Consider the following 288,358-nt stretch of genomic DNA (forward strand, 5'->3'; position numbering starts at 1 on the left):
TTGCCGCAATTTTTTTGGGGGGGGGGGCGGAAGATCACGTTCTTCTAAAGTGCAAGAGTCATTTTTTGTATGAAACTTAACTCAATGTAAGAAATAACATTTTCCAAGTGCTCTGGCAGCAAAATAAACTGAACCAAATGAACAATTTGAGAGGTTTTGCTTCCTTTTACAAATCAGTTTAATCAATAAAGTTGTGGTACAAATACACAGAAATCCACGTTAAAGGAACTGATGGAATTTCCATTACAAGACATATCATTTTGACATTATCTTTAAGATTTAAAAGTTTTTATTATTTGACTGTGATGTGCGTCAGATTATCCACCTGGCTGTCTATCTGTATCACCTTTTCATTTTCACACTGACAGTCTGAAGAATAAAGACACAGGGTTTAAATACATCTCCCCACTGAATGGACATTCTTCACCAGATGTGCAACAGATAGCGTCAGTCTAATCTTTCAAAGCAACAGTATCAACTTTACAATGTATTTGTTGAAAAAAAAAAGAAAAAAAAAAGAATCATCACAGATTATGATTTAAAATAATCTTTGAGGTTAAGCTAGACTCTTTTCCAAACTTTCTTTTAATTATTACTTTTCCGAGGGAAATAATGGCTTTAAGTCCTCAAAATGAAATTCGAGAGGTGATTTTTTCAGATGATGGTAAGTTTAAAACAGATTTGAGAAATTATAGAGACGTTCAGTATACTCTGTCCCACTTTATCACGCATCTCCAGCATTGTCCATAGGCAGTTAACTTTTAGACTGTTTACTCGCTCAAAGGCCAGGCATGCATCTAAAGCCACATAGGCAAAGATAATGTATCCCAGGCTACAAAAGCAGGCAAATCACTGTGCATTAAGACTGGGCACACAATAGACAACAATGGCTTGCATAAACACTATTTAGAACTATTCACATAGCATTGAAGAGATGGGCGTCGACTCACTATTGCTGCAAAGCCGGCGCATTGTGCGGAGGTGAAAAGAAGTCTAATGAACAGGAAGCCTCATTTGAGAGAGCTGACAGTAACCATACAACAGCCGCATTGTGCACTTGCCACCAACCCTGTGGGTCTCTACATTAGGAGAAATTATGAGAAAGTAACCCGAAAAGACACTGTGGGCCCTTGGACGCACGTAAATGCAACCAGACAATAATGGGGGACACATGCTGTCCCCACCTTTACCCAGAGCTGCACGTTTACATGCACAGAACATCAACCGCTCTCATGGCCGAGGATGAAAGCCCCCTGGCCAGCTGGAACTTTGAAGTACATTTGGGTTAGTTTACCTCCAAAGACTGCAATTTTAGTGCAGCAGCAGTTAAAATATATGTCATACATTTTAAATGATATCAAACTCTGGAGGGGAAAGCACTAGGCCACTTGCATTCTCACTCACATTATGTCCCTGCCTTAAGCTTCATCAATCTTCCACAAAGGGATGACATCACCAATAAGCATAGCCTTTTATAGCGTTAAGCAATAAGCCTTATTTACTGATGAGATAAGCTCTGTGCTATTGTTTCGCCCTCCACTTTGCTTCTTTCTCCCGCAGTTGAAGAATCAAACAGCACTTTTTGAAGGTGACAGAGCATGGCCGGGATTTAAGGCTAAAGCATGCAAAGAGGTTTCCTATTTGGTGGCCTTTCAAAAAGGGCCACATTAGCCTGTTCGGTTCAAAGTAGCAGGGGCAGGAGAAAATGGCAAAAAAACCTCTTTGAGACATCCTGTTCTGTTTCCTTAGGTTTTACATCAATAAGGTTACATATAAATAGATTCACGCCTCTGTGCAAAATGTGCATACAAACTTTGAAATGATTCACTGAATGTTAAATATACTCACTCTCTAAAGAGTTTGAAACAAACCACAGCACAGGGAGTTTACCAAGTGCAGTCATCCATGACACTTTTCACCTATAATTACTGTTTGTAGCAGTATTAGTCGGCCAGTCCAGGGTGGTCACTAAACTGCTGAGGCACTGTGATACAGCGTGGCTTATTAAACCTCACGTGTGCACGCTGGAAAGAAGTATGTGCACTTCATGTTTCAGGGTTTTTGTTTTAAATGCAAGATAAAAAGAGAAACTGCTTGTTATTAGCCCTCTAATAAGTTGGACAGTTTAATCGTTTTACTTTCACAAAGTCTACCGCGGGAGAAACTAGTTGGAACTAGGTTGTCGCGACAAGCTAGAATATATAGCATCAACATATTCCGAATTTGAGAACCTATTTTTAACGAGATAAAAAGCCGTTTTCTAACACACTACATCCAGTGTCACAACATGTATTTTTTTTTAAAAAAAGGTGCCATTTGTTGTTTGTTTTTCTTAGCTCCACACAGAGTCATGTCAGGCCTTGGGAACTTGTCAGATATTCAGTTTGTAGTCACTTTAGAAAGGCTGAGCACAGAGTCTCTGGGGAATCGCTCCAGTCTCCCCATCTCCCCCACCCCATGTCACCAGTTCGGAACAAAGCCGCCATAGTCAATTCTCCTAATTTCACTGCAGCCTGTCGAAATCCTGTTCTCCTTTTCTCCTTCTCTTCAACAAGTACTTTATGCTGGGATCAGTCAGGTCTGAGTCGCCCACAAAAACCTGAGGCTCTCGCTTCATCGTCTTTCAGCACCGACTTTGACACTCCCCAACTCCCTGCCATTCAGGCGCCTGCACCGTGCAATTTGTTTCCATTTGTCAAACAGCAGTATCCGTCACAAAAGAATATGCTGGCACAACAGAAAGTTTGTGAAAAACATTGTCTCCTCAACCCAAAATGGCCTTGAGACTACTTATTTGCTTGCCCGCACACAAAACCACCTTAAACAATTTAAAGCACTTTCTGTTGTTGTTGATACTTGTAGCGTTATTCTTCTCTCGGCTGACAATAAAACATCTTTAGCTGAATAGGACACGTCTCACAATCCTGCAATCAGCACCGACGTATCACTCCTCTCTTAAAGTGTGGATGGGCTAAATGCTACCGTGTGTGAAAGCATCATTTCATTCACTGCCTCCACATTGTGCTGACTGTTACTTTGTGTTTTATTTCTTTCGGATTAAACTTCATTGTGTGGACAGCCAGGTTTCTCCGACATTTTTATTCAAGCTGTATCGACACTATGTTGACGGCTGCTATTTTCACACCTATTCAGATCGGTCTTAAAATGGCGCGATTATTGGACGACGAAAGGAAGGTATCTGGTTAATAATACTTATTGTGCGAACTTTGTTGTCGCCATTCTTGTGTCGGCTGTTATCGAGGGGGGAGCAGAGAGGATAAATGCTGACTCTGATGTAGATAGTGCCATGAGTATTCCTATTGTGGCAGCTGCTATGTGGTGCAGTCCCTGATAGGGGTTTCGAATGCTGTCAATGCTGTGTCAGGTGCATTAGCACCTCAGAGACACATGATGCTCCAGCTGCTATGTGCCTTCGTCTCCCTGGGCCCTGGCCGCCAGCCTGACACCCGACACAAAGTAATCACAGATCACAGCGTTTAATCACTGAAACAAGCACTCCAGAGGACCTCTCTGTCAATATCCCACTCTCTCATTATCTGTTTGGATTGCACATCCACACTGTCAGATAAACAGAGTGGAAAATTAAGATTAAAAATATGGTAATTTCATTTCAGGCAGCAGGCTCCTCTCACTGGCCCATTATGCTATTGATTACCTCTGAATTCAATTTCTCTTTTCAATGTAAACTTTAATCTATTCGCAGGCCAACAATTCAACTCCCGGGGGGCTATTTGAGAGTAAGTAACCATTTAATATGACGCTGGCTGAAGATTCACTGGCTTTAATGAATTGTGTAAATCACTCAGCTTTTAAAGGGAACTGATGTCCCACAGTTCACGACCCAAATCTGAGCCTGGTTGAATACAGCCCTTTATAGCAAGCTAAGTGTTTACTGACAGCCATCTCTCTGAATGTGTAATCACCGGCTTTGCTCTTTTCTGTATGGAGGCGAATCAAATAGCTGTTAATTGAGCCGGGGATGACAAAATTACAATTTAATTGGAGACTTAATCGTCATATTGCACTAACACGCTAAAATAATCGAGTAAAGGGCTACAACACTTTACCACCATGGAACAGAATTTAAGAATCACTTGACTCCAACGAGATAATGACGAGGTTGTTCTCCTTAACCACTTGCCAATTTGTAGCATCTTGGTCAAGACCAGTTGTAACCACTGACCTGAAGCAAACACACCATTCAGACATCTGAATATAGTACGAGCAACAGCAGGAGGAAATGGTTCGTGAGTCAATGTAATATGAGACACTGGACAATGTTTGAACACAAAATGAAGACGGCACTGAAACATTCACACAACACTGTTTTATTATGTGGGATTAGAATATTACGTCCTGTCAATTATCACTAAACAACTACAGAATGCAACTCCCTGAAATATTACTTTCAACAAACCCACACACAGAGATATAGAAAACAAACAATGTAAAATGCATAGCTTTAAACAGAAGCAACAGCAGCCCATTTAGCAAAAGAATAAAGAGAGAAAGTGGATATTACACTCCAGAATATTTTTCAAAGGCAATAAACTTCTGTCGCACGTTATCATTGCCGGTACATGACATGTTGCATTTGAAACTTTACTGTTCATCCCTGACAAGAGCTGAGGTAGACATTAAACCGCTATCATCAAAGTGCTGGAAGACTACTAAAGTTTTAATTCAAAAACAAGGCTGTCTCCTCTCAGGTTCTCTTTGTCTTTTCAAGCATGTTCCAAAGAATGAAAAGACTTCAGTCCTACCAAACAATGTTTGCCTGAAGAATAATTTAAGCCACCAATAATTTATTGCACCAATATAAACACGTCCAATACCTGCACTCTTTTGAGCACCAGTGCAGGATTGAAGCTACCCAAGAGGCCGGAACACACATACATCAACATAGCAGGGTGTAATCAATAAACAGCCATGCAGTAATATGCTGTCAATAAAGGTGCACCCTGCCTCAGACACTTGCCTCGTTTCTGTTCCACACCAAAGGACTACGCCAATCTAATGCAGCACATGCTATCCTCTGCCTGCTGGGAGACGAAAGACATTTTTTAATACACTGGAAGGAATGTCAAAATGTCTGGTGTATCTGGTAAAAGATTTGGTCAGTGGTGGCGAGCGCGAGGGCCACCGCGACTCTCCAAGCTGTCAAAGCGACGTCTCAAAGATGACACAGATGTCCTTGGCACGGCACACGTCTGTCACCCGCTTTTTGTTCATGTAAACCTGGAAGTGCATCAGGGAAGCAGTGTCACAGAACAGAAGCACACAGTCCAATCTAAACTACAATCTGTTAAGGCGTGATTCATGACAGATCCAGTCGGAGCCAGGTATAGGGATTTGTCACCCACTGAAGCGTGCAAAAGTGGCTTATTTAGCGCTGTGAAAAATGAAAAATGATTTGTTTCATTTGAGTTGATTTTTACTTGTTTGTTTGCTTAAAGGGCCCACAAAATGCTTGATTTCTAAGCACAGACCGACGACTTCAATGACAGAAAGTTTGAAGAAAAGAGACAAACGGGTGAAAACAGGTTGGCCTCAGCATGAGATACACCGTAGACTCTGGGATTCTCTTTCAACATGGACAAAGGAGCCAGAGGTTGATATCAGACTACTGAATGCATTTAAACCCTGACTGACAACTATAGAAACTTGACACACAACATGTGGACCATCTCAGTATTTAATAAGTGGTGCTAGACAGCTATGGATGCTGCAGGAATCTGATCTAAGGAGAGCACCCCACAATGAAGAAAGGAAAAACGTAAGGGCTTGAACAATGTCACTACCAATCCGCCAGTGTGCAGGGTAAGACGAAACCAAATAATACCACACTGTGCTGAGTCTTTGAAATCAGTATTTTACTCATTTCACTCCTCTGGCTGAGAAGATACAGTTCCGCTGATAAATTTGTGCGAGGGACAGAGAGAAAATGAAATGATGCCTACTTTTTTCTTATTTCACAAAGACCTGTTTGAAGTTGCAATATGGTATCTGTAGTCCCAGACAGATGCACATAAAATGGAATTGAACAATGAATAGCTGGCTCTTATCTGTTCACTGTCTGAAGGGGAAATACATCACGAATGAATTTCACAGGGAAAAAATATGGACATTCTCTATTACAGTAATCCCCATAGAAAGTTTATCCCAAATCGCGATGAAGTTAAACCCAATATTTCCAAATAGATATCGTGCAAAGAAAGCTGCTTTTCTAGAATCATCTCTAAAATGATCTCAAATTTACATTATGAGAAAAAAAACATTATACGGAGAGTTTCTCTGATAAAATCAGAGGATGTGAATCTACAAAGGGGACAATTTCTCTCTCAAAATGAATGCTATGGTGTTGCAATGCTCCAAGTAGGCACTTTAAATTAAAATGGTAATCAAGTGTCTTTGCATTGTCAGGGTAATGCATATCTTCTCTTGCTTAACTGTATCATTTTGGAGGTGAGCAATGGAGTCTGGAGTTAGAGGGAGAGTCTGGGATTAGTGTGCCCTGGCTGGACTTTATTTAGTGACAGCCCCGTCCTGGGACAAAGGTGTGTGCGGTTACCTGTTTGGCTGTGTGCAGCAGTGAGGCGGCCTCGGCTCTGCCTGTCTGTTGGACCATCTGGTAAAAGAGCCCTTCCTGGTTCTGCAGCAGCACATATGGCTCGTCATACTCCTGGATCCTGCCGGCATCCAGAACCTGCAATCACACGTACAATGCTGGGTGTGAGTGTGTGTGTCACTGCCTGTATACTTTACTTCGGGGAAAACTGACATTTCAGCTGTTTCACTGCTGAGTGTTGCATACACTGGTTCTCTGCACACTGGAACCATCCATTTGATGTGACTCATGCAACGACAAACACCGGTGCCTGTTTGTGCTCGACAGGCCCCACGGACAATAAGCGTAGCCTGTTAGCAGTGTGAAAGTCTAGCGCGCTGACTCCGACAGACTGAAGATCAGTGATTTATCCATGTATTTATCATGGCACTTCAGCGGCTCAGGGCTGGTCCTCAGTCAAATCCAACAATCACACCTTTCAGGCACTCCAGAAAATGACCATCATTTCTGTGTCATCACATGCCGTACAAACCACACAAAGAATAGTGCCAATTCAAGCAATTTGAAAAAGACTACAATTATATTATCTACAAATTTTAACAAGCTCGATCCCCCTTGGAGCAATGACGAGCAGTGTGTTGTCGCTAAAGCCCAGTTTCAGGGAGTGTTTTAAGGGAGACTTCTGCAGCAGCTGTTACAGTCGACAAGATACTCGGAGATGGAGTTTGGATCGTGGAAAGCATTCTGCGTCTAAATATGGCACAGCTTAAGATTTGGACGAGGCAATTCAGGTGGGCCACAGTTTAGTTCTCCTGGAAGGTGCTACAATCTGGGGGCATTTAACACGAGTGTAGGTGTGAAACAGACCCCGCTGTGCGATATTTGGCTTTTCTCAGCAACCCCTTCAGTGGCCGAGCAGCCACCAGGTCGTGCCCTGTCCTCCACAGACGCTCAACAAATGCTGCCACAAATGGCACTAATTGGCACCTCTGCAGGCAGCAGCAGGAAAGGGCCAAAGATCAAGTGGCCCTGAGCAAAGGCTCAATGAGGGAAAGCTGTGAGCGAGAAATCAGCCCAGCTGTTGCAATGTACAGGAAGTGAATTGCATCTCTAAAGACAGTGCAGTATAGGCTCCTTGGAAAGAAAGGAAGAGGAGTTTGTTAGCGCTGGATCTCAGGTGAGTTTGACGTACGGCAGTGGAGTGCATGTTTTTGTGATTTAATTCCCGTTCTACAACATATTCTGGACACAATGGGAGCTTAATTTATCATAGTTGATAAGATAGAACAAGTTTGTGAAGGGATTTCACAAATTATTCGGGCTGAAAGCTCTGTTAACTAACTGATTACAGAAAGATAGTGATCTCATCTAAAATACTGACTGAAGTGCCGGACAACGGAAAGCTACTGCATTCCTACTTACCAGTATTCTGTCACAGTCAATGATAGTATTGAGCCTGTGAGCAATGGTGAGGACTGTACACTCTTGAAACTTGTCCCGGATAGTCTGCTGGATGAGGCCGTCAGTTCTAAAGGAGCAGGGAACACAACACCTCAGCACGAAAAGCCCGCTTCCTATAGACCCTTGGGCAGGGAGTTTTACTTCACACTGAACAATGGCACATCAGCAGTGAGGTATGTGCAGCAGTAGGTAAAAACAACAAAGGATAGCAGAGCTCCTTACGTTAACAGAAATTGTTTATTTTGACGTTTATTGTAAAATGAAACGTTGTTTTTTTGTATATTGTGATTTTATTCCAAACCAATTACATGTCATATTTTGTTTTATCAGTCATACGAATAGTGTAATTGTTTACTTTTGGTGTTTGTTTTTGATTATTTATTGTTTGATTTGTTTACTGCAGGAAGGCTCTGATCAATCCACCCGTGTGTCGTAGGCTAATGATAAGCCAACTGCTCCAACGCTCCAATCACAAAATCTTAGCGATATAATCCTTTTACATCCTCCGTTTCCCATCAAACAGTGTGCATTATAGTTGATGAGTGTTACATTTGCGCATCTCTTCATGTGCTATTGATTTATTCACAGAATTGTTTGAACATTTTAGGAATAAGCTCGGTTTGTATAACAGCAGTGGTGCTACAGTTTTACTAAACCCAGTTATAAAAACATCTGGAGTAGCACTCGTTTACAGTGTAGCTCAGTGCAAAGGAGTGCATGTTTCCTTCCTCCCTGACATTGATGTTAAAGGTTTTACTTGTAGACTCAAGTGTCACCTGACCTTGGGTCCACATTGGCTGTGGCCTCATCAATGACGAGGATGCGATTCTTCCGGAGGATGGCCCTGGCCAGACACACCAGTTGCCTTTGGCCCACGCTGATGTTAGAGCCAGACTCAGTCAGCACCGTCTCCAGCTTATTGGGCAGGTCCTCCACTACGGCCTTCATCTGCACCTGCAGAGAGAGAGAGCAGAGCCCCAACCCTTCATTACCCCTTCATAAAGGCTTCCTGTGGGGATGTCTTTAAAGAGCTATCCAAACACACCCATTAACCGCCTGGCACAATGCAGGGCCAGGTCCACTGATGACCTTGGCCAGTGCTCTCTTGTGGCTAGCCTCTAGCTTTAATCCAGGCCACCAAACCCATTCAGAGGCAGGACCAGGAGCTGAAGCCCTTCACTGTGGGGGGAGCCTTCATCCTAGTTGGCCTGACTGCCCAAACACATCTCCCCCAGCATTTTCAATGGTTCCCAGTTACAAGCCGCACATTGAGCTGGGCCCCATGGCCCTAATGGGATTTCCCCCCATGACTTGTGGCGAGCAGGGAGGCTGAATGGCAGCATTGTACAGCGGGACAGAGGGATCCCCCCCTGGGCCGGCGAGGGGGAATCATTCAGAGCCACGCTGGAGTACCTCTTGGAGTGCATTCCACAGGTCCTCATCTGTGTGCAGCCTGAAAGGGTCCAGATTCTTCCTCATGGTGCCCGTGAAGAGAACTGGGTCCTGTGGATAGATGGATATAGAAAGAGAAGGCCGTGGCCAGTTAAGATAATGACAAGGGGGAAGATGTCTGAAAGGGTTAAGACAAGCTTTATAGAGCGCCGCTCGGCAATGTTTGAGGGGAAGATGTTCACAAAGGACTTGCTACACTCAGGAGTTCTATTCAATGATCCCTAAATATGCTTCAATAAGTTGATCTTTTTACTTGGAAAACTAGCACTTGTGCACTGGCATTGGTGGACAATAGCTGTGCGACATTGTCTGAATATATAATATGGCAGAAAAAGTGCCATCCAGTCACTGTTACCATACAAAGACTTTCATACAGTAGCTGTATTAGAAACGATAATCTCACATTGTCTGCCAAAAGTAACAGCTTTACTGCACAAGCATTTGTCACAAGGAGTTATCACATCAGTTTACTATCCTCATAAAAGGACAGGCTCAGATCTTAGACAGCTACGACGTCCAAGATATGTGTTTATGTTGAGCCGCACACACCTGTATCACTTTTCATCGACACAGTCATCTTTAAGAGAGGAAGTAAAGCTCTCTATTACAGAGCCGATGAACGAGCCCACGAGTGCACAGGCATTGTTCCAACTTGCCACTCTGTTTGTGGTAAACCTGATAAGCAAGAGCAAGCCGGCATCTCCTTGTGTCAGGTCAGATATTTATTCATAAATGCTGATCCAGTGCTGAAGTGATTTACTGAACCCCTCCTAGGACTCTCCCAGGTCGTCATACGGAGAACGTCCTGCCTCTCATGGTACAGAGCTGCTGTAGATAAGCGTTTCATATGGCTTCTTTTTCCCCCGCCAGTGAACAAATACGGCTGCGCTTTGAACCATAACACCGAATTTATAGAGGTGCCGCGTAGCAGCAAACAAATGCCTATAAGAAAAACTGAAAGACTTCAACTGTATCCTCAACAGTAACGGCAATGTGATAACTTCAGTTTACTCAACATATTAATCTGACCTCAAATCAAGAGGAATTGTTTATCTTGTAAATTTGAGATTAGACCAGTAGCGAGATAAAAGTACACAAAGGCTGAGTGTCCTGAATTAAGGTTACAGTACTTCTAGTGCGAATGTGACTCACTAACACACTTTCATCTCTGCTCATTTACAGGTGCTAAATTAAGCATAAATTAGGTATGTAGGCACACAGATGTATGCAGCACACACCTCTCAAATACAAAATCAAGTCTCAACAAACGTGTAGGTCAGAAAACTCAGGACTAACTGCTCAATTTTCATCCAGAAAAAGTAAAGCTGGCGGGACTTTCATGCTTGCTACCTGTGCCTGTGCAAATGTTACACCTCTTTACTTCCAATGAGCTTTTCCCTCTGTCACCAAAATACCGCCTTGTCATAAAGCCAACTGAAGTCCCAATTCAAGCTAGTTTTGTGACACACGTTAATTGAGGATTCAATGTTCGGTCGGAAAAACTGCTTTCAAGCACAGCTTTCCATAGAACGATTATGTGCTCCACCAATTCTAAGCTCTATGTTTGCCACAAAAAAATCATTTTTTTTCAAAGTCATTCCTGAGAATTCAATAGAAACTGAAATAGATCCTTTTTTTAAACGCAATATGCTAATAAATGCTTATCATAATCAAATCTGTGGGTGGCAAATAATGAAACTCCTCACTGGCAATGTATAGTATATATCACACGAGAAGAAGAACACACCTCGCAATTTATATCAAGATTCTTTTTCCATTTTAAAGGCTGACTGAAAATCATTTCATCTCTGACGTCTCAGAAGAGAACAAAAAGGCTTTCAGATGGATTTGTGTAAATCCAAGAGACTTGGTCTGTACAAGTTTGTAAAACCAAGAGCATGATATAGAGAAACTCTACTGGTAAGAATTCATATCATGAAAATGCAATACAGTCAGTATGTGATGCAGATGGGCATGCAGTTAAAGTTCTGACTGGTAACCTGCCACTTTGTGCAAGTCTCTCCCAGGAGAGACAGAAAGAGTCAACAAAATCACATCAAACACACATCACATCCATCTCAAACTACTTTGGACGAGGAAGTAAAACTTTATCTGAGGTAGCAGCAATGCCAGAAACCTATCAAACCCACTGAAAAGCATTAATGAAACTGTTTTTGGGCATCTTGGCTGCACCCTCGAAATGTTTCAGACTTGGGCTAAGTGACGGTGTACAAGGGGACTCTGACTGTGAGGATGGGGGAGACTTCTTCTAAGCAGCTTTCCCATGTTTGGGGGGTAGAGGGCTAATCCTCTGTCAGGGATGGGGAACTGCTCTCTTCACAGTACAGGCCGTGGGAGTCTTCTCCCCTCCCTCCACTCTGCTGACACTCACCCGCAGGCTGGCATTTTCTTAATGCCGTATCAGTTTCAAGAAGCGGAAATAAAGTTAAACTGTCTCAAGGCATCCGTTTGTCTCACTTTCAGAAATCCCCTGAGAGACGACTGTAAATGTCCTCACTTGTTTTAGCTTTTTAAAAGCCAGGCGTATGTATATAAAAAAAGGGCCAAATCATGAACACCAGTGTTCATCTGACATTTCAGACGATTCTCAATCATGAGGAATCAAAAGAAGTAGAGAAGAAGTCAAAGTAAAGGTCCAGCAGTTTGAGGACAAAGACATTAAACACAACATAACATTGTGCTGAAAGTTGGACTTCTGTAGGTTTTAATATATTATTATGTCTAATATTTTATTATGGTCTATCCATTAGTATACAGCTTTATATGTCAAGACAGAAGAGTTGAGAATGAGGGCAATTTTAAAAGCGCACCTGTGGGATGATGGACATTTTCTGGCGGAGGGTGTGCAGACCAATCTCAGAAGTCAGAAAACCATCAATCGTTATTCTTCCCTCCGGTTCTGCCAGCCGGAACAAGGCAGAGATCAGCGAGCTTTTACCAGCACCAGTGCGTCCAACGATGCCAACCTAACAGTGGAGAAATCAGAGATATTCTTATATCTGTAAAATATTCCACAAATCCACAGAAAAAGAGGGTTATTAATCATACTTACGCTTTTTTTGTTTCAAGTCACAGAGGAACATCTCATATGGCTAAGTACAATAGAGCCACTTGTAGTTAGGGTTGGGTATCGTTTGGGTTTTTTCCGATACCGGTGCTAAAACGATACTTTTAAAATGATACCGGTGCCTAAACGGTGCCTGAACCGATACTTTTTTCTTCAAATTGAACAATATATTAACTGTTTAAAGTATACTATAAATATAAATAAATACAAAACACTTGGCTTCAAACTAAAGCTTCAAACTTTTTAACTATGAACAATATATTAACTGTTAACAGTTTACAGTATACTTAAATAAATACAAAACACACACAAACTCTGTACACACACTACAGCTTCAAACTTCAGCAATTATTTTGCAGCAATATGAGCATATTTTCCTTCTCTGGCAAAATGCGTTCCGTTTCGGTCCGGTAGATACCGGACGTATAGGAACCGGTTCCATATTGGCGCCGAGTTTCGGTACCCAACCCTACTTGTAGTGTGTGGATGTTAAAAGATATCAATGGAAAACATAATATTATACAACAAGCAGGTATAACAAATCACTTTTTTGACAGTAGTCATATGACTTTGGCATATAGTGTCGAAAATGCCCGACATTTAAAACAAGAATGATTGAAGCCTCTGTTGAACATGTATTCGTCACATTGCAAAACTAAAAATATTCTTGTATCTTGTTTGTATCATTTTAAAGCTTATTCACATGGCATCAGGTGAACCCATGTTTATGATTCAAGGCAGCTATTTTAAGGTGTTCTATGTTCTATAAAAGTGCTCATTTCATAGTTACAACAGTGTCGTGCATTTCATATGCCAACGTCCGTAGGTTGGGAACTTTTAGTTACTCCCTATAACTCCAGGTCTATGATAACTGGTGAAACCATTAAACAAGGCTCTATAGGTTTCATAGGCTTAATTAACCACTCATCTTTTTGTATCTGTGTATATCGTGTACTGTGCAAGCCAACCAATCAGGACGTTAGACAAACACTGTGTTCAGTGAGTGTAGCCCTGCATGACACAAATGTAGCCCTCTCATTCCTTTGAATGAGGCCTGAACTTGGTTCAACTATTGCCACAGTGACATCATCCAGCAAGACGGTGTGTCGGCCCGAACCTGCAAGCACACATTCCTGGGGAATGACTTTGTACCAGGTACACAGTATCTCAACAGTTCTAAACCACAACATTGTTGTCATTGTAAAAACTTTCCAGAGTCCGTTCTGCGAGTACCGTAAGCCGCAGGAGCAGGATCTTTGTTGCATATGAGAAGACTTTGAATTCCGAGATTGTGTTTCATGTCTTAACTGTACCTGAAGCAATTTGCCCTCACCAGCATGCACCAACAAAATGAAGCATTAATAGGTGTTTTGAGAAAGTGTGAGTCACAGAAACCACAAGAGGTCCTTGAGCATGCAGCCATAACTGGCCACCCAAAATATTATGCAGTTTTCTGCAGCAGAATGCGAGATTAGCCTTGGACAGACACAGAGGAGTGCACTCACTCACAGACACACACACACACTAAACCAATTGCATGATCCTCCGAGTGTAGATAATAACAAAGGAAGGTCAACTGCGGTGTTGCAGTGAGTTGTGTGTTTTTATACGATTATGTACAGTAAGTGACTGTAGTGAGGGCCAGAGTGAATGGATCTTGTACTGTAGGTGCAGATTTCCTTGTGAAAGGGTGTCAGGGGAACTGTCAGGCTGCACAAAGCCTTTCACCTCCATGGCATGTGACAGAGATCCCTCCCAGGGGCTGTCAGAGCCAGGGCCTCTGCACTTATCAACCCATCCATTGTGAAATCAGCCGCCCTGGCCAACCATAGCCATGCAAAGTACACCCCCTGCATTAAACACAATTTCAATCATCCTCAACCATCTCCCTCTGCTTCTCTCTCTCTCCACCATCGCCCATCTCCCTCGGCCTCTCCTCTCCTCTCATAGTGAATAAACAGTTGTCACTGTCAGGTTGCTCAAAATGCAAATTGGGAACAAATGGATCCACTTGAACAGTCTTAATTACATGATATGTATTCCATGAATCACAAATGGTATAGTCCTGAACATTCAAGCAGCACAATATGGTGTCCCTTTAATAATTGATTTCAAAATAATGCCACACAAAAAGGAATCACATCACGCCTTCTACACTAGCTGCATATCAACCAAAGTCACGGGCTGTGCACACCAGTAAGCATGCACAGGTGGTAATAAAGACAAGAACCTTTTCTCTTGATGCGACGACGGCAGTCAGGTTCTTTAGGACCAAACGATCACCGGCACTGTAAGAGAAGTTGACTCTGTCAAAAGTGATGGACCCTGCCTTGGGCCAATCATTTGGCGGCTGCTTGTCCGTCTCCCAGGGTGCTTCACTCTCCAGCTCCGCATACTCAACCACTCTCTCCACTGATGTCATCTACAAAAGATAAAGCAAGGTTTTGCTCTTTTGATCACTTGAAACTCATGAAAATGTCAGTACTTCAGCTTCAGTCAACGTAACGTTATTCAAACAAACAAAAAACAGCAAATATCACTACATGTCCTCCTAGTATTTCAAATGTAACCATCTCAAAGATAATCATATTTAGCTGGTGAATTAGTGTTTTATCGGAGTATTCCAGTAATGTAGTATTGCACTTCCATAAAGTTGGGGGTCACTGACGGATTAAAAAAAACAAAAAGTGGCCACAATCAAAGAAGCAGAGGCCGACAAAAGATATCTTGTAGTCTCTGAACCGAGTCCAAAAACACTGGAGCCTACATTTCCCACAATGCAACTTAGCTGTGTCTTTCTTTAGAGCCTCCACACGGCTGCTTTGAACGTCTCTTACCCTACCGCCCACGTCTCAGTTTTCTGAAGTTTACGCTTCATCGTTCATTTTGTCCTCACTGACTTTGTTGACCTTGTGCACACTGCACACCAATCAGCAAGCAGTTTAGTGACGACACATGGCTTTCGTACCATGATACTCATAGTTTATTTGGTGTCTATTTGTAGCACAAGCATTTAGTTGTGCTTTACTTTGTCTTTCGATAAAGTTGCCTGAAATCATTGAAATGTATTTTTCTTTGAGTGCTGAGGGTGCCGCTGCTGGTTGTTACTGCTGGAGGGGAATCTTGTCATGCTGGAGCAAAATATGCACCCTTTGAAGCAGAGCTGTTGAATAAAGTAGCCAATCAGAATGTACCAAGTGCCGGCCACATCATGGGGGGGGGGGGGTTGTAGTTTAGAGATTTTGTTTATTTCTTGTTTAGACTATATTGTTTTGTTGATTGTTAAAATAGTAGACCCCTGTTTCGTTATTTTTGTAGTTCACGTGGTAGTGTTTGTTTTTGTGTTATCTCTTTGTTTCAAAAATGGTCGAATCAGCCATTATTAGTTAAGTTCTGTTTAGTTTTATACGCCCAGAACCTTTGTCACATCTTCAGTAAATTGTTTGTTTCAATAAAACGCTCTCTCGTGAAATGAGTTTGGTGATATCTGCTCAAAATCTAAACTGAAGTTAAGTGTTCAAATGTAAATGTCCTCACCATGTTCTCGATCTCTGCACTCTGTCTGACGCCCCACTGGAACATGCCTGTGAGTGTCACTGCATAAGATAAAGTCAGACCCACTGCGCCTGGTTCCAGTCCTGAAAACATGGTAAACATACAGGTGGGAGTTCATCGTCATCGTTTCACGAATAAAGTCTCACACGTCAACAATGTGTCACACGGTTTGGCCAAAGTCCATACCATCCCTGAGGTAAAGGCAGCCAAAAGCAGTGATGGTGACAAATATTGAGCAAATTCCATCAAGACGGACAGCAAACCAGCGAGAAGTAGTCAGGAATAAAAACCAGGCCTCTGTTAACAAACAAAACCACAGTTTATAGAATACATGTAATCTCTACAGCCTGAATATTGCTGTAATTGAAAAATGTAACATTAGCCTGAATGGGTTTGATAAAAAGTCATTACCCTGAACTGAAATAAAAAAAAATTTATCTTTTCAACCTGAGTGAAGATCTTGATATTCATCAAACATTTGCTGAAACCACTGCTGAACCTTGAAGGCACGGATGGTGCTCAGTCCTTGGAGAGAGGAAGAAAGGTGGGAGAATACGGGACTCCGAGCTGAAAGAAATATATGCACACACCATATTTGTCAGTTAGCATTTGAGCAAACATGAATCAATGATGCTTTGTGCTGAAACAGAGTCAAAGTCGATGGACAACGTTTCCCTGATGTCCAAAATATTCATGTGAAGTTGTCAACAAAATATTGCCCAGAAAATCTGTTTTTGTTTTGTTGTTTGTCATGTCTTTACTTCTGCAGCAAATGGGCTAAAACTACATTTTGTTATGCAACGCTGTTGAGTACTGACAATAAAATATCCTTGAATCTGTAAAATCAGCTCTCCATACATATTAAAAAAAGACATTTTTCAACACAAATGAATTCCTTATTCGATTCTAAGAGCAGTTTTGAAGAGTTTAAACCTTCATTTTCTTTTATATGTGAACATGCCTTCAGAACATATTTGCTTTTATACATCCTGCTTTTATTACTGCTTTTATGTTCACATTCTGTATTTTCAAGCTAGTCAGTCACATTGTGCTTCAGAAGGCGAAGACAAAGAAACTGTGATTTAGTGATCAATAGTGGAATATGTACTGGATCATAGGAACATTCAGTATGTCCCCGATGCCAAATCATTTTGATTTAGGGAAAGGTTTCAATTGAGTGGTCTTTTGTTGCCATTTCTTAAGCTTACAAAACCAAGGACAAAACCTAAATGTTTCCTCTGGGCTATTTCATAGAACTTTTGTTCTTTAAGATGATAGAACCTGTTGGCCAATGTGCATTTGGGCTCTCAGCCCAGAATAAAATAGATGAACTAAAGCCTGCAATGGCCTAGTCATGCCCACTTGGCATTTTCCCCATTGTATGTGATGTCATGAACTCCCGTCTCTTGAGGAAACTGCGTGTGGCCGAGCCATAGGCCAACGGCACCTTTAGCCTTTATGCTAATGACCATGGCTTTCCTCAATGGTCTATTAGCATTCCTGTGGTCTGCTTTTGTCTCTTACCACAAATGGACATGCCCACCCCACCACCACCATAAAATAAAAAATAAATTACTGGTAGACTCGAGGCGCTTGATGTCTCTCGAGGTCTGCAGGAAGTAGCATCGCAGAAACAGGAAGACAGCAAGAAGGGGAACAACGGGAATAAGGATCCAGGGGATGATGACGGCAGCTACTGCAATCACTCCGATGACTTGGAGAAATACCTGCGACAGCAAGAGAGATAGAAAGGAGCACAACGCTATCTAATACACACAGCATCTGAGTGATAAGCTCCACTGCTGCTGTGTGGGCTACCACCGGGGCAGTGAGGCCTCTTTCTTCAGGCTAAACAAGAGAAACTCTTTCAGGTGTATTTGTGTGAGACCAGCACAGACATACAGTAAGGTAACAGCAGCTTGTGGGACCGAGGTTATGTGACTCACAGTGTGAAAGGAAAACGACCACATCGCTAATTCTCACTTCGTAGCAGGTGAGAATTTACCACTTGGCCACTGCAGCTCATATCCCTGGCTCCCTCGGGCTTTCCCTTCAACACTTCTGGCCTGTAAGCCTCCCTGGCAGAGCAGCCAGCCAACAAGCATGGCCACAGTGACTGGCAGAGGGTTCTGGGAACCACACTGTGGGTATCTGATACATCACACTCAAACCACACAGCCCTCAACAACACAGTGACTCATCACCCGTGTTAATGGCTCTGTGACACATCTAGACCAGGATACCAGAGCTGCCTAAACAGGATTGAAGGCAATGACGACATCAAAGCAGCCAACCCTGCACCGTGTTTAGAAACTGACTTAACAATCTTATGAAGAATTATATTATACATATATATATATATATATATATATATATATATATATATATATATATATATATATATATATATATATATATATATATACATATATATATATATACACAAGCCGTTCAAGCACTTTTGATAATTTGATAATAAGTATGCTGACAATATTTCGATACTTTTACTCTCGGATTTTGAATGTAGGACTTTCAGTGGCGTGTGTTTACCGAGTGATTTTGGTACTTATTTTCTTAAATAAATGATGTGAATACTTCTTCCACCGCTGCACACGTGAGAGACCATTTCTTCTTGACTGAAAGGTATACTGTGTTACGTATTTCATATTCGATTGATAGATGATAAAAATGAAACCTCACACCCTGAAATTAGACACAACCTAAGAGACGGATCCTAAAACGTGGAGATTAGGATCGTGCTGTTACCTTCAGTGGTCTCAGACTAGCCCAGAGAGATGGGAATTTAATTTAGCACCTTAATTACGGATGTTATCTGCCACTTAAGCACACATTTAAGCATGATCACTTTTCGGTGTAGTTTCATGATGAAAAGCTACTCAATTCCGTTTGCAGTTCAGATAAGAGGGTATTACTAGTCTAACCATTGCTGTAGTGGAGCCCACACAATCAACCAGTGAGTGGAAGCTACTGAGCACAACTGATCCCAAGAATGTCACAGTACATAAGTTTCAATCTTCGCCTTGATGGAAGGCTACCAGACTGCAAAGTGAGATGGTGACCCACGAGCCGTTACTGCATGTTATCCAGCCTTCCCTTGAGGGGATCAAATATCAACTGAACAAATGTCAAATATTCTACTTTTCTTTCACTCTCCTGCTGCTGATTGGTGACACGGTGACACTGCTCATTCATGTCTGCCAATTGGTTCCTTAAATTCTAATTGGGGCCCATTTCAGTCGGAGGCCACAGAGGTCCGAGTCAGGCTTATCTGACAGTGGGGACAGAGGAGGAACAGGAACCATTAGATAGGAGTCTTGCCTCCTCCTGCTCCCCAGGGCCCACTGTCGCCAAGGCCCTGTTTGATGTGATCCATTTGCGTGGTCTGGCGCTTATCATGTCAGCATCGGGAACACCGTGGCCCCCCACCCACACTACACACACACACACACACACACACACACACAGATGATTCAGATAAGTGATCCTATGAGCATACACCTCACCCCCCCGGACTACATCCATATCTCCAATTAAACCACACAGGAACAGAAAACTCCCAAAGCCACATCCCACTGCACATAAAAGCGGATAAAAGGATGAAAGGTTTTGTATACAAACAGTTTAAATAAAGAATTACCACTAATTGCTCTTCAGCAAGAAAAGAAAGCTACCGCACGCATCTGATTCAGTCATTCAAGCAAACTAGGCGCGCTGCTGTGTCCAAAGACCATTGACATTTCTGCTGACCCTAATTGCTTTATATTCTCAATGATTCTATCAGCTCTTTGATGTCAAAATAAATGCAGAAAATTGAAGTTAATTGCTATATTTGTGCTCAGCAATGATAGCGACTGTTGTTCCACAGCAGAAAATAAGCACTTGGCTTTAATTAAACATCCCTCCGGACACGAAGAATCGGTACGCTTTTTACAACCTTTTTTTTCATCCTCCCTTTATTTACTGACAGTGTGCAGTACTCGCCACGGGGGAAGAAGAGTGCAAACAAAACAGGAAAGGAGGGGAAAGCATGGCAAAGAAAATTCCCTCAAAAGAAGTCCTCTGTCATCGCTGGAATCTTTTTTCACTCCACACTTTTCCGTGACAGAGCGGCACAATAAGTTGCAAGGGTCAGTGGTACTGAAACAAAACAGGGCTGTTCCACCCGGGCTCTGGAACAATAGATGTGACCCAGTCCATTCCACTCTGTCTCTGGGCTTTATTTTAGCATTAAATGCCCAGATGCTATGGCCTTTCTTTGGGAGAAATGACTGTGGACACCTCCTTCACATTTTCCCTTTCTGGGCCATTTTCACTTCATAAAGCTGCAGTCAATGTGTTTTGTGTGTGGTGAGGAGGGTCTGACACATACTGTGGTGGTCTCAGTCGCTGTCTACATTGGTGGCTCAAGTAGTCCTAGGATTAGGCCTTTGTGCGCTGTGAAAAGGTAAAAGAAGTCACTTATTTGGGCTCAGTCAAGCTGCTGATTTCCAACCCCATTTTGGAAATAAGAGAAAGGCTTTGAAATGCGGTCTCTCTCTCTCTCTCTCTCTCTCTCTCTCTCTCGCTCTCTCTCTCTCTCTCTCTCTCCTATAAATCACTTGTGTCCAGCAAATGCATTCATTCAGTCATTGCTCCTTTCTCCCTCTCTTGAAAACAACAAAAAAACATTTCTAAATGTTTAGGAAAACAGCAATTCACAAAGACAAAAGTCACCCACAGAAAGCATAGAGTGCATCATCTTCACCATATTGACATGAGGTGAGATTCTAGATAAGATTGGGACTTTGTTATGTCAGTTCCCAGACTCAATGGACCCCTGGCCTGGCCTGTATGTCTGAGTAAGAGCAGCTGAGGTGCTGGACCGCAGCATCATGGGAGACCACACATACACACACTGGAAGCTTTTGCTGGCCAATGCTCGCCATCAAATGACCATGTGTGGTATTGCTGAGTGGCCAGTTAGGCACACCCATAAGCACACACACACACACACAAACACACACCAACATACCTACGCTCACAGCTTTCTGGTTTATTTGTGACACTAATTTGACGAATAAGTGAAAAAATACAAAAAGTAGCAGAGTTCATCTTTAGGCTTCTCACCTGTCTGGGTCACTTGTATTTTTTTCACCCTGTGCGGGAAGACAATGGCACTGTCGTAAAACAAGGCTCAAAGGGGATTTATGGCACAGCCTATATATTTCCACACAGGACCATCTCCTGTATTTCTCAGTATAACCTGTGTAACGCCCGGAGGCAGTGCATTCTTCACTTCTTCTGTCACCAGCGTGGTGAAGAAGAGAGAGAAAGCCAGTGAAATCCCATCCTACAGCACTCGCGGTTACGTCAGCAGTTCTCAAATCCCACAAAGCCACTGAAAAGGCCCGACACACAATGTGCCACAATATACAGACTCATACAACGATCGACCCGCCAGTGTTTCTCGACAATGGCCATCTTTGCTTAGTGCCTGTGTGTGTCTTCTGTGCTGGGTTTGTGTCTGCATACCGCACACATGCACACCCTCTTTCTCTCACACGCACTCTAAGCTAATTTATCTCTTCCAGGGGACTGTTGGTTGCTGTAATTTATGATTCATGCGCCAGTGTTTATGCATGTTTATACGTCATTAACATTGGCGAGAGCCGGCTAAATCCCACTTAAATGAAAGTAACTGTCAGCTGGTGTCTTGCCATGCACATGCTGACAAACTGAGTTTGTATGGATGGTTTAGAAGACCAATGAATGTAGTTATGGACCTCACAGTTAGTGATGTGACTTGGTCAAGAGCCTTCACACGAAATCCTCCACTGAAAGACCCCTGTACTCACCCCTCATTGTCTTGCCCTCCTCCTCTGCCCCCTCTGTGAAAATAGAGCCAACCCAGGATTTAAAAGGTCAAGTCTGCACAAAAGCAGACAGTCCCCGAAGCCTGAGGTGTTTTTAATTGACATTTCTGTCTTTGTCCCCTGACCATAAAGAGAGGGGAGAAAGAGCCTTTTCCCCCAATACACTAAATTAGTACTAAATGAGACCAGTGAAAAAAATAGGGCTCTGGGGTGTAACCAGGTTCCCCCAGCTTGAGGGAATCCCCTTGTTAGGCGGGTATGGGGGCAGTGCTGAGGGGCTGTGAAGTGCTTACTCCACCATAAAGGGGGAGGCTCTGGTGCAAATCCCCACACAGTAGCGGCCTCTCCCCATAGAGGGAGATAAACCAGTTAGGGCATTGTTTATGAAGTTTCACTTTATTCTCCCCTGACAACCATTTAAACAATGACTATGGGGAAATGTCCCTCCGTGAATGAGCAACAACAGTCAGGATCAGCAGCTTTTCTGTGTGGCTAATACTTTGTTAAAAAAAAGGAGTGAAAATCATCCTTCCTGAAAGCATTAAAGAGTGCTCCATGAAAGACACCTGCAAACAAGAGCAGCAAGCAGCATAAACAAAAGTGTTGTGTCCAAAGGATGCCACCTTTGTGCTCTGTCCCAATCACTTCCCACTTTCTCCTGCAGCAAACAACTGGCAGAAATAATGTGCAAATGAAATATACAGTCTTACTCTAACAAGTTGTTAAAAGCCAGCTTTCCCTGCAATACAGACACACGGTTCCTAATAATCTCGCGTCTTGTATTTCATGATAAGGTAATAACTTATATGGTGGAATGGATAAGTCAAACTTGGTGTACAGTGAGTATATAAGTGTTTTTAGTCTACCTTGACTGTTTTCAGATGAACCTATGCGCCTTCTACAAACTTATTATTTTACTCCAGCCATTATTCACCTTATTATCAAAATGAGGGAAACTATAGCAGACAAAAAGCTTTTGTGCATATGATCTTTTGTGCTTTCAGCATTTAAGATGGCTTTTGTCTACTGTGAGATGGGTATCTGCCACAAACATCACTCAGGCATTGTGAAGGGGGGATTCGTTTTCAGCACGCCTTTTGTTCTATTCTTTGGCCCTAACCAAAGAGCCACGCCTGCTCCTCTACCTCGAATTGTGCAGCGAACATTCCCTTCTTTGTGGTGCGAGGTGCATGAGCTGGCTCATCTCCGCAGGCTTTCGTGGGAGATGGCTGTCACGGTGGCAGGGTGGCATTTGGTAACCCAAACCTGGTTATGCACCAGGGTGGCCCTCGGCTACCGGGCCTAGAAGACTGTAGAGCATTAGGTGAATTGCGCTGAGAGGGGCAAGTCCCGCTCTGGATCTGTTCCAACTGACCTGTCCCCTTTTCCCCTCTACCACGCTTCCAGCTCCACTCCTGCAAACACGTCGTACGCCTGCTGCTCACACTTCCTTCTCCTTGCCGCTCAACGCATCAACCCCTCCTCGCCTCCCCGCGGTTTTCCTCCACATCATCCCCATCATCCTGTGGCCTTTATTTCCTCTTTGGTACCTTTCTCTCCCCCAATCGCCTTGCTTAGTCTCCAAACACATTCTCTCAAGATGCCGCTGCTGTTGTGTCACACTGAGGGAGCCACGCCCTCAGCCTATGTGCACACTTTTATTAAATCTGTGCAGGCGCTGGGCCGCGCTGGCGGGTAATCCTACAGTAATTGTTTCCAGATTAGGGGACCCGGACCACAAAGCAGGTTTAGCCAGGCATGAAATGGCCTTCCCATGCTGCAGCGCCAGCGACCAAACCTGCCGAGGTGAGACTCACCTGGATAAAGTCCACGAACGTCCATGGGAGCAGAGAGTCCAGGTAACCGATGTCCTTCGAAAACCTGTTGAGGATTCTTCCTGGAAAACACAAAAGCACAGATTAGATGACATTAGAGTAGATACTATATGTGGGACAGAATCGCACAATTGACAGCGGAATTTAGTTTGAAGTGCATCATTTGTACAATCAGTAGAATGTAGTAAAATTAGGTGAAAGAATGTGATGTGATGTCTATCGATGCAGCATGAAGGAACAATTGGAGTATTTATTTTGAAATGTTAAAGATCTACCTTAAACTAGTCCGATATGACATTTGGAAGAACGAATCTAAGCAAAACAAAAAGACAGCTTTTTTAATCCCTTAGCTACTCTGCACCAATAAAAAACAAAAACAATATTTATCTTGTTTTAATTTCCTTCTAGTCTCACCAGACTATTGAGCAACTGTTACCAACGTCCCCTCCAATTTACCAGAAAAGAGCTTATACACTGCGAGTGTGATATCAGGAGAAAAACACAGGCTTATCTAGATTAAACAATGAATCATTATTTGTCTGGCATTTCAAAAAGACTGCCCTACTCTTGGCTGAATACACGAGGGAACCTTTTGTTTGGAAACAAAGCGCAACAGAAGCTGCGTACCTGCCTTTATGTTCTGACTGGCAGCGTCAGTGACGTTAATTGAGTTGCCTCCATTCTGCTCAGGTGTTCGTTCTTTTTGGCTGGTGCTCTGCAGGTGCTGTGGCAGTCCTTTATTGTGACTCTTTAAGTAACTTTGCTCCCCTGTTCTGATCCCCCGCAGCACATAAGATTACACTCCAGCTGTTTTCACACACTGTGTATCGCAGGGTCAGTGATAGCAAATCCCAACACCACACTACCTAAAGGCAGGCAAGGAAGAAAGGTTTTCTCTATCTCTGTCCCTGAAGGAAGCCCTTTGACTCTCAGAGGCAGACAAAAAGTACAAGAACAGTGCCAGTGTTGCCACTACTGCGACTGAGCTCAGGTTACAAGACACGGACAAGCTGTGTAGATCTGTTGTGTACAGTGTACATTCCCTGTCGAAGCGCCTCCAAAATGGTGTCATAATGTTAAAGCAACCCAAGATGACACGTCACTGAGCAAACAGTAACATCTATTTGCGGAGAATGTAAATAAAGCAGCTCTCACACGAGCACGTAGATGAGTTTATCAAGGCGCACAGATCGTGACACAGGGTGGGACTTATTACGGGGCAGAGAGATGGGAACGGCTGAGCGGCACAATTGGCAGAATGTGCTGGTATGGCACTCTGAAGGAGTGGCGAAGCCATGGCACCGCTGACCAAAAAGTTGCCTCCCAGCCTCCCAGTCAGTCATACCGAGGTGGGCCCTGTAATCACCTCTCTCCACGGCCGTAAGCAGCTTACAGCTTTATCCAAAACACCGCTCCCGCCTAAAAACATGCATGCAGACGAGGCCGGGCTCCCCATAACAGCCATTGCATAAACCCTGCCAGAGCATTATTCCCCGCAACAATCCAGCAATGCTCCAAATCAGTACTGATTCAAAGTCAAGTGGCGTAAGCATGTTGTACACTTGGAGGCAGACTAATCTTATTCACAGTGTGAGTGCCCCTTTAGCATACAGACATCCTGAGGGGAGGGTTCATGCAAGGGGTTAGAGCTGCTGCTGTACTCGTGTAGAATATCGCCGCTTTAGTCCGGGAATGGGGGGAGTACTTGTCAAACTGTGTTTGCGGAAGATCCAATAATATTTTTTGTAATTTTACTGTCTAAGCCACAGATGACCTACATTCATGCATATCTGACAAACAATGCCAATGCGAACAGGATAGGTTTCTCCGGGTTACATCATACCATGGTTAGAGGGTGTTGGAGCAGAGAACATCAGTCAGCTATCAGCTGTTTGACAAGCGGCTCAGTTAACAGAGGGTTTCAGAGGGGATGAAGTTAAGACCCTTCTCTATCCTGCGCAGACTATAGCGGGGATACATTACAGTGATGCAGTTACACAAAGACATTCACTGCGTGCAAATGCCTATGAGGTAAGATCGGCATGGGACAATGGCTTCAATCACTATGGGTGGTTGTCAACAATATCACCTATTGTGTAAGGAGGGGTATAGACGTTTCAGGATATCAGCAGCATTAGTATCAAACAATTTCTCATGGTTGAGGACTCCAGGGGTGATTTGCACCACTTTTTCAGGCTCAGGAAATATCAAGCCCTCCCAACTAAGGTGGCCCCCTTAGGTGGAGATATTAGGTGAGCAGGGCCCCCAATCACACTTAAAGAAGTGGAACAGTGGGGTCCGGCTAGAGCAAGGCGTGTGGCAAATCGCTGTTCCCTGTAAACATCAAGATAAGGGGACGACTCAGAGCCGCTCCATGTGTGGGCCCCAGTGCAGTCGGAGGAGCCTTTCAGTCAGGCAAGTGCGATAATGAAGGAATACTGGGGAGGGGGCTGCCAAGGCTGGAGGTGGCACAGCTCACCTGCACTTCCATGAAGGGCCTCGGGGCCTGGGGCAGCCTCCCACCGCCGGCGCCTTGCTGCCAATACTAATACATTCTAAATCCATTCTCTTCGCTCTCACCGCCAGGCTCCTGCAATCTCCTCTGCTTCCCTTTCATGCAATTAAATAGTGGAAGTGCCGAGCGAGGGGGAGCCCTATCAGCCACACTGCACACACACACACGGCTCCATCGCCACATTCAATTTACACACCTCGATATCATCATCCTCTCTGCAGTACTTCTTCCACTTTGCTCTTAACACTCTTGCATCCCAGGCCTGAAATACAGACATTAAAAACATTGCCTTTGTAGACACAATTAGAATCTCACATCACTGACTACAGAAGATCTAATGTTCCCTGCTTCAACAGCAACTGAGTGACACCTAGCACTAAGATGGCCCACTATGTCGATGTGAAAGGGGGACGGTGGAGGTGTATGTGTGTGTGTGTTGACTGAAACTCTACTCCTTGACTGTGCTGATGAGCTGAAGCCCTGGCCTGCAGTCTCTGAGGGGATTAGCCCACTCAATGACACTAAATTACAGGGATCAACATCAGCTCAACACATCCACCGCTGTCTGTGCTGCTCTAACTGAATCACATTGGGATGAACAGCTGTAATAAGACTGTACATATTGCTGAAACTGAGCAACATGAGTACATTAAGTCACGTGAATTCATATAGCAGAGGAAAAACCAATCTGTAGTCTTATCCAAATCATCTGGATATCTTCTTATCAAATAGCATTGTCATGAAATATAAAGATATTAATCACCCAACTTGGAAATCAACTATTTCCACACGGCACAAAAAGATAACACACGGAGCAGAGGCATTCAGTAGCTGATACAGAAGAGCTACAATGCCTCTCCATCAATCATAATTCACCACTGCGCTATTGTTAGAAACCACATTCACAGAATAACAAATAAAACCTTTGTGCAGCGACGCTTGAAATGGTAACCTTTAACTCCGTGGACAGCTATCAAACACGAGGCCTGCTCAGCAGCAGCACACCGATCACTTGCCCATGTAAACACTTGTCAAATCCTTAACGACACACATACGGCACACAGTTACAAATTACTCACGCTTATTGCATGAGAGACGTGGATGTGGAGGCAGTTGCTATGGAAGTGGCAGTTATTGTGTGAAATAAAATAAACAACACTTTGAGACAGAAGCGAAACAATAAGAAAGAAAGAAGAGTGAGAGAAAGACGGCAGAACTGACAACAGCTGTCTTTGTCCGGGTGTTGTCTGTTTGCTTTTACTCAAGTGAATGAATGAAAAATACAGAGCAGGTGAAGAAAAAAAATGACTTTGAGACAGAAGCGAAACAATAAGAAAGACTGAAGAGTGAGAAAATGACGGCACAACTGACAACAGCTGATTTTGTCCTGGTCTTTTCTGTTTGGTATTATTCAGGTGAATGAATGAAAAATACAGAGCAGGTGAAGAAAAGAAAAACATGTAAATCAGTGAAGCTTATTGTTTAAAAAAACCGTCGTGGTCATGCTTAATCTACTGTTGACTGGACAAAGGACAAAAGAAACGCACTCTCTGGGACAGTTCTCTGTAAATCCAGTCAGACGCACAGTGATGTTTGCCAGCCTGGAGGCCAAACTGTGATGACTGGACTGGTCATACAATGGTTACCGATAGCAGCACAACAGCAATCAGATAGCAGTGTCTGTTAAGCCTCTCCTTTGCTGCGCTATTAAACAGATTATTACATTATTCAAAGTGTTTGTCCTCCTCCCGTGCGTAGATTACCAAGCAAGGCACACCCATATAAGCCTTCAGGTAGTCCAATACGTAACGCGACGGCAGCAGTAGAAACAAAAGCCAAAGATTAAGACCTGTGGTGTTTGCTCCAAACACAGCTTTCCAAAGGAAAGCTTTGTCGCTGCACCCACTTCTAATGCCAGAAGAAACCGCAAGCTCCTGAACACCCTCAAATCATATTTAGACTTGTGTTACCAGCTTATTATGACTCATTATACAGATACAAGTTCCCTTCTTGTTGAGAATTCCCAGCCGAGCTGATTGTGTTGTACATGCATGTCACTATGAAGAGATTAGGCTGAGTAATTATCTTCTGACAGGTGAACAATGCGCCAGAAAAATTAAAGTTATCAAAGTGGGCCACTTGACATGTTGACTTTGGATGTGAATGACACATTGTACTTGTACTAACTTCACCGAATTAAAAGAGGTCGTTAAATTGAGACCACCAAATTATAGTGAAGCTAAATATTTAGCAAATGATCTAATCTTGAATTACGCTCTATTTTCAGTAGTTTATATTTAAAACGGTTGTGCAAAACACCCCTGAAAGATTTAAATTAACAGCAGCCCTCCCCGAGTAAAATCAGTGTTTGCACACTTTTTAAAATGGTGTCCATCTGCCTCATCCATTGACCCAGCAGCTACAGCCTGCAAAGACAAAAGAAATCATCGAAGATTTCTGATACAGCACACAATACAAATATGTCTGTATTTACAGAGCTCTGTAGTCCAAACACAACACTGTCCAGGATCTCGTGCAAACTGTATTTATTCATGATGATTGTTTGCTTTTTGTTTGGGCTCACAATAAAAAGATAGCACTCTATTTACTATTTTTTGAATACATTATGGCTTTATATTAAGTCGTCACTCGGCTTTTTGACTGACTTGGCCTCTTGGAAACAGAGACTTTTACTCCCCAGCAGCGACTTTTGTGACGCCAGTTTATTCAGTCAGAAATGAAACCCCATAAAATAAAACAAACAAAAAGCTTGTACTAAATGCAGTATATTAGAAATTCTGATTAACATTCATCAGTTCGTTCTATTTATCGGTAAATTACAGAAACATGTCAATAATATGATGACAATATGAAATATTTGAAAAGAAAACAATTTTTCAGATGAAAATTGTAACATCAGAAGTTATCATAATTATAACTTGATTATAATTATGAACTTGAACAAACTATGGTGTTTTGGGGCAAGCATATTATGGATGTTTGTCAAGTGGATCAAAACATGTCAAAGTAAGTAACAGTCTGCTCTCTGGTGGTGAGATGTTAGCACAACATCCAGTGGGACAGAAGGTCCCACTGGATGTTTACACCTCATAATCATTTCATCACTCCTGTACAACCTTGACCATGTTGTAAGTAAGTTACGAGTTATCAATCATCCAAATGAGAACTTGATGAAGAAATGAGGCTCTTACCGATTGGATTGATGTCGAAAAAGTGTACCGGGGTCCGAAGGATGGCGTTAAACATGCTGTTGTGTAGCGCTTGGGCCGAGCTCACCAGGACGTTAAAGAAGACCAAGCTGCGAAGGAAGCCAAACACTACTGAAGAGGCTGTTAAACCTGCCAAAAGCACAGGAAAGAAAACCCATCAGCATACCACGATGCTAACATTGTACCTGTTCCAAGGTATGCATTTAAAGTTCCATCTTCCAAAGCAGATGTATTCTACTTAGGTTTTGCCTTTAATGATGATTTGAATGTCGATCTATCACTGTGAATACAAAGCCTGAAAGAGTGAAGAAGCTGGGAGTCAATCAGAGCAATGCAATAGCAGAGAACAAGAAAGGCACCGCTATCTCCCTGTACAGCTGAGACCCATGTACACATACAGCGGGCCTTGAAGGCCTTGGGCCACAGCCAAAGAACTGTGGATCTGTTCATTGAATGGCTGGCGTATTCAGAGCCTCAACAGTACATGAAAAGCAATGTGCGCTCGGCGGGCTTCACCTGCGTAAACACCTAGGTACAGGTCAAGGTCCAGCTGCCGAGGGAAGCTGCCATTGAGGTGCTCTGTCACATTGATGCGATTCTGTTGAGAGGCCCTGCAAGTCAGCCACAAAAGAACCAAAAATTCACCAAGGACAAATGAACACAACGAAGAAAGAACGCTGAAGATGAACATGAAGGCACAATTCAGAACACATCCCTCCTATCCTGAAGCACAAGGTCAGTTTCAGCAAGTGACAGATAATGCCAAGAAAAATAGTTTGGTTCAGCCGTCTTCTGTTAAACCGTCAACCATTTCGAAGCTTAGAAAATGTCAGTTTGGCTTAGAAAGCCTGCTATTCTCAAGCATTCGTGTTTTTCACAGGGTGTAAAAGAAAACAAATCTCACCAGCAAGCAAGCCACCAGTCCTGCAGAACAAATGTAATCTAAACAAGCAAAAATAAACATTTATCAACACAATTCATGACACCGTTCAATTTCGTCTAAAATGTAATTATGATAAAGATAAATGATGCGTTGTATTTTTCCAATATTGATAGAAAACACACACCGAAATGAACTGAAGAAAATGGACTCACATGTGCTAGGGCATTGAGTAAAATGAGGACCGAGAGGACCAGGAAGTTAGCGCCGGCTCTGAAATACTTCACATACAAACGCAGGCCGACGTTTCCTTCTGACCGGCTTTCCTCCTCCGTTGATTGCACCACCTACAGATAGACACTAGTGTCAATGCCAGTCTTCCAGCAACACTTTAGATCTGGCTGTAATGAACAGCAGGGTAAGGGTGAGTACCTTCTGCCCTCCAGTGGCTGGTAGACTGCAGAACAAGCCTTTCACCCACAATGAGATTGCTATGAATCTATGCTTTCAGCTTGATGCAAACTGCTTTTTTTACCAATTAAAGCCAAGTACAAGCAATTTATTACGTCTAATATACCTACCACTGCAGGTGGCTCCGCTCCCTCAATCAAAGAGTACCGAGAGGAGGAGCGGGAGGACAGAGAGGACATCGAGTTGTCAGAAAGCGTATGGGGCTGCCTCTCCTCCTCCTGGCTCTCCTCCTCCTGGCTCTCCTCCTCCTTAAGCAGGGAGGTGAAGTCAAGTCCAGAGCCCCGCAACTCACTGTAAGTCCCGCGTGCCACCATCTGACCCTGACAATGACAGAGAAGAGGCGCTGGTAACAGCACAAGAACTCAGACACATAGCCACTGAAATTTGAGTGTCTGTAAGTGAGATGAAATCTAGGCCCCGGTCAATATGACCAATAAAAAGAACATGGACAGGATGTAAGATTTATTTTTTTCCTGGCCATTTAAAAGTCCTCAAATGTGTTCTCTACGTAATAGAATAACATCCTCATTGAGGCTTTTCACAGAATATTTTTGAATGTCTGGATGTATTGTGACACAATGGCCACCGGTAATATATGAAAAATATTCAAGTAAAAGTAATAGATTTGTGTCACATCAATGGGTATTATAAAACTTTGTTCTTCAGAGTACTTGGAGCATAGTAACCAGCAACAAATCTAATATTGGCTGATATAAAACACTAAGATTCAGTTTTATAATCACCTGAGCACTTTTCTTTACATGTAAACACAAACATAAACACACACCTGCTTTAAGACAACAATTTGATCTGCAGCCTTCAGATACTGTAGTTGATGTGTAACCAGGATACGAGGCTTCTTCCTCAAAAGTCCACAAATGCACCTGAAGGAAACAAACATTTCTATCCAGCAATGGAAAAAAAACTCCATGAAAAACAATCGGGAGATACTCGTGACGAGACTTACTCTTCAAAGAGGTGCCTTCCCACCTCAGCATCCACAGCACTGAGAGGGTCATCCAGCAAGTAGACGTCTGCATCCTGGTACACTGCTCTGAAAAAATACACACAAACGGAGGTTATCTCTGTCACTTACAAATCAAAATGTGCTTTGCTGCGTCGTGATTTAGCACACCTTGCTAAGCTGACCCTTGACTTCTGTCCACCACTGAGGTTGGCCCCTCTGTCCCCGACCATCGCCAAGTCCCCACCTGGCAACAGGTCCATGTCCTGAACAGGGTCCAAATGCAACCCTTACCAGTCATTCACAAAAAAAACGGGACTCACCACAAGCTACTTCTTCTAATACCTAGTCTACAGAGCAATACAATGCAGCGGGGCGTGTGCTCATCAACAGTGAGTCTCACTCTCTTGAGGGCGCAGGCTCTCAGAACTCTATCATACTTCTTGGGGTCGAGCGCTTTGCCAAAAAGGATGTTGCTTCGAATAGTGCCAGGTAAAATCCAGGGCTGCTGAGAGCTGTACGTCAGCTCTCCTTTGACCTTGACCACACCACTTTCCTGACTCAGTTCTCCCAGGATGGCACTAAGGAGCGAGGACTGACATGCACAAACACAGAGCAAAAAACGACCATTTCAGGATCAATTTTGGGAACCTTTTTTGGGAGACACGCTTAAAATCACTTTCTTTCCGAGAGTCAGATATGAATACGCATTGAACTGAGCCAGGAGGTAATTAGCTTAGCCTAGCGTTAAGTTGTTGTTCAGCAAGAAATAGTTACAGCACACAACTCCCAGTACAGCCACACATTCTTTCTGTTTGTGCTTATCAATTAAACAGTCTGATTTATTGGCAAGCATTAAAAATAACTACATAGAAATAGCCAATCTGAGAGTTTCATAACCACTTCAAAGTTCCTCACAGTAACTTTATTCAACAAAAGAATGCATTCTGCTGCCTGCATGCAAGCTAACTATCCTGCATCTAGCTGCCCTTTGGCTTCAACATGAAATGATAGCACTACTCAAATACAAAAACAGGGTTAATTTATGGTGAAATGAAGAAATCTAGCTATTTCCTGCTCATTATACCATCTATGTCTCCATTGTGTCAGTCAAATCTAATGGCCCCCAGTGACATTTTACTTGGCATTAAACTGCTGGTAAAATAAGTCAAACCTCAGCACTGACTCAACGCTATACTTCCTATACGACTGATGCCATTATATTATCAATGATTTTGACTTACTAGTTAACATGTCTCAGATGTATCATAGTGTGTGTGTGTGTGTGTGTGTGTTAAGACTACAAAACAGATCTGACCTTTCCAGCCCCAACAGGTCCAATTACTGCCAGGAGCTGCTCTGGCCTCACTGTGAAAGACACGTTGTGTAGAGTCGGAGCCTCTTGCATCTGAAAAGAAAAGGTAAATGAACAGAAACACGTGTCATGTAGTAACTATTCACTATGTCTGTTATTGTCGGGTTTACTGACATTAACGGACCATTCTAGAGGCGCCTCACTATCTGTACAGCGACACTCTTTATCCTTCCTGAGACACTCTCGGGGGGATTTAAGGACTGTTGCACGTGAGCAATATACAGATAGAACGGAGAGACACTTTGCCCACAGTAATTCTTACCACATCCCAGTAGCATATTAAATCCTGAATCTTCACCATACAGTCCTTCTTTTCTGCCTTAGGAAGCCCCAGATGCTGAGGAGCAACTTCCTCCAGCAGAAGCAAATTCTGAAAAGAAAAATCACATCCGGATTATTCGTTTTCAGTGAAAAGTGATAAACACACACTGGGTATAAAATACATCATCTGTCTGTGGTGTGTTTACCTGAATCCTTCTAATACTGATGAGCGACTCAGAGACCTTCTCTATGGCAAAGGGAAAGAAGAGCGTGATGGTGAGTCTGACCGCCCCGTAGAGGGAAACAGCCATAAACACTCTGCTAGCAGACAACTGGTTTCCAGTCAGTACGTAGATGCAGACGGTGATGAAGACGATGATCTTGCTGGCCACAAAGAAGGACGCCATGTTCAGGCCACGCAGGTAGGAGCTTTTCATGATCTTGGAGATTTCCATTCTGTAAAAATAACAAGACAGGTGGTCAGTAAACGCTGTTTGACGCTTCATTCACAATAATGGCAGCAAACATTGTCAATTAAAGACCAATGTGTAGGATTTAGGGCTGAACTAAGAAACATTGTGTTGTTGTTTCGAATGTGCCCTTGATGTCTACTTGGGGAGCTGGTCGTCTTCCACGGTGTCCACCGTGGTGCACCGCCATGTTTCTACAGTAGCCCAGAATGGACAAACCAAAAACAGGCTAATGAGAGGGCCTATGGCAGTTTCACATTACCACCGTCTGTCCGACGCACTTGGAAAGGGAGGGGTGACTGAGAGAGGGGCATTCCGTTGGCTGCAATCTGCAACCTCTCTGCTAGATGCGACTAAATCCTACACACTGCTCCTGTTAATAACAGGACATTACAAAGACATGTTAATAGATTTGAATGAAATTTGATGAAAGGGAATGCAGGTTCGTTCATGGTGTACCTTCTGACATCATCCACCAACGCAGCAAAGGGCTTCTCCCACCCATACATCTTGATAACGCGGATCCCAGAGATGACTTCATTCATTGTACATATTCTGTCATCTGTTAAGACTGCCGTCTCAGCCCTAAAACAAGTGACACACATGGCAGAAATGGCACCAGTGCAACAAAACAACGCAAACCTAGAAATAGGTTTTCTATATTTGGTAAATCTGGCGACTGACTACGAACCTGAGACGAGAGAACAAGTGTCCGAACATAGTCTGCACTGGCATCAGGATGACGAAGACAGCCATTCCCGCAAGGCATGATGGGCCAATCGCATACATCAACAATAATATCACAGCGACTGCTTGGATAGGACCGATCCACAGGAAGTGCAAATATAAGGTGACCTGTAAGAAAACAATAATTCATCATGATAGTTTATCGTCTTTTAGTGGAATAATACCATGCTGAGATCCTATATCAAGATATGAAATTACTTATTTTGCGACAGACGTTTTGGCAATATCGCCCAGCCCTATTCTTGAATGAGTCACATGTAAAATATAGAATTAAAGACACAAACATCAGGTAATTACCTCGTCAAATTTGTTGACGTCATTGGATAAGAGGTTCACAATCTGTCCTGTGGTAGTTTTGGCAAATGCTTTGCTGTTAAGACAAAGAGCCTTTCGCAGAACAAAGGGGTTAAATCAAGTTATATAAACGACAGGAATAGGACATGAGGTTATGAGGAATATGAGGATGACATGACCTCATCATGACTGACCTTCCGATAGATCATGTGGCACATGGCCACACGAATCTTCATGCCTGCTCGCTGGACGTGGTAGAAATAGAGGTGATGAAGGACGGAGAGGCTAATGGCGGTCAAGGAGATGCCTGCAGCATAGCTGTAGGCCTCATAGACCGCGGCTGTGTTGCTGGGGTCATAACTCTCAAAGAACTCAATTATCTTCCCAAGCAGCACCGGCTGAATGACTTTGATAACTTCCTGATAGAAAACGAGATGTAAGGCAGATGTGTGGGTGTGCTGCATTAAAAGAGTTGTCTGCAGGCGTTTGGTTTCACTGGGACATCGCACTGTACCTCGATGAAGATGTATATTCCAATGCGTGCGTATGATCTCCAATAGCACTGAACAAGGACTTTGGCAAGTCTGGGTGGGCGCAGATCATTTGCCGCCTGTTGAACCTCTCTGTTCCAGTACCTTTGGAAAGCGGAAAGAAAAGCAATGATTACTCCCAGTCAGTAATCTAACATCATGATGCAGTGTTACTCACAATAATGCACTGTTGCTCTCCTGAATGTTTCTGGAGGAAAAACAACACAAGAAAAACTCAGTTTCACATATTTCAAGCAGAATAATGTGCACGAGTGGATGTTTACTGACTAAGTGTGCTTCTTATTACAGATGTTGGCGTGTGGCTGTCTGGATACGCGTTTTTACATGACAGAATATTTACCGAGTCAAATATGTGTAGCCCTGCATCGTAATGACAACATAATAATGAGACTCCTTTTTAGGCTTTTGCAGTGGATTGAAATCGAATTGGATCGGAATTATGAAGAAATAACTTTGTTTTGTTGCTCAGCTCTCTCTCTCTCTTTACTTCCACAATTTAAAACGACCCACTCATTACTGCAGCTGCAGAATTAACTATTGGTATGTGTCATCATCAAGTACTTTCACCTTGGATGGGGGAGGTGCTGATATTTTGGACTTGTCAGACTCGTTATTATGCATTCAGTAATCCCTCATGTGATAGTTTAAGAGGTATACCTATATATAGGTGGGCTTCCCTTCCAAGCACATAGTGACTCTGTAACCAAACCCTCAAAGGGGGTGGTCGTTATTTAGAAGATGTCCAGGCTGAGCGGTGCCAGGCAGTGAGTCCACGAGTCTCTGGTTGGCCACTAAACACTTGGATTATGTCCCAGTGGAGAAAGAGGTCATTCCAACATGGCCCCTGCTTAGTATGAGAATAAAGCTCCGATTGTTGTTTGGAGGCAGTAGTTTTGAGTGCGACGCTTTTGTTGAAGTCGTGAATCGGTTCTTGGAGAACGCCCAAACCTACCCTTTACTTTCAGGGATTTCAATGTCAACTATAAACCTTGACGTTGCATGGATGTGAAGAATAAGACTCTCATCTAAACCTGAGCAGTGTGTTAGTGCACATAATGTGCTAGTCATGGACAGTTCATTATCAATGCCATGTACTAACATGGTGCACAGGTGTGCATGGTACCAGACCACCTCATGCTCATGGTTGATGATCAGTTTTGTCTCATCAGTTCAGAGGCCTAGCAAGAGAACTTTAAGTCTCAACTGATCACTCACTATATGATGGGGAATTGGATTCCTGTACCTCAGAAACCATTGGATAGTCGGGGAACACTTTTCAAAAGCGCTATCATGAAAGCGGATGCCAGGAACCGGCAATGGATGCTGGTAAGAACGGGGAACAATCACGCTAAAGAGGTCTTAAAGGACGTTATTTAATGTCTTACCATTGTAGCTCCTCCCCGAGTCTATGCGATGCGTCCTCTGGGAGAACTTTATACATGTCATCTTCTTCCAGTTTCCTCTGGTACCCGATTCTGAACAAGGGATTCAGCCAACTGGAGAGAAAGTTACATGAAAGTAAGCTCAGTCGTTGAAAAATAATGATTGAAATTATTGTTCACATAAACTATGAAAACCTAGTTTTAGCTCAATGAGAAAGCATGGAAATAAAAGAGAAAGAGAGTTTTCAGTCTGTGATTTTTACAAGAAGACAGAAATAAATTGCTTCTGTACATTATGGAAGCAGTGAAACTGTATGAGCTGGAACATTTACATACCACAGTGATACTATGCAGTGTGACCCTGACGACCATTTTCTAATTCACGATGAAAATGAATTGATTCACAGTTTTTGTATCTTTAATGTAGGTGCCAGAGTGCATTAAAAAACATCAAAATCGACGAACAGAGTTTGCTTATAAGAAAAGTGCTCGGGTAGGATCTGCTGTCATTCTGCAAAAGGGCAACAGTTTAGTATCCTTGCCATACCTCTTGTTTTGTTAACAGAAGTGGAAGGTTCTATTCTTCCAAATATGTTTAAACTGTTGTAAACTTCCAAAGCTTTATACTTCATAATTTACACAGTAATACACATATAAAGGGGTATTGCTGTCTCTTTACTTTTGTCTTTGTATTTATGTCGAGCACAGTGCTACACAACTGAAGTTATTATTATAGTAACTACTTTGACTTTACTCGTGAAACTGAAACGCACACTTTGTCATGCGCCATGCTACTCCAGAAGTAGGCTACTTTGCGCAAGTCAGCCTGTTGTGATTTAAGACTACGGGGATACATGTAAACCCAAGAGCCTGAGCTCCCTCCTCCGTGTGGGAACGGTGTGGCTCATGTTAACGCATGGACGGATGCTCAGCAGCTACCTGCTATCGCATCCAGGGGACAGAATGCCTTTTGAATGGCCACAAACGGTCACACAGGAGAGCCCTCCATTCAATTAACGTCAAGCACGGCTGTCACTGCGGGCCGCTTTTCTTACCAGAAGAACATCTTGGAGAGAAGATTAGCTGAAGCCGACGGATTATCCTTCGCCTCCTTCTGCAGTGGTTCCATGGGCCCCCCCCCCCCCCCCCCCCCCCCCAACAGTAAAAAGCAACCTGAGGACTTTCCCTGCAGGCTGTAGCGGCAGGGGGGATATCGACAAAGACTCAGAGGAGTAAACCCCCGACTGAAGCGCTGCTGTGAACTTCAATGTCTGTCAATATCCCACCTACAACACGCGCAGGACAGGATAACAACGCGAGACGCACCGCCGGCTTGGTTTGGCTCACTGTCAGGTGAGCGGGTCGGAGCGTAACCCCGCCCACCGCCTGGGGATTGGCTGATGGAAGCCTCCATCATTTCTCAAACTCCTTCATGTCATCAACTCTGTCCTCTTTCACCCAGACTATCATGATAAACACAAAAGTGCTACAGTAAAAGTAATACCATCCACACTGTAAGTAATGCAAATACAAAAGTCCCGTGCAGGATCTACCCTAATAGTGGTTTATTTTGTATTATATTATATTATATCATAGTCATTGACACTTTTTCTATTACAATTAAATATAATTTTCGCCTGTTTTTACAGAGAATAAGACTTTTGTGATTCAACTAAATATTTAAATTGTATTGTATATATTCAAATAATATTAATCATTGCTCTCAATATTACTTGATTGATTCAATTATTAGTTTGACCTATATTCATGAATCAAAATGTACCAAACCGTTCTTCTTTTTGATTACGGTACTACATATATTTCAAACAAAGCATTTAATATGTGGTGAATAAGAAAATGGAAATCTGCTTAAACATACAGATGTAAGCTGTATAAAGCTTTCCCTTTTTCTTCTATTTTTTCCTTCTCCCTGTGTAGAAGATACATTTATTTACCCTTTAACAAACTTTCGCTTGTGCACCAGAGAAAGTTATCCAATTCTTAATCTCAGTTGAGGCAGTATTTTAACCTGTGAACAGTTTATGTGGAATCAAGGTTGTCTCATTCGGATTTGATTATAGAGAATGTCCCATTTAATTCTGTTTTGAATGGACTTCCTCAGGGCCTCATCCAGTTAGTTCAATGTCACCTGTCATACGCAAGTTAATATTCAACAGAAGTCAAGTCAGAGAAGAAAATGTAACACATTTCTCTCTTTATCTACAAGGAGTTATTTGTCACAACCTGCAGTATGTGGCTTGCCTGGCACAGCCTCACATAAAATATAGGAACCCTATGAACTTCATATAAATCATCTTTGTTATTTGTGTACTTGGGAAAATTGACAATGACCGTTCTAACACTATTTTCTGTCAAATGCACTGAATCACAATGTGCTTACTAATTGGAAACTATCTTTTGATGTTTATTTTCACTTCACATACAGTCCGAACACATTTCACACAAACATTATATATAATGATCGATTTTTTTGTATCACCTGTTTGTTTGTGTTTTTCCTATTCTGTAATCGAAAAAAAGAAATATAAAATCCTACAAAAAGTAAACAAGTACAAGCAACATATCCTACACTACACGGTCTTAGTTTTATTCATGTTTTGGGTGCCATGTTCTCTTTCATAGGTTATTACTTTCCATAGTGTCAGATCCAAACGGACACTCTTGTGTGGGAAAGTGAACAGTGAATGTTAAAAACAACTTGCATGTTCACATTTGAGCTGTTCACATTTGAGCACATTAGTCATTCAGTTGCTAAATATTATGTGCAAAAATAGATGAACCAGCTGAACTTTGTCACATTGCTTCTTATTTTGAGGATTACTGATTACTCCTTTATTTTCTTTAATGTTAATATGATACTTGACCTTATTTGCGGACCGAAACGTGCGTTTACAATAGATCTTGCCAAAATGTAATGACTAACTGCCAGCTCACTTCCTTCCTATTATTTTACTTTCCGACACATGCGTCCATCCCTCGCCACTAGAGACGCAGGCAAGATGTCCTGTCTGTAAATCATCACAATGAAACACATGTCCACGGTGTAATTTGCCCATCTGGGGCCATATTATTTTGTTCTCATTTTCTTGACTCTGTTAAAAGACAGTTTACATATCTTTAAACCTCCAAATGTCAGGCTTGCAGATTCTGGCTTTTGTCAGCGGCCTGGCCGGGCTTGGTGCCACTATTGGTGCCACAGTGTCCAATGAATGGAGAGCCACCAGCCGGGCATCCTCAGTCATCACAGCGACCTGGGTCCTCCAGGGTCTGTGGAACAACTGTGCTGGAAACGCCATTGGAGCTCTGCACTGCAGACCACATCATACTATCCTTCAGCTGGACGGTAAGCTAAACTGGGGTCAGAATTTCAGGGCGACCACAAAGCAATATGTCTGTTCTCACACTGCTGCGTGACGCATTTGTCTATGTTAACGGAGCGGTTGGAAACACATCTAGTGGGTGAACATAGCCTATGTGCTGATATATGGAGAGGTATTGTATGTATACTACAGAGGTGCTTTACATAAAGTGTTCCTAAATATGTCATCTAAATATTCTTCAACACAGAAACAAATGTTAATCTTGGTTTGACAAGCACGCATCTGTGATGTATCAAGAACCATTAACCTGCGGCCAATTTCTTTCAAAACTCAAACTCAGTAAATTCAGTGCCTATTTTTTCGATAGTGCTTGTCACCACTTTTCAATGGGTTCAATACATAAATAAGTCTTTGAAAGTACTATTGAAGGTTACTGGAAAAGTTATTTTTAAGTGATTGATTAAGGTGCATCATTAGGTATATCTTATAGAGGATACAGTCTGACAGCATTTGGTTTTTTGTCAATGAAAGAATGAGATTATATTCATTTAAAAAATAATCCAGACTTTTAACTTGAGAATCAGATTGTGTCCTTTTTTTGTTATCTTTTAGGTGATCATTGCTGACATAATCACAAATTACATGTTACCTCGACAAGCATTGTTTCAGATTTACAGATGAAATAAAATGTATGCTAAAAAACACAAGTAAATAATTATTTCTACAGATTATGGCCCATGTGTTAACAGTGGCAAATGAGTAATCCTTTGTTGGAAATGTCCAACTGAGCGTGTCAGAGTCACAGCTTCGACAGAGGAAGTAAACACATACCTGTTGTTGGCAGTAATGGGCCACTAAAGGAGAAAATAACAGTCAGACTTCATTCAATTCTAATCATGAAATCGTGTGATCCCTTTTCACCCATATTATATGTTGTTTTATTTCCTTTATATTGAAGGGAATTTGCTCTTTGTTTGTAATCAAATCATTTTGGATTGTGCACAAAATTGTCTGGTGTTTTGACTTCTGTGAAAATAATTTTTTGTTGTTGTTGTAATTGTAATTCTGGCCACAAGAGGCTGAAGTGCGCCACCACCCGATGCTCTAAAATAGGACTAAAAGCCTCATGTATTCCCCAACAGCAGATTAAAATAAATTTCGAGCCAAAAGAAAAACATGACAGTAACGTCACATAACTTGCCAACATACAACACATGTACCTTGTGTTTCGAGTGCATCAATAAATTAGTAGTCCCCTGGAAGAAAATGTGAATGATTGTATTGCTATTTACAGTAGAACATGGGGTTTTAGTGTACTTCAGCCTCTCGTGAAATATTACAACAACAAATACTTACATGACAAAGCCTACCTGTTTTCACATGCTTTTTTTTAACCTGTTCGGGAGTTAGAAACAAGAACGAGAAAACTATTTCGATCAGACTTTTTCCTCTCACTTTCCTCTCAGGGCTTCCGTATCAGAGTGAACGACACACTGTTAATACGTTATTTAATTCCTGCTACTTTAGGTCTTTGAGGAAGTTACAGCACTCTTGTTATGCAGGTGGCAGTGCAAGGTGAAAGGTAGAAAGGGACACATTCACTCTATCCTGTCTCAATGTCAGAAAGGTGCAGGTTCACCTTTCATACATTTTGTGGGAACAGGAACACCTTACGATTTACATCTGCCTCACGCCTTGTGATGCATTTTTAGTTTAACCTACCCTCGAATAGGAATGACCACTAAAAACATTGTACAAGTTCATACATTAATTCTGTCACACGACTCAGAATAAATACGACGTGTTTGATATGGAAGTACGTCAACTTTTAATTCAGTAAACATTTTTGTTAAAAACTTCCACTTTTAACAAAGTATTTTTCCGTTATGGTGTCAATATATTTACTTATTAATCGAATAGTTTGAGTGTTGGACTTCATGCTCATCACAATACCCGCTCAAAATAATATGCACACACACACTAACAGAGAGCAATACATTAACTGTGCATTCCTACAGTCGCTATGATTTTAAACATCATAACTGATGTCATCATGACACTTTCTACATTCAGAACTTTCAGTCCCCATCACCTGTGACTGTAAGTCACAGTGACGTGCACTGGATGGGGGGGGGGTGGAAGACGCCATAAAGACCAATGGCCACTTGTCGATGTTCAGGGCCAAACTCCTCCCTACAGAATATAACAGTCCACGACACATTAACTATCAATCGCAGCCTATCCATCGAAGTTACTAGTGTAGCGCAAAGCTACATTTGCAACACTCCTCACCAGCCAGGGAACCATTAAAAAATTTCAGATCTCACCAATTTAATTGGACGTCACACCGCAGTGTGGAGGAGTCCTCTCTGCAGAACAAGCAACATGTTTCAGGAGATCGTGGCCTTTATTCTAAGCTCTTCGGGGTGGGTGCTGGTGTCTTCTACCTTGCCGACGGACTACTGGAAAGTGTCTTCACTTGATGGAACAGTCATCACCACAGCTACCTACTGGTCCAATCTGTGGAAGGCCTGCGTCACTGATTCAACTGGAGTCTCTAACTGCAAAGACTTTGCCTCGATGCTGGCACTGGAGGGTCAGCTCGTTGTTCCTGTTGTTAATGGATTCTTGTTTTTTCTGCCTTTTTTTGGTCAATCATGTTGAAATGATTTCCTGTTTGTTTTTCTGTTAACACGTGTTAATACCTGAACGGGTTGATGTATTTTTTCTATCTTTAGACCGGTGCTGACTCATCCTCAGTTTCCAAGTGCCTGTTTTAAGTGTTCAGCTCCTTCTCGCTCTAAACTTTGGAAGAAAATTCTAGTTGAAGCTCATTGCTACTCAGGACTGACAGATACCCGAAGGCCTAATTCAAGTCTTCAAGGAACAACTCATTTACCTCCAAATGTGTCAATGTTTAGCGTGTGTTCCAGGAGCTTGAAACCCATAAAGGAGATTTACTCTGACCCTCAGGTGTTTTTTCCCACGGCTGACTAATTTCAGGGGTTAACTTCCAAGGTACAACTTGCCACGAAATCACATCTTAATGGGGCGTTTCATACCAAGACAGTCCCTACACTACTGCGAAGTGTCTGAAAACAATTAGGGTTAATTGTGACAAATTGTTTTTCTTGCTTTATGTGTAAAATGCTCACAAACCCATTGACCTGGTGGTGTGCAGATGCGAGACTATAGGGAATGCAAAACCACAGAATGGAGCCCGAGATATTAACACTCTTTTGATTGCATATAAGTTGACCTCTATTTTACATTTGCAGGCTACATTCAAGCATGCAGGGGATTGATGATTGCAGCTGTCTGTCTGGGGTTTTTTGGTTCTATATTTGCCCTTGTTGGAATGAAATGCACCAAAATTGGAGGAAGCGACAAAAGCAAAGCCAAGATTGCCTGCTTTGCAGGTGTAAATTTCATTCTCAGTGGTAAGTACAGTTGAATTAGCTCTACAATATCTGCAATTGTATGTGTGGTCTAATTACATTGACTTTTTTCTTGTTCTTCTCAGGCCTCTGCTCACTTTCAGCATGCTCCCTCTATGCACACCGGATAACGACAGAGTTTTTTGACCCAATGTATATGGCACAGAAGTAAGAACTGTTTTATTGTGTTTATAACCTATTCAGAAAATGATCATCATCAACAAGTATTGGTCTTTGTCTGTAGGTATGAACTGGGAGCTGCTCTCTTTATCGGCTGGTCAGGTTCTATCCTCTGCATCATTGGAGGCAGCATGCTCTGCTTCTCCATCTCAGGTTCTTTCACCAAAAGGTGCTTTGAGTAACACGTACTACGTTTCTGTTATGCGGTAGATACACGAACGATCCCGTTCCTGTTGAAACATAATTTAATTTAGGAAGACGAATCTCTGTTCTGTCTCTTTCCAGCCACAGTCATGCAAACTATATCTACAACGGTGCTGCCTCACATTCTCATATCTCCTCCTACCCGAGAGGGAAGGCAAAGTCTGTAAACCAGAGGCCGCCTCCAGACTACAGCAACTCCTCCAGGACGCAGCACTTTGATAAGAATGCATATGTGTGAGGGATGTGAATAAACACTTTTAGTTGATGCCAATCGTGAGTCTTAAAAGAGGGACTGTACAATGTGTTGCTGTTAATCTGTGGCTCATCAGGAAGTCAGTTTAGAATATCTAAATGTTTCTTCCAGGGGTCTGAATTTAAATTGTACGATGCAGTTTACTCTCTGATGTTGGGGATTTATATTTTCTATACAGCAGACAGCTTCTGTATTTGGCAGTTGTACATATTACTTTGCCTTGAATTTCCGGATTATGTGTGTATTATGATTAAACAACTAAATCAAAAACATACGTAGGGTCAAGAAGGGGCCTCTCTAATCTAAATCTTTTGCATAATTTTCTATTTGTATTTGATGTTTGTGGCAATTAAGTGTGCAATATTTGACAAGATATTTCCTTCGTTGTTTGTATCTTTGACTGTACGTAACCTGCACATGTTGTTAATCTGGAATCACAATCTTTAAAACGGAGTCAAACACAGATTCTCTTGTTTTCCATTATAAAGCCATGAACTATGATTTTAATAAACAAACTTGAAGAGGGTCAGAAAAGGTCTGGATTTTGTAGTTTATTGAAATGTGTGGCTAATGATGACAAGGCTATGTTTTTTTGGAAGAGTATATGAGTGGAAATAAAATAGATAAAAGAAAGAATTGAGTTACCATTTGTCTTTGTTTTCTTGTTTAATCAACAGATTATATCTCCTCATCAGTGATCACATCATGTCAGCAGAGGGCAGCAGCTTTGCATTCTGTGTTGCGTTCTCTTTAGAAGATCCGTGAGAGTCAACCGTTTTATCCGAATGATGTGTTTGACAAAAACAATCAATCGTTTTGAGGTGGTTACAAGCATGATCTTTCCTACTACAAATACATGTTCAATGTATTATTGCTACATACCAATAGATGCAAAAAAAATGGACTTAAACCTGAAAAAAAGTAGCTGGAGTTGGAGGGAATTATCTCAAGTGGGTGGCAGACACCAAAAGGTTTACAGTAAACATCTCACGCAATCATACAGAGCCCCCATCAACACGAACACGACACAATGTCCTCCTGTCCTCCTCCTGTCCTGAAACAGGAAACGACTCATCATCCTGCTTAACGCTGACCTGACGTTCTACCCAACTGAGTGGACGCTACCTGGGTAAATTTAGTGATTTCCAAAATGAAGAAACGTGTGCTCCAAGTACTTGGCTTCTTGATTTCATCACTGGGATGGCTGTTTGTGCTGTGCACCATGGCCATGGACTATTGGAGGATCACGCAAATAGGAGGACAAGGAGGCTCCTTTATCATCAAAGTGGCCTGGTACTGGTCCAATTTATGGAAGGATTGTTTCACCGATTCCACAGCCGTCACCAACTGTAGAGACTTCCCTGTGCTTTGGACTGTCACCGGTAAGTATTTCACCTTGAATTGACAGACAGACTGGCAGACCTGTAATTCAGCAGGGAGAGCATGGCACAGTTATGGATGAGTGTTCACAGTGGCACTTAGTTCACACCAGTGCGAGGTTAAAGTGAGACTGTGTTATGAAACAAGAAATAACTTCATGACATATTTTTCCTGCATAGGAAAAGTTGTGTTCATAAGCAATAACATGCTAGCTTACTTCGTGATTCTTCTCTACCTGTGCTGTTGTCACATGATCCCATTATTGACGCTTCTTGTAGCCACAGTGGCCACTGTTGAGAAAAAAGTCACACAGACTTACTTTAAAGTGCAGAGGTCAACACGATAAAGTGAACATCACTTTGTTTCAGTTTTGTCGGAAAGTTGTCAAGTCAATATTATGGACATTTTTGAAGGCAAAACCTGTAATAAAATCCAAAAAGATGATTGTATGAATATGTAGTCTTATGAATTCTGTGCATGTAACAAACTAGCATTAGACAGCAGAGCTTCATTTGTCCCAGTGTAACCTTCAAATATTGTGAGAGAGTACAACTAATACAATACTGACTTTGACAGAAAACACCACGGCTAAAATCAAGGAATTGTCATTTAGCATTCAGTTTTGTGGGAAGTTATGGATCACTTCAAGTCACATTTCAAGAGGAAATGTAAACTCAATCTAAGGGCTTCGGGACAATTTCTGTGCATACTGAGATTTAACATTCTGAATGAAAAGAGAAGTGTGAAGTCCTGTTCAGCGGGTGGAGCAAGGCACAGCAACGGATGAGGGCTGTCAGTGACATTTAGTTTACTCCAGAGCTTAAGCTGAGCTCACAATGCAATTTAAGTAGTAAGTAAGTGAAAGTTAAATAATTGTAACAACTTTGTCAGAAAGGTGTTAATTCAACTGACTGTGGTCGTTTTTGGTAAAGTTTGAATTTAAGGTGCAACGAATATTTTGTCATCCCTGCTTCAAAGAAAATCTCAGCAAAACTGAGAAAAGTATTATAAGCATAAGTGTAAAAAGTGTTCACATTATTGTGTCTAGTGAATAAAAGTTGCTTCGGCATCCTCCAGTTCTCACATTAGCGTCTTTTCTGTCTGAGAGAACTTATTCTGTTGAATACTTTGCCTGAACTCTTTCTTTCTGCTTCTCACAGCTTTTGTCCAGGCAGTACGAGGATTGCTGATGTGCGGGTTGACTCTTGGATTTTTTGGTGTTGTACTTTGTTTTGTCGGGATGGAGTGCACTTATATCGGTGGAGCTGAGAAAACCAAGGACAAACTGCTTTTTGCCGGAGCAGTGTTTCATATCGCTGGCTGTGAGTGCACAACAAACACGTTTGTCTCTGTTAATGACAGAAATGTTTTGCCTTCATTATTTCTTGATTTCAACAAAACCTCTGCATGCAGGTGTGTCAGATATTTCCGCCTACTGCTTATACATCAACAGGGTTGCCAGAACAACCTTTGCGCAGACCGTGGGGCCAGGAGTCTTACGGTACTTTCTTTGTCTACATCACAATATCATTTTATGAAAAATCTGATGTAGTATAGTTTATCATGACTCTGTGTCTTACATTTAACTAATTCCAGGTATGACTTGGGAACTCCCATATTTCTCGGATTGGTGGGATGTTTTTTAATCCTTCTCGGGGGGATGTTTTACGCTGTGACCGTCTACCGGGTAATTGTCCCAGAAAGGTATTTAAATTCATCCATCTTCACTTTTTTTCCTGTGACTTCTGAGTTCATTCCACACCGTGAACATTTACATGTTTTGGTCTTACAGTAAAGTGGTATATGCCTATGGGGGAGGCACGTACATGGCCCCTCGCTCCGGAGGAAGAACCCTGTACACCGGATACTACAGACCCCCCAGGCAGTATGGCTCTTATTTGGGCTCAGATCCATCCAACAGCTCCAAGATCTCAAAGCTCTCTCAGACAACGCACACAAAAATCTCAGAAAGAGATGCATTTGTGTAGTTGCACAAAGCTATTTTTTTATGTATAGTTTCACGAACAATCAGAATATTGCATACTGTAGATACAATGAAAACCTGCTTTCTCTTCAGAACATCATGTACAATTGTATTTTGTTGTTATTGCTGTTGTTGTTTTAATGATCTTGTCAAGTTTTGTTTTTTGGAAAACAGGTCATACTCTGTATAGAATACGTTGTCTTGTGTTTACTCATTGTTGTTGTTCACTTCCGTGCTCATTGTTAACTTTGTTGTGATTTAACCAAAGCATGGATTACTATCGATAACGTCATTGGAATATTTCTAAATTGATACAGTAAAAATAAGACCTAAGATTTATTAAAGTGATATTATCCTTTAAACTAGATGATTTCATAAGCAAGCATACGTGATTAAAAATTATGAAGGACTGTTTGAACACTGACGAGACATGTCCTTGTACTGAACGACACTGCTAATGAACTGGTTGATGCAATTTGCTGTTTGTTTTAAAAGTCTGTTACTTGTCTCTTAATGTGAAATTTGATAAGAATGCATACGTGTGAGGGATGTGATTATTAAGCACTGAATATATTCATTTGTAAAAGTTTAGAATCTTTAAATGTTTCTTGCAGGGGTTTGAACTTTGAAGGAAGTTTTATGATGCAGTTTACTCTCTGATGTTGGGGAATTTTTATTTTCTATAGAGCGCTCTGCATTCAATTTTAAGATTATGTATGTATTATAATCAAACAGCAAAATTTGAAGATATTGTTTGATCTAATTTGTCATAATGTTCTATTTTTGTATGTATGTGGCAAAGCATTCATCATCATGTGTTGTGCCTTGTGTCGTGTATGTAGGAAAAGTATGTGTTTTCTATTCCATATGTTGATTGTATCTTTGTAACTAATCTAAATCTAAAACACGTTTTGGTCTGTCTGACCGAATCAGGTATATGATCAGCAACATTACTAGATTACTAGAATATATATATATGTATATATAAACACACACACACACACACACACACACATACAGGAGCTGCCTCAATCAACCAAATACGTCTGTATCTGTCAGACAATAACATTAAACAATGTAAAAATATACAAAGTAACTCATTATAATGGTACTAATACATCTTAAGTAACTTTCATGTAATCTAAGATCTCTCCAAAAGTAAAAAGTTTAAAAAAAAGATCGACAGGAACAAGTGAATCTAAGAGACATTATACTAATAGATTGCACAGTGTCATTAAACATATTTAAAGGGAAGATTAAAACTCTTAATCTGTCACAGAGCATTTTCAGTGTCATTATACATTAAATATTACCCTCCCGCCATTAGCATTAAATAGTCACAGGTCAAACATAAATAATCTCATAAATAAATAAATAGCATCATTGCCCATTCATCAGTCCATTTTTACAGTGACATCCATAGAATTTGAAGAGTACAAGAACCATTCTAAAGACTAGGGATATAAATTGAGAGGACCAATAGACTAAATCAATACATACATTTATTTTCTCAATATTTTGCCTAATTTAATTAAAGTACGAGGATTGCTGAGGTTAACTCTTGGTCTTTTTGGTGTACTTACATTTGTGGAGTGGATAAAAACCAAGGACAAACTGCTTCTTGCCGGCGCAGAGTTACATATTGATGGCAACGAATACAAAACATACACGTTTACTCTGTAAATGACAGAAATGTTTTGCCTTCATTATTTCCTGATATCAATTGTACCAATGAAATTTACAGTATGTCCAAAGTACGCTGATATGTCTGCTTGAACTAATTCCAGGATGGCTTGTTTCATCACTCTAGGGTCTGTGTTTTATGCTGTGAAAAGCAATCTGCCCTCGTTATTTCTCAATAAAAATATTGTCTGTATTTAATGTAGTGTATTACTTAGTCATTTTATGCACCAGCATATTCTCAATTCAAACCTTTTACACAAATATTATGCTTCTGTCAACATTATCAATGTGTAACAAAATATTTTCATAATTTATAAATATTGAAACATTCAAGGATGTAATAAAAGAAAAGTTTGATGTGTTTGCCATTGCCTTGTTTGCATGTTTCGACTGTAACACAGCGTCTGTAAGACCTAACCCATGCCGGTAGGCTCATGTGTATTATACCAACAACAAACGCATCACCAAAGTGACCGTCACAAAACAGTGGAATCACAGTTCAAGGCAAAACATGTGATGATGTACACAAACCAAGTTTTGCCTCTCGTGGGCGTGTATCCTGCGGGGCCCCACAGTTTGTGTTCAGGAGCCGTTGGATTTTATTTTTCTTCTGGATAGAGGCTCAACTTCAAGGCAAGCATGAGTTACAGGACGGTGGTGATGTACATGGAGATCGGCTGCTTTGTTGTCTGTGTAGCAGGATGGATCATGGTGTGTTCCACGATGCCCACAGAGATCTGGACATGGTCTGAGGTAGACAGCATCGTGGTGACCACCGGAAACTACTTCTCCAACCTGTGGAAGGATTGTGTATCCGATTCAACTGGAGTATCTGACTGCAAGGGAATTCCATCAATGCTTGCTCTGAACTGTAAGTAAATGTGTGATGAATAAAAACAAGATCCTTTTTTACTGCACCTTCTAACGTATGCTGTGTATTATTACTTTGCTGTTCTTCGGCAGGGGACATTCACATGTGCCGTGCTCTCATCATCATCTCTATTATCCTGGCTTTCTTTGGATCAGTTCTGGTCTTAGTGGGAATGAAGTGCACTAAGGTTGGTGGATCAGAGCTCGTTAATGCAAGAGTAACCTTTGCTGGGGGCATGAACTACCTCATTGGAGGTAAGACATTACACAAACGTATTTGAAAGAAGTCACATACACTATGAAAATTCATCTTAACATCAATATGCTGTTTTGTTGTTATTTTAGGGACGTGTTCTATGATTGCTTTCTCCTACTATGGAAACAAAATTAGAGCAGATTTTCAAGACCCTAACTTCAAACCTCAAAAGTACGTATAATTTTCAAGTGCCATGGATAAAATAGACAACAAACTCCTCTTATAGCATGCGTCAACATTTACCAGATGACTCTATCGAGGAAGAATTGTACATTTATATATTATTCTTGTATTTATTGCCAGATTTGAAATAGGGGTTGGCGTCTTTATCGGCTGGGGAGGCTCCACCTTACTTGTTGTTGGAGGCCTTATTTACAGTATCTTTGCAGGGTGGGAAGGGTGCCACTCAAGGTAAAGTTCTGCCACTGTCACTGATATTTATTTCCAACATTTCTCTTATCTACAGAAAAGTAACCACCCATTTTCTTGAACCTCACAGCTCAAAAAGATACCCTGACTACCAGTTCCCTGATGCCTACACGGTTGTTCCGACAAATAAAAGCATTGTTTCTGTAGCTCGCACGGGGACTAGTGGGAGCAGAAAATCAGGGACCACCAGTGGCAGCAGAGACAGCAGCGTCTCTGGAATCACCACTACTACCAAGACGACAGCTACAAATGCATATGTGTGACCTCTTTGCAATGTCCTTGTCCATGAAATACATGTGTGGCTTTATTTCCATGATCATTTTAATTTAAAATGAATGTTTGAGATTTAATATCCTAGTTAGAAATGGCCTTTTTCCACAGCAGACAAATTAACTTGTCATAGAAGGGAAAGCACTGGATCTGGGCTATTGAAGTACTAAAACATGTGTAATTATTTAGATGTTTTGCTGTTGTTGTTGTTGTTGTTGCCACTAATTATTTTTAAAAGAAATGTAGACAATAATAATTACTTTATCTATATATAAATAGAACTATATGTATGAAACATGAACACAGATGTAACAGATGTTGCTTTAGGGATATTTTCTCTAAATGGACCTCGTAGAATTTTGATGGGTACCATTTTGCATAAAGAGTCATTTTACTTTTGATATTTTAATAACGTGCTTCTGTACTTTTACTTAAAGGGCCTGTGTGTCGGATTTTGGCGGCATCTAGCGGTGAGGATGCATATTGCGACACAAGTTAAACGTGTTCTCCAAAGTGTTTGGGAGAACTACACGGCAGTCAATGCAAAAAAGTGAAAGACTCTTTAGAGCCGGCGGCGTTTGTCCATTGTGGGTTACTGTAGAAACATGGTGGCGCAACACTCCGTGAAGATAACGGCTAATTCTCAGGTAACAAAAACACAATGAATCTTATTTTCAGGTGATTACAAACAAGGCAAAACGTAGTAATATCATATTCCATTCCTGTAAATAGATCCCCCTGAATGATACACTCTGGCCTTTTAAGTACAATTTTGAATGTAGGACTTTTTACTTGTAATATGTATGTTAATGAGTCCCAGTTTACTATTTACCACCAACTCAGTTGCGGAGCATTAATAAAATATATTGTATCTTGAAAGTATCTTGTATTTTGTATATAAACTTGACACGATATAATCACAGTATTTTGTGATAAATGTAATACATGACAAGGGATTTAAATATTCTTTCCAACACTTATTCTCACGCATACCAGAACTGTTTTTTCTAACAAGAACCACATCAGTCTCTAGAACTCATGTAAGTTGTCGGCAGCCGCTTACTGGTGTGCCCAGATGTGCCAGTGTCTAAATCTTAAACTGCCATGCCCAGCATAATCATAAAAAATGTATGAGCAGCAGGGCTTTCTATATGCACCGGCTGCCAACCAAACAGTGGACTACTCATTTAAGTCCAGCCGACTTTATTCGATAATTTTTTATTATTATTATAAAATAGTTTTGATAAACAAGTTGCAATTAAGTGTGTGTACATGTTATAACCACTGGCCTCTGCTTCAAAACAATGTGCATGATGGTAGAGAAAGGTGGCTATCCGTCTGTATCAGTCCCACCCCAACCTCTACAGCTTTACTGTAGCGTAAGAAAACAACAAATAATTCAGCGTATTAACTGAAATAGTGGCACTAGTATGCCAGAGGCCCTCACAGTTGAGGTTTGACCTGTACGTTTTAGGGCCCAAATTGTTCCCCACCACTGGCTCACTTTGTTCTTGCACACTTTACGTCCCACAGGTCCGCATAAATTAACATATTGGGGTCCATGGTTGTTTTGTGAGGACCAGCACCTTGTTCCCCACAAAGCCATTGGACCCCACACCGTGTGGCTCCCCAAAATGTAGAAAAACAAAACCAGGCACGCGCGCACACACACACACACACACACACACACACACACACACACACACACACACACACACGATGGAATGACAGGTCTTGTGCTGCCGTGGCTCCTCTCTGTTGAACCAACGGAGGTGGGCGGTGGTTTCTCATCAATCCAGCCAATCACAGTCACACACGACCGGCCGCTCGAGTACGCCGGTCCGCTGTGACCGGGGAAAGAGGAGCAATGCTGGATGGATAAATAGCGGTGAACACGTGGGACTGTTGAGAATTAAGCGAAACATTTGTGAAGAATAGCACCGGGCTGAAGTGAGTGAGACAACGTGAGATTGGACCTGTCTGATGCAAGTCTAACCATGGTTTCCATCCACCATGTCGCTCACAGATTACTGACTTGCATCCCATATGTTCTTGTTTTGATTGACATGAGATATGAAGGTAAGAAGCCGACTATACTTAACTTGGCAAGCGTTGGCGACAGCAAGTAACGTTGGCGTAAACTAATTAACGTCACCATTAAGCTACCGTTGAACTTTGAGCTCGCTTCAGACAGCCTGCTTGTAGTTTGATTACGTAAATTACGTTAGCTAGCGCTAGTTGATGACAGTTGGCTAACGTTAAGCTGGCTATCACTAATGTAACTTATATCGTTGGTATCTCATTAGTGAAAGTAACGATAACCAGTTGTAGTTTGGGCTACACGTGTACTGCCACTTTAGCTTCACGTAAGCTTCACCAACCGAACTTTAAATATCGCGTTAGCTTTGCCAAAGTACTCTCTCTCGCTTATTGTTATTGACATGCTGCCTCCTGTCACTGTCAACAGTTAACTAACTAATGAACGGGAATACATATAGAGAGGCGTACTAACGTAATGTTGCTACGAGTCTGGAGTAATATCCGTTTATGAACGTAAACGTTGTTGGTTTCAGGAGTGAACTGTGGCAGGGATGGGAGTGTGGACAGTCATTTGGAGATGGGGAAGAAACTGCTCGCTGCTGGCCAGCTAGCTGATGCTCTCTCTCATTTCCATGCTGCTGTGGGTAAGTGCTGCAGGCTGAGGTTTAAACAAAATGAATGTGTTTCCTTAGTTTTTACTTGAAGAGATTCAATTCAAAACTCGTATATTTATGTTTACTTTGTCCTTGTGTCAGATGGAGATCCCAATAACTACATGTCCTACTACAGGAGAGCTACAGTGTTTCTAGCAATGGGGAAGTCAAAGTCTGCACTGCCAGATTTAAGCAGAGTTATTGAACTCAAACCAGACTTCACATCTGTGAGTTTTTTTTTTTTTTTTTACATCAGTCTGAATCGTTTTTTTGCACACGCTTTTATGTCCCACTGCACAGAATTATGTGAGAAGCTCACCTCGACAAACAATTGAACGAAACCGGTTTATTTGTATCAACAATACCTGTGCAAACATTTGAATCGGCGCCGGGCACAGCTGGTCAACCAACCGGTGGGTTATGTCAGCTGTGTTGGTGAGTCTACATCGCTCTCTCTTTACAGGCACGCCTCCAGAGAGGAAATCTCCGACTGAAGCAGGGGGGACTAGATGAAGCCGAGAGTGACTATAAGAAGGTGGTAAGTATTGGAATGGCCACTTTAATCCACAGCAACAAGACTTTAAGAAATCACTTATTTTGTTCGAGAAGCAGAGATCACCAGGAGGTGTCAGTGTTGATCTGTAAGCCTGGTGTTACAGTTTAAAAACAGATACTCATGGCCACACAAGACCTTGAGAGAACAGGGACACCCTGGACCCCATAAGCCATCGTGAAAGATGTAGATGAACCTTAAGGGATCATTTTAAGGTGGCTTGCTAATGCATCTTCCATTAGAGTGACTGTTTTACTGAGAGGTTTCACAACACTGCCAGAAGACATGAATGCCCGTGTTGTATCTGCTGTTCGTGCTTAGATTCCATTTAAGCTGCTCGATTCTCAGGGGAGGCAATCATGCGGGCAAAAAAAATGAAGTTCCTCTTTTATATGGGGATTGCATGTGACACTTTGTTCCAAGGGCATGCGGCTGAGCCTGCAGCCTCATTAACCTGAAAACAAGTCAACTTTTGATGAGCTTTATTCCATGTAGGTTGATGCTCAGTGGTTATCGGGCTGTAATGTAAACCTTCAGGTTGAAAGACAACGTGTTCAATGTGCTACAGGCTGCTGGACTGTATGATTTGTAGTTTTGAAATACTAAAAATAATAAAAGTCACTTTCTGGGAGTGTCTGTCTGAGCTTGTGCAGTTTTATGAGGGCAACGTTTTGCGGGTATAAAGTTGAAGGAGCTGGCCAGAGGTGCGTGCTGTCCTGCTGCTTCAGCGGTCCACAACGTTGGCCTAGCTTGACTCATCACATTTATGTGTTACGCTTTTTTTCCTAAGCTGAGCTTGCAGGAATTCGTGATATTGCTCTTGGGGAATATGAGGATGATTCTAATGTAATGGGTTTTAGAGACTGGTAAGCGTTTCTCTTGAGAAATATGTAAGAACTCGTGTTGGAATGAGTACAATTCTCTGCTTTAATCACGCACCATAAGCATGCGATCTGAAGTGTTGCCTCACAATGTTCCAGCTGAAATCCAACCCCAGCGACAAAGAGGAGAGGGAAGCCCAGAGTCAGCTATCGAAGGCGGATGAAATTCAGCGACTGGTGGCTCAGGCACGCGGCAGCTTCAGCAGCCAGGATTATGTGACAGCTGCTGCCCAGCTGGACACGATCATTGAGGTAAGAAATCGACCTCCTCAGCATTGCGAGCATGACATTGTCCCATGTTAACCACCCGCAGAGTTGACGGAGCGTTCGTATAATTCCTGGTGCTGCTGTTTTTTTGTAAGAGGTATGTTTTCTGCCGGTTCCAGACTTGCGTTTGGGACGTGGCCTCTCGTGAGATGCGAGCAGAGTGCTTTATTGCAATGGGAGAGATGGGGAAAGCCGTGAGTGACCTGAAAGCTGCATCCAAGTTAAAGAATGACAACACCCAGGCTTTCTACAAACTCAGCACCATCTACTATAATCTCGGAGACCACGAGATGTCCCTCAGGTAAGACTTCGCTTGCAGACGTACATCAGGTAATCTGTCGAATCGTCCTGTTCTGACCGTCTACCTCCTCTCGTGTGATCTGCAGTGAGGTTCGCGAGTGCCTGAAGCTTGATCCGGATCACAAGCAGTGTTACAGCCATTACAAGCAGGTCAAGAAGCTCAACAAACAGATCAGGTCCGCAGAGGAACTCATCCAAGAGCAGAGGTGTGTGTGTGTGTGTGTGTTCAGGCAATTGCATCAGCTACAGAATGACTCTTTTCTCTCCTTTAAGCACTCCCATAACTCATAAACTGGCATGCAAAACGCATCCTAATTTGAATGGATCATACTTGACGCACATAAGATATCGTACTCGCAAGACTGGATAAAGCAAGTAGCAGGGCGGCATGTCTGTGGGCGCAATGGTCCATATTGCTGTCGGCCGTGTTGACAGTTCCTTCTGCTCTCTGCTCTAGGTATGAAGACGCAGTGAGCAAGTACGAGGCGGTGATGAAGACCGAGCCCAATGTGCACCACATCGCTCTCCTCGCCAAGGAGCGCATGTGCCATGCGTTAGCTCAGGTAAGGCTCCTCACTGCCACCGTGGGATGCGATAACTCACTCCTTGCCCTGTAATACTTCTAACTAACTTGTTGTTTATGTGTGTGTGTGATGAGCAGGGCCAGCAGGCTAGCAGAGCTGTGTCGGTGTGTGGAGAAGTCCTCCGGTCTGATCCGGAGAACGTTAACGTGCTGAAGGACAGAGCGGAGGCTTATGTCCAAGAGGAACAGTATGAGGAAGGTGAGCCGGTCGGGTGTAGCTGGAGGTTGTGAAGATCTATTTATTAGTTTCATTTCAATTTTCCACACTCTGAGCCTGGATCACACTACATGCTGTTGAGCGGGTCTACCAACCTACACTGGGAATTAATTAACTTCAGTTGAGGAAGTCTATTTCAGTTCGGAGTACCAAGTCAACTGGTGAGTGTATGTTGTAGTATTGTTAACTCTATTGCTGTCCACTGGTGTCATGGCAGGAGTCTAACACAGGGGGTCCTTGTAACATAAACGAAAAAATACACCGCGAAAGCATCTTATATAAGCATCTTACCATCTGGTTTGTATTTGTTGGAATGTGTTTATGTCTACTGGAAAAATAAAAAGTTTTAATGTTAACATCCAATGTAAATGCTGTCAGGCAGCATGAAGCCAGAACAGTGATGCTCACATCCAATCCCATTGAGCCTCATTCAACACAATGTTTCTCTTCATCGCCAAACCCACTCTGAATTTAACTAAATAGAATAAATGTCGAGAAATACAGCCGTGTCCACATCTCATTTTGTTAAAGCGTATGATCGCTATATTTAAAGCATAAAAAAGACAAACGGCATGCGTTACATTTAACCGATACAGGAGAATTAGAATGTTTAGAAGTAGAACCTGCAAAACGTAGAGCTGCACTGCTGGCTGAAGTGATGCAAAATTACTTGTGAATCAAGCCTGAAGCCATTCTTCAGTGGCAACACACACACACACACTACGAGAAACACACACACACAGCACTTACTATCTCCATAGAGCCTTCGCTAGCAGAGGGGAATTAGGCTGAAATAGCGCTCTCTCCTATCTGTTGTCAAATTCTAGAAAGTCCAGTCACAGACGGTGAAATCCTCAGGAGTAGTTTTTGTCTCAGCCATCATTTTACCCGTCGCCTGATGTTCTGCAAGCAGCCCATGGATGTTTTTGTCAAAATATCTTTCTATATTTTATGTTCATCTATCGATTTAAGCTTGAAATGTAATTCATTCCATCCCACCCAGCTCGGGGCCAATTCATCGTCCAGTTCTGGTTCCTACAGAATAATGTTCACATGCATTATACCCTGACGCATCCTTTAATGGTAATTTAGCAGGTAAAGGGAGAGCAGCCATTTTTCACACTGCTCAGTCGGTGGGGTCTCCCCTGGGGACTCGGTGTGGGAGTGACTGAGGGGCCATCAGGCTTTAAGAGGAATAAAATAAGTTTAGGATCGGTGTTGATATCGGTGGACACAAAGTGAAGCTGGTGGAGGCCTGGCCCGTCTGTTCATTGTCTATCTTCTCAATTTTCATAAAAATGTGAACTGTTTCCAGCGCATCAGGCTCAAACACTCTTATTGATTTGTATCTAATACCCGAGACTTTCATATTGCTGAACAGGCAGTTAATCTGACACAAAAAGAGACGTACATGGGAGGTCCTAGCAAGAATTTGGCATTATTTGTTTATTGCCACAAGTGCACATTTACAAAAAAGTTTTCAGTATTTGTTGGGACAGTTTTTCCTTCATTTTGATATTCTCTAATAAAGAGAGGGAGCGAAATGTGGGCTGAGGGTTTGAATGTGTGACATTATGATTACATAGACCCCTAGGCCATCATAACAAAGCCAGAAAATGATCTGTGCAACTTAATACATCGAATAATTAAGCAATGCATAATAAAGTGACACAGGCGAAACCTCAATAAAATACACTTGTGGGATTTTGGAAAAAAATGTGTGCATGTGCCTCAACTAATAACTGACGAACATATAGAACACAGAAATAGTGCGCTGCTAACGTGAAAAGAAAACATGTGGTGTGTTACAGGCAAGCTGAGATGTGATTATTTATTCATATCCACTTGAGGTGAGTGTGACAGTGATGATTTATTTTACTTTTATTCTGAGGGTGTTTAATGTAAACGTGAACATGCACTCAAAGCAAATAGCAGCTATTTAGAAAACATAAATGAAACGGATTAAAGCTCCACAACTGTTTTATTATGTAGATTATATAATCAACAAAACTGCCTTAAATTCATCCATAATGTTCCAGTGAACTGCATGCTTTATAACCCAAACATATGGTGTCTTTTATTTAAAATAAGAGGATCAAACGAGTCCCTAACATGTCATATTAAATTTTTTTTTTAAACGGTCAGCAGCGTAGTAATACGGTGCTGAGGCTGTATATGTTGTGGTCAACATGCATGAACACATCAGCCGTCCCTGATACGAGCTTTTAAACTGTCAGAACTGCCGGGGGTTAAATCGGCCCCAGTGCGCCGCCTCACAGGGTAAACAAGCCTCAGAGCGCACAAACAGCCTGGAGCGGCTGCAACACCATCTGAAGGTGATGGGGAATAAAACGGCTTCTTTAGTAGCATGAGATCAAGCATGTTCAGAGATGGGATCGCTGAGGACACGAGTCAAATACTTTTTATCTTGCTCATAATGTTTGTAATAAACTTTGTAATACCAATGATTCCGGCAACTATAATGTTTCATAAATGCCAGAACTATTTTCAATCTGGGCTTTTTCTGTACATGTTTGTTGATCATGACTGTTGATTTTGTTTAAAATGACATCACTATGAATGATGATGCTTTAAAATAGGACATTCAGAGCATTAATATTGCAGCATACAACTACTTGCGATGTAAAGAAACACTGGTTGCGTGGTTCATCGACTAGTTGGAGGCTCGGACACATGACCTTACCATGTGCCTTGCTCAAAGACACTTCAGCAGGGTGGATGCTTTCCACTACGAGGCCTTGAGGTCCTGTGTTTCCCTCTACGGTCTTTAAATACTGTATTTCACTTCCTTTTGGCTGACTAAGCGACGACTAAGCGACACTGATTCTGTCTTTTTTTTTATTTTCCAGCTGTTCAGGACTATGAGGCGGCGGCGCAACACAGTGAGAACGACCGTGAGATAAAAGAAGGCCTGGAGAGAGCTCAGCGACTCCTCAAACAGTCTCTCAAGAGGGATTATTATAAGATCCTGGGAGTGAAGCGGTGGGCACCGATTGCTGGAGTTGTTTTATTTACTTCCATTTTGTAGGAGTATTACAGCGGGGAAGTATTGGGGTACTTTTTTATTTTATTATAAATAGTTTACTTTAGAAAGATTTTTGTCTTTGTTTGCCTTTTGTCACAGAAATGCCCAGAAAAAGGAGATCATCAAAGCCTACAGGAAACAGGCCAAACAGTGGCACCCGGACAACTTCCAGCATCCAGAGGAGAAGAAGAAGGCCGAGAAGAAGTTCATAGACATCGCTCAGGCTAAAGAGGTTCTCACCGACCCGGGTGAGAGGTTTTCTGGTCTGCAGAGTCGGTGGGAATTGTTTCTGTTAACGGCAGCCCTCTGAGGGGCTGCTGTGAACAGCTCACTGCTTTAAGGATAAATCATTGTCATTATGCAAGGTCCCTTAAGCCCGAACTTCACTGTCACATATTTACCCCAACTCATGTTCATTTCCTAATTGGACCAATATCAAGTTTTGGGACTGATAGCTAATTCAAAAGCTATCCCTAAATATAAATATCTCTAAGCTGTTCTGTACTGACGTGTGATATCTTTCGTAGACATGAGATCCAAGTTCGACCAGGGGGAGGATCCCATGGACCCGGAGAGCCAGCAGCATCATCAGCACTTCCACCAGGGCTATCAGGGCTTCAACCCGTTTGGCTCCGGACCGTTCAACTTTAAATTCAACTACAACTGAGGAAGCTCCCATTCAGCACAGCTGGAGCACATTGTGTCTCTTCCTCCCTATTTAAAAGGGAGATCGCTGGCACGAGGAATGTCCCACAGAGATGTGGGGCAAAGTGTGACTTTAATTCAGTGACCTTAATTAAATATGCATCTTTGTTGTTACAGAATACAACTTTGAGTTCCGTTCGGGAGGTCTGTTGCTATGCTAACAAATATGTGCCATGTGTGGAGCAGCTTTTATCTGTCGTGTGGAAGTAATACTGATGCTACACATCCTTTCCAAGTACTCTACAATTAATATCCATTGGTAAGATTTAATTTCTACATCGGTACAGTACTATTTTTATATGAATGGAGTTTATTGAAATGTAAATAAAGACCTATTTATGTACCTTTTTTAATTAAACTGAGGGGAAAGTATTGCTGTATGGAGACACTTTTAGGAATGTTGAGAAATGCTGATTCTTCTTTATTTCATCAAACTGTGAGGAACCAATTCCTTCATTGTAGACCTTTAACATGAATCACACATGTAATGATTTTTGTGGCAAAGATTTATTTTTTATTACCAGACAGTAATGTAAACATTATTTGACACAGCACAGTGTGAGATGGGTGTCCTGAGGTCAGCACTCTTTTTTTGTAACTTAAGACGGGAATAAAAACTACAGCTGGCCTCGGTTGAGCAGCAAAACCTGTTCCTGAGAGAAAACACTGGTTCATTGTGGAATATCTAAAAATGCAATACAATGAAGCTGAATGTATGCAAGATGTAAACATACTGTAATAAGTTAAATCCATAAACCATGGCCTTTAGTGTGCAAATGAAGATTCCATGTAGCATCACAGAACTTTGTAGAGCCAGAAGATGATTTGCTGAGTGCTCCTTAGTTACTACAGATGGACGGTTGCTGTACAGAGGCTGGTTAACAAACGCTAACTTGTCTGTTCTAAGGGACAGTAGGGACATTATTGGGGAGGGTGTGGACTTATTGAGTTGAAGTCTCGACTTGACTTTGAAAAAAAATGCAATTCTCCCGCAATTCTCCCCCCCCCCCCCAAGATGTATAAAAAAAGCTCCTAAAATAATTGTGTGACAGATTTGCAAACCTTGAACAGATCTGGGACTGCTGCAAAAATAAAAACGACACCCAATAATAATCCTACAGTCCCCAAGGTGAAATGTAACACCTTTGCTGCCTGTTGTGAAATTTAAAAACAGACGAGCTGCATGTCTTTGGTTCGGGCATCTTAGTCAACTTCAAATTAAGAACACCTAAATGCATCAGCTTTTGGAAAGTTTTCCATAATAAGAAACATTAAACTTTGAGATTAGATTCTCAGAGATGTGCCTTCACGATTAGATTCTTTGCATACATTATCAGTGCAATCAATTTCAACTATGTATTTTTAAACACCCAATAAGAGCGCTTTGACTGACCTCACCCCACTATTCCGTGTTCACTTCATTCTCCGGTAACCACAAACTAACCCAGCCCTGATTGTAGTGCTGATAGCACCCCCACAAGTTCACAGGAAACACTTACACCACGTGTTCATTTCGTATCGACTGCAGACGCAGATATGGCATCTCTGAAAATATCCTTCTGAGGCTGAGGATGCAACGCTCCACGGCTATGTTTAGAAGGGTTTGTCTGTCTCCGAGCTCCACAGGAAGGTCCTTCCTCTGCACAACGATGCTGGCAGCCATTAAAGTTCATCGCGTCTGTCCTCTACTGTGCAGAGGGGTTTGGAAAGAAATGAGGAGAATGAGCACAGTGGTGAGAGAGAGAGATAAACATCTGCCCAACAAGAGAAGGATTGTACAAAAGGTACATTTTTACTTTTCTGTCTCATAAAAAGGGAAGTAAATAGTGTTTCTTTAGTGACCTTTTTCATGTTGTGAGGGAGAAGCAGTGTGTTTTTGTGTCGCTGTGTCTTGCTGTTCCTGGACCTGTCCCAGCAGCTGTTTTATCTCGTTGTCGTATTCAACCCACTCGGGCACGATCCTCGCTGCGGCCGTTAGCTTGGGCTCCTTGGTCTTTGGGTTATTGCACTGCAGCAAAAAAAAAAAAAGAAGCAGACACAGCACATCATTTGCACCACCAGTGCCACTTTCTCCCAGCAAGTCATATTGTCATTCCCATCACAGTCTGTGGCGAGAATATCAACCCTAATTTGATTTCTAATTCTGTTAAAAGGACATTAGCCAACGTCTTGTGTCTGAATTACCAAGTGGTGTCCTACACCACGAGGAGACAATGCTTCCTCTTGCAGTCTGCTGGAGCCCGTCCAGCCGTCTTATGAATTAGTTTAGGAGACTACAGGATTGCTCCACAGTTGTCTTATAAATGCCAAGTGCCTCATGGACATTAGTGGCTGGGAATGGGCCTCGGCCTCTTAGTGCTACAGCAGCTGCACTTCACTATTATAACCAGGACATCTGCAACCGTGGTGGAAAAAGTGGGATGTAAAAACTTTTTTGCCATTATTATCATTGTTCAACACAAAAGATAACAATAAAGAAGACAAAAGGGATTTTATTATCGAAATAAAAGGAGAACTGATTGGATGATGAATGCCAGTTCGCGTTGCCCACCACATTGGTGTAAGTCTAGTGGCTCTGGGACTCACCAGGTCTATAGTCTTAGCTGAGACTTTGGAGGCGTCATCGCACCACGTCTCACACCACATCCACTCCTGCGGAAGAGACTTGATGACAACCTGGTGGATCATGTTGTTGGGAAGGTCCTACAAATAGCAGAAAACAAACATAAAGGCTCATCATGACAAACAAGACAGTACAACAGGTGCCTAGAGATCAAACTGCATCATGTAAGAGTTACAGACCTGGTCCAGGTTGGACAGGCTGTTGGGGTCTTGGCTCAGGGCTTGGTACTGGCCACGTAATCTGTCTCCAGCTGCAATCTTTCGAAACTTCTTTAAATCTACTACATACAGAGCGCTGGTTGAAATATATGAAGGGGGGGGGGGGGGGGGGGGGGGGGGGGGAGAGACATAATAAGCAGGTGTGAGAAAGCCCACAGGAATGGCTTCATAAAAACAAAAAAAATAATGACTCAATAAAGAGAAAGACCCCAGGCACACAGGTAATTGTATCTGACGTGGCATATTAATGCACCCAACCGTGTTTACTGTGTAGTTTCATTTTTTAAACTTAAGTGTGCCAGAGGAGGTCCACTACCTTGTGTTCTCCCTCACTCATGCAGATTATTCACCCTTTCTGCTTTTGTCCCGCCCCACAGAGCCAAGCGGCACACTGGCATCCAATCAAATCACTGGCATCCAATCACTGGCATCCAATCAAATCACAGTGAAGTGTAGAGTTCTGCACTCTCTGTTCAGCACACTGAGGGATAACTCAGTGCCCCAGGCTTTCAGACCTATTGCTTGATGCACTACGGCTGTATACGAATGTCTGATGGTAAATAAAAATAGCCACAAGAACTGCAACTATAATTGGTGAGCTCCAATCACCATGGAAACTGGATGAACACCGTACTGTAGTTTATTGCAGCCACAATTTCTTCTTTTTTTCCTAATGGTGTGTGTTTAGTTTGATTTCAGCTTGTCACTTGTAGGACAATTAAAATAAATGTTTAAAGTGGTTCTTGAGGAGCCAACTTGTGACGGGTACGGTGAGATTTACAGATAGATTGGAGGAAGAAGATCAAAAACAACAGCAATACTTCCAGCCTCTAAATACAAGAGTACCGTACACAAACACAGCTTCACTCCCTTCTATGTCATATTTGTCAAAAATACTGCCCTCGCAGAACAATAAATAATTCTAGATGATTTCACAACCAAAATGTACAAGCAAAGGACAGAAACGAGTCATGAGCGTCCACAACTAGACACACTGAGTGAATGGCCTCCGAGGAAGAAGGTGGCTGCAGAGGCAGAGTGTTCAGAACGGCAATATTTCATACTCTGCATATCTTGCCAGAAGTAGTGTGCTGCTATGTTCCCCTTCACAGAAGTATACCTGATGTGGTATTTCCTGTGTCCTAGATGCGAGGCCCAGTAGCCACTTTTCCAGAAGCGATAGCCTTCCATCTCTCTGCGGCTGTCACAGAACGGCGTGTAGCCATAAGGAGCGCCCTCCAGGTCGAAATCCCTCAAGTCCTTCAGATCAGCCCGAACTATCTGTGAGAGAGCGGGAACATCGGTAAGTACCGACGCCACTTCATCCGTGCTGTCATCCAATCTTCACACCTTCGCCGGGACCGACATATAGGCGAGTCTCTCACTTTCAGACACACACACACACACACACACACACAGCTCTTGCCTGTCACTTCGATTTGATCCTCACCTGATCGGCGTCCACAAAGATGATCTTGTCCACAGCCAAGGGGAACAGAACATCCAGGAAGAGGATCTTGTACCCCCAGATAACACGCTGCTTCTCAGTCTGCTGGTGGAGCCACCGGGGCCACTTGTACTGAACTAATTCATACTGAAAGCCATACTTCTCTGCCATGTGAGCGATGGTCTCCTAACCGCACCAAACGCAACACACCAGAGGTTCATTAAATGCAACACAAGAGCACATTTTGGGCAACTAAACATTTAAGAAATATGCACAAACTACAGTATTTCACAAAGAAAATGATATATGGACAGAGAAAGTACGAACAGACAGCCAGCTATGACACTCTTAAGTTAGTTAGTCAATTTACAATGCAAGGCAAAAGCTAACAGTGGTGTAATATATATACATCTGGACTTACTATATAAATAAACATGTATCCACTAAAGATGTCATTAACATAAAACATGCAAACTGATTTCCTCTAATTTTTTGCAACTCGAGATGTGTCACAGAGGCCGTGGTGTAGATGATCCTTCATAGAACATTGAACACACACCACTACAAAGGAGGGAACTGCCCACAGATACGTCCGCGTGAGGGAAGTACCTTGAAAGATGGAGAGAGGTAGTTCTTGAGGAACCAGAACTTGACGGGCGTTTTGGTGTGCCGGAGGACGGACAGCATCATTATTCTGAAACGTACAAAAACGGTGAAGTACCGGGGCTAGAAGGAATGAAAAGTAGGCGTGTTTGTGAGGCGACAGTGACCCTAACCTCAGGAAGCGCTCGTACAGATGACCCGAGGCCACAGAAAATATGTTGAGAACGTCCTCCTTCTCTCTCTCTCCATCCTCCTTCTTGGAGCCACCGCCTGTGATGCTGCGAATGAGAACATAATACATGAGTCCTGAGAAACACAGTATTGTCCTATAGCATTGTATGTTGTTTCAACAAACCATGCAACACTGTGCAGCAAACTGAGATGCCATTATTTAAATGAAACTATGACAACACAAAGCCGTGATTTTGAGGTGATTTGACAAAAGTTCTCCAGAGAACATAAACATTTATTGTATTGGACCGGACACAGTTAAAGCAGCTGTAACATTTGAACTGGTCCTTGTTCTTATGTCCCACACAGCTAATAGAGAGCCCATAATGCAAAGAAAAGAATCTGAAATGATTCATTGGAATCAAATCAACCAGCGAAGCACCAATGCGCTTATAAAGGGGATCTAAGTAAGAGATGAAAAAAACAATTCAGGCACCATTGTGTGAATCAAGCTACAGCGTGTGCTGCACCGGGAGTAACTGGGGCTGGAAATTGGAGAAAAATGTATCGTCACACAGTATAGTTAATTGTGTTATGAGCTCCTCTCGCCCCCTTCAAAAGCAGCCCCCCCCCCCCCCCCCCCAACATGCTGATCGGTTGGTAACGGTGCAGAAAGTCCAGAGGAGCTTTTCCTGAGATTAGTATTCTCTGGTGGGACGTGCAGCGTTAGTTAAGGCACAGAAGCCCATTCGGTGTATTTTTTATTCATATTCAATACTGACTGGAAGACTAATATATAAAGGTTAAAGAAAAATATAGTGGATGATGGGTGATGTGGTTGCATAGTTGAACCAAAAGATTTATGAATAGTCATGACTGGTCTTACACATCCCGCCGCAATTAAAAATGTGATGCTTCAGGCGCCATTTTGCCTGACCCCCCTACCACACACTGCTGCTGGATGAAGATACAGAGGATGGATCACCCTGAGGGAGTGAAGTTATTAGAGGAGAGAAAAGCTTGAAACTGTCTACAGTGTTTCATGTAACTGAACGAACTGTGTGTGTGTGTGTGTGTGTGTGTGTCTCCAACCCGGTTCATTTGCACTGCATGAACTTGTGATGAAATCCTAATTTGATACTTCCAGTTCACTTTGGTGTCAGGCAAGCCACACGAATACCAAACCACCAAGAAAAGTAAAACACCTAAAATAATTAGCCCAAAGTGTCACTTTATACAATGTGCAAGCGCAAAGATAGGGCCTATCAAATCAGTTCATTAACTTTCAGAACACATTTATGTAAGTAAGACATTCGAAAATCTGGGTTACCAACTAGTTTTATGGAAATGGTTTTGTGTTGAGATACAGAAAGTTGAAAGCACCCTCTCCACTACTGAGCGGTGGCTCGTGATGCGAGGCACATTTAGCGAACAGAAATCAGGACTTGTGCTGGAGGGTTGATGTGTCTGCAGTCAAACTGTGCGTCCTTGTCGGTAACAGACTGCTGATGAGGTGTCTCTCCCACACTCACATCACAACCACAGCCTCCAGGATGACACCAGAGAGAGAGAGAGAGGGAGAGAGAGAGGTGAGAAAGGGGGGGGGGGGGAGGGAGCAGACTGTCTGTCTCTGCGTGTCCTCTAAAACCAGCTCTGACACACACATACCAGAGACTGGCTGGTAAGCAAGTCACATCCGTACAACACAGACTGCAGCCAATACCGTAGTCTGTGCTGTAGTGTTGTCCGTCCTTCTGAACATATTTGCTGCATTTTTCTCTCTCTTCTCAGTTGGCTGTTGGGGAGTCACCATACACACATCTGCAGCGTCTGGGCATGCAGCCGATGAAGGGCCTCCAGTGCTACAGTGCCCCCCCCCGATAAGCAGCTTTAGAGGGTCAGGTGAGAGCCTGTTTGGCTGACTCACTCGAGATAATCTGGACCTCTGGAAGGATCCACAAAGCTCTGGGTAAATCCTGAGCAGTGGACAACACCAACTAGACAGGATTCTGCTCCGTAGATAGAGCAGAATCCTTCTCTAACATCTGTGAGGAGATCATGAGAAGACATAAACAATGAGCAGACAGTGGGACAGATAGTTGAGGTATAGTACATGTGTACTGTAGAGCATAACTCTAACTCACACCTTAGTTTCCCATATTTTCCATTATTAATAAGGCTTTTTGCTTGCTGTTCGCCTGGGTGTAGTCTCAAATTCAAAACCCAAAACATCCAAAACAGTAACAAAGCCAGAACAGACCACCAGAATAAACTCTCTATTAGGAGACAACGTGTGGGGACAGTAGCGATCATGGCATCCAGTCTCTAAATGAGTCCGCTCCACTGAGAGCATCTGATGAGATGCCAGTGAGTTTGGTCAGGAATGAAGGGAAGTGATTGCAAAAATCATCTTCCAAGTCAGACACGGTTTGAGTTATTGTTGGTTAATATTTAGTCGGCAAAAAAATGTTGCCAAGAAAGAAGAAAGACAAACATGTCCGCCAAAGAAAACCAGCTACACTGCATGTAAAAACTCAACCCGTTCATTCCTTCCCCATACTGTAACCATCAAGACAACTACACCGACCATAACCCATACATGTTGTAGAATAACCCTGCCTGTTAGTTGGACTTAATCTGGAGAAAACATGAATGGCCAAGGCCCCATCTAACCCTCTCCAAGGTCTCATGACTACTTGTGGAGCGCTGGCTTCAGCTGAAAACCTAAATAAGTCCCTCAGGTAGTAACACAGCTGCTGAAGCTCTCGCTCACCCTGTGTGGCACCGGGGTTTCTGATCTCCCGGCTGAGAGTAAAAACCCTCCCTTCATCTTCCTCCCAGACAAAGAAGAGAGCAAGAGAGAGAATGCTCAAAAGAAGAAAGATCACTAAACAAAGGAGAGCGACTCAGAAAGAAAGAATAGGAAAAACAATCTATTCTCACCATTATTACTCTACAGAGAGAACACAAATCTCTTTAAAAGATGAGAGAATGTGTAACAACTCCGTCACTTAGACTTGCTATGCACGGATCCACCTCACTAATTCTTCAGATCAATGCAGTCCCGTTACAGCAAAGGCTACACATGAAGTAATACTACAATACTACGACAAAGACATCTTTACTTTCTACGCTCACCAGTCATGGTTTACACAACGGATGCTTTACTTTCCAAACTGGCCACTATTATGTTGTGCAATCATTTAAAATATATTGATATAGAACTATCATTGTGAGTCCTGTGAAAAACAAATGTGTTCTCTCAGTTAGATCTTGTAAAGAAATATGTTGTCAACATTCTGTGTCATTTGTTACTCAGGCTAAGTAGTATTTGGTGGTTTTCAGTGTTTTCTTTGAATGAATCATCATTTCCAAACTTCATCTGAAACCAGCTGCCTTCACTGGATGTTAATGGGACTGGGTGACAATGTTACGGGTATACAATATATATAACATGTAATAATATATAAGTTGACAAAGAATATTTAGGCACAGTGTGGGCTGTACTGCACGGTTAAAGTCTTTTTCGCTTTTGCAAGTGGCTTCCACGTCTTGAGATTCATGTTCCCTCGAGGACATGGAATCGTGCCGTAATTAAGTTCACTTCTTTCTCCAGATGCAGACAAATCTGCGTACGTCTTAGATCCATCCATCACCGGCACTCAAGGAGCAGTTATGTTTCTTGAAAACCACTCTTCAACCGTCTATTTAACCTTTTAATGCTAAAGAGTATTTTCATTACTCAAAAGCGAGCGTCCCATGGGAAAGATTACGTTCAACCATAAATCTATTTATCCGCCCGTTTATAGCACTTTCAGCGCCGTATTGTTCCTCGGTCGTGGCAGAGACGGGTTATAAAGGGGAGCCCAAAAGTCGTCCACGCCAACCACGATGTTCGTGAGAATTATGTTAATAAATCAGATCATATCTCCGTAGTTATGGTCTTGAAATAGCATCCTGGGTTCTCTTTGTCTGAGACTGAGACATGACAGAGTAAAAACTGCAGCATATGGATGACCACATAAATAACTGAATGACCACATAAATAAATGAATGAATCCAAAAAGGAAAACGTGAAAATGTAACATCATATTTAAAACACAGCGCTACATTATCACCACATCCTGTTTGAATATCTCATTGAGCCTAAAAAAAGCATCCAAAAACACTGCATGCTAATGAAGATGAAGATGTTTGAGGTGTTAAACAGGTTGCAGCGACACTGCCTACCTTTTCTCAAAAGTGCTCCAAACACTTCACAAAGCAGGCGTTTAGTGAGGAGACAGGATCACAGTTAGGGAGTGTTGGGGTAACACACACACACACACACACACACATACCTACAGAAGCACATATTTTTTGCGAGACTAGCTCTTACAGCATAATAATGCAGTCTGGATCGAGGGGAGGAATACGATCTCCTGAAACCACAACGTGTAATTGATGAACAGGAAGCACATCGGCAAACCCACCAATCAATGAGCTCACAGGGAGGGTTTTAAAACCTCCTGAAACCAATCACATTGTGACTGTATGCGAGCAGCGATCACTCACCTGGCTATAGAGTCCCATATGCCTTTGCTTTCACTGTTTTCACTTAAAAGATCCTCGTTCATCTTCTCCGCCTTTTTCTGCACCTACGATGAGGAAGTGATTTCATTATAAACTGTGTAAATTTAAACCCAACATCCTCAATTCGTGACCTGCATTTAGAGCATTTAGTTGTGCTGTGAGGAATACAATATAAAAAACTAACTCACTCTGACTTTGATGATTTTACTGTGGAAACTGTTCAGAACAACAAGGACGTCACCGGCATCTGCAGGGGAATCCGTTCCATCGTGCCTGAAAAAGTGGGTCAAGAGTGCGAAAGTGATTACCTCGACTCAGAGAGAGGTACTGATTAGTCTTTATCTTAAATCCAGATATAAGACGAAGCCACGTCGTATCTTTAGAACAAGAAACCAGTCGTAGATTTAATGAAGCCATTTCATTGGCTATGGAGCATCTAAAACCGACTGATGCTGATATTTGCAGGCGACTTTTTAGATATTTCAGTGTGACACAGCCGACCACCTCCCTTTAGGCCAATCACTGCAGTACGCACATTACTGCAAATATCTATATCACCACTTATTTAAACGCTTGTACATTATTATATAAGCACTCACAGAACTACTCAACCAATCAGTGTCAGGTTTCCGTTCTAATAGTGTACTTGAGTGAAACACAATATTTGTGCGAGTGACTTGAGTTTGGTTCGCATGCTTTAGCCATGACAGCAGCGCAGGAAGAATACGCAGCATCGGCTCCTTCAGCAGCTAATGGACGGACCACTGACAGATCCTGGGCCAGCTGCCCCCGATCACAGTGATTATCATCATTAACTATCACCGTACCATCATTTGATCTACCGGTACTTCCCAGCCATGCTGTATATATATATACACTGGTAGATCTAATGAGAACCTGTGTGCAGTATTGATGGCACAACACTGGCCTTTCACTGGAATTGTTGTAGGACTGATCCGCTCAGTGGAGAATGTCTTTCGGGGAGGCAGGATCTGCGGGGTCTCGTGGTGAAAACCCCAAGAGACGAACATCATGGAAGAGATGAGCAATAGGCTGTGATGCACAGCGAGCCATTACGACCCCAGTGCTTACTAAAGGCAAAAAACCTGACCTTATCACTGTGATAAATGCTCCCTCCTCATTGGGCCCAAAGTGCCGCTTGTGTTTTTTGCCCTCCCCCCCCCCCCCCCCCCCTCTGCTGTCCCTGGTACAATGTAGCCTTTAGGGCTCGTGTTAGAAAAGCACCAGAGATCAATCTGTATCCCTGCTCTGAGAAGAAGAGAGCTGGCCGTCTCATTCATCGCTGTCAGGGCAAAGACAGCGCCGGCTGGAAGAGGAAAAAAAACGCCGCCTCCGGGAGTGGAGAGCGCGGGCACTCCCACTAGACTCTGATCGGCCACCTAACCGGAGTAGAGTGCCGCTAACCACAAGAATAATGACACTGCCAAGGTGAAAAATGACATCACCTCTTAGCTTCACCTGGAGGATTGGGGAATAAATCTTACTTGTCTGATATGATTCCAGAGGAACCGAGGCGCTGCATGTGTCCTAAATCTCATGTGAGGATAGCCAGAGAGGACAATATCTGTGATTGTAGGGACAACTAATACGATGCACTACAGCTGACTATGCACACTCACATAGATGGTTGGGATTGGAGCCATGAGTCAAACTTGTTAGAAAGGGATTGTTATATCTTTGTTATGTTAAGTAGACATGATTTGATGAGCTCGGAGTTCCTTTGTGAAATAACAATTTCATTTGTTTTAGATCAAAGTAGGAAGCACCACAGTACATTTTAATTGAAGTATAAGTGCAGAATTAAAAGAATACAATGCAAGAGAAAATTTGTATTTTGTTTGAAAACGCATCAAAGCAACAAAAAGCACAACACCGTTTCTCTTTGTCCGGGGAAATTAGACAACGCCAACGCACTCTGTCTGCTCTGACACCTACGCCGTCCAAACTCAAACACATTCTGCTGCTGATATGTTGCAGTCTGGGTTGGATGCAGGTGACCAGCTGAATCATCCCTCCACTCCGTCTTCTCTTTGAGAGCACCCCTCTCTCCTCCTACTTGTCTCTCTCTCTCTCTCTCTCCCCCCGCTCTGTAGCGAGCAGAACTCCCTGTACTCATCAAAACCTTGAACTGCTACGGTGTCAGCAGCTCTCCATGTTACCATAGTGATGGGTTTCACAGCTACCGGTGTGAAACGGAGAGGTAGCAGAAAACAACCTTCATCCTGAGCTACTGGCGAAACCGCCTAATTGGCATTATTACCTCAAAAGATATTAAGGAGTGAGTTGGGAAATGACAACAATGGCATTAAAAATGGTCTGTAGAACTCACGTGAGAACCTGATAGATCTCCTCCGATCTGCCTTTACGTAACTTTAGGATCCAGGCACCGGGATTGGCTTTCAGCTGGAAATATCCCTGTTGTGGTTGAAACAGAAGGAGTAAGCCTTAAATTCACACAACCCTAGCACCAGAACAAAAAAAACACTAGTAGCTCTCGTATTAATGAAGCTGCTGACCAGGTTAGCCATGACGATGGTGTCGTACATGAGCGGGTCCCGACTCATGCCCAGGGTGAACTGCAGTCCCCGGGGAGGCTGGCCCGTTGACAGGTCAAAGCAGTGGCCCTCCAGCAGAAGGTGCTCCAGCTCGTACTCTGCCTCCACAACCCCGCTCACCTGGAGGGAAACCACACATTACAGGAGGACACAAACACAGGGGCGGGATCGGTGGAATGCGCCACAGCCCTAATTAAGAGGGGGGAATGATTAAGACCGCTAGTAGCAGGGGAGTAAGAAGCAAGATACCTCCTGCAGGTGGATGTTGTCCAAGTCGTGGGGGCTGCGGACAGCCTGCACCATCCAGCTCTCTGGTGTGATCATAATGAGGGTGAGAAGAGGAGATTCTGGGAGCTCCATGAACCGGGCGACTGGTCCCGGAGACACTGTGTCGTTGGCCAAGAAATTCACATCGGACTCCAAGACGAAGCGGTAAAAGCTGGGAAGACAGACAAACGGCGAATGATCACAATGTGTGTGCTTGCACTACAAATGAAGACAATAGAAAAGATAATGTGTAAGCCCTGAGGTGGTGGATATCCTGCAGGACTTTTTGCCACTGGAGTCAACAATTCCATTGAACAAACGCAGTCCTCTTCAGCAAGCACTGAAATGATGACATGTTGTGCAATAGTCTCTTTTCTAGGACAGGAGAGACGGGCTCTGTTGTGACAGCTGGGTATATACAATCTCCTCAAAGTAAAGAATCTAATACTATTACTGCCAGTGCTCCTTCCTGCTCGGCCAATAATAGAAATACGTGTGCAGGTCTGTGCACCAGAAATGTCCCCTCTCTTTGTTTCTACTCAGAGTTGTCACAGACCTAATTGCTTTTCTTACCGAGGAGTCATAATAGGACGTACACATTAAATGAAATTGAGAATCAAAAAGATAACGAGTGTAATACTCAGATGTGCCCACAGACTGTAGGTGTAACTGGTAAATAGCCATAAACCAACCTCCACAAGGAGGGATTATAATTGTCTGTTAACTCATATCTCATATTCATGGTCAACTTTATTGCCTTTGTAAAAGCCCAGTAAAGAAAAAAAACCGAAGGTTGAATATCCTGTAAACAGTTGAATTGGCTGGCAAAATATGTAGTCAAATAGGGATTTTTAAGACCACCTGTTTCTAAAACATTGAAAAGCGAATTTGCCTTCTTTGTATAATCCCTCGACATGTAAAGAGCTCCACTTTTCAGAAGTGGAGGTTGCCGTCTGCCTCAAAGTAAAGAGGGTAAACTTCCTGGAAATGGTCTGTCGTACCAACACTACAATTGGCTCAACACATTATGGAACAAATAAAAAAAGAAAACATCTAATAACATATAAACATATAATGATAATGAATTCACTCAGTGGTGTGAGTGTTAATGGGCAATTTAAACCTTTCATTTGTTGTTTTTATTCATCTTTTTTCCCTCTATGTCTTGAACCGCAACAATGCAAGCTGTAAGCAATTTGCCTAGAGATGTAAGGGGAGGCCCAAAGCAATAAGGTGGTGTTATTAAGCAGATCGCATCTGTGCAGTTATAATCTTACAAAGGGAAAGAGCACGGCAGAGATGCTAAGTCTGCAGCGGTCAGAGGATACACAAACAAAGCAAAAGAGGAAAATGTAATTACTGCTGGAGCGGGAGCTTACCTCTTGAGGGGCATCTCGGACAGCTTGGCCCTGCAATTCATAAACACCTGCAGTCTCACATTGACCACTTGACTGAGCACCTGCAGGAGTCACAGAGGAAGAGACCCAGTTATAGAAAACAGGAGCAGAGTAGAGCCCAGCAGATACAAGACAGACGAGAGCCTTCCACTGAACAAAAGGACTGAAGGCAGCTGATAGTTTCACTGTCTCTTACTCTTATCTTATTGGTTAAGAGGTTCTCAAGTGACGAAGCACATTCATCTGTAAAGCATTCGATTTGTTTTAAAGCTGCTACAAAAGTAGAAGTCGATTGATTGATTTATTGATATATCCTTACATGACACCGTTCATGATGAAATAGTGGCCAAAACATAATAAGCCAGTGGTAATGACCACATTGCCTTCCTTAAAATCAGCTGTGATGCTGTCATCATCATTTCTACCGCATACGACAGTCCACTACTGGAAAAGTGTACTCTGAAAACAACAGCTGCTGAAGGTGGCCGTCTGGCTGGCGGTCTGCAAAGGCATGGTGACTCATATCTTCATATTCAAGTCGAATTCTTCACCGCAGCAAGCCTCCTGCAGGATGCAGCAGGCAGCTAATGAAATGCAGTCAAAGTTAGCCCACGAAGGAAACCGTTTCTAAATAACCGGAAATAAATAAACTTGTTAAAGCTCACAGAGAATGGCACCAATCAATTTTTCTCACTCAATAAATGCTTTTAAGATATTAGAAGCTAAACTACGTGCATTAAAAAGAATATAACCATGAAAATGTGACCGTGGCATCATGTGAGGATAGAACTATCCGAACGTTTTGTGTTTGTTCTCTTGTGTGTCCAAGTGTCCCTGTTGCATTCGTACTCGATGGAGACGCTTACGATCAGTAGAGGGGACATCTTCTGAGCCTCCCTGGTGAGCGGGTCAACGACGGCCACGACATCATAGAAAACCTCGTTTTCACGCGGGGAGAGACGGAGCACGCTGAGGAGGAGAACAGCATACCGAAGCACATTCAGCAACACAAGGTTTACACAACCCTTATTCAGCAGAGCTGCAAATCAAAAGATTTGCCTTTCTGCACTGCTCAACATGACGGCAGAGCACATTTTCAGATCTATTATAACAAAAGGGGAAGTAAACAGTTCTCTTTGAAACGGCGGAGCCAATAGGAGAGTAAACAGAGGAAAGAACGCGGCCCACCTGTGGCTGTCTTTGGCAAAGTAGACGTCCCTCCTGACTTCTCCTTTGGGGGCTGCAGTGAGGAGGGCATCAACTTTCATTACCAAGTCACTGGCGCTAAGGGAAAAAGAGGCGTGGCCGGGTCAGTCCATTTATTAATGCTGCGTATTGGGAAAGATGTCAAACAGAGGAGCTAACATGAAGTGATGTCAGGCTGTTAACAAGGCAGCCTCATAAATCAACTAAGGCTACTGGAGCTAGAAACTGAGATGTATTACAGAACACTTGATGTGGCTGATGATTGAAAGTTGCAGATTTTTGTTGCTGGAACCCTTTAAACAAGATGGAAAGTGGAAACACGTTATAACAACTATTGTCATTATTTAATCAGGGATGGCTAATCAGGTTTATCACATTTAAAGAAAGAGGCAGATTCTCTCACATATCAAGAGAGAAATATACAAACATACTGCTTTGCTTTCATCCCCATCAGTTTAACTTTGGCTTTGACGTTCTCTGCAGAACCGCTCAGTGTAATCTTCTCCAGCAGCTGGAAATCCTCCACAGTGAATTCTTCCTGCTCCTCGAATGGACCGAGGATCTAGAATAAAGACAATAAATGCAGTCACAACACGACTGTTCCAATTCTAATCTCAGCATGTATTACATGGTTTACTACTTGTGTTAAATGCTCTGCGATTGTAACACAGTGTTTTATTCACTTTCAGTCATGGTTTTCTTTGACGGGGGCCTGTGTGTGTTTTCCCCCCTTTCTAATTTGGGAGTCTTGCCACTGCAGCAGAGGGGATGTGAAATAATATTAATTGTTACTGCCATCTCAGAGGCTGGCCTCTTTCGTCCGTGGCTGTCAGCATCACTGCTGCTGAGACATCATTCATCAGCTCTGTACACACAGACAGGCACTCGACCAGTGCAGTTTGTGCCACCTGTGACCTTTAAGAAACATTCATGCTGATTTGAAGGTACAAAGGGAACTCTCTGAAAACACAAGAAGGAAAAATCGTCCAAAGTGCAGCGGCGTAGAGGAGCCTACTCCACCGTACCAAAGAAAAGCAGCAACATTTAACCAAAGCGTTACCTTTCTGACGACATATCGTGGTCAGTTCTAACTTTTTATGCAGATACCTACGGATCGATAGTCTGAAATAACGTTGAAGCCCACTTACCCTGCCGTTGCTGATCACTGCCTGCTGTCCAGGACTCAGTTTCAGGACATCTCGACAAAACAGCTGCTGACTACGAATGAAATCCACTTCCAGGGTGTTGAACCTTTTCTCAAAGGCATCTCTGTCCATGCCCTGGAACAAAATAGCACACGTTTGTTTAGGATGTTGGATAAATTGATTGCATTGTTGGCTCATATTTTTTGAATTTGTGCTGCACGGCGAGATCGAATCGACCTTTCTCCCTTTACAGCCTGTGCACAAACAAAAATCTGAGTGATGCATTGCTGTAAGGAATGATGTATGCGAGGCAAGCAAATTATCCACAGCATCATTGACGCCTCGCATCAGCGCAAATCACTGCAGTTCTCAAACATGAAATATTTCAGCCAGAGGACCGGAGCTGTCGGAAATGCACGTGTGGAAATGAGATTAATCAATTTGTAATTAATACACCAAACTCTTAATTAAGCCTCCAGTATTTGTGTCCATAACAAATTATGTGTGGGAGTGTAGAGAGTTTGTGGAGTCAGGTTATTAGTTTCTCCAGCATCTCTCCTCAGGAGAACAGGTGAAATAGCAATAATGTCAGCACAATCCAGTCAGCAAGTCTGTCTGGCAGCCAATAATAAACTCATATCCCTCGACTCTGGGTCTCAACTCACACAGCCCCCTCTTACCCATCTTCCCGTTGCTATTTCCAGCCCATTCTCTCACCATTGTTTAATTGAAGGGCAGTTTGTTACGGTTCGTCAGTCCCAAATGGAACCGGTGCTGTATGACTTATTCCTGACGGAAGAGACGGGAGCTCTGCCGTCAGCTAATTTGTTGATTAGCACCTGAGAATTTGTTTTCTTTGTGTGCAATGCTGAGTGGGCGGATACAGCACACACTACAGGATGGAGAACACTAGTTGGCCGTAGACTGCTTACAGAAGCAGAGTGATGGTCGGGCTTGGCTGAACACATGTGGCTTTTACACAACCATGAACGGTGAAGGAGCTCGACTAGATATCAGGTCCTGGAGACCAGGTATCCACCGGCTCTTTTAAGTTAAAGATTCAGCGTGTGGAGCCCGCCTGCTGCTGGCCTCTCTGACGGATCAAGTGGAACTGACAAGTGAGTAGGCCGCTTGCCTTGGCATCCACAGGCTGTGGAGCATCATGCGTGCTCGAAATCAATTCTGTTTGTTGATGTTCAGGAGGGGGAACAAGAAGATGGGCTCATCAATCACCGTTTTTTCCCCGACTCTGCACTTGAATCACGAAAGCAGGGACAGACAGATCCCAGTGGTTATATCCAAGATTTTTCTTTTTATTTTGCCATTATTTGTCATCAAATCTGCCTAAAAAGTTATGAATTATATCAGTGTTGAATAACATTCAGCACACTTTTCCGTGACACAATCAAAGGAAACGACTTTAAAAAAATCAAACCCCAAACAATGCATTTCTTACTTTCAACACAATGACACTCATTCTGTAGCCCTGCATATCTTTTAGGGTTGGATGATATGACGCTATACACCATAACACAAAATAAATTGGTACTAGCTGTAAGCTTTTGACATACTGTTTTTATTTAGGTAGCTATCCCTTTAATATCTCTGGTTGTATTAGTCCGTGGCAGGCAGTGTTGCAAATCAGTGAGGACTGTTTTATGGCAGTATTGGATTTATAGGAGTTTGCAGCAGTGTGATGAAGCACCTCAGGTACCTGTACTATACCAGTTCAGCCGAAAACAGATATTTCAGTCTGTTTGTTTTATGTTTAAATCATTTATCAATTGATTAAGAAGATGAACTATTCCACAATATATACATATTAATATTGAAATGTAAAATCACACATACCATGACAGAAGACCTTATCCACCCCTCATGTCTTTAAATAACTGTCATGGAATCTCACTTGTTAATTAAGAGTTTTTGTGTCACACAAACTATGCTTTTGAGTTGCTCATATGTTCGTACTTTGCTGTCCGTGGGTGTTCTAACACGTTCCTGTCAGAATAAACAACATATGGGATTTATTCACCACCTCAGCTCAGAGGCATTCATGTGTTTAACACAGCAGATAATAAACTGTAATTGTCTGATCAGCTTCGACCGCTGGCATCAGAGAACGTCTCTGCTGGAAGGAGTCGACACACGCATGAAACAAATTGTGGTGGCAGGTAGGAGGTATCTCATATCCGACTTATTATGATGAGCATGTAAACCGTTCCTTTCTATTATTTCAGGAGGTAGATCACACATGCTATAAAAAAAAAAGCCATTATCATCTTGGTTACGCTACTCTCTTGTTGTTCGCATAGGTTCAAATAACATAACACATGGCATGCTCATGGCTCAGAGCAGGAATAACTTATAGAAAGGCTAAGTAAGTCTCGCTGCAGTGTAATTGTTATTGTGTGACATGTGATGGCCGTGCTTAAAGGATTTTTGGGGTTTGACTTTTGTTGCTTACTAAATATCTCATTATTGATATAAAGGTATATCAATATGACACTATTGTGATACTACAGTGGAGATGACTATTGGTGCGTTGAGAACACATTCAAACACAAGGTCAATGTAAGAAATTAAACGATAAGTAACACTAATATTGATATGATGGACAATCGGAAACAAAAAAATATACTTTTTTGAAATACTTACTTTGTCTTTATCTGACCAGACATTTGATGCCAGTTTTCAGTTAATACTTTGTGCAACTAGCACATTGGTCAGTATCAAAGAAGAATTAAGGTTGTGTCACCGTTATGTAGCCTTAAAGACACGCAAATATGTATGTGACAATACAATAATGACTAGACCTCATCTGGTCTCATATCACAATATAATCAGCAAATCAATTCACTACAAAGCTGTACCTTAAACACAGGACACTCACTGCGTTGATCTAATGTCAAAAGAATACAGAATCTAACCGGCTTCCATTTGCTTGAAACAAACTGCACTCCTTAATCGCTCCTTTACCTGCATCAGTAAGTCCTTCATCTTGGTCCCCTTTTGGAGGAGCTGGATACTCTCCTCTCGCAGGAGTTTTTGCACAAACTCAGCTGCAGCCTTATTCTTCTGGGTGAGGAGCGAGGCCCAGATAGCCCTGTACAGCACAGTGTTATCTTCGCTTGGCTTTCCGCTGGGGTTATCTATCACCCCCACACGCACTCCGGGGCTGGCCTTCTGCTTACACACACACACACACACACACACACACACACACACACACACACACACACACACACACACACACACACACACACACACACACACACACACACACACACACACACACACACACACACACACACACACACACACACACACACACACACACACACACAGCAATGATATAATTCACACTAATATCACACAGTCCCATATTTCCACAGACTGCAGGTGTCACTCACAGAGAGCACTGAGAGAGGAGAGTGTTGATTGCTTAAAAGTAACAGGAAAGGTTTTTCATTTTCTGATTATTCTACCAGCAATGAATCTTTTTTTATGACATAAAAAAAAAAATGCCTGCCTGCTGTATCACACTTAATTCATCTGTAGTGTATGAACAGTGAATACGGTATATCAGTTTAGAGGCATCTGTGTAGATGCTTTTTGGGAGTGCATAAATGCAGAGAATTCATTTTCATATTAAATTTGCTTATTTTTAGGTCATACGGGCCTCAAAACAGTCCCTCAATGTACTTCATCTATTCTGCCCTGATGTGATATATAGATGTACAGCTTTGTAGCTACAGTTACACCAGCTGCAAGATTTGTGTCAAAGACAGGCAAACATGAAAAATGTCATTGATCGAGTGAACATTCATTCCCCATAAGAAAGTAGGACAGAGTAGATGATACTCACCACACGTTTCAGAGCACCGAGTAACAGCTTTCTTCCCGAGACCGTCTCAAAATCTCCGGCTATCCACACGGTCACGGCACTCATCCCATCCTCATCTAAGGTATAAGAGCAAGGACTCTGTTGTACTCTAAACTCTACACACATGTCACATGTCTATTGCAATTTCGAGCATTAAAATACATTATGGTTTCCTGACATTTGTACAATAAACTGTTAAAGTACCGGTGGAGGGCGAATGTATTTTTGAGTAGTTTTCTGTCTCAAAAAATCTCAACCTAAATTATTTACGTGGCACTTAGTAAGAGCTGCTAATCCTTTAAAGGGCGATGATAACCGGATGAAAGTGAGACGTAAGATTAGGTACAGCCAATGTTTAGTTTGTGTGTAAGAAGTGAGAGAGACTGAGACATCTGGCGCAGAGCTCAGTGTATTAGTCGAGAATTGGGCCACCTGTCATCGTTACACCCCCCCCCCCAGTGAGTGAGTGAGTCAGTCAGTCAACTAGTCCAGCTTCCTCAGCCTCAGTGAGACAGCTACACTCCAGGCGTGAGCAGCCAAATGCAGCTCTGACGACCAGTTAGACTGTTGGCCGAAAGCCAGTCAGCAGATCCAGCAATTATCTTGCCGGAGGCGCAGCCTGTCTGCTTTAACAAAGGTCAATTTCACACTTTCATAGATCCGTAGAGCAGTGTAGCATTGATTCTGTGCCGATACTGCTCATCTCACAGATTTTCAACTAGTAAATACAGAACGGTTGTTCCAGTTGTACGTGACAAAATGCAGATGCTCGAATAAGTGATTCAGATTGTTGCGAGTCATTTTGTTACTGAAAATGAAATGGTGAAATTGTGTGGTTTAGGAAACCAAAGGCATGTATTAATACAACGTGATATCTTACCAGTATTTGTAAAGTACTTCATTCTCTTCGCCATCACAGCTGTTTTGTCTCTGGAGTCAAAGAATGAAAACATAGTTGTGTCCTCCCAATCATCTACAACTGCAAAGCAAGGAAGATGAAATAAATATGAGGAATATAGACAGAGAATCAATAATGTTGAAGTTTAAGATGAGCAGCACAGGTCACCTGGTTTGGCAGTGAAATCGAGGTACTTCCGGTCAGTGCTTAGAATGAGAGGGTTCATCCTGGGAACCACATTTCCCTGCTCCATGAGATAGTCCACCACATTTGAGCCCTCAGTCAACTGAGCCTATAGGCAAAGGATCAAACAGATGAGGGTTAGTCCATAAGGAAACTCTGGATTTAAACATATACTCTGCTATTGCAATAAACCTAATATCAAGCTTATAACAACCTCAGGCTAGTATGTGAGACAGTCCTGGTATGAATACTAAAAAGCACGGATGAACTGCAGTTGGTATAATTATCTACAGTTTCTGTGTATATGTATATTAATCGAAAGGTTCTACTCCTGGCATGAATACAGGGGTAGATTTGTGAGGTTGAATATGAGGTACGAGTGTCTTATGTCGTACCATAAAGACAGCTCTCTGGAAGGTGGTGGTGGTGTCCATTATGCGCTGCAGGATGATGGTTTCCAGCTCGTCTGGGTCCATCTCATCAGGGCTCAGAGGGACTCCATTAAATAAAGCCAGTGGTAAGGCACCAAGGCCGCTGTTTTTGTAGAACAGGGCACCGTCCTGGAACACACAAAATCAGAAAAAAAAGTATCTTTTCAAGTAATTATTTGAACTTCTGATAAACAGAAAGAAACAAGAGACAGCTATTTTATTTTCTTACCTTTCTTTTGTCGTCATACTCGGATTCTACGCCAAGAATCCTTTCAGCATTGGCTTTAGGGAATTTTCTCTTCAGGTAAGCAGATATGGCATCAACAGACAGCGTCTCCCCTGCATCTACTTTGTTGTACATCTGCAAGAGAGTGGTCAGATCAGATTTGATCACTGTCTTCAGAGCTTGGCGACTGTGAATAATTCCCAACTCTGTTTGAAAGAGCTGATACCAGAGGCAAACTCCCACCGACTCATGTAGTTCAATAATGTCTCAAACCATGGGAACACGAGGCACAATGAAAGACCCGACTTCTGAGGCACGAATAGATATGAGCTGGTGAGGAGTGTGCTCTAGTTATTCTTAAAGAAGTGCTTTCTAAAACAACAGAGATTTATGAATGTAATATACTTACTGCGACAATGGACATCAGAGCCTGGGATGAATCATACTCGTCTGCAATGTAATTCAGCAGTCTGAAAAATCCAACCCCTGCGTCTGAGGAGCCATCAATCTCATCTTTGGTGTTGACAACAAATACAAAGCCAATTCTATAGAAAGGGGGCCAAAACAAGTATTCAATTTGCAGCTGAAATGACAATCACTAACTGGCTAAGAGTCTAAATGACAAGAGGGGCCCATGCAAACGGATGTGGAGGGTGATTTTAGCGATAACAGCACCAACCTCAGGGGGATCTTGTGCTTGTAGAAAAGCTCTGCTAGTTTCACCAGCTCAACACTTTCTTCCCGTACTGGATCTAGGAACAGCACCTATCAACGAAAAAAGCATCGTCATCAAATCTGAATCGTAATACAATTGGAAAAACTCATTCATCATGGATGGATCGGCGTTTAGCAGATACAACAATACACCCAGACAGTTCTGATAATTAGAGGAAATGTTAAGTATTATACTCAGTCATCGTGTATCTGACTGTAGTACCTGAAATGATTACAAACACCCCGCAATTTGACAACAAAGTGTTTTATCTCGACTCGCGGAGAAGAGTCAGACGCATCCAACGAGTTTCACATTTCTACTGCAATTTCTCAACTCCATTCCCTTTATCACCGCGGCCCCGCAGCATTTCTGGCCTTCAGGAGACTCACCAGGTTGAAGAGATTGCGACGGATCTGCCGAATGACTCCAGGAAACGTGGCTCTGAGGAGCTCCTGTACACCCGTTGGCCAGCTGCGGTACACTAGGTCATTCTCTACGTCATTTATCCACTGGAAAGCAGAAAAACAATGATGGTCACGAGTTAAGTACAAGCAGCAGAAGAGCAACCCTGGAAAAGGTAGAGATCAAGGACCTCACTCAAGGATGTTTATATATTAGAATGGTGGTTTCTATATTTGGACATTTCTTATGACATGGTACCAATCAAAGAATTACAAATACTGACTTTGCTTTATCGGAGGGGTTTGTTTACATTCATAACCAAGTTGGGTTTCGGTCGAGAGCGATACAGACACTGAGTCACAGTACTTGGTTTACTCTGATTAACCTGGTCAGCCAGACAGTTTGTCACCTTCTGATAAACCGTCATTGATAACTGTTTGGAAAAGGGCAGGCACTTAAAAAAAAATACTTGGCAGGTGATTGGATGAACCATCTGTCAATCAAACTCCTGTCGATACATTTCAGTCGAAGAGGGAAAAGCCTTGTGCTGTGCTCTGGCTTACCGGATACAAATGCAATACTTGAAGCCTGACAAGATAGATTCTCGTGTGACATGTGATCACACGAGAATAGGGACATGGCAAGAATCAAACTGCCGAGCAAGGTAATACTGGTATCAAAGATAAAAACCTGTTTTACACTATGCATCTGTAACCTCCACTTTGAACAAGACATTGAACAATGTTACATTAGTTCACTTTTGAAAGAATAATCTCTTTCCTGCTAACTGCTTTACAACTGAACTATTTATTCACAAGGTGTGAAATGTTCATTAAACAGGCAATCACATGCATGGAAATAAAGCTGTTCTAAGGCATGTAAGCGAACAGTTCTGTGGACAGAAATATGCTGGATCTGATGTGAACATTAACATGTACATTTGTTATAAAGCTCTACCGCCCACCATCAGCGAGCTTTTGGAAATGGCTTTTTATGATAAATGACCATAATCACAGTTGCAAAATGATCCATCATTGCTGGCCAATCTGCCACTAACGGGGGTCTTTCTAGCCTTCAGTGACTTACTGCACAAGCCTCCTCACACGTTCTCAGTAACTAGAAAGGGGAGATGCAAGCTGAAATGACAGACCTCTTGCTTGAATGTGGAAATGCTTAAATTCTTCATTTCTTTAGCCTTTTTATAGTATCTAGAATATTATAATGGCCACAGGGGCGCAAATGAAAAGTGTTTCATTTCAGAGCTTGTTCTTGGCCGAGTCCCAATTAATACCTGACGTTTGTGGCAGGCTCGAGACTGTTGCAATAGCCTGGATACACCGAGTTCACACCCTGGTACACAAAGAAAGAAAAAAAAACACACCTGCATCTGTGCCAGAAGAAAAATGCTTTTGGACAGAACTCACCATTATAGCTGGATGTCTGATATCTAAGGCATAGCTGTCATCCACAGCGTTCACGGGTAACCTCAGCAGCTGGCCTTGATGTTCTCCTTTAATGCCGAGGTTATGAAGCCCTTCTAAGACCCTGGCCTCTCCTCTGAGGATGTCTAAAATGCTGTAAATATAAAATCAAAAAGGTTAATGTTTTATACATATTAGCTGCGTAGCAGTCGCTTTGCGGAGCAATAAACTCTGATCTTGTTGCAACAGGATTACTGAGCCAAAGCGTAGGTCTGCGGCGTCCTGGGGAGAGCGCGGGCAGACCACTGCGCCCTCCTGCTGGGCTCCTACCTGAACGGGTTGTGAATGTCCAGATCGATGTGCAGTCCGTTGATGAAGAGCTCTCCGTCTCCCGCGTGTACACCGATGGACTCACCGAGACGCTGAAAGAACAAGCTCAAAGTTTTCAGTCGGATGCCGAAACCCCTAAACATTTAAAGTTGGTTCTTTTGACGAGAAACGACATGCGCACTGAGACTACAGCAGGAAGTTAAATGAATGAAGTGTGTGCAAAGACAAGGAGGAAATAAAATGTAACATTTGATTTATTCCAGATACAGATTAGAAACCGATTGTCTGAAAAACAAAACTGCAGCGACGTGTGGAAAGGCTGCTTATCATACCACACCTTTTGGTTCTCCTCAATTTCTTTTCTCATTTCCTGCTTTACGGCCACTCTTGTCAGTGATCTGTGGGAACAGTAAAACATGTACAGTCACCATCAGCTTTTACCACATCCCAGGCCGGCAGTAAAATGCCAGTTTTAATCTCCAAAAACATACGGGCCCTCAGAATGGTACGTCAGCGCCCCATAAACAGCTGCCGCTTACTCGGCATTTTTTGGTGTTATTACAAGTTGTCTGAGACTAAATAAGCAGACATCAAAAAGCTGATTTGATGTCTGTATCAAAAGCTGTATTTAATGGATGATGCTAAAAGAAATGGGTTTATAAAACACATATTTCATGCGCACTTTAATAACAGCGTTTATTGTGCCTGGATTCACACATTGCAACACAGAGAGGGGCTCCTTAAAATATGGATTTTTTTTGGAACGGTACCAAAGGCGTTAGCCAGTCAGCCAGTCAGCCAGAAAGAGAAAATAAGACAAATTGTCTGACCTGGCTTTGCTCGGAAAGTTCTGACTGAGGTCTCGCATGAGCTTCAAAGCGTCAAACTTTGGCACCGACATGATTCTGGCAGCTGCCTGGAAACTGAGATCTGTGGAGATGAAATAATGAAATCATCAGCATCTATATCTACGAATGCACATGATGTTTAGACAAATCGAATTCATGCAAAGCAGCCAAATGAGATTACATTCAATATGCTGATAAACTTAGTAAGTGTAACTATACATTTCCCTCATGATCATTGAACTGAAATAGAGAACTAATACCTTGCATCTCCCACACTTTGAGAGGGACCATGTCATTTGTACTCTCGAGGAGATGTTTGCGAAGCTCGACCAGTTGCTCCTGGAGTTCAGGGTGAGATTTCCTTAAAGGAGGGAATTAAAAAAAGAAGAAGATATAAATACAATCAAGGATTTATTTTCATCTCTTTATAAAGTCACACAAAGCACAGGATGACCAGCAGCCAAAACAGAACATACAGTGGAAAATCAGTTTGAAAGGACATGTTACATTTCAGCCACCTACTTTAATTTTCCAAAGACGAACCCTTGGACTTCATCGTTATTGTCTTCCTCCGCGTTTGCACCCGATTCTACAAAAGCACAAGACTTGTGTTTTATTTCCTCGGTCACAGCGACGTCCGGCACACAAAATGTTTGCGAAGTCACAAGCTGACCTTTTACTTTGGTGTCATCCACAGCTTTGTATTCTGTGCTTTTGATAGCCAGCTCGACACCATACCCAGATAAAAGCATCTTTTGAGGCTTCGGAACCTGCAAGCAGTGGGAGGCAGAGTGACGGCTTTAATGTTAAAACGCTCTAGAGTTTTAATACATGTACATTTCTTTCAAAAGTGATAATAATCATCAACACTGCAGATCCGTTCCATAGGAAATACTTTATGCCTAAACCGACGTACAATTTAGAGCCAAAATGAGGTGGACACCCATTCTAATTCGTGGATTTAGCTGGTAAATAAAACCAGGCACACAGAAATGGTGATCTCCATTCACAAACATTGACAGTAGAGTGGGTCACACAGGGGAGAGACTTTCAGCGTGGCACTGTGACAGGATGCCATCTTCCCAATAAGTTAATCAGATGTCTGGTCTTGCCACAGTGCACTGTAAGTTCTCTAATTGTGAAACGGAAACGCCTAGGAGTAACAACAGCTTAGGCTGAATGCAGACTCCCGAAAAATTATCTTTACTTGCGAGTTGCAGCAGTCGCTACCAAGTTCCAAAAATGCCTCGGGAAGCAACGTTAATACGCGGTCATGTTTTTGGTAACTTCAGGATATGGGTCTCCATTGCTGAACAGCGACACGCACATGCCTAACGTCACCATGTGCAATGCCAAGGGATGGCAGGAGCGGCGTAAAGTCCACCGCCATTGGACTCTGGAGCAAAAAATGTTCACACTCGACTGACCTGTTTACTACACAGCCAGTGGAAGTTACAATCTATAATGTGTTTTACCAGAGGGAACAGGAACCACATGGGCCCCCACAAGCAGCAGCAGATTCACAGACATTCCACTTTGTCACTTATGTGACTAAGAGTCAAAGCTCTGCCTCTCTGAATCTACTAAAAGGAATAATGTCACTGTTGTGTCACTCATAGGCAAAATGACCAAATTCAATAAATACGATAAATAGTCTACATGAAATAACCACGTGGTAAAGCCTATATTTGTATACTCCTGTTTGACTTATATACGTAAAAACATGCAATGTACGCAATATAAGCTGTATAGAAGAACGCTTATATTATATTGACGACATATATCTTCACATCACCCAGATTACTTTGCTACTCACCGCTACAAAATGCCGCAGCACATATACAAGTGTGCCCTCTCCGGCCTTCTCCGACAGCACCTTATGGAACGAGGTGAACTTCTTGGTTCCAATCTCGGCATAGAGGATCACGACTGGCATGTCGGTTTTATTGACCCCTGGATACGTGTGGTCATTCTTGTGTAGATACGGTTTTGGCCTGCAAAACATTTATAAATTAAATGTTTAAAAGTGTTAAAGACAAAATCCTGTCTGTGTTCATTACAGGCAAAATGGAGTCAGTAAAGGCAACAAAGTTTATAACAAAAAAACTGTAGAAGCTTTTCACATTGTTCTGCGTTAGGGATTTGAGTTTATCCACAGAGGGGAAGAAATCGCCATTCTGTGTTACCTGCCTGCAGCTGCCTTCAGGAGCTTCTTGATGTCTTTGGTGCTGCAGCTACGTTGACCATGGATGGAGACGAAGGCAGGGCAAGCCTCGGGTGGAGGCTCATCACTGGCTATCTGTTAGAGAACATGGAGGAGTGAAGGAATGTTCTTCGGCCACAACATGACGCCAACAATGCCACGATCTGGTGAAGACCCCTCACTCTTTAATCAAAGTTTATCACAGATAAATCAGTTATGCGATTGATTTATTCTCAATATTCTACAGCAATCATCACAACACTGTCCACTGTGTAGCACAACACCAAAAGGCCATTATTCATTCAACTTCATCAAGCAGTGCATCGCTATATATACTTAGGTATACTTCGGCATGAGCCAAAGTATCGTACACAATTCAATTTTGACCAGATGATTGCGCTAGATGACAAGTCAGGGGAAGATATTGATATTATTCATCCTGTGGGGACCATGAATATCTGAACCAAATTCTGTCCCAATCCATCTGGCAAATGTTGAGATATTTCACTGGATAAGTGAAATGTTAGACAGAATATAGACATTTCCATATAAGATTTTCGATTACCAACGCTCTTTGTCACTGGATTACTTACAGACAATTAACCTTATCCACATTTGAACTCTGTGAGAAACCACAGAAAACGAATCATTGATGTGTAGTATTTAACACGATAGTTTGAGAATAATTGAAACTGTAAATAAGGCCTGCAGCGGTCAAGAATAGGATAGACAGTGGAACAGACTCTAACATGGAATGAACCCGGCTCTCTTGCATACCGTACTATTCCCACGCTGCTCTTGAGAAGGTTTTTAAATAGTCTTACTGATATGATCACAACATACCTGCTGAGATGCTTGAACAGCTGGTGAGTATGACCGTAGGGCCAGAGCAAATTTGAGGAGATTAACTTGAAGATCCGTAAGAAACTGGCCAGCCTTCTTCAGGACCAGGTTGTAGTACGAGCGCACGGATTCTGTGAGATGCATCCACATTAGTAATTGTGAGGTTTCTTTTCGAAGAGAAGCTCAACGTCTCAAAGTTTGTAAAATATATTTGGGTTTAGATCAACACACCTCCTTGCTTGTATACAGTGAGCTCTTTCACGGTGTCAACAAACTGCCAGAATTTCTCATTCCCATCTTCACCAATAAACTCACTACATAGGAGTAAAATAAAATATTAGTCAGCATTATTCAGCAACCACAGTATGTTACAAACAACAAACTAAAGCTACGGACCACATGATCATTTCATATTTTCTGTTAAAAATTCTGCCCAGCCTTGGTTTCATAATTTTCGCTGTGAAGTATCACACAGAAGAATAAAATCATACGTTGTTGACCAAAGGTTGTAGTAACATCATAAAAGAGAGCTTTATACGCAGTGTTAACAACTAAATTACTTTTGGCTGCTATTTAAGTGTGTATGAATACTAAAGTTACACACTAAATATACTAAAATATATACAGTTTCTAAAACCTGCAGTTGTTCCCAGTCACTAGAACAAAAGGTAACTAATAATAAATTGTATGTTTTCTGTATTTCTTCTCAAGGCCCATCCAGGTCAATGAGGTCGTGTTATCTGTATTTTAGTGGAAATGTCAATGTTTGAACAACCTAGGAGGGAGTTTACATTCAAACATTAACAAAGTACACACTGTTGCTGTTTTATAGGTCAAGTCCAGAGTTAGACACAATATTTTTAGATTAGACTCGGCTACTTTTAAGATAAGAAAGGATTCCATATCCTGGATTTTACTTTGAAAAGGCCTCTAGACCTAACGTTATATGCTAGGAAACTGAATTCATGGTAAATATAGCTGAGAAATTACCTGACTAAATGAAATAGTTTGAGGGGGTATAGACTGCGTTAAGGGGGCTCGAACTCATGACTTCGACCTTTAATCCTGTTTGTTGCAGATTTGTGTGAGGGCAAGATACCCGGTGTGCACATCCAGGCGGGGGTACCTTGTCTCCAGAAGGAAAGGCGTCATGCTCCACTTTGCTGATAGACTGGCAGTGACCCCTTTGGGTGCTGATATGACATGATGCATGTTCAGCAGCAGCAGCAGCAGTGAGAGCACAATAACGTTCCTCATTACTTCCCGGTGAGACGTAACATGAACCTACAGTGGCAGAGAGCAAAACACCAACGACTATCAGTACGTTTCCTTTTAAGACGTGCCAGTAGGTGCCACGTAGCGTTTAGTTACTCTAAGTCATCTCTTCCAAAACACACCGGTACACTCGACGCTAAATAGCACAAAATATAACACTCAGCAACTCAGAGTACACGGTTGCAGAAGATGCTAGCTAACGTTACATGTGGAAGTATTTGTTAGCTAGGGGTCAGACAGAACAGACTAAACTTAGCAGTAGCATAACGTAGTTAAACAGCTTTGTCTTGAATGAAAACGGTACCGTAACACCGGCGTGAGTTAACAAACTAAGTCCACAAAGAACATGTAAGTTAACGTACATTAGAAATACACAACCACTGGTCACTGTGTTGCCAATAATATATCCTTCGCCCCGTTAGTGATGCTGACCACTTCAATACAGCGCAAAGAGCTTCACGTCGGTATTTTGGGCAGCAACGCGCACAGCTAGCTAGTTGCCGGGGTAGCCGTGTATTGTGGTGGCTCGCGCTGACCGTTATTCGTGTCTGAAACAACCGTGACATAAAAAAATGATTGTGTGTTACTATCGTTTTAGGCATAATATGACACATTGTTTAGTGCGACGCAATTAGTGACAGTGAGTGTAGAGTATAAAGAAATTGTTGGTAAAGTTGGAATTCATTCGGGCACAGCGGCAGACAGCTAAAGACGCAGCCGCTGAAGCTCAAACACTTCCCCACCAAACATTAGAGCGTGTTGCAGCTACACTACAGTCTGCTGTGTGTGTGTGTGTGTGTGTGTGTGTGTGTGTGTGTGTGTGTGTGTGTGTGTGTGTGTGTGTGTGTGTGTGTGTGTGTGCGTGCGTGCGTGCGTGTAGCCAGGCAGTTACAGCTGTATGGAATGCTTCCCCCCATTCTCATATAAATATTACATAATTACAATGTAACTTAAGTTTATGATGCGTTCATTTTAAGATGCACCACATATAACTTGCAGAGTAGTATAACTTAACAAATTACATTATTATAACATTAGGCTAATCATGGTTATTATAGGTTGAATGATTTGCATATTAATCAATCAATCAAATATGAAAGTAGCTGAGCTGCAATTTAGTATCAGACTTCCACAAAGTTGGTGTATTTGTGAGGAAGAAAAGATGTTGTCCACTCGTGTCATGGTATGACTGATCAATTGATCAAAACTGAACTCAAAAATAACTCAAAAATCCATACTGCTTAATTAAGTCTAAGGAGCTGTAGTGAAAGAAGAACACATGAGATCTTGAAATAAAAAATATTTAAATATTGAAGGATGGGTATAGATAGATAGATAGATAGATAGATAGATAGATAGATAGATAGATAGATAGATAGATAGATAGATAGATAGATAGATAGATAGATAGATAGATAGATAGATAGATAGATAGATAGATAGATAGATAGATAGATAGATAGAGAGAGAGAGTTAATTCACAATTTGCATATGTTCATTGCAAAAGTAAAGTAATGCACCAGTATTTTATGGTTCAAAAAGATGTGTGACTATAACCATTACTGCTGCAGGGAAAGCAGCTGTTTCACTTTTAATTGGCTCTCCTACCAGTAGTCTGTCTTATTAGCAGCTATTACACTTTAAATTGGGCTATTTAAAGATAAAGAGACTGTATCCCTGGCAATGGTACAGCACAGAGCATTGTCTCTAATCAGCAAAGCTCTCACACTCGGATGAATGCGCTTAACAAAAAAAAGTTACAACGAATTTGATGTGGGGGATACATTTCCATGTTGTCTTGAGTTCAGTGTCCGTGTGGGCTTCTGGCTTTTTTCACTGTGTAAAATAAGATTATGGGATGGACGGGTGAGATGTAGCCCCAACCACGGCGAGAGCATAACGCATATTCTGTCGGCTCGGATGCAGCAGCATCCTCTCAGAAGCATTACAGCAGTCAGACCGCAGAGGATGCTGCCGGAGGATCCAGTCCCGACAGTCCGAGCCGCGGCGCATTTCTGCTGAAGTCAGCCCATCACCGAAATGAACCGTACTGCGCTTTAGACCGGGTTCAGCACGAGGAGAGAAAAGAAGAACTAAAAACTCGAATCAAGTGCCTCATTTAGAACTTGATACGGGAGTACATGGGAGTCGCCCGCACGGATGCAGCTCTATACGCCGGCTTTAGAAGTTGGACAGCCGGAGATTTGAATGCCATGACTCTCGACTTTGGACAAGAATTGCAGCGCAGTGCAGACGAAACGAAGAGGTGCACTTACCGGAGGGTGTTATCTGATCAACATGTGGCACGTAAACAATAGGCACCTTTCGTCTTTCTGAGGCATGGACCATTAGGATATCGATCCCCCGAAGAACCCACGGGTGCTGCTTATTATTCACAGTAATGGAATGAAGACATTATCTTGATATAATGGATGATAGGTCCAGTAAGCTCATCTTGGTGCCTATTTTAGCTGTCCTTTTTGTTATGATAGGTTACCAGTACATCTGTCCCGCTGGCAGCAATTCGTGCTACTTTAGGGCTGGGGAGAAATTAGGAGGGGTGAGCCTACTTTCCAGCCCGTACCAGGACAGCGACGATTTCTACAGAGATCAAGACCTGGAGGACGACAGCCCCCCGAAGCAACCGTCACAATTCAACTTCACCGAACGAGACCTCGACAGACACGTGGAGTTCAACATCAAAGGGGACGACGTGATAGTGTTTTTGCACATCCAGAAGACCGGAGGAACCACTTTCGGGAGACACTTGGTGAGGAATATTCGCTTGGAGCAGCCGTGCGACTGCAAGCCCGGGCAGAAGAAATGCACATGTCACCGACCGGGGAAAGAGGAGTCCTGGCTCTTCTCCCGGTTCTCTACCGGCTGGAGCTGCGGGCTGCATGCAGACTGGACCGAGCTAACGAACTGTGTACCTGTCATTATGGATAAGAAGGAGGCCCAGAGGAATAAAAGGTATATGTCTGATTTTCCCTTGTGTGTGTGTGTGTGTGTGTGTGTGTGTGTGTGTGTGTGTGTTTATTTTGTGAATGCAGGTTTGCTGAAATAAGCTCTGTGGCTCCCAAACCACCAGGGTCCCAGAGCAATGTGTACAAACAGGCACGCAAGACACATGCCCTGGAGTCTCCATAATGAATTTAGAAGTTTAATTTGGTCCTGGTGTTCATTAACAACGCCTTCAGTCTGGAACAGTGAAGTGAGAAATGAAAGATGGGATGGTGTTCCCACTGGACAGCTCTTCATTTCACAGCTGCAGCATCTACTCTGCACTTACTAGTCCTCCCATCCCTTGTTCTTCAGTGGGCACCCACAGCATCTATTCTGAGATAACTCTGCCGCGACCAAGACCGTTGGACCCCTTCATTACCGAGCCACTGCACACAGCACACCTATAAGTGAGATGACTAACAAGTATTATGCGAATTTCATCTTCATAACAATTTAGTGTGTGAGCAAATCGTGAATTGAAGCGTCTTAAATGGCATAAGGTCACAGTAAAGCAGCAACCCCTTGTACAGTAAAATGCATACTTTGTAATAAATAGTCCACTTGTTCCAAAAATCTAAACTCCACCCTGAGGGTGCAGTGGGAAGTATACCAATCATTCATCACTGCCAAATTCAGATGGCATACCCTTGTTTTGCAGCTGAGAGCCTCTCAGATTGAGTGGCTGTCATTCACCTTGCCAGCTCTTCAGATAGCCCCTCTTCGGGGGCTTTTCTTTTGGGAGGGGGGGGGGGGGGGGGGGGGGGGGGGGACATACCTCTAAGTGCTGTCCTCTCAAGTTGCTTTGCGGAGAGCGTCGTGGCATTACCTTGTCTCACTGAGTCACTGAGTCACGAAACATGGAGCTGATTTTCAGACTGTACTTGCATGAAGCACGGACTGAGTTTATTGTGCCTTCAGAATTGTTTTGCCTTCGTAGTAAACTGTTGCATCAGAGAGATATTTGATGTTGCTTTCAATCAAAATTAAAATGAGCAAATTCAGTTTCTAACTTCGATATTCTTTTCCATCCTGGTGCAGTCAGAATGTCTTTCATTGAGATTAAAAAACGACAACAACAACACAGCTGTATTGTTACGGCTACAGGTCTGGGGGTGAGGAAATTTGATGATCAAACATACAGCCTGAAGTCCCAACAGTGAAGCATATACAACTTGAATAAAGCAGCAGTGTTCGACTGAATGCTCTCTATGTTTGTGTGCTGTTATTTTACTTTCATCAGTTTAATCACAGAATGTTTGAGCAAATACCAGCAAAACCTATTTTAAAGGTCCCCCACAGTGTGTACGTTTGCTTTGTTTTTAAATTAAAATCCGGAGAAGACAAACTATTTACCACTGATTCTGAGTTTCTCATTGATTACACATTCTTTAGCTTTCATTCTTTAAAATGGGGTTCAACCCAAACCCTACCCATGTATTTAACATACAGGGATACCGACCGGGGTCCCACTGTAAGAAACAGCCATCATAGTCAAATGTAAACTTATTTAATCTCATTATTAGTTACATATTTAATGTCATCTGAAGGAGAAAAAAAACATGACTATGCTTTTAGAAAAGTTGCATGATGTGTCTGTCTCCTTCAAAATGACTGACAGACCACCCGAATAAAACAGATAACAACACCAAATTGGTATGATGAGGGTTAACAGCAAATCAAAGCCTATATAGGTGGTTGACGTGCAAAAAAAATAACACGCTCTTGGTGTGAGTAGGGCCGCCATAACTCCTGAACTGTAGAGAATCAAAATCGTTTTTTCCTTCTGGATTCCTTCATTCTGTTCAGTTCCATTCAATGCAACCTCTATTTACCTGCAAGCAACTGTACGCAGCAGCCCAGCACCCAGGTCAACAGTACTCGCAGAATAAATAACGGGGAAACACGGTTAATCTTAAAAACAAATCAAATGCCATCAAACTCTGTGTGACTATCTGGTAAAAAGCACACATCTACCCAAACAGGCCTCTCTCATTTCCGCCTTGCATGTTTGTGTTTGAGAGTGCATACATCTAGATTTCTAGTTGCAAACGGGCAAATAATCCTTGTTTCTGTGCCCTCAGCTCTATTCGAAAACACATCTTGCAACTCGGTGTCTTTAGAAATTCAAGTTGGGTTTGGGAATACAAACATACTTGACTTTAATACATGAAGTGAGGCAGCCAACACTGAGTTCACATTTTATGCTGTTTTGTGTCCCTACGGGTTTATTGCCTCATCCACTTGGAATGCTCAGTTCAGAAGTACAAAGAGACCAAAGCCCAAACATGAGAACAGTATGGTCGCTCTTCGATACTCTCCTTTGATGAAGCAAAGAGAGAGAGAGAGAGAGAGAGAGAGAGAGAGAGAGAGAGAGAGATGTGCCTATGTAATAGCAATGGATGTCCTCTGCTGTGATTCTGGATAATGAAGTTTAGATCACTGTGTCCTCGAGGTTTTTATGTTCTGTGCACTGAAAAGCTGTCTTGAAAGTAGTGTAGGAGAACAAAAACTGGCAACTACTTTAATTTGATTTGTGGATGGTTTTTTGTGTGTGAATTCTTTGCTTCCTTAATGATATTACTAATGAAGGGTGTTTGGTTTAACAGTTTTGATATACTCTCGCTGTACTTGTTCCTTTACACTGATCATACGCTTAATCAGTGTCATTCTTGTGGAAGGTGATGAAAAAGCCCTGTGGGCATTATGAGCTTGTGCGGCTCTGTTCCAGTCTGCTGTATGTCACTAATGTCGCTAATGGTCACTTTAGCTTACTTTTGAAGAATGGCGGGTCATTCAAAATGATCAAAACTCCTTCCTACAGCATGTTTTATCCACCATAAAAAAAGAACAAATTCACATTCCCTTAGATTCTACAACCACCCTAGAGGAGCAGTAATAGACTGTTATTTCTTACATGGTACACGAATGACGGGCCCCAGTCCTTTTCAGAATAACACCACACATCATATTTTATTCATATGTGATGCAGAGAGGGCTGCAATTACTGCGTGGTCGCTGCCACTTACAGCTCGGATCATTGGACGGTGCATGTTTCATTCGATCTACTACACTTTTTTTGAGTAATTCTTACACAGATTACACAAAAAACATCAAATATAACGTGTGACACACTTCATGACAAGACATTGACCACAAAACAATTTCTTCAAGTGCCAAGGTGTGCATCTCTTTTATCTGAGGTCCATTGTTCTTTTTCTTTTCAGTTCAGCTACAATTAGTTTGAACCCCGCATCACTAGAGATGGTGAAGGCCGACTGCACACATTGTCTTCCATATTTTTGTTACTATCCAATCAAATTATTGTTGCAACTCTGTCTATCAATGTGACAGACCTACAGAGAATTATCATCTGAATCTGCATGTCCCTTCGCCCCTACAAAGCTGTGACGTTCAGCTCGTTCTTGAGCTTTTCCGTTTTGGTTCACTCCAAGCGGCAACCTCCGAGGCTGAAAAACTGCAGTTCATCGAATGGCCACTTGAGGCTGGTGCCAAAGGCGAGGCGATCCCTATAGACCCCCATTAACATGCCCAACTTTACAGCACAAATAATAACATGTTTACAGACTGGTACAAGGTTTGGTCCCACTAGCTAATTTCCCCATTCATAATAACTGCAGGGGGGGGTTCAGCAAAGCTGCTCTAATTAACCCGCTGTAAACAACCTGTTCAGCACCAAACACAACAAACAGTGGAGCATTTTGCAGCTAAAGACCCAGAGAGTCAATATTGGACTTATAATCATCCGGTGGACACAAACGCGACTCCGATCGAATAGTAATGTTGCTTCATAACTACTGGATTAGTAAATAAACAATTATTTGCTAACACTAACGCCATATCAAGTCAAAGGGTGACGACATGCCCCGAAGTGGCAAGAAAGATTGGTTATTGCTGGTTTAAGGCATTAAAGTATTACAAGTATTAATAGTTGGGGGATTTTTGTGATGATGTCTATTGAACAACCACATTTAAAACTTCAATTGAATACAGTCATACCAGTAAATTGATAATTCTTCTTGCTGCACTCGACTTTTCTTCTCTGTATTCTGAAGCCTCTCGCCGAGTGAAAAAGAGAAAAGCGCCCAACCTCCATGAGGCACAGTGAAGCAGCAGGGTAACGGATGCCCTCCAGACACAGATGAACTCCGAGGAGGAAAGTTGAGCAGATTTACAGTTCTGGTCGTATCTGTAGATATTGGAGGCAAAGTGCTCATCACAATGATAGGGTTTTTATTATGTGTGGAGGTGTGGTTGCCCTGCAGGCCCAGGACTTCCAGGGCACTGGAGATTGCTTTTCATGTGTCATTAATTCAAGTCGTCATTGCTGGCAGGCCTGAGCATGTAATCCAGTTGATTTGATAATGAAGTGTTACTTATGCATAGAGTACTACAGCGTATGTCAAGCACTTGTTCACCATCATGACAAAGAAAATGCAAAAGAAAAAATTCAATAGAAACGTCTAATTCTTCTGAGCAGAAAGACTTAGTTTCCATGAGGACATTGCCAAGTAAAGCAAAGCAGCCTGTATTCATTTCAAATGAATAAAGGTGACTGGCCATTTTCAATTCCTTAAATTTGAGTCATTCCGAAGATCCAATTAAAAATCTTTTTATAGTGCGCTAAAATGATTATATTCACTGATGCTGGCCGTAATCATGCAATACTGATATATTTCTGCAAGCGAGAGAGGTGAGGCTTAACTCAAGCATCACAGATTGTTGGTCAGGGCTCAAGACATTTCTGCTCGACAAGATGATTTATACTCAGTGGAGCAGTTATCAGCTAAAGAGCCAGATACATCGCTCAGAGGTCGAGACCAAAAACAGAGCTAAAAGAAAGTGAATATTGGTCACATATTCATCAGCTGGCTAGAAACACGTCCCAAAATAAATGCAAATGTGTGTCCATATCTGCTGGATGTGTACGTGACATATTGAAATCATGTGACAAACTATACGACTCACGAGTTTTGACCACAATCTCTGGGGTCTTGTAATTCTTATTTTATCACACAATGCTTATATCTTAGTAAAGATGTATAGTACTTTGTGTGAGTGTGCACCCAGTTTTCAGAAGTTTTTAATCACTTTTAGGAAGATTATAATTTTTCTTTGCCATGTGATGCCTCCTCTATTGGAAGGAGGGTTAGTGTTCCAGTTCTTTGCCGAAATCTGCTGCTTGATGCATGATGCACCAAACAGGGAGGCCTGGCTTCTCGTCGCACATTATTGTACAATATGTATTGATTGAATAACTGAGCACTTATAGGCCACTGCAATATTAGTATTTGGAGAAAATGAAAAACTTTGCATGTGTTTCGATTGTTACGAATATTCGTCATTGTCCATTTGGCTTGTAACTGTTTGAGATATAGTACGGATGGAGCTAACCGTCTTTCTCTAAAAGCCACTCTAGGTAATGAAAGCCATGCAGCTTGCCAGGGCAGTCTTGTAGCTTCTCTGATGCTGCTGTCAAATATTTGCTGGTCCGGCAAATATGAATCTCCAATTGTCTGATTCAGCTTTTATAGTGTGATTAAAGGGTGGCATTTGGTCAAATTGCTGGCAAGGAAAACCTCGTTTCCTGGAAGCCGGTTTGTAAGACTTGGGCAGACTTAGATCCTCCTGTGGTAGGAAATGTGGAATCACTGCAATGTAGCACATTTTTATTTTTCCTCACCGAAAGCAATGACACGGATGATTCAGCTTCAAAACTGTTTTGGCTTCAGTCAGATATGGTGTTTTCTGAATGTGATCCATCCCATCACATGAGATGAATTCCTTGTTCTAACTCTGAACAGTGTGCCTTCGTGAGCTCTCACATCCCAGGCATGCTGTCGCGGAGCTGAACTCCTGCTTCCCGGTCAGCTTCTGATGAGCCTGAGATCACACCCTATACTGTCGTAACAAAAAAAGACCAGAAGCAAAGCAGCTCCTCTGATTTCATTGAATGTACTCTTCAGCGTGATGAGAATGAGTCAGCTGCTGCAGCGAATCAGAGATTCTGTGTTTATTGTCCCCAAGAATCCTGCTCAAATGCTCCAATTATCAGAGGGCAATTAACTTTGTTCCTCTTTCCTTTCCCCTCTAATTTAGAAAAGCACATTCTAGTTTCTACTACAAACAATGTAAAAAAAAAGTTATTGTGTAAAACTTGTATATATTTTACCATAAATTCCTCCAGTGTTTGCTGATCAAGAGCTGTCTGATCAGCAAGTTCATGAATATTGCTTTGAAGACACTGGTTGTTGGCTTTTGGTTTTTGGTGTTTGGCTTGATATTTGAACCAGTTTAGCTTGATGTGTCACCATTTTGTTTTTTAAATGCAAGACCCAATAAAATGTGTGCTTTATATTATGATTAAAGCTTACTTTGTGTATTTGGAAGAATCACTGCAAGAGAAAAATGTTCAACACCCTCATAAACAAGGCAGGCATTATTAGCCTCCTTGATAATGCATAAGACATCTCCCTTGCCTGTGTGTGCATGGTGTTTTGTTCACCCCTGCGTCTTTACGTGACGGATAGACTCATCCAGCATGAGGAAAATGTCAGAAGATGTGCCGGGCTGTGTTCTTTCTCAATTGATAGCTGTAAGGCATGACGAGAGGACCGAGCCAGGAATAGCCGCCTCTGGAGTTGATTTATTATAACAACGTGGAGAAAGGTCATCTGTCCTTATCTGGGGCGAGCTGGTGACAGGTAAGTTATACTGCCTCACACCGCTCCCCAATTTGAATTCAGATGTTTAGTGGGCACCTGGCACACTTAAAGTGTGAGCACAGGTAGAGTCACCTTCACACGGCTTAATCTCCCCTTGCAAGAGTGCAGCAACCCCACCGTCTTTTGGACGAAGCTCTCGATGTTTGTTTGGGCTGTGTTGGCTGGCAATGTGGTGATATATGGTAAGAATTTAAACACTTCGGAATGGTTTCACTACAGGGAGACGGTGCATGGGAGGTAAAGATACACCAAAATCAGCCATGACACGTATGTTGTAAAAACAAATAGTAATCCTTAAAATCTTTACGGCAGCATCTTCCCTGTGCTGCAGCATCAGTCAGACTCGCTGTGAGAGAGATTTGAATAATCTCACTGAACAGATTGCAGTCCAGATTGCCTCTTAAATTCGTGCATTTATAAATAGGTGCTTGGTCCTGCTTTATTTTGCAAAATGATTATAGATATGTAATCAGCAGGGCATATTGATCATTAATCACATTCATCTGCAGTCAGTGCAGTGCTGATTAGACAGACATTTGTTTTATTAATGTTCAATATATAATTGAACATAAAAAAATCTATTCAAACAACATTAATGACATAATAAAACAATTCTTAAGAGGAATCCTGTCTTTAATTGTGCTTGACTTGACTATTATGTTATATATTTTAAACATCTTCTACTATTTGATTAGGCGGAGAACTTAACATGTGACGTGTATTGTTGTCTGTTATGCGAACTGAACCATTGCTTCTTTCGCATTGGAAAAGAATTTCCGTCTTTAATTCAATTTCTTTTCACAACCCCCCTACAGTATTGCAGTTTAAATTGGGTCCCGGGCCACAGTATAATACGTATGGATTGAAAATCGGTCCCAACAACAGCACGGCACTGGAGAGTCGAGTAACATCTTGTGGCATCGCGGAGTGCTGGTGTGGAACAAATAGCATTATGTCCCGGCACATGTTGTGATACAGCACATCAACCTCATCATAGGAATCCGATGTCCCTCAATGCAAGACATCAAGACATTCCTCTCGAGATGCCGGACAAATTGCTACGAAACAGAGCTTTAAATCCCACCTGCAAATCCAGGGATCACTTAAGCTCTCATCAGTCCCCATTCCGCTCTGGATGCTGGACTTTGCTTCATTCATCATTCTGTGTCAGCCTCCCTCCCTCTCATGTAGGGAATCGGAGCTGAGCATTTGTTTACTTTCTTTTCAAGGGTGGTGAGGAGAATTTCTCCAAATACTAGAGGCATTTGCTCCACTTGTAATGCCAGGCATGTCTGAGAATCATAACCAGTTACGGAGGGGGGAACAATATTAAGTGTCTTTGAGTGCTTCCTTTTGAGCAGTATATGTATGAGTTACCAGCAAATGGCTTTTCCCTCTCGCTGTCATCAAGAAGCAGATTATGCCTTTGTTAAATATTTCAAGATGTAGTGTTAACCAATGCATATTTATGCCATGTGACGCACTTTAGCTTTTTTTTATTTTAATTTTCTTTACACCTATAAGTGTGCTGCGAAAGCCAATTTGGGTGTGTTGAGAGCTTTTAGCAACAATGTGCAGAGAAGTTGTTGTTTTAGGCCTGGGAATGCAATGCAGGGTGCCAACATGACTAATGGGCCCAACCTGGATCCTTTATCGACTCGCACAGAAAATACTCAGGGATTGATTTGACTGCTTGTGCCACTGCCATAATCTCCCTTCCAATGATATGGTTTCACGGCTATTGCAAAACTGCTGGCGCAGCTTTTTTTTTTTTTTTTTTTAAATGTCGGTTGTAATATCCAATCTGATCATGTGGGCTGCTCAGTGTGTAGCCACGTGTCGAGTTACTCTTTTAAATTCAGCCTGCCTTGTCAGCTCAGCGTTACATGAGTGGACGGATGTATTCTTTCCCCGGAAGGCACCTTGGGAGTGGCAAAAAGAATGATGGGGTGAGGTATTTAATTGTTTTTACTGAAATAACAAACATTCATGCAAAAAGAATGCTTATAAGATATTGTATGTTGTGATTTCTGAGAATACAGCCTTATTTGATTTTCAAAGGTCTTATACTGTATCTGTTTGACCACAGAGTTGAAAGGAAAGCATTTACAAAAGATTGAATCAGAAGACAAGCAGAAACATAAAGGCCGAGGTAAAACAGATATGCAAGTTTCCAAATTCAAAGGCCCACTGGGATGTCTAGTGATTTCTAATAGCATTTTATTCTTAAAATATCGATTTTCAGGTTATTTCCCTTTTTCATGGAACTTCCTCAGCACTCACTAAAATAAAATAAAATTGATTATCCAGGGTATTGGCAAATGATGTGCTTCAAATATAGCACCAGACACAACCAGTCATTTACCTTTAAAGTTTAAATTTTGAAGTTGTGTATATAATTGTTTTTGTTTGTTTTACAGAAGGCTTTGTAGTTCAATGAATTATGAATTACATAGTTCATTGATAACATTCTAATCTAACAATCTACAACTTTTAGAATCAGCATCTTTCTCAGACATTTCTCCTGTGTTGTTCTTTCACATAACAACATGCTACGTCAGATTATCCCTAGGGACATACATGAGGGGGGTCCCCGGGATATTCTCTGTCATGTAAGGGCCGGGGTCCTTGGTTTAAAAAAATAGAGGACCTCTGTCCCTAAAGTTTGAAAGGAGAGCTCTGAGCTCTAATCAGCTGTTCCAGGACTGTGGCCTTTCCATGTAGATGATTGATTCAGGCGCGGTGAGGAGGGAGAGGAGGGATCAGGCTCTGGGCTGTGTCCGTTAATCACACTGTATTACCACACAGGATGCATTTATCACCAAACACCAAAGGCTTCAGTCCACGGGGAACACTGAAACCAATCTCGGCGCTTACATGCAATCCATCCAGGTCCACGAAAAGCAGCCTGGTTGAGCGCTACCACATCCATTTTCCCTGTAAGAGGGGTCTGTTCCGCAGAAAAGTAAGAAGCAAAGAACAAAGGGGAAAGGAGGGGTTTGAAGACACTTTGGGATAAGTCCTTGGGAAGCCCTTTGTGTTTTGTTTTTTAGTTTTGATCTCATCCAATGTGACAGCCTTGTGTGATGACTTGTCACGTCATGGAGTGCAAGCATATAGCTTCTAAAACAGCCCTCCATTAAAACAAGTGGTTATACTTTGGTGGTGGGCTTGTTGTCTCACGCACAGGTGAAACCATGAAATCTGTTTCATAAAGTTTTGTTGCTTCAAAGGTGAATCTAGTAATGTGTGCCTGCACCCTCTATTGATTGGCCAAGGCACTGACTTGCTGGATAACGTTGGATTGTGTTGCAGAAAAAACGTTGAGCCAGCTTCAACCTTTTTGCAGACAACCCATCTTTTCATGCCAGAGCCCTCTGCCCATTGAGATGAATATGGGAGATGAAGCTGTTCACAGAGGGCTGTTGTCTGACGGCCTCAGGCTTGGATAGAGCCCGTAGACGCGTTTGGTGTCAAAGCCAAAGCCATGCTCTTTTTGGGGTGGTACAGCGGCCTGTCTGGCTGCCAGTCGTGATTATTTTCATTCGACAAATTATTTTTGATGATTTAAATCACATACCATGGGGGGATAGGCAGTGCTGACTCTTTATCCGTTATCCCCAGTTAACTTCGGAGTTCTTTTTTTCCAGACTGTGCACAGGGTTTTAAACTTTTTAAACTTTTAAACTCCAGATAACATTCTCCCTGATTACTGGACCCCAGGATCCGCATGCACGGGCTCCACTCACACCCTCGAACAACTGACATTAGCCATGATAATGGTTTTCCTAGTAGGGGGTTGTGTTTAAAGGCTGTGAAATAATGTGCCTTTGTGCAGCGGCGCTCTAATGTGGTCCTGAGCGAAAGCGAAAGTAAAAGCTTGTACACTAAAAGCTACAATTACTGAAGAGATGTTCAATTGGAAAATGGTCAGCAGCAGATGATATTTGTATAATTGTATGTGTTTATTAGCATCACTTTATGCCTGTTGTTTTCTTTCTATCTAATCGTTTGCATCGTTGGGTGTGGTATGAGTGTAACATGAAAAGCTAGACTGCAGAAAACAAGTTTGTCCACAGGAAGTCTTTTTCACAAGATGTATCAGTCTGACATTTACATTGAAATGGAAAGTGTGACCGAGTGAGGTTACATGTCTGACTCCTGGTGTAATTGTTTAAATGCGAAGGCATAGAGCCACACTCCCTCAGGACCTAGCACCGATGCTTGATAAGTTAGAGCAAACAGACTCCTGTTTAGCTTTGATGAGCGGCTTTGATGAGCGGCTGTGTTTTGTCACATTAAGAAGAAAAACAACGTTTAAAGGAGGGTAACCACTGCTGTTTTTAATTAACGCACCGCACTTGCAATCACAGCGATACATTTGTCTGCTTTGTTGTCTGGTGAAGTAGATCAAAGTCAAATCAGTGCCAGCAGTTTGCATTTGAGGTGAGCTTTTGCTTCTTCTTTTTTTTTAATCCGAGAGCTACTGGGAAATATACAGCGCAGCTTTCTTTTAATGTCCCCCAGCATTTGGAGGCCTCAGCTCAGTGGAACGGTAGGATGAAATTCCACTTGTATTGACAAGATTGGCAGGTCGTCCAGAAATTTATATTCATGGCTGCAAATGGAAATGGAACAACCAAGAGAGGTGTCCTGCAGTGCCAGTCATTGATGTGCAGCGGAGGGGAGAGAGAGTGGCATTTAACGGCAAGAGGATGAGCGGCCTCTGAACAGCTCGAATGCTATGCAGCAGATGACCTTGCACATATGCAGTAAAATCAGGATACAGTATAGGGACTGAGGGGAACTGAGAGGAATGGACCTCAGAGCTGAGGGAGTCATTTCAGCCAGCCTCCACCTTGCCGCAGTCAGGAGAGACAAACAGGAAAATCAATACTCAGACTCAGGACAGTTCACTACAAGGGCCTTTCTCAGCGCCGCTATCTGTCAGAGTCAGTCCCTCAAGCGAGATGGGATGGGAACCGCTGACAAGGAAGGTGTCGGGGCCACACTGATCACACTGTTAGAGAGCGACTGAAGTCTTGTTCAGCACTGCGGACAGCTCCAGACAGACAGAGACAGAGGGCTCGGGCAAAATGTTGTGTCCCGGGTTCATCTACCCTTCTTTACTGCTTCAAAACATTGCATTTCTGGGAGCTTGAAATTAGTGCCAGGTGATTTGTCATATTACCATCTTTTCTGTGTTATCTGGATTACAACATTAAGTTCTTCTAAATAGCCTTTGCGCATCATGACCTTAGAATTATTAGGTTCAATCTGAATTTTGTCTGAATTACAGTGGTGTTCAGTCACGGCCCTCTCACATTTCAGCTAAATACACACCACCTGCTTCTCTTAAGCAAACAAGCTAAACAGTAGCTACCAGATTTAGCCAGTCAGCTCTCGTTAGCTAGAGCAACAACAACAATGTCAAAGTCATTCCGAATCAACAAACTAGAGGCTGCTGCAGTAAATAAACATATCCAGTCTATGAAATAAACACTCACACGGAAACAAACTACTTTTATTTGGCATTATAAGGCTGCAAACCTGCTACCTAGCAAGCAAGCTAACTAGCTAGGTTGTCATGTGAGTTGCTATTAATAGTATTACTTAGCATCAAAGCGAAAAGACAGAAAACTACAGCAGCTAATCTTAGCTGATTAATTTAGCGTTACCTCAGCCATGCATTGAATCTACAAATGTTATTTACAGAAATAGAAAATCTGTGGTTGATATCACCACCAAGAGCTAGCTCTCATCGCTAACACTGGCTCCTCAGGTTGAGGCTAGTTAGCCGGCTAGTTAGTGGGTTCATGTATGTAATACATATTATTTTAGGAAATGAGTCCTTATTTATTTATTTGATAGTGAATCATTTGGGGTTGGATTTGCGCAGTGTTTTTGGAAAATAATGATTTTTAAGAGGTGGTTTAGCTTTTGAAGCTCAATAGGAGCTAGAGACAAAGCATCAGAAATCTGAACACACAACTAGATTTTTTTCATACGTCCATCCACTCAAGTAATAGCCCTGTAAATGGGTGGGAGAAGAGTCACGTTTTATCCTCAGTATTTTTGCTGTATGTGTGTGGAGAAAGAGGGGGGAGGGGGCAATCAGGGAGTGCTGCCAATGGTAATGAAGCCACCACTATAAATGGGCTAGTCATTCATGATTAACTGGTATGTCATGCCTGAAGTAATTGCCTTAATTAGCTTGAACAGGTTTCAGGGTTAATGGCACAACAGGTTGGCAGTGAACCTGATTTACTGTTGGAAGTTAATGATTTTACTCTCATCTTCTCCTCATTCCTCGAAATGATTTGATTAACAGTATGGGAGAAACAGATCCCCTTGTTTGTTAATACAAAATCAATTTCATGGCTGGCTGAGCTATCTCTGACTCTGACAGTGTTTTTGTTGGACGAGCAAGGCCTTCAGTCAGCCACTGGAGACAGGACAAACACAGAGAGGTCTGTGGAAGAGCGCAGACGGTAAATCTGCCTCTCTCTGAGTGCAGTGCATGTTTGGAAGCTGGCAGCTCTCCCATCCCACAAATTTACCTCCACTAAGCTTTTCTGCCATGACCAGCAGCCAATCCGGTGTGTTTTCCCGGAGACTGTGTCAGAGGAATAAGCCTATGCGAGTAATTGGTAAGCAGGTACCATAAAGTCTCCCCTGTGAGGCAAGATCAATCAGTTTGAGAGTGTGTGTTGTGAGGAATGCCAGGAGGGGGCCTGTTATTGAATCGAGGTCAAAATATAACAGCCTTTTCACCGTTAACCTCTATTTATCCTCATTGAAAACAGTTCAGACAAACAATTTGGTTCTGCTTCTTTGTGGCACATTGTCCCTGCAGCATGGCTCGGGCATTTTGGCAGAGCTCGCACGCTACTCTCAGAGCAGCAGGAATGTTACAGCCTTTGATTTTCTTTTCTTTCTGTAACAATGCAACAATTAGTCTTAATTAGTTAGTCAATCGACAAAGAAAATTACTATTTAGCTATTCAATTCATCATTTATTAAGTAATTTCTTCAAGCAAAAATGCTAAAATAACGTACTTTTAAAATGTGATGATTTGTAGCCTGTCTGATTCATATCATAGTGAATTCTATATTTGGTTTTTGCACTGTTTTTCTGACAATCCATAGACCAAATGGTTAATTGATTAGTCAAGAAAAGAAACCCTGAATTAATAAATTCTGGAAAAAAATGTTGGTTGCAGTCCCTTTTTCATTAATTAATTCATAAATTGTGTCTTCAAATAATCATAAATAAATGGAATACAATGTTTATGAAATTCATTGTGATGAACATTGACTTTTGCTGACACAGCTCTGGTACATATGGATTAAAGGCAAATACAATATGGAGCAGTAAAATGCAGAGCTGCAAAAAAACAACTTTGCAATGCCCGATGAGAGTCTCAAAGGTGCCGCCACAGTAGAGTAAATGACGTGCGAGTGTATTCCAGAGCTTTACTCGCGTTGGAGATGAACAAGGAGGAACAGGGAGGAACAGGGAGGTCGAGGAGTCATTGCCGTCTTGTGTTTCCTCAAGTGCACTGTCATGACAACAGCAACAAAGATTATTTCATGCCCCCTTCACAGCATTGTATCTATCAGCGGGGCTGTTTGTTCGGCACACTTGAATAGTTACGACTCTGCACACATCAGACTTTGAGCAGTCTTTCATTCACAAGAACTGAAGGAGAGATTTTCAGAGTTGACGTGCGGTATAATTGAGACAGCAGTGTGAAGGAAAGGAGGGGTTTCCTTGCGGGGGAAAGAACATAACCAGAGTGTCAGTGTTCCCCAGTTGCTCCGAAGACGGCAAGTCCTGCATTACTTGCTCCTGACGAAGTTTCATCATGAGCAGAGCAACAGCGAGAGGATCCGACGCCAGTGAACAACAAAGATATTATATAGACATGTCGGCCTCCTTCTTTCTCTCTCTCACTCTCTCGCTCTCTTTGGTTCTTTCTCTGTGTCTCCTCCTGCCTTTTTTCTTCTCCCTGCAGCCCTGTGATCAACTTGCCTGCGCTGCCGACGCTTTTGTTCATTGCGCAAATCATTCAACTCGTGGTGTCAATGAAACTTTGTGTCTGTGAGCCAGCGAAGCACTCAAAGTCCCACTCATCTGACACAGCAGTTACACTCTGCCTTTGGATGAGGGGCATAATGGAGGGGAGGTCCTGTTTTCAACTATTCATGTGTAATGTCAAATATTGGATGTGTGTTGAGCAGGTAGCAGGTAGGGCAGCACAAATATTTTTGCGTACATTTTGACCTGAACTTTAATTGAACCCGCCATGTTGGTATATGGGCCCACAACTCAAAGTCTGTCTTGTTATTGGGCAACATATGCAGCAAGGGTTTGGTTATTAAGTGGTATTGATGTAACGGGCAAAGGTTGCAGATTGACTGAAGTAGCAGAAATGAAGGACCAGGTAAATTGCAGGAGTTGGCCTTTACCTACATGCAATCCTAAGATACACATCTTTTATTGATGTGTGTGAAAATGTTCTCCAAGGTGGCAAACAAAGCAGAGAGTGTTTGTGAGGCTTCAGGTTGTGTAAAGCGGGTTGATCACAGCAGTTCGTGAAATAGTCACCAAATTTGATCTGGGTTTCGTGCTTAGCGACATAAATTGTCCATTTCTTTTTTCATGGAGCTCCGCAGGACTTCTTTTTCTGTCAGTGGGGAGGATATTACACATCAAAACAAAACGTATAGGTTTAGGCAACAAAACCACTGAGTTAGTTTTAGGGAAAACGTCACGAACGCGCCACTTCGCAACAACACTTTAGGGCTCGCGTTGTCGACGCCGATCTTGTGGTTGAAAATCCTGTGTTTGTTTGATCCATCCACCGACCCACTCGCCCACCATGAGGTGTCTTTTGCATTGTTTAATCCTACATCACTTGCTCTGACCACTGCGTATTCACTTGAATGCATTTCATTTGTGTGAATACCACGAAAGAGGATGCGTATTGACTTTCTATTGCCATGGTTTTTATGCAGAGCAACAAGGAAACAATTTGGCTCATGTACACGAAACCATTTCATGACTATTTCACAGACTGCCATGACACTGGGCTGGCAATAGTGTTGTATGCTGTTGTGTTGTTGTCGGGGTAATCAAAGCAATCTTTGTAATGCTTTCTTATTTTAGAATTTGTGTGTTGCTTGAGTTTGTTTGAGGCTTGAATACAGGGTTGAGTGTCAGGGAGTTCAAAATATTGGTTTGATTTAAAGTCAATGGTACAAGCCAGTGTACATGAAAAGGATAAGTCAACTAGGACACCCAAAGGTGCATTTTGATATGAAACATCCAATCACAGAGCTTTAACGTCTGTTACATGCTCCATTAACTCATGGATTCATGGGTATTTCACTATTTAGATCCATCAAACTGATGGTCCAACAAAACTGAGTTGAAACTATAAGTTCAACTCATTTTAAACACCACAAAGTATTGTTGTTATTTTCTTCTTTTGTAGAGTAATGTAAAGGCTTGAATAACAAAGATTTACATTTAACCGCTCCAACTTGTGGCCCTCCGTGCTATCCCCTTTATACAGTAGTTCATGTTACATGTCGGGGATGCTCTTTAAAGCTCACCCTGTAATCAGAGCTGATCGGGCAGCAACAAAGGAGCTGTGGGTCTGTAAACCCAGGGCCTGGCTTGCTGTCTCCACTCGACATTATTATAGCAGCATGACGTGAAGAAGATAAATCATGGATGTTATCAAGTTAGGATCCGGGGCAACGTTGGTCCTCTATCGCTCTCTAGGTGATCGGGAAGGTTGAACAGCTCTGCTCCTCAGAGATGCCCTAAGCTGATAGCTATAAACTCACTGTGCGGCACTGAGCTAAAGCAGCTATCAAATGCCACAAGGCATGACCGAGCCCTGGCTGCATTTGTCTGTTAATGATGGTCAGACACCCCTATTTCTCCAGTCGCTCTCGGCGGATGCCAACTGTCCTTACCAGGGCGCGGAGCGAGATGCAGGAGGAGGATCTGACACCGGCGTCGCTCCAAATAGTAAGAGCTGTGAGAGAGAGAGATTCGTCTGACCCTGTCAGAGCCCCCGACATACTCCACAGCTCCACTGCACTAACAAGCATCATAGCTCTCAAAACAAAGTAGGATCCATTTTTGGCTGTTGTGTGCCGTGCTGAAGCTCCGCTTCTTTCAGTTTTTTTGTCTGTCATATGTGAGACGACGACGACTCTGTGATTTACTGGCAAACGAAGATCTAATTTGGGGAGTTGGACGGAGAGATATGATAGACTGAAGCATGACGTGCTGGCTGCCGACTGAGCCGATGGACTAATGGAGCGTCGCTGTGTGTCCATCTGTGGGTCCATCTGGTGTGACGGGCAACGAAAGCGACGCTAAGAGCTGCCGTATAATTGAGGACACAGAACCCAAAATCAAGATTATGCGTACGACATGACCTAACATGATGCAACACAGAAAAGCACACATTAGCATAACTTAGTGGGAAGTGTGACAGATTTAATTTCAGGGCAGTTTAAGGAGCGTTATGTGTGGCAGATATGTGGTTTCTCAGTCTGTCTTTGAAGTAAAATTCAGCAGAAAGGTTGAAGTCTTTTGTGATTAAGCTTTGAATTTGTTAGTGGTTGGAAGTGTGTTTTCATATGTGTATTGGCTAACCAAGCACACTGGAGAAGCCCAATGTCTCCATACTCTGTCAGTATTGATTGAACAGTGAGGAGACGCTTCACTGTTTGTGAAGTATGATCTTTCTTATAGTGTTGCATGATGAGATCGATTATAGCCATACACGTGATATCCATTAAGCACACCGTTTATTTTCCTCCTTCGGTATTGATCTTGTATCGTTTCAAGTAGTGAAATAAACCAGTATGAGGATTTTTTTATCTGGGTCGATGAAGATTAGCTTACGATATAATATTTCATCTTTAACCAGACATTTCAGAATGCCTTTCTTTTGTTTTGTTTTTATGAAATGGCGCCGTAGCAGTGCACAGGTGAACACTTTCGTTTGCTTCAGTTGACAACAATAAAAAGTGCCAATTAGAGCGGTCCCTGTGAGTCGTGGGGAAAGGTCATTTTGACAGTCTCATATTTTCACAAGCTGGAGAGCAAATCTTCTCGCAGCAAGGGCAAAGCATGACGCCATTTTGTTCAGACTAACAGAATGAAAGGATGGTTGTCAGTATCCGACGAACCTGCATGCACGAGTTGTTAAGCAGCAGATTATATTGGTTGCATTTAGTAATGCTGTAATTAACACAGACACAGCAACAACAAAGCAACACAGCAGGTGTGTGAAGAATTCCACCTTTTTGTACAAAATAATTAACACTCTCTGGTATATGGGCTTGTATGTCAAAGTTTCTGCAACTTTTCTTTAGATAGAGATGAATTGGCCACACTGATTTTGCTTTTGCAGGTGTACATGTCGGCCCATAAGGAAAATTAAATCGCAGTCACATAAATGCCAACTGTCAATCAGCCTCAAAAAGAAATTGTTGGAGAAGAGAGGAAGTAGTAGTAGTTTACAAGTTACAATTTGTGCTGTTAATTCTGATAAATAATTGGATATCTTTTTTTAACTTGAAATAATATTGTACGATAATGTAGGATATTGAGATTTTACCCTTGTCTACTTCCCCCTTCGGACAGTGATCTTCACTGTTCGATTCTGAGATGAGAATGGTCAGCAATGCAACAGGTGCAACCAACAATCCTTGATGTGATCTCCACAAACCCTTTCTATCAACTGCCGCCCCTCTCTGCACCCACGTGTTATGTTCTGGCTCGATATTCTTGGATCAAAATTTCGGGTTACATTTCCATCTCTCTGGTAAAGGTCATGTGAGGTCAGGGAATATGTTGTAGAATAACCGTACGAGACCTCATATAAACTGTTACTTTGAACCCAGCATGTATGAACATGGTTAAAAGATAAACAGAACTTTGCCCTGACCAGACAAATATCAGTTGACCTGCCGAGAGTGTCAACCTGACCCGGACAGGAGAAGGAGGGCATGACATGATGAGAGGTCCAGATGTTTTTGTATTGGTTCAATTGAAGGGATTTGATTGGTGGACTGTGACGTAAGGTACAGTCCACCAAAGGTATAAAGTCAGGCGTTAGAAGTCTGACACTTGGGATTCGTTGTGAACTGTCTTTAAAATAAATGGTCTCCGCTACATCTCTTCTCTTAATTTCTACCCCAACAATACATGCTGGGTTCAAAGTAACAGTTTATGTGAGGTCTCATACGGTTATTCTACAACAGGAATCAGACAACTGAGTAATGCCCTTCACTTACCAGCCACACTTCATTCAACTGCACCATGTGGAACACTGTATATTGGTACATACATTCATGCTTGTATTTCATTTTTCCTGCGCTGTAAATCGTTCTGTCATATGTTTAGATATTAAGGGGACGGACATGCATATAGAACTATACAATTATACAAACACTGCTGTATATACTGGACATACATTTTTGTCACCAATGAGAACAACATGGCATGCCTTTTTTCAAACCAATGTTTGTGATAATCATAAGAGTCTACAATCGTGCGAGCGACTCTGTGTGTCTATACTCAGGGGATCATCACCAACATCAGCAGGATGCATCCTCTGGGGACCATTAATGTGCAAACCTAAATACATGGCAATCGATCCAATAGTTAAGATATTTCAGTCCAGACCAAAATGGTAGACCGACCTTATGACCTTAAGACTGACATTGCCATCCCAAGAGCCAAGCTATGCTCACGTAGCTAAAATGATGGAACAATAGATAGAAGAACATTTTCCTTTGATCTTTCACCTCAACAGCTTTACATTTGTATTAAAAGTTTTACCTGGAAACACGATCAGCATCCTTACGAAGAAGAAGATGTGACTGTGTTACAGGTGATGGCAGTAAAGAACTGACTCACTGCCTGAAGGAAATACATTGCTATTCATCAGGGTTTTTTCCATTTCTCTTATTCTATTGCATTTCATTTTCTCCCCTTTGTGTTTCTTATTAAGCTTTGATATTCATTCAAGTCATGGTTAAACATATCTAATTTGCATAGATTTTAATAACAAAAGATAGCAGATACACAAAAGCACCAGTTCAAAGGGATTTCAACCCAAATCAAAACGTGCCTGAAAGAACTCAGGAGATCTTTGCGCTTACTCTGCAGAAGACAGATATTGAATAATATTTCTTACATCCTGCATTTAGCTGAGTTTCCCCAAGCGGAAACGGTTTTAACTGGACACCAAGAGTCCACGAAGAAGCATCCAGTCAGTAAGATTGATTTGAAAATAAATTATATATCAAGTTTACGAAGAATGAAAGTAACACTTTGGATTGAGTCTTTGTCTCTGCTGTAAGCATTTATAATGGGTATTTTATGATCTCTTATCCCAAAAGTGATAAAGCATGATCATACTTTTCATACTTAGTGCCACAGTTGCCCATCACTCCATCCATTTAGCATAAAAGGTCATACGGTTTTATTTCAGTAATGGTGCTTCCTGTTGCTGTAATGAAGGGAAAATGTGCTTGCCATAACACATTAATGGCAGCTCATTGACTGCTTCAAGTTGAGTAAGGGACTATTGATATACATCGGACGTACCACAGAGCTCAGACATATCACCATTATACTGTTCGTCGATCCCGACACCAGATCCCACTTTTGCAAAGCTATAGAGAGCAATGCAGACATTCATATTGGAAGTGTGGGCAGCACAGAGCGAAGACGCATTGCTGCAGCCTTGTTAAAGGAACATCTCTAATTCTTAATTGAGTTGGAATAATGGCTCAGCAGGACCCAGACACAACATTTTAGATGTTTCATAACAGGCATCAGCATAAAGCTCTTATGACTGGTTTCTAGTTTGACTCCTCCCTCCATTCATCCAAGTTTAAACAGACTAAATATATATTCCAGAAGATGCATTGATGTATTGCATCTTTTTCTTTTAGTAAAATAATAAATACCAGAGCAATTTATACAGTATTGGCCTTTACTTTATTTAAAGCAGAGAGTGGGCTGCTATAAAGGAGTAACATAATGCAACTAATTATTTTTTATATATATAAAAGGTCAAACAATAGCAAAAAATGTCCCTCTCTTTTTCAAAGAGCCCAAGGTTGCATCGTCACATTTCTTGTTTTGTCCAACCAACAGTCTAAAACCCAAAGCTATTCAACAATTCAAATGACTGAGGTGAGGTGAAGAAAAGTTACACATCCAGTAACTTCTGCCTTCTTTTTTTTGACCCCATCATAACTTACATACGGTCCCTTGTATGTTACCATAAAACAAGCCTCTACTGATGTGATTATGTCGAATCCCATTTTGCTGCTCAGTGGCGCTTTCATGAGAATGCGAACTGCAGCTGCTGCATCATATCAAGGACAGAGACGAGCCGAAGCCCAGGTGCTGTTCACAGCTATGTGTGAGGCTTTGAGAAAAGTTCAACGCTGAATAGAAATTGTTGAGTCAGAAAATACAAATACAAACAGGGACAAATCTCTGGGTTGTGATTATCCTGGCCATTAATCTGCCTTTTGTTTGTATTGTATTTTGGCGCCTCGTATCGTGGCTCACTCTGTTTCCAAGCAGAGTGTATTGAGCTCTGGAGTGGGACCAGTGGACTACATCCAGTGTGTTGAACACAGGCGGGGGGTTATTTCTGCGGAAGTTCAGCTCCCTCCCAGCTATAGCTGTGACACGGTCCCTGTGGCTCAAAAGAACACAAAACTATTTGTTTCCCACTCCAACAGGGGGGGGGGGGGGGGGGGGGGGCAAAACAACAGGACATTTTGGGTTAGTTCAGTCAACAAGCAATAAGCATGCCATTGAATTGTATTGAACACACAGCAGCAGAATTGCAGCTTCAGTGAATATTCCACAATAATACATAATGATCGCTCATGAATGTGTTTTATTTTTGTTCCGATCCCCGCCTCTAAGGCCCAGTTTTTTCTATTCTGTGCTGCAGAGCTGGTGAAATCCTCTACACAGAGCTCTCCCCAGACTCCATCAGCACTGGTCTCCTCCACAGTGTTGGGGGTTCATGGCAGTAGCATATCAGATGGGCCTCTGCAGAACAGAGTCACATAATCCAGTTTGTGGCCAAAAAAAGAATGAAAATGTTAATTCAACTGCGGCCGAATAATCCCCTGAAATAACAGGCTTAAAAGCTAAAACCCTCCATCATTTTATCTGGAATCTTCCAAACACTGACACCACAATGACATCAGAGCAGGACAGGAAATGCATGGCGAACAAATCAATAGACAGAAGAGTCGCATGAAGGCTTAATTCGTGGCAAAGTGGAGCTTTAGGAAAGCTATGGGGTTCAGCTTGGCCCGAGTAGGCTGCAGAGAGAGAGACTGAATCAGAGATATCTAGCCTGCTCTGCCACTCACCATTGTGGTCTGGGGCTTGAAGCTGCACGTCAGAGCAAAGTAGTTTTCCCCTTCTACTGTCGCTGTTTTGTTTCCTCTTTAATGTTAGGAGTCAGAGAGGTTAAAAGCATGCTAATAATGCTAAGCTAAGATTGGTAAGAGTGGTAAACATCGATGAAAACACAACCGGTCCCACACATACTGGCTTATAAATACTTTATGAGTTCAGAAACAAATATTGACTGTAGACTGTATTTCTCACATCTCTCTAGCTGCAGTTTTGTCACACCTTTGCTTACTCAACTTTTCATTTGATATCATGAAATCTCCCAAGTGACCGAACATAATGGGCATTCTGCTCACACCATCCTCACATGAATAAAATATGGAATACTGCCACACACACTTTCATGCTCACAACATGTTTAACCATTCTAAGATTACAAATACCTTTAATTTGATGCCATCCTCTGGTCAATTACTACGTCCCTTCACTATAACTGTTAAGATCGAAGCCACTCGCAAATATTAAGGTAGCCTACAGCCATATAGCTAGCTTAGCATAAATGTTAGAAACAGGGGGAACAGACAGGAATACACAAATAACACTTAATATGTAAATGAGTCAGCTTTTTAACTCTAAGTTGATGACTTGTTATCCCTGGTTCCAGTCTTTATGCTAAGCTAAGCTATGCTAATCAGCTGCTAGCTGTAGTCTTGTATTTACTGGACAGATAGAAATGTGGTATCAATCTTTTATCACTATATTTCCCAAAATGTTGAACTATTAAATTTAACAAGTGCCAAAACATAACAATGAATAAGTTCAGTCATGCTTTAGCCTCTGCGAGCGAATATTGTCTGAAAAACAAATGAAATACATTTATTTACAGATACATTTGGCATCAACGCTTTGTGATTTGCTACTTTAATGCTACTGAAAGGAACTTTCATTTTGAGTTGATGTTGGGGGTCCCTGTGGACGAATGCGGTGAGGGTGCTGCAGTCCGCCGGCCTCCGTCCTGGTTCTCTCTTGCCTAACTTCCCTCCAACGGGCTCAGCAATACGGCCTGGGTCCCCGGCAGCGTGGTGTTGCTGTTGTGTCCCAGCAGAGGACAGGCAGAGCAGCGAGGTGAAGCGCTGCTCCGGGCCGGTGGAGGGGGAGACGTTGTTGCTGGACGCAGAACTCTCAAACACCCCACTGGAGCATGCGCCTGCAGGTCGAAGAAGGCCACCGAAGCCATATCTGGGCCTGTCCGCTATGGGCTGGTTGCTGCCGGAGGCCCCTCTGGAGTCACCGGAAATCATCTGATTTCTTAACTCAAAATACGCATGAAGACTAACTCTATAGAAATTGCTAATCATCCAGCTGATGGTCTCATTTACTTATGTAGGTCCTTAACCTTTATAGCCCTAGCCCTATTTGTAGCCCTATTTTTAGGAGGTATTAGTATTACAGTTAAATAACCAGTTAAAGGTTCCTCACTGTACCTTTAATTAACATTTCCTCATTTAGTTTATCGTAAACGTAAACTGCGCAGCATTCCTTTAAAATGTATTTGCTTTGGCAAATTAGTAGTAGCATTTATAATCATAAATTATAGGTTACGGGGGTCAGCAAAAGACAATAAACCCTGCTGTCAAATTCAAAATTGTATCAGGATACAATGTCACTGAAACAAATGGTCCCTGGGTTATTTATCACCCGAAAGTGGTATTTTTACCTTTTGAACGTGTCAGTGTTTGTGTTGATATCTCAGCATTTTGCAGAGAGAAGTGTCAAACAGAGCAGCATGGTCTCAATGTGGTAATTGGCGATGGAGATGTGTAACCCTGCCTCACTCAAGGACACTCACAGTACCACCAACTCTCTCTTTCCAACTTTACAAATGCCTCCATTGCTCTCCCTGAATGTTGCCTGTGGGACATTGTTGTGAAATGGAGCTTCATTATTTGATTTTTATCTGAATGCTACATCAGTCCATATTGGATCTGTTTCCATGTAGGCGCTGCAGCACGGAGGAAATGAGTATACGTTACAGTAGGTCGTTTCAGCCGTCGCCACATCCCTCCTTATGTCCCATTTTGCTAAATATACATATCCAAAGCACCTGCAGAAATGGCTTTTGAGGCTGAAAGCAGGAAAACAGAGGGAGATTGTATAAAGATGAATGTGGAGAAATTCATGCATTCTGATGAATACGGTGACAACTTCTCTCACCAGGAAAGATGTGGTGACATACGTTGTGCAGCACATACATCAAAAAGGGATCAGAATTTTTCTTATTTTGCATCTGGTCCGCGGAGGACTGCTCTAATAAGATTGAGCATTCGGCACTTTGAGCTCCAGGTAGTCGGAGGAGAAGATGAGGCATGAGGAGATGGATTAACTGGATGTTCAGTTACACAAGAAAGTCTTGTCATTCTGAGCCACGTCTGGCAGGGACCTCACATCCTCCCAGAGATTGCAGTGTTATACAGTACAAGTAGTAATTGGCTTGAGGAGCCCCATGCAGATATACTAGATGGCAGGGCGGGCTGAGGTGAAAAGAAAGGCAACGTGGTAATAAGTCAATGCTATTATTCCAATCTCATTAGTCCCTTACCTCCCGTCCTGCGGAGTCAACTTGTACGGTCAAAGAGAATATGTCAACTATTGGTTTAAACAGCTTTGCTCATTAGGCCTTAGGTTCGAAGTTTCATGTATTTTGTCGAGAAAAGAATATTTAAAAGGTTGAATTCAATGTAATTGTTTGTTGTATTGTGTGAGAAACCATTGAGAGCGATTGACATCAAAACTACATTTATGTTTGCAAATGCATGCTCTAATTCCTCCAATCTCAAAACTCTTCATACAACCAACAAAAATCACATGATGGTGTCTACAAAGAAAGTGCTGTGTAAAAAGAAAACTCACTCACCACAACACCAAAAAATTGAATTGTGTCGCACACAACACCCCAATCATTTGTTGGATTCAACAGAAAAACGAATGAGTGGACATTGAGTTCGAATTATTTTGAACGATGTTCACAATCTTGTTCCTTGAAGAGAAAGCTGCTCTATCGGCTCATTCCCTGTGTGGACATATCAGAGGTACTGCGTTATCAGGATGAAGTGTCATGTGAGCAGATACAGAAGGTTGGGCACCAGTATTACAGGGAGCCGAGAGGGAGAAAATACAACAGTGAAGCATTTCACAGTGTGTAATAAAGTAAGTGATTATTGTCTGAGCAGGGACAATGTGGATGAAAATGTCTCTCAATAACTGCATCAAATATTTTGTTATTTTAGTGTCATTTTTCTTTATCAGCAATAGATCATTTCATGTAATTTATTAAAGATTATGGTGCTTACATGTTGGCTTCTGAGAACACAACACTAATTTGCATTTGCTGTTTCGCTGTTTGAGGCACGTATTCTCAAAACTGTTCTTTCTAAAATCGTAACAATAGAAGATTACAGTATTTTTGATTTACAATGTATTTATGTTACTACAGGAGGCCGAACTTAGCTCAGAGTTTTCAGTTGCAATGACCCTTTTCATTTCACATTCAAGAACCACCCAGACACCAGCTAAATCCCACAGATTCAACACTGATACATTTGACATTCAATGAAAGGCAGAGGCACGTACTTCCCCCACGAATACAAAATATATTATTATACTGTTAAATGTGTTCGAACAAGTAATAAAACTGTGTAAACTATTTAAAATGGGAAATTGTTTATTTAAAATCTGTGGAAAATGTGATTAGTTGCTTTCACCACAAGGCAGAAATAACTTTTGGTGATGTCACACTACCACATACTCGAAACAATAAGACACATATATCTTGTCATTTATATTTAAAATAAAAGATTTTAATTCGAATGAAATGACCTATGGTATTCCTGGTCAGACACCGACAGTAATTAGATCTAATTAACAGGATGTTAACAAAGTCAGCCTTTATATTACTGCAAAGAATCCTCACTTTCATTGAGAATGGCAAGTATTTCAGAAGATGAATTCTGAACCCGCTGCACAGATATCATATCAACCTGGGACATACATCAGGCGTCAGGCGCTTTGTGCCTCTGCATATGTTCACACTGAGAACGAGCTGACACAGCAGGAGCAGATTTCTCATCATTGAGATAAAAATTGAGAATATTGTCTTCAGATGACTCAATTTAAAAATCTCCAATCAGAGTCTGCCCTGCACTCGAGGTAAATGCTCTGCAGAGTGTGATTTTCTTTTTTGTGATTGCGTTCTGTGAAAAGAAAAAATAGCTGTAATAAGAAGCTTTAATAGTGCATTTACAAGATAAGAACAACGCTGAATAATGAAGAAAATGTGTCTTTATTCAAACAAATAGCCAAACAACAAGATCAGGGCACAGTGTCTACGCAGCAATATGCCTTGCTCAAGGATACTTTGGCATTAATGGTGGCTAAGTAAACAAGTTTACAGCAGGATTAGTGCCCCGTGTTGAGTTTCAGGATTAAGAAAACAGCTCTGTCAGTGGTCAGCCTCACTAAATCTACAACAAGCCAGAGGGAGATCATTTAGCAAGCCTTGAAGTAACCCAAAGAGCATATTTCCCGGTGAAGAATCCACCCTTAATGAATCTGTTCTGTTATTATGTATTAGAGCAGAGGGGGAAATATCCTTGAACACAATTTCCGGTAAATAGCTGGAGGAAAATAACGTAATATGCAGACATTAAATATGTATTCTGTCAATCATCCAAACTCATCAGTCTAAATGCAACGCAATAAAGACAGAACGATCTTCATTTCACCAAGATGAGCCTAAATAATTGAAGCGGTAGTTATTTGTGTCAATCTGGCCTTTACTTTCTCAATTTAACTCTGGCAAATGTGCTGTGACAGATACGTAGCTCACCGCTCTTGTAAACTGATAGCACGGCAGAGCTATATTTGAAACATCAATAATACAGCTAGGTCTTCAAAGGCTTATTGGACTCATTAACTGCGCTATTGGGATGTAATGAGAAATCTTGTACCAAGGTTACTCTCTTGATCTTGTTTCTCAATACCTGCTGTAATATTGGATTTGGAGAGACACGCATGAAAGTTTCCAAAGTTTAAAAGTAATTTCAAGATATTATTTTGATTATGTTTTTTTATGCAGATTGGAGTTCAGGCAGGGTTTTTTTTTTGTGATTAAACAGAGCTTTAGATGACATCCAGTCTTTGAGTTGAGCCAATATAGTGTTACATCTCTGCACCTCTATGTGGGCTGCAGGTGGCACCTCTAATAGTTTTTGTAAAACGCTTCCACTCTGACATACACAACACTAATGTCCAAGACCAGTGTGTCAAGATGCTGTTGAAACTCCCAAAACAGAGCAGTTTGATAGGTTTTCCAACCCGGTGGCATTTGATCGTGATGCGGCCATGTTCCCCTGACCCCAGACAAGCAGACAAGGAGTTGCTACAATGTGCAACTCCTGTATTTGTTGATGAAGGCATTTTCCTTGGTATTGAGTCAAAAACAGCAGAACCAAGAGGTGGAAACTTTGGCTTTGTTTTGTTGTTGTGACAGCAGAGTCAATGACAGACAGGGTTTATAGCTTGAAACAAAGAACAACTCCACAAACAAGATTGGTAACACTTTACAATAACACAAAAGTGAGAAGGTCGTAACGACTTACTAATTACACAAGTTACTATTTGTGTTCCCCCTCAAGAGAAGCGATGCATCATTCTGTGTGAATCGTCCCTCATTACTCCATGATTATCTGACCAGACTTTCCCGTTTTTGTTCCACACAAAGTAGAGTAAAGCATTATTTAAAAAGAAAAAATGTAATAAATACTGAGTGTTTACTGGAGAAGAGGCTCCTTAATAACGAACCAGAAAATCTATAACAAAATCCTATTCATCATAATATTCAGAGGAAATTAGATGTCATGTCACTGTAGACTATAAAGACGAGATGCTGAGCTGACTGACAAGCACATTTCTGATTTATGAACGTTATCGGACACACATGTTAACCTCATCTTATCTGCAATTAAAGAGACAGTTCAATCTAGCCAAATGACAAAAACTATTTGTTCACTTACTTTATAGGTGTATTTTATTGTTATTTGGGTTTTTATGCTTCCTCCCCAACATAATGGAGGATAGTGGAATGTTGTTTGTGGTGCTCACAGCCTTGAAAAAAAGATTTTAATAAGAGCGACTTTCTCCTGACGAGACAGTTCATGTGAAAACTGTTGACAGCACACTCTGTTTATTATCCAGACTAATGGGGGAAACGGGATTTTTCTCATTTCAGTTTTAAAAATTATTCCCTTGCAACTTTATTATTCTCCTTAAATTTATTGGAATGGAAATTCCACATTTGTACATTTGAAATACAATGAATCTGTGAGTGCAGATGAAGTTTCTGTGTTTGCCGGCATTTGTACATTTACCCTCATTTGACAGTGGGCGCTCATATCCGCAGAGATCTCGTGTGCTAATTATGAGTTGAACAGGCTACAATGTGCAACTCCTGTATTTGTTGATGAAGGCATTTTCCTTGGTATTGAGTCCTAATAATACCCGGGATCTTGATGATAATGACTAAAAATTGACTGTGGCACATATTGATTTCAGGGGCTTCATTTCACAACTGCAGACACTTGAAAAAGCTCTGAGGCCGAGGAACAGATAGAGAAGCCATTTAGAGCCCAGATAACGCTTTTCTTACAATCAATAGAAGTCCATTTACAAAACAAGAGATCAGTGGTGCCGTTCGTTTCATCATGGAAGTACCATCTTCAGTTGTCTGCCGCTGTGACAAAATCAACCTATGTGGTTATAATACCCCCAAAGAATACCTGAACATTACACACAACATTGCATTTCCATTGCAGCCCAAAAATTGATGTTCCTCAATCAATTCTCACTCGTACCATTGATCATTTTTGACACTTTTTATTCATGTGATAGCAATTTAAACCTGAAACTAGGGGGCCACCTTGCAATAGGATCACACCAGCTGTGACGCCAGGGGTGTAAAGTGTGTGTGTGTGTGTGTGTGTGTGGGGGGGGGGGGCCCTACCTCACTTCCTGTGCCCTTGCCACACCCATCTTGGAACTCAACTACACACCTGCAAAGGTTCGTGACTGCATCCCACACAGTTGCGACGCTATCGCCTCGACAACATCTTTTCACAGACATTCAGACAGACACTGAAAACGGCCTCTGTGGTAGTTCCTTGGACAGTAGGTGTCTCCAGGAACACCGTCAGCCGTGATGACTCACACGCAGGCCTACAAGGTGAAAATAATACCAGCTTTAAATGTCGCAGATGGTAAACAGAAAGCAGGCAGAATGTCGTCCCAAATGCTTAAACGTTAGCAAGAGGTACAAAGTCACGGATTATGGTCAGTTATTGATTTAAGAGCAGTTTTAACCGTCTGACTGTCATTTCTAATGATACACTCCTCTCACCGTAAATGAAACGAGCAGCACTCCAGGGGACGAGACTCATTAAAGATACAGAAATGTCTGCAGGCCAAATCATTTTTCTCATTTTGCCATGTTTTTAGACGAGTACAAACTCACTGCAGAGTTATTGAAACAAAAGTCTGGAACAAATGTTTTTTTCTTGGTTTATGTATGTTGATATAGTTTTCGCTTTGTCCAAGCAGCCTTAACCTCAACAAGCACCTTTTTTTTGTGTAGTCGAAATAATACGTAGGCCTGTCTAATTGTTGAAACATCTCCTGATCTCGTCTAAAAGTTAACTCTTTGGAGTTTATCAAAATATCAGATTTGGTCTAAATGATACTGAATAAATTGAAATATAAATGTAAAAACATACGTTTTTCTTTTTCAAAATCTTAGTTTAGCGTGTGTTAGCATGCTAAATTTGCAAATAAGCACTACAGAACAATCTGTGTCCAATACTTCAGTCACAAATCAAAGTATTGGACACGTTTAGTTTTTGACCTGATGATGTCACTAAATAGAAAAGTCAGAGCATCACTAAAGTGATGACAATTCATCCTGAGGAGGACTTGAGTGTGTATAGCAAATGTCATGGAAATCCATCCCATAGTTTGCGCTTGGTGTGGACTAGTATGCGTGTCTATGCATACATGCAGGCCAATCACGAGTTAAAGCTTCCAAACAATAACAAACAAAGTAATTTGCATGTAATCGTTTCTTAAAAATGAATGATATGTCCGTATTAGATATTTCTCATGTTACAAAGAAAACAAAACATCGGGGCTAAATAAGCAGAACAGTATTCCACCTGTGAGCTGCAAAGGATTTGCAGTAAGACGGGTGGTGAAGTAGTCCGGAGCTATGGTTGACTGCAGCTCAGTGGTTTTGGGCTGATGGAGTCAGTGGAGTAAAGAGGAGCATTGAGTCTGCCCGGCCGTCAGTCTGACACCGCACATCAAAGCCTTTATGAATAATTGCCTAATGTGGCATAACCGCAGCACTGACAAACACGCTGTCTTCCAGACAAGATCAGTGTTTTCTGCCTTTACCGGCATCATTTAACAATGAACAAATCAACCAGAGAAGTAGTCAAAACTGTTATTTCGCTGTACCAATTAAGAGTTATTTTTCTTTGCGAATAATGCTGACATGGTGATTATTTTACTCATAGTCAGAGGCCAAGTGTATCGGGGAAAAAAAACGTTCTTGGACCTCACTGAAATAAGCCTGTTGAATATTTCATTAGATACAGACAGTTATTTCCACTTCAGACTTCCACTACATCCTCTTACTTTTCCATTTTATTCAGTACTTTGCATATTGCAATGATCGGGAAGTCTTAACAGTCTTCTCATCACTGTAAACATTGTGCGTTACGTGGTTTTGCTGTTCTTTGGTGTTTTCTGTGTTGTTTTATAGCTCTCTAAGACTGGCTGCTAAATAAGCCCTGAGGTCTCTTAGGAAATCATGAGCTTGTAATTATAAGATTCATAAGTTTGGTTGAAAAGGAAAGTATTCATCATAGAAAGTCGCTTCAGTCGTGTCTGTTTTTAATTATAATATTTGGAGGGTTATTTTATGTGTGTTAAATAAAATGAATGTCTTTGATTCTCAGCCTTTAAACTCTTTGCTCGCAAAAAGGCCTTGCCCTTGCGCAAATGCTTCTCATACCTACTTCAGCCAATCACACTTAGAGATTGCTAGAACCCATTCTGCTGATAACTCATGAGGATTCTTGAGCCGGTATAATCATCAAAATGACTCAATTCCAACCAAAGAAAGAAGCCTATTTCCTTCCATTGAAGAGACACACAGCAACTTGCAAGCAGACACACCCACACACACCCACCATGCCACCACATTGACAATGAACACTGCCAGCTCTCTTCAGAAAGTCACTATTGCGAGTAATTTATTCTTCTCCATCTCAGTTCCAAATAACTGTCTGTTGTTTGATTAACCCGCTGATCTGACGGACTGAGGAAGAGTTTGGTGTCTGTAAATACAGGCCTGAGGTCGCTGATATACTGATTTAATTAATCCCTGGTGTTGAATTACAAAAATTGTTTAATCTGCAGAGTAAAGTGAAGAGTTTCAAGGCAGGACTTTCTGCTATCATGTAGCTTGTTTGAGTTGCAGATGTTGTAAACTAGCGACAGCAAGGGGTTACAGTTTGAAATTTGGTAACATTACAATGTGAACTTCAATCACTGCTGCGTTTCTGATATTGTTGGGATTCAGTTCAGTGCATGGTGGATGGTTGATTATAGCTTTGTCTCTGAGCCTTCAGGGAACCAAGACGACATGTTAGCCAACATGTTAGCTTTGTGCGAAGCCTGGAGGTGTAGGGACACAGTTAGCTTATATCTTAGTTGGCCTAACTCAAATGTAGTCTTACGTAGGCGACATGTTTTGTCTTGTTCGCTGGCTAGCTAGTCGCCACATTCAGGAGTCACCTGGTGTTTAAAGGTGTATGAACCTTGGATAATACCTAAATGGGACTTCCGGAGTGCTGTGTGCAGTTAAGCTAAGCTAGTACTGGTCGTGCTAGTACTATTAATACGCATTACTGTACTACTCGACAAAACAATGTTTCCTTCTGAGATGTTAAACACACCTTTGATGAGCACTAATTACCAATGAATATTAGTATTTACTTTTTAATTACTTTTTAAAGTATCGTTTAATGTTTATATTTATATCAAGTGACTTGTACTAGCCTACATGGTTGTAGACGTAGATCTTGTTTACCTCAGTTTTTCAAATGCATATGTCCGGTTTACAATGAATTCATAAAATGCTGCAATGTTATGATGGCATGTTTAACAAGATGACGTCTTCCCCCCTCTCTTCCATGAGTACATTTTTGCTTACAACTCAGTAACTACATCTTCTTAAGTAACTCAGCTGTTGGGAATGCCCCGTGAATTATTCCTTGTGAAGGACGACCCACATCACTGCACATGCAGTTAATAGAAAAACCCATCTCATTACTATTTCAAGTTGTCATGTCACAAAAACACCGGGCGTTAACATGATGGCTCACTGCATGGAATAAATAAGTTCACGTGAGTTTCCTCGCTGGAATGATCAAAGGCTTTTCCAGAGTTGACTGACAGAAAGCATCACTATTTGGTCACAGCTGTGGTTCCTTAAACATGAGAGCAGTGATCGCTGATGAATAATTTACGCTGCAGTTATCATATTAGTGATGAAAGCAAGGTCTGAGCCATGAGACTAAACTCTGAGAGTCTGTGATAGAATTGCACAGACACAGTGGCGAGTATGCAGCCCCACGATATCATCGAACACAGTGCTCATTACACTGATAAGTAGCTATATCGATGTGTGCTGAACAAAGCAGGCAGACTTCTGTGCTCCATTTAACTCTGACAGATACTAAGATAAGTTTGTCGTCTATCTATCGATATCTATCTATCTATCGATATCTATCTATCTATCTAGTATCTATCTAGTATCTATCTATCTATCTTTGTATTCATTTACAGTATATAATAACTTCTCCTCAGAAGACATTTTATATCATTACAACTGTGTTTTACAATATTGTAATTTATTATCTGGTTATACATTAGTCTCTATTCATGTATGCCAGCTAAATTGGCGAAAGAGTCTGTCCATTAGAAATGTCCATGAAAGGAAATTAAAACTTTTCTGTCTCATTATGACAGACACTCAATCATTTCGAAGAACCACATTAAAGTAGTTGTTGAAAGAGCAAGTTTTATTGATCGTAACATTATGGTATTTGTGAGAATGACATGAAAGTATTTATTCCTCCTCACAGAGCTCACAAGCGCTCGGCCGGTGCAGCTCAAATAAAACAGACCACCCAGTCAATAGGGGTAAGATAATATGATCAGAGAATCAATGTCAGCGCCATTGTTCTTGATTAAATGTATTCATTATAACTTAGTCTGGCTCATTAAGCATTTAAATTAAAAGCACTTCAGATTGGGGAAGTTACTCAAGAAATTCAAAGGATCATCAACGTTGTAAGAATCCATGCTGAGTAGGACATCCAGGCTATCCATCCTGTGGTTTTCGACATGTTTCACAATTTTTGTTGGCGCTAGAGGAAAAGTCAGGAGATCGGCAACGTTGTCACAAATTCCACTACGTGTTAGATAGTTTTAATCCTGCCTGCCTGTTTCTCTAACTCTCCTGTCATTTCCGGTCCTGCCACTCACACCCTGAAATCACTCATTCCTCTCACCTGGTCTTCCACGCCCACTAGTCCCTCACTATTTAGATCCGCTCACTCGCACTTGATACCTGCCAGATTGTCTTGTGTGTTACTGCCGAGCTCTCCAGCCTTATCCTCGTTTCTATATCTGATCTGCCCCTTTTTCGATCTCCCGGTTTTGACCCTGCCTGAACACGAAGTCAATTGAACTCCTTGTAACTCTGTCTCTGTGTCGTGCTTTTGGGTTCCGGTGCGCAAGTACCAGTCATCATTACAAAAGTCGTCTGGGGTGCTTGCACCACATTTCATGGCAGTCGGAATATTTCAGAAGTGATGGACAGACAGACTGACATTTCCACACCTAAGCCAGGCCTTCGAACAGCGTGTCGAGATCCAGTAACAGGAGCCAACAAGAAGTAGTATCACTAGATTTGTATGTCAGGGCTTTTGTACAGTTGATGATATCATTAATAATTTCCTATCCCTCCTACCTTTTATTCACCCAAAGGGAGAGATTTGTATTGCTCCGACGATGATGATAATGGTGATGGTGGTGATGATGATAATGAAATTCCATAAAGAGGATAAAAAACTATTACTGCTGCATTTAAATGAGATTTTGAGATGTTGAATGACTGCACTGAGAGGATGAAAAAGGATGAAGGTGCGTGCGTGAAAGTATCAGGGAGACTTAAGACTCTCGTGGCGGCATGCAAAGCTCTCAGTGTTTCCAGCTCTGTGTTATGTGATGTGACATGTACTGTGGTTTCCACTGCCAGCCTGTGTACTTGCGTCTCTCCTCTGGCTGTATAATTAATTCATAGACCATGCGAGTACACGCCTTGTCTCCTCCTCTGCTGTCTCTCGGAGAGATCTTTCAGAGAGCAAGATTAAAAGGAGGGCATAATTAGACAGGAGGATTCTCACTATCAATGTAATTGAAGCTGTGCTGTCATATTACAACGTCTAATTGGTCTCAAATTAAAGAAAAGCATTCACGACAGCAGGGACTCACTCACCAATGTAAAAGGACAGTTGTTGTTGACAGTTGTTGTGCAGTCATTTCCCCACACTGAGAAGTGGCAGTAAATAGAGTTACATTTGTGCATTTCAACTATTCCATGTCGTTAGGAAGTATACGAGATCTATTGTGATTGTTGCACTGTTACGGAGCTGTATCAATAACACTTAAGTGCCACTTAAATCTTTGTTCCCTGCTGCCTGAGAAGCAGAGGAGGTCAGGTGCCGTCCCAGGATCTGAAAGGAGATGACAGATCTCATTAAAGATACACAGCCATTCAGATTCGAGTGAAGATGGTGCCGTCCCGCAGCCGCATCCTCTAGAGGTGCATTCATCCTTCCCAAAGCATACAGCTTGTAGGTTGTTGCCCCTGGTAAAGACTTCTCTTTTCCCTGCCTGCTCTTTTATGCTGCTGCTCATTGCGGCAAGATCACATGTTTGTGTTTGTGAATCAGAACTTTGTGCCAGACTGCGGGGGTGCATGAACATCACAGAGAGCACAAAAGGCAAGCAGGCCTGTGATGACCCGCTCGCAGTGTATTTCATATCTGAACCGGGTGTGCGGATTTCACATCCAAATACATTTCGTTTGGATACAGCAGTCGGTTACCTGAGACTTCCCTCCACACTCAGGCGGTACGTGTTTCTGTGAGCTGCTGCATTGTTGTCTTAGCTTCAGGAAGTCCTTCAGTCATAGAAATAGGTGATTGAAGGCATTGCACTTTTTATTTGAACTCAACCACCAACAGAGATTTGGGTGTGTTATGCTTGTGGCTGCTATCCTCGAGTCACTAGTATCTAACTGGGGGTGGGGCCAGAAGTGGCACGTGTCCCCCCCTGATATCTGATTCTTTCATATTAGAATATTTGTTAAAGTTTTTTATTTGCTAGTCATCGATTACATTGAATAAACAATATCAGACTGTGCTAGTTTCCAAGTTTTCAAAGCAGCACCTGGACCCAAGCAGGTGATGAGAAGCGGGCTGGTAAACTCACTCATTCCTAACTCCACACTTACAGATATGTTTATATTTAAACTAGTAGTCTTCCGCTCTCACTGACTTGACTTTGCACAGCCTCCATCTGGAGCCAAAAAAAGCTTGCTGCAGTACTCCCCCAAACCTATAAACAGACTGATGTGTAAAATCAGCACATTTCCTCTTTGAATCGTGTTAAGGGTCTTTAATGGGAGAAATGTTCACAGCTATTTATTACATGAGCCCTTCCCTTTGATATGTGACATTTTCCATTTATCTTGTTTCTGTCATATAAAAGACAGACTGAAGTGTTTCCCTTTTGAAGGGTAATTTCTCCCCTTGTTGTTCCCGCCGCTCCCGGTACAAGCACTCTTTGTATGCACATCATGTCAAGTGCTAGCAATGCCAGCTTCCTGACAAGGAAATGAAAGGTCCCGTCGTTCTTCTTGTTTCTTCCCAGGTGACACCCACTGTCCCCATTCCGTCACCATCAAAAAGTCGAAACAAGACGCCGAGAACCTCAAAAACGGTCCATTATGCGCTGCCATGGGGAGCGCAGACGCCATTAAGGAACGGTATCGGTTACAAATAATGCATGTCTCCAGTCTCATCTTGTCTGAGAGAAACGGGACAGCGCAGAGATGCACAGATGCACCGCAGAGACCTCGCATGCGGAGTAACGCGCTGTAGCTTTCACAGACCCAAGGACATCTCCTCACCAGAGAGATGGCGAAGAGAGGATTCAGACAAGAGCCCACATAGTCCCACTCTGAAGACATGAAACAACAGTATGACCTGAAACAAACCTACGGCATTGACGTTCAAAGCTCACCACACTTGCGTGCACCGTTTATCACAGCATATTGTGATTGTTTTTTGTTGTTCTGCTTTGGGAATGTTGCATTTCAGAAAGTGGTCCGATGAAGGAGGGTCCTCATATGTCTCAATCTTCTTCCTTTAATGACGTTAAAGACCATGGGGATGGAGGAAGTCATTACCTAGGGAAGTCATTTCTCTTTAAATATCTTATCACATGATGCAGCACTCGTGTTTTTCCCCCACAAAGTTAAGCACATAACACTTACTGTAGCATCTCTAAAGTGGTAAAAGGTGCACGGATCAAGATGAATGATGGTCAAATGCGTTTGTTAATGCTTCCTGGTCACACGTGAGAAGCCGGCCTGTTCAGAGGATTCGTCCTACGAAGCTCGCGCTGAACTGCGTTATCTCCCTGTGACAGATTTGATAATGAAAGGGGCAGATAACAAAACAGAACATGCCGGTTTGTGGTGGATTGAGATGGCAATGATACAGGTTCACCTCCCATCGGTTTTACATTATATCTGTGCAGACACGATTCAGAGTTAGAAGTGATTGTTGCAAAATAAAAGCGTTTGCCAAACGCCTCACACAGCGTCCGAATACCACGGAACTTCACCGATAAATAGCTGGATGACAGCACGCTTTGGGTTCCTTCGAACAGCGAAGAAAGCCAACGCTGAGCCGATACCAGCCCGTCCGCTTTTAGCGTGTGACAATCTCAAGATGTAATCATACAACTCTAAAGGCCCACTCTTTTCCTGCGAGATGCCATTAAGTGCTGAGGTGTTTATGTCTTTTTAATGAGAGTGCTAAATTGCCTTCACACGCAGTGGTTTTTTGTGCACATGAAAGCAGACTATGAATGTCAAGTAGACGACTAAATGTTCCTCGGCACATTGCGGGGCCACGGGCAGCAGCATCAGGATTCGCACTGACGACCACGTGACGCGAGCCCAGCAGTACTCGCTGCTGGAAAATATTTAAATCGTAATGACCGAGATGCAGAAGTGCGTGTCACAAAAAAAGGATCTGAGCGACAAAAATGTTGCTTCAGTGCAACACTTTGACTGTACCGAATATTCATACTGCGGGATTCTTTTGATCAAGAATGACTAGACACTGCTGAAGAGGCCTGATGATTCCTTTGGTGCAAGTCATATCAGAAACAATTGTGACAGTTACAGCAATAGCAGTTGTTTAATACTGGCACATGTCCCCAAATAACCTCTCTCAACATGTATGCCCCTTGTGATAAATGGCTGCTTATTGCGATGTGGGCGAACAGATTCTATTACATGACAAAGTAATCTGAACTCAAGAGCCACTTACTAGTGAATGGAGTTTAATCTGAACTCAAGAGCCATTTACTAGTGAATGGAGTTTAATCTGAACTCAAGAGCCATTTACTAGTGAGTGGAGTTTAATCTGAACTCAAGAGCCACTTACTAGTGAATGGAGTTTGTTCAGTTGTTGAGCGTTGAACTGAAGTTTTCTTAGCCAACGTGAGTTGATGAATATTTTGATATTTGGACATATTTCAAATATCTCATGAGTTTATAGTAGTGCGTGTTGTTCATTCATTGCAGCAGCGCCACATAACACACAGGCTTTGTTAAGGGGGCGTACGTCTGAAAGACCTTACAACATGCAGGTTCTGCTGTTTGTATACAGCACACGGGAACAGCAAAGCTTTCATCGTAGAAGGCCTCAGAACATTTTAGAGGCACAAAAGCCAAGGACAACCCTCAAACACGTTCTTTTTCACACCAAGTGGGGCGTCATAATTGGCTGCTGAATAGATTAGAAACATTAATCTATTCCAAAGCAATTTCCTTTTTCTTCATGTAGGTTTGGGCGCGTATACGGAAACCAATGTCAACCTTTGTCAGAGCTCGTAATTACCGTGAGGTTTATTGTGCTTTCATTGACATCACGTCATGTTTGCTACAGTAAGCGTCATGGTTTGGAGGGTTGTCCATTGATTGTTAAAAGTGTGGAAAATTGGAGTGAGGGGATTCATGTACGCAACCAGGTATTTTCAGCCACTGTTTGACACAATTTTATGTTTAATCTTTATTCAATCAGAGGAAATGATTGTCTATTTATTGTAAGTTATAGCTGTTAAGTTTGTATCAGTAAATAATGAGTCAAAACTATATTATTGTGTTGTTTGATAGACTGGATTAGAGTCTTACTTTGAAGAAGCTCTATATTAGGATGTGTTGCATCTTTTGTAAAAAGGTTTATTGCAAGACCTTAAATATTACTAAACCCAAAGAAAAAATATGTTTTGTGTTGGGAATTCTTTTAAATATGAAGTTATTTTGTGGACATTTGCTGCTCTAAAAAAAAGATAAGGGGCTAAGTCTGAGCATTTGTCCTTGGCATAAATGAACTATGAAGAAAACACAATAACAGGATTGCAACATTTGGTAGGTGACACATTACTTTTAAAGGTTATTCTTTCTTTTTCAGGAAGCTGTGAATTGAAACCTCAATTGACTGGCTATGCTTTTCCCGACAGAACTAAGAGTTCAGTGCCATGGGTATATTAGATACATACACAATCAGATTTTGGAAGGCTTTTCATCTATTTAAGGGAAGAAATGGTTACGGCTTTGGTATGCCGGTGAATGTAACCATTATTCTCACTCTGCTTAGTATTGGCACTTTCTTACTTGCTGGTTCTGAATAGGATCAGTATATTCATAGTGCCTCACCCCAGACTACATGGCCACACTGATGGTAAAATCATAGCATCCTACCTTCAATCCTGGCACAGCAAAAATCACTTTAGCAGTTCCTCAAATGCAGCTTAAAGGTCACATATTGTAAGAAGTGAGAACATGTTCATGTCTTTTTTTATTATAAAGCAGGTCTAAGTGTTATATAAATACTGTGAAAGTATCAACATGCTCAATCAATGGAAACATACACACAGCCCCGTATTCAGAAACTGTGCATTTAAACAAGCCATCAGGATTTCAATAATGTAAATCTTATAAACATCAGTGACAGGAAGTAAACATGGACCTCACTGAGAGCTCAGGTAGTTTAGCTGAGGGCCGTTCCGCTAGCATACCCATATTCCTGTTCTGTCCTGATGTTGGCTGCAACAACATGACTCTGATGTACCGCTCGGGTCAGGTTTGAGGGCTGTGGGGCACGTTTCGTTCACGCCGTCCGGTGTTTACCTGACAGCAAAGAAAGTAATAAAACATTAGATAGGTAGAACACTTTTTCTGGGACCTTAAAGCCTAGGGTGGTGAGTATAGAATATATATTTATATTGTTTTTGGGTGAACTATTCCTTAAATTAACATTTAATTCAATTAATTTTAGACTTTTTCTGCATCAAACCAGCTTACTGTGCTGTGAATGCCTAAACCATTAAAAACCATTAAAAAAGTCCCATAATGTCACTATGAGAGGATACTGTACTTCAAGATCAGATTGACTGAAACAATTTAAAAATGATGTCAGTAAACACGAACATATTTGCGTCTTGCCAGATACTGTATGTTAATTAACAACATTACCTCATTATGTCAATAGAAATCATGATTAAACTTATTTATATAAATCTACTTTCTTGGAGACAAGGTTGATAAAGTTATATAAACTGTCTCAGTGCACTCAGTCGCCCTGTTTTGTGATACACTTCATGGTCACCATGGTTTTAAATAAAACCCCTCAGAAGCAGCTTGCGACATGTTCCACTCTGTGATTTCACGTCTCAAAATACAAAAACTGTACCAGCCTGAAATAGTTTGATGAGATACAATCAGACATCACCATGTTGCCTTCCTCTCTCAGAAACTTTCATCATTGCCGTGATTCACCTGAATGAGGAGTCGCATGGAACAGGCTGTAGAAAAAAAACAAGGTGTGAAGAAGGAGAGCAATGGTGGTTTATTATGCAGTGTCTGAAGTGGAGGGCAGTGAGGAGAGAGATGATGCACAGCATAGCAAGAGATAAACACAGGAGATGGAGAGGGAGATTGACGAGTGAAATCAGCAGCATGATTAATGTGACAACCTTTAAGCAAAGGTTATGGATCCGGAGGGAACACTAAAGTCTAACACTAATGTAGGACATGGAGGAGAAGCAGAGTGGGGAAAAGGTCAGGAGTCAAGCGAGGTGCAAAATTACAGGAATGCCCCATTCTGCTGGTGTCCTTTACTCTGTGCTTCTATAAGCATTCATCTCAACCGGTGCTTTATTTTGTTCTCTTTAGTGATGATACTGAATGTAGAATACATGAACTATAGCTCATTCAGTCGTATTTGGGGACCAATGCGACATAACATACTTGCAATTCTACATACTTCTGTGCTAGTTTTGTCAGATATCATACAGTAAAGTGGACCTGGAAATGTAAGTTGAATTACCAATATAATTATTTAAAAGCAATACTTGTTAACATGGACTTGTTTGAAGGCCCTGAAACATCAAGTCATAAGTATTTATCTTCAACATTCAACATTTATGTTTAATTTCTATTATTTATTTAGCCTGACATTGTGTTCATGTTAGCCGATTACTGGGCTTATTTTGTTTAGTTTAGCCCTCGTTTTGCTGTCACAAACATGTGACGTATTGTTTCCAGAGATTTCGTCTTCAGTTGGTAGTGGTTGGATCAGATCACGTTGGTAGTGGTTGGATCAGATCACGTTGGTGGTGGTTGGATCAGATCATGTTGGTAGTGGTTGGATCAGATCACGTTGGGAGTGGTTGGATCAGATCATGTTGGGAGTGGTTGGATCAGATCACGTTGGTGGTGGTTGGATCAGATCACGTTGGTGGTGGTTGGATCAGATCACGTTGGGGGTGGTTGGATCAGATCACGTTGGGGGTGGTTGGATCAGATCACGTTGGTAGTGGTTGGATCAGATCACGTTGGTGGTGGTTGGATCAGATCACGTTGGTAGTGGTTGGATCAGATCACGTTGGTAGTGGTTGGATCAGATCACGTTGGGTTGGTTGGATCAGATCACGTTGGTGGTGGTTGGATCAGATCACGTTGGTGGTGGTTGGATCAGATCACGTTGGTGGTGGTTGGATCAGATCACGTTGGTAGTGGTTGGATCAGATCACGTTGGTGGTGGTTGGATCAGATCACGTTGGGGGTGGTTGGATCAGATCACGTTGGGGGTGGTTGGATCAGATCACGTTGGTAGTGGTTGGATCAGATCACGTTGGTGGTGGTTGGATCAGATCACGTTGGTAGTGGTTGGATCAGATCACGTTGGTGGTGGTTGGATCAGATCACGTTGGTAGTGGTTGGATCAGATCACGTTTTTTCACAAAGCTTTAAGAAATATGAGTTCATTTTTCTGTGAGTCAACTTGTACAACCGCGTCAATCTCATCCGTTCTTGTAACAATTTGTTTCTGTTTCTATTCCTGAGGTATAGCTGCAGCAGTTGGCTCGCTATAGCTATGTAGGAAGGCGGAGACCCCTTGCCTGTTATCTGATCAGTCGACTGTTTTTCTAACCAGTGGAAACAGACGTCAATGAGCGACTGTGGGTGGAAGAATGATTTTACCCGCTGTTGAGTCTTTTTAAGCTGAAATGAAGAATATTGTCAAACAGAACTTGTCTTTTAAAAGTATTTATTCTCTGGCCAGAGAAGAGGCACAGTTACACGGAGTCACTCAGACTCCGTAGAAGTGTGGGCTCCAGATTACAATTCGTACAGAGTTATTAAGAGAGTGATCAAGGGTGGGGGCCTGTTCCATCCCGTGCAGGCCGTGCTGTTAAAGAAGTATAAGAAGTGCTTTATCTCTGTAACAACAGACACACAGATCCATACGTGTTGTCCTTCAGGCATAGAACATGTGAATATACAATAGCTACTTGTTATCCAACAACTGGAAGAAGACGATATGTGTGCAGGCAGTCAGCTGCATGGATCACAAGTTACATGATGCAAGCTTGTTTCACAACAAGTTATAAATTCTATTTCAAAAGAACATAAAATACTTATAAGAATATAATATTTCCATTACCAAACAGCAAGATACATTTGAGCGTGTATGTTAACACAAAGGATGAAGATCGACTGAGTTCGGAGCAAAAGTACAAGTGCTCAGGCATTTACACTATATACTAAGTAGAAATATATACGCAGTCGAAATTTTCCATTACGCGACATACCAAACCTATTTAGTTCGATTCAGAGCTGTGGGTCCAGGCTAACTCTCCGTCACATTTGATTTAAATGTTGCTGAATCATGATTAATGTACACATAATGTGGCACGTCTCGTCAAAGCAGTGAGACAAGCACAGACAGAACAACACAGTCAGGTGTAATACCCAAAACACTGAAAATGTAGTGTTCATGTAGCACTCCATCGCCCGTAGTAAGAAGCTAACTGAGATGATTTGGCTTCGCTGCCTTTAATGATTCTAAATTGCCTTAATTGTAAAATCCTTGGGGTGTTACGGCGGCTTAGTGGTCTAAGACGCATTGGCACGTAACTGTAATGTCTCTTGCTTGAATCTGGTCAGGGGACCTCTGTTGCATGTTACGTTGCAAAAATGGCAACAAAAGAGAACATAAAATGTCAATTAAAAAGAAGAACAAAGGAATTTATAATGCTAAGAGCCTCAAAAAGCCATTAGGAGACTAAACAAAAGAGTGTTTACTGCAGGGACAGTCACAGCAGTGAGACCTTTAGCATAAAAGAGAAACAGCAACAACAGAACGTAATTAAATAGACTTTAAATTACAGCTTTCTATGAATAGATAGAGGCACATTAATATACTGCGTATGAATCAGGTTTAGTCAGCGCACCATGTAGCTGTGATGTTATCTGTCATCCACAGTGATGCCCGGCTCCCGCCACTGTGACTGTTCTACGGTATGAAGGCAATAAAGCTCAGAGAATGACAGTAAAAATGTGTTTAAAAATAGTTTTTTCTTAATGCCCCACGGGCTGCAGAGGAGCAACGGAGAGAGATCGAGGCTGTTACATTGTGAGGATAAATCAGAGAAGTCAGCAGACTGTACACAGGTAGAAGCTTTACATGACACAAAAGCAGCTGCTTCAAACTCTGACTACACACACACACACACACACACACACACACACCGTGTCTACCACACTACGTCCCAACAACATCAGTCAGTTCCACTGTTGTACTGGGACATGGTCTGTCTTTACTTATTTACTGCTCTCTGTGTTAGCCTTTGCTCTCAACAACTTTCTGCCCGGCTCACAGAGATATGTGGTTTTGCTTGTCCCGATTGTCTGGCCCACCCGCAAGCATCTGCAAGGATATACAACTCCCACACATGCAAGTCTTGATGAGTGAATTCAGTTCATCTGCTTCCAAACACCATACACTCAGGCTGAAAGTGCAACGACCCTTATAGCAGCATGCAATCAGCGAGAAGCAGTGGGCTGAAATTGTGTCATTGACGTTAATTACAGGCAATTACAACCCAGTTGTCTGTTGCTCTGACATTGGCTGGGGGTAAAACCGTCCCTTTACGGATTTAGGGGCTGTTGTAGTGACAACATTCACAGGGAGCTGGTTGTTCTTTAGCCACACAGGGCTCCAAGGATGGAAATCTATACATTGGAAGGATTGTCATGAGATTAACAGACATTCAAGGTCCCCAGAAGATGAATTGTAATGACTTCGGTGATCCCCGCAACTGTTCTCTATCGCCACCACGAGGGCGCTTAACAAACATGTTAAACATAATAATAACAACACATTTCATTTGTATAGCGCTTTAAAAGGTACTCAAAGGCCCTTTACATGGTAAAGAGAGTTCCAGAGGGAGGGGGCCGCAATGGAGAAGGCCCTGACAGAGAAGCTGGGGGTAAGGAGGTTGGCGTCGGTCAACTTTATACCTGCTCAACATCATCATCGTCATGTTTGCATTGTCAATATTGTCATTGTGAGCGTGTTAGCATGCTCACATTAGCATTTAGCTCAGAACACTGCTGTGCCGTACAGCAGGGCTGTTGACGCTGTGCCCCACTACATTGGATTTGTACAGATTATTAGTACGTATTAGTCATTGGTGTAAACTCTTTTAGCAGTACACGGCTAATAAACATACTGAACTCCTAATTAATGCAATTTGAACTGTGACTTCAGAACACGACCGCCAGTTATCTTTTGCCGACTGATGTGCAGTTTCATTACCATCTGCAATTAGTTTGGGTGCTTTCCAGCTGTGATTAGCCCCCTCTATTCCTTTGGCCATCACATCGTGGGTGAATATAGTGCAGCACAATCAAATGTTTATAGCATGCATGCCGACTGTTTTGAGTATACTTTTTTTTTGGCCGTTTTTTGAGCACATTAAAAACCTTAAAACGAACAAAACAAACCTTAAAATAAATATCGTATTTCTTTCTCATGGTCACATATTTATCAAACTCTTTCCATATCCATGAACTGCGTCTATTTAGATGACACTAACCTTCCGTATTCGGCTTCATAATTGTCTGCAGCAGCTCCGTCCTCACCATTGTTTGCTTTAGTTTCCATTTTCATCCACACTTTTGAATTCCTCCTCGATCTCTGCTCAATGGCCCCTGTTTAGTTTGTGCTCCAGTGATATCGTTCTGCTGGTGCTGCTGCATTAGATCCTATCCAATATTGATCCATGATTACCGAGAGTTCAACAGGGTTCTTGATTCCAACCAAGCATGTAATTGCAGTACGGGACAGGGGGTCAAATCCTCCGCCCCCAAATATTTGTAGTGACCATTTACTAAATACCTCCAAAAGGTAAAAGAAAGCTTCCCCCCCCCCCCCCTCCACCCGCCGCATGTCCGGTGTTCCCGTCAACCAGTAATAGTGAGCACAACGGCCTTGCACGACTCACCAGTTGCAGTTTTTGGTTCTGTATCCTCCACGTACCATGCACAATCACAGCATCGCTGATCGTCTGTTAAATATAAACCAGAGTGTTGCTGCTGGTGTTGATGAACACATCTGCTCAGATATTTGCTTTTGAAAATTCAGTCTGCGGTTGATTTCTTTCCTCAACTTTGTAATAACTGACCAGGTTATCATGTGCTTTTGCTCAAAATGTCCACACAGGCGGTTGGCATGTGAATTGTCTTTGGCCCTCTGAACCGTATCGCTCTGTACATGTTAGTTCTGTTTTACTGATATATCTAAGATGTCTAATTCTAGCTGCTTCCTACAGTGCATGCCGATATTGAATTTGAATTGACTGTAAGAGTGGTCCTGATGATAACACAGGCCAGCAGTAAGAGAAGCCTGATAGCTCTCCCCCACAGCCCCTTCACCTTTGACAGTCATCTGTATCACTCAGGGAAAGCCTCCTCAAGACAGCTCTGCAGACCCACTGATCCTGATGCATTTTGACACTGATGGTGCATACAACTGACCTTGGGGATGTCGGATGCACTCAAACAACACTTGCTGCATGTGTTTATGTCCCAGAGACAGTCTAATGAGGATGTATCTGCAGCCAGCCAACTCCAGGAGCAAGTGCCAGGATGCAGCTAGTGCCACCAGGGCTGTAATCACAGCTTCTTGCCTGTCTCACGTCGGGTAACTTTGTCAGAGGCGACGATTCCCTGTTGGGACAACTCTTCCCCAGATAAACTCAAGACATATTTTTGGCATTCTTGTGGTTTGTTCAGTCAGATACAGTCAAGTTGCTATTTATGAGCTTGAATACACTCAAACATTTTCCTGTATTCAGTGTGCATTCACCCCCAACCCATGTTTGAGTGATATCTCATGCCATGCCCTATGCACTGGCAGATTAATATTCTCTCAGTGCACTAAACCGGTGTCGTCTTTTTGGGTTCGTGTCGGGCAAGTTTGATTGGGATTAGAGAGATAGTTTGATTGTGGTTCAATAAGAAAAATGTAAGCCACCAATAAAAGCCTTAATGCACAGCAGCCCACAACAACTCAAACGTTTGGAATTGAACCTGCTTTTGCCAGTATTGAAAGTTCCATATCTCACCTCAACGTCTTTTCCACAGTGTGACTTGCACCTCATAGTCTTGTTTCACTTGTGAATAAATAAAATAGCTTTTCTCAATGTACACATGATTGATGTGAGAAGAGGTTCCCCTCTCAAATTTACACCACACACAGCGTATTTTTCTGCACGGAGGAAGTGCTGATAATTTACAGCCTGTCGTCACCTGTCATGGCAGCAATAAAACACAGATTTGCTTGAATTTTATTATCTTGATGATTTGGAAACTGATGAGAACACTGAATAAAGTAATCCTTCTTCTTGTCAGGCTTCAAGTAATGCGTTTGTGTCCGGTAAGCCAGTGCACGGACTAATCCGCATCCTATGGGGAACTACTGGCAGCTACGGCCGTGGCTTGTGTGTGTGTGTGTGTGTGTGTGTGTGGGTGTGTGTGTGTGTGTGTGTGTGTGTGTGTGTGTGTGTGTCGACACAGAGAGTCGACTGTTCGTCCTAAACAACAATAGTGGCTTGAGGTTAGCCTATATGCTGCAATAACACTGGTTATATCAGAACTGGAGAATATTTCTTCAATGAAAGGAGAGCAAAGAATAGAACTGAAAGCGTTTCTCGATGGAAAGATGTATTTGCTCTTCTCCTGACTGACTTTGGCAGGAGTTTGATCGACAGATCCGATCACCTGCCCGTTATCAAACAGTTTCAAATGGTTCTGTGTAACAAGCCATCTGGCGGGGTAAGGTGAAAACAATATACAACAATAATAAGCGTGGAATCCTCATGTTGGAGGAGATAGAAAGAGAGAATGTTTGGAAGAAGAATTCATCCATTATCCGAAAGGTTGGCGATTAAATCAACAGTGTAATTGTTTCAGCTCGAGAACAGACTCCTGAAGCAGACTCGGACTCTGATAATGGCCATGATGTAACCTCAGTGTTAGAGCTGATTTAGCAGAACTGGTAAGGACAATAACATAATAAGTAGTTGTGAAAAGAAACGCATTACAGTCCAAGCAAACAGTATAGCCCCCCTCAAAGATAACCTGTATGAATATTTGGGCAACACGTTCCAGTGTGAATCCAACCCTGAAGGACAAGAAAGTGTAAGCACAGGAGAGGGTTTGTGCAGCTCTTTCAGTTCCACTCCTGGGACAGAGACTGTGTGGATGTGTGCTGTGTTCGAAAGAAGTGAAGCAGCACCGAGAGCAGCTTTGGAGTCAGTGTGAAATCCCAGCGCCACACTCCACTTTATCTGCCCTCACTGTTCTCTGGGGAGGGGGGCTACGTCATTAAATATTCACCGTGCACTCACAGGACATCACCTTAGGAAAGGTTTACCTGGCCAACACCTGTCCAATATTTGTTTTCCATCAGAGTGCACTTTGACATACCTGCGGTTCAGCAGAGCGGATCTCCTTAGAGGTCTTCAACCTCGGCATTAAGGGCAGCTGAAGCCCCCTGTGTGTGGGCTGTCACTCTCAAGCCAAATACCAACTAATCAAATGTGATTGTACCCATGCCGCAATATTTGACATTTTGCTTTTTAGTTTTTTTGTGTTAAGCACTTTGTGATTTTTGGTTGTGAAAAGCGCTCAACCAAACATTTTACTTTCTTTTACTTAACAATGTTACTCTCTTTGAATGTCCCTTTGTTGACACTGCCAAAAACATATCAATCTATTTCAATGTATTCTATATCTATTACGCGTCCTCATTCAGTGACTGTCCTTTTGAAATGATTGAGGACACACTTTGTTTAAAAAAAGACATGACCACCAAAATGCTGAAAGTGTTTTCTACTCTGACCGCTGTGATTGGGGGACAAAAGTGCAACAAATTGAAGGCACCTTTGCTGAAACCTCGTTATTTTGAAACAGTGACATGTTTTGGATTTAGTCGGGTCAGTTTGACTCACTTTCTGTGTGTCTATGGATTCCCAATATGTCTTGATTCCCAATTATTCTCCATGTTGACAGGTGGAAGAAATCTGTAGAATGGAAACGCTTCTGGTTCAATTCTGTGACGTGCCCACAGCTCTCTAACTGTGTTTGTTTTGGCTGCAGGAACTTCTACTACATCACCATGCTGCGAGACCCAGTCTCCCGCTACCTGAGCGAGTGGAAACACGTCCAGCGCGGGGCCACGTGGAAGACCGCCCTCCATATGTGCGACGGACGCTCGCCCACCCAGGACGAGCTGCCCACCTGCTACAATGGGGACGACTGGTCCGGTGTTACCCTGATAGACTTCATGAACTGCCCGTCCAACCTCGCCAACAACCGGCAGGTCCGCATGCTGGCTGACCTGAGCCTGGTGGGCTGCTACAACCTGTCCTCTATGAACGAGAGCCAGCGTAACCACATCCTCCTGAGCAGCGCCATGAGCAACCTGAAGAACATGGCTTTCTACGGCCTAACCGAGTTTCAACGCAAGACGCAGTACCTGTTCGAGCGGACGTTCAGCCTGCGCTTCATCGCCGCTTTCACGCAGATCAACAGCACGCGAGCTGCCAACGTGGACCTGAGCGAGCCCGTGCGCCGACGCATCGAGGAGCTCAACTATTTGGACGTGCAGCTGTACGAGTACGCGAAGGACCTGTTCCTCCAGCGTTTCCAGTTCACCCGCCAGAGGGAGCACCAGGAGGTGCGCTTGAAGAGGCGCGAGGAGAGGCGTTGGCTGAGGGAGCAAAAAGAGCAGGGCAGGCCGTGGTCGCCCAAACACAGAGGGGGAGGAAATGGAGGAGGGCTGGAGAAAGGGGGTGAGGGGGACTTCCCCGCCACCACTGAGGACTACACAAGCCAAGTGGCCCGTTGGTGAGGCTCTGGTCTTCAGAGAGAGGAGCAAGAGAGAGATCCCTCACAGACTTGATTCAAACCTTTGACTCTCTCTCTCTGGCACATCCCTCGTCTCTCTCTTTCTGCCTCACCATTAATCTGTCTCCTGCATCCGTCCGTCTCTCAGCTTCAGTGTGATCCGAGTGCTCTGCTGTTTCTTTGTGAAAACTGCCAAGTCTGCGAGTCTCACAGCAGCTCTGCCTTGGAGTGCCCTTTGGTGTCTTAAATCTTTAAATGCTGTTTATACATTTTTTTCTTCGTCATTTAATTTTGGCCTTGGTTATTTCTCGTTGGCGGAATAAGACAGCAAACTGAGGTGAAAGAAGACGAAAAAATCAAAAGACTGCATTGCTTTTAATTTTGACATTCAAAGCAGAAGCGATGAACGTCATTGAAGCCTTTTGTTGCAACTGGTAGAGAACCATTTGAATGATGTAGTTGTCGAGGAACTGGTGGTTGCATGTCACACGTTAACATTATAGTGCAATTTGGGAGAGCGATTTCCGAAAGCTGCACTGTACCGAAAGCCAAAGTCAATGAGACAAATTGAATTCAATGAGAATGAAACCCTCTCTGCAGACCATGCTGTACGCATGCATGTTTTAAACCAAATTACAGACGACTATTTGATGGTGTGACGGTTACAGTCCAGTATATATTAATTTCTGAAATGCAATACTTTGCAGACTTTCAACATGTCTCCCAAAGATAACATGTACACACAAAAAGCCAATCGCACGGCCACAAAGAGTGCATCGTGCTGTGCAAAATATATAACTTTTCTTTCTTTTCTTTACATGGAAAAAAGGGCGACAAGTTCTCTGTGATGAGAAAAGCATATTTTGTGAGCAATTCATTTTTGAAGTAGTGGGTTGCGGAGGTAAAAAAGGTTGGTAAATAGTACAGGTGATGAAATGCGTCAGTGTGGCCTGACTGTGGATGAGATGATCAGCATTCAGCTCCCACGCCCCTCCCCGTCACACTGGCTGCTTTTACATGTTGGTAGAGCTGACGGCAACTGCACTGTGGGCAGCGAGAGCGCTTTAATGCCAGCAGAGCACCAGCCAACAAAACACCAGCCTCAAAGCAGGTAGAAAAAAACATGTCTGTCATTTATTTTTGGCCCGGTAGTTTCCAGTCCTTCACATCCAATCAGCGTGGCGACACGTGAAGATGAAAGAGGGCTTGTTTTTCATCTGCTTAAATAGGCTTCAGTGATGCTTTTCATGCCTCTTGTCTCTCATTCACTCAAAATCCCTGCTGATCAAATTAAATGTTTACTAAATGTCAACACTGAAGTGGTACTGCTGCTACTATTCTAACAGTCATTTCTCATTTCTTCTGTGATTGCAGTTACTTCTAAAATACCTCAGAGGGCACAGTTTGTTATTTCATCTCAAAGAATCGCCCGTGTGTCGTCTTGTTTGAATGATTCATCGAGCTGGTGCGGTGAATGTGTTGAATGAATGCAGGTTTAAGCTGTCAAGAGTTGTATTGGTGCACTTGTCAGTACGGATGCACTTAGTCTGAGTTCAGTGAGTGTGTGGATGGCTGGATGAGAACAAGGACTAGGTGTATAGCACATTGATACAACTTCAAGTGTTTCAAGAGGAGCTACAGCTTTGAATATTGAATCGTTTTTGTGTAGAATGTATAACTGAATTCATCAAGTTTGTGCTGTAGCAGTGAAAAGGACAAATCATTTTAAAGATGTCATGGCAAATTATAAAGGGTCATTTTGGATTATTTTTGTCTCCATTTGATTCTACTTTATACCTTCCAAAGGCCCTTTAAACTCCACTGCATTCATTTCACAGCTATAGTTGCCAGTTACATTGCAAATACATGCAACATGACTAATGTTGATCATTAACAATAATCCACTTGTATAAAATAAATTGTATATATTCTGCTTAATGCTAAATTATGCCAGATAACATTAAATATGTATGACTAAATACCAAAATATTTTTTGGTGGAATAAATCACCAAAAACTCTAATCTGCTCCAGCCGCGCTGTTTGGGTCTTGCTTTTATCGGATTCCAGTAACTTCAAATACTAATACATCATTGAATAAACGCACCGTGCAAGTAATTCAATTCGTCAATTACATTCAGAATCCTAAGTGAAATGAATTGAGTGTCGGACCCCATTGCTCATAGTAATAAGGTGATTAATAATATGTTTCAGGGACCTTTTAGTAAACGTGAATGCAGGATAATTACTTTTGTGTTTTTACACAGGCCTTTTTCAGTAAAGGCATTTCGACCTGTCATAGAAGGAAAGCACATGTGTAAATAACCAAATGAATGATGATTTATAGAAATGAAATGGTATTATCACTTGATTTTTATAGCTATTACACCAGAAGGATTTCTTTTGAAAATGATAATTGCCAAAAGGACGTTTATTCTGGAAATTTCTTTTAATAACCCAACATGCAGCACTGCTGTGTGACAAGCTGTAGGAATTGCAATGTTCCCCGGTGACAGATGGCACGAGCACCGCATGAGCAGTAGAGGTGCTGTGCAGCTATTAATGAAACACTTGTTGTAAATGTGCTATATACCCAAGAATGATTATATATACACATATATATATATATTATGTGTGTGTGTGTGTGTGTGTCTGGCTGGCTGCAAAGACCCTGAGGTGTGTCTATTTGTGTCTATTATCATGTGTCCGTGTGTTGTCATCATAAACACATGTGTTGCGCTGCCTTAAAGCGTCCTGTGAGGTACAGTACACAGACTGATCCCTCACAGCGATTCATCCGGAGAGGCAGAGCAACGAAAGGAAGCAAAATTGTTTAAAAAATGAAAGCGTTTAGGTGTAATAAAGCTACTGTGACACCACAGAGATCCAGAAATAACTCTAATTAGCACATTTCCCCTCCCCTCCCCTCCCACCTGCAATTAACGGTTGGCTTGGAAATGGCAACTGCTGAGTGATTCTTGTGTCAGACGGTTCATTTCATAGAGAAATGTGTAATTCATGTCTCTAGATTTTTACATTTGGAAAGAGAGTGGACTCTGCTCAACGCGCTGTTGTAAAAATATGTGTTGGGAAGTAGGACGTATGTGGGGAAGCAGCGCGAGCTAAGAAAAGTCCCCTCAGTTTAACTTTGCAGTCAATGGGCCAGATGGATGGCACTCCTGTCACTTTGAGGCTCACAGCGCACACTGTTGAGGTCTGTTCGCTCAGAGAGTTGCATTGTTTCAAAGACCGCACATTTTTCTACATTTTCGATGAAAGAAAAACATGTATGAAAAGTGCAAAAGAGTAAGGATGTTGAAGAGTCATTTTAGAGTTTAACACCTGAACCCCAGTCTGCATGCCACGTCCCACGATCTGTCCATTCATTTGAATGAGGTAAGAATTCACAAAAATACTTATTTTTTTCAAACCAAAAACATGTACTTGCGATAATGTCCTCAATGAGCTGAACATTTTGAACAGAGAAAATGAAGTTCCTACATTGAATGGTGTTGATGTAGTTCGGTGCCAAAAAGAGAGGAAGACCAATTCAATTAATTGACTGTGCATCCATTGCCTTAGCATAATCAACTACATATGTAGATAGACATTTTCAGGCTTGTTTCTGTAACGTCTTAATATTTGTTTTCACCAAATGATGTCCAAAAAGACTTTCCCCCAATTTTCAAATTGTAAAAGTGAAAACTCTCATACTATGGTGTAAATAAAGTGATGGGGGGGGGGGGGGGGGGGGGGGGCGTCTGACATTCCCAGAAAAAGTGTGACATGCCTCTTTGTTAGGAGCATTTTAATGAACTTGTACTGCCACTTCATATCTCTGAGAGTCAGATTTCTCTGTATTTATTTGTTTCTTTATATAATTTCAATCGTTGCTCAATAAAAATACCAGTACTACCAACACCTCAGTTGGAATGGAAGAGAGCTTTTTCTTAGTGTAAGAATTTCTATGTACATGTTTAAAGTCTTGTGATGAAATGAAACAGTCTAAAATCCTTTTGGCGTGTAATATTTAATCTGCCATTTTTTTCAGAACTGAAAAAAAAACGAGTGACTTCTGCTTAAGATATCTGAAATAAATGCATCGAATGGCCATGACATTGTAGTGTGTGTCGGTTTTATATTCTCAAGCTCGATATCTACCACCGATGAATATATGTTTGTGGGTGTTTTGCAAGGTCTGTCTTCCAAAAGAGAAAGAAACCCAAGAAAGCAACTTTAAGGTCCTAGTAGGGCGTGAGATATTTACAGTTCAACTATGTTTTAGCCCATATGTGATGTTGCATAGATATTTATTCCTTTATTATGTTGACTGTAATTTACTGTAATAGTGTCAGTCAACAAATATGGAACGTTGTCTTCTGATGTAGACAGAACCACCTGCAAGACTCCTTTGCTGACATCTTTGGCAAAAGATCAAGAAGGGGTTACACAGAACAAATGTTCAGACTCACAAATAGCCGGCGCCGCACAATTACTGAGTGCATATTCATCTGATCATCTCTTCCGATGTGAAGGAATAACAAGGTAAGCAGGTGTCTGGTGCTGTTATCAGGCCTAATTAAAGATGAGCACATCCAGTGCTTCCCTCACCGGCGTTATATTTTCTCTTATTTAAATTGATTTCAACTCAAATAAGCAGGAGCAGCATTACTTATGGGCCAGATGACAATTGAAGAATATATCTGCAGATACAGTGATAACATCACAGATTTACTGTAGCGATTTACTGATAACTGGCTCCCGGAAAAGCAGCGTGAAATGTAATAAATGTATTATTTTATTGTTATTAGATCACTGATTTTGTTAGGAAGTTTAGGATTAGGATCTGATTGGGAAGTGCAAGAATATTGCCAGAAAAATACATTCCCATTCACCATTAAAGCAAAGTGACATATCGAGTTAAACTTGGTGTTTTCCAAAGCACACTTCACATTATCACTCTGTATACTGACATACAGAGACTGCTTCCCTCCAGGTTGTACTGTATGGCTGACTCAGCGTTTCAGCTAGTGGCTGCAGCAAATCATTTCCACCCAGATGGTATGACTGTATTATTTGTTGCGATAAATGCGATACCTGATACTGATGTGAAAACATTTAGAATGAACATCCTTATGAACAGCGATTACATTTAACACTTTATTCAGAGGGGGGAACAAAACAAGAACTGTGCTTTGTTTTGTTCAATAACAATCAAAATAAAACAGCTCACAAAGAACCAAGATCAGATCTACTGTAAAATGATCTTAGAATTACAATAATGTTATAGAAAAAAAAGACCAACTTTGCCTTTGTTTAAAGTTCATATTCACATGAATTGGGTTGATCTGGACCAGGCTGAGCTTGTAGATATTGTCAGATCAGAGAACAGTACAAGCACGAGTCTGACTATTGATATCGATCCTCATTTTAACATGCAGGTCATTTATTTACCCACAATGCACAACCTCAGTCAGCAGAGGATGGGCTACAGCTTGCATCACAAAACTAACACCTCACTGTTGGGTTTCTGGACCAGCGACCCCCCTGTTGAGTCTCTAGGTTTGTCAATTTGTGAAAATATATTTTAGAGAAGACTGACATCTACAGGCCGTATAACTGAATCGCTGCTCATCTTGTGTCCCCTGATTATTCTACTGGCTGTTAATTCCTATAAACACTCAAGAAACCCCCAGTTTTCCTTGTGACATTTTTTTTCCCATCAATAATAAATGGAAGAAGAAATGTCTCTTATCCTCAAACACAACCATCAGTTCAGCTTTTCTTCCTTTACAGTTTTTACCACGAGATGGGAATGTTGCTCCTCACAATTAAATGAGCTGCAAGTGTACAATGCGACCAAATGCTTTACATTGTGTGTGTCTGTAGTGTCGTGACAATAAGTACATCAAAAGTACATGAAGTATTTTCCCCATCTTTTCAGGTATTGACTTCTCAAGTAAGTACCATTTTAAGTTCAGCAGGTTGACTGAGTGATGAACAGCAGTTTATGTTGAAGGTATATGCTTGTTTACCCACAATGCACAGCTACATTTTGTAGTGCACTCAGAATGTGATGTACAGTGATGTACTCATTGCGTGTAAATAACAGGAAATGTGAACAACAAACAGGGTATAGCGGTAAAATAAATGAAAGCAGGGATTGCTGCATTCTCTTTGTAATTATATCTGAGTCATCTGAGTGACAGTGATGTTTTCCTCAAAGGGAGCAATATGGTGACATTTCCCTGTGGAACTTGATGCCACATCTCCAGTTTCCTGAGGGGATTTGTCAGTCTGACAGGTCAGATTAATGATAATAAGCTCATCTGCTGCTTCAAGAAGCCAGGAGAAAAATAAAAATAAAGCAATCAATCAATTAGTCACAACTGGTGTGATCGTATGTGTGTTTTGCATGAGCAAAATAAATATGGGTAAAATGTTACATTCGCCACACACAAAGGTCATTTTTGAAGTAAAAAATGAATATGCTAAATGACATTGATTAATTAAAAGACTGCTATTGCCAATTATGTGGAGCATGACCGTCACTGTCACACTGTAAAATGACAGGCTGCTGATCTTTTTCTGTTCAGACGAATGGTTCACACTCACATATAGTACCAGTGTAAATCTACTGAAAACAAGGGGGTGCTCTCCATACTTTCGGCCTATTGTATAAAGAAAAAATAGCCATAAGGGGCGCACGCTTTGTAAAGTCTAGCACTAAACAGATAAGACAGAATGTGGCGCTGACATAGATTATTATTGGAGGAATCTGTTATTAGAGGTAGTAGAGAATTCTCTCACGCGCCCTGACTGATCTTATCTGTGTTAGCATCCATCTTATTTGACCTTGAGCAGACCAATAAAGCTGGGCTTCTTACACGGATTATACAAGTCACAGGTTTTTCAGTACAACTCTTATAACAAGCCTTTCATTGTCATTATTTCTCATACAAATCATTTCTATACACAACTCTTCAGGATGGGCTACTTCATCAGTGATTAATACAAATTATAGGGAACAATATTTACACCACACTATTATCAAATTCATATTAATATACTTATTTTTTAGATAATTGTATTAAAGCGTGTTTTCTCACAAAAACAGCACAAAAACTCAAGTTTTTTTTGTGCTGTTCCCTTGGTAACAAGCAAACCCTTGCCCTTTCAGTCGACTGGCATTCGTGTGGATCGTACCACTTTCCTGTCGTAGGGGGGGATGATAGGGGATACTAAGTTATAGAATGGTCTACTTTCGCCAAAAGATGACTACGTTAAACTTAACCCAATACATTTAGATTTTAGTGTTACATTTTGTTTGATGTCTTGTATTTTAAACGGTGTATATTTAATTGTCGATAACCTATATGCCTCTCAGCTCACCCCCGGGAAGCACCGTCATCATATTAGACTGACGAACGTACAGTAAGCTGTCAAAAGCTTGTTGCTTAGCTTAAATCTGTGCAGTGCTACAGTAAAGTAAAGAAGAAACGAGGTCGAAATAACAAGCTGCGATTCTATGAACAGAGCAACACGTTAATTGGGTGGTTGAACAGACATTCCGGGAGCAGTTGACATCTTGTTTTCGTTAATGTTGACTGTCCGAGCTGGTGCGTGATTGCTGTTTCCTTCTGGGAAAGCGGTTCATCCGTGATGATGAGGTAAGCAGGTGCACTCCTCGGCTAACAGTGCGGCTAACGTAAGCTAATAAACGTCAATGCTAATGTTAACGTTCGTTATACCATTTAGCCCCGTGACAGCGGTGTCTTTAGCTTGCTAGCTGGCTAAGTGTTTGTGATGAGCTAGCTAAAGTAGCCGAGGATGAGAATGCATATCAGAGTTAACATGCAGTACACGACGTTTGCAGACGATGATGCCAGGTAACGACAGTCATTGGAGTGTTGTATTTTCTGCTGTCTGTTAATTGAGAGACATAACGTTATCTGTACAGTGTATATACAGTAACGTGGTATGGGCGGGCATCCATTGTCAGACAACACAATTTCACGTTTCCTCTTCCAAATCAAATGTGGACAACAACCCCACACAAGCGATTTAAAGTTTCTAAAGGCTTTAAATAGCATTACAATCGCACAAAATGTGTTAACATGTGCATATACCCGCCTCCAAGTGGATTGAATATGGCAGCATGTGTCAGACATACACAGAGATAACGTTACACATTAGAAGTTGCCTCATGTTCAAAAATTTAAGAAAAATCACCAAGAAAAATACAATTTATACAACACGAGGTTAATCTCTACTAAATTTAGTGAAACCACTTTAGCTTGTCATCTTGGATTTGTCATTCTGGATTTCACAAGTGAAAGAATTATGTATGCATCTTTCCAAAATCTAGGTGTATGATCTTGGATCAACACCGTGTTATTAAGGGAGGTTTGCAGAATTTTTGTGCATGAAGATGCTACACAAAAGTGTGATATTAAATACAGTATTATTACCATATTTTGTATGTGGGTAAGTTATATTGCATGAGAAATGGCATTTAATATGTGTTATATTGCATACTTTAGAAGTGAAATGATGGTACAACAGTAAATATAATGATGGAGAACTTTCTTCAGTAAAATAACCCATAAATAAACGTGGACATACTCTGATTTCAATATTGAAATCGAGTTGAAAACTTGTCTTATTCGGGAGTGGTACAAAATGTAACAGAAACATACTGAGACAGTTTTGTGGAGCTATGATTGACTGGCAAGTAATGCAAAATGGAGCTTATGACATAGGCGTATATTACATACATATTATTAATTTACTTGCAGGGCACTGTGTAAAGGGCATACAGTACATTGATTTGCTACGTGCTCTGTACATCTCTGTACATCTGTCTCATTTAGGCAAAAGGTTTGTATAGTGTAGGTACATCATTTATTGCGCCGATACTATAATTGTTGAACTCGCTCTCTTCCTAACTCATTACATTTGATTCAATAAAGGGTCAACTGCCAGCAGTGCCTTGCTCCAAGCTGTGAACAAACAGTGCATCGGCTCCTGGTTTTCTATTGGCCGAATTCTGACTGGGAGGATCTTCCCGGAGGGTTGGCACCCAGACAGGAAGGGGGGGGTGGCTGGAAATGTTTCAGCCAGAGTTGGACAGGCAAATTTTTACTGTTGTGAAGAGGAAATCTTTGGTCACTGAATCTGTGGAACAGAGAGGGGGTTGAAAGCTGTTATTACGGTCACTATACAAACAAGTTAGCTGCTCAAAAGTTTGATACCTAACCTAAATCCTCGGTCCGGGAAAGAAGTACTTTAGTGCTCCATGAAGTGAGGGAGGTAGGTTTTCTTGCTCTGTTTCCTGACTTGCGCCCAAAGGAATTTGCTGCAGTATGCTGTGGGATAGCATGCAGTAAAGCTGAGCGGCTGCTATAGCAGACGATCCGGGTCAACGACAGCAGGTTTTTATTTTGAATATGTGCCTTTGGATTCTTTGTACATGTGTGTAGACCGTGATACTTGCTCCGAGTGGAGAAACCTCTCAACTCTTTTAAGTATTTATTCTGCTCACGAATGAACCACCTTATTTTGCCTGCTCAGCAACTTCCTGTGTGCTTTACCAGCCAGTGTGCTGGTCCGACTGTCCCGTTCTGGTGTGTGTTCAAGCTTTATCTTGCGTGTCCTATTCTCTCTGTGCTTTGGTGGGCAAAGAGTCAGCATATCTGATGCTAGCAATTTAGCTCCATGCACTCGTGTCTTCCTACAGTAATAGCAAACAGGGAGTGACACTGAAAAAAGGTTAAAGTGAGCAGAGAGAAAGACCTGAATCTATATGTGTAACATTCATGTTATGGCCCTGTGGATTGGCGCTTTGAACATGTTTACATTCTGTGCTGTTATTGATTTATTGATTACCATGACACCAGCTAGCTACACATCCCTGATCAGCACAAGAACTGTGGCATTGTGTTTCTAATATGGTTACCATTGTTGATTGTTATTGAAGAGGCCTGGCTGGAGCTACCATTAGCAACATTAGGCTGGAGAACGTCCCGATGTTCACCGTGAGATGTTTGTGCAGACAAAAACGAAACAAAAACCAGACCAGAGAAGAAGTGTCCAAGTTACCGAGAAGGAAACAGCCTTTTGAAGTTGTTGGGCAGACTTTTGATGCGGTGCTATCGTCAGTCTGTATGCAGCCATAGCTTCCACGATGCTGACTGCTCCTCAGTTTGGTAGTTTGTTCAACACATTTTAAGACTGCCCGCTGTCTTCTCAAAGCGTATTCCGCTCGTATCGTTTTGTTACTCCCAGTTCGCCGTCGGTGTTTGACTTGTCAGGTCTTGTCCATTCGGAGCTGCAACTCGCAATTATTTTCTTGAGTAATTGTTTATTCCACAAAATGTCCATCACTATATCCCAAACTCCAAGAGGACCAACAAGACTCTGTTAACGGTGATAAAACAGAGCCAAAAGCAGCACATGCTCCCATCTGAGGAGCCGGAACCAGAGAATGACTTCTGTTTAGGAAATTACTTCAACTATTTGGCTCTTGGGAGTCTGACATAGCTAAATATAACTTGACTAATTACAAAAAGACCACATTTGTTATTGCGTGACCTAATCTGCTTTTTGCTGTGCACTGCTGAAGAAGTCTCTCGTGAATAGGAGAAAGCCCATGAGATGTTATCAGTGTTTACGGTAGCTCTAAACGCGCCAACGTGTAGACTATTTGCACCATAATTGTAATTTATTTGTTTGGATACAAATTCTGTAACATACACGCTTTTTTGTCTTTCAGATCACCAACAAAAAGTGCCTTCGAGAACACATCCTGGACTTGAAGTTGGTCCGTCTGCATTGATTGACTCCAGCACCACTCTGAGCAACAACAAGCCCCTAAAAACACTGAAATAGAGCCACAGATACTAATGACCTGAGAATGTATGACTAAAGTGACACGTACTCATTAAATCCCCCCTCACTTATCTGATATTTATGGCCACCATCATTTGTGGAGTATACTCTTGAATGTTTCAAGAGAAGAAACAACACGTCTCCGGTGTTTCCTGTTTCCTTTTGATGGGCGATCTGTCAGTGATTGGCCAGCCATCTGATCATTGTGCTCCAGCTGATGGAGGACTCGCCAGCTTGTTTTAAAACAGGACTCTGCACATAAAGTCAACCCTACAGCTTTTTTTGGTGTATGAGGCCCAATAGATTCACTTAAAAGATTTTTAATTTATGATTATAACCTTCGGTCATGGCGTTGAACCTTTCTTCAGTACGAGATACAAAATGGCTAACTCTGGAAGTGTGTCGACAGTTCCAGCGAGGAAACTGTACACGCAGTGATGAGGAATGCAAATTTGCTCATCCACCGAAGAGCTGCCAAGTTGACAATGGGAGAGTTGTTGCCTGCTTTGACTCACTGAAGGTAAGAAATACTGCACAGCCTCTATATACATGACTGTATACTTTGCAAATGTCTTATCTTATACCCAATGAAAGCTGTTACCTGTTGTCCCTGGGTGAATGCTTTCTCTATTGTATTATTGCAAATCAAAACTTCATTTTTTGGGATTAATCAAAGTGCTCTTTGGGTGCAGGTTCCATCTAGAAACCTGTCTGTCTACAAAACCTACAGTGATAGAAACAGGACATGGGTCAGGGTGTTTGTTTCATCATATTCAAAGAGACACTTTTCCCCAAAAAAAAACTAGAGTAAGATACCAGTCAGATGTTGGACTACAGACAGTTTATTCTCCTGTTTGCTCGGTTGCCTTCAATGAGACCAAGGCGCCTTAATCCAGCCTCACACATTCACTATCATCACACAATGCAGCTTTGCTCCCAGGATTATACTCCTGTTGAGTCATCGTCTTATCTCCTCACTGGAGGCACTTTATACACAGCCTGTCTGGCCTTCTCTGTGCTCCATTGGTCGGGCCTGAACCGAAGGTTTTACCACAAATGAGCTACTTTATGCCATCTAAAAACAACATTTATTGATTTGACCTCAATGTGGCTCTCAAAATGTTTGGATCAAAATATTAAGATTAACTTGTGGACTTAATGTTTGTGCACTTTTGCAAATAAACAATAGAACAATTCTACACAATGGAGATGTGGAATCCCTACTGTCTGTTGCGAGGTTGGAAATAAGAAGTCAGCGCACAGTTGTTGCAGTCATGTGATGACGTTACATGAATCTTTATGTCTTTGTGAATAGGCTTTTGTCTGTTCCCAACATTGCTACTGGTATAATGTCAACTGGTGCTAACTTAGTAGCTGTAGCTCACCCTCAGCCTTTACTTATTATGAAATGACACGTAGAACTAGCTGCCCAAGTCGTGCTCACAAACCAATGTTGTTGGCTCTTACTTTTCAGTTTAGGCATTTTATTGCCTCCTAACAGAGTTAACCTTATTATACAGACTGTGCACATGCTTTGCTATTGTAACTAGTAGCGCATGACTTCCGTTGAAGCAGGTGAGAGTCCTGTTGATACACAAGCCTGAGCTGTTTCCAGAGGCGAGCGCTCACGACTCTCAGACTTCTAATGAGCATACCCGTTCATCACGTACTGGAAAAACAAAGAGTCGTCAATGGAGCTCCCTCGTGTAATACTCAAGGCATACTTTCATTTCATGCTAACAAGCAACCGTAAACTAAAAATTTATACAACAATAAAACATTAAGGGGGGGGGGGGGATACTTTCTCTCGCCGCTGCGTTTTCTCAGCTATATCCAGACTAATGAAACAATGTGGACAGTTCAACCTACATGGATATCCACTGAAAGTAATTTGTATAAATCTCTCGGGAGAAATGCAAATTATATGAAATTAGTTAACTAGATTTGAATATAAGGGGCAGGGGGAGGCTAACCTCTCATTAGGCTAATGCAGATGCTTGATTGACGGGAATGATATTGGTAGGCTAATTTTAAAGTCTAAAATGGGATAGTAACACTTGAGCTTAATAACCAGACTGTTGAAATATAATGCAAATCACTAATGCATTCCCATTGGACCATCATGCTCCTTACAGCCCTGTCTGAACATCTGTAATAGTTCATGATAGGAAACAACACAATTATTTAGAGGAATGCTACGAAGTGTTCTTCATGCCTTTTCTATTCTCCCTGAATACAGGGCCGGTGCTCAAGAGAAAACTGCAAGTATCTTCACCCACCTTCACACTTAAAAACCCAGTTGGAGATAAACGGGCGCAACAACCTCATCCAGCAAAAGACAGCGGCAGCCGTGCTCGCCCAACAGATGCAGCTCATGATGCCGGGACCCAGCCTGCAGTCCGTGGTAAGGTCCTCACAGTCTTTAGGGAGGAACGTCTCCCTGTGTTATGGTGCTCGTCTCCCTTGTAATATGTCACGTTTTCCCTCATAGCCGACATTTCATGTTGCACAGGGACTGGGTACAAACACTGGTCTTGGCTATGGTTCATACATGACGCCTATGAGCCACGGAATGAGCCTCATCCCAACAGACAACCTCTCCAGCAGCCAAGTTCTGCTTTCTGGGAGCCCTACTGTCACAGTCCAGAGCTGCTCCTCCTCCTCCTCCTCTTCTTCTTCTTCTCCCTCACAGAAGCTGAATCGTACAGACAAACTAGAGGTAGTCATGCACCACAAGGCAAAAAACAAACAATCATCATTCTGTGGGTTGACATAATCTGGCTACATGCCGAAATGCGGCATTCACGCTCGCCGCTTGTTCTAATCGCTCCTCTCAGGTGTGCCGCGAGTTTCAGCGTGGAACCTGTGCAAGAGGGGAGACGGATTGCCGCTTCGCTCACCCCAGCGACAGCCCGATGATCGACACCACCGATAACACCGTCACCGTTTGCATGGACTACATCAAGAGCCGCTGCTCCAGGGAGAAGTGCAAGTATTTCCACCCGCCTGCGCACTTGCAGGCCAAGATCAAATCCTGTCAACAGCAAGGCAATCACGCAGCCGTGGCAGCCCAGGCCGCAGCTGCAGGCATGGTAAGACTGAGCCTTATTCACTTTGCACACAAAAAACACACCTGATTTTTGCCAATAATAATGGAGGTTTTTGGTGTAATTGTGTTTGCCATGACATCACTGAATGTGGAGCACTACTATTATTTCTAATGTAGGTAATGTAGTGGCAGAGTGAGCCCTTAACGTTCACCTGATGTGTAGTCATAAATGGGAACTCGTGGTTGTCAAGTTATTGTCGTGAAAGGCCTGTCAATCAAATTCGGAGCATTACATATTTTTTTACATTGCAGTTAACTGAGACACGGCTTATTAAACAGTGAACAATGTGCTATAAAATTATGAATCATCGTAATGGCACAAAAGTCATCGGTTCTATATTATCGACCAACTCGACAGTTTCCCCTTCGTTTGGTTTCAGTTTTATCTTAAAATACAAAAGGATAATTCATGTTCAGGTCTCTCCCCGGCCATGTGGCTTCAGTAAAATGTGCTTCCCTGCCCTCCATAGACCATCTACGTCACATTCCAGTAGCATCATCTTTTATGGTTACTTACGTTTACACTATGTTGTTGTTGCATGAAATTTAGATGGCATTTTAAACTCACAGAGGCAATTATATAGTACAGCACAAGTGGAGGAGGCGACACAAACCTTAGTGTGACAAATGGAGCTCCGCATTCCGTGTGTTATGACATCGCTTTGTTGCCTTTGGCTATTACTCATAAAACCAAATCATTTCTCATTTAACAATCCAAACGTTCAGTGCTTGTTGTGCATTACATCGTTATCCCTTTCCTGAAAATATTGTAAAATCTGTGTATGTATTCAGAAGTATATAGTGTGTATATCGCAGTGATTGCATCATGTAAGTGGTAGTGTTTTGATTACGATTAAACTCAATCATACTATATACAGTATAAGAAGTATACAAGACGGTGCCCTGTTATTGTGAATGTGTGTTACCGAAGCTATTGAGTAACTGTACATGTTGAGCTACTAATGAAGGAGTCTGTAGTTAGTGTGTTCCTTTGAATTGGTTATTTTGGTTACTGTGCATGAATATTGTGTTTTATGTTGTAAACTACATTCAGATTATTTTGTTTTTGTTTTCCCCTTCTCACCTATCCACAATGCTGTCCCCCATGACGCACCTCTGCTTGCTGTTACCTGTATGTTAAACGCTTGAATCCCATTGGCCCACTGCCATCATGTGCTCGCTGCCTGCTATTAAAAGACTCAGTCGACTGCCAAAGCAATGAAGCGATCCCTCGAGGCAACTGTAGACCTGGTATTTTCACCTTTTGCTTTGGTTGTAGCATTTAATTGTACTGTAATAATTTTCATTTTTGTCATTGTGATTTTAAAGCTTCTTCAAGTTTCATATAGTCTTTGTGTACACAGTCATCATCAGTAGCTTTAACTGCTTAATTTGATAGATTGTTTAAAATCTTTTTGGTTATTCCATTCATATTTGTATCCTAAAACATGCCTGATTTTTCCGCAATGTGATAACAATCATCTTTATTGTGTAGTTGTTTGCCGTTTTTTTTCTCCATATATATATTTTTTATAGATGAACACTAAATATTAAGTCAAATGTAGCTGAAGAGAGGGAAGAGGAAGTGTTGGTGTGTCATGTCTCGTCTCTTGGTTCCTCGCAGGCCTATCCCTACAGCGTACCGCTACCAAAGAGACCAGCGTTTGAGAAGAGCAGCTGGGCCAGCTCTCTGCTCAGCCCCAGCTTTTTGCACTACCAACAGGCTCTGGCCAACTCACAGCTGCAGCAGCAGCCCACGTTTTACCCGACAGGTGAGCTTTTTCCTTTTTATATTCGATGCACTGCTCACAAATATCCTTCACCCTTTCCTTGTGACTCGCCTGAAGAAATAAGATGTGGTGTTTTACTGAATTTAATCTGCATATCTTTTAAATCGGTCACTCTGGGTGTTATATGTGTGCGCTAACCTCACCAAATACGTATTCATGTGGTGTCATTGATATGTGTCGATCACGCTAAATTGTATTCTCTCTTCCACACAGGTTCTCTCTTCTGCATGGGTCCCGGTAACAGCATTGGTAGGTCCTCTCCTTATTTATCAAATATATAAGTATGTCTCATTATTATCAATGTAGAATATATGTGAAGCTTTCATAGTCATCTGGAATGTTTGTTGTTGCAGTATAGGAAAGCAGGAACGGCATTAAAACCACTTTTAATATCATCAGAGAGAATTCGTTTTTTTTCTGCAAATATTTTTGTTTTTGTTTTATAATAAATTCTTCTGGTATATTATTTCTTGTAATATCAATAATCCTTTCTCAAACATCCCTTCAGGTAGTCTAACAGTACGACAAAATAATAGCAATATAATAATTTTAGCCATTTGGTGGATTTTGTTGTAGAGATACCTCGCACCATGGATCAGGAAATGATCAGCATCCCTTAGATTCCTCTAAAATGCTTCACATCATTAAAACATGTCTGATGGCTTTGGTGTAGATTCTGACGTCTCTTTATGGACAGATGTTATCTCTTATCAGCTCCCCTCTTACGTTTTCCCCCGCTGTCTCGCTGCGCTGTGCGATCACACCTGCTGGTTTAACCCGACGATGGCTTGCCGCCGCCTCCGCCGCTGCTGATGATGTCATGTTGTATTTGCCTGGCAAGCGAGAGGAAACACATTGCTATGGTTACCATAATGCTCCCCCTCCCTTTTCATTGCTTTCATGGTTCCCTTCCTGAAAAAGTCCCCATGATGTACAGTGCCTCGCCTGCTGCTGTCTCTGCAGCAACTTCTCACGCCACAAGTGTGCCCTACGCAGCCAGCGCGCCAGCACCAGCCAATCAGGTTTGCTCCTTCTTTCCTCTTCTTCTACAGATCCTCGAGCTCCGAATAAAGTGCTTCATCTTTAAATCCGGAGTTCATCAATAGTTTCCTTGCTTGCATTGCTTATCGTTCAGCTTCACCTACCTGTAGACTGCCTCTCACCCCTTCCCCTGATGACAGACAGTCCTCACAGTATTTTCGTCTTCCATCTGAAAATATACTGCATTTATTCTTTATTGCACGTGTTTTGCTTTGCTCCATCTCAGCGCCTGTTTCATTACTTAATATGCGGTTCAGAATGAATTTTTATCAGTTGTATTCCCATCACAATGATGATGCTTGATGAGCACTTTTGTCATGTAACAAAAAACACATGTGGTAAGTGTATTTCCATTGAATGCCACCACTAAGTGGTCTGTATTCTGCTCCTGGAACAGATCATCCTCAAGTAACCACCAGAAACAGAAGCCTGTGCCGTGTCGCTGCCGTTAAAGACGCCAAACAACTGCTCTGTAAATATTCTGTCAACGCCACACACAACCTGCAACTAGCTGCATGCCGATAACGCCACCGATGAAAAACATTGTAGACGTAAATAAATTTACATAGCTCAATTACTAGGATTATACTGTGTTATAAGAGTGTCACAGAAGATCATTTTATGCACGCACCTTTGCACCCGCATTACCATGCATCCTCAGTAACGTGCTTAATATCCGGGTTTCTATTTCCTAAACACGCTCAGAAGTGCATTTAGCCTCTTAATCAGTTTGCATATAAGAGCCTCATTCATAAAAGTTACCTTTTCTGGACAAATCCAACCAGGAAACACATGGAAATTAAACAAAAAGCAGGCAGTATAGACACAGTAGTAACTCCTTAATATGAAGTGATATGGAAACAAACAGATAATAATAATTTTGTAAATATTACAAGAGGAAAAGATGAGCAGGACCGATCTAATCTATAAAGCATACATGTTAAAACCAGGTGAAAAGGAGTCCTATATGAGAGTGTTTAAATTGTACCCTCAAGATATTGAGCAACAACTTATTTTTCCTTTTGTTGAATGTGTAATGTAAACTTGTTTTTATTAATGATTGTTTATCTAGTGCCAGCTTTAATTATTTCAAACTAAATAGCTTCCTTTAGATTGTCGTTAGTCCATCCGTCTCGTTCACCCTGTCAGCCTCAGAGAACAGGATCAGTGCTCCACCTCCTGGTGTGCCTTTGCATTGCATAGACAGTATTTAAATACTGTATCATCCATTTGCTGCAGATACTTTTCCTTTTAAGGCAGTAAAGCAACGATGATTCAAACATTTCGATTTTATCCTCTTTATTATAAAAAAAAAAGACAAACAAGCAAACTGTCCGACTTCAATTCGACAACATTTGCGGCGTACGGACTGGCCTAACATTACCACCGGTCTCACATTTCTCTGTGAAACCGGCTCCTGAAGCGGAACATGTGTTTTTGGGAAGATCCTCCGCAGCCAATCGAAGTTACCCTTAAAACGAAACGGGTGTTAAATTACCACCATTTATATTCAAACTAGAGTTCCTGTAATCGTATAAGGGGAGGAGTAGTGTAACTGTTAGTCTTAATGTTACAATCAGTTGTCAGTACTGTAATATTTGAATGTTATAAGTGCCTGAAGAATTGTGCAGATGAGGATATCCGTGCATATTTAAAAAAGGCTTTGTGTGAAAAAACTCACTTCATTAAATCCACACTTACTTAAGTCACAGTTAAGACAGAAAGCTTTGTCAGCGCATTAGTCGATTTAACTTTCACCGACGCTCACGTTTGTGTGTGTGTGTGTGCTATGTATGAGAGTTAACATCCAGCTTCATTTCATCCATGTTTAAGAAGATAAGTGCTTCCTGCACGGCTAAATACTTTATGTAGTAAAGTAGAATTTAAGGAGGTTAAGTTTGGTGGGTACCACATTATGCAATGGCCCTGCTTTGTTTGAAACTGACAGCAGACAGACTGGGTATTGTGTCTGGTGAGGGGAAAAACAAAAAGATGTAAATCACTCGTATATGTTGCGTTCTCTTCTACACACAGTTTTAGTTCCCTGTTCTGTCTTTTCAACCGTTCTCTTTTTAAAGAAAAAGTTGTGTGAGTACTTTAATCCACCAAGAAAATGTTTAATTTGTTCACTTTTCTTTTTCTTCCCTTCATACATGATTAGTTGGAATATAAGGAGTATACTTGCATATGTTAATAGTTCAACATTAGAAAAGGAACACTTTTAAAAATGTAATCTCTTCCATTTTATGATGAATGTAATTTATTAAAGCGACGTTAGCTCTGCTGGAGGCTCCTCAAAGGGCCTCCATCTGTTGTGTTAGCCTACGATAAGCCGTCTTGTGTCCGGGGATCGAACGTCGGAGCGCGGAGAAGCTCGAGACGTTTCGTCCCTGTCACCGCCTTGTCACCTGAGAGGGACAACAGCCTTTTGTCCGAGCAAGGCCATAGAATTGCTTTTTAATGTACAGAAAAGTAACTTTCATAATAGTGTAATAATAGTTTGTCATCTAATTGTGTTGTTGAGGCGATCTGAAGTTGCAGTGATTAAAAAGACAATGTTTGTAAGGGATTGAGATGATTTTTCCTCCTCACAGAAACACATTAGTTTGTACTGTCGGATAGGTTTAATGCCATGGTGACACACTGTAAGTGATCCAGTGCATGAGAATATATTTTGAAATGTTGAGTTTTGTGTTTTATATGGGCACCACTGCATGTTAACATCTTGCAGCAGACATATAATCCACCCTCGAGAGAGTCTGGTCAGATGATCTGGAGTTTAAGGTTCACAGCAGCTGTTTGAACCTTCATTCTCTTTTCAAAGTTTAGGTTTATTATTAGATCGATGAGATGTTTTCCCTTATTTATTTTACCTGCGAATAAAAGGCATAGAGCCGAATGTTTGTTTCACCTTTTTGGCAAATAAGCTTGAATGTCGTGGATACACCTGCACATGGAAGTTGTTTGAGATTTGGATCAGAGAGATGTGGACAGTATAAGAATGTTTGGTCGGACTGACTTAAGCACTTTCTCAACCGTCAGACTGAAAGGACATGCTTTTTTGTGAACTTTTCCTTATCTTTAATCTACTCCTGAATTTGTATTTGTTTAGTAATTATTAGTTCTATATTGTCTAATAAGTAAAATACATTTAACTGATCCATTTCTGTGACATTATTGCTCCACAAGTTTTGAGTTTGAAGCCAAAATGACAGTTTGTAAAATAAACCCCCCAAAACTATCCTGATAGGACCGGCTACAGTGCTCGTTAGATTACATCACACCGTGAAATATACCGGTCCTGAATATAAACTGTCCCTTCTTCTTCTTCTTCTTTTCTTTTTTTTTAACTTACTTGGGGAAAATTATTTTATTTGTGTATAATTAAACATTTCATGTTGATAGTTCTGCTCCTGTAAATTCCAAATTGTGTAATATCTAATATTGCAAATAAATAAATGTCAATTAAATGCTGTGCTTTGAGCTCCGTTGTTTGATTTTGCACTTATTTATGTCACTAAAACTAAAGCCTGTACGTTGTTGTTTTTTTAAACCTGTTCCATAATTTAGTTTTATAAATTATTTCTTTCAGGTAGTGAGTCTGAGAGTTGTCTTGTAAGAGAGTCTCAGGCAGCTTTGTTTGTACAGCACATTGGGTAATAAGGCAAAGTGCTGTACACGGGCAAAGAAAAGCATTTCAATTATATTCTCAAAATAATAATGAAATTATATTGAATATATATATGTGTATATAGACCATAAATACAGTTACATTTAATGATTTTCCAGACCACAAATAGGTGTAATGTCTTGGTAATGCAGCCTGCACTGGTACTGGTGATCAATAAATAGGCTCATAAATAATTCAATATCTTTGTTGACATCTTTTTCGTCATTCTCAAATTTGAGACAGCAGCAGTGTTACCATAGCAACAGCATCCGGTGCATTTTCCTCCTCCTGGATACACATCCTCGAGCGCCCCTGTGATTGGACGAGCTCTCCGTGGATGTCACTGGGGCAATGATGGGAATTTTAACACATGAACGGAAATGCAACCGCTGAATGTGACTGGCTGGCCGCGTGCAGCTCCCGTTCAATGCACGAGTGGGGTTTAGAGGCAGCGGGGGCGGGCTGTTGGACCGCGCGCACATCCATCTGAAGGGAGGGAGGGTCCGTAATAAGTTTCCTTTTTTTCTACTTCGGTACGGAAGCCGAGCGGGGACCAGTTGGTTACGCAGCGGCCGTGGGGTCTCCACACCCGAGAGTATGGCGGCTGGGATTGCACCGGAGAGCGAGGGAGAAGCGGAGACACACCAGAGATGCTGAAAAAGAAACAAAGGGACGCAAGTTCTTTAACTAAGTGTGGAAATACGGTTTAGTCGGTGCTGTTTTCCTGAGGCGGCGTCCGGGCTTGCAACAATTGTGCCTGCACTTCATTCTCGAGACTAAGCCAGCGTTTTTCCCCAGTGTCCTCGATGGAGCAAGTTTGTTTTTTTCTGATGCATAGAGAGGGGTGAGTGAAGCAGATGAAAACCCGCACGCTCCACATCATCGGGCGATATTTCCTTCCTGCCCGTGCACATTTTGGGACAGTTGCAGCCTTCGGGTGCCCGTATAGCTGTCGGTGTCTGGCCTGCATGGGTTGCATTTCTACAATGAAATCCATCTTGGGGCACCGAGTCTTTGTGCTCTGCCGTAGCTGAGCAGCGGCGAGCAGGACCGTGTTATTGACAACCCGCTCGAAATGGGACGCGAATTGTCAATGTGATTGGTGGCATTTCAATGACGCGCGGAGATTTGATACCTTAGTTACGACTTGATTTAATCCACGATGCGCGAGTATAAAGTGGTGGTCCTGGGCAGCGGTGGGGTCGGGAAATCCGCCCTCACCGTGCAGTTTGTTACCGGGACTTTCATTGAGAAGTACGACCCCACTATAGAGGATTTCTACCGCAAGGAGATCGAGGTGGACTCCTCGCCCTCGGTGCTGGAGATCCTGGACACCGCCGGTACCGAGCAGTTCGCCTCCATGCGGGACCTCTACATCAAAAACGGGCAAGGATTCATACTGGTCTACAGCCTCGTCAACCAGCAGAGCTTCCAGGACATAAAGCCGATGAGGGATCAAATCATAAGAGTGAAAAGGTGGGTGAAATAATGCGCAGGTGAATGTCCAGATTTGTCCAGAAGTGTTGGGTATTATTCTCCACACACACACACACACACACACACACACACACACACACACACACACACACACACACACACACACACACACAGTGCTGGCCTTTATCAGGCTCTGTAGTTTGAGGGTGGGCCTAGGCCTGGTCTGAGAACTGAGCTTGAAAGGAGATGCTGAGCATCTTCAGGGCACACCACACAACCACCACAACAAGCCTGTTCTATTTTGGTGTGCCAGGTCTCACCCACACTGCTTGTAGGTCAGCGAATGTCCTTGCACTGCACACCCAGCAGCTCGAAGAAAAACAAAACAAGCATTTGTGATCTCTAAGAGAAGCCTCACCTCCTCTGCGCTTTCCTGCAAACTTTGTAATGTTTCTAGACAGTTGCATCTGGGCAACAGAGCGCTGATCCCCCCCCCCTCATTCCATCCGCACTATGTGAAGAGCAGCCATGTCTTCCAGTCATCACACGCTGCTAGACGCCACCTGTGATCCTCCAAGCTGCTGCCCACTGTGCCGGATACTGCAACCCTAGTGAAACACCCAGCCAGGGATACCCAGGATTCAGTGCACCAGAGGAAGCCCCGCTCACAACGCACACTATCGCGTGGAGGAGATGAAGCCATGTTTTTAATTAACAAGCTGCACGGGCACTTTAAGGAAGAGCGGCACAATTGAAAGCATAAGATTGTCTGATGTCTGAGCGCTGTTAACACAGATGATCCAGATATGAGGTCACCGGAATGAGACACAGCGGAGGTCAGCTGACGCTGTGTGATTATGTTGTAACGCAGGGGTCTCAAACTCCCGGCCCGCCACGTCATTTTATGTGGCCCGCGAATCCGCCAGCAAAAAAATAAAAAAGTTTAAAAAAAATAAAATCTTTTTTTTTTTTTTTAAGTCAGACTAATAATAATAAAAATATCCCCATAGTCGAAATTATGAGATAGAAAGTCGAAGTTATTAGATAGAAAGTCATAACTATGATAGAAAGTCATAATTCTGAGATAGAAAGTCAAATTTATGAGATTGAAAGTCAGAATTATGAGATGCTTAAATTAGAAGCAGCTCTTTGACTGGTTACTGTACATTTAACATGGAAATGTATTGTGAGTACATTGAAGACTACTTTAAACTGTGAATGCAGAGAGTTATCTAACAATATGTTACGAGTAGTTACATTTACAACCGGCCCTTTGTGGGCGACCATGATGCTGATGTGGCCCGGAGTGAAAATTAGTTTGAGACCCCTGCTGTAACGTCATTGTTTCTTGTTTGTTTTTTTTTACTCTGGGCCATTGCACTGTGCCGACACACTGCACCTTTGCTGTACATTCACCTGGTGACATGGCCTGATGTTAATAACCCATTGAGAGCGTAAATGGACGGTGTCATAGACGCCTCTGCCGGTTAAATCATCGGTGGCAGCATGCGCTGTGTTGTGACTGAGTGGCTTCATCTGTCATCGCAGGTGTCACTGGATGTGTTCCAGTCAATGTCGGCAGTCCGGCAGGCTGGGGGCTGTTCTAATGATGGAGCATATTTTAAGCAGTGCAGCTTAAAGCTCATACTGTTTACTGATACAGCTGATTACTCAACGCTTAGCACAAGGACAGTGCAGTCATTACAGGCTTTAGTGTCTCTGTCGGGACGGTTTATTGTCCATTCTGTAGCCTAGAAATTAAATTAGCTCATTGTAAAAATGTATGTTTTTATGTTTGTTTCCTTTAGTCTTTGTCACCAATTTGGATTTATCATTTTTTTAAAGTGCACTTTGCATCTTATAAACAATCCCATACATCTGGCTCCGGATGAAAGAATGAGGTCAACGTGTTTCCCCCATACGAGTTGAGAATGAGGAGAGGTATGTTCAGTCTGCGGCGTGTGTGTGTGTTTGTCTTTATATGTAAATGTGTAAATGTGTGCTGATGCACACTTCACATGCTCCTCCTCCTCCTCGGCGGTTCATTTCAGAGTCCTGTGCTTCAGGTAAAACTTTAGATTGTGTTTGAAGACGTGGAGTTAAACATGTCAGGTCATGAGTAGTCTTTAGTTCATATTCTATGTGACAGAGTTCTGAATACAAGTATGCATATTTCTTTGTTTATTCACATTGATCCTCTTTGTTTGTTATAAAGAAGAGATAAATCAAATCATTGCCTTCTAGCCATGCAAAGACTACAAAGACAACACATGTCATCCAAAGATCAGAAAGGTCTCAAACTCATTTCACCACCAATAATCACCCGTGTCAGTCATGGTTTCTCTTGTTGCCGAAGCAAATAATTACATCAAATGAATCACATAATCACATCATTATCTATGATTATATTTAGCACATTAAAGGTAAATTATTGGAAACACTTTGCTCAACATGTGTGACCTTTCGTTTAGATGCAAGCCAAGTCGTAGCTGTATAGCACCAGTAATGTAGTGATCAGATATTGGCTGATTATAATCATAGTAATCTGTCATAACATTATCATTGTACTGCACTTTAAATACAATGTTTTTATGGCTGTGTATGTCAACATTGATGTATTTTACGGAAGATATTTGTTTATTAAATGCAGAAACGTTCTTCAACTGAAATACACACACTCACATATTTGCAGCAGTACATAAACATGTTGAATGATTCCCCCTTTACATTGTTGTTTTCTTATCCAGACGTTTTAAGTTTCAGATAACCGCTTTAATAGTTTGCTGTAAAATACCTGCTTATTGCTCTCTTAAAACCGCAGCTGAAATGCAACATGTTCTGTGTGGACTGTTTGAAGGGCATTGTGGGAAATGTAGAGAATCAGTGCACGCAGCAAGAGAGGAGCAGATGGGACGAGACAGCAAACAACAGAGACGTGAAAAGGTGCACTGTTGACAACATCACAGGCCGATGAATCATAAATCATGATGACATCAGAAAAAGGGAATTTTAGATCTACAGAAAAATAATCAGCAGCTATTTTGATACGCAATTCATCGTTTTGGAAATTTATCATGCGAGATTGGAGAAGACTGTTTTCTGGTTCCAGCTTTTCAAACGGAAGGATTGTCTGCTTCTTTGTCACCGTAAACTGAGACCAAGCAGAGGAATCCATCATGAAAATATGAATCAGTTGCAGCCATAGAGTCTTTCCTTTAACGTTAAGGGAGGGATGGTTGACATGTATAGAATTTGGACCCCAGCGTCAGCAGTAACAAGTGTCTCTGTATGCAGTTGGTGAACTATTGAAATAAAATTTTGTCATTCTAACCTCAGCCGTCGGTCCCTCCTCACTGCCAAAACACCGGTGACCTGTCGCGAGCGTATCGGTGTTCGCTCAGGTCAAAAGGGGCCGCTGTGCGTCGCTCTCACTCTGAACCCTGTCGGCGTCCATCAGTGCCTGCAGTCAGTGGCTTCAGCACAGAGGCCATGGGTGCACGTCATTACACTGAGGCCTGTGTTCGCTCTGGACCTCATCACTCCCGACTCCAGCTGCAGTATATACACGAGGTATATATGGCGGATTGGTGAGTTCACGGTTCATTTAAACAGAGGTGACATGAGGGTGAAGAAGAAAGAGGTGAAATAGGCTTCTGCCTGTAATAAACTACTGCATGTGTGCCTTCAACGTTGTACCAGAACTGTGGAGTTATCATTCCCAGGCTTGTTCATGTGCCAACTGTGTTGAAAGGATCAAGATCAATAAAAGGAGCAGCAGCAGCGTCCCAGCTCTCCCAGAAGGATCCTCTTTCATCTGTCTATTGTGAAAACTGGGCAAAAGAACTGAGCTAAAGTTCACTGATTGTTACTTAACGGTTGACTTGGCTTTCAAAAGTACGTGTTCGTGGCTGTGCACCGTGGTGGTTTTCAAATATCCAACAAGTTGTTGCTGCTCTGTTTTGGGAGTCACCGGCCCTTTAAGAGAGGGTGGCACGAGTTTAAAAGAGAAAATTATAGAGAAATGGAAAGAAGCCCACATCAACTAAGAGCAATTTACGGTCGGTCACCACTTTTTGTGCAATTGCTATGCTAGGGTTAGCATTTAGCTCAAAGCCTCACAGAGCTGCTAGCATGACTATAGACTCGTGTTATTAGCTTACTAGCCAGCAATAACAAAAACATGTCAACAAGTAAAGTGTTTCACACTGTACCTTGTACACGAGTCTCACCGATGCTGCAAACTGAACACGAAGCTTCTCACTAAGGGTACGGATGATATCGTTCGGTTGAGTGATATGTTGTAGTGCTGCTCTCACCCTTTTGAAACATTGGCGTTGCCGATATTGCACGTAGCCGTAGAACTTGGTGGCATAGAAATACCTTATGCTTGTTTTTAGCTCCCTCAGCTATGCGACCTGCCGGCACGCTGCTGAAGCATGACGTAGTACGCGCATGTTTAATCAGACGTAAATATAGAAATGAATTGAATAGATTAGACCCACTGTGTCACCGATACCCGATCCAGCTACTGGAGTCGGTATCGGCCCGATATCAGACATTAACAAACAAACTGACAATAAACATACATTCCTGTATCTCAGTCGTATGTGATTTAAGTGGAGATCTTCCTACATTGGGCTGGTGGTGTCTACACTGGAATGATACCCTCAGTGTAATGTATAATTATCAGACTTCTGAATGAGTCTCTGAACTATTCAAAGCATATTCCTCTCTTTATGGAAAAGCAATCGGAACAAATTTCCGACGCGGCAGCGGCACTTTGCATTTCAGATTGTAGGTCACGTACTTTGTACAGTAATAGGAGGAATTTGTCTCAGACGACATGATTACCGCAGGGAGATAGCAGCAGTGTATGATTGCTTCAGATCCACGGATGAGAGCCTGTGCAGTCTGTCAAAACTCTCCTCGTTTATCTTCCCTGCTTCGACATGTCTTGGCCAGCGTCTCCGTCATCTGCGAACAGCATTAGATCTTTTGAAGGAAATGCGAAGCTTGTAATTTATTTTCACACCCTTGGGAGAAAATAGAGTTCATGGAATTGTCTTTTTGAAAATCCAAAACATGTGTTTCCCAAAGATTTTCCAGATATCTAGTCTCGATGAAATGTGCCAGAAGAGAGGAGCTCAGTGCTGCTCTCTGACTCAGCCGACGTCTCTTTGCGAACTAACGAACTAAACTGAAGAGCCCTCCTACAAAAGGGCCGCTGGGAGGAGGCCCAGCACGCAGCCTGTTTCCTGATTGTGCTGGCCAGAGTCAAATCCAGAGACTGTTGATGCCGCTGGGCTTCGCCCGTCCGTCAGTGAAGCCCATGTGAGAGGACGCATCATGCATTATAGATAAAGTGTGTCTGGGAAAAGCTCCAATTGGGTGTCTGCAGTCAGACAGCTGCAGCGTGGGGGCGCCGCCCGTCAAGCTGAAGAGCTGTAACCCGTGACACGTTGTTTGTGTCACGGCACCGACACAAGCGGGTTATTCGATTGTCCTTTTGAGGCTCGTGTCTGAACCGTGTAAACCGCTCCACGTGTGTTCTGTGTTACGGACCAGCCTTTGGCCGACACCCTTTTATGCCGAGGCCCTGGGAGCCTCGGGGATCCGTGGCAGCCGCTGTCTCACACCTCCCGGGGACTGCCAGTTTCCTCCTCTGTTATTATGACTATATATAGACCCTCTCCTTTGGGACCAGATGTCTTTGTGCTGCACTTGCGTTATGATAAGGCTGAAATGAGCTACACAGCATGCATCCGGCTGACCAAGTCAAGTCCTCCATTATGGTTATACTTCTTCCTTTTTTTTTTTTTTAGAAAGACTGCAAACTTGAGTGTTTGATGTCACCTTATTAGACTGATTCCTCCTGCTGTAAGTTTCTTTGATTTTAAGACGTCATGATGGATACGATAGCTTACTTAGCCTCCATAAGAGATTTACAGCAAGAGATTTGAGCCAAAACCACAGCCTGGGGCAGAACAGGGACCCAAATGGCACCAGTAGCCCAGCTTACCACTGAGACCCCCGTGACTTCTAAAACATCGGCTGCAGCTACAAAAGTCAAAGTTTTGACTTTCAACTTGCTCACCCACAACTATGTTTGGGGTTTCTTACTGAAGGTGGGTATTTCAGGTTCAAGGGCCGGTCTGCCTCTACCACCACCGAGACGTGCTCCGAAATAGTTCTGAAGGAAAAATAATGGCCTTGGTTTGGTTTTTCATCGACACCAGGAATGCAGTGAATGAGACCTGTGCACCGCGCTGCATGTTAAAGTCGGGAAGCACAAGCTGTAGTTTTTATTCAAGTTGCCCTCGGGGGCTCGTAGAACACGGTCACGGTCACGCAGCGAGCCCACCTCTAAGATTGTTACTTCAGCCCTAGTAGCTTTCTCTCGGCTGCTGAGCCGATCCCGGGAACAGAATACGGGACAGTTGAGATTAAAGTTCACTCTGGATGAAGTATTCACGAGTAGATCAAAGTCGGCTCCGTGTTCTCTGGAAGTTGAAGCTTATTTCACGCTGAAACCTGCAGCCCCCTGGCCTCTGAGAATTGCTCCGGCTGCAGTCTCCCCAATCGCCCCAGCATTAGTCAATTCCTTGTATACCTGTTACCATAGCAAGCAAGGATGAGGATGGGTTGCATTTTTCTATCAATAATTTAGAAGCTTGTGTGTTTCATAGAGCGAGGGCAGCTTTTGAAAACCCTAATGATGTTGATGGGGGGGGGGGGGGGGGGGTTCGGGTGCACGACTCCCAGATCAGATTTGACGATGTTGTTCCGCGTCGTGAACAGGGACATTTAAACTCAAACGACGGGTCCGACAGATGGAAAGCGCCTCACACACCGATAGGGATGAAATAAATAACAACCTGTTTACCAAAGGATGTGGTTGTGCGTGATCTGCTGCGTGATGTTTCTTTATATTTTCTCTTATCTGATGTGTACTGAGGCCCGCCATGTTCCCCAATATCAAAACAGATTAAATCGGTGAAACTGTCACAGCCGTCCGTTCGAGTGCAGTAGCCTGATTGGTTGAAGTGACGATCTCTCGCTGTCCCACTCAGTAGTCTGGCTCCACAGCCACATTTTGCAACATGGCAGCGAGTTCAGAGCTCAGAGGATTATGGCCGCTTCCTACCCTCAGGAGTCAGAGCTCTATACGACCCGTTTCTGTCCTCTACTGGGTCAGGCTTTAGACTTGGTGGGCGGCATGGAGGTTCAGCGACAGTTCAGCTGGTTCTTTATGTGAAAAACTTCCTCCCACAGTCGACGTCCATTTGTACACCAAAGTAGTAACACTTTGGTGCATTAAAGGTGTATTTTAGGTTCAGTCTGGAGGATTATGCTTCTGCATGCCTGGGCCTGTTGTTTATTCCTCATACATCTGTCATTCACTCCTCTCTCGCATGCTCACTTACATTTTCCTTGCTGTCATTGTTTGGGGCTGTCAATCATGATATCAGCTGTTCTGATCAGCTGGTCTCTTCTATCCAATAGCACAGCGACACAATTACATTGTTAGCGTATCATCTCGCTGCCGTCTCCTTTTAAATATGGTTGTCTCTCTACCTTCAGTACGTTCATGTTGCTGTTACGTGCAACTACGCCTCTCAACCTCCACCCAGATTCATCAGCTTCATCAACTCATCATTCTATCAGCCTCATCATTCACCACCACCAGTGTCTGGACTCCAGGGGGGGGGCTTTATCTTGCAGCTGCTCAGGGCAGACGTTCCTCAATCACACATCTCCCTGTAGAGTCCAAGCGCCTGTCAAGACTTTATCATCACATATCATCTGTTTATAATAAACGATTATCTTTTTCTTCATCTGACTTATCTCTCCTGGTAACAGATGACTGTCTAAAATCATCTTTATCATATTATTTTCAAGACTTATCATCTTTTGAGGTATTTTTAAAGATCGTGTCTGAAAGAAAACATCTGGATTCTTTCAATGAAACACTCGTGTTTAAATTGAGTTTCAGGAGGTGGATTTCATCTCCTCATGCATTCAAATATTGTAAGTTTATGCTGCAAAAGATAGTTTTAACTGCATGTTAACAATAAACAAAGGACTCTTACAATGAGGATGGCCCAGATGATGCTTTCTGTACAGTAATGGAAGGAAAAAGAGAGATAAGAGCCAGACAGAAAACACAAATGAGTCCCTGAGCGTGTGCCAGGGTCCCTCGAGGTAATCTAAAATACTCTTAGTAGTATTGTCAGTAGTAGTAGTAGTAGTAATGTGATAGCGATGGAAGTTTTCCACAGACGCATCATTTTCCGTCTCTGTTGTGATGATTAAGCGCCTCAGAGCTGAGGTCAAGGCATTATTGGAAGCATCTGTCTGACAGTCAGTATTTATGACTGTCAATCAAATCACCACTTTTACTTTGCAGCCACTAAAACATAAACAGAAAAATACATGTCGATGTTTCTTCAGTTATATTCAAACTTGGAAGCGATCAATCACGGAGACGACGCTAACCTTGAAATGAACGGTGCTGCGTAAAGAACAGAGAGAGCGGTGCAGATGTTCTATGTGATGCATCAATAAAGCTGCTTTGAGACAGACTATGCATGTTAAAACGGTCTATTAATACATTATCTACCAGAAAAGCACCATTAGGGATACCAGCCGCCATTCAACCAAAAAATGTTTTTCTGTTTTGGGGAATCAGTTTGGATTACAAAATCTGAAAACTCTAAATGTCCATTAGACATGCTAATTATGACAATCGCAGAGAATTTTATGTTGTCATTCATCATTACTCCAACATGATCTTAGACATATATTCTAGAATACTTTGAAATTAAGGATTTTGCTAACAAAAAGTGAAATCATGTCATTCGATTTGACAAAAGTTAGACGTTTTTATAATGGGATTTTGAACACCTCTGTAAAAACACATACATATTAAGATGTGTGCGTTTATGTGAGCATACTGTATGAGTACTTGTACTTGTGTGCATCATGTCTATATTTTAGCCTGTAAAGTGTGAAGAAGGGATAATTGTCCCACTATTAATTCATATTGTCGTCCAGAGACTCAGTCAGGATGCTTCCCTGCTCTTTGTGAAATGCAGCTTACCTCCCATGAAAATGAATAAATGAGGCTTAAGTCATCCAGTGTGTCCATTAAATGGAGTTACGGTAGTTACGGTTTCAATCAGTGGTGCAAATGAAAGCTTTTGGAGCATTAGGCATGTGCTAACACCACGTTCTGAAAGCCTAATTGCTTGTCTTAGTAAACTGTAAGTTCGGTGAAACTATAAAAGCACTAAAAACTGACTCATTTGCTGCCGTACAGTTCCTCAGCATCAGTCATGGCCGTGTACATCTGCGTCTGACAGCCCGATGTGGCTCTGTGTCTGTCCTCAGGTACAAGAAGGTTCCCGTGATCCTGGTGGGGAACAAGGTGGACCTGGAGAGCGAGCGGGAGGTGTCGTCCAGCGAGGGCCAGGCCCTGGCCGAGGAGTGGGGCTGCCCGTTCATGGAGACCTCGGCCAAGAGCAAAACCATGGTAGACGAACTGTTCGCCGAGATCGTTCGGCAGATGGACTATGCCGCCCAGCCGGACAAGGATGACCCTTGCTGCTCCTCTTGCAATATACAATAGCCCCGGGGGGGGGGGGCCTCCAGGACCGGGCCAGGCAAAAAGTATACTTACAGGAAGCGACACCAACCCGCAGCAGAGAGACACACACACTTAGACACACACACACACACACACACACACACACATATGCACATGCCAATTAGGCGGAAAAAAAATTCATGGTTGAACGCAATGGATTTTAACTCCACGGAGCATAAAATCAGCAGTGACATGATCATTAATAAAGAGATGTGAGTGATGATGAACAGGGAATGCCAGGAATTCACTGCGGGAGAAGTTGATGAACGACGAAAAGGAACATGCCCTCGCCTTATGTTACGGGGGGGGAATCATCAGCGAACAATCACAGATTAGGATATTTACTCTTTAGGTTTTATCATTTGTTATAAATTAGTAAAAGTGTTTTTTCTCCAGGTTTTGTTACAAAAGAAGCATTTTTTTACTCTGTTTACAAGTCGCTACTAAACACAAATTCAATAACAGGTTTCTGGGATCCAGTTGTTTTAAATAATAAGCAGTATTTGATTTACAGTATGAACAATTGTTCTCCCAGTTTATTGTGTGCGTTGACGGTTGGAGTTTTCTTCCACTCATCACAGGGCTGAACCAAAGAGGTGACCTGAAAGCACCTCCGTTTTCTTATACATCTATATATTGTTTCTGTCCTTACAACAGGAACGGAGAGAAGTCAGCGTCTTTTCTTGACACATTGGTGCAGTCGTCGCGTTCCTATTTCCTCACTTTGAGATACAATAGCAGAGTCTTTAACATATCGTGTGGTGTTTCGTTCCCCCCCGACAGCAGATTACCGAGGAGTAACATAACCAACTGCTTCATCCTGATGGGACAAAGAGTTCATCTTTTTCAGTTTTTGAATATCACTACCGACGATCTCTCTGAAGCCTTTTTCAGGAATGGGTGACATTTGAAGTGAAGATGCCAATGTTTGTCATACTTTACATATTATTTTTCTCCTCCGATCGACATGAAACGGGGTGCTCAAGAGTTTCCACATCCTGGTCCCATTCTGTGTGTGCTCAGAGTATTCAAATCCATAGTAACAAAGGCAAAGATGATAATAACAATCATAAATGGTAGTGTACATATTTTGTATTGAAAGTGCCAGCTCCTGTGAAGACACCGACTCAACACACGTGGAACTGTCAACTGTATGCATGGCTAGTGAACAACAACAAAAAGGACTCTTAATTGTGTGAGATAAAACAAATAGGCTGTGGAAATGTGCAAACCAAATGCATACATGTCTGGATCTGGACTGTACATCTGTGCTGCCACGGGAACCAGACTTTTCCCCCGTGTGACCATTTTCATTGTTGATTTTATATTTTTTAATGTGACCATTTACTCTTTATTCCCTCTCTGAATGGTGACACTGTTACATTTGACACCTAAACAATAAAAGTGCGTTAAACACTTCTTCTGTGCTTTTCCTTCTTGTTATTCTACATCATTACGACGTAAACGTCTTTATATATAGAACAGGTTTTTATCCTCTCTTACATCAGGAGATGTAGAGGGTTTGTACAGCCTGAATCCTGTCGAAAAATATTGATAATGCAAATCTCACATTGATTTTGGCGGATAATTATCCCTTGCCTTTTGGAACTACAATTCCCATAATTTGGGGGATGTAAACAGGAAATATAAACGTTGATAAGTCCGCTGTGAGCTACAACATGAGCCCTGTTTTGTTGCTTGTATTTATATTCATTAGAAAGTCTAACTCGAGAAAGACATTTTGTCCAAACATCACTGCTGCTTATGCATCACTCCAGCGTGACTCAGCCAAAGAATCCTGCTCTTGGTTTTACAGAGTCTGATGGCTCCTACCTGAGGTTTCTTTAGGGCTCAGCCTGGGTTGAATATGTCAAGACAGCTATTGGTAGTTTGTTATTCTCCTTGTTAATTGGACAAGGAGGAAAGTTACACACTTTGTGCACTCCACATGGAACATAATGTGCTTTTATTTCTTTGGATCTCTTTTATTCTGGCATCTCAGGCAATGGGTAATACCTGTCAATAGCTTGTATTGAAGATAAAACTGCTGTTTTGTTTGCAGCTCAGTGACCACAGTTCCAACAAAACAAAATAAAAAAAAGACGGACTCCTCCATGTTTTGGGTTCTCCTTTCTTCTTGGTTTACCTCCCAACTAATTTGATACATTATTGGATTACTGATGCGGAGTGGAAGTGGCCTGTTGGGAGAATCGGCGGTAAATAGATCCGGGGGAAAATTGTCTGCCAGCATGTCTTCTGAGGCGCTTGTCAACATCCACCTACAGTGGAGATCGTACAGAGCGAGCCTGTGGGATCTGTTTGTGCTTTATTGCTTGACGAGGTGCTTTAACCAGCCTGATGAGACAGGGCAGAGGGCTAAAGGAACTGATGGTGAGACGTCTCAGTGGGGTTCATTAGGAACCAGAATCCCTCTGGCATCACTCTTCGACAGCATCATTTGTGTTTGTGGTAACATATCGTCAAACGCAGTTTAGTGTTCTTGTTGTCCAGTGAAAGAGGTTTAATGAGAATGGATTACCGAATGCTTTGCAGGAATCAGCCAAATTTGTGGAGCTTTGTCTCTTTGGCCTTTTAAAATGTTACTGCACTCCAGTTCACCTTTTTTCTCAAGTTGAAGAATGAAGGACTTTCAAGGAAACAACGGCACCGTGAAATGTTGAATACCCAGTGGGGAACAGACTGGAAAATACAAATTAAATCAGCTTGAAAACAACCCCCTGAGTTTCACAGCGTAGGCGTATGGATTAAATAGGCGCTGACTCATGGTTACCTGTTCTCGGTTCTGTAAGCCAGGCGCTCACAAGCACATGTTTGTTCCAGCTGAGATCTTCTACATCAGAATGTCAAATGTCAAGATGCATGAGTCACGCCACCACCCCCACCCCCATTGCTGCCAGCACAGTCCCTGGGGTGTCTGCGGGGGATATAGCAGGTCACGACAAAAAAATGCCGTGTCTGCCCTGTGCACTTTTAATCCAGGGGCTGCGAGTTCAGGAGGCTGTTATCCGGAGGAGCAGAGGAATACCCTGCCAGCTCAGCAGTTTGGAGGATGAAAGAGATTCCAATGCTCTGACCGAACAAAGGAGCCTTTAAATTGCTTCAATCGTCTCGTTGGTCAGTGGAGCATTAAAGTCTCAATGCAATCCACACGGGGGCTGAAATGTGTGGAAATTCGGCTTTTGTACCTGTGCAGCACAGAGGGATTGTGGGAATCAATAGGGTGAGATGGAAAAGGGCGAAATTACACATTCAGAGGGAACATTTTCACTATGAGGCACAACAGGTCACGTTCAAGGTATCCACCCTGCCCTAATGGTGATGCATTGTGTCTCTCAGGATATTGAAACACCAGAAGACGTGCTCCTCACTGAACATGGTGACGGGTTATCCACTGATTGCTTGTGCCGTACCTCAGTTTGAAGTCACCGCCGCTGAAGAGAGCCGAGCTGTTCTCAACCCACACTCTCCCCCCCTCTGATGTTTCGTGCCTTTTTATATCGGAAACAATGTTGATGTGCAGGGGGTGGGGGGATGATCTGTGTAAACAACAAGGACAAATTCCTCTACTGGATACATGTGTTTCTGTCATAAGCCATGTCGCCATTATCAGACACTAAAGGGTGAGTTCACCTAAATCACGAGAGGATGAGACGTGTCCAGATGTGCAAATATAGATTATTTCTTCCAGTAGAGAGTATACTTCAAAATTAGATTTTCTTTCATTGTGTTTGGGTGGCAACATATATCTCAAAATGTCCGTATATGTAGTATAGAGTACATTACTTGAGTATTTTTTATCCGATGTTACTTTATACTTCTACTCCTCTTCACTCCACTAGATTTATTCAGCAGTCCCTGCATCCTTTGTGCTTTCTGTCGTCAGTTTTCCCAGTTGTTCGGGGTCAAAAGCGTTCCCTCCTGCATGCACATTGCAGGCGAAGTATCTCAGTTTTCCCACCGGATTAGCGTGAAGGAGAAAAGCACATTTTAAGAGCAACCCTTTGGTGATGGAGAAGAGCTGACAGTGAGTAACTCACAGTTTCATGCGGAATCACTCTGATGGATATTTCTGTTTTTGTCGCAGTTACTTCTTCACCATTGTGGTGAAATTGTTCTCACACAGACTCCTAAATATATACCATCTGTCGCTATTATGTAGTCTTCTAAAATGATAAGTTGGAGTGCTAATTGCATGGATTTATATTAACAGCTGAAGGATTTGGTGTATTCTTACACGTGGTACAAGACAAAACATTCCCAGGCTGACTGTTTTCTTTACGGTAATAGAAGAAGAAGAAAAACAAAAGGCAACATGGTGAGGCAGTGTGGCTCCACAGAATTCTTTTCATTTTTTATTCTGGAATCTTTTTATTGAACTTTGCCAATATGCATTTGCTCGTCACAACATGCCACAAATAACAACAATCAACATCACAACTCGACGGAATACACTAAGCCCGATGCATGATTATACGTAGGCTGCATACAAGAGAACAAAGCAACAACACCCAAAAACAAAACTGCCAAACACTCTGCGATAGGTGGGGATAGAAGTTCAGGTGATGTTGGTTTGGCAGATTTCCACCTGTTAGTGCAAAACACTCCAAATAATGTGTCTCCTGGGTCTGGTCGTATCTCCTTACTACAGATGTAAGAGAATGTGTCAAAGATGGCTGACCAGCTGGTCTGAGCAGCTCCAAAACGAATGGTGGTGCCATCCTGATGATAGCAATAAACCATGTGTAATGCATGTGGATGTCGAATGAATTCTTGAAACTACAGACAGCCATACTGTCCCCAAGTCTTATACAAATCTGACAACATGTTTTTATGAGCATCTGAGTCAAGCAGAGGATCTCTACAGGAAATCATTCCAGCCATGCAAACAGAAATGTGGCAGTTATAAAACTGGGTGCCATCCTGCTGCCTTTGTATATATTTAGTAATAGAGCATGTAATGAGGCCCCCCCCCCCTGCTGGTTTCCTTCTTTTGTAGAGGTGGAGAACTCAGCAGGAGCTCTGCGGTGCTCATGTCTAAGAGGGGGAGGCCTCATTCGTGAGCCTCGGATGGTCGTTCTCTGTGCAAAACAGATTCCCTCCCTCTGCTTGATCAGCTGGAACAACTCCCTACCTCTCCACCTTGCTCGAACACTTCAGGGATGTCAGGGTAGCTTCTGTTGCCGAACACTGGAAAGATGTAAAATGTCTCAACACAGGCATTATAACAGCACCTGCTGACGATGACGATTGACTCGCTAATTAGTGAAGAAAATTTTGGGGTCCCAAGTGTCGGCCTCATTTGAGGCCTTTAAACTCCGAGACTCACTTTCCCCGTCTTGTTTTGAAAACAGTGATGAGGAAATGGCCTCATGGGAGCTGTTGGGGTAAAGAGTGCACGCTGCAATCAAAGACTGTTAAAAAACGAATCAGGGATGAGATTCAGCCAACATAAAAATGAATACAAATGTTGCTGATTTCAGATTCCTGCCTTAGCAAGATGTAAATAAAGTGTATTATAAATGTTAATTATATACATACATCCTGTCACACACACACTGTCACACACACACACTGCCTGCCCTCGTCCATTTTATCAAAGCATCAATTTTAATAAAATATAAGCATGGAGTATATTTGCAGATGGAGTTCAAACAGAGCAGCTGGCATGGTTTTAAGTAAGCCAAACCTAGAAGCACAGGCAATTAGACTGTAGTTAGTGAGTCAGTATGTGTGTGTGTGTTCTGTGTGTGTGTGTGTCCAGACTCACTCCAGACTGACTGGAACAGTGGGGGGTTGGAGAGATGTGAAAGTCTAGCTTGGTTGGTCTTTAATGACCTGGTATTCAGAGTTGGTGGGAGACGGTGACAGGGCAGGAGATGCAGCTGCTGCTGCTGCAGAGATTCAAATATAAATGGAATCTCATTTCCATCTTCCATTCATTCTTAAGGTGAATACACCCTGAGGGAAGGATATTGTGTGGAAATGTAAAAATGTTTCAGGTGGCTGTCAGGTTGAATAGACCACTGAATTATATACAGACTTCTAAAGGTTTATCAAAAGAGGATTTGTATTATATATATATATATATATATATATATATATATATATATATATATATATATATATATATATATATATATATATATATATGTATACAGTATATATGTGTGTGTGTGTGTGTGTGTATACTATACATGTATATATATAAAGATAGAGAGAGAGAGTAATTAAATATTTTATGATATAAAAATGAGAGAATTCCAACAGGTACGTTGTTTAATTCTTCACTCTAGAGTTGTTTGACAAATTAAAATTACAGCAAAACTGGTGTTTACAAGGTCAAGGAATTATGTAATGTTAAATGTTTCACCTTTTCATCCAATGTCGTGGATGAAAATACCTAAAAAAGTGCCATTAATGAAAATACTGCGACTGAGCAGGCATGTCAACAGATCCATCTGCACGACAGCTGAAGACCAAGAGATCAGTGGTGGAAGAAGTACTCAGATATTTTACTCAAGTATCAATATTCAGTTACAAGTAAAAGTCCTGCAGTCAACATTTTACTTGATTAGAAGTACAAACATCTCCAAAATCTCCAGGGGCCCCAAAAGCCTGGATTACTGTGTTTTACCTTTATGATAAGGGCCTTAAGGTGGCTCTTGATTTACTACCTGATCTTGAGGCCCTGTCTTGAAACGGAAGCTACTTATTTATGTTCTTTGCTTACATGTTGCACATTCCTGAATTGATATGTTAAATCAATTTACCAAACAGCAAGGTTGTATTCCAGTATGGAAAGACAGAGAGTGGGAGGAAGTGTGGGTCGGGGGCCCAGAAGCTCATTTTTGCTCTTGGGGCCCCTCTCCCACTCTGGCAGATTAATCAGGCTGTGAGGTGGATTCATTTGAGCCCCTTAACCTCGAGTGCAGTGTCGAAGGAAACAGGAAGCCTAAATTCTGGTCAGCTGATATGAATTAATGAGCTAGTTACATGTACAGGGATCTGACTGCCAAACATATAATATACTATAATAGAATAGTACTCTAAGAATGTGATTATTCGATGTGTTTTCTCACCCTATAGTGATAGGTGGGAAGTTGACTTGTGAAATAATTTGTTATTACATAACTGAGATCACCAAGAACATGGCACACCATCTCAATTGCTTACATAACAAATCCAGAACAGCATTGTCTCTTGCCTGTTTTCTCTTTCCTCCTGCAGCTCTCACTCGTTTTCACGCTCAGTTCCAGATCAGTGCCTCCAGGGGGGCCTCTGAAGCTGCCAAGACCCTGAGTGTTGTGATTTTCTCCATCTTCAGTCCCACACCACCAAAGCGTAGGAGACTTCTCTTCCTGCCAGTGAGAAGGTGGGCGAGCAGCAGACATGAAACTGAGACAATGAAGAAAAAAAACACCAGTTCCAGCTTTCCAACGCACTGCTTGTCTTTTATCCCCGTCGTTGAACGCAGCTATGGAGGAGTGGGCGATGTGGAGGCACCGGTCCCAGCCAAAGCCCCAGGCCACCATCCATAAAAAAGGACAGGAGAAGCAGGGTATGCAAATCAATGAACGCTCAGGAGGATAGGCCCTACATCTGAGATGGTTTTGCATGAGAGGAAGAGAGAAAACTTGATTTCTTTATTATCTCATGTTATCACGTGTTTGAACTTTTAAAGACGTAGTATAGGCTCGTGGTCCTGCTGCCTATCACTCATGCGTCATGGTAAGCCAAAGCACCCTCCAGTGGACCCGGAAATAAAGTGCAATGTCTTGGGTGGTATTGTAGAACACCAACAAGCGTCACAGGCTTTGTGTCCTCTCTGCTCTGGACCACATTGTGGGTAAAAATGCACCTCACGAACGCATATGACATCACATTTCATTTACAATTAACCACACATAGAATGAGAGTGCAGTTGTTTTTGGCTGTTTTGTAACTCCTCCAATTTCGATATAAAGAATGTAAGGGGCTTTTGACTTGCACTGGCATGCTTGGTGTTCAGGTGGCGACGTAAATAAGAGCTTCAGACTGTTAGCCAGAACCTCACTGCACACCACGCACTGTGGCTTTGGGGAATCTGCGTTGCCAATCCAAGTGAAGCCCAGACACAGATACTTTTCATCATATTTCCTCTTTTTTTTGCCAGTCTGATGCTCACTCTCGTTTCCTCTTTTTTCTTACCTTGACTCCGCGATGGGCCGATGTGCTCCCGATTTGGCTGTGCAATCCCTTAAGTTTATACTGAAGGGAAACTTAAATGAATTCTGAACTACACCACGGTGCCAAGAGGAATGATTAAATAAACAGTTTAATGGAGAAAAATGTAATTAGCCTCTAAAATCCTAGTGATTACCCGGTGGGTCCGTCATTGTGTCAGGCTCGGTGTATCAACAGAATATAGCTTCGGTGAAGGCCTGGAACAAAACAGAACATACCATTATACTGCCAGGCAATAATTAAAAACAAATAACAACCTCAGGGAAAACCACAGTCATTGAACTGCTCCTGTCCTCACAATTAAGGCCATAACCATTTTCAGGGGTCACATGAGCCATAAAAAGCTCTGGACCCACCGGTTTACGATTTAACATCTGAATACGGTTGTTCCAGTCAAACACCGCTAGATGGCGCCGCTGTTCTTCTGTGTTCCGCTGCTGAGACGGTGGAGGTGCTGCGCCTCCTTCATTGTCTCAGTGGAAGGCACCGGGGGTGGATCCGCCGCTCGGTTCAATGTAATCCCGTCTTTACCCCGGCGCACTCACTCTAGTCGTCCGCCATGGCGACCGCAGAAAGTCTCCTCTCCGGTCCGAGCAGCTTCTAAAATAAACTCAACCGGGCTTTTTTTTTTTTTTTTGTTTTGTTTGGTTGTAGGCGCTGTTGCTGGACGTGGATGTAACTGGGATCTCCTTTCAGCTGGGGGAAATACAATACGTGTGGATAAACCCGCATTTCAAGAGAAGAGGTAAGAATCGTGCAGTCCTCACTCCCCCTGCTCTTAAAGGGAAGTGATTCAACTTGTTTGATGAGATTAGGGTTAAGTCTTGGGAGTATGTTTTGCCGTGTTGTTTGGTGATCCTGAGGATCTCGAGGGAGGAGAATAACTATCACTGCATGTCAAAAAAAAAAAAAATACATTTCTTTTCTAAATCTCCATGTGCAGCCACTAAGTGTCCTATTTGTCCTCCAGTGTGTGTTACATTTGCACACCTCAGCTGTGCGGATGCGTGCAGACGCCGCAGTTCTCTCATGTTTCGTGTAGCTGGCATTGCTTCATGTGTGACATTGAAATGATCAGGAACGGTGCATTACATATCTGTCACTTTTAGTTTCCAGAGGGTGGTGCATTAATATTGCCACATCTACTGTACTGGCTGATGAAGTCCTGATTACAGCAGCCTGCTCTATTAACCCACATTACATCAATGCTGTGTGAACACACTACCAGACTGTGTGAAGTGAGGAGAAATAAAACCCTCTCTGAGTGCTGGACTTCCACCCTTTAAAAAAAAAAAAAATTCTCAATTATCATTGGGGCTGTTTTTAGGAGAGGCTTGGATGGCAGCCAAGCGCTGGTTACAACATGCATGTATCTTGTTGGTTGTCAGTCTTTGTAAATGCATGTAACCCTGCCAATAATACAGTGGGGACTTCTATGATTTGTGCAATGCCAGCCACACCCAGGGATCTGTGACGGTTACAGAACACAGAGGAAATTAAGCTCTTTTTTTTTTTTTTGGGCGTTGAGGAGCTTCAGGTAGACAGCTGGCTGTGTCGTCCCAGGCCTCTGGCCATTCAGCTGTCACTAAAGGATTCCAGCTGTGCAAGTGTTGGACGGCACCGCAGAGGGGCCCCTTTGCACACACAGGAGCCACTGTTACCAGCCTCTGTGAGACAGCAGTCACGGCTCCATGTTACACACTCGTGGGGAATTTCAAGCAAACAAGTTCAAAGGCAGGGTGGGAAACACTCAGGGTAAATGTCTCCCCTGGCACTGCACACAGGGCGACTGTGCTTTACGTCACACTGTGGCCCCTGGAGCAAGGTGCCAGCTGTAGAACTTAACCGGTGAGAGTTTTATGTGTTTGTTTGGACCTGAGTTTACCTATTCAGAGGAACACACAGACCTAGACTCATGCCTGGTTGATAAACGATCCCTGGGGAAGGGGCGGATATATACTTGTTGGCTGAAATAATCACCGTCTACTCTTTCCCTGTGCTCTGTTTCACTGGGGCTTTGTTTGAAGAGTGTCTGGTAACATGGCATGCATGTACAGGTCATATCAAACACACATTTACAGACTCTGCTTGACACACTTGCCAATAATCAAGGCGAGAGGAACCGAGTGTCGACGGTGTGAGGATCAAATGTCGTAAATGACTGGGCTGGAATTGAAAAATATGCCCGTTTCCATTCACGCAGCATTTGGTGTGGTTTCCATCAGCCCGAGGGAGTGATAGTCTGCTGATGAGTGTACGGACAGGTGCAAATGATGAGGACGTGCTCTCTTAACACTTTGGCCCTCATGGTTGGGGTTCATTCGATTTTTATTAAAAACAAATTGGCTTGTTGAATCCTTTTTGAATCCCTTATTTCTAGCTTTAAGCATTGATAAGTAACCAAACGAGTTCATAGGGAAGAACGGATCTTAATTAACCAACATGATATTCAAATGTGTCAAAAAAAAAATGCAATTGAAATAATCGTGAGTCGCAGCCCTACTGGTCAGCCTTCCACTCCGACTGCAGTCTGCAGTGTTTGACTGTGAACGTCTCGTGAGCCTCTTCTAATCAGGCAGACCATCACCAGACAGAATGTAGTGTATCCTCTGTTCTTGGCCCTTTTTTCCTCCATGCACTCTGCTGGATTACATTATCCACTTCCTCTTTGAAATGCCTGATTCAGCTTTCCACTTAAACTTGGCAGCAGTCACTCACCTCTCAGCTGCGGCTGCACCACTGGCCACTGGCCTCGGCGCTCTGATGAAGCACTTGGTGAGGTCTCGGAATGACATCAGCCTGCTGGAATGTGCAATGAAGAGAGAAATTAAGCAGGACAGCAGGGCTTCGGGGGGGGGGGGGGGGGGGGATAGCAGCCTGCTCATGTGTCAACCCAGAGCGGATGATTCCACAACTGTGGCCGAGCGCAGTCCCCCACCCGGGACAAACAAAGAGCCACGAGGCATGTTGCTCCCGACTCTGCACCTCCTCTTTGATTTGAACATCAGATGAGATCCTCCACAGCTGGATGTGGCAGGGCGGCGGTTCACGGCTTTGTGACGGGAATTCTTTGTTTTTACATCCAATTCCTAATTTCTAGTTTTTCAAACTAGTTTAGCTCGTCCACAACCTTTCAATGTAAACTGCAGAAGTATTGGGTTCAAGAAGCCCCGGTAGGGAACGTGTGAGGCTAACCGCTCTATGCAAGTCTTTGCTGTGTATCTTGTGAAAGCAGAGTAACATGGATGCACATGTGGTAACGCCTGAATTTAAATACTTTATGTCTATGCAATGTTCTCTGTTGCAGTTTTTTTTTACCCGTTGCTCTCTGATGACTTAAACTCACTGCTCATTTGTTTCACATCTCTTGCCGTGTCTTCACGTTTTTGCCTCGATGCCCTTGAGACCAATTAAAACCCAACTCGGTGTGTGTCTGTGTTCCGTTGCTTGTTACGACTTCCGCTATCAATCGTCAGTGTATTGACTCTTTGATTTTACACTTTGGCCCTGGGATTCCTGTGTCGCATCAAATTGGGGCTGCTTTATTTGTGCTTTGAAATCAAGAATACGCTTGGATCTTCTTTTTTTTGAAACAGTAATTGCTTCTCCCACAGGCAACAATTATCAGCCATTAGCGGCGAGTGCAAATACTGTATTTGCAATTACTGTGTGACACTGAAGGTTGTGCAGCCTGTCCTCTCATCTTGTTGTATTTCACCTGCTGCCTGCACCACTGATGCTCCAGGAGGTTTCTTCCCACTTCTACTACTCTAACTCCTTAATTGCATTATTTTGTGTACATACCGAATGACTGCACGTACATGTGTTTGTCTCTGTGCAGGCTGGGCAGTGAGCATCGCAGTGCAGCATGGCCGAGCCAGACCCAGAGCCAATGGCCTCTGGACCAGGGCAGCGTCTTGGAGCCCCGGCGACTCTTGGCATCAGCACACTGGACCCCGGGCACAGACCCCCGGCCATGCCCCCTGGACGACATGTCACCATCAGGGTCCGCATGCTGGACGACACAGAGGAGCTCTTCGACGTCTCGGTGAGTAGTTAAAGCCTTCTCGCTCAGACATACATCTTGATAGGAATACTAATGTCTCCCTTATTATAGCACAGTAGCCATTAAGCATATCCCGTTGTCATCATAGAGGCTGCAGTCTCTGGAAACAGGTTGGCATGGCAACTGCATGACGTTACGTTGTTTAACGCACGGATGAAACTGGAGGAATCGTTTCAGTGTGTCAGGGTTCCTCCAGTTTATTGTGCCTGTACATCTTCACTGCTTCTTAATCTCCCAAACTGTCGCAAAGCTGTTCTACAGCTGCCGTTTATCACCACATGTTTTATTCTTCCACCGTGTCCTCCTGACAGTCTCTCAGGATGATCTTTGGGGAAACACGGACACCATTTTATTTCACAGTGCTGTCCCACATCGGTGTCTTGATGACCGTAATGCTTTCTTAGATGGTGCAATGAAAGCAGGCAGGTACACAAAAGAGGCAGCGGTACTTTGAGCCGCTATTTGAATTCCATTCACGATTTCATGATTTCGAGGATTAGCTTTCTCATCACAGAGATCTGCATTTAGACATTTGTGTCGAAGCTGTTTGCACAAGATTATGTTGAAGTTGAGTGAAAATGAGATACGAATTGTGAACGTGATATTGCATGCTGATATATTAACTCTACAAACTGACTGTTTGGACATGAAGCACATCATTTGCAGATTATCATTCTAAATTCAACTTTAATTTATAAATCATTCAGATTATGTTTTATTCTTCACTTTCTTAAATGGCAAGACTGTAGATATTCTATATCATAATTATATCATTATCGTTCATTAGTGCATTTTGTTGTTTTGTTGTGCTTCATGGAAAGAAGATATAGAACTAGAAAAAGCATTTCCTGCTGAAAATGCGTTGGAATGCTGAAAACTGAAATGAATCGCAAAACATTGCTGAAAATAGATATCCAATTCAAAAACAAATTGCAAAAAGCTTAATAATTCAAAAAGTTTAAAGAATACAAATATGAAAAGTCATATCACACCTCTCCTGAAAGAGCTGAACATTTTGATATTTGAACAGTTTCTGTTGCTTAAAAAAATTCATCAGTGGTGATATTTGTAGTAGTATAAGTTGTAGTAGAAGTATTATTAGTAGAAGTATTAGTAGCATTAGAATAAGTACTAGTAGTTGTCGTAGAAGTATTATTAGTAGGAGAAGTATTAGTAATTAGAAGAAGTAGTAGAAGACGTAGTATCAGTCGTCATAGTAATAGCTGTAGTATTGGTCGTAGTATTTAATTTCACAGTAGTAGTAGTAGTAGTAATAGTAATGGCAGTAGAATAAGTAGTAGTACGAGTAGCAGTCGTACCAATAGCTGTAGTAGTATTACTACTTTTAGTAGCATGAATAGCAAAGTTGAAATGGTGTCTGTAGCTGAAAGTATGAGGAAGTTGAAGAATTTGAAAGTTGAAGAAGTTTAAGAGGATTTGAAAATCTTCTCCATAGAAACCCATTCAAAAAAAAGTTGCTAAAAGCTTAATAATTCAAAAAGTTTCAAGGTTAGAAATAGAAAAAGTCATAGCAGAGATGAGCTGACGGCGCTGAACATTTTGATAGTTGAACGGTTTCTGTAGCTTAAAAAATGAAGAAGAAGAAGAGTTGCAACGAAAAATGGCGACATTATCCTTGACGGCGATGAGAAAGCTTCAAGGTAGTCGGTACGCCTTCCCCCAGCAACTCTCTGAACTTGTGGTGTTTTGGAAAGTCCTTGATTTAATGGCAGAAACATCGGGTGGAGTTAGTGAAAAAGACTGTTCCTAGTCTTAGAATAGAAGAAGAAGTCAAACTCTGTGATCACAGTCCTTCCTGCCTGGAAGAGAAGAGTAGATAGAGGAAAGTGAAAAGTGGTGATTGAGGGAGACAGCGGCAGCCACAGAGGACCCGTTGAGTGTACATGAATGGGGCTCGGGACTAACACCGCGGAGCTTCACTGACAGTTAGTGAACGTTTGAGGGTGAGCGGATGTGTCATTCTGGCTGTTTCCCAAGGCAGTATGGGTAAATGTTGCTCCTAAACCGGACGGCGGAGCTGCCTGTGCATGACTGCTAATCTTTCTTGTGGTATCATGTGTTGTACTTAATACTTAAGGCTTAGTTGATTATCACAGTGAGGTGCCGTTTGATTGCCCTCATTTAACCCACATAGCTTCGTGTGTACTTTGGGTTAACTGAGGCAATAAAGCCTCGTTTGTTTTTGGTTTACAAGACAAGAATCTTGATGTTCTCACTCAGTACACCGTTTTTAGGGCAACGAGCAGATGTGCTGCGTCTTCTTTGTATTTTCTCAGGTTAGAACGATCACTTCACCAATTCTGGCCTTTCAAAATTGAATATCATCCTGCCAGTAATGCTTACATCTTATACGAGGCAGAGCGGGTGATGAAGGGCTCGTAATCTGTGAAAACCTGCAGTGAAATTCTACTCCTCAAAGTTTTGTTAGCATACAGTAGATTTTTATGGAGTTTTGGTGTTTTAAGATCGCTCAATCCTCCATAGAACACTCACATTAATGCTTTTCATTTTGTTTTTTACATTGTTCAATATTTAATCTATCTTTTTGCTTGGTCTGCATCTTCTTGTTTCCACCTACTGTCATGAAGTTTGATACAGAGATTACGAAACAACATCCCTGCCCTTAGAATAAAAAAAGCACTACAGTGAGATTCCCGTTGAGTGTTTGGACGAGTGTTGCACAGCAGGTGTAATGCATACGTGGCCCTTGCTCTTCCACCGACTGTGCCTTCTCGTGGACGTATAGCTGCCCATTGATGGTGTATAGTTGGCGATGGTGAGCTTGAAGCAGCTGCTGTTACTGCAGCAGACATGCCGGGGCAGAAAACAAGCTGAAGTATCGCTCGGGAGACGACAACAAAAAGCCCCCCCCCCCCCCCCCGCTAACAGAAAGCTTTATTCACGCTCAATTTAACACACATTATGTCCTCCATCTCAAGTCAGCACTTGAGATATAAAAATCTCAGCAGGCGAGATATTGTCTTTGCCTAGAGGTGTGCAAGGAGTACGTTTTCTTCAGTCATCAGCTAACATTCGGGGGTTGAAAGATCTGTTATATTTTCAACAAAAACAATGAAAAACAGGAGATTTCTTTTACATTTAGCTCAGTGTTGCTTCTAATAACAGAAGCGGGGTATGTGGTATACGTGGTGAGTTGAGGAAGATAAGTCCCTTTTGAGCCGCTCGATTCCTCACAACAATTTGCGCTGGCGAGGATGTTTGGATGCTGGGAGTGAGTCGCTCAACTTTACCAGTAACTTCTTCTTTTCCTTTACATCAGCTACATCCCAGAAAAATCTCAGATGTTTTTGGAGGACACAGAAAAACATACGTCAAATTAGCTCAGATCCTGCTGATAATAATCTCTCCCCTGCAGCAGTGAAGTGAGATAACTTCATGGTCTACAAACCACATTTGTCAAGCAATTATCCAGTCCTTTATTTCGCAGCAGGAACATACGGTATTGTTCGAGAAGAGGCAAGTTTGCTTTAGGTGATTTCATAGTCGGTTTGACTCAGGGTAGGCTTTTTTTATGCGTCTCTTTAAGAAAACATAAAGCGGCTAACCTCACCCTGTAACTGATACCGAAGGCTTCGGTTCCTGCTCCTCTCGTTCAGAGGGGTAAGTTTCCACCTCAGCGGGCAGAATATCGGATGGTTGAGAAACAAAAAGGGGCCAGTGAGCCACCGAGCCACCTCATGGGTCACATACCGTACTGTGGCCTACTTAGCACTCTGGCTGTGAACACACTAGTGTTGATGCTGATGATGTCTGGCTGCACAAACCTGGACAACACGGTCGACTGGCATTGACTAATAAGTCCACGTTAGCCGTGATATTGGTTGGTTTAACTTTTTCATTGTGTGTTTTTATGGAATTATTATTTTTAAATTAAAATGGACAGCTTGCTCGCGCAGAGTTCAGTGGAGCACAGGGAACTGTAGCCCTCAGTCTGGTCTTGCGATCCTTCGGGCGAACATACACTTACTCTGTCTGTGCTTATGTTTTGACGCTTGTGTTTACTGATGGCTGGTGAGAGGTTTGGCAGAAGTTGCCTGCGAGGAGTGTGATTGTAGCATGGATTTTTAGGGGTTAGGAGGTGGGGGATGGGATGGTGAGGGCAGAGAGAAGAGAGTCATGCTCATTCCTGTGAATGAAAGAAACAGTCAGGCTCCATTAGCCGGACCTTATGGCTGGAATACTAATGAATACAACCTTAACATGTAATGTTCCACTTTCCATTAATACTGACATTACAACACAGGCGTTCTCCATTGGAAATTCAGACCTCTCTCTCTCTCTCTCGCTCTCTCTCTCTCTCTCTCTCTCTCTCTCTCTCTCTCTCTCTCTCTCTCTCTGTCTCTGTCTCTGTCTCTCTCTGTCTCTGTCTGCACTACTACTTCTGTTCCTCCTCTCTAACTATAATGAGCCACTGAGGACTGCAGTTTGTCCTCTCCAGCCATCGCTTTGTCCATTACAGTCACGGTGCAGCCTCTTTTTAAGAGGCTGCAGTGCAGAGAGACATATTGAATCCATTAGTTACAGACTCTTCATCTCTTGGCATTTTCATTTGCTTTTTTTATACCCGGCTCAGTCTCATTAAATTACAATATATTACTTTGGCTTTCTTAATTTCTGATTTAAGTCTACCGCAAATAAATACACAAGCACGAGTTAAACACATTTTCAGCCGAGCTAGGCTGATCCACCACTTGGTTACATGGAACTGTTAGATGGATTACCATGAACACTCATGGTTCCGTGAGGTTGAATCTGAATTACTTTCTGATCCCTTGACTTTTCATCTTGTGCCAAGATTATCACTTATCCAGGAAAATATGCAACAACTTCAAATTAACTAACATCTTTATGGATTGGCTCAAACCTTTGTATTCATCTAGCGGCATCATCACGTCAACATTTTAATACTTTTTACGAGTAAATACTTGCAAAACTCATGAAATTCTCATGAGCCTCATTTGTGTTTTAGGTTTCGTGTCGCCACGTTAAACCAGGATGGTTATGACCTGCGGAACATCAGTATGTACATCCGCATTGTCACGTTGAACCTTTTTAGCACAGCTTTCAGCCCAAAGTGCCGCTGTTCACAGCCTCACAGAGCCGCCGGCATGGCTGTACACTCTCAGTCTCACAGCCACAGTTAAGTCACAAGACATTGTACATCGTTAGAGCAAAAGCTGCTCTCAGTTTTGTTTTCTGATCAAAGCATGTAGTAGGTTGGGCGCATCAGAGCTGAATGTCGGGGTGTTGCAGCATCAGCTCTTGATCAGTGACTTCAGATTACAAATCAGTGGATTAAAGATGTTTTGTATGTACTCAGTTGGATATCGCCCTCTGATAATCCATCATTATACCATATAACACGCTGATCTGTCTACCGATAGAACACATTGAAGCCTGCATTACATTATAGGAGCTTCTTAAATACCTATGCAGTGTAAAGCCCCATCCACATCCTGGCAGGAAGCGTGTCTGAGGTCGACCCGCTGAGTCACAATCGTATCTGCGTTCATGTGACGGGGTGAAATTCATCTCACTGAGAAGCTGACCACGCTGTCCGTAATCTCAATGTATCATCCCCACGGCCGGATCCACAGCTTATCACGAACGTTCCCAACATTTGTCACAGCAGAGTAGATACAGAAGCGTGCACCGAGTGAGATATGAGAGAAAATCCCCTCTGCTTGGGATATTCAACCTATTTTGGGCTAACAGCAATTTGATCCTTGGGGAGATTTGTTTTTAATTATTTTCCCCATTCCCATAACTAAAGCATGTTAACAGGGCATCAGGGACCACCCAGGCTAGGAAGGACCTGCATGCTTTAGAGCAAGACGCTCACTACAGTCCAGAGGGCGTACCATCATCCCACCAGTTGCCATCCCATATGCTGTCACCCATTCATTGTGAGGGGAAGCAATTACAACATTCATTTTGAAGAATCTACACGGCACTACGTTTTTTTTAAATGTCAGTTATAGTAACATAAAGTAAGTAGCAGACAGAAAGGAGCAAATACTGATGCTGCAGAGCTGAAATGACGAACTGATTAGTAGAAACGCGTCAGCATAATTGAAATTTGAGCTACATATCATTTGTGCACATTACAGGCCACCGAATGTTCTCAGTATCTCATGTTCCATTTTCGCACACGACACGTCGACTGTAACGAAGGCAGAGCTCAGAGGGAGGAAGGCCGTCTCGACTCGACTCTTGAAGCCGTGTGCTAAATCCTGTTAAACTCAGAGCTGCGTGGGGACACGCTCTGCTTCCCCAGCCTCATGGCGCTTTAGTGGGGTGAGCTGACAGAGGTGGTGGTTGAATTATTCGGGGCGCAGAGGATGATTTGGCACCAATATTTCTGGATGGGCTGTCGTTGGCGGAATATGACTACAAATTGGATTTGATTGGCTGTTAGAGTATTTGGGAAAATGGCACAGAAGCTGTGCAGCCCAAAGCAACAAATCCCAACCCTCTCCCACAGTTTACACCATGTCAATGAGTTCTCTAAACCCATTACCGTCACTCCCCGATCCCTAATATGAGTCATGCACAAGTAACAGTGAGATCTATTTAGATTGACTCTGCTGTGGCGTTCCCCTGATGCACATGGCCATTTTGAGGTTCATAAAGTGTGCATCTGTTGTGCAGAGGGAATTCGAAAGGAGCTGCAGGAGCAAGCTGGTGGAAAGATGCGAGGAGATGGTGACCATGGAAATCCCCCCCCCCCTTCCTCCTTTGTAATCTGGTCCTTACAGAGGAGTTGTGAATGAAAGATGGTTAGAGGCGGTGTACAGATAAATAGAGCCTCTCCGATTTTTAACTCCCATGTCACCTTGAAAGTGTTTGCAGCCTGACTGGGGAGACAATCAGAAAGAGGACCTTGATACAGCGAGGATAGTGGGAATTAACGGCATCCAGACATCTGATGTTTGCCGCTGCTGTCTGTTAAGATAACAGATTACATTTGCTCTCTTTTGGGAGCCTTAAAATGGCAACACTTCTTGTTTCTGTTCTTTAAGACTGCTATCCCAATAGTATTGCATTAGCCCACTTTAAGCTGCTGCTGTTCTCTGTTATGGGAAGCAATTATTTGTCATTTATCACCCCTCCCTCTGCAGACTGCCCCGACCTTTGAGCTGTGCGTGAATATATATCCTCCCTCTGAGTTGGTGGCGTGGATCCTCTCTGTGACATCGCCGTGAATTTCAACACTGCGCGAGTCCGTGTTCGAAAAGGCCACATGGAGCATGGAAGCATGCTGGTCTATGTCTGGGTTGCCATGGCTACATATAGAGGTGGACGAGGAGCGTCTGAGTCGGTTGCCATGCTGCAGACTTCTGTCTTCCACTGATATCTGCTGATGGGAAGGGTGGGGGGTATACACATGCAGAGCACTTACACTAGCATGGGGATACGCTGCTGCACACCAATTATAACGAACATATTCAGGAGACACAGCCTACATCGCTGTGTGTGTGTGTGCGTGCGCAGGTTCCTTTTTCATATTCAAATATTACTTAAAATATGACTGACAATAAGGTTTGAGGGATTATTAGGTCGTCTTGGTTGCAGTGCTGATTAACCCAGTTTGAAAGATGCCATTGTGTTTTGGGGTGGCAAGGATTTTTTTTGGGGGGGGGGGTCATGTGCTTGGTGTCACTATAAAAAAAATGAAAATGGAGGATGTGTGTGTGCTATAGATTCAGTCCTGTGGTGGTTTTTGGAGGCTCACACATGCAGCGCATAGATGAAAGCTTTCTTTTTTTTTTTTTGATTTTCCTCTGGTGAATGATTCACATTGAGGCTGGAAAATATGAAAAGTGTTCAGCAATGCGAGTGTGGCATTCGTGTGCCTTGCGTCATTCTTGCACTGCAAAGTATTCTCATACTTTCCTAACATGAACTCTCAACCCTTGGTTGCCTTTCTCTCGTGGTATGAAATTGAAATCCAGCAGCGGAATACGGTTGTTTTCCCCACGCGCCATCTTCCTCCCTCGCATCCTGAAATGTAATTGGGTGAAGGATGAGAGACACAGGAGAGGAGCGGCAGAGGGAATTATGTGGTGGCTGATGGTTAAGAATACTAACATGCTAGAGAGAGGATGATGGAAATCGAGCACTTTCATTTGAGTCATAAAGATGAACTGCAAGTTTGTATCTAAACCGAGGGTATATTAACATATTTGTGTTTTAGAGATGAATTGGTACACAAATAAGATTGCAGATTGGTGTTATTCTGCTCTTTAGTGTCTTTATTTTCACAATAACCAGCAACCGCCCAGCTATGACAGGCCGACTGCACAGTGCCTCAGTTTCCCATCGACCTAAAGAATGTTCTCTTTTCCGTTTTTGCCAGATTGTTTGGGTAGTCTTCACAGTAATGCTAAAATTAGATACCCATCATGCATCTGGTTGGAATGTGCATCACTAAACGGTGCGATTCCCTCTCAGAAATATTTGTTACATATTTCCTGTGAGAGATGCTGCGACCAAAATAAAGGCTTTTTAAGAGGAGAACATGGGAGGGGATGGGGGGGGGTTTCTATAGCGGGAGTGTGAGCAATTGATCATTGTTTGAATGGTTGAGTCCTCCATCACATGTCTCCTCTCCATTTTACAAAAAGCACAAGCGAAAAGTCTCATTGTAAACACAGCTTAAGTGGTTCAACCCTACATAGAGGAAGCAATTTACTCTGCATCGTCCGTGCCGTTTCTTGGAAGGGACTACTGATTAAAGCTGTCACTACTGTCAGCTTCTGTCTGACACCATTATGCCGCACTGCTTTCTATACTGTGCACAGGTGCGTTGGGAAAAGTGATGCCTTTTTACAATAAGTCTTGTTCCTATGGTAACCAAGATGGATGGATGTTTGTCTGGTTCAGACAGCAGTGAAGTCGACTCTGCCCGTGTGACCGTTTGGTCAACGCACAAAGGAAGGATGAGGCGTATGCAAACACGACCTGTGATCTCTTTGTAGACACATGAAGGTGGATCCTTTTTGACTTTTTATGCACATGCATAATTCCATTGAATGTCAGCCTTTCATGACTGCGTTCTGATCCTTTCGTTAAGCTCTTGAACTGTGCCACTGCATCCCACCGACTTAGCAGCAGGCTCGGTAGGCATCCCAGTACATGATGGGTGTGGCAGCAGTGCTGCTCCATAACTAGCCTCCACACTCTCTCTCGCTCTCTGTGTGATGTCCTCCTGGTCTTGAATAAAGGGTGAACCCCTCGTGGGACCCGTTTTGCCTCAGCTTCACCGCAGCTTCACGGCAGCACTGCCGCTCTTCAATGAATTATGAATTTCTCATTGAGATTCAGAGGGATAATTAACACGTAAGACCCGACTAGCGGTGTGATATCGTGGGATTATTCTTGTCCTGTGGTGCATTATTTTACTCCAGGTGCTCTGGCTTCTCCTTCCCTGCTCGCACCTCCTGAAATGTTCTTATCAGTTATCAGCACCACATATGCTGCTGTTATTTTCTGCCATGCCTCAGTGGTAATTAAAAAGCAAATCGCTGCCTTTCGCCCCGGCTCTGTTCTCGGTCAGTGCTGTAGCTCTGCCTGCAGTGAAGTCGTTCCCATGATGCATTTGCTTGACATGTTGCGTATCAGAATTCCTTTCAGCTGTACTTGTGCAGCAGAGTCTGCCTCCCACTGCTGCCTGGAAGTAATTGAATTTGGGGTCTCTTGGGTAGATAGAGAGGATGTGTGGGAGGGAGAGAGAGCGAATGAATGAAGCCAAGACTGAGGGAGGGAGTGTGTGTGTGTGTCCGTGAGTGAGGAAGAGAGCGAAATCTCAAACCAGTAGCTCCAGCTGCACATATGCCTGCTGGATAGGTATTGACCCGCCAACAATCGCCCCTTTTCCCCCTCCTTACTAAAGTGGGAACTGTTACATAAGCTACCACGGAGAGTAGCAAACCAGAGGCTTTCATCTGTCCTGGTTCCGGTTTCCTCCTCTCCTCAGGCATGTTTGGGCTTCTTTTTGGGCTTTAGTCCGGGCATCCCAACTGTCTAGCTTTCCTCTGGTTGTCTCTATTGAAAAGGTGACGCACGGAGGTCCAACGCTAAAGGAATCAAAGCTTTGTCAATGGGTCCAGTGTGGGAATGCCCCTTAATTGATGTCAAAAGATGTGTCCCAGGGAACGTCTGCTTTCACACAACCAGTGGGGGTTGGACTGTTCTGGGCATTTAAGGTCTCTGGAGTCTCTCAACATCAGCTGTCATTGCAAGGGCTTTGCAGAGGAGCTCGCTCTTGCAGGTTGTTGTTCTTGTGGATTCTTGCTGGTTTTGTGTCTCTGTGAGCCGCAGAAGTTGAATAACAGGTTCAACCGTTTAGGTACAGCCGACACATCTTCAGTTCGATCCACGTGCTGCAGCTCACCTGACAGTTAAAGATGATGATATTAAATGTATTTGTGTCTACATGCATGTTCTCTCATGCAAGAGAAAGGGATTGGTTGTCTGATCATCTTGTTTTTGCTGGAGATGCAGGTCTTGTGGTTTTAGTGTGACTCTCTTGCTTTATTTCATTTAAATTCATTACATAGAAATGTTGGCCGGGTGCCCACTGACATGTGCTCAGTTGACCTCCTTTTAAACAGACTAAATTCTTCCCTACTGTCTAATATGCATATATTTGGTTCGTGAAATTACACTTTATTATACGAGTCAAATGTAAACCATGTGGTTTAGATAACATTATTAGTGGGAGAGCCAAAGTGTGAATGCAGAGTAACAAATAGTATGATTGTGCAATGAGTTTTGCAGTATTGTGACCCTGTTAGACCCTCACTGTCCTTTTGTTGATGATAAAACACACAACCAATCACACATGCAGCATAAACAGATCAATGTGAAACAAAACTTGCAGTGAAGTTAGGTTATTATAGCAGCAAATGAAGGATATAAAACATGAACTAAACCTTCTCTGGAGCAGGGTAGCCATGTTGCTGCATACTGTAGGTTTTCCCTGGTTAGATAGTGAGCCAGCATTGTGCGACTGAAAGCCAGGGTGGCGACCAGCGTTTGATACTGACCTCACTTGGTGAGACAAACCCCAGGCCTGCATTCAAACCCAAAACACTTCAGACAGAACCTCTTGTGCCTTAAACCTCTTACTCGCAGAAACACCCGTGTTCCCTTCTCATCTATTGTTTATGTGTTGTTAAATTAGTCAGAGTTGGGTTGTTTCTGTCTCTAAGAACCCTTAAACCCAAGAGTCCAGTGTTCCCATATCCAGAGCCAGGTGTGTGTGTGTGTGTGTGTGTGTCGTAGTGGTCACATCCTTGCTTGTTGGTTTAAAGTCACACTAATTTCATAGCACATAGAGATGGTTTTGGGTGTGCTTGAGAAGCCACGATGAACAGGGCGTGGTATTTGCACCCCTATGTATTTCAGCTTCCAAAAACGATGGTTATGGTCACAGTAATTACAACAATATAGCATGGAGGCATGGAGCTGAACGCTGAACCTCGAAAAGTAACACACACGTTACACCATAGGTTCAAATAAAAAGATAATTACTCACTATTCAACCTCAACCGCGTGCTTCCTTTCGGCTCCAGAAGACTCTTCCAAAGAGATTAGGAATCACAATTTTCCTTATGTTGCCATGGTAACTGGTCTTGCTCTGTTGAGAGGGATTGGTATTCTGTAGTCATTCGCAGAGGCCTGAAATTCCTGCTGGACCTGGTGGCCTGCAGACATGGAGCAACAGCTGCCTTCACACAGGCTGTGCCTTTGCTCTCGCATGTGTTTGCCAGCGTGTGTTTGTGCCCGAGTTCTCCACCGGCAACGTTTTAAATGTGAGATTTCACCTCAGGACTGCGCGTCCACATTTGTCACGCTGTGGAGAACAAGTGCTAATGCTCCCGCCACGGGCAGGTTCACGCAGAGGGCTGAAGGTTTGAACTGTGCTGCGTTAAAGTGGGCAGTATGAGGCTGCAGTGAATGTTATCAAAGGGACTTGACTCCTGGTCCAAACCGCTCAGGTTAGTGTCTCAGAGTGTTTCTGAAACCCAGTCGCATACTTCTCATTGCAGGTGTCTTACTACCAAGCTTCTTATCAGTGGTACAACTGCTCAGATTCACACATTCTTTGTTAGTGATAACCCAAACAGAGGAAATCTAAAGCAATACATATAGTGAAACATTTCTTTTTGTATTGAATGGTTTGCCATTAAATGTAAAACCGATATTCATGAGAGGATGATTCCTGCTAACTTTGGTGATCCCCTGACTTTTCCTCTAGCGCCACCCTGAGGTTGACGCATCTCTTTCCACTGGATGTCTTGCCATGAAATTTGGTACATTTTGGTTACTTGTATTTAGAGATTTTTAGATTTTGCTCCGATACAGCCTGGATTCTTGATTGTCTATCGGCAAGCGTACGAGTCTATGCACCGATCCAATATCACATCCATCGTTAGCTTCTGAGTGGGTTATCTCGCTTCTTTCTCATCCCTGCTGAGAGCTTACACATGCACATTACCGATCGGTCCGGTGCTAGTGGAGCTAGCTGTGGAGTTAGCTAGAGCTAGCTAACTGTCAGCAATTTGGTAAAATAAATCAGTAAAACTGTGTTTAATGAATGGTGACCATGGTAAACATTGGACCTGCTAAACATAAGCATATTAGCATCATTGTTAGCATGCTGGTGTTTGCATTTAAAAATAACAAAATCATCAGCAACAATATCAATAAGGCGGCTGTGTGTGTGCGTGTTATCCAAAAAAACACACTCATTTAAAGCGTGTTGCTGTCTCATCCAGCGTGGCCAGAGACACTAAAGACGGTTTATTTTTAAGATCTAATGACCACCTATTTTTAATTCGCTGTGCTCTGGTTATAGCAGCGGCATCACGGGTGCTTTTTTCAAACGGAGAGTGCTTTCTTAGTTGTTGACCTTAATCCTCGTCCACAGGAAGTGCAGCCTTGGTCTGAGGCTCTTGTCTCTACATCTGCGTCAACTATATTCTGACTGGGAAATCCCAGAACACCTTCACACTGGCCAAGTGATAATTAAGCGGTTCATTGCTATAACAATAAAAGACGTAAAACCCTTTCTGCAGCTGTCGACTAAATATTTTTTAAAGAAAAACATGAGCCTATGTTTGGTCTAATTTGACATCTTTCAACCTCCTATATTCAAAAGAAATAGACTACATGTTTTCTTATGTTTGGGAGGACATTTGACTTTATTTGACAATGTTTTGAATGTAAGGTCATCTGTACAGTCACTGGACTACATCATAGGGCAGAGGGCCTCTGCATTTGCGGCACTGGTGGATAAGCAGTTTAAGGCTAATCTCCAGGAGGCCAATTGATTGGCCTCACCAGTAAAGCAGCATGTGCAGCTGTCATTATTTATTACTGGTGGAGATTATGGGGAAGCAAACATGCGACAGAAGAAATCCAACAACCACCACTTTCCTCAAGAGACCTGCCTGCTGCAGCTCTGGAAAGACTCTCTTAAAAACACCACACAAGCTCCCAGTTCTCTTCTACTTCACATGCCCTAGCTCGCAATGTTAACGGAAGTGAAACATAATATGTGAATCCACCCCGATATACGCTCCTCCTTGGCCCATGCTACATCCTTCAGCCAAGTTTCATGAAAATCAGGCTAGATTTTTTTCTGTAATCCTGCAAACTAAAAGCATAACCTCCTTGATGGAGGCAATTAGAGTCGGACTGTGAGTTGGACTGTAATAAATCAAACAAATTGAAGGAATAATTGAGAGATTAAAAGAAAATGAGAATAGTCATTAGTTTCAGCCTTAATTAGGAGAGGGTGATATGGATATATTCATCCGTCACGGTATAGGTAGACTGAAATGCAAAAACAATTAGCTGATGAATCCTTTATTCAATTGCCTGAAAATGAATTGGCAGATCATTTGATGATTGATTCATTGTTTCACTGGAGATTTCAATGTTCGGTTGGTTCGAGCGTCTGATGCTGTACGTGAGCTGCTTTTCTTTATCATATGTGATCGTAGATTGAAAATGTCACCTTGGGCGACTAAAAATTATAATGGGCAGTGTTTTGTTATTTTTCTTGATATAACCTTAAAAGTAGTATCTATATATGTATCTGGAGATGGTTTGAGCATATTCTGAATACGCTCAAACTGCAATGTTAAATCACAGGTGCTTGTCCTAACCTTTTGGTATCCGACCTCCTCCTCGTTTAAGTTCTTCAGTTTGTTGCTACCTTTGCATTTTTCACGTTGGGATTACATGTGACTTGAATTTGGCACACCAGGATCTACATATTAATTATGTTCCTATTGATGCTTATGCACCGCATCTTAATGACATCCCTCATTGTTACTGTGCTCTCGCTGTCTTGATCTCTCCAACACACACATACACTGACATCACAATGATTATGTAGATGAGTGTGTCTGCTCCAATATTAGCAAGCTGCTGTTTATATAGGCAGGGTGGCACATTTACTTACACTTAATTAACATACCTTGGATATTAATGTTTCCACAAGATTGTGTCCCATCTGTTATTGTGCCTGATAAATATGTGCGGGTGCTTGTGAGGTGTACCTGATCTGTCTCAGCCGATGCCCAGTTTGCTGCTCCAACAGCTGTTCCTCTGCCTCTTAAACTGCTCTGACATTAATTTGAGATTTCTGATATTGTCTTACAGTCCCAGCATCTTAACATGCTTTAATTAGGAAACTAAATATTGAAACAGTTGGTTTAGAACGTGCCCACACAATTACAGACGCATACATTTCTGATTGCTGGCCCACAACTGATCTGGAATTCAGATCTTAGGGGAAGTGTCGCGCTCGCTCAGTGGAGACGTAAATGATACTGGTGTGTGTGTACTGGCTTGGTTTACTGGGAGTAGGTGCATGAAACTGGAGCCCTGGTTGGTTTGGGCTTTGGCTCAGTGGATTGTGCAGATTGTGGATCGGATGTGATGTTCCAGGGTTTCAGTTTTTCCGGTTTGTTATGCAGAAGACTGATGAGGAATTGGTGCCATGATGGAGGAATTTCAGTTTTCCCTCTCAGAGGAACCTCTGCTAAGTGTCAGATGTAATCTTCACCTGCTATGCATTGTCTACTAGATGATCTCTTTCATTCAGCTCTCTGATGTTTTTTATAATACGACCGTCTGTCCTGAGGTTGAATTGAGGCTTGCTTGGTGCCGACTGACTGTTGCATCAATCCAAGGTATTAAGAATCTCTTTGACGCGTGTATTCAAACTATATATGAAAGGCTTGTCTCTTCATTGGCCTGACCTTGTGGGAGTTGTCTCTCACAGTTACACTTAATTCATCTCTTAATTAACCTATTGATTGCCTCCGCTTTCACAGTTACAGAGCTCTACAGTATTCACAGCCGTCTCTTAATTCTGTAGGTAGTGAGGGTTCCCTTCACACAGAAACGAGGCACAGACACTGTAGTTGCTATTTTTATACATGCAAGTCAGGTCATTTTTAATCAGTCGTCTGAAAATATTTTCTAAAACACAATTATTTTATAAGAATTTATTTGTGCATGGTATTACTATACTGTAGTCCCGTATTTATTTCTATTTTAGGGATGTGCACTGATCCATTGGATGCAGCCACATCCATGCGAGTACCTTTACCTGATGAAGAGCCAGTTTAGGTTTGTAATGTTGAACTATTTCTAAACGTAATGAAAGGGAGCATTCTGTAGTGTGGCCAGCAGAAATCATCCTACAGGTTTTAGACTCAACTGGATGAGAAAAATGTGTTTTGTATGCATTTCCTGACATAACTTAGAACCTGTAACTTGGAACTGTGGGGAAAGTAGGATTCAAAGTCTTTCCAAGCCGTTTCATTCTTGAACATCTCTCTGTGATAATCGTGTAATAACCGTTTAAAATGAACTATTCAACTCTTCAGTCTGCTTTTATCGAGCGAAACTAAACGTGGAGTTTCTGCCTAAATGTGAAGTGACGTATCCCCCCCCCCCCTTCCTCAAGTGACAGTAATCCCTGCTCTGGGAAGGGGTGGTAGCGGAGAATAACCAGCATGGTTCCAGAATTTGAAGCACCCTGAAAAGGATCCAGGCAGATGAAGGAAAAAGACACCAATCTCTTTTAGGGTAATTCCAGCTGTCTGAAAAGCCCCGCTTGCCCTCTGCTTATTTTCGTGATATTCCATGTATGGCTCAGGCGTGATAGAATTTTCCGGTGTGTGGTTAACACAATACAGTGATTTGGCCTGTTTGGTTGAATCTCTGCCGCTGCTTGGTTAGTGTCTGCACTAACGATGCAAACCAACAACTGTTTAGATCTTTCTTCTGATTTATGGCGCTCTGACTAACAGTGGGGGGTCCTCGCACAACTGCCCCAGAGCTATGTGCCGTTGGGTATTCAGCAGCACAGCGGTCACGACAGAACGCTTAATTATTCTTTATGCAGAATCAATATGTTTCTAGCAGCCCAGACGGGCTCTGAGGAGGTCAGGCAGGCAAAGTGGGGAAGAGGAGGAAGAGGAGGGGGGGGGACTGTTGAGGGGAGCTACCTCCATCTCAGCCCCTATTATATCCGGGGGACATTATTTCATGGTTGTCCTCTGGGGGGCCTGGAGGCTGGCTTACTGTGACAGAATGATTCTGACAGCTGTGGCAGTCCAATCATCATTTTTCCTTTCATTTTTTTTGTTTATTTTTCATATGCAGCAGGAAGAAAAACAAAACAAATGTGGGAAAAAGCCTATAATTGAATTACTTGTAAATGTTGCACTGCTTTGAATGGTCTTTTGCGGAGTATGGCGTCATGTTTTAGTTTCGGTATAATTATATTAAAGCTCTCCTAATTACGAACGCACTAGTGCAAACATTTGCACGGTCACATGTCCGTGTGTGCTGTGAGGGTATGCAGGTCATTTGACAGGCTTATCAGCAGGTTTGGCTTCCCTCCGCTGTTCTCTCTTTGTCAGCTTCCCGCTGTAGTCGAGTCACCCTGGGAATCTCTGCAGCACATGACCTGAATCTCAATGAGCTTTAGTTGCCACTGACCTCTCTGTCCTACCCTTCCCTTACAGCACACCATATACACTTGCTCCTGCGATTACATGCTCACACTCAAGCACATGCAAAGATGCCTACATAGGCTGGAAGGTACTTTAAACGGCTGTTTTTCGTTTTTTGCTTTATTGTGACAGAACTCATGGAGTATGGGATGGGCAGTCAGTGCAGTCTTCACATATGTTTTAAATTACAGCACGCGGAGGATTCAGTGTGGGAATGTATCTGCCTGTTACTGTAAGCCCTTCTGTAATCTCAGCTCGGCCTTGGGCCGTGTTGTCAGAAGAACCAAGGTTCACTTAAAAGTATCTGAAATCACTTCTGGGGCTTACCTTTGCTTCTACTTCACACGTGCACAGATGTGAAAATTCATCTCCTGAAGACAGTTTCTAGGTGTCAGAAGTCAGTTTGAGAATGTTTTCTGTATCAGCTCAGCACTGGAGGTAGTTGAATTTGCGAAAGTGACCTTTTCCCACATCACTACATTTGCTTATTCTGCTCTTAAAATCACATTCTCTTTCGTCTTTGACCTCGATCAGCTTCCTGGGATGTTGCTGAATGTCACAGCTGAAAACCTCCCGCCGTGAGATGACGGCTCCATGATCTGTCAAGATATATAGCTGACCCAGCAGCGGCCACTGGACCAGCGTTTCTCAAGACACAAGAGAAGATTAAAGTGAAGCAAATTTTGAAAATCCCAGTTGATATCCGGTCCAGGTTAACTACCTGGCTTTAAAAACATCAACTCCTCCTCTATTGTACTCCCAGGAATCACATATTCAGCCATTCTCTTTGTTCTATCTGGAGCCTAAAGGCATTGGCAGTCTGTTTCCCACCCATGCCACCCACCCACCACACTCCCCCAGCAAGAGATTGGTGAGCACTGCCCGGCCTGGCTTATTGCAGATGAAGTGGACCATACCAACAACTCCTGGAGGGGAAGAGTAGAGGGATCACAAAGCTACTTTACACCTGACCTTTATGGGTTGTTTTTTTGTGCTGACAGGAGCTTACTAACAAGAGGTGGGCTTCTGGCAGGGGGGGAGAGGGAGGGAGGGAGGGAGGGACAGAGGGACGGGTGTATTTGTTCTACCCTGAAGTGGAACCCAAGTGGACATGTGTGTAGACATTGCTGTCATCTTTATTTAGCCTTCCTCTGTCAGTCGGAGCATGTGGAGGTCAGTGTAGCGAGGCGAGCGTGTTAGCGCTCGTACACATGTAGACAGTAGTAGCGTCCTATGAGCCTGTGTTCATGCCTAACAAACCTAGACAGACACTCCCTGGCCTGGGACCGAGACCTCTGAATCAGCATGCAGTGTCTCACTCTCGGGAATTGGCTGCTCCTGTGTAAACTAGCTCCAGTGCTTTTATAGATTGAGGTAATAAAAAGGGAGATTGGTGACATTTTCTTGGCATTGCGGGTGTGGAAAGAAATGTCATCCTCTGAGCAAGATGGTTTTTTTAAGACTGTAACCTTTGTGCTGGGGGGAAATGCCGCATCACATGTACGGAAAGATGGATGAGAAGTCATTTGTCAGCTGCATGTCGGAGTGAAGACGTCACAGTCGTGCATTTGCAATCTATCTGCATTTGTGCACAGTTGTCACGGTGGGAACTTTTGTATGATTGGTGTAGTTCAGAGTCTACATCAGAATGAGGAAAATAAAGACATTTTCTCTTATAATGAGTAAAAATGAATGGTTTAATAACGTTGAATTGACACAGTGAACTATCTTTATGCTTCCAATCTTTCTGAGCACTTGGAGGAGGAAACCAGGAACCAACAGACTGATTTGAATACAGTCTGTTGGTTCAGCTGTTTTTGTCTAGCTTTCTAAATTAACTTGAGTTAACAGCAAGCTTAAGTGAGACGTTTAAGCTAGGAATGGTCTGGAATTTGGTCAAATCTAAAATATCCCAACAAATACTGAATGGATTGCCATGAAATTTGGTACACAAAATGTATTTAGTTGCCCGTAAGACACCAAACAATTTGCTATTGCTGGTTTTAAAATTCCCGCAAAACGTATATGACATCAGCTGTACATTGTGTTTGCTGCTAATACCAGCATGCTAACATGCTGGACTACCACTGAACGCTAAACACCAGCACGTTCACATTTCAAGTCTCTTTTAGCCTGCAGACATTAGCATTTACCTCAAAGCAGTGCCTCACACATCTGCTAGCCTGGCTGTGGACCCTTAGTATTGTTAGCATTTGGCAGCCATTACCAGCTATCAATAACATGTGTGTGGCCTTTTTCACGAGAGACATTTTGGCGGGTCACAGTAGAAACATCACAGGTGTAAATAATAAAATGAGCGATGGCTGAATTCTATTTCGCTGCTTCAGTTTCCGGATCCTGCTATTGTACACGTTGTCATGATTTACTGAGACACTTGTGCTTTTCCTACTTTGACAAATCAAACCGTCTGCTGTGAAAAAGGCCCATGGATCAGATGTTTCAGAGATGAACTGTCCACATGCTTTTCTGTACTTTTTGTCTTGTGCTATTTTATGTTTTTTTCTTTACCGGAGTATATTGCTGTTGTGTAAAGCGTCGCTCTTATGTCATGTTTCATTGTGCCATTGTTGCACTGTAGAGACTTTAGACTGAGGACTGTGTTATTAATTGTGTCCTCTGAGTGCCCGCGTCATGAAGACGGTAGATCTCTGTCTCTGTGACGTGTGCTTCATTAACGACGGCGCTCTTATTGTGTCGGCTGCAGCAGCGCCATAACTCCGGTCTGCAACAGCGGCATTTAATCAAGCCCTCTGTAATCAGCCTCTGCCTTACCCATCTCTGCTCGGCTCGTGGTCATTTTACACTGACAGCTGATTTATAAGGCTGGATATGAGAGTGCCCCAGTGAGACAGAAACACTCTTCAGCCTTCACTGTATTGAGCTCGGTTTCTTCTGCTGGTCTTGTTCCTGCAGCCTCTACAGAGCACATTTGTCAAAATCAGTGCAGGAAAGAGAATGCTGGTTTATCAGGAAACTGTGTGTATGTGAAAGGAGTGTTTTGGCTGATGGCCTCTTTCCCTCCAGCTTTCTTGTGACTTCCCTCATCAGCGGCATCACCATATGGAAACAGCAGGTGTGTGGTGTTGGGATGCCCTCTGCACTGCATGGGGCAGCCTGGAGAGAGATGGTGGCGCTGCACACAGGAAGGACAGACTTGGGGAGGAGCGGTGAGGGTGTGAGACATGTTTGGGGAAGATTATGGATTCGGTTGTGGAAGTGTAAACCCTCTCACTAAGCTGGGAGAGCTTTCATTTTTTTTTCTCTAAGCATTCATAGGAACTCAAACTGTGTCATTCTTTGCCTTCTTTGAAACACTACATAGATTTACACGCAGGCAAACCCCTTTATTGTCTGATGAAAAGAGGATGTCAACACAGTTCAGCTGTATGAAGGGAATTCTTGTAGTTGCTGTCATTTTGTGCAAAAAAAAGTAGGAGAGGAGAAACTCTTTGAAACGTACTCAGACGCAGCCATGGCTCATTATCCAAGCCAAGGGGGGAACCGCTACAATAAACACATTCTGTAGCTGTGATTCGCTGCACACTGGTGCAAAACAGTCACGAGGAAGCAGAAATACTCTTGTTGTGCCTGACAGAGCTCTGTGTCTCCTCTGGGCGCCTGTAACAAGACATGTTTCAGTGGAAATTCCTGACATTTATTTGACCTTCCATGGGAACCTTCTTGCTCCAAAGTTGCGGTGGCTTTTTGAGATTTTGGTGTTGTCACGTGTCAGAAAGTGGGCCTCTTAAGTTCATCTTAAAAGGGTTTATATGTTCTGTATGTTGGGTGAGTGAGGACTGAGGTGGTGGTCAGGGAGAGTCTTTATCCCGTCCTGATACTGCATCAGCCTCAAAGGCCGCTGGTCCATCATCAGTGACAGCAATGACACGGAAAACACAGATCAAAGACTAGGTCCAACCCCCTCCAGCTGCAATAGCTTTTTGTGGCCTGCTGTGTTGTTGAATGCCAGGATGGAAGGCTGGAGGATAGCAGAGTAGTCATTTATTTCAGTGACATTAACTTCCACGGGCTTTGACAGGTCTAGTTTGTCTCTCACAACTCTTCCGTGTCAAAGTCTTATCGTTGGGCTTTTCGGAAATGTGGTTGTCCGTTTACATAGGAGTATAAAATGTCACATGTATTGAAGAACAAAAGTTCAGATAACGATATTGATGGTTACTGTGCGGACTGGTGCTATTTTAACCAGTATTTCTTTACCTTCTGTTCACAGCAAAAAGCCTCAGGCAGGGTGCTGTTGGACCTGGTGTGCTCCCACATGAACCTCATCGAAGGAGACTACTTTGGCTTGGAGTTTCAGAACCATCAAAAGATGACGGTGAGTGAGGATGAAAATGAAGAAATCAGATCCTTTTCCTGTACATCTCAGAATTAGCATCGCCTACTTGGTGATGTTTTGTTAAATCTTTTTTTCCCCCTCCACACAGGTTTGGGTAGACCATATCAAGCCCATTATCAAGCAGCTCAGACGTAAGTGTTTCTAAATGGTTTATTTATTTCAAGGCACCTTTTTCGTTGAATGTTTCACTGTTTTATCTGTAGAAAATCGCCGTCAAATCAGCTCACCAGAGCGACTACAGATCCATGTGAACTAAATCAAATGCAATCTAATGCAACAGTTCAATGAATCCTACCTCAGTGAAGGTTATAATGTTCGGTGTTTCGGCTTCATGGTTATTTTGGTGGACTTTTACAAAACTCCTCTTTGCGCCACAGGACCGAAACACACAATCCTGAGGTTTGCTGTGAAGTTCTTTCCTCCGGACCATGCCCAGCTACTGGAGGAGCTAACCAGGTGAGCTCCTTTCCACATAATTTCACTCCTTTTTTTATTTTTTATACCTATGTTAAGTTTATACTCGAGTTGGCATTAAAATGTGCTTTTATTTACATTGTGTCAACGTGAATAACTTAAATTGTGGCTGAGAGTGATTGCCGAAGCATAAGTGAGAATATGCCTCGGCTCCCAGATGATTTATTCCCTCCTCTGCTTTGTGTTGTGTCATGGCTGCCATGTTTCTGATTTAGCCTTCAGGAGATTAGCATGGAGCTAATGATTTTCTGGTTTCTGTTTCCTCGACGTGGAGCAGACTCATCATGACTTGTATGTTTTCACAGTCAGAGTTGATAAATAACAGGCATACAGACAGTAATGTCCCTCTGACACGCTTATGTTAGTGTCATCATGTCCACTGATGAAATACTTTGTATCCATGGACCTCTGACTTTTGGGTGTGCACTGGTTCACTCATTTGTAGTTTCAACTAATACTTAATTATAATGACTTATTCTTTAACCCTGTTGATATACTTTTTATTCAGACGATATCAGTTCTTGCTCTGGCTTGAATCCAAGAGAAGCAGCATTGTAACACAAGAGTCAGTAAATCTCGACTTTACTCAACTTATTAATTACTGAATCGGAAATGTGCACCTGGCTTAACTTCTTTTGGAGGTCTTGTGTGAACTTAAAAGAACCAGTGTAGATTATAGAGAATCAGAAATGTAATTCAGTCGCAGCAACTCCCCCTGGATGTCCTGTTTGAATTCAGAAACCACCACAACCACGTCTCCTCTTATTGAATCTGTGAAAACTGTTTGCGTGTGTGTTCCAGGTACCTGTTTGCCCTCCAGATCAAACAGGATGTTTCCTGTGGCCGTCTCACCTGCAATGACACCAGTGCCGCGCTGATGGTCTCCCATATTGTCCAGTGTAAGTTCCTCGTGGCTGCTTCCTCATTTAGCTCAAGAGTCGACTGATCAGATAACTGTCTTTGAAGACGCACTATGCTTCTTTTTTTTCACACGGAGCTTATCATCAAATGTTGGCATATAGCACACTGCGCACACCATCGCAAATTGATTATCTGTGTGTTGCTATGGATACCTTTATTAGTCTTGCAGAACTGCTTCAGAACAGCCTCGCACATCGTGGTAGAAAATACTGAGCATTCTCATAACCTGAGAATGCTCCCCAGAAGAAAAGCAAAGACAACACGCATGATGTTTGTGTCTACCGTATATCTAAAGTAGACAATCAACAAAAGAGTAAATAAAGTCTATTCACACAAGGAAATGTCTTTCAGTGTAGAAGTGTTCATCCCAGTAGAGCTCAGAGAATTGGTGAATCTGTGACGAGGAGCATTTAATCTACTCTGGTGTAGTTTAATCCACACCAGAAGGTAACATGGGTGGAAAAAGTTCAAAATCAGCGGAACCGGAAGGTTCGATTGTTGAATTAATGCGACAGAAACACAGAGAGTCATGTTTGGAATGTCTTCCATACTCGTCAGAAGAGTTTGGGTTTCCAGAAAATGGCTCATTAAGTGCCGCTAAACTTAAAATGTTACGAGGGGATTTAGAAGGTAAACTGAAAGAAATAAAAAGTGGCAAAAAGGTTCCACATTCAATTAATATATTCATCAATTTCCTGCATTTTACTACTGTATTTTATTTCTTACACTGTTTTAAAAAAAAAAAAAAGAAATTGTTTTAATGCAATGAATGTTCTTAATTGTTTTTAAATCTCCTTTTCTTTTGCCTTATGTTTTTATGCTTTTAATGGTTTCATGTGAAGCACTTTGAATTACCTTGTTGTTGAAATGTGCTATACACATAAACTTGCCTTGCCTTACTCTGGTGGCCTTTGAAAGGGACATATCATGAAAGACCTGTTTTCTGCAGTGCCTAATTGTGAAATAGAACAACCCAGTCAGTTTTTTGTAAGCTGCCTTAGATCAGAAAGTATGTCATATGTCACTTGAGACCTACTGTACCTTTGCAAAGCTGCGTCATATTTTTCCAATAAGAGCAGACTGGGCTTTTTTGGGAGTGCATGAGAAACGATGTGTTTTTGAACACTAAAGCATGTAAATGTGTTCTACTAGAATCAGAAAAATATGTATGAACCTGAAAATGGGCATGATGTGTTTCCTTAAGTGTTGTTTTTTTTACTTTAATTTGGCACACGTCATTATTTTGTAGCAGGTTTTTCTACAATAAAATTAACGTTCTCTTTCTTTTCCTCACTCTTCAGCTGAGATTGGGGACTTTGAGGAGAGCCAGTGCCGGTCACACCTCCTCAACAACAACTACATCCCAGAACAAATGCCCCTGATTGACAAGATCATGGCGTTTCACTCAAAGAATATGTGAGTTTCTGCAACTGGAGTACTGTGAGGTGTGCAAACATCTTTAAATAAGGCATTTCTTTGATGCAGTCATAGGTTCTTTTTTAGCTCTCTTCATAACATCACCAAAACCATGGCTGAAAAACTATTCTCTTCACCATTGAATGGGATCAGTTGATTCAGAACTGTCCCGCCGTAGTTTTATTATACAGGTAACACCGACTTTTTAAGAGCTTATTCTTACTGACCTGATGCACGAGTTTGTGTGAGGTGAAATATCAGCCTCAGGTTTAAGAGAGGTATGCTGCTGCTGGGAGTATATTATTGGAAGCTTTCCAAATCTCCCACCATCCTCCCTCAAAACGTCCTCATCAGCGCACGTATTTGAATCCGAGCATTGGCAACCCTTGTCTCACCTATACGTTACAGTGGGCTCATGCCAGAGGTGGACACATAGTTGGCAGCTGCTACAGGAAAGGAGCTCCATTAGCATTGACTGCTCTTTTGGCTGGGTGCCATGCAGAGTTAAGTCTCTTATTAAGTACCACACAGGAAACAGGAAGGCGTATGCACTGATAAGAATTAGGAAGGTTTGTTAGTATTTGCAACCCTCCCCCCCCCCCCCCCCCCCCAACCTTCCGCCACTGCTCCCAAAACTCAGATAAACACTAGAAACCTGGATCCACTCAGACTTGGTCTTTTCACCTCAATTAGTGAGACACACAGCAGGACGATAAGCTGGGATTTAATTGATTTGTCCAAAAAGTTGCTGAAAGGATAATGAATACTACAGTGTGCACTTGTGTTAAAACCTGCAAGTAAGATTAGTTGTTTTAATGTAGCTGGGTCACCCTCCCTGCTCCAGTCCTTTTTAAAAATACATTCTACAATACCAAAACACACATTTATGGATAAGTTAACGATGATTCTGTGTTTTATTCTGTATGTTTCCTACATTCATATACCTCTATGTATATTTCTTCAACAAATCTCATGAAAAGACCCAAAGATGGGCACTGTAGTTTATTGCAAATGTGAAGGAAACTTAATTAAAGAGTGCATTTGTTGAGGACTATTTTCAGCTGTGGATTACTACACATGTGGTGCTCAAGGGAGTATTTACAGCAGCAGGATGGTGTGTATAGAATTAACTCAAATAAACTACACTGCGCACATTCACGGTAACGAAGACACATGTGCTTATTCGCTTATTTACTACACAAAAACTGTTATTAGTGGCATGCGTTGTTTGTCGATTTTTATCTTTTCATGGGATTATTTGTCAAAAAGGAGAATGTAAAACATCGCCAGCCTTATTCTCTAACTTGTAACTGTTGTGTTTTGTGTTGCTAGCGGTCAAACACCAGCAGAATCAGACTATCAGTTACTAGAAGTGGCGCGCAGGTTGGAGATGTATGGGATTCGCTTCCACCCTGCCAAGGATCGTGAGGGCACGAGGCTAAGCCTGGCTGTGGCGCACACTGGTGTCCTGGTCCTTCAGGTCAGTCACACAAGTGTGCAGGTCAACGCGTGCTGTGTTAAGGGTGGTTGGTGTAATAAGTCGTCTGCATGGTACAGATGGGATGAAAACTTGTGGGCCATTTGTGCTTCAGAAGATATGTTCAGTGGTAAAAAAAGTTGTTTTTGTCACTGTAGGGGCACACAAAGATTAACGCCTTCAACTGGTCTAAAGTGCGTAAACTGAGCTTCAAAAGGAAACGCTTCCTCATCAAGCTGAGGCCAGATCTAAATGTAAGTGAATCGCACAGTGTAATATAGAACATCCATCAGTGTTTGGTGGTGTAAGTTGTGTGTTTGTGTGTACCCCAGAGTTCATATCAGGACAGTCTGGAGTTTTTGATGGGCAGCAGGGATTGCTGTAAAGTCTTCTGGAAGATCTGTGTCGAGTACCACGCCTTCTTCCGCCTCTTTGAGGAACCCAAGCCCAAGCCCAAACCGGTGCTCTTCACACGAGGCTCCTCCTTCAGATTCAGGTAAGTTTGCATCGTAAAGCTGCTCTAAGAATCTCAAGACTGCGGCCACGCGACGCTGTCTCCGCATCACTTAACGGTCGACTACGGCTCTCCGAGAGTTATCGTCTCTCCTCCACTTGTCTCTGCAGCGGGCGCACACAGAAGCAGGTGATTGATTACGTGAGGGAGTCTGAGTTTGAAAAGATCCCGTTTGAAAGGTAAAGGCGGCGACATGTTTTTGACACATTTGGTCGAGGCGAGGGCGCTCGGAGTTTGTAACGCTGACCTTCAACATCCTGTCTGACAGGAAACACAGTCGGGTCCAACAACACAATATCCGCCTGTCGCCGTTGCCTTGTCCACGCCACCATGAAGTGCCAACAGAAGTGAGTGACTCAGTGTTTTCATGCATTTACAGCAGATAATTATCTGCGTCGTTTGTCACCATAGGAAGCGTATTATGGTCATTATATTGTGCTTCCAGTCACACAACAAAAAGCCTCAATAGTACTTTTTCTGGAATATTGTTCAATACATTACACTCAATACATGCCTGGTCAGACACTTGTGAATGAGATGAAAACTATTTTGATTGATAAACGTCGATAAACGCTGTAGGACGTGTGTCTGAGCCTGCCACGGTGCACAAACGGCTGTCAAACCTCCTGTTGAAGTCCTATTCAGAGATGAAGTCACACCTCTGGTCACTGCAGTTTGTACCAAACAAATAGAAGGACGTCTTGGGTTCAGTGCCCTTGTCAGGTTTAAAATTCAATTTTATTTCTATAGCCAATATCACACATTTTCCTCGGAGGGCTTTACAATCTGCACGGCAGAAGACATCCTCTGTCCTTGAACCCAAACATCGGAAAAGGGAAAAACTCTTTAACCTTTACATATACATCGCCTCGGGGTCTTGCTACATTTATTGGCACATTACCGCCACTAACTGTCGATCAGCGGGGATGTGTATTCTGCCTCCCCCGTGCACATATGCTTGTACATGTGGATCCTCTGGGCATGCAACAACGCCACATGGCCCTACAGGTGGTCAAAACCTCTACAGGCTACTTTCAAGTCAGATAGAGTTCATTAAAAACACCATTAACAATCAAATCAAACGTAGTAAAAAATAATTATACTCTTGAAATGTTTTAATTGTCTGCCTTTGTCTATTTCCGTCAGAGTGGCGCTCCCGCGGAGAGACTAGACTCTCCCTCTCGCCGTCATTGGAAGGAGTCGGTGTTGGTGAGTGCAGAAGACCCCTCTGCCTCGAGGACAACCAGGGCCAGCCCGTCTCACCAGAGAAACGGCCACGAGGACAGAACGGGATCTGATTCCAGGACCGAGGAGACAAGAGGCTCGACACGACAGACCCACCCAGAACATCTGAGTAAAGGTCCAGCATCTCAGACTGCTAAAGGCAACAGCTGTTCCATCCCCTTCACTGACTGCAGTGATGTAGGTAGTGAATATAACCAGGCTATACGGTTGAATCACAGTCACAGGGAGCGGCCCATGCTCCGCTGTGGGTCTGGCTCTGGAAGCATAAACGGGGCTCTGCAGGAGCAGTTTCTTGGTAGGGTGAGGTTCAGGGAGCCCCCTTCCTCCTCTAAGCAATCGCTCAACGTGAGCCTTGACTTGGACGAGTCTCTCAAGCAGTCACACCAAAAGGTTGACCAGACTCCCGTCCATGGTGCTATGGTGGACCTCAGTGCCCAATATAGAGAGAGGCATAGCAGCAGCCATCTCACAGCCCCACACATGGGTTCAAGGAGTGGGATCACCAGTCCTGCCCTGGACAATTATCAATCAAGCTCCCTCAGTCACGCTGAGCAGAACGGCTTCAGCTCTGCTGCCCCTCACGGCGAGGACGGCACATGCTCCTCAGTCCCAAGCCGCTCTCCTCACTTACAAAAGCGCCACAAAGTGCGTCACCACTCTGAGGCAGACCCAAACCAGGGGACGTCCTCCCCAGGGCAAGAACCGCATCCCGTCCTCTCTCAGGCTGAACGTATGGCTGCTATTGAGCGTCGCATGGTGGCCAATGGCCTGTCGGTAGCGGGCAGGTCCAAGGCCAGTCCAGGGCTGAAACGCTTAGGGCAGGCTGGTGTCATACACGTGGGCCCGGTTCACATGAATGACTGCTCCACTACCAGTGGTTCAGAGTCCAGTGAGTCTGAGATGGAGACTAACGGCAGCCCACTGATGGTTGGTAATCCAGTGGAGGCTAACTCCACCTCCCCTATACCCAGGAACAAGTTCTCCTTTGGCAGCCTCCAGCTAGATGAGGAGGCAGATGAGGACGGATGCCGTGCCTTCAGTGATGAGGAGGACAGATTTTCAGCTGTTAGTGCACAGACCGCTTCAAACCATCTCCACAGGAGAGTTTAAAGGGTTTAGTTTGGGTCCAGATGAAAAGCAGGGTTCAGTGGGTGACAGATTATTTCGGTCTCCACGCTCCATGTTCACAGTTAAGCACAGCGGTACCTACTAGTAGCACTTTTTGAGCCCACCATCAGACTCTTTTTTTTCATCGGGAGGCGAGATTTCAATATGTTCAGGGTTTTCTTGTTTGTTACACTGAGGAGGTTTATCTTTCAGCCGCCCAGTTCTTTGATTGTATTCACAGGTCTCTTCAGAAATACACAAGTGCCATGTTAGGATTTGAACAGCTACTAAAAACTGCAGACTTCAGGGAATTCGTGGCTCTGTTCTTGTCCGTTTCAAACTTGAGAATGATCGAAGGAAAATGTATTGTTACAGTTGCACTTTTTCTTACATTCTCTCCATTCATTGTACATTTAGAACAGGGTCTACCACAGCGTGACTCGTTCAGTTTCTAGGTCTCAGATGCCTTATGACTCCCCATATCATTTCATTATAGTCTACAGACATTTCTGTTTTCTGTTAGATTGATTAAGTTGGTATAATGTGGCACATTACACACTTTGCACTCATTATCGTGGTACATCCACGGCTCCTAAAGTATTTTGATGCTACGTCTGGCTTGGATCTGTTGTGAGAGTAGTAAGTTCTGTATAAAGGTGTTGGAGTATGAACACCTGATTGATATTCAATAGTGTTTATGTTTCCACTACCTGCTGCTCTATGCAAACTTGAAACAGAAACGTCATGTTTTATTCACATAGCTGGTAGGAATTGGCATGAGATATAAAACGGTAAATATAAGCTCACTATACCTTTTTGAATATCCAAAACAGCCATAGCGTCAACTAAATCTACACTCGTTTCCAAATATTGCAAAGGTCTGTCGTCTTAACAAAATGGCACTGCACTTTTATTTATTGACCACTTTTCCAGATTTCTTTTGCACTTCTGCCCTCATGTTTATTTGTGTTTGTTTGATGATCTTTATGTCACATTTCTGTTTCTTTCTTTTCTTTCTTTGTCCAATGTAAGCACTCTTGTCTGTCAGCATGAAACTGTCAAATCTTTTCTGTTTTGTTCTGTTGCATGTGAACCTGTTTTGTCGCTCACTCTACAGTCTTGTGTGGTGGAAAGAGGCAAGATCACCAGAATCTGGGTTAGCTTCCCTGCAATGATCCAGCTCATGGATAATTATTCCAGAGCCGATAGAACGTCAGCTCGAGGATGAAAAGCATCTTGAGGAAATATAGGAAACTAGAAGCAGGTTTTAGTAATCCTGTATGTGTGAAAGGCAGTTTATGGGCAACACCTCAAAGCTTCCAGTCTCTCGGCTCATCCATCACTGTCGGGCTGCTTTTGTGCTCCCAGACCTTTTTAGCATTGACGTCAAGCAGCAGAATGAGATGTTGTTGTTTTATTTGGATCAGGATCGATCTCTTTTCTTCATGAGCCATTTCAATTACAGATGTGTTTTGAATTTCTAAATTATCATTATATATTGTTTAATCAACATGGACATGATAAGACTCCAATCGGCACCCCAGCAGCCTGCTTCAAAGGTCCCCGGTTACAACCGTAGTTGCATGTCGTACCCGACACAATCTATTTATGTAGCATCAAATCATAACAAGTTAGACACTTTTCATGTAGAGCAGGTCTAGACCATGCTGCAATAAAGGTGTTTCACTGTCATGTTCAAGTAGACATTTTGCCTCCTGGTTATTAACATTATTAACAGCAAAAAAAGTTGCTTGACATAGATTACTACAGCACAATGAAAGAGAACATGTGTTTATTTGTGGGAGTAACTGGATCACTGCAGTGTGAGGAAACCCTCTCTGGTGCACAAAGCTCTCACGCACACCTGGAATGACATTCTGCCGCACGGAAACTACGTCATTTGGATCAGATTGAAAATACCAGCGCGTGAATTTGGTCCAAATCATCACACGTGTTGGTTCGGCATCAGGTCCCAGGTCTGTGGGGGGAGACGTTTGTTCTTCCAACCTCCTTCAGGGTGTTTTACCGCTGCATGCTGTGCTACACCAGATCCAGGCTCTGTCTGCCCTCTGCATGCACTGAATGTCCTGTAATATACAGCTAGTGCTCTGCAGTCACTTCACTGCAAATTCACAATTTAGTACAACAGACTGGAGGATGTGATGTCAGAGCAGATTTGATGACGAGGAAATCATGCAGTGTGATTTGCTGCTGACTTTAAAATACAGTATTTTTTTTACAGCTCACCGTTTCACTATTTCAAGTCAATCGATGTTGAACTTTAGTTGCGTTCATGGACTGAATAAAGCACAGTGTGTTCTCATTACCAACTGACTTTTACAGGACGGCAATAACAAAATCATAAAAGGTCACAAAGGCTGTTTATTTGAACATTCTTAAAGATCTGTTTCATATTTAATGTTGGGTAAGCTCTTGAGCTCACACTTCTTTTACTACACCTTCCCTTCAGTGTCACCTGGCTTTGACCTTTTAATGCTGCTTTTCTCGAGACTTATATTAATTTAACAATGTATATTATGTTCTTTTAGAGTCAATAAAGATGACCTTTATGACATGAGGTTTTCCCAAATCTTATTTTTGAGACCCCGGTTAGTTGCTGTCTGCTGCTCATTGTAGATTCCCTCTTCACTCTCCCTGTAGTGTTGTAGTGTTGGCGGATAGCCGTGTCCATGCCGTTTCTTTCTATTCTCACTTGTAACAGACTTGTAGACGTGCATGTGGTTTCCACTCCTTCCCTCCGTAGAGGTGATCGTAGAGTCGTGCTGGTCCGTTGAGCTGGTTCGTGTTGTAATCACTGTTGTGTTTGTGTCGAGACACCAGAGGACAGCAGTGAAAGGTGGGCAAGTTGCAGCTAAAACATAGTAAGTAAGCTCAGTGAACATTGTCAGTATGGACGACACTAAGCGAGCTGTTCCTCTTGATCATCCTTTGGTATGTGTCTCGGCTCGCGTATTGATTGACGTTGCAGGAAGACTGCCGGAGGTGTCTGGACTGTGGAGTGAGTCATGGCTGATGTCTCGATCATACAGACAGAGCAAGACTCTGGTCCTGGGTCAGACTGTTTTTGTTCATATTGTTTGGTGTAGCCGGCATAGTCTCACAAGGGGCTATGTTTGCCATGTTGGATTATGAAATGCTGGAATGTGTAATTCATATAACAATGTCCCCAGAGTGTCTGTGGAATTAGACCTTTTTTTGATTTGTTGATTAATCGATTCAGTGTTTATTCTACAAAATGTCCAAAAGTAATGAAAAAAGTCCACGGTGACTTCTTTTTTGTCCAGCCAATGATTCAAAAACCCGAAGATATTCATTTACATGTTTATATATGAGAGAAAATCGAGTTTGAAATTCGATTTTTACAATAGTGGCTGTTTATACAACCCATCTGAGACCAAAGGCTAAGAATATATCTGATTCCCTGTTGTGTTTTCGTGTCTATTTGAATGACTTAACTTTTGTATTTTCTCCCCTCACTTTGGTTGCTGATGCCGTGCAGGAGTGGTGCCCAACAGCCCTCACCTGTCTGCGTCCTCTGGCCACTCGCATGGCATGGTCAATGGTCAGAAGTCCCTGGAGCTGTGCGGTCACAGTCCCGACGGCCGGCAACTGTCCCCCCTCACCAGCCCGCTGCTGTACGACGCCGGCTGCGTTCGCACTGACGATGAGGACGAGGTTCGAAGGAAGGTTAGTGAGTTGGTGGTACGTCTGTTGAGAAAAGCAATAATAAATCGCTTCAATGAGGTTTTTTTTTTACTAAACTTGTGCTACAAAGCCAGTGTCGCATACTTAAAATATCACTGGATCCAGATTACCTGTCCTAAATAACTCCGCAGGGACTGAAGCTGAGTGTTTTCCTATAAGTCTACTCAGAGAAAATAGGTTACACAGGCACTACACCAGCCAGACTTGCTTATAGTTGGATGGTTCATTTGTTCTTGCTCACAGTCTCCTCTCTGTTGTGATCTCTTTGCAGAGGTTCCCAACAGATCGGGCCTACTTTATCGCCAAGGAGCTGTTGACCACAGAGAGGACGTATCTGAAGGACCTGGAGGTGGTGACTGTGGTAAGAAACAAAAGAAAAAGTCTATTCGCCAACACGCTGCTCCACTGTTTGTTTGTTTTCCTGCACTGTCCTCTGGGGAGAAAACATTGATTATTCCGGTTATCTGCTCCACTGCGGAGCGCCCGCCAAAACACAGACACAGGCAGTGACACAGGGATACTTTGGCAGATGCGGTTTCATTTCTTATTCATTCCCCACACCCGCGCTCTGAAATGCATTTATCTCTCTCACTTAAGGCACTAAACTGAGTTTGTATTTAAAGAGATGGACAGATTCAGCCCCATGTTCCCTCTGCATGTGACTCCCCATTCCAGTCTCTTCCTTTAAATTACTCTGGCCGGGTACAAGCATGGACACCATTTGGTTTGACAGTTTCTCAAAGGAAATGCAGCAGAAAACAGGATATTGAACGTGCGCTACACAGCTCCTTCACCCAGAGCGAGGAGGATGTTCTCTCACTAGGCCGTACTGAAGCTCCGCTGTCGTCTGATTCACCGCAGGAGAAAATGCATGACTCCTTTTCACTGGCGTTTTTAAAGGCTGCAGCTTTTCCTGTCATGTGATTTTCAGAGAAGCCTTTCACACGTCTCATAAATATTTGGGTTGGCTCGTGTCCTCGTTCTTTTTACAGCTGTGTGTGTGTGCCATGTCTCTCTTCCCATGCACTGGCTGGTCCTGCTGTTTGGGGTGAAGTCATCCGAACAACAGCTGGCCCTTCTTCTCAAGCCCTTCTAGAAACACTCATGTTTGCCGAAAACCCACTTTCCTTTCCCATCACGTCAGCCTAATAACGCTATTTTCATGCCCCCTGTGGCAAAACATGCAATGTTTGACTTCCCTCTGACTTAACGGCGCGATGGTGATGAAAGTGTTTGGGTGTTACTCTTCCATTAGGGACGGCACAAGACTGAAGTGTAACAGCAGATGAAGGTCTTTTGGTGGTCTTCATTAACACATTATGTGAAGAGTCTTTGCTTGTGAGAAACTTGAGACCAGAAAATCAGGACACGCGTTAACTGATATCATCGAGACATTACCATAGCAGTGCAATTTCATCCATGATTTGTCCAATCTTACAGTTTTTGCATATCATCCAAGTGAGCTATGTTACATGGTGGCTTTCACTCAACCAGGAAATGATCCGCCAGCACTCAAAACTATGTTTTGCGTATTGTTACTTTACGTGAATGTTTGACTTTGACAAGTGTGACGTGGCAGTTTGAAACCTCTGATGCACACACGCTGAGAATTGGAGTGAAGTATCGAGCAGTAAACATTTGCATGGATACATATTCTGGATATGTTATTGAGGGACAAGGAGTAGAATTATTCCCTTAAAGATTATTCCCTTTACTTTTTTTTTGTATTTTTCTTTTTCGTCAAGCATGTCTGAAAGAGATCCTGTTCTTGTACTTCTAGTCTCTAGTCTAGTCCAGGGGGCTGCATGTTGCATGAGATGCTTGTATTGGAGACTGGCTTTGTTTCCAACAGCACAAATGGCATCCTAAATCCCAGCGAAGAGGATGTCATGGATGAGGATACATTCATTTTACAGTTTCTGGGCTGACTCGAATATTCAAACGTATTTACAGTGTTTGAGCTGAAGAAATGCATCAGTGAGAGGCCGCTGCTGCATTAGCCGTGAAGCGGGATGTTTTCCCTTTTAATGTAAAACGAAATAGTATCTTGCTTGAATGTGTGTGTATGTGTGATGTCAGTCTTTCCAGAGTGCTGTAGGACAAGACGAGGCGACTCCAGACTCTCTGAAGAACACCGTCCTCTCCGCCTTCGAGCCTCTGCACAAGTTCCACGAAGGCTTTCTCAGGGAGGTGGAGCAGAGGCTGGCTCTGTGGTGAGACTATTTCACTTCACTTCCAAAAAACAAACAACAAAAAGGTCCCTGCAGGGTTCAGAACCTGTCCAGTGAAGGTGGTGGTTTGGTTGTAACCCAATTTAACCACAATTCCCCCTTTATATTAATGAGATGTATTGGCATTTAGTCTGAGAGGGCAACCCGGCGCCTTCAGATGACCCGAGGAGCTATCATCTCCATGGAAACAGTCGCGCTGCACCACGGCCGGCCTTCTCTTGCCTTTGGGTTTCTGCTGTCTGATCTCCTTAATGAAGCTGTGCTTTATTTAATACACACACACACACACACACACACACAGATATGCAGGCAGTGATGCATTAAGCCCTCATGTCAGAATTTATGGCCATGAACTGCAGACATGAAGCGTTTTTATTTCAAAGGCTATTTCGGCTGCACATTGTCCTCTGAGTTAAAGCTGAGAGTGATATTTCAGTCAACTCTGCTGATAAGAATCACATTCAAATGTTCATGCAAATGATAAAGAAATGCACGTGTCGCTTTTGTTTTGTTTTTGCTTTGCATACTCAAATATTCTGGTGGAGATGTACCTTTTGTAGTTGTGAGCATGATTAGAAAGGTGTCATAGATTATGAAGTATGTGTTTTACAGTGTGGATGTTTCCTCGAGTGACTGCTAAAATACTGTCCCAAAATAATAAGATATTCTGAATGAATCCTGTGATGGCAGCTCATTAATAACTCCTGCACCTTGTGTGGAGGAAGTAATGCTCAAGGGAGACACCTGCTGGTGGATCTTTTTCTCCATCTTGCATAAGCTACAGCTCGTCTGAATCATCAATGAGCTAATTTAAGTGCTTTTGCGTAGAGCGTAATTCACGGTCTGCAAATGGCTCCATAATGTTTTAGAGATTGAAAAAAAAAAAAACATGCTCATGTTTATCTATTTTAGGGAGGGACGCTCCAATGCTCACATAAAAGGAGACTACCAGCGCATTGGAGATGTCATGCTGAAGAACCTTCAAGGCTTGAAGGTGAGGCACCACTCTTGCACATCTGTAATTATTACAGTAATGAATTTCATACTCATTTATATGTGCCATATTCCAACTTAATCCACAGCCCCTGACAGCAAACCTGCATAAACAGTCTGAAGTTCTGTTGGAGCTGGAGAAGGCATGCAGGGCATCCCGCAGGTTGGAGGGTCTCTGCAGGGACTTTGAGCTGCAAAAGGTCTGCTACGTCCCCCTCAACGTCTTCATTCTGCGGCCTCTGCACCGCCTCGGTCACTACAAGCAGATCCTGGAGCGCCTGTGCAAACATTATCCAGCTACCCATGTGGATTTCAGGGACTGCAGAGGTACTACGCTCAGGCCCAGTGTTCAAAGAGGCACATTTATAGAAGTCTTCTGGTGCTGTAGAATAATCTCAACAGTCTATCTCCAATAATCTCTTGCCCCTGGTTGGTCTGCAGCTGCTCTGGCAGATGTGTCCGAGGTGGTGGAGCAGCTCCAGGGAAGCCTTATCAAGATGGAGAACTTCCAGAAGCTTCTGGAGCTGAAGAAGGATTTGATTGGCCTTGACAATCTTGTTGTTCCTGGTCGGGTGAGTTTAAGGCTTGGAAGAATGGACTGGCAAAGCTTTTAAATTCTCTACAAACACCGTGTGAAGTATGTGTCTAAATAATATATGCATGCCTTTTTCTTTGTCCTCTTTCTCAGGAGTTCGTCAGGTTAGGCTGCCTCAGCAAACTGTCTGGAAAAGGCCTACAGCAACGAATGTTTTTCCTGGTAACGCCCACTTTCTTTTTGGATCAGAGAAGTGTGCATGTGTGGTGGGCTGTTGTACAATTTACATTCAAACTTTTCTTTGTGCTTGTTATGACAAGTGGCTTGCACGATACACATTCAGTTTAGTCATTTGAAACCAAAGACAACCTCAATGGTATTTAGTTTGAAAGGGCGATAGTTTACTTTTTCCACTTTCTCCCTCCCTGCCTCTCTAAATAGTTCAACGACGTCATTTTGTACACGAGTCGAGGGATGATGGCGAACAATCAGTTCAAAGTGCACGGCCAGCTGCTGCTCCATGGCATGACGGTAAGTGCGTCAAACGGCTGTCACCAGTTTGTCATTACTGAGGATGAGCCGCCTCATTGGAACAGCTGTACTGTAGCTCTTTCAACGTCTTACCTCACTACACACACACACTATCAGGACAACTACACGTCCTTTTCTCTCACTTCCTTTTCAACAGCCCTCCCTTCGTCTCTCCCTTTCTGTCTATTTTTGGTCTTCGCTGTCCCAGATACCGCTGCTCTCTCATGTTTTTTTTTTCTGTGTTCTTATTCCAGATCAGAGAGAGTGAAGATGAGTGGGGTGTGCCTCACGCCTTCACATTGGTTGGACGGCAGCAGTCTGTGGTGGTGGCAGCAAGGTAAGAACAGCTGTCTTAAGTGCACACACACCTTGTACCTGGACCTAAAATGAACCCAAAGCGAAGTGTGGCATGTCTTCTTCTGGAGTGTCGTGATTTCAGAATCGTTAAGTCTCGTAAGATGCAGTTAAGCTCTCAAAAATAAGACTTGACAGAAAAACGAAGACGTACACATCAGCAACTGCGTAATTTCCACTTAGAATCTTTTTTTATTTTTTATCGCCCTCACTTTACAAAATCTCTGTAAATACAGTCTTTTTGTGATAAAAATGCTGATACTCTCATCAAAGTTGCTTCCATGTATGGTGGTCACCTTGAGCTTACAGCAATAAAGCTTCTCTGCACATTTTAATACTGTAATAAATTATATAAGTTATGATATAGAAGTTTTGTAATCATAGTTTTAATTACAGAAAAACAAAACAAAAATTCAAAAAGCATGTTGTTGGGGTTTAAAAAAGAATATTTAATCAACATTTGTATTAATATATAGTCAATATTCTCCTAAAAAGATGCCGGAATTAAGCATTTATCAAAGATAAGGCGCTGAATATCTTACGTAGTGAAGATGCAAATGCAATATGTATGTATATGTATGTAAGACCATATGCATAAAGTGTGAGTGTCATCTATTATATCATTTATATCACTCAATCTCAATTACCAATTTATTAATAATGTGTTAACTGCGAGATTGATATCAACATATATATTTTTTTATGCCATATGTTCTTGGTTGTTAACTTTGCCACTTTTCTCACTGTGACAAAGATAAAAGATAACTACTCTCCTGCCTTCAAACTAACGTTTTGGGAGCCAGTTTCCATGAAAGTGCAGATGGTGTCTTTGTGTCTTTTAAGGAAAATTTGGCAGGACACCTGGACTAACACGGAGCCAACTTCTGACTTTCTTGTTCACTGGACTCTTTCTAACCAGCAGGCCTTCCTGCAGGGACTAATAATAGGACATGCTGAGCATTTAATCCGTGTGTGTGTGCTTTTCACTCTAGTTCACTAATGGAGATGGAGAAGTGGATGGACGACATACAGGTGGCGATAGAGACGGTGAAAACCAGCAATGGGCCTTCATCTGACCTTCTGCCCAGCAGTGTGATAGACATCAGTAAGTTACTGCATAAACATACAGGCGCGTATAAAGGATACAAATAAACAGTGGACACACACAAACTGACAGAAAATTCATTTTGAGTAAAAAACCCTCCGACGGAAATCCCAGATACACAAGACTGTTTAATTTGTGAATAATCTGACATTGTCTGTGCTTTAGCGCCCTTCTCCCCTCATCACCCGACTCATTGTCTAGCAGTAACAACCTCCTGACTTTCCCAGAATGCCCTGAGGACTCCTCGGCGGAGGCGGAGTCTGAGGACGACATAACGGCGTCGCTCACCTCGCTGGAGAGGCCCACCCCTCACCGGGGTAACACCATGGTGCACGTGTGCTGGCACAGGAACACCAGTGTGTCCATGGTGGACTTTAGCATAGCTGTGGAGGTACCGGCCAAGCCTCAGCACTCAACCCTCAGACCTGCCTCTCCTCTCCTGCTTCGCTGTTCTCTTTCTCTGTGTCTGAGTGTGCTGTATCTTAGTCTGCTTTGGTTATCTCCCACAGGGAACAGTATCCTCCTGCGGTGCACTCATCGAAATATTTCTTTAAAACATTTTTTTAATTTTTTTATATTCAGCTAATTAATCAAATCCGGCTCATTCTTTTCGCTGTTTATTTTTCAAAATAAAAAGTCAAAGTACTGAAGTAAGATAATAGACAATGAGTACCTCGTTCACTTTCTCCATAGTTTTCTTCTTCCTTTCAGTAACTGATATTTTCTAACCTGTGCTCATTGCAAGCGGATTTAGTTTGTTCTTGCAGTAGGAACATAACTTTTGGACACATAAGGACATAATATTTATGAATGAATGAATGAATTTTATTCATATCGCGCTTTTCACAGACAATAATATCACAAAGTGCTTAACAGAGCAGACATTTAAAAGCATAAAAAACACAATGTGACCCTCGGGTCAATAAATTATGAACAGATAAAAGTAAAAAATAAAAAATAAAATAATAAAAAATAAAAGAATTTATGACTGTCTGTCTAAAGGTGCTCTGTGGAGTTTTCTTGCACTCAAACAAAAGTTATGTCTACATTCTGTCATACTCGCCACAGTGCATTGTGTGTGTCCTTGAGGTCTAATGAGTGCATGTCCCTCCTCATAAAACATTTGCTCAGTCGATATTTGAAAGAAATATTGTGTAGGATTTAGTGGCATCTAGTGCCGAGGTTGTCTGTTGCAGCTAACCGAATACCCCTCCGCTCAGTCCCTCCCTTTTCAAACATGTCGGGGAATCTACAGCGACCTTCGGGTAATGTGAACATGTGAAGGGCCCTCTCTAGAGCCAGAGTTTGGTTTGGGATGCTGTAGAAACATGGCGGTGCAACGTGGTGGACCAAGACCTGCTCCGTATGTAGATACAAACAAGCTCATGAAAACAATTCGTAGTTTCCGGTGATTATACACCAATGAAGAAGTTAGGAAGGTTATATTCCATATCTGCCAATAAATCCTACACGCTTTCACGTTGTTTTCACATCGTCATTAAATACGTTGTTATTATAAAAATATAAATCACAGCCACTTTTTAAATCACTCATTTTTTTTACATCCATGTTTGATAGCAAGCCCTCTTCGTCCTCTTCGCAGCCTTTGTTGGTGGATTGCTAAGTTTCTTTGTGCATTGCCGTCACCACCTGTCAATCAGTGGAATAGCGTGCAACCAATGGCAGGATAAGAATCACGGCAACTGTACGCTCACGCGTATGCATGTGTAGTCTCATACGTTTGCGCGGTACAAACAAAACAGAGACCCACCTTCAAACCCATCTGCTCCTGAAAACTGAAAACTAAGAATTTTATCCATTTAGTTCGAGCTTTTTTTCATATTTAGACACATGTTTATTTTAAGCTGTTTATTTGCTCTTGTTGCAGCTTCAGTGTGGATGCTGTTCCCTCTTTTGGCTGACAGTAGCCCGCGTGACGTCCTAATCTAAACCCAAACTGTGGCTTTCCTGTGTGGTTCTGTCCTTTTTCTCCTCCCCTGGCACTTGAAGCGTCTGATCGTCCATAAATAGAGAGAGAGAGAGCAGTACGTAGATGTGCCAAACGTCCCCATCTCACACCAACAGAACGGATCCTGTTTAGCCCTGATCTAGTTCTGCTCTTCCTCTGTAGTTGTAACAACGTCCTCTTCACAGCTTTGCCTGGACACACTGTCGTCGGCCTTGGTGTTTATCCCTGCCACTGCATGCCTGTGTTTCACCTACTTAGTCTGTGTTTCTGTCCTTCCCTCCCTGTCTGTTTTTTCTCTCTCTCTCTGTCTCTCTCTGTTTCTCTCTCTTTTCCACATGCGTCTGTGGGTTCCTCCGTGGTAGAGGAACCTAGTCCAGTCAGTGAGAATAAGGCCCCCCTGGTGGGGCCCCCCAGTGGCCAGGGACCAGTGCCTCTGTCTGTTATCTGCTGGTACCGTGTTCAGAGCCTCTCCTTTAGTGAATCCTGCAGGAGTCTAGAGGTAAAGGAGCCAGGCAGACAGGAGAGGCCCTGTGTATGTGTTTACTTCAACTTCACCATAGGAAGAAAAGTTCTTCAGTGCTTTGCAGAAACAAACCATAGAATAGAAGTTGCTGTGGTGCCTCATGTCTTACAGATCAGTGAAACTCACTATGATAAATAATAAATACATTAAAGGTACTTAACAAGAGGAGATTTACAGTTCACTGTATGCAGAAGTGCACATATCATAGAGGACCAAGACCAACAATATGTGCATTCCAATACCCATACTAGCATACTATTTAGTATGCCAAAAAAAGATTGAGTTTGTCTCAATACATAGTATGTCAAATGCAGTATCCCAAAAATACTGCATCTATAGTCTCATTTTGCAGTGTGCAATGTGGCAATTTGGCAGTGCACGTGTTCATTGTAATGAAGGAACATGTCAGTGCAACAGTGTGGCTCATAAATGTGTTTTTAATAGTTTTTAAACAATAATGGAGGTCTATGGCTCATAGGAATAAGCTATATCAGGCTTTTGGTTTTGGGCTTTTTATGGCTATTTGTTAACAACAACAAAAATATAGAATATCACCAGATATATCCTTCTACATTTTAGTCGAAAATCTAAGAACTGTAGGTCATCAGTGGTATTATAATGTGTATGAATTTATGTCATTTTAGATGTAAAACTTGCTTTTTTGTCTTCGTAGAATCAGCTGTCTGGAAACTTACTGCGGAAGTTCAAGAACAGCAACGGCTGGCAGAAGCTCTGGGTGGTCTTCACCAACTTCAGCCTGTTTTTCTACAAGTCTCACCAGGTGATGAACATTTGCTCTCAGCTTTGTTTGTCCAGCGGACACATCTCATCTCAGCCTCTCCCACGTTCGTTCCCTCCTCACTCTGTTGTGTTTACCCTCCTCTGGGCTGAAAGGCATCACATCTCTGTGTAGAATGTCAAATCGTTGTGCCATGATCGAGGCTTACAGGCTTTCCCATGCAGGTTGTTTTTTTTTTAATCTCTCTTCTTCACACTGAAACTTTTTGTTACAGACAAACGAATTATCAAGAAGCAATGACTCCTCTGTTTAATTATGTAAAATGTTGACTGATGTTACTGTTAAACTGTTTTGTTTTGTCGTTTAGTCTGGAGAACATCTTTCTTATGTTCAGTGGTGGGAAGTAACTAATACATTTTACTCATGCAGTGTACTTCACTACAACTTTGAGATACTTGTAACAAACATTGCACTTTTTACTACATTTATCAGACAGCTGTAGTTACTTTACTTATTGGCTTCTGACCCCTTTGTAATAAATCTCTTTTGAATCACTTCATGACGGCTCAGATTTCTCTTGTGACCCTCTGAGGGGGCCCGATCCTCAGGTTGGAAACTACTGAATTAAAATAGCTAACTGTAAATACAGTATATAGCTCCACTTCTACCATCTACAACCGTTTAATGCTTCTTATTGATAGATAAGAAGAGCAGATGTCAAGAGCGAGTACGGTCACTTTTGAATCGTTTGCTGATAATACATCTGTATTTTTACTTAAATGTAAATAGTTTTAACGGCAGGACTTTTACTTTTATGAGAGTATTTTGTTTGTATTTTGTCATTTTTACGAAGTAAAGGATACTTCTTCCACCACAGACTATGCTGCATGTTTTTCTGCTGTACCATGTTGTTGGGAGCAATTGCCTGTATTTGTTTTTCTTTTATTCCAAATAGTTTGTGTAATTGTTAACAGACCAAAATAGCTGTTAATTCTAATTCAATGTCACGTTTTCTTTCTTTCCTCAGGATGATTACCCGTTGGCCAGCCTTCCCCTGCTGGGTTACTCGGTCACCATCCCCTCAGAGTCTGAAAACATCCACAAGGAATACGTCTTCAAACTGCATTTTAAGTCCCACGTCTACTATTTCAGATCGGAGAGCGAATACACTTTTGAGAGGTACAGTGTAATCATTCAGATGCACAATTACTTGATGCATTTGCAGTTTTGTTGAGTCCTGGTGATCAGAGGACTGATTAACAAGCTCTCTTCTGCCCGCAGGTGGATGGAGGTCATCCGCAGTGTCACAGTCCCCTCCAGCAGCGCTCGTGTCCTAAACAGCAAAGAGTCTCATCTTCACTGAAGTCGGCTCATCTTGTTTCCACACACCTCCTTCAGGTGGCATCAGTCCTCCCCCCCCCCCCCCCAAGACTCTTTGCTTTTCTTTTCTACACATATCTGGGACATTTGTACATGTGTCCATGCACATTTGGTGCTTTTTAATGCTTTAATGGTGACATGTCCGCTGGTTTAGACTGCATCAGAGACTGCATTTTGTTTTGGCATTTTTACTCTCAACTCTGAAACCTCTTTTTAAGGATGTCATTTTATACTGTTTTCTAATGGTCTGAACTACTTCCTATCTTTCTGGTTTCACATTTTGTCATTGGTTGTTTATAGATATTCAGCATTCTTTCTTAGAACTATCACTGCATTGTCATAATGTTTTTGTCTACTCTCTCATCTTATTGAAAACTGCTGCTTTGAAAATGTCCTGCAACTTCAGTGCCAAACTGGTTTATATCAATGTCCTGGACTTTTCAAATGTTGTTACATTGGGGATGATGAGTGTCTCCTGATACTGAATACCATGACATTTTAAATCATGTTAAAACAGGCCACCCTTTAACTGTCAATGATCGATTCAACCCTCGCCCAGCACAATGTGTTCTTGTTAAAAACATAAGTGATGAAAATATGAAAGTATTTTGTTGTATTATTAGCATTACCCCAGGATTGATCACAATGTGGCCATGGGTAGCTGCCATCACAGATTAATGCCATTTCAATTACAAGTAATATTATATTCACGGAACTTTATGATATGAATACGTCTCAAAGTGTTTTGCTTTTTTGATTGACTAAAGTTCCCCTTCAGCTGTATGAGAAAGTGTGAGACTTGTTCACAATCATGGTATTATGAAGGTGGGTGTCATTGAAAGCTTTATGTGTAAAAGAAAATAGAAACTTTCAGTTCCAAGTGCCGTTGCCCTCACTGAACTCTGCTGCCTCCTGTATACAGACAGATCCTTTCATGGGTCTAAATGAATGGAAATATGCATTTGACGGGGTTTTGCAGTGAAGCGAATGAAATAGAAAACCTTAGTTCTGCTTACAATTGCAGCTGGGTTTTCTTTTCTTTTCTTTCAGACAACAGAGAGCTCTTTGGAAATGAAAGCAATAAAAACAAAACAAAAAAAACTTTTGTGTTATTTGTGTTTTTGTTGAAGGCCAAGAGGCTGGAGTGATGTTTTCTCTCGGAGAATATCGGTGCATGTACAGCAACGCATCTCTTCAGTGTGTTTACACCTGTGACCTATAGATGGCATCATTGATTAAGACTTTCGGTTCGTTCAGGTCATAACCACAGTGCCTGTAAATGTCACATTCTTTATATTAATGTGTAGTAAATACAAGCAATAGAAAGCCTTGTTTTGTTCTGTGCAGCAACTGTAATCACGCCAAAATCTTTCATATCATTTAAAAAGTCTTAATTTAGCTCTGTATGACAACATGGAGGTCAGACCATGGACCGTTATGCAGAAACGGTCACAAACAATGTCATTTACTAATATCTAACCAGATTACATAGACAATAGTCTAACACTTGTGTTCCTCAGTTTCATTTTAGATGGTCTGAAAGTCATGTTCACCCTCTATTAGAAGACAAAATGTGAGAAATATGAAGATATTATTGACAAAAGAGTGATGTAAAAATATGTGTAATAAACAAAAACACAGAGATCTGTGAGTGTGTGGAGACGTACATAGTTCATTGGAATGTATTTACAAGAAAAGAGCTACAGTGAGTCTGATCTGACCTTGTTATAACCGTGTCAGGGAACCAGCTTCTATCTGGTTATTCTTTGAACGTGTTTTCCTGTGTAGTTTGAGTACAATATGTTTTCAAGTTTAGAAGGGACACATGTAGGAACCCTCTAAGAGCATGCTCCCCACAGTTGTGATTTTTGTGGTGGTGGGAAACTATTGGTTCAGGCATTGAGCCTGTTTAAGAGCTTGCAGTCCAAAGTCCAGACCCAGCAGCTCTCACACACACACACACACACACACACACACACACGGTGGGCAGGCCTTTAAACCGGTAAGGGGCGGAGTGCGCTGAGGAGGCAACCAGATAATGCACCTCCTGTCTGGCGATGGACGGCCAATGAGACACTTCTCAAGAGGATTCTTTATTATGACAACAACACATCCGATGGAAGAATACAGAGCGGCACCGAGACACTGCAGCGCGCGTTGACTTTTCAAAAAGTGAAACGTATGAGATCGAGAAGTGCGAGTGAATCAGCAGCCACACCACAACATGACCAAGCTTCACACTCGCGCTGTTCAACGGGGATCATCGGAGGAACGGACACACCAGTGATGGTTTCCCTCTAAACCTCGCCCGTGTAACTCGTGGATTGAACGCTCGTTGATGCACAGTGGTGCGCAACGATGTCTACTGCAGCGCACCCGGAGACCAGGAGGTTTACGCGGGGTCTGGGTAAACCTGGCACCGCGGCTGAACTCAGGCAAAGTGTCTCTGAGGTGGTGAGGACGTCCGTGCTAGTTGTAAGTAGACCACACACACACCTTAATGAATACCTCCTCCTCCGCCTGAACACCACCGCGGTCATTGTCCTCATGCCTGCTTAATAAACCTTTGTGAACCTGAGAAGTACCTGCTTTTACCAATACTTTCAGCAAAAGCTCTGCTGACTTTAGATCAGCTGGGTGGGGGAGCACATGTGGGCTTTCTGGGGGAAAAGTATGGCATGTGTGAAAGAGAGTGATTTGCAGTGAATGAATGAAGGTGTGTGACTGGCAGAGTGATATTTAAAAAGGGGGTGGTTTGCACATTATGAAACGGTCTTTTACTTGCCCGTGTATATACAGGACATTTAATCAGAATCAGAATGCCTTTTATTGCCTTTAAATGCCTTTTAAATGCCTTTTAAATGCCTTTTTTTGTGCATTGATAATTACCACAACGTTTTTAAAGTCTTTCACTTTCATCCTCACCCAGCTGACTTTAGGCCAGCTGGGTGGGTGCACATTTGGGCGTTCTGGGTTAATAATTACAGGTCATATTATGAATTATGACAGATTGATTCAAAGTGAACCAATGGAGAGATTTTGTAAAATTGTAGGTTAACTATCGCATACACTGTATAGCCCAATACATCTATCTCTATTGCTTGCATTTTATTGTGCATTTACTTTTATTTGTGCGCTGTTGTTGGATAAACTTCACTTCCACACAAACACTTGTTTCATTTATTCTAAGTGTCTTAGTTCCTGGAAAGTCTGTCAGGAATCAGTGCCTGGTCAATGTGTTTTGTACTTTGTGTCATTGAGGGCATCAGTTTCGTTGAGATGACATAATGCCTCCTCAAGTGAAAGCATGTGGCTTCAATTTCATGCTTCAGACACACATATAACGTGTCCAGTGACAGTGAGACAATGCTGAATTTGACCGGCCACTTTTGGAACATCTGGGCAACGAGGACCTGCAGTATGGGCTACCTCCTCAGTATCAGTTTTCCACAGAGCTCAGGAAGGAGTCGGCCCTTGTGTTGCATCCGAGCGTGTTAGGTGTTTGGTGCTCCTACTGATTGTTCCAGCTTTCCTGAAAGAAGTTGCTAGGTAACTGAAACGGACACCGTCCAGGCCCTCCGTCAGGGAAATGGAATCCTGAGTCAGGATCCCAGACATCCAACCACACCTTGTATTATTTATTCATTCTTACGCTGGTGCACTGCCAGAGACGGAGGGAGGAGACCAGAAATGGATAAAAGTATGCATGTTGGGAAATCAACATGTTTAAAGTGGGCTTAACTAAAGAAGAAGAATCTCTCGTTGGACTTTTGTTTTTTGTGTCAGTATCAGCAGGCTTCCAGCAGTTCATTTGTTGATAAACTTATCTGTGCAGGGCCGGGTTAAGAAACATTTGACTTTTTTTTGACTTTGCATCTATTTGTAGTTGTTTAGTGTCTCTTTGTTGTTTTTTCATCTCTTTGGAGTCTTTTACGTCTCTTTGTCATTTTGCGTCTCTCTGTTGTTTTTGATTTGAGTCTGTACTCGGTAGGCCTATTCAGTAATCCTTAACATACCAAATACCTGTCTACTTCTGACTCAGGTTGTGAGGCACCAGTCTGATTTCAGGGGGGGGCCCTGCCACCCCTTGCCATGCCTCAGGCCCTGTCTCTGGATATGTGAGCTGTAGAAGTGAACATATGGCCGTGTTGTTCAGTCGAGTGGGACAAGAATGTGACTGTACACGAGATCGCTGTCCACGCAACTCGTAATTAATTCCTCCATGAAACATGTAAATACCTCAGCAGGAGTATAGAGGGATCTGTGGCAGGGATATAAAGAGGGGATTGTGGCTGTTATCACCCATTCTGATTGTTGTTTCAGCTTGGAACACACATTTTTCTGTCCTTTTTAAACTCCCAGAAACACATAATTTAGATTATAAAATACAGTCTAGTACATGCATGCCTACTGGTCAAGTGCACTGAGCTGCTCTCTTTCTTTCCCAACAATTGTTTTCACGTTCGTGAAGGCACACACTTGCTAGAGCCTCTTTGTTTATTGTTGGAGTGGAGAGCAGAGAGACTTGTAATAGGCCAGAGCTCTCAGCTGAGCCATCCCTCTGTTTCTCCACGCTTTAGGCATGCCGGGAACACTCTTGGCTCCATGATGGCTGTCATCAGCGTTGAATGTTGTGTTGATGTTGTGCTGGGGATTAACCTCGCTACAACACAGGATGCTGCCAATCCAACTTTGCTTTGCATGGAATTAAAACCAATTCTTGAGTGTGTGCAGAGTTCTGTTATGCGTTTTGTCTGCAGTACTCTGCATGCAAATGTCATTAATGTATCGGCTGATGAGTACATAACAAATCAATGGTAGTTGGACATGTTTAGTTAGTGCATGCAGGGTATGAAATGTTGTCTCATTGTAATCAATAGTCCTAACTGCCTCCCACCTGATGGTGATCTACTCAGATCCTCAGTGTTCCTGACCAAAGGGAGCTGTAAGCCAGACGGGTGTCATTATGTAGGAGTGATGCCATTAGCCGCCCATGGCCAGTACACGCAACTGACTGAGGGAAAGTGGAGGTCTCACATGTGCTGCAGAAAAGATCATTCGAATATTGACAACATGGACAACTATAAACAGATCACACATGTTGCTGCTCAACCTCGCTGTTAGACATTAAAGCTTGTTGGAAAAAGTCCCATTTTCAAGCTAAATTGGTTTTATTTAGATGCTTCTTAAACTGTCTGGCAGGTGGACAGCAATGTCTATCTTGTAGTTTCACCCAGTTACACATCTATCAACAAGCAGAGTTAGTTCATCCTCCCTTCATGCATATAATCACCCCCATTCCCGATTACAATCCATTCTCTCTCTTCTTACCTTTATTCCTGCATCATGTGACAGACTTTATTTTATAGCCTGTGTTTGCTCAAGTCAAACATTTCCAGTCATGAGCTCCTGATGCATTGCACAGAAGATGCCGTTTGTGCAGTGATCTCACATTTGGTGAGGTCACTGCACAAACTGTGGCCTCTCCTTCAGCTTCACACGACACAATACTCTCTACGTTCTTCAGCCCTCTTGATCTAATCGCTGACGCCCGCACACCTGTGCTTTTTTTGGCTTTTCAAGTTGTTGTAAATTGTCCCAAGATGTGGCAATTCCAGGATTACCTCGGGTGGGTGGGTGTGTCCCAGGGACACATTTTGTTTTCAACTGTTTTTTGGCACAACGTGTTCCTTCTTTGATCGTCACTGAGTTAAAGTCATGTCCTCTCATGCAGCGAAGACTAATTTGTTCATCATGCCACTCACCAAATATGTGCATGGGAGATTGAGCCTAGATCTGCCAAAACTGCAAGAAAAGAACTTCTCCGCTGGGACCAGACGCCTGCTGGCTGTCACATATGCTGCCAGTCAGAAAATGGCTGTGCTGTCGGTGTTGTCTGAGGCCTAAGCAGCTTGACCTCCCTCTGTATTCCTCTGTCTGTCACTATTAGGCCTGTTGGTATCACTCTAAAAGGGTGCATACGCTGTTACTGTAATAGTAAATGGTACTCTAGAAGAACAAACGCAGGGGGGGTAGAGATGGGAGACCAATGAACACATTGAGAGACTGTCTTTCTAATATGCCGTGGATTAGACAAGCCCAGACCTTTGATACCGTTCGGTACAAAACATATCAAACTTGTTTGACTTATGTATGAACCACGAAGCCTTTCACTGGCTCACAGTTCAGAACATCAAACGATGAAGTCGTTTTGATGTTCCGCAACAAGTTTTTCGAACTTGTTTTACACAATCATCTGTTGACAAATGTCGCCCGCTGAAAGTCGTTTTCCCGAACAGCCGTAAGCGCTCAATTGCCATTTTATCAGGCACACCTAGCAAAAGCTATGCAGTGTAATACAACAGGTTGTGATGAGTTTTTGTTGAAACAAGTTTAGAGAGGTATCGATTCAACTGATTTTGGAGGCTTGATGCTGTTGAATTGTGTTATACTGAAAGGTAAACTATATAACAGCTGACAGGTGGATAGGGTAACATGGCTACAGTCCCCTCTTGGCATCTATGACGGAAAAGCAATCAAGGGCCGCTGCTTTTCCACCTGTCAGCTGTTATATCGTTTAGTAAATATGCGCTATTGTTCGGTCTCCTATTGTTTCTCGTTGTCAAGTTAATACTCTAAATGTGTACAGTTGAATGGAAACATTTAAACCCCACAAGATTCAGATGTAAGCGGTTCTGTGTGGCCTGAAGCGTGAAAGGCCTCAAAGAAAGTGAGAAATAAAACACACCCATCAAACTCACGATACAATTTGTCAGTTTGTCAGTTGTGGTTATATCATCAACCAGATTTGCCAGTCAGGGCTCCCACAGTCAGAGTGGGAAGCTTGAGAGAATTCCTCAACTGAGCACTCGAAGGTTGAGATAATATAGAGCACTTTGTCAAAAAACTGAAAGGATTTCCTTCATCCAGCCTTGACTGCCTCTGGCTAGTCCACATCAAGTCCTGCAGTAGCCAACTCCAGTGATCCTATGGCCAGACAGTGCAAATGAAAACAATATCATGAAAATGAATTGCACTTGGTTCATCTCTTCGGGACAGCTGAACGTTTGTTTTTTTTACAAACCCCTCATTGTGCCAGAATGTGTTTTAACCACACGTCAAAATAAGTGTTAAATATGAATTATGAGCCGACAGTATCCCAAGATTCGGTTTGTGGTCACATAACAAGATTATTTAACAATTTCGTGGCTCAGCGTGGGAAATGAGTAACTACTATTTCCCACCAAAAATCAGCCGAGTATGCAATTTGCCATCCATTGATTTTGTCCATGTCTGTGTACCTATTTCATGGTTCTTACATAATTGTCTCGTTTTGTATCTGCATTTTTCTCAAAGCAGAAGAAAGATCATTGTCACCATTGCCACCACCAAGACTCCCAACATGTTTCCATCCTGCCTGCCTGAACAGGAAGTGCCCGTGACTTCCTGTCCTTCATCTTCTTGTGGGAGAGGAACCTGTCGTTTTCCTAGATAGAGCAAGTTTCCTCTGGCTGTATTTGGGCCGACCAGAAGTTTTAGGCAGGGCTCGCTGTTAAACCGCCCACTCTGTCTGAGTGTTCCGGCTGATAGAGCAGAGCTGTTGTGGAGGAGGTTACCATAACAGAGAGGCAGCCTGCAGAAGAGCCTGGCCAGTGGGCGTTTTCCTGTTAACAAGTGCATGACACTCTGGGATTTGTTTTACACTCACCTCCCGGGAACATATGCGCTCCTCTGATCCAACAGTATTCATAATTCATAAGTCAAGGCTTGTTGCTTGAAGTGAAGTTTGTTTTGAAGGCAGGAATCTTTCTCTCTGACAATTTGTTGAGTTGTCCTCCTCTCTTCTCCATCCAAATGGAGGGTAGTGAGGATTAATAGAGCTGCTGGGTGGTCGATATCATGGAAGCCTTTAACGCTGCTTTGTCTGAATCCCACCATATATTTACAACACATCAATCTGAATCAAACTTCCGTTCACATAATGCTATGGAGCCATGACTGCAGCACATTATCTCAAACAGCTTAAGTCAAGTGGAGTATTGCTTTGCCTCCATCCTGGAAGCCATTACGGCTGCTATTCTCGTGTCAGCAGGGCAAATCATCAAAACATGATGTGATCATCATTCATCATGCTGCTGTGTTTACAGAACTTATAACATGTAGTTGTATACTTTGACCCGGTTAAGGACCACTGTTTGTATATTACCTATTTGCCAATTGAGTTTCCAACCTTAAACGCTGACAAGTAATTCAGGATATATATTGCTGCATTAAAGTGTATGCTGCATGTTTTTAACTCCTTTACATACTGTTGGTGAGTTTATTCTACAGCAATGCATCGTATTCTGTAAGATCATCGTTTGTTTTTAGTGCTGGTACAGTACGTTATTTACCTCTGAGGTGTCGTGGACTAAACAGTAAAATATTATAGTAATATGTCATATAATATAAATGTTAATGCAGCAATATATATCCTGATACACGCGCGCATTGATCTCATTTGTGCTCTCGGATTTTGACATTGATTTGGCTTCATACACACACACACACACACACACACACACACCTATAGTGCAGCTGTGGAGGACATACTGAGTCACAGCCCTCTTTCTGTTTTCTTTTTCCTCTCTGATTATTATGTTTGCCTTCCTCTGTAAACTGATAACGACTCCGGCATCATCGTCTGTGATCTAAGAAGGAACTAGATCGGAATGAATGTAATAGAGATATCATCTTACCTGTTGCTCAACAGCGTTGGTCGGTCTGTCAGTTTCGCTACCAATCTGTACTGGAATGAAGTATCTCAACAATTCGATGGATTGCGATGACTGTTTTGGTGAATGTGCCATTTAGCATCATCTTCAGGTCAAAAGTTTATCTGCAATACCTGCAAAACTAGATCCCGCCGCACCTGTACTTTGTGTTTTGTTCAAATTAGCAAATGTTATCACTTAGCAACATGCTAAACTGAGATGGTGAACACGGTACGTAAATACCTGTTTCGAATAGTTTGAATAAAATATGTGAATAGTGAGTTCAGTTAATGTTTTCAGATGTTGGTATACTATAAAGCTGCCAGCTGCAATGCTACATTGGTCTGAATGTGGAATATGTTCACCATTACACATTCAATTATTAGTATGTTCATGGCAGAGTCCTCCATAAACCCCAAGCTGCTTCTAACAGGAACATGAATGGCACCATTACAACGGCTCGGCCCACACATGAAGAAGTGAATGAGAGAAATATACATCAAGTGAGAGAGGCCAGCCAGAGAGTTGGCCAACGGCTGAGACTGGTCGAGCCTTAAGCTCCAAAAGCAAAATAATTGCTCTGCACACGGTGCTGTTTTAAGGTGCACCTACAGATTAAGCTCATGGGATTAAGCCCTGAAAAGCGCTACAGCGCTCCTGACTGGAGAGTGAACAACACATCCATGTTGGCTGATGGAGAAATGTCTAGAAAGAGCAGACTAATGTCTAGCACAGTTCCTTTTAAGTCCTTGTGTGTGTTATTTGTGAGGTGCATTTAGTCTCCGAGCCTCCTTGATTTGTCTATAGAAGTAATGTGTACCTCCCATCCTTGACTGCATCTGACCATTAACTTGTAATTGTGGGAACACTGCTGCTAGCATGACATACGAGATTGGAGGGTATCCTGTATGCTAACACTCTTAACCTTGTCATTATTTTTCTTCCACCCAATGGATTGCATTCTGTCCATTTTTGAATCGCTGCCAATTACAGGGTGTATCCTCTCCTCTGAGTGGAGGTTCACTTTACTTGACGGGTGTGGAGTTGACTTGATTCTTTGATGTATGCTACACTCAAGTACTTTCAACCTTTTGAACTTTGATACTGTCTTTTGAACTTGTTATTTTGAGCCACGCTAACATGCTCTGGGGATATGGCATTTGTGGTTCGTCGCTTGTGTTGTTGATGCGACTCCTGGGGTTTAGTGTCGAGCAAACGGCACATTCTCAGTGGGTTAATCTGCTCTGCACGCATACCTCTCCCTCTGGCCTCCTCTGACATTGCCTCGTTGCGGTCACTGACATCCCATTCACGCTCGCCGCACACAGGTCACACCAGGATCAGCGGATGTTGGGTGTGTTGTAACACAGAGGGAGGATTAGCATAACAATGAGCCAATACAAAAGCTAGTTTCCGGTTCTGCGATTTAGAGCTAAAACCATTATGAAGAATCTGTTTAAAAGGGAATACTGGCGTGTTTTAACATTTACAATTCAAGTATCGCTTGACGCAGAGCAAAGGCAAATATTGGATGTCTGTTCATGATTGTGGAGTATTTATTTGTTTTGTGTTGAGAATGGACGGCTGCTGTGAAATCCCTGCTCTGTGCTGCTGTCAGACTGTTATCAGACTCCAGAGATGAAAGTGAAAGTTACCACTGAAGTTGTGATCGTTAATCTGGGATTTCCCTGGAAGTTTAGGGCACTTATTTGAATTCACCCAAGACACCAAAGCAGAGGCGGGTAAATGCATCATTATCCAACTATAAAGCAAGGACTCTGTGTATGTCCTTGACATGTCTCGAGAACCGTCCATCCGATCAACTTGGTGGTTGTATTGCCGGGGACCCAAGGAAGTGCACTGTCGAAGTTGGTGCAATTTAGTCACTTTCAATACAAATAAACTAGGTGGTGCTTTAGGGTTCTGTGGACGAAGTTGAGCATGTCGTCTGCAGCTAGTCTTTACAGGCTATACCTTTGATGCTTGACATGCTAACGTTACAACCGACCTCTTCTTCTCTTCCTTGGTGTGCCCGTTTGGGGCACACCTTAAACAGGCATTGCGCTAGTTTACGTGAATAGATAAAAGTAGAGCGCCTCAATGTGGAGTTTAGCCTCCTCTATGACGTTTCCCTGTTTCCCACAGTGCATGCTGTTAGCTTAATTAAAGAGAGACTAAATTGTCTACAGTTCCCAGCGCTCATTCTTATGGCTTTGTGCACGGTGCAGTGTGTGGATAGGACCTGCCACAGCCAGAGGGGCTAAACTCTAATGACTTTTCACCAGGCTGGCTGCATAACCGGCATTCCTCACTCTGACACACACTGTATGCTAGAGGGGGAGGGGGACAACCTACAGGAGGCGGTCCGATAACTGGGAGGTTTTTGGGGCAGGGTTTGCGTCTCTCACCTTTTGGATTTTTATGTAAACTTTGTTTGTGGAAATCTCTCTTTGGCAAAACAGTTGAGGCAAAAATGTGGGATCCATGGCTTTAATCTTTTGCAATGCAATCGTATTTTATAAGCTCACAATAATCCTTAAATGTAATTCTTACTGTCGCATTATCCAATACATCTTTACAGTACCCCGTTCGTGCTGAACTTAAGTGCACTGTCCCACTGGCGGAGTCGTTCTGTGTGAGGACCTGAGCACCTACGAGTTTAGACGGGCTGTCTGATGAAAAGGGAATCTTGATGAGTCGCTGTAGTCACCCATTCAAGAAAAATGTGCATTGAAAGCTGAGCTCTGTTTGTTTTGTTTTTTTCTTTGCAAGTTGAAACAAGCCCATTGTGCGCTCTCTGCCCACAATAAACAAATGAGTTGTGGTTAAAGTAACAAATCCACTGAGATTTATTTATTTATGAAAATTCTTTCACATGCCAATTTCTGCTGACATTCAGAAACACGAGGGCTGAAAACTGCAATAGCTTGAAGACATAAATGAAAGTCTTACACAGCAGGAAATCAAATGAATGTGGTAATCAGTGTTTGTTTTTCTTACAGTAGAGACAGGGCTCTCCTTGGTGCTAAAGTTGTTTTTGTTCGCTCCCTGTTTGTTTTTTAGGGACTTAGCATTGTGTGGCAGGATTGTGCTGAAATGAGTGCACAGTGGCAGTGTCCCTTTCCTGGATGGATAAATACAGTTCGCTGCGTGGTGTTTATGGAGGAGCAGCAGTGTGGCTGTGCGCCTGGAGGCCTGCTCTTCATCACACTTGTTAGTGATGAACAAAGTGATCTTGGACGGTGCACTGTTGACATTCGCGGCCACACGTGATGTTGTATGATGAAAGTAGATACCCTGCATGGTGTGGAGCATCACAAACATGCAGTCTGACATCTCTGTTCTTCGCTGTGCAGATAAACGCCTCAGTATCCCTGACTTGACTTAGTCTCCTTTCAGCGACACCATCCCCCACCCACAGAGCACCGTGTTGAATTTGTTACGCTCATGTCGTTTGTATTTCTCAAAATATGACAGAACTGTTTGTGCATAAAGTGCTTTCATTTACAAGTTCGTCAACATTTTCTCCCAAATACTTCTCCCAGCCTTGCATGACAAACAAAAGTCTTGAACTTGGAAAAATGGCAGAAAAATATAATTAAATCTGAATCCTCCAATACGTTTCTTAACGTCTGCTTTCGTAGGTGACTCACTTGAATCTTGAAAATATCAAATCCATCTTAGTTGCTATAGCAGCCACACTGCTCGTTTTGGTATTAACCTGATCCATGATGCGAGTTAAATCTCTCAGAAAGCTAACGACACGGACAGTATCCGCAGCAAATCATGACATCTGCTGCACTTTGTATGTTTCTGCACGAGGGGCTGGTGTAAAAAAAAGTGTGCTATTCAAGACTCAGACAGGCCGTGAGACAAAATAAGCAGTTCAATATTGACTGTCCCAGTCAAGCAGGGATGTATCCTATAACATGTGTTTCCTCTGTCAGGAAGGGAGGGGGCCTCTGAGAGGGGGGGTGTCAGTGCACCGCTTGGTTGGCTGAGGCAGTGCCAACAAACTAACTACAACAGGAAGAAGGCGGTAAAAACCATTGCACTGGTGATCCCATGAGAAAATCTGAAATGGTCTGATTACCAAAGATCTTTTAATGTTTGTGTATCTCTAAATTGTCATATCAGGGAATTGAATAGGAATGGGGAGATTGATAATACTGTATGTATGTCATCATATCGCCCAACTACATCCAAGATGCAGTTGCGATCATATGTTTCTGCACAAGGCAAATGCATTCTTTGCTCTCTGTGGAGTCGCCATCGTGGATAACAGCTTCTTGTGACCGTTTGCGGCCTCCCTGGGGATCCGTGTCGTATCGTGTTACAATTAAACCCACTGCCACTTTAGCGGTACAGGTGCACGGACATGCGTAAATCTCCTCGTCTATCCTCCGTTTCCTTTGATTGTCAGCAGCGCTCATTGAACCAGGCTCAAGAGGATTTCCACTGATTATAAACAAAGAGTCTTCAAGTCGCTACCAAACCAGAAAAAAAGTGGTTGGATTATCTTGAATTAATATGGATAAAAGATGCATTATCTTTGATTTTCTTTCCCTGATTTAATTACCTCCCGTTTTCTGTTCCATTGTGCTTTTCTTATGTCTCATCCTATTTGTCTTTGGTTCCACTTTCGCATTACATCCTGTCTCACGCTGTTCTGCAGTTTAGAGGCTATTAAGATGAATCCACCCTCTCACTACGTCTCAGACTTACACCTCCCTTTCCAGAATGCCTTGACGATTACTTCCTGCTATTTCACCTAGGGCTGGGCGATTAATCGATTAATTCGAATGTGTGCTTTAAGGCGATGTGTTTTATTGAAAATCGAGAAAATCGCCCCCACCCCTCCCCCCCGTTGGGTTCCCGTAGTAGAGTGCGCGCGCATTGTTTACAAACTAAAACAATGTCACCGCCGCCGCCGCCGCCACCTCACAACAACAACCCAGCATTTTGGAGACATTCACCAACTGTACTCCGCATGAGAAGAAGAGTGCCCGGTGGAAAGCCATCACGGATGCAGTCGCGATGTATATCGCAAAAGATATGGTGCCCATATACACCGTGGAAAAGCCGGGGTTTATTCACCGTCTCAAAGCTTTGGACCCCAGGTACGTGCTACCAAGCCGTAAACATTTTTCTGACGTTGCCTTGCCTCGGCTGTACAATAGTACACGCCAAAGGATCTCTGCGGAGCTGGAGGGGATGTCATTCTACTCCGCAACAACTGACCTGTGGTCCAGCAGGTTGACCCAGACACCGATCCACTTGACTGGTGGAAGCGTCACCAACTTAACTTTCCAAGGCTAAGTACTTTAGCAAAGAAATACCTCTCTGTGCCAGCTACAAGTGCCCCCTCTGAGAGGCTTTTCAGTGTGTGGGGGGGGGCATTGTTACATGCCACCGTGCATGCCTGAAGCCAGAGGTAGTAGACAGGCTTGTCTTCCTGGCAAAAAATATTTAGAAAAAACATGCACTACTGTTTAATACTGTTGGTTATGTTGTGAATGCACTTGATTTTGTTTACATGCACTTATTTACTGTGCAAAATATGTTATGTTGATGTTAGATCAGATGTTGCACTTTTGAAAATGTGAATGTTAAAGGGTCATATACATTTTATTTCATGCTGTGTTTGTATCAGTGTATTCAGTTAGAAAAGCTTACTGTAAAAAGTTACATTTGCACAGTTGTTTACAATGGAAGGCTACTATTTAATGCCATTTAATGTTATGTTTAATTTAATTTTATATTTAAATGATTCAGGCAAACAAAAGAGTGACCAAATACTTTTTGTATACTACAGGCACCTTTCTACAATGTTCAGGTTTTGTTTGCACTTTATTTTTATCAACCTACTTGGGAAAATCATCACAAAATAAAAGAAAAAAATGTTTTCAACAGCTTCTGTCATCTGCAAAAAATTTTGGGGGAAAAAAATCGATTTAAATCGTGAATCGGATTTTTTGTAAAAAAAATCGGAGATTTTTTTTTTAGGCCATATCGCCCAGCCCTAATTTCACCCTTTCTTTTGTGCATACAGTATCGTGCTTCTGTGAGGCAACTGCTTGTACTTAATCTGCTCAGTAATCTGCTCAACCTGCTTTCATTGTGGGATATTTGAGTAAATCCGTTTCCTCGGACTGTTTGAGGATATTATCTATGAGCTGCTCCAAACAAAAAGCAATGAACCAGGATTAACCTTGAACTGCTGATTGCTCCTTTTGTTCACCAACAAGCAGCCATATTTAATGTGTAATCTAGCTGTTAATGACCAGCCTTTCTTAAGGCAACTGAAGCCTGCAATTAACATACGTAAAATGCATCAGTGGCTTTAAATACTTATATTTCAGTCAGCTAGCCGTATCCGGTTTTTGATGTGAAGCCGCAGCATGAATCTGTTTCACCCTAATTTGCAAGCAACAGTCTGTGAATCAATATTTATATATGCTGTCGTAAAATGCTTCACTTATAAATGAGTTACTCGATTCCCACTTTTACACCTAAATGATGTCAAATTGATGACGTTAACCTCAGTAATAGAAGCAAATGTTTCATTACCACACAGACTGATCCATGAAAGCTATAACTGTGTGGTTTAGTTCCGGCCTCTAAAACCATGTTGGGCCTCTTCTTGACGAGTGTAGCTGTTTTGCCACACGTCGGGGGCCAGTAAGGGCTTGTTTCAGGATCTCACAGCTGGCAGCTTCCGCGCTGCATGTCAGAGCCTGAACATGATGACAGCACTCCCTCCAGTACCTCCTTCACACCTGGTGGCTGGCCACTGACCCTGTGAAGGTTGTTTGGATCAAATCACACACTGCTATAAGTGATGACAGCTTGGTAACGTGCAAAACCTGGATGTTTTGGTTTCCTGCCTTCTTCTGAATGGGCATCAACAGAAACTAGTTGCAAGTTCAGTCATCACTCTGTGTGTCAGTGTTATCACTCAGCCCATGTAAGCTTTAGGAGGAAGCCGTTCAACCTCTGTTTATGATTTGAATGAGTTTTTAGGGCTGTGACAATACTGTTAGCCGTCTGCTTGTAACTCTCTCTTCCCCGTTGAGTCCGGTCTATATTCCCTTCTCTTTCTGCTTCCTGTATAGCTTGTTGAGTGTGGGGAATGACACGTACGTGACAAACAATGGCTGCATTGTACCAATAGACAATCTGAGTGCAGGGAGGAAATGTTCATCTGTTTCGTCACACAGTGGTCACTGAATAAAGGACCATCACTACAATCTACAGGGAGTTTTGTGACTTTGCATAAATAAGCCATGAAGCTTTTTTGTTTTGTTTTTTGCTGTCATTGAATGATATATATTTCTTCATGATGATAATAGAATAAATATTGTAGTAGATGCTTTTCAGTGTAGTATCATCCTGTGCCTGTAGGTGGCAGTGACGGCATTCATACATTGTTCATTCATACATTGTACTATTGCGTAGATCGAGCCTCTCGATATGCTCTGTGTGTGTGTGTGTGAGTCTTAATGTGGATACACACGTGGCTGAACAGCATATGAAGCTGCAATGCGATTGAATTGTTGCAATGATTGTTTTTATCTTCAATGCTCCCCCTGTGGCTGTTTTATTGCGTGCTGTGCAGCAAGTTATCATCCGCTTTCCTAAGAAAACCAAACGACTGCATTTTGTTTCAGTTTAGTGATGCCCTGACAGCATGAATAAGCAATTTTTTAATGAGATTACTCTGTGTTGTGTAGAGTGAAGCCAAAACAAAGTTGGCAGGGGTAAGAGGGTGACTGCGGGCCTCAGGGCGTGGCTCTGCTTCAGTCCTTCTCTGCTGGTGCTGCAGCAGAGGCTGTGGAAAGGCACTGCTTCATTATTAACATCTATCAATGATAAACTGAACCCACCGCAGCAACCTCACTGCAGATCACGCAGATAGGGTAGTGTGTGTGTGTGTGTGTGTTCATACTGTGGCCTGTGTCCTATACTTATTCTGTGCCTGGTGACCCCGCTACAAAGAACAGGAAGCGGTACCCCTCAGGAGAATGGGTCATTCTCTTCTCCTGGGATAAATAAACCATCCCAAAATACCAAGTAAAAGGAAGAGGATGTGGCCCTCGTGTATTTGGTTTGTACCATTTTAAGAGGGACAGGATAACCTGGTGTCGACTCCAGGTCAAAGAGAGGCTTAAGTTTAATCCTGGACAAGATTCGTCGCATGAAACGAGTCCTATTCAGTGCACTACGTTGTCCGTTGTTATGTGGGAAGTATTTTGGGCTTGTAATGTAAACATCTGCATCTAAAATGTGAAACATTCGGCTTATTGAAATCCCAGGCCTATCTTTAGCACACCCACGTCTGTAACTGTACCCACATCACTTTTCTCTCAAACAAACTCTTGCGAAACCAATTTCGCAAGACTTTTATTCTAAGCGGCCGACTTGACATTCTCAAAAACCTCTGGAGGGTTAATGGCGCTCCGTAGCTTTGTGCTCCTTCAATACAGTTTTTACTTCTTCCATTTGTGTTGTTTAACTTTGGAGGAGGTCAGCATTACTCTGACAAAATATCCTCAAAAAATGTCCTGTGTTTAGGAGTTTTGATTGGGTTTGAAGGACAGTGGGCAGAGAGAGGCGGCTTTTGTTATGGCAGCGTTTATACACACACACACACACACACACACACACACACACACACACACACACACACACACACACACACACACACACACGCATCAGCAGGAAACAGCCACATCCTTTTTTGCGTCCCCGGAGACTTCCAGCTGGGAGCCATGCCTGTTTTATCTGCCCTGCAGTGCTGGATATGTGTGTGATGTCACTGTGGTGCACCACATTGTGGCCTCTCTCTGGACAAACAAACACACACACACACACGCACATACACACACCCTGCAGAGCCCCACAGCAGACCCTGGGCATGGAAACCAGGGCCAGCTGCTGACTTGACCTTCCTCCTAGAGAGGCTCCTCAGATGAGATGCCAACTCTCCTCTTAAACTCCCCTCTCCTCCTCTGAGCCACGCAGGGACATCTCTGTCTTTGTTGTGTGTAGGATCGTCCTCTCCTTGGTGTGAAAGGGGAAACTCAAGCTGACCCTTTTCTGTCCACATGTGCTGGCTTTGATGTTGTTAATTTGGCTCCACCCACCACTTGCTGCGAACAGCTTGAAATTGCTGTATTAGTAGGAGTGGTGTTATTGGGGGGTCACTATGGTCCACTGATGAGGTCCATATGCAGAGGATTGTGGCCAGTGACTCTCGGTGAAGAAGAGCAACAGTTGAGGTTTCTGAGGATGTCAGATTTGTATTGACCGAGAAATCAAACCATGTGATCTAACATCACTGCCGTTCTACACATACGGTACATCAGTCAGAACACTTTAAAAACTACATTTTAGTGGAATAGAGAGCAGAACCTGAATATTTGTATATACTGTGTATACAAATAGCTTTTGACTTAAAGAGAAGCTTTTTTATAACCAATGATTTGGATCATGCAGGTTGAGCACTGCGATCAATAAAGTCCACCCTGATAAGAGATATCCACACAGGTTACTTTATTTGAGATTTCGGTCTAAAGGATCTTGATCAGGGCAGGTGCTCTGTGAAGTGTGCAGATGTCTGTTTTGTGATAAATGATTTGAAAATGTAAATAATATTGGAAATACATAACATACGATATGTACGATTACATTTCATTTATTGTTCGCAAATGCACTTTGGCATGTGGTGAAAATTACAGGTGCAATTATAAAAAAAGTGTGTTAATTAATCAGTGGATGGAAAGAAAATGAATCTGCAACTATTTTGATGATGAGGCTTTGGTTTTTGGACAGTTGATAAAACAAAACCTGACTCGGCAGATTATTTGATCATGAAAATAATTGTTTTTCGCAGCTCTATGAAAAATAATGTCATGAATAATGTTGTGTTTTGCAGAAAAACATTAAAATATGTATGATTATTTATAAGTTATAAAAGAAAATCATGGAAATCATATAGCCATATGATTTGAAAGGTGGTTTTTAAATTCTCATACATTCACAAAAAAGACTGATAACACTTTTGAAATGGTTTAAAAACTACATAACAAACTCTAAAACACAATCTTTAATCATACATTGAGGAAGCTGTTTTAAGTTGCACATTACGTCTCTGGTGAGTGTTTTTAATTTGATGCTGTAAACACAACAGCACAATTGTCAGTTATACTGTTAAATAGACACGTGTTAAGTGTAAAGTATACTCAACACTGCGTCGGGAAGTGTAGCCCACTGCAGAGAGGGAAGCCTTGCTGTAATGACAGCATGCCGCTCCACACACCCGGCAGAGCTTCAGACCGGCTCTTATCTCCTCTGCAGCTGCTGCAGAGCTGAGCAGCAGCTTCCACACCCCACAGAGGATGGTCACACTTGAACATCCACAGATAGACCCACTCTGTGCCACAGCACGCTTTAACCCCCCCCCCCCCCCCCCCCTACTATTCTCACTGTGGCCTTGCCTGGACCTCCAACTCAAGATTTAGTATGGCTGACAGTCCAACCGTGTACTGCTGGAGGCGACTGTACCACTTAATTTGTCTGCTACAGACATGCACAGTGTAGATGTCCTCAAGCTGTGCAAGGGAACTGGAATGTGTGCCATGTCAGGCAGTAATGTGACATCGATCATACCGCTGCAGTGTGTGTGTGTGTGTTACTGTCAACGAGAGGTGTGGAACTGTTTCTAAGGTAAAGGATGTTTTTACTTTCCTAGCAGCATTCTGCTTGTTTCAGACAGTGTTTCTTGTGACAGGGGGCTGTAGAAAAAACAGCGCTACACCTCATGGGCATTCTTCGAACAAGTGCATTTGATTTAAAGCCCAAAGTCTTGAATCACAAATTTCCGTTGGAGGACTTCATTTCTTCATTAGGATACATTTTGCTCAGCGTGTTTGTGTCGTCATATTTGTAAGAATTGCCCCTTGACCCCCTGTTCTGGCCTGGACTATTTTTCCTCCATTGTATCTGTAATAAACGCTTAATATTACCCCCCTTTAATCCATGTTCCCAGGTGTGTCTTAGTGTTTAAGTGCATATCATATAAAAGCCTCCCAGTGTTTATATCTCTACTGTCTTTGTCAAATAGGGCTAAATACTTAAAACGATGATGCAACGAGTGCTGCAAACTTTACTTTAATTACCATTAAGGTGCAACACCCTTGCAGCAGTATTGTCTTAGCCTCTTTGCATTGTTGCAGACATGTCCTTACATGGACAACAAATACCTGTGTCCAGAGAGCAAACGATTTATGATCACCAGCTGTTGGACTTCAAACAATGTCTGCTTTAGTCGACGTGCATCAATGTCCACTTTTTAAGTCGGTACCCTCTTAGTAATAAGTGGCAGCAATAATTAAAAACCAGTTGCTCCAAAAGTAATAATTCATTATGAGAATACAAATACATTTTTGTTTTGGAGACGGACTTTATGAATTTCTATATTTTTGTAAAAGAGTTGTATGAATAGTGTTGCTACTATGTCATCACTTCTGTCAATATTATGCAAACTAAGTGCAATGTCCACATTTGGGCTCACAGCTTTGTGAGTGTAATCAGCACTCTGTCCATAAAAGGCAGAGTTCAAGTTAAAGAAAATCTGTATTGATTCTTTCCTGCACAGCCTCAGAAAGGGGATTCATGGAAGCTTTGCCAGTTTTACACCAGATTGCTTCTTGTTATTTTACATAGTAAGCCTAAAATCTCTCTTTGCAGTGGCAGGGGGATGGAGACCCGATCCGAGGTGTGAGAAAAGGGATAAACCAAAGAGGAGATGTATTTCCCAATAGAGCAATAGGCATAATCAACGTCTTGTCCCTCCCTCCCCCAGCATCTCTCTCTCTCTCTCTCTCTCACTCACTCACTCACTCACTCACTCACTGAGTCCCCTCATCTACTCAGCTGCTTTCCTCCAGCTCCTATGACCGTACTCTCAAATGTAGTTCAGTGTGTCAAGCACCACTGAAATATTAACAGAGCAGCAGGCAGGAATGCCTGCAAGCATTTATTGCTCAGTGCACCATCATGACGTAAGGGATCACCTCACTTTCTCCATGTGTGTGTATGTGTTTGTATATGGGTGTGCCTGTGTCAGCCCCTTTAATGCAACTTATTATAAGGTGACAGTTTCTCTCATGGTTGATCACTAAAAAGAAGGTTCCAGATAGACGCTAGCATGTTTTTGTTACTATGCTACCACTGCTTACTAAGTAATGGGGGTTTGCACAGCTGCTGCCGGTGGGACTTACTGTATTCCAGTAGCTACAGCATGTGCACGCCACTGTGACAAGCAGGAGATCTTTTTGACAATTCCCACTACGGTCATAAGGGGTATTTGAGTGTGCGACTTGCAGCTGCAGGAAGGGAAAAGGCAGTGATAAATAAACCAAGATGAACTGTTTCCTTGTCTTCTCCCCCTTTTCCTCACAATCAGAGGGTGAACCATGGGCAACCACAGCAGGTAGAAAGGTGTTCAAATGTATTTGGACACAGTTGTAACCCACAGCTGGATCTATATTTTGGGTTTTATAATAAGGATTATGTTAAACTGAAAGTGTGCCGCAGAAAGATAGAGACAGGAAAGTGATTTTTCCAGCCGCTTTACAACATTGCATCTTTTTACGACATATTTCCCGCTTTGCCACATTTTGTCTTCCTCAATGAAGTCCTGAGACATTTCAATCAAAAGACACATGGATGAATCATTCCCTGGCATTTAAAAAGCTTGTGTATGTTAAAAATGTTGTTGTTCCACTCCCAATATATCCGTGTACTTGGCAGAAAGGCCAGCTTGTGATCAAGCAGCAGCTAATCTCTTATGAAAAAAACCCTCCCTATTTGATGTCTCGGCCTAAAAGGTTTAAATCCTCTCATGTCCTTGATATGTTTTGTAAACTGGTTTCTTTGAGACATGAGTCAGGTCACAGTAAATGTGTCTTTTTTTATTCATACATTTTAACAAGTATTTAATGGACAAATTAACAGATTTTGCTTTCATGAAGTATTTTTTGTATTGTAACCTATGCTGCTTTCTACTCCTTTCCACTGTGATTCATCCATCAGTGGCTCTGGTTTCTCAGCTGAACTAAATAAGCATTCAGCCATATTGCTGTTTGCCTGACCATGGAATCAGACTCTCCCTCTGGACACAAGACCGCATTTATTGTAACCCATTTATTCCACAATTATTCATCTGGCTCCCAAAAGGAGTCTCATTTTTCTTGAGTACAAAATGAAAGGAATTCATTCATTTCATGTGTAGTCAAATCTACATTATGCAAATGAGGAAATGAAAAGAATGAAGATAGGAAAGCATTAACAAACGCACATAGTGGCTCAAGAGGAGAGTGAGCAAGTGACTTGGTGATTGAGACAGATGCACGTGCGAGCTTGCGTTGCACCGAAGCTCAGCATTGGTTGAAGCTGCAGCAGAGCTCACACAGCATCCTTCATCGCCCCCCCATCCCTCGCTCGCTGCTCTACCTCACTCACTTACTCACTGGATCTCGTCTGCTGACTGAGGTATTTCTACGAGCACAGACCGGGGCAGCTAGGAATTACAGTGAGACTCTGTGTGCATAAATTCTTCCTCTAGCCCTCCTCCTTGGCTCTCCTCTCTGGATCCTTTTCGCCTGGACACCAGCGCTCTCTCCTCTGGCCAGGAGCTGTGGATTTGCGGGTCAGAGTTGGATATCATGGACCAGGGAGGAGCAAGGGACAATCGAGGAAACTGGGTCACTGGCAGACTCTCCTAACTGATGCCTGTTTGGACCTGGAGGAATGGGGTGCACCACCAGCACGGTTGTGATTGATGGGCTGCGTACCGTCTTAGAGAGGAACTGTAGTGGCTACATCTGTAAGGGAGCAGCTGAGCCCATTGGGCCATCTGAGGCTGAGCGGGCGCTGAGCAGGAGAGAGTCGCGTGCATTGCCAACACCGAGAGTACTTAAGGTGTGTGTACGTGTGTGTGTGTGTGTGCAGAAATATTATGTTTAGTATTGTGCTGTTCATTACAGTCAAATGGACAAAAATGATATATTAGATCTGAAATGATACATCATTTTCATTATCAATTTTCATCGTTTTGTCTATGAAATACCAGAAAATGCCTATAACGAGTCCCCAGAGCCAGAGTTAACGTCTTTAAGATCATTGTTTTGTCCGAGCATCAGTCCAACAACCGAACATGTTCAGTGTTCTTTAATACAAATCAGAGAACAGCATAAACACTCATATTTTGAAAAGCAGGACAGCAGTGAATATTTAGCACTCTGCTTTGATAAATTATTGATTATTAAAACAATCGACGATCAAAATTGTACAACAGCCGCCGCCACTAAATTTGCTGTACATTTCCTTTCAAACTAGTTTTTCTCCTCAGTCAGCGGTCTCATAATGTTGCTGTATCATAAAACTAGTGATGAGACCGCAGCAAATAATCTGAAATGAGAAGCTGGATTTTTGTTTGATAAATCCAAATTCTTGATTAATTTTCTGATAATCGACTCGTGTATTGTTTCATCACCAGTATATACTGTTCAGCTGAGCATATACAGCCACATGCTGTGTATGAATGTTTTTAAATGAATATGATAAATGATTCAGACGTTAATGATATTAGTTCATGTACAGTCAGGGCAGGTTTGAAAAGTGCGACCATTTTCCCATATTAACACAGAACTACACTTTCTGGTGTTAAATGTTGCTGGCACCGCATTAATGCCTTTCATATTTGACAGATGCAGCTACGGCAATAATACTACCGGTAATCATCATCATCCTCATTCATGCCATTGTGAATTTGTAGTATTTGAGTGTTAACCGTATAAAATGTAGGGCAGTGGGAGGGCCGGACCTCTCACGAAGCGCTGCTGCAACGGTTGAAGCCTCTGTGGGCCGGGATGTGGGTGAGGGGGGGGGGACAGTGAGCTCTGTGTCTGCTGGAAATCAATCGCCGCTTTTCATCTGTGAACCGGGGGGCTTCTTGGCACGACTTCTGCTGCTCCGTACCAGCTTGTCTTCCCCTTATTGTTTGTGTTTACTTACTGTGTGTGTGTGTGTGTGCCTGCGTGGGTGCGTGCGTGTGAGGTCTCCTTTCCGTCGCTGGTTGATCAGCGGAGGGACAGTGGCCCCGGCTGAAAGCAGGGAATTAGGTCAAGGGCATGGTTGCTTCTCTTGGATCAGGGATGGTCTCATCATCCAGGCGGGGTCAATTAATCCTCTGTCAGCATTTAGCAGTCTTACAAATCAATAGCTAAATGTGTGCGGAGGACGTGGCTTGCCTGACACATTTTTGTCAGAGTTCAACTCTACGACAGTAAAAGGTAAAAAGCTAAATACATCAATGAATAATACTTACTTAATCCTTCTCCTCATCCTCCAATCAGTTGATACGACGAACAAACTCTTACATAGGTTACTATGCTTGTAGTTAAACTGTTTTACTTTTTGATATTGTCAGTTTACATTGTTGACTCATCTGATACTTTACTGTTGTTTGTTTCGTGGCGCCACTGTAGGATACAAGGCTCCACGTCTTGTCCTGTAGACTCTGACTTCAACGTTCTACAAGAATATCCCAAACTGAGCAGACCACACGCAGACCTTTCTGTTTGGCCGTTGTTCCTGTTCACGATTTGCACTTTTTTGAATCCATTAGGCCTGGTTATAAAAAGACATACACCATTATGTTTGCCCTTTTAATTATTTCTGACTGCAGCAGGTCATTATTTCTGGGAATTTAAAACCGAGATGATGGGGTTAGAGGCCAGGCACACACACACACACACACACACACACACACTCTCTCACAGACAAAGCCGTCTATGGGAGGCTGATCTGTACTCTCTAGGCGTGGAGTAATTAAACAACCTGTTTTAGCTTTTGCACTGCGCTGTTATTTCACGAGATGATTGCAACAGCTCTGCCGATTCCTTCCTCATGGAAACTCTCATCTCATGAGTCTCCTCAGGAAGTGACCTACCTTCAACAATAAAAGTCACTGATTTGAGATAATGCATCAGTGTGTATGCTATTGTAATTCAATCGTGTCATGTTTCTCTCTCGTTCTCCAGAAAACTATCAGGAACACCTTTTGAGCGTTCATGTACGGTCATTCTTTGCTTTTTACAAAGGTACTGCTTCGAACCTGTGATGGGTTTTCCTTTCAATGAACCATGCCTAATGAGTCAATTGTGCTATTTCTTATACGTTCCTTGTTTTGGGGAGTTGATGAAATACTTAACCAGCTCTGCATGTCATCAGCCGCAAACTTTTTCCAGATTAAAGCCATTTCATAGATTGAATTACTTGACTAATGCTCTCCTTTCCTCTTCGGCGATGATGCGTCACACTCTTGGTTTGAGCATGTGTGTTTAATATGACATTGTGAAATCTTTGTAATTCCCAGCCTGGTCCCACAATATGGGGGATAAAAAGGGTACTTATTCATGAACAAACAGATATACTGATCAAATCTACATTCGACAGGGAAACACATCTGTATTTCTACATGTTTTACTTTTTACATTTCTTAATTTTTATATTTCTGTGTCTGTATGCTAATGAGGTCGGCGTCTTTTTTTTCAGAGCCCTCCAACGTTTTCGTGCGGCTTTTCTGCCGTAGCAAAACACTGTATGGACACACTCCTTAAGTCACTTGTAGTCCTCCATATAATATGTTCCTGTATAGTACAATACAGAACAGTCCGTATCAATACATAAATATTTACTCTGCTCCGCTGATGTTTTCTCTCTGCTATCACTCTGAAGATGTAACATTTGACGGATAACCAGCATTACATGCACGCTGTGATCACACCCCTGAGGACACTGACAATCAACAAGATCAGCCTCCCTACAGCGTCCATTTCTCAGCTTCATGGATTTACAGTAAAACAATAGCGCACTGACGGGGTTGTTTTTCTTGGTGATTGCTTCCTACTTTTGAGACGTTTCAGCCACCCTGGCGTTGCTCTGAGGAAGGCTTCTGACGTCACACCGTTGATGTGTTTGTGTTTGCGTGTGTTGCTGTGATGCTGACTGATATACGGGACCATTATCTCCAGCACTCACACACTTGAAAGACTTCCTGGCAACAGCAGTTTGATTTTCCCACAGATTCAACGGCAGCATTATTCATATTCAATACCGTTCGTTACATTTAAGGCCTGCACCGATCAATATAGCTGTCCTAAGTTATCGCCTGTCGGCCTGTGCTAGCTTTTAAGTATCGTAACAAAGATACATATAGATTGTATTACTGTGTGTACTGCTGTTCAGCTACTCAAGACTTTGTCTCATGATTACATCCTGTTATTTTTGCCATTGTATCCTACGTCCGACTACGGTAACGCTATTAGAAGAGACACGGTACGGTGTCATGATTACCTCCGTGTTAAAGTCTCATTCTCGGCTCACAGCTCAGCACTCTCTGGGGCTGCAGGATGGTGGGTCCTGGTGCTGCTGCTGTAGCGGGGCGGCGAGGAGGGGTGGGCCATGTTTTTGTTGCATTCCAGGTTACACCCTGTTTTGCTTTTGACTCATGCTGGGAAGGCCTGGAGATTGCATCAAGCCTATGTTAAGCCATCAAAAAGCCCAGTTGTAGTCATGTCCAGACTGAGAATTGCAACTTGATGGATGTGAAAAGAAAAAAAATAAATGTGTGTAGAAGTTACACAACAATAAAAAAAAACAAAGAGATCTAACAACTGCCCAACTCTGGATATCTATTGACACTTCGGTACTGCAACGTGCTTTATTCAACAGTATGCTTAAAAAGTTACGGCAAATGCTTTCCTATAGTGAGTCTGGTCAGCATTGCATAAGGGATAGAGATGTTAAAGGAGCTATTTTACTCTCTGACGCATGTTGTGCTAACTACATTGTGATTAATAATAATTAACTAAATGTGTAATTTTTCAAAGTATAATTACATCATTTGATTATTGTGCAGGATGATGTGGTATAGTGTATTTCAAATGAATTCCTTTCCAGTTGTGTCATTACATGACTCTGTGTTGACAGATAATTAAAACCAGCAGAAGTCTCAACTGGCTTTCGAGGACAAAACTAGAACCTTTTGATAAATAGCAGCCAAATAGAATGTCCAGGTTGGTTTTCATTCCTGTGTATGTACAACTAATTAATTTACACTGAGCGCAGGGCATATTCAACTGCATTTCAGCAGAATACTTTTCCCAAAACATTCAGTCGATCTGCTTCTGGGAACACTTTTTCAACTCAAGTGTTTGTTCTGCCACTGAAAGGGCTCAGTGGGCCGTCCTGCTCGGACCCAAATGCCAACTTGTCTCAAATACATTTGTATTGGTGTCCAATGGATAAATCTGCATAAGATTCCAAGTTCTGAATTTCATTTAAGCCACATCAGCGCGTAGTTCAGTGTACCAGTGCTGCAGTGCAGAGAGGAAGTCTCTTTTACTGCTGCAGATATGAGACGTCTGGGAGAGGAAACTGGCCTTTGTACAAACTCAGAGATCAAAGTCAAACATCTAGTATGTGTAATGTAGCATTATAGGTTAAAGGAAATGTCCAACGATAAAGTGGCTTCTGTTGTTTTGCAGTTTGGTTGTTCTAAATGCAAAATTACTTCATGGATTCAATTTTGTGTCAGCGAAACAATGTTTAGCCATTACACAAACCAGAGCGAGTGATGCAGTAAACAAGCCTGCGTCTTACAAAGATGTCTGATATAATTGGAGCGAGGATGTTGCAAGAGGAGAGGGAGGAGTACGCTGCACTCTCTGCGGTGAGCATCCAAAGTGGAATCTTGGTTATTAAAAACATCCAATGAAATCAAGAAAAGTTGAAGTAACAAATGTAATCCTGATGCACGTTTCATTATCTTGCCAAATGTGACGTTTTCTGGAAAGCACCAGCTTGTAATGGACGGGATGAACTGAAGCATTTCAGTTCAACAGTGTTGCGTACATTATAATAGCAAATTGACTGATAAACACACAGGTATCTGAGACAGTCAGTGTATGAATCACTTTGCTGCTCTTATAAAGAGGATGACAGTAATATTTAACTCACTCCACCATGGAGGCTGCTTGCACCTGGTGTGAGGATCAGCTTGTATCCCCTTCTCATACACATTCAGATGCGGCAGACAGGATCTTGTTTTAAAGTATGTTTTTTTTTGCGTTCAGTCCTAGCGATACTCTTAATAACTGTTTCAAAGATGTCAGTACTATATGAAGAGAGGGGAAAACAAGCCAAGGGCTCTGGCAGTTGACAACACGTCAGCCGATGGCAGTGCTCTCAACGCCACCACGATAGACGATGCTAGCAACACACTTCAACCCTCAGGAAGCTCAACGCTGCCTTAAGGCAAACCTGGAGCAGATCCTCATCTGCACACAGAGAAACGGGATGAGTGCAGTTAATGTCATTATTCTGATGTTCACTTAAAGTTGACATGCACACCAGGCTGCCCCGTCTTAGTTTCAGTCCAAGTCGACTGTAATTTCTCGATTAGTCTGTTTTTTTTCATGTTTTTTTTCATGCTGAATGACTTATTTCCAAGAAACATACTGACACATCTCTGGCAAACACACTATTTTAAGAGAGGTGGTTATTTGTGGAGAAACTGAGATAAACAGATTTATCAATTAAATCAATGTATCGAATAATCCACAAAATCATGTTGGTCTAAGAATTTCTTTGGTCAAGGACAGCCCTACATATAATGCCAGCACACAGAGAAACATATAAGAGTGTTTGCTTCATGTGGCAGAAGTAGACCACAGAGGGGAGGCACACCTGTCTTTAATCAACCCACTGAATCACAGCCATTGGCTCACGCCAAATGTGAGATCTGACATTGTAGTAATGGGGTTGCTGACATGACTTTTATTTAATACTGTGAAGTTTTGTCAAATATCAACAAGTCGTCTCCACTTGCATCACTTGATCTGCTGTATTGATGTAGAAAATAACTGAGAGAGACGGAGTTATAGGCCACAGAAACGTGAACCCTTAACTGCTGAGCTATGCATGCTGGCCAGGTTTGTAGTGTAGTGTGAGGCTAAAATCAAAAGCTAAGGATTTAAATGTTCCATACAGCCTAGCCTGAGGCTATAATTATAGTTTCATAACTGATTCATCTGCAGATTTTTCCGAGTTACGTTTTGTTCTGTGTATGAAATGTCAAAGAGTGGAATACAATCCAAAACAAAAATATACAGTTTACAATTACATATATCAAAGACAAACAGCAACTCTTTGCATTTGAAAACCTGAAACCCGACAATGGTTGGTGTTTTTCACTATTAACGATTGTTACGGTTTTTCAAATAGCCATTTCAGTAATTCAGTGTTATAGTGTACTGACTTTCGTGGGATCCGTATCGTCATCGTGCAGTGTTTTATTTTGGGTGGCCAGTTATGGCTGCATGCTCAAGGTCCACTGACTTGTTTCACACTGCCATTTGTAAGATTGTATGAAGTGTGTTTTTACGAACCCCTTACAGCCCATTGGTGTCTAGACGGAGGGTTAGCCACTTATGCGTTGTATTCATTCAGCAGTAGTCATTGCAGAAACACCTGATGGATATCTGCACTCAAATAAATGCACCTTTTTAGTCCCATATGTAATTCTCCATTAATTTCCTTGATTGAGATACAAATGTTCTTTGTTATCATGATTTAGACCACAATACCGATCCGTGTGTGGGGCCCATATATGAGCATGTGACTGTGGGAGGGGGAGCAGCTGACCTGGCCCTGCCTCCCCTCGCCTTGAGCTTAGAGATGCAGGCGTGAAAAGATAACATCCTCCCCTGCTGTGGCCCACTGAGGAATCTGTAGGTCGGGCCTACTCCTCGGTAGGTTGACTGCCGCTGCATGGCGTTGGAATGCCCCCTCAAGCAGTTGCATCAACAAGCGTCGAGACAGAAGCCGGGCCTAATCTCAAACTCTGTGATTCAGTCTGTCACAGTTAAATGTGGGTCAAGATTTGCCCATGTCCTGCTACAATCTGATGGGCTCAGTCTGGCAGCGTATCTGTGATGTTTACGCGGAAAATCACTTCTAAATCGTTGCAGCTGATTCCTTTTAGTCGGTGCCCTCATACTGCATGTACTCTGCAGATGCTTGAGTGGTTTCTTTTGAATGCTGCGACAAGCAATGCCCCATTGTTGTCCCATTCTCTCTTGGCTTGTTCCTCTGGTTGAAACTCGAGCCAGCTCTTATTTCAGCTGTCCCACACAAGGCGTGGACAGTCCCTGACCGGACTGTAATACTTGAGGAATGTGTCTCTTTTGTTTGCCTTTGTCAACTCTGTGTCACTGTGCAGGTGGATAGTGTGGGGTCAGATGGCTTTATTGTGTGTGTGTGTGTGTGTGTGTGTGCGGTTGTTTAACTCCCCCAGGCAGCACAGCTGAGTGTAGGAGGGGCCATGTCCTCTGCCTGGGTGTGAGCCACTGCTTTCAGACTGACAGAGCAGTCTGAGAAGGGAGGGTGAGAGCACGGGTCTGTGAGGAGAAATACAAAACTTCACAAACTTTTTTTCCGGCACTAGGATTGTTCTCCGTCTGATATGCTGGCTGCCCGCCGCTCTTTGGGATCTAGCTCGGAGATATCTGGCTGTTGACAATGCAAGGAAGGGTTAGTAAAGCTCCGAAGAAGGAGCTGGTCATTGAGAGTCCGCAGCAGTACAAGAGCTTGGCTGCAGCTGAGGCTGAGGTAGACATGGTGCCACAGGTGGTGGTAAGTCATTCAAGGACTTTTATGTAAAGACATATGAGACTTTTTGGTGTATGTTAAAAAGCCGTTCTGATCTATAATAACATGTTTTACAGTGTGCAGTGCTACTAAGGTTAACCACAGTCATGAAGTCCCGAAGAGCTGTCATGCGAGCATCTGCTCTGCTTTATTTTTGCCATCTTTCATTGTAGACAATGTTGCCAACTCACTTCGAAAATGTGCAACGTCAGCACCGGCATAGCAAACTGGTGAACTTTAACCACCTGGAGTGAAGCGGCGCACGGTTTCCTTGAGTCATAAAGATGACCGTGGCTTGTAAAAACATTTTATTTGGCTCAAAAGGTCAACCCTGACAACAGTGATAATGTCCTGCCCTGCGATGAAGGTGTCCAGTGGCTGGATCTGTACAGAGACGTGTGAAGGAGACAATAAAAGAATGTATCGGGTAGTAGAGAGGCACTACACAGCACCATTGTGCATTGCTGTGAGAGGGTGCAGTGATGGGAGGAGTGGGTGCTGCAGCTAAACAGCTGCTAGATCACTGTAGAGAGGGAGTGGAAGAGATGGCTTCATAACGCTCTGTTTTATGGGCTTTCCAGGGGATGAACGTCTGACTATTTGGTGACTTAATTACACAAACTTGCATGCATTGTTCTGGTCTGATTTTTATTTTTTTATGTATTTAAAATAGTTTATGGTGTATTTTAGAAACACTAGAAATATAAGACATAGACATAAACACAACAAGTGTTTTTAAAAAGTTGTTTCCAAGGACTGACCCGACAATAATACAATAAAAGTTTGGACTTCATCCATTGGATATGGTCAGCAGCACTGTGGGGTGAGGGAATGACAGAGCTCCTGCTGATTTATGTTCCTTTTCTTACTCAGTGCTGAGTGTCCGTTGTAGTTTACCCACACTGGCCACTGACAAAGCAATGTGGAAGCGGCCCAGAGGGGTTTGGAGTGCAGTCAGCAACAACAGAGTGGGGTCAGGAACCCATCACTGGTGAGAAGAGGGTCAAATCTTTTAGCAGCGACTTTAAATATCAGAATCCATTTTTAATTGCAGGAGTTTTCAGCTTCAGCAGGTATTTGGACAGTAAAGTGTTTTCTGGTGAAGTAACAAAGCACTTCGGAAGGTTTGTGAAAATCAGTCTGGTTTGTCTACTTACTGTTAGTGTGCATCTGTGTGTACCTGTTGTTCTTAACGTTTCACTGTCTGGTGCAGGCTGCCTGGTCTGTGCATAGAGAGTTTAAGTCAGTACAAGTGAGATACACACCCACACACACACACACACACACACACACACCGACATCATTAATTCCTTCCTGACTTACCTGTCCTGCCTGCTAGTTAGCATCAAACTCGACTTTTTCTTTTAGAGTTTGTTGAAATGTTTGGGTATTTAATTGTAACTGCATTTGTGTTCAGTCCAGATAAAGCTGCGAATGAATGGTTGACTGATAATGCCACAGCCTCCTTTAGCTGGCAGACATGGTGCACCGTCTCTGGTCTGCTCTCCCCTCCTTGTCCTTGAGACAAGGTCCTGCCCCCGCTGTCCTCAGTGGGAGCTGTGCTCTGTTATTAACAAGGTTGCTAGCAACATGTATTTAAGCAGGTCAATATCCACGACTCTCCCTCTGAGATCATACCAGTGTTATCAGTCCCAGATGTGGAGGCAACATGTGGGCTGTGCTGTCACTCAGCACAGAAATCTGGAGATGTGTCACTGTTCACTTTGCACTCTTTGCTGTTCTCCTGGCTGTACGATGTATCCTCTCGTTCCATCAGCCACAAGTGTTGACAGCTGACTTTCCATCTCATGGCTACTGTATCTTTGCAGTGCACAAGTCCTCTCCAGCCTCTGCCACTTGAGCTTTAACATTATGCAGACACTATGACACGATGCACCATGAATCCATGATCACCTCTTGATAACAGCAACGTCTGCTCTCTTGAGCTACAAAACATATCATTTGCAAACTGATTTCTGATTAGGGATTCTCGTCAAGTACAATGAAATAAAAAAGCGCAGGTTTGTTTGTTTTACGATGTGGACTAAATTGTGTTGCATGAAGTGCCTGTAATTGTAGGTGGAGTGTAATTGTTTCCTTGTTTCCTTGACATAAATGGCATGCATGTCTGCTCTCACGGAGGGATAAGCTCATCAAGACCGTCTTACTGCTGAGGCAGATGCATTTGCCTCTGGGCAGATGGAGCCCCGATTGATTTATCGCAGTGTATTCAACAGATAGCACGTGTTGGTGAAACCCAATGTGACAGCGCCTGTCTCTGCACTACACCATCACTCCTGTGCACAGCTATATGCCTCATTTGCTGGATTTGCCTTGGCTCAAACTAAGAATATCTATCAACTTTTCTGTTTTTTTTTTTGCTCCTTAGTCTGCCAGATCATCTGACTATAATATACAATATGTAAGATGTACAAAGATCAAATAATTTCTGAGTGTGCACTGTTGTTACACATGTAGCGTATTAGATGCTGCGGTCAGATTCAGAAGATGTTGACCGAAGACATCATTTGTACTGCCAATGCTTGAATTCAAATCTTCTTCTTTGCTCTCATTGAATGTGGTTTTCATTTTCCATGAACACACGAGTCTCTTTTACTCGAGTAGAATTTGTAATCTTGAATGGCAAAATCATGTCAAATCATTCCCGCTTGCCCCTGGATCTAATTAATAAAGGTGTGAAATGCACAATCAACAAATACATGTGCCAAGTATATTCCGTCCCGTCTCTTTGTGTGCATGTTAACCGTAGTGTTACCAGGATTCGTGAACTTACATCAAATATCCCGGTCATAGAGCACTCCGTCTGTGTTTTCCAGGTTAAGCCGAAGGTGATTGAGCCGCTGGACTATGAAAATGTGCTGGTGCAGAAGAAGACGCAAATCCTCAGTGATGTCCTCAGAGACATGCTGCAGTTCCCCCTGGAGGACTTTGAGGTGAGTTTCACATCTCTTTCATGCATGCAAGTCACATCCACACCTGAAAAACTGCTGCAAAAGCCTCACTGTATAAATGCCTTGGTTATTGTAGCTGGGATTGTTTTGGTTTGGGGACGATGAGGAGAAGATTTTAACTAGGGAAGCGATGTAAAGTTAGTGGTGGTGTGGAGCTTAAGGAGTGGTAATAACACTGTCATAGTCAGAGCTTTGACTTCCAGTGCGGCTGCTCATGTTACCACTGTGGTTTTCAGTTTGGGTGAAAAGAAATCCACTACATAATAATTAATAGCTGTCCAAAATTCCTTATTTACACACCCACTCGTGTGTTTTCTTTGTTGTATTTGTCTTTTCCTTTGACCCAGGCGTGTCCAGTGCTGTGAGTACAGGGTGGGGTCATTCACAGGGGTTTTGTTTTTGTTTACGTCCTTCCATGCTGTAGCGAGAGAGAGGAGTTAGGGGCCTCTGTTTAATTGGCTCGCTCTGTCTCTAATGTTGTGACAGAGCAAGTGTTATCTCCAGCCACATTGTACAGGACGTACGCTCTCTCACACTTTCCGCGGTGAGGATGGAAAATCTAAAATGGAAATCTGGCCCAGTGCTGGTACTTCAGGAAATGAGACCTGATTGAAGGATGTTCTTACCAACAGCAGCAGTGAGATGTGCAGCATATCCTCAAATCTGACCCTGACGCTCTGTCTCACGGTCCAGTGGAAATTTCACCGTATTTTATTGTTGGAGCTGAATGCCCACTAAAGACAGTAACATTACAGTCATTTAGCAGACGCTTTTATCCAGTACAATTAAGAGGGATGTATTCATGATCTATGTACAGTTACAGATGTTTTATAAAAGCTATATTCCATCATGTGAATTTAAAAAGTATTCTAATTGATGCACATTATATTATATATACACACCTTTTGAAGTTCCTTTCACCTGCTGCTTAACCTGTAAATCTGGGGCAATTCTCCATGTCATAGTCGTATAGATGGAGGAGCTATATATTGATTTTCACTATAAGATACTGAGGACAGTCAGCGAGTTCCAAAAATCTTCTTTTCACTACAGTAAAATCCCCAGATATTGTACAAAAAATGTTGCAATACTTGCATACTTTAGTATGATATGAGTCAGACAGCAAACAGCAACACATTGTATTATTTTCTTAGTTGCTAGATAAAAAAAAAAAGAAGCTTTGTTTATATGAGAGCACTTGAATGCACCAGACTTTTCAAATCAATCTGTCCTCTTAAATTCATTACCATGCAACTAAAAGACATCTTTAACATTCACGATTTTGTAATCTACATTACATGGGACGTTCTTATGTGAGAACAGATTTTTACTTTAAAAGTGATGCTTGTAGAAGTCTAAACTATTATTCTACTATTTTATACTTCACTACTATACTATACTATGCCATGCTATTTTACATTTGATATTCTACTATTATTATATTACTATTATACTGCTGCAGTATATTATACTATATTATATTTATATTATTATTACCAGTATTATTATTACGTTGCACATTATATATTATTGTGACGTACACATTGATGACATTCTAGATTTGCTGACGACCTGCTATTCAGCAAACCATTGTAACATTTCATCATTTCGTCTTTAATTGCTCTTATGTAGTTCATATTTTTACTTATATTCTTATATGTGTTGTGCATAACTCTAATGCAACCTCAATATCCCATGTGGAGATCAATAATTGCTCTTATTTTAAAACCACCGTCTAACCCAGATCACCCTGTGTTGCAGGTTAAATGTGGAAACTTAAATGTATTCTGGGTGAAGAATCCTTCCAGTCACTGTACTGGTGAAGATGTCTGTGTGGAATAGAAAAAACACTGTAAATAGAAAGTGTTTCTCGTGTTTCTCGCTTTTTAAAGCTATTGGTTAGAGTGCACAGAGGCCTGGCAGCTGGGTGCTCGGTGACAGTGGGACAGCCTTGGCTTTGTCTTCTCTTGTGTCATGCTCCTCCAGCCTGCTGCTGTGAACATAACATACCAGCTTTACACACAAACACTACGTTGACAGGGGCTGACAGGTGATTCTAACGAAAGAAAAAAAAAAACACCCACCACAGGCACAGTGATCGAAGCTAACATCTGTTTCGACCGCCCCGGACTCGAGCAAGGTTTTTAATCAGCTTCAGTGTCGAGGCCTTTTCAACTTTTGGTGCTTTTAGTGAAAGGAGGTAAAGCCAGTGTACTCAATATGCATACAAACAGTATAAGTATACAGTGTTAATTGGTGATGAATCCAGTCTAAAACGGGCAGAAGCTCCTCTTTATGTTATTTTTTGTATAAATCCTGTTTTTGTTTGTTTCTCATTCATAGAAACCACGAGCAGGTCTCTCTACCTGATCTTATCCCTCCTGGCACATCAAAGGTCATGTGTTGGTCCTGGCCTTTTGTGAGCCAGTGTTTGTATCATCGCCATCTGGTTTTGATCTGGAAGCTGTTGGCAAAATCCAGTGCAGGTCTCCCTGTGCTCTCTCTGCAAGGTTTCTGGAGAAATTTGTCAAGGATTATGAGGAGGGGGCCCTTCCTTCCCTGAGGTCTGGGCCCATCCCCTCCGTAAAGCCCACAGATCAGGATATTATTATCTTTCTTTTACTTAACAGTTTCCATATCTTTGAAGGATAAAGTTGGCGATGTTCTATATTTTTATTATTCTGAACAAAACTTTTGTTAGCCACACTATCAGCATGGCTATATAGATGGTCCACCTCTTTTAGCGTGGAAGTGTAGCACCCACCCTCCACTTCCCCCTCAGGTAAACACTATTGGCTCTGTCAGCACTGTTGCCATTGTTTGCACTGTTGCTCAGCCGTTGCCATGTTTAGAGCCGTGTGGAGGCAATAAATATGCTCTTAATTTAGAATTTAGTATCTTACAAACTTCACTTTGCTTTTTGACTGAATACTTGCAAAACTAATGACATTCCAGCAGTACTTTATGTTTATTGCTAATTAGCAAATTTTAGCATGCTAACACAATGAAGTCAGATGTTGAACATGTAAAGTATTATACCAACCAAACATCAGCATGTTGGCATTGTCATTGGGAGAATTTAGCATTTAGCTAATGTCAGCATGCTAGGTTGCCTACAGCCTCACTGAGCTGCTGGCATGGATGTAAATGCATAGCCTCGCTAAAAGGGAAAAGGCTAAATCATTTTACAAAACAAATCTGGGCACTGTAGTTTTTATCAAACTCAACTTCAGGGTTTTATTTCACCAGAGAATCTCCTGGTTCTCCCTGGCGACTCGGGGCCCAATTAAATGCTTCCTGTTGCTCACTTCCTGACTCCCTCTTACCTCCTTGCCTGTTTATTTCTGCTGCTTGGATTGTAAAGATTATCATCTGCCCTGCAGGAAACCTGGCGAGCGGAGAGGAAGGGGAGACCTGTGTGGAATTCGTCGTAGTTTACACGACTAACGCTCAGTCAAATACAAGGTCATTCAGGTGGACAGCAACTGAGAAAGATGGCACTTTTGTCATTATAGATTATTCTGTTTAATATTGTTTTTTAATAAATTTATAATTTGATCTATAAATGTCAGAAAACAGCAAAAACCCTAAAAAGTATTTAGTTTATAATGGCATAAAGAGAAAGAAGGAGAGACAAAAACCCTCCTTTGAGAAGCTGAAACAAGAGAATATTTGATATTTTTCCTAAAAAATGATTCCGACGATTTTTACAATCATCAGTTAAGTGATTCATTTTCTGTTGATCCACTATTGAATTGGATACAGTGATATTATGGGATTATAAACACAGTTGACTGATTATCATATGAGACAACATCTGAACTCGTGTTTTTTCTTCATTAGATATCCACACTATGGCTCAAAGTACTTTCATTTGATTAGCTCTGTGGTAAATTGAATCGTAAACTAACATACATGGAACATATTTCTGCTCAAAGCACTTTCCATTTCAATAAAAATGTGTTTGGGGAAAATATAATGAAGGTTGTCTCTGCATCCATCTCATCATCAAGCATTCGACTCGTGCAAAGCCACAATTCACTTATTTACTTTTAACTCAGTCAGCGGAACTGCTTCACTTCATGGTTGTATTCATGTCACTCTTGCTCGAAGGGATTATTTGTGGTCAAATGCACTTTATTTTTTAATTAATCCTCCTGCTAAGACCTGATGGTGATGTTGTTGCACAAAGCAGTATTTTACTCCGGGCATGTTTAAATAGAGCGCCAGCTTTTTACATTGAGCTCAAACTGACTTATTGGTTGGTTGTCTATAACGATGATTAAGAGATGTCAGAGCAGCGAGCATGGCTGTCGACGCGTCTTGTTGAAGTAGGCTTTTAGCTTTCTTGTTCTGCTGTGAAACGGCTGCTTGGCTACGGTGCACAGTAAACCTGTTGGTCATTACTGAAAGGCTTAAACGAGGCATTAGAGGTGCTGAGATGCTGATTACTCAGTGTGCGGCTGTACAACAGTGGCAGAGAGCCAGGCTCAGGGTGTGTCTGTGGTTCCTGGAGCTGAACAGTATGGACAAGCATGCTGCCTCCCTCACATACTGCCCCTCTGAACCCTCAGAAACACATCAGTCCTTACTCAAACGTAGACAAATATTTAAAAGACCACCAGGAGCAGAGGGAGTGTCCAGCTGAGACCACAAACTGTAATACTGGGTGTCCAGCCCGAGCAATGTCTTCCACATTTTGTTTTCACTTTTACAATGTTGTCATGTTTGTTGTGATTTCCTCGCTCTGTTGCTCTTGTTGAATTGAACCATTGCTTTGTTTTGCAGATTTCAACTTTGAGGCGGCAAGGCAGAACTCTCTACCCTACATTGCCTGAAAATGCAGAGAGGGAGGCCCAGAGTCTGTTTGTCCAAGAGGTAAGCTGATTTGAAAGCCCTGAAAACACATTTTATAAATCAACTTCTTAGCTTTAGCGATGGGGTCCTACACACAAACAACATTCTCCTGCCAGTTTGGGTTATTTCACATTTCACATTTCTGTATTTGTGTTTTCGTCTAAAGTGGGGAGAGCTCAGATGGGGGGAAAAATGTGATCTCATGTATTTACATTTCGCTAAATTTTGAATCAAAATCTGGATACCAGACAGATGTCAATCACATATGATCAAACCACACCTGCACAGTCCTGATGAAGCATAGTTGTTGAAATTCTAAGTGTTATACTCTAAACAAATACCACCTAACAATATTTACATAGCTGGGATGTTGCTATCAAACTAAATAACAGCTTTTATTTAACTTTAAAGTTGAAATCTGCAGGTAAATTCAAGACACTGTGTCATTTTTATTATCGTGATAGGAATTTTGTGCAGCTTGGAATTAATACAAATAAAAACACAAAGCATTTTAAGTACTATAACTGATTGCACAAGTATAGACGGTTTCTTTAATTGCAGAAAATGTCCTGTACTGTAAATCGGGTACACGGGGTTAGGAAGTGGATAGGAAAGTACATCCCTTGCACGTAAACCACACAGACAAATTACAGCAGAATATTGACACTAATGTGAGTCATTACCGAATTTGTGGCCTAATAATAGCAGCAAGCTACATCACATCATGAAACCTCCTTCATTTCAGCGACATTAATCTAACTTTGAATAGGAATGGTTGCGTAAATGGTGTTCGGACTCATTATACAGATCATTGCTGGATTGCAGAGAACTGGACTATTTGTACTGTATTTCCTCAGTATTATCTATTTATGCCAGAAGCTGTAGGAACAATGAAGTGCAATTAATTTCTACAATCCGCAAGTTTATCAAACTTCTGGTTATCGTCTGTCAGTGTTGGTTTATAGTGCTGTCTTTATGTGCGGCGTCTTGAGCATATCTGCTGTCAAACGGCAGCAAAAGACCACGACACAGAATAATCATGTTTAGTCATTTAATGGCAGTGGAACTGAAAAACAAAAATATTGTGAATTATTTCCAGTTGTTGCTAGAAAAATGAGAGAGGAAGTGTTTCATCTGCTAACGTTAACAGTGTTTTACCATCCGGCACATGCAGACTTATTTTACTGTCTTTTTTTAAACCAGAGCTGGCTGGCGGTAATTTGCCTTCCAGGTCAAAGTCAGTGTTTTAGGGAGCCTTTTTCTGAAGTCATAAAGATACTAAAAGTCCCAGTCAAGTGTTGTGTGACATCACCAGGGCAGCTGTGGGGATCGGCCCAGCAGGAGCCTCTCTGTTTCCGATCGCTCTCCTGATCAGGTTGCATTTCATCTCCCTGCCGGGGCAATTCTTGTAAACGGCACGTAGTTCTGCAGAATAGATAGCAGTGAGCTGCTCCTATCGCTGACTAACAATGAACAGATGTCTCCTTTCCAAGTGAAGGCAGATAGAGTAACACTCCCTCCCAGTTTGTGTTAAGGAATGGTTAAACTGAGTGTGTACGCTGACCATGCACAGAGGCTTTAATCGTTGTAAACAACCATTTTGATTGTGCTTCTTGTAACTAAAAAGAGCCGTAAGAAAATATGTTGTCAGCCGCTGTATTTTATTCATCAACAATTATACACTTTCTGAAAGTCTTTCATCTTGTGGATAGGTTTAAATGTTTCTGTGTCAGTTTTGGCTGAAGACTACAAGTTTGAAAAAGAAGAAAGAAAATGAACTTACCACTTAAAAACACTTAAACAACGTACTAGTTTATAAAGTTGGCAGAGGAAACGGAACTAAACCGTAGCTTCTGAAATAATCAATGAAGTTACGCTGCCGTTCCTCGTGTGTGAATACACACAGCATATACACAAAGCACCGAATTTCATACATGTTTTAATTCTTCCTAACTCTAGTTATACACTCGTTATTTTGACACATTCTGACACTTTGACACATCCCTAAAGTACCGCTGTACTGTGTGTTTTATAAAGTTGACACACTGTGCAGTCTGTTATCATGGTCTTTAATTTGTTTTCATTGTCTTCTCAGTGCATTAAGACCTACAAATCTGACTGGCATGTCGTCAACTACAAGTACGAGGACTATTCTGCAGACTTTCGACAGCTTCCAAAGTAAGTCTTCAGTTGAAAACTTCAGCGCTACTGTACAATATATACACAGAGGTAATGTGGTAACCTAAAATACACAGTGCACACACAGTCACTCACAATTTGTTGTGTTTTCCGTTCACCGAGACAAACTGTCTCCGTTTTGTTTCCTCCTTTTGACAAAATGCTGTTGTGACTTAATTACAAGGAAACGCAGAGTGTAAATAATTGTTATTTCCCTGCAACAAAAGAGTGTTTCCTTTTTACGGTGCACTGAATAATTCCTGCGTGCGTGCAGTCACTGTGGAAACCACCCTCATTGTCCGGAGATTGTGTCATCAGGTCCGGCCTTTTCCTCAAAGACGATCTATTTTACTACCAACATGTTAGAATATGAGTTGACAATGACCTTATGATCTCAAACGTTCTGTCTTTCAGTCTGGGGAAGTTAGAACAATACTCCATGACGTGATTCTTACCTTTGGCACATTGTTATTTACCAGCAGGCAGTTTGCACCTCAGCAAAGTTTCCATGAACAGTCAACTGCTGCTTTTCAACAGTCCTGGAATTTGCTTTTGCTGAGTTCCTGCCCTTTTTCGGACTCTCTGGAGACAGCTGCAAATATACAAAATGACTGATACAAGGAAAATGAAGAAAACGCAAAGAAACATCACGTCTGAGTCACACCTCTTCAGACCACCATGTGCAAGAAAGATTTTCAGAGTGAACTGAAATGAAAGCAAAACACAATCTGCCATGAATAGCCTGAACAATGCTGTTAAACGCCAAGTGCTAAGAATTCAAGTGCAGAAAAGTGTATCAAAAGTAGAAGAAGAAGAGTCCCTTTCGAAATGGGTAAAGATAATATATTTACAAGCTTGTGTGTTAAGTAACTAGCAACAAAAGATAAATTTGTTGGATTAAAAATCGATATATTCTTTTAAAATTCAGAGAAATGCAGATGTTTTGGTTGAAGGAACAGCGTGGAGCATTAATCTATTAGCAGAAATGTAATATAATATGTTTTCTTCAGTGTGTAGTCACCTGAAAAACATGAATTGTGTTTTCGTTACCTTGGAATCCGTGTGTGTCTACATACGGAGCGGGTCCTCCTCACGGAACCGCCTGCCATGTTTCTACAGTAGCTGATAAGGGCCATTCGAGTTTTTGCGTCGACCAACGTAGTTCTCCTTCGCGCTTGCTACACGGGAGAAGTTCAGTTTGTTGCAATCTGCAACCTAATCGCTAGATGCCGCCCAATCCTACACACTGCTCCTTTAAGTTGCCTGTACAGTACCAGACGATGCAGTTACCTTAACCTGGAGCGATCTGTTCGTACACACGATGTTAACCTTTTCATGACCATCTATTATCTTACAGCAAAGTGTCCAGGCCCGATAAACTGGCTGTCCATGTGTTTGAAGTGGATGAGGATGTCGACAAAGATGAGGTGAGTCTATGAGTCATTTCTATGTCTAGAGTTTTCATCCTTTTGATTTGCCAAAAAACAATCCAATCAACACCTCAGAGTAATGAAGTATGTCTATTTGCAGCGTTTCTAAACTTTCTAACTCAGGATCACATCTTATTAGAAACCTCGCCCAGAAAATAAACCTTCATGCCGTAAACGTGTCTTATTCCAGTCATCAGTTTTGCCTTTCCTGTTCTCATTATGGCTGTTGAAGAGATAAAGGCTATTTTTGTGTCTAATCGCTGCATTTAATGGAAAGAATTAAGTGTAATTAGACTGAACTACTTTTGCTGGCACACAATGTCTCAAAACTGCCTCTTTTTTTTTTACACACTGATTATTTTAGGTAACATTTAGATCTTTTCATCCCCCTCTAATTCCTTTATGACGAGTGGGTGTGTGTGTGTTTTTAAATGTGTGTTTGTTATCTTTGGAAAGGCTGATTTGAGTCTTAAGAGAGGATATGAAGCTGTGGCTGAAATGTTATCTAACATACTATAATGTCACGCACCCTCACAAGATGTATGATGATGATGATCTCCTCACCTGAGATGTCAAACTGCGCCTCCTATAGCCAACAAAATGTGCTTCAGTATTAGCAGAAGTACACAGTTAGGAGCTTTTAGGTTTTTAGAAAACAACGCTCTTTTCCCTGCGTATTAGTTAACTGTGACTGAGGAAAGCTTTTGGCAGGTCTTCATGGGTCATCGTCACCTCTGACAGAACAGGACTTTCTTTTAACTGGGAGGTTGTTTGTGCAGATGAAAGAAAAGAATCTGAACTCATCATCTCTTTCTTTATGATTGTGTGTTTTGGAACACGTGCAACTTATGGTTGTGAGATTTGGTTTGCCTTCTCTTTGCCTGACTGGAGTTTCGTAATGTTTGGTTTGGTTATTATTATTATTTTTTAGTTCTCTGGAGTTCAGAGAGAATGAACCCGTGATTTGTCTGCCTCTCTGCGGACCGGTGAATGTTGTCTAGACATTGACGGGGATAAACGGGCACTGAACCTTTCCAGATGAGTTTTAGATCACTCCACACAAGAAGGCACGTTGAAAATATCCAAATTACTGCTTGCACTTTTAAAATCCCCCTTTAGCTTTATTATACTGAGAGAAAAAGTGGTGCTGGACCAGAATGAGGACATCTTGAAAGACCATTCACTTTTCGCATTGTGTGAAATTATCAGGGGTACAGCTCCTCACTGTAGTCTTGCAAAGTCGGGAAGTGTAACTGTAAATGACAGGGCTGATCTAAAGGACGATAGAGATCTCATCTTCCTTCTTTACTCCCTAATTGGTTTATTTCTACAGATCTGGATAGCTGTTGGATCACGGAGGCTTTGTGTTTGGTCGTGTGTGATCTCATGCTACTCGCCTTACGAGTGTGAGATGATTATGGTCCTCGTGTCATGTATCTGCTGGGAGGAGGGAGATGTTTATTTTGTTTATCAGTCATGGTTTGTTTAATGTCCCTCTCCCTGCTTGTTTGGACGGAGACAGACCTGCATCGGGTTCTGCTCTGTGTCATCTCAAACCACAACATCAAAGGTTTTCTGCACAGTACAGGCGAGGCTTTGGCAGGGTGTGTTAATGCCATCTGGGATATGATGACTCACTGCATAAATATCCAAATAAAGTCCCATTCTTCTTTTGGCAAAATCTGCCAGCTCTGCCATTTAGTCGTGCATTTTTTTCAACGTATCTGATTTTGACAATTTCTTGGAAACAGGAGATGGAGTTTTGCTGTAATTACTCCATAATGTGCCCCAATTTAAGTATTGCAACTTGTTTCAACATCAATAGAATTTGAATTGTAGTTAATGATTTCACTCCACTGGTACATTTGTGTATATGTTACAGAACCAATGATAGATTACTTGGCTTTTTCCCTTGCAGTGTGTATTCAATTGTCTCATGTTGTGTCTTTGTCTCCTGCAGGATACGGCCTCCCTAGGATCCCAGAAAGGAGGGATTTCCAAACATGGCTGGCTGTATAAAGGCAACATAAATAATGCCATCAGCGTCACCATGAGGGTGAGACAGTGGTGACATTTAAAACTGAAACCATCGGTCAATTCATTGATTATTCGATCAACAGGCAGCTACCGGTAGTTTGACAGGTTAAGTGTTTGAGTCACTTTTCAAGGACAAATGCTGAACATTTGCTGGTTCCAGGTCCTGAAATGTTGCTGCTTTACTTTGTCTTATTAGATAGCAAACTAACTATATATTTGGCTTTTGGCAATTTGAAGATGGGCATTTTTTTTTAGTTTTCTGATATTTTACAGACAAGTTGAATTAATTAGGAAAATGATTGACAGATTTAAATAAGCATTGGTTGCACCCACAATACTTCAAAGGACTTTACAATCTGTACAGCATAAGACAATGCTATCTTTTTCTACATCTATCTATTGGTTTAGTCATTGCCTTTTTAAAGAAAGGAATTGTTGTTACTGGCTGTATACTGTTTCATGCAGAAGGTGTAAAGGACTTGAATGTTATGACCATTTTTTTCCCAATAATTAAAAGTTATTTATTTTCTTTTTTTCCAGTCGTTCAAGAGGAGATATTTCCATCTCACCCAGCTCGGGGACGGCTCTCATAATTTAAACTTCTACAAGGATGAGAAGATCTCCAAAGAGCCCAAAGGAACCATTTTCTTGGACTCCTGCATGGGTGTTATTCAGGTACGATCTAAAATAAGTATCTTTGGCATGAAGGCAGTGATCGTTGAACTGCGATGACCCTGAGTAAACCATTGCCTGCTTTGCCAAAAGGGATATCCCGTGGGCTGGTGCATCATGGGAATGAAAATGCCATTTGCTGGAAATACAGTGAGAATACAAACATGGCTACTTCCTCTTCACAATTCCTTTCCCAGTAAACGTACTTTCCAACATGCAGGGTAAAACGTAAGCTTCAAGTCAAACAACAGGCAAAATTTCACCACAAATTTCTCTAACATCGATGGGCTGCTGCTGAAAAGTATCTGAGAGACCCTATGCTGTTCATTTCCCTGAAACCTGAGCTCCCTCCTCCCCGAGGTCATGCTTTACTGCTGACTCTCAGCTGGTGAAACAAGGTGAATGCTGAGGTCTCACTTCCCTGCACTTTCCATCGGCCTCACGATCAATGCCACGTGCATGCATCTGAGTGTAGGTCAAGACTCACTGGGGTGCATCATCATCATCTGTCTACCATCTCAATAGATGGAAAGAAACAGATATTACTGATGAAGCACCCAGCTGGCATCAATCAGATCGATCGGTTGAGTGATTTTCCAGGACAGTCTGATTCCTATCATGTGTAGAGGGGGAGAGTCATCAGGCCACAATGTAGAAGGATGAGAGGGTAACACATGGTGTTTGAATGCTTTTAGATTTTTGGAGTGTTTATCAGTGCAATCGAGCAATGCACAGCCTCTTGTGTATCACGTACAGTTGATGAGTTTCCTGCTCTGTTGGAGTCTCAATGATCATGTGACTGAGACTCCACCAGTGCTCTGCGAGTGGAACTGCAGATGTTTAACTCTGCAGCTGTCGTGACATGTGGATCGACATCATACTGAGGCTCAAGCTGCTCCAGCGCTTTGTTGAGACGCCAACATGTGCTTAAACACACAAAGCATTTGCCACATATTAATGAGGTGATCAGCGGACCCTGTAGTGTAATAACATGGAGCAAAAGTGCTAAAAAAAAAAAAAGACGACAGATAATTGTGATTTGTGGGTTTTCTTTTCTCCTTTCAACATAATTCTTCTTGTCTTCACTGTTCTAAGAATACAGCTGCTAACAATATCTTAGAAATGATTTTGACTGGTTTCCCACTCATTTCCCTGAGGGGGTGTGTGCAGCTTTGTTGTCCAGAAGACGGAGAGCGGTCCTCCCGACCTATCGGATGATTAAGTCTGTTTATCAAGACTCTTGTTTTTTTCCCCCAGCCTGTCTCCCTCCCTATCACTCCCACTCTGCTGTTTCAACATCGCAGGCCAGCTACAGTGATAACCACAGCATAACAGTCCACTGACTGCTGACAACAATGAGATGACTTCCATATTTAACAAAATAGATACAGCTTGAATACTTTATTATAACGCTATGTATCAGCAGCTGAATCAGCTTTTATAGGCTCTGAATGGGCGGTAATAAAGAAAAGCCCAGATTGGATCGTGACATCATTGAGGTCATAGTTCGGTGCTGCAGATCCAGCTCATTTTCTGTTGACTTCACTCAGCAGCTCCGTCTCACTTTAGAGAAGTCTCTGCTGTGGTCCTGGCAGAGCTTCAGGCTTTGTTACGCAGATGGAAATAATCTGTCTCTCCCTAACTCCCATTGTCCATTTGCTTTCTGTGGAAGTTAAATTAAATCTGGGTTTAGCCTCCCATCTCTTTCCGAAACAGTGATCTTTTGAGCTAAACATTGTCATTTTTACGCCAAAATATTGTTAGTTTATGTTTTTGCAGGCTCAAACTAAAGGGAAGTGGTAGAAATAAAGTGGATCCAGCTCTGATTTAGATCATAAAACTAAGAACCTACTGCCTTCTGATGAGCTGGTAGTTGTTAGATGTTAGCTTTGGACAGCAAGATGAAACGTTCCTTTCGCCCTGCCATGTCCACAGTATTTAATGAATCATCAGATACCAACACACTTGGAAAACATGAAACCTACCTTTTGTTGACAACAAAAAGACTTTGAGCTTTCAAGTTTGACTCTTTATACGTTTTTCATCCTCCTCTTTTTCTTCTTTGTGTGGCAGCAGAACAACAAGGTTCGGCGGTTTGCTTTTGAGCTGAAGATGCAGGATCAGAGCACCTACCTGCTGGCCTCAGACAGTGAAGGAGAGATGGAGGATTGGATCAACACACTCAACAAGATCTTGCACAGCAGCTTTGAGATTGCCATGCAGGAGAAGAGGAACGGAGACATTCACGACGGTGTGTGTTCGTCTGTCGGTCCATATTTTTCCAGCGCCCAAAGAAACACAAATATGAAATGGAATATTATTTTGTCAAAATATTATCCAAGTCCATGATGAGAAATGATTTTTGTTTTTCATAGTCTTGGAGAAACATATCTGGTTTAATTAAGAAATATTTTTTGCAGACTCAAATATATCAGACAAAAGCAGCTTTTGTGTGGTCGCGCCGGCAAAAATATGTCAATAATATCAGCAAATCTGAAAAGATAAAGCTCATGTATCAAGAAAAACACTTGAGATAAAGACTGCTTTTTCTCAAATAGAAATTCTAAATCAACCAGAATTTCGGATTGACACTTTAGATTTGACTGGTTTTCTGAGTCTTTTGATTGTTATCTGGATATCTGTGGGCTTTGGACTGTTGTTCAGACAAAACAAGACATTTAAGGACGTCAGCCTGGGGTTCGGGAAATTGTGTTGGACAGTTTTCACTAATATTTTACAGGTGAAACAATACATCATGAAAATTCTTAACAGGATAATCTTAAATGAAAAAAATTTGTTTTAGTCCCCGAAATTGTATAAACCATCTTCAGTTTTTAAGGAATGCAGTTGATTAGAATAGCTACCATTGTAATATTTTTTTAAACTAAGCACTAAGATGAAAAATACCTTCAGTTGTTCTATCTAAACACATGAAGATCCAGTAAATCCACTCATCATTACCAGTTGTTGTACTGTATGTACCTGAGGATCATTCACACCATCATCCTCTCAATGCTCTACTTCTTCCTGGCGCTGTGGTGTAGCGTAGGGATATGATACCAGACCACCCAGGCCTTCAATACTCCCCTCCTGTCCCATAGGAGGCTTAAGCCACGGAGGAAAGAGTTTCAATGCCTCTGCACAAAATGCTCCACTAATCTTCCCTAACTCCTCAGGTTTTATTAATCACGCTATGCATGAGAGGAAAAAACACGATTCTTCTTGAGGAGAGCTCTGAGCTTTAATAAATATGCCATTAAGACCTGCTGTATCTTCATCTCAATCCTACTGATTCCTGTACAGTTACAGTGACTGTTGACTGATCTTTGACATGTCAGTAAGCGATTAAGGGTGTTTAACAATGCAGGGGGTGTTTTGTTTATGCTCAACTATCTGTGGCCTGCATCCAATGATGTCTTCCATTTCCCTCTAGATGATGATCTTGGAAAGTCCGACAGTTCCTCTGGCAGCATGGACAGCTTTCAGGTAGGTCCTACTTTCTCAGCCGGGTGCTCATACATTCGGTACATCATCACATGGAGTTGCAGCATTAAGTCTGTGTTCCTCATTGAAGTTGTGAGGAAGAGGGCCTCTTTAGCCACAAACATGTGGCTTGGATTTAGATTAAAGAGCTGCTGGTTACACACCTGATTTCTCAGTCATTCATTTGTTTTTGTGGATCTGATTTGACATTAAACACAGACCTCTTGTCATTGCGTTTCATCCCAAAAAACTGCAAATATGCAGTAGTGGAAAAAGCTGACTCTTGCTTTGGCATAATGACACATGCATCAAGAGTATAAAGATTTCTTTCGGATAGAAACATTTTTTAAATTATTTACTGACTGATGACTTACAGGTGGCAGACGCTTTTTTTTATTTTATTCAGCTTTTCATGCTGTTACATTGCCGAGCGGCACGCAATAACAAAGCCATATGTGCATGGAAACTGGTTGTATCAGATAACTGGGAAACAGTTTGACAGGTTACAGTGTGCTGCACTGAAGTGAATGCTTGTACCACATGATAAAACCAACTGACTGGAAATCTCCCAGACGATGTTTCTCATGTTTCAGACGGTATGTGGCTTGAATTTCGAAACTGCCTTTCCCCTCCTCAGAGCGCACGAGATATCGAGTCTAGGATGAGGAACGAGACCAGATTGAAGTTGTTCACGCTGGACCCTGACACACAGGTAATTAAATGTAAAGCTCATTTTAGTTCACTTATGTCCACGTGGTAATGAGATCACACCCAACACTTCCTAATGGAATGTGATAACTTCCATTGTGCTGTCTTCAGAAACTAGATTTCTCAGGAATAGAGCCGGATGTGAAGCAGTTTGAGGAGAAGTTTGGCAAGCGTGTCCTGGTGAACTGCAATGACCTCTCGTTCAACCTGCAAAGCTGCGTGGCTGAGAACGAGGAGGGACCAACCACAAACGTAAGACACACTGGGCCCTAAATAACTGAAATGTCATTATCCAGCTGACTGAAGACAGATGAGATGCTTTTGTAGAGCGGCCGGATTGACTCCCGTCATTATTCGAGCTGCTGAAGGACTCTTGTTGGCATAGCAACTAGGCACCAGGCTCAGTCATGGTGAGCAATCTGTATAATAGAGCCTGATGTCCTGCTGTCCCTCCGAACAGAAAGTGTCTATTAAAGAGTCAGTGAACAAGACTCCACACTGACATGACACACGCACACACACTTTGAATCGTGTTCAACCAGCTCTCTCTGTTGGTGCATCTCGAAGTACTGTAAGATGACGTTTATCTTTGTGAATATGTCTTTTTTTTATGTAGTTTAGTGTAGATGTGGAACTATATAACACTGTGCACGTTGCCTGTAGTGTTGTTAATTATTTAGGATGGCCGAGTAAGAGGGTTGAGTGATGCATTACATTTGCTGTCAGAGTCCTGCTGAAGCGCCCATTTAAGTGGACTCTTTAAACGATCCTCAGCATCATCTGTCCAACGCAGCATTGTTACACTTCTTCTCCAGGTGGAGCCATTTTATGTCACCCTGTCACTGTTCGACATCCAGAGTGGCAGGAAGATCTCCTCTGACTTCCACGTGGACTTAAACCACCTCTCTGTAAGGGGCATGGTGCCCAGTAACACCAGTCAGTATATGAACGGGGGAGGGGACACCCACCCAGAGGGGCAACGATTGGTCCATGGAGTGCCAGAGGCAGCCATGCAGTATCCAAGACAGGTAAAAATACAGAAGAGAATACCTCAAAACAAAATGACATCAAAACAAATAAGACTACAGTCATGCTAGTGTCTCTGTGAAGCTGCGCTGTTCACAGTGGTGCTTTGAGCTAAGTGCTGACGTCAGCATGCTAACAACGATGCAAACATGCTGATGTTTAGCTGGTATAATGTTTACCATGTGTACCATATTTCTTTGCGAATCAGATTTAAACACAGAGTAAAGCTGAGGCTGATGAGAATGTTTTGAGGGGAATTAGTTGTGCAGGTATTTGGTCGTAGACATGATGATGGCGTTAGAGGAAAAGTCAGGGGATCACCAAAGCTATTACGATACATCCTGAGGGGGGTATGAATGTCTGTGATTGCTCAACAACTCTCCCGTTCAAATGTGTATCTTGTTTCATATTCAGATCTATCATTTCAGATGTCAAATACATGTTTAACATTAAGGAAATTCGAACATTTTCGCCGTCTCCACAGGGAGTGTTCTCGGTAACATGCCCCCATCCAGATATCTTCCTGGTGGCTCGCATAGAGAAGGTGCTTCAGGGGGGAATCAACCACTGTGCCGAGCCCTACATGAAGAGTTCAGACTCCACCAAGGTACTGACCCACCCGTGAACCTTCATCGTCCTCTGCACGAGGCAGCACGTTCCCCCGGACTCAGCAGATTCCGCCAGATTATTCCACATTATGCACAGATAATCGTCCTTGTTTTCAAGCGCCGACCAGTTGCTCAACACAAGCATTGACTTTGGCTGTACAAATGCGGTTGTGCGATGACGCTCAACTCACACTGTGTTCCTGTTTTACACTAGGTGGCACAGAAGGTCCTGAAAAATGCCAAGCTGGCATGTTGCCGGTTAGGCCAGTACAGGATGCCTTTTGCCTGGGCAGCAAGGTACTTTGTCTTTTTTAATAATGAAGAATTTTAAGTGTCTGTTCTGTCTTCTGTCCGCTTCAACAATGTAAAAAATTGCTCCTTTCTCTGTTTTTTATCAGCGTAAATATTTTTTAGGGTGTCACCTTGGCCTTAACAGATTAATTAATTGATTAATCAATTATGGAAATAATTGGGAGATGCAGCCCTAGACTGTAAATCGTCTTTCCTTTGTCAAATGAAACATTATCATCCAAGTACTTTAGCTCATTCAAACAGTTCATACAGGTGCGTTCAGGGTAATAGAAATGTTCCTGACTCTTCTTTTACTTCTTGCAGGCCGTTGTTTAAAGACGCTTCAGGGACGCTTGACAAAAGTGCTCGTTTCTCAGCTCTGTACAGACAGGACAACAACAAGCTATCCAATGACGATATGCTCAAACTGCTGGCCGATTTCAGAAAGTTAGTGACGCTTCTATGAGTGCTCTGTGTTATACATTGTCTGCGTAGTCTTGCAGATGTTCTGGAAAGGCAAATATGGAAAATATGTTCTTATAGGTTGTACTGGAAAATGCTGGTCAGTTTTAAAAATAAGATGTTATGTGAATGTGGCGTGTGTGTGTGTGGGTGTGTATACCATTTCGAGATGATAGCTACGGCTCGACTGTCATTTATTTCCCTTTCCCCAGGCCAGAGAAGATGGCCAAGCTGCCTGTAATCCTAGGAAACCTTGATGTTACCATTGACAATGTAGCCCCCGACTTGACAAGTAAGGCCTCTAAATGTGCTCTGTGCAGCCAACGTGAGAGATGAAAGCTGCTCAGAGCAGAGTGTTTATTTGGTCTCCCTCCCTCCTGCTTCTGTATATAGATTGTGTTACCTCATCCTACATTCCTGTGAAGCAGTTTGATGTCAGTGAGAAGACCAACATCTTCTTTGAAGTGGAGGAGTTTGTGCCGTGCATCGCCAAATGTTCTCAGCCTTTCACCATCTACAACAATCACCTCTATGTCTACCCGAAGCACTTGAAATACGACAGCCAAAAGTCATTCACAAAGGTATCGCAAACTTTTATTGCGCAGTGTTAGTACCCTCAATTAAATGATCGTGGTCTGAAGCTACGGCACTTTTTTTCTGATGGTTTGGCTAACTGGGTTAATTTGACTCCTTGTCTGCCCTCAGGCTAGAAACATAGCTGTCTGCATTGAGTTCAAGGACTCGGATGACGAAGAGGCAGTTTCACTGAAGGTAAACTCAAATCTTTCCTGGAAGTGCTTCCAAATCCCTAAAGGAAAGCCCCTCCCATCACAAGAGCCCACTAACTATTGCTGTCATTCCACAGTGCATCTATGGCCGACCCGGAGGACCCTTGTTTACCAAAAATGCCTTTGCTGCAGTATTACATCACCAGCACAACCCCGAATTCTACGATGAGGTAAGACACACTGCATCAAATGTCCTTAAACAGAAAAGGTGAGTCAAGACAATCAATGACTGTTTTTATTTATGCTCTTATTCCTTAGTTTAAGATTGAGCTGCCAACCCAGCTCCACGAGAAACACCACCTGCTCTTCACCTTCCACCACGTCAGCTGTGACAGCAACAGCAAGGCCAGCACCAAAAGGAGAGACCTGGTTGAGACTCAAGGTGACACTGATTCACAGTCGCATAACTAAAAAAGATATATGTATTTTGTATATTGTTACTGGCTTGAAGCATCCGGCTCTTAGCTGACCGTCTTTGCCTCTTTCTCTGCTCTCAGTGGGTTACGCCTGGCTCCCCCTGCTGAAAGATGGCCGGGTGACCATGAATGAGAGTCAGATCCCTGTGGCTGCCAACCTGCCTGCTGGATACCTCAACTGTCAGGAGGGGGCCGGCAAGGTCGATTGCATCCCCAAATTGTTAAAATCTGAGTAGATGAAGCCATCACTGCTTCAGTGCTGTCCTCTCTTTCTCAATCTTTAGTGCAAAGCTGTTTTAAATGAATATGTAAATAAACGTCAAGCCAAAAGCCACAACCCACAATATGAAAACTTGACTTTTAATGGGTTATGAAAGTCTGCGACAAAAGGGCATATTTATAAACATCATGACTTGGATTTCCTGCAGAATGTTAACGGAATTATTGAGACTTATTATTGCTTTTTCTCTGTATTACAGCATTCTGTCCCTGAAGTCAAATGGGTGGATGGAGGCAAGCCGATATTTAAGGTGTCCGCTCACCTCGTTTCCACTGTCTACACTCAGGTTTGTTTTTGTTTTAACAAAGTGTTAGTACTAGTTATCGTGTTTTTTTTGTCAAATCTGAAGTTGCGATGTGGTTTCATTAAAACTCAGCTTTGTGGAATGAACTTCTGTAGCCTGACCTTCTTTGTGTCTCTCATAGGATCAACATTTGCACAATTTCTTTCATCACTGTCAGAGCAGCGCACCTGCACCCCAGGTGTCCGGAGGAGAACTTGTTAAGTACCTGAAGGTAAAACAATGAGTATAAAATCAAGGGATTCACTACAGATACTGACTTTAATACATGCCAGTTAATGTTACAAAATGCTTTTTGTTCAATTCATTTGTTAAGATTATATGTAAGTTAAATGTTTCAAATTCACATTCATTTTTATTATTATATATTAAATATAAATAAATATATATATATATATATATATATATATATATATATATATATATATATATATATATATAACGTATATATCCTAAAAAAATAAAATGTTTTCCTTCATGTTGTTTATTTCTAACAAGAATGTGTAGACATTGTCTTTATTGTCGATTAACTAATTGGCTGGTAATGGCTGTACGTACACTGAACCATAATACACAATGTTGACATATTTCAGTCAATGCATATACTGTATAACTGAGTGCACATGCTCTGCAAAGAATTGGGATTCAAGTCTGAACAGAATTAAATGAGATCCTTATTTTTGGACACCTGAAGGTGTTTGTCAGACATGTTTTCATGTCTGTAACTTCTCTGTATTGTCTTGCAAGCTAACCGTAGCTCGTACTCACCGTGGAACCGCAGACAGTCACGCTTGGCTGGAGCTGAATCACACGGATGTGATTCATGCTGGGCGCTGTGCTGCAGCTTTCCAACAGTGCATTCTTCTGGACAGTTTGTGAAGAGCTATTTCCATTGACATTTATACAGGATTTAGTTGTTCCTTACCTGCAACGATTAGGCCGATACCAGTAAATTTGTCAAATATCAACCCGTTGTTGGCTTGATGCTTTTTTTCCACTTTTTTCTTTGGTTCTGTATCACTTTTTCCATCGATCACTCTTATTCCAGTTCATGGGAATCTCAGTTCACTCTTCCCCAGGCAGACATTGACAACGAGAGCAACACTTAGTCCAATGCATCTCTTGGGTTCTAATGTAAACACGGCAGTGAACACGAACAATAGCCAGAGGGTCAAACAGCAGCTCGGCCATGTTGACTGGCAGCTCGCCAAATGACTTGGCAGGGTGTTAGTTTCCTGTACAGGGCAAAATGTACCAGGAGCTACACTCTGCCATCTTCCAGCCAATTTAAGCACAAGTTGTGGGTGATTTGCACAGTTTGAGCAATGAAAGAAGGTGATGTCTCTGTTTTCCACATGTATTCTCCTCATTATACATGTAGGGCCATGCGGTCAAATTCTACATGAACAAATGTCTGTGGTGTTTTACCTTCAGAGTCTGCATGCCATGGAGAGCCATGTGATGATCAAGTTCCTGCCCACCACACTGAATCAGCTGTTCAGGGTGCTAACCGGTGCCACCCAAGAGGACGTGGCAGTCAACGTCACCAGGCAGGTTTCCTCTGGACGATCCCTGACTTTAGCTTAAAATTCAAGTCATGTCACGTAAATGATGATAAACAAGTTTACATAGAATTGGAAACATTACATTTTCAGCATTTATGTATAAAAGAGAACTCGGTAGAGTTTACAACTATTTTTAAATTGATGATTTGCATGATTTTTTATTTATACGACATACCTGTGAAAAGGACTTTCTGGCATGCAAGAACTTTGTGGGAATAATTTAAAACAAACACAATGTAAATAACTGTGTAATAAAAGATGCCTCCTCCCTTTTCCATTGTTTCCTTTTAGAGTCATGATTCACATTGTTGCACAGTGCCACGAGGAGGGTTTGGAGCACCACCTGAGATCCTATGTGAAGGTAAAAGTCACAAGCCACATGAAACAACTCCAAATCTATATTATGTTGTGCCTGTACTCATAGTCCTCTCTGTCTGGTACAGTTTGTGTTCAAGACTGAGCCACAAACGTCCGCCACCACCCGATCAGTGCATGAGGAGCTGGCTAAAGCCATGACTGCTATCTTGAAGCCTTCCACAGACTTCCTCACGAGTAACAAGCTCCTCAAGGTGATATAGTTGTACTTTTTGAAAGGATTACACGGTGTATGATTATAACTGCCATGAATTTCCTCTTTATTGTTCTCTGATTGATGTTTGTCTGCCCTGCAGTACTCCTGGTATTTCTTTGAAGCCTTAGTCAAGTCCATGGCTCAGTACTTGATTGAGAGCTGTAAAGTGAAGGTAAGTCTGCCGCAACATTTGTGTTTGACTCAGGGGTGCTTTTCACCAGCGTAGGCTGGTAAAAACGCTGTGGTTACAACATGGCAGGTCTTGTGGACAGCCGCAGCACCACAGTCAAAGTAGGATGTATCCACAGTCTGTCCCACACTGCTCTGCAGTTTAATTGGCTGCATTTGTTCATACCCCATAAGCAACCACATCCCCCCTGCGTTTAACCTCCAAGTAAACGCTCCACAAGAGTGGGTCACGCCACGCTAGAAACTGTTTCAGTTAAAGTACAAGGCTGGGGATATGCTATATTTTGCTATTGTCAACAAATCACGCAAAAAGACCAAAACCAACAAAATGTCATGAAGGAACATGGCCCACATGCAACAGTGTGGCTCGTTGATGTGTTTTTGTGGCACAGAAGAATAAGCTATATGAGGCTTTGGTTATAAAAAAACAATGTTATTCATGCATTGTAGATTTTGGTCTTTTCATGGGATATGTTTTCATCATAAAACGAATTAAGAATATCAACTTTAACCCTTTTAAACTGGGGTGTGTTATTCTGCGTAATAACATCTGTACGAATGTCCGTGATGCGTCCTACAGCTGTCCAGGAATCAGCGCTTCTCAGCATCCTTTCATCACACTGTGGAGACGCTGGTCAACATGATGATGCCACACATCACTCAGAAATATAAAGACAACCTAGATGCTGCCAGGAATGCCAACCACAGTCTGGCGGTCTTCATCAAGGTCAGGGAGCCACAGTTACAGTCATGGTGTTTGAGAGCACCGTCTGTATTCAAGTATACACTTGAGACTCATTTTCTTTTCCCCATCCTGCTGTAGCGCTGTTTCAACCTGATGGACAGAGGCTTTATGTTCAAGCAGATCAACAACTACTTCAACTGTTTTATGCCTGGAGACCCAAAGGTGCATGATACAAACAGTAGAAGCATTTATACAAACAAATAGTGTCCTGATGGAGGATGTCAGGCTGTGCTCCAAGTATGTTTTTGACGAGTGTTGTATTTAAGCTGCTGCTCTGCTTCCTGTCATTTCCTAATGCAGACGCTGTTTGAGTTCAGGTTTGAGTTCCTACGTGTCGTGTGCTACCACGAGCACTACGTCCCCTTAAACCTGCCCATGCCATTTGGAAAGGGAAGAATTCTGAGATTTCAAGGTGTACCTCTCGATCAAGTACCAAGCCTTATTGTAGTGTAATTAAAATAGGCTTTCTGTTAATGTAGCAGTCTTTTCTTTATTCGACAGAAAGCACTTTTTTTTTGTCTTCCTCAATTCGCTTTATTGTCTCCAAATGATGCGGTGGAGTCATGTGATAATCTAGTAGGTAGGTCTCAAGAGCAGACTTTGATCTCATCATTTAACCGTGACCAGAATGGATAAAATGATTTGCTCCAAATTCTGAACTCAATCGGTTTATATTCCTCTATTGCTGCATCCTGGTCGATGTAGCATGATTGTATATCTATCTTTTTCCAGACACTGTACAGACAGATTATACTGTTTATTATTTGTGGCGAGTATAGAAGCTGAGATTGGCTCTTTGTGCAAGTACCGTAGTTTTTTTTTCTGTCTTGAAGTGGTTTGGGATTTATGACTATAATTCCAAAAGACACGTTATCTACTGTCATTTCTAAAGAATCAGATCCTTTTAATGCTTGCATGCTAAAAGAAAATGCAGGTTTTAAAAAGATTAGTAGTTAAAACATTGTGTTTAAATTGATTACAGCCATTTAGGGGAATCTTTGTGCAATTTGGTATTGCTTTACTTCGTCAACAATCTGTATTCTGTTCAAGCTTTCCTGTTTTCTTCTTGTTCATTTAATTGTGTCTGATTCAATAACAATGTACTCTCATTGTGTGTGACTTCATCTCGATTCACATCCTTCACTCACTTCTCTGTCAGCCAATCCTAATTACTTCATCCTCTTCTTCCTCCACTCAGACCTCCAGATGGATTATTCACTGACCGATGACTTCTGCAAGAACCACTTCCTGGTCGGACTGCTGCTCAGGGAGGTCAGTGCAGCTCTGCAGGAGTTCAGGGAGATTCGTCAGATAGCCATCCATGTGCTGAAGAATCTGATGATAAAGCACACATTTGATGACCGCTACACCTCCAAAGTAAGCAGTGCCCTCTTACCTCCATCTCTTTCATTTCCACTTCACTTCAGTGTCGGACGTGTGTGATCTCGAGACGCTCTTTGAGATGATTGTTGTGTTTTCAGAGCCAGCAGGCCAGGTTGGCCACCCTGTACTTTCCCTTGTTTGGTCTCCTCCAAGAGAACGTCAACAGGCTGAATGTGAAGGAAGTCTCCCCATTCACCAACAACCACTCCAACAATGTAAGGGAGCCACCTAGTGGCGTCTTTTTAATATTCTACCTACCTTTCATTCACAAGATAGAGAGACATGAAAACGTCACGCAATCCTCCTGACATCCATACCCAAACACAAACAAATATAAAATACACAAAGAGAAGGAAAAACATTGTCATAACATAAAATGTGAAAAATATAGAGCCATACATATATTGATTTGTTTTCTAGCTGCATCATATATAATTTTGTGAAAATGTTTTCAGCCAAGACTTAAACCTAGTGGTTTTCCTTACGTACGTACCTCATATAGTATGTGAGTCTGTGTCCATTACACTGTTGTTCTTCCTCAGAATGGAAGAGAAGATTCACTTCATACCAACGTATTGATGACACCTCCCAGATCCAGCACCTTTCTGGACACCAGCTTGCACAAAGATGTTTTTGGAGTCATCTCTGGCACCTGTGAGTGGACAGACGATGCTGGGAAATGGAAAACATTTGGGTTTTACATTCATATAAAACTGCTCCTTTTTTGTTTTTGGCAGCTTCACCTCACACGTCGTCAACCCCCAACATCAACTCTGTGCGCCACGCAGACTCCCGCGGCTCACTCATCAGCACTGATTCTGGCAACAGCCTGTCCGAGAAGCACAACGACAAGAGCAACTCTCTGGACAAGGTACATCTCCGAAATAGCCGCAAGATGCCCGTAAAGTAATTTCATACGACGTGTCAGATATCAAATTTAGGCTTCCTGTGACATGCATTTTTAGTGTGCCCCCGGACATATCAGAGATCCCCTTGTTGTGAGAAAAAGCACCTCAGAAAGTCACCCCTTGTTAACTTGTCCCATTAACTTCCCCACCGTATGTGTGCGGCTGTCCACGGCAGACGGAGAAGTTTGTATGGCGACAATCTGTCAATGTCCGGCGCTACTTTACGGAGACCGAGGAGTCCGTGCTCTCCGTGCGCACCAAGCGTGTCACCATGGACTTCTCCCTGCTCTCTGTCCCCTGTGTGCCAGAGAGCGCCCTGCAGCCCAGCATTTCACTTCAAGTACAAAGCGCCCCTCATCCTCCTCCCTAGGAGTGTCCCATCTGGGAATGTTCGTGTGTGTGTGTGTGGGAGTTTCCTTGTGTCCTAAACCCTAAGCCCTTTCTTTGCCAGACGATTCTAAGGCTTTGACCTGTTTGTACTCTAGGGCCGTAAAGCAGAGCTGCTGTACCACAGCAGCT

General features: G+C 42.4%; 11 protein-coding genes across 27 annotated transcripts in view; 9 read left to right on the forward strand and 2 right to left on the reverse strand.

Annotated features, from left to right (window-relative positions):
* Window positions 1–4,329: 4,329 nt before the first annotated feature.
* Window positions 4,330–38,122, reverse strand: LOC306783483 (ATP-binding cassette sub-family C member 4-like; the record flags this gene model as incomplete). Its single annotated transcript, XM_079277143.1, has 31 exons — window positions 4,330–5,259; window positions 6,593–6,727; window positions 8,012–8,117; window positions 8,832–9,004; window positions 9,464–9,553; window positions 12,334–12,489; window positions 14,821–15,012; window positions 16,128–16,228; window positions 16,332–16,442; window positions 16,593–16,712; window positions 17,722–17,872; window positions 23,836–23,915; window positions 29,581–29,727; window positions 30,115–30,209; window positions 30,503–30,540; window positions 30,694–30,825; window positions 31,060–31,269; window positions 31,737–31,833; window positions 31,917–32,003; window positions 32,085–32,179; window positions 32,317–32,508; window positions 33,232–33,321; window positions 33,551–33,658; window positions 33,756–34,005; window positions 34,479–34,604; window positions 34,711–34,874; window positions 35,064–35,153; window positions 35,255–35,479; window positions 35,575–35,695; window positions 36,997–37,107; window positions 38,049–38,122. The coding sequence occupies 31 exons, from the start codon at window positions 38,120–38,122 to the stop codon at window positions 5,182–5,184; spliced, it is 3,945 nt and encodes a 1,314-aa protein (XP_079133269.1). The 3' UTR covers window positions 4,330–5,181.
* A 2,021-nt stretch (window positions 38,123–40,143) lies between these two features.
* LOC306783204 (claudin-10-like) lies at window positions 40,144–44,393 on the forward strand (the record flags this gene model as incomplete). Its single annotated transcript, XM_079276766.1, has 5 exons — window positions 40,144–40,357; window positions 43,613–43,774; window positions 43,858–43,939; window positions 44,016–44,120; window positions 44,237–44,393. The coding sequence occupies 5 exons, from the start codon at window positions 40,144–40,146 to the stop codon at window positions 44,391–44,393; spliced, it is 720 nt and encodes a 239-aa protein (XP_079132892.1).
* Window positions 44,394–45,558: 1,165 nt separating this feature from the next.
* LOC306782954 (claudin-10-like) lies at window positions 45,559–47,776 on the forward strand (the record flags this gene model as incomplete). The annotated part of the gene is made up of 5 exons (XM_079276458.1): window positions 45,559–45,790; window positions 46,949–47,110; window positions 47,202–47,289; window positions 47,385–47,492; window positions 47,581–47,776. 5 exons carry the CDS (start codon window positions 45,559–45,561, stop codon window positions 47,774–47,776), a joined length of 786 nt encoding a protein of 261 aa, XP_079132584.1.
* Window positions 47,777–50,094: 2,318 nt separating this feature from the next.
* LOC306783659 (claudin-10-like) lies at window positions 50,095–51,350 on the forward strand (the record flags this gene model as incomplete). The annotated part of the gene is made up of 5 exons (XM_079277390.1): window positions 50,095–50,326; window positions 50,419–50,580; window positions 50,671–50,752; window positions 50,885–50,992; window positions 51,081–51,350. The coding sequence occupies 5 exons, from the start codon at window positions 50,095–50,097 to the stop codon at window positions 51,271–51,273; spliced, it is 777 nt and encodes a 258-aa protein (XP_079133516.1). The 3' UTR covers window positions 51,274–51,350.
* A 1,758-nt stretch (window positions 51,351–53,108) lies between these two features.
* Window positions 53,109–62,183, forward strand: dnajc3a (DnaJ (Hsp40) homolog, subfamily C, member 3a). Of its 2 annotated transcripts, none has more exons than XM_079277191.1 (12): window positions 53,109–53,230; window positions 53,854–53,964; window positions 54,076–54,200; window positions 54,437–54,511; window positions 55,507–55,659; window positions 55,794–55,975; window positions 56,061–56,180; window positions 56,432–56,537; window positions 56,636–56,756; window positions 59,645–59,777; window positions 59,920–60,068; window positions 60,348–62,182. In XM_079277191.1, exons 2-12 carry the CDS (start codon window positions 53,898–53,900, stop codon window positions 60,485–60,487), a joined length of 1,371 nt encoding a protein of 456 aa, XP_079133317.1. In that variant the 5' UTR covers window positions 53,109–53,230; window positions 53,854–53,897; the 3' UTR covers window positions 60,488–62,182. The 2 variants fall into 2 exon arrangements, with proteins under 2 accessions (XP_079133317.1, XP_079133316.1); XM_079277190.1 differs by having other exon boundaries at window positions 53,155–53,359; window positions 60,348–62,183.
* On the reverse strand, window positions 62,072–90,877 carry uggt2 (UDP-glucose glycoprotein glucosyltransferase 2). Of its 4 annotated transcripts, none has more exons than XM_079277187.1 (41): window positions 90,774–90,877; window positions 90,263–90,420; window positions 89,368–89,450; window positions 89,137–89,267; window positions 88,277–88,389; window positions 87,907–88,084; window positions 86,764–86,860; window positions 86,613–86,679; window positions 86,351–86,451; window positions 86,073–86,172; window positions 85,580–85,640; window positions 85,243–85,334; window positions 84,916–85,066; window positions 83,479–83,598; window positions 83,054–83,139; window positions 82,784–82,919; window positions 82,378–82,509; window positions 82,113–82,277; window positions 81,703–81,826; window positions 81,517–81,615; window positions 80,619–80,713; window positions 79,730–79,936; window positions 76,754–76,885; window positions 76,037–76,167; window positions 75,588–75,683; window positions 75,266–75,368; window positions 74,382–74,461; window positions 72,985–73,174; window positions 72,697–72,855; window positions 72,510–72,595; window positions 70,348–70,432; window positions 70,142–70,224; window positions 69,928–70,008; window positions 65,590–65,694; window positions 65,423–65,507; window positions 64,817–64,999; window positions 64,487–64,647; window positions 63,328–63,442; window positions 63,112–63,228; window positions 62,368–62,533; window positions 62,072–62,210 (listed from the first exon to the last, which is right to left on the reverse strand). In XM_079277187.1, the coding sequence occupies exons 2-41, from the start codon at window positions 90,391–90,393 to the stop codon at window positions 62,188–62,190; spliced, it is 4,650 nt and encodes a 1,549-aa protein (XP_079133313.1). In that variant the 5' UTR covers window positions 90,394–90,420; window positions 90,774–90,877; the 3' UTR covers window positions 62,072–62,187. The 4 variants fall into 4 exon arrangements, with proteins under 4 accessions (XP_079133313.1, XP_079133312.1, XP_079133314.1 ...); XM_079277186.1 differs by having other exon boundaries at window positions 62,097–62,213; XM_079277188.1 differs by lacking the exon at window positions 69,928–70,008 and having other exon boundaries at window positions 62,097–62,213.
* Window positions 90,878–92,839: 1,962 nt separating this feature from the next.
* Window positions 92,840–142,841, forward strand: hs6st3b (heparan sulfate 6-O-sulfotransferase 3b; the record flags this gene model as incomplete). The annotated part of the gene is made up of 2 exons (XM_079276487.1): window positions 92,840–93,384; window positions 142,088–142,841. The coding sequence occupies 2 exons, from the start codon at window positions 92,840–92,842 to the stop codon at window positions 142,839–142,841; spliced, it is 1,299 nt and encodes a 432-aa protein (XP_079132613.1).
* Window positions 142,842–150,283: 7,442 nt separating this feature from the next.
* Window positions 150,284–163,135, forward strand: LOC306783656 (muscleblind-like protein 2a). 2 transcript variants are annotated; one of them, XM_079277386.1, is made up of 10 exons: window positions 150,284–150,505; window positions 153,610–154,245; window positions 155,965–156,129; window positions 156,217–156,444; window positions 156,563–156,817; window positions 158,032–158,085; window positions 158,459–158,606; window positions 158,838–158,873; window positions 159,546–159,646; window positions 160,063–163,135. In XM_079277386.1, exons 2-10 carry the CDS (start codon window positions 154,072–154,074, stop codon window positions 160,075–160,077), a joined length of 1,176 nt encoding a protein of 391 aa, XP_079133512.1. In that variant the 5' UTR covers window positions 150,284–150,505; window positions 153,610–154,071; the 3' UTR covers window positions 160,078–163,135. The 2 variants fall into 2 exon arrangements, with proteins under 2 accessions (XP_079133512.1, XP_079133513.1); XM_079277387.1 differs by lacking the exon at window positions 158,032–158,085.
* Window positions 163,136–163,905: 770 nt separating this feature from the next.
* rap2aa (RAP2A, member of RAS oncogene family a) lies at window positions 163,906–175,809 on the forward strand. The gene is made up of 2 exons (XM_079276402.1): window positions 163,906–164,811; window positions 174,163–175,809. The coding sequence occupies exons 1-2, from the start codon at window positions 164,498–164,500 to the stop codon at window positions 174,398–174,400; spliced, it is 552 nt and encodes a 183-aa protein (XP_079132528.1). The 5' UTR covers window positions 163,906–164,497; the 3' UTR covers window positions 174,401–175,809.
* A 7,505-nt stretch (window positions 175,810–183,314) lies between these two features.
* Window positions 183,315–230,492, forward strand: LOC306783876 (FERM, ARHGEF and pleckstrin domain-containing protein 1). Of its 5 annotated transcripts, none has more exons than XM_079277706.1 (27): window positions 183,315–183,407; window positions 186,504–186,710; window positions 208,071–208,175; window positions 208,285–208,327; window positions 208,574–208,652; window positions 209,472–209,569; window positions 210,893–211,007; window positions 212,340–212,487; window positions 212,643–212,738; window positions 212,817–212,980; window positions 213,109–213,177; window positions 213,267–213,345; window positions 214,145–214,424; window positions 218,871–219,058; window positions 219,348–219,437; window positions 221,156–221,289; window positions 222,220–222,301; window positions 222,390–222,627; window positions 222,742–222,872; window positions 222,989–223,057; window positions 223,277–223,366; window positions 223,621–223,703; window positions 224,713–224,825; window positions 225,053–225,216; window positions 227,991–228,098; window positions 229,084–229,235; window positions 229,338–230,492. In XM_079277706.1, the coding sequence occupies exons 2-27, from the start codon at window positions 186,531–186,533 to the stop codon at window positions 229,417–229,419; spliced, it is 3,180 nt and encodes a 1,059-aa protein (XP_079133832.1). In that variant the 5' UTR covers window positions 183,315–183,407; window positions 186,504–186,530; the 3' UTR covers window positions 229,420–230,492. The 5 variants fall into 5 exon arrangements, with proteins under 5 accessions (XP_079133832.1, XP_079133833.1, XP_079133834.1 ...); XM_079277707.1 differs by having other exon boundaries at window positions 214,145–214,358; XM_079277708.1 differs by having other exon boundaries at window positions 214,145–214,352.
* A 1,133-nt stretch (window positions 230,493–231,625) lies between these two features.
* The window catches only part of LOC306783189 (dedicator of cytokinesis protein 9), a 69,565-nt gene continuing 12,832 nt past the window's right edge, over window positions 231,626–288,358 (forward strand). For 3 of the 8 annotated variants that reach the window (XM_079276734.1, XM_079276738.1, XM_079276740.1), the window contains exons 1-34: window positions 231,626–231,911; window positions 262,807–262,923; window positions 267,730–267,819; window positions 269,894–269,976; window positions 271,334–271,403; window positions 273,367–273,462; window positions 273,984–274,118; window positions 276,189–276,366; window positions 277,549–277,601; window positions 278,236–278,310; window positions 278,418–278,558; window positions 279,122–279,334; window positions 279,817–279,939; window positions 280,155–280,237; window positions 280,556–280,678; window positions 280,906–280,985; window positions 281,087–281,274; window positions 281,399–281,464; window positions 281,559–281,651; window positions 281,740–281,863; window positions 281,979–282,097; window positions 282,377–282,463; window positions 282,603–282,692; window positions 283,913–284,028; window positions 284,335–284,404; window positions 284,487–284,612; window positions 284,715–284,786; window positions 285,384–285,530; window positions 285,627–285,710; window positions 285,849–285,960; window positions 286,747–286,925; window positions 287,030–287,146; window positions 287,474–287,585; window positions 287,669–287,802. In XM_079276734.1, the coding sequence (XP_079132860.1) occupies window positions 231,795–231,911; window positions 262,807–262,923; window positions 267,730–267,819; window positions 269,894–269,976; window positions 271,334–271,403; window positions 273,367–273,462; window positions 273,984–274,118; window positions 276,189–276,366; window positions 277,549–277,601; window positions 278,236–278,310; window positions 278,418–278,558; window positions 279,122–279,334; window positions 279,817–279,939; window positions 280,155–280,237; window positions 280,556–280,678; window positions 280,906–280,985; window positions 281,087–281,274; window positions 281,399–281,464; window positions 281,559–281,651; window positions 281,740–281,863; window positions 281,979–282,097; window positions 282,377–282,463; window positions 282,603–282,692; window positions 283,913–284,028; window positions 284,335–284,404; window positions 284,487–284,612; window positions 284,715–284,786; window positions 285,384–285,530; window positions 285,627–285,710; window positions 285,849–285,960; window positions 286,747–286,925; window positions 287,030–287,146; window positions 287,474–287,585; window positions 287,669–287,802 (3,813 nt within the window). In that variant the 5' untranslated portion in view covers window positions 231,626–231,794. Of the gene's footprint in view, window positions 231,912–259,709; window positions 259,955–262,806; window positions 262,924–267,729; window positions 267,820–269,893; window positions 269,977–271,333; window positions 271,404–273,366; window positions 273,463–273,983; window positions 274,119–276,188; window positions 276,367–277,548; window positions 277,602–278,235; window positions 278,311–278,417; window positions 278,559–279,121; window positions 279,335–279,816; window positions 279,940–280,154; window positions 280,238–280,555; window positions 280,679–280,905; window positions 280,986–281,086; window positions 281,275–281,398; window positions 281,465–281,558; window positions 281,652–281,739; window positions 281,864–281,978; window positions 282,098–282,376; window positions 282,464–282,602; window positions 282,693–283,912; window positions 284,029–284,334; window positions 284,405–284,486; window positions 284,613–284,714; window positions 284,787–285,383; window positions 285,531–285,626; window positions 285,711–285,848; window positions 285,961–286,746; window positions 286,926–287,029; window positions 287,147–287,473; window positions 287,586–287,668; window positions 287,803–288,358 lie in introns of those variants that run through there. The other 5 variants (XM_079276735.1, XM_079276739.1, XM_079276737.1 and 2 more) reach the window with 3 other exon arrangements.

Source organism: Melanostigma gelatinosum (assembly GCF_949748355.1).
Source record: "Melanostigma gelatinosum genome assembly, chromosome: 10".
Classification (NCBI taxonomy): domain Eukaryota; kingdom Metazoa; phylum Chordata; class Actinopteri; order Perciformes; family Zoarcidae; genus Melanostigma; species Melanostigma gelatinosum.

Excerpts from the sequence above, each read along its gene's own strand:
- uggt2 (XM_079277186.1), bottom strand. The coding sequence starts at position 90,393 with ATGAGGAACGTTATTGTGCTCTCACTGCTGCTGCTGCTGCTGAACATG. Across the intron at positions 82,510-82,783 it reads CTCTGATGTCCATTGTCGCA|ATGTACAACAAAGTAGATGC; the intron begins GTAAGTATATTA and ends ACTCTCTTGCAG. Across the intron at positions 70,225-70,347 it reads GTAAAATCATCAAAGTCAGA|GTGCAGAAAAAGGCGGAGAA; the intron begins GTGAGTTAGTTT and ends TCCTCATCGTAG.
- rap2aa (XM_079276402.1), top strand. The coding sequence starts at position 164,498 with ATGCGCGAGTATAAAGTGGTGGTCCTGGGCAGCGGTGGGGTCGGGAAA. Across the intron at positions 164,812-174,162 it reads CAAATCATAAGAGTGAAAAG|GTACAAGAAGGTTCCCGTGA; the intron begins GTGGGTGAAATA and ends GTCTGTCCTCAG.
- LOC306783656 (XM_079277386.1), top strand. The coding sequence starts at position 154,072 with ATGGCGTTGAACCTTTCTTCAGTACGAGATACAAAATGGCTAACTCTG. Across the intron at positions 158,086-158,458 it reads TCGAGGCAACTGTAGACCTG|GCCTATCCCTACAGCGTACC; the intron begins GTATTTTCACCT and ends GGTTCCTCGCAG. Across the intron at positions 158,607-158,837 it reads GCCCACGTTTTACCCGACAG|GTTCTCTCTTCTGCATGGGT; the intron begins GTGAGCTTTTTC and ends TCTTCCACACAG.
- dnajc3a (XM_079277190.1), top strand. The coding sequence starts at position 53,278 with ATGGTTTCCATCCACCATGTCGCTCACAGATTACTGACTTGCATCCCA. Across the intron at positions 54,512-55,506 it reads AGAGTGACTATAAGAAGGTG|CTGAAATCCAACCCCAGCGA; the intron begins GTAAGTATTGGA and ends ACAATGTTCCAG. Across the intron at positions 60,069-60,347 it reads AGAGGTTCTCACCGACCCGG|ACATGAGATCCAAGTTCGAC; the intron begins GTGAGAGGTTTT and ends TATCTTTCGTAG.
- LOC306783876 (XM_079277706.1), top strand. The coding sequence starts at position 186,531 with ATGGCCGAGCCAGACCCAGAGCCAATGGCCTCTGGACCAGGGCAGCGT. Across the intron at positions 211,008-212,339 it reads GCGTTTCACTCAAAGAATAT|CGGTCAAACACCAGCAGAAT; the intron begins GTGAGTTTCTGC and ends TTGTGTTGCTAG. Across the intron at positions 223,367-223,620 it reads TGCTGCTCCATGGCATGACG|ATCAGAGAGAGTGAAGATGA; the intron begins GTAAGTGCGTCA and ends TTCTTATTCCAG.